The sequence below is a fragment of the Venturia canescens genome, chromosome 9 (assembly GCF_019457755.1).
Source record: "Venturia canescens isolate UGA chromosome 9, ASM1945775v1, whole genome shotgun sequence".
Taxonomy (NCBI): domain Eukaryota; kingdom Metazoa; phylum Arthropoda; class Insecta; order Hymenoptera; family Ichneumonidae; genus Venturia; species Venturia canescens.
Genome location: NC_057429.1, coordinates 10,295,719 through 10,571,571, shown reverse-complemented (window position 1 = coordinate 10,571,571; position 275,853 = coordinate 10,295,719). Strand labels below are relative to the sequence as shown.

The 275,853-nt window shown below is 42.6% G+C and overlaps 21 protein-coding genes and 7 long non-coding RNA genes across 49 annotated transcripts; 15 read left to right on the top strand and 13 right to left on the bottom strand.

Annotated features, from left to right (window-relative positions):
• Window positions 1–20,317: 20,317 nt before the first annotated feature.
• On the bottom strand, window positions 20,318–28,021 carry LOC122415919 (nuclear receptor subfamily 1 group D member 1-like). Its single transcript, XM_043428517.1, has 4 exons — window positions 27,339–28,021; window positions 25,393–25,942; window positions 23,464–23,541; window positions 20,318–23,344 (listed from the first exon to the last, which is right to left on the bottom strand). The coding sequence occupies exons 2-4, from the start codon at window positions 25,621–25,623 to the stop codon at window positions 22,331–22,333; spliced, it is 1,323 nt and encodes a 440-aa protein (XP_043284452.1). The 5' UTR covers window positions 25,624–25,942; window positions 27,339–28,021; the 3' UTR covers window positions 20,318–22,330.
• A 3,301-nt stretch (window positions 28,022–31,322) lies between these two features.
• LOC122416177 (uncharacterized) lies at window positions 31,323–31,986 on the top strand. Its single transcript, XR_006262077.1, has 3 exons — window positions 31,323–31,539; window positions 31,763–31,784; window positions 31,950–31,986. It is a non-coding gene; the product is annotated as an uncharacterized lncRNA (long non-coding RNA).
• Window positions 31,987–32,200: 214 nt separating this feature from the next.
• On the top strand, window positions 32,201–33,329 carry LOC122416143 (uncharacterized). The gene is made up of 2 exons (XM_043428850.1): window positions 32,201–32,351; window positions 32,668–33,329. Exons 1-2 carry the CDS (start codon window positions 32,268–32,270, stop codon window positions 33,013–33,015), a joined length of 432 nt encoding a protein of 143 aa, XP_043284785.1. The 5' UTR covers window positions 32,201–32,267; the 3' UTR covers window positions 33,016–33,329.
• A 143-nt stretch (window positions 33,330–33,472) lies between these two features.
• LOC122416142 (alaserpin-like) lies at window positions 33,473–36,671 on the bottom strand. Its single transcript, XM_043428848.1, has 8 exons — window positions 36,514–36,671; window positions 36,249–36,373; window positions 35,992–36,177; window positions 35,619–35,826; window positions 34,873–35,096; window positions 34,380–34,577; window positions 33,962–34,133; window positions 33,473–33,818 (listed from the first exon to the last, which is right to left on the bottom strand). The coding sequence occupies exons 1-8, from the start codon at window positions 36,521–36,523 to the stop codon at window positions 33,706–33,708; spliced, it is 1,236 nt and encodes a 411-aa protein (XP_043284783.1). The 5' UTR covers window positions 36,524–36,671; the 3' UTR covers window positions 33,473–33,705.
• Window positions 36,672–37,905: 1,234 nt separating this feature from the next.
• On the top strand, window positions 37,906–40,253 carry LOC122415771 (uncharacterized). The gene is made up of 3 exons (XM_043428211.1): window positions 37,906–38,183; window positions 38,317–38,370; window positions 38,566–40,253. The coding sequence occupies exons 1-3, from the start codon at window positions 38,103–38,105 to the stop codon at window positions 38,914–38,916; spliced, it is 486 nt and encodes a 161-aa protein (XP_043284146.1). The 5' UTR covers window positions 37,906–38,102; the 3' UTR covers window positions 38,917–40,253.
• A 396-nt stretch (window positions 40,254–40,649) lies between these two features.
• LOC122415982 (uncharacterized) lies at window positions 40,650–42,220 on the top strand. Its single transcript, XR_006262039.1, has 3 exons — window positions 40,650–40,902; window positions 41,025–41,126; window positions 41,464–42,220. It is a non-coding gene; the product is annotated as an uncharacterized lncRNA (long non-coding RNA).
• Window positions 42,221–42,385: 165 nt separating this feature from the next.
• Window positions 42,386–43,750, top strand: LOC122415981 (uncharacterized). Its single transcript, XR_006262038.1, has 2 exons — window positions 42,386–42,722; window positions 43,159–43,750. It is a non-coding gene; the product is annotated as an uncharacterized lncRNA (long non-coding RNA).
• On the bottom strand, window positions 43,498–57,144 carry LOC122415980 (serine-enriched protein). Its single transcript, XM_043428609.1, has 10 exons — window positions 56,412–57,144; window positions 55,405–55,611; window positions 49,052–49,172; window positions 48,768–48,933; window positions 45,257–45,450; window positions 44,996–45,165; window positions 44,705–44,887; window positions 44,554–44,632; window positions 44,273–44,451; window positions 43,498–44,028 (listed from the first exon to the last, which is right to left on the bottom strand). The coding sequence occupies exons 2-10, from the start codon at window positions 55,599–55,601 to the stop codon at window positions 43,827–43,829; spliced, it is 1,491 nt and encodes a 496-aa protein (XP_043284544.1). The 5' UTR covers window positions 55,602–55,611; window positions 56,412–57,144; the 3' UTR covers window positions 43,498–43,826.
• An 8,802-nt stretch (window positions 57,145–65,946) lies between these two features.
• On the top strand, window positions 65,947–138,340 carry fz2 (frizzled 2). 4 transcript variants are annotated; one of them, XM_043428542.1, is made up of 3 exons: window positions 65,947–66,433; window positions 88,973–89,247; window positions 130,784–138,340. In XM_043428542.1, the coding sequence occupies exon 3, from the start codon at window positions 130,838–130,840 to the stop codon at window positions 133,091–133,093; it is 2,256 nt and encodes a 751-aa protein (XP_043284477.1). In that variant the 5' UTR covers window positions 65,947–66,433; window positions 88,973–89,247; window positions 130,784–130,837; the 3' UTR covers window positions 133,094–138,340. The 4 variants fall into 4 exon arrangements, with proteins under 4 accessions (XP_043284477.1, XP_043284479.1, XP_043284476.1 ...); XM_043428544.1 differs by lacking the exon at window positions 88,973–89,247; XM_043428541.1 differs by lacking the exons at window positions 65,947–66,433; window positions 88,973–89,247 and adding an exon at window positions 112,653–113,385.
• On the bottom strand, window positions 110,414–112,452 carry LOC122415935 (uncharacterized). The gene is made up of 2 exons (XR_006262025.1): window positions 112,118–112,452; window positions 110,414–110,933 (listed from the first exon to the last, which is right to left on the bottom strand). It is a non-coding gene; the product is annotated as an uncharacterized lncRNA (long non-coding RNA).
• Window positions 138,341–144,646: 6,306 nt separating the features above from the next.
• On the bottom strand, window positions 144,647–169,189 carry LOC122416448 (guanine nucleotide exchange factor DBS-like). Of its 7 annotated transcripts, XM_043429404.1 has the most exons (19): window positions 168,558–169,187; window positions 168,299–168,426; window positions 155,537–155,632; window positions 154,680–154,794; window positions 154,475–154,565; window positions 154,081–154,311; window positions 153,728–153,987; window positions 153,267–153,501; window positions 152,697–152,732; window positions 151,314–151,508; window positions 151,037–151,213; window positions 150,723–150,908; window positions 150,205–150,543; window positions 149,788–150,105; window positions 149,491–149,688; window positions 149,156–149,364; window positions 149,056–149,067; window positions 148,727–148,925; window positions 144,647–148,648 (listed from the first exon to the last, which is right to left on the bottom strand). In XM_043429404.1, exons 2-19 carry the CDS (start codon window positions 168,387–168,389, stop codon window positions 148,421–148,423), a joined length of 3,216 nt encoding a protein of 1,071 aa, XP_043285339.1. In that variant the 5' UTR covers window positions 168,390–168,426; window positions 168,558–169,187; the 3' UTR covers window positions 144,647–148,420. The 7 variants fall into 7 exon arrangements, with proteins under 7 accessions (XP_043285339.1, XP_043285335.1, XP_043285340.1 ...); XM_043429400.1 differs by having other exon boundaries at window positions 168,299–169,189; XM_043429405.1 differs by lacking the exons at window positions 168,299–168,426; window positions 168,558–169,187 and adding an exon at window positions 165,530–166,085.
• On the bottom strand, window positions 157,301–160,340 carry LOC122416451 (uncharacterized). Of its 2 annotated transcripts, XM_043429411.1 has the most exons (3): window positions 160,164–160,340; window positions 159,578–159,743; window positions 157,301–159,326 (listed from the first exon to the last, which is right to left on the bottom strand). In XM_043429411.1, the coding sequence occupies exons 2-3, from the start codon at window positions 159,677–159,679 to the stop codon at window positions 158,280–158,282; spliced, it is 1,149 nt and encodes a 382-aa protein (XP_043285346.1). In that variant the 5' UTR covers window positions 159,680–159,743; window positions 160,164–160,340; the 3' UTR covers window positions 157,301–158,279. The 2 variants fall into 2 exon arrangements, with proteins under 2 accessions (XP_043285346.1, XP_043285347.1); XM_043429412.1 differs by lacking the exons at window positions 159,578–159,743; window positions 160,164–160,340 and adding an exon at window positions 159,452–159,566.
• LOC122416450 (4-coumarate--CoA ligase 1-like) lies at window positions 160,969–164,240 on the top strand. 2 transcript variants are annotated; one of them, XM_043429407.1, is made up of 8 exons: window positions 160,969–161,108; window positions 161,261–161,389; window positions 161,488–161,698; window positions 161,805–162,289; window positions 162,383–162,560; window positions 163,196–163,417; window positions 163,566–163,795; window positions 163,971–164,240. In XM_043429407.1, the coding sequence occupies exons 1-8, from the start codon at window positions 161,097–161,099 to the stop codon at window positions 164,127–164,129; spliced, it is 1,626 nt and encodes a 541-aa protein (XP_043285342.1). In that variant the 5' UTR covers window positions 160,969–161,096; the 3' UTR covers window positions 164,130–164,240. The 2 variants fall into 2 exon arrangements, with proteins under 2 accessions (XP_043285342.1, XP_043285343.1); XM_043429408.1 differs by lacking the exon at window positions 161,488–161,698 and having other exon boundaries at window positions 162,116–162,289.
• Window positions 169,190–169,963: 774 nt separating the features above from the next.
• Window positions 169,964–185,013, top strand: Gyg (Glycogenin). The gene is made up of 11 exons (XM_043429641.1): window positions 169,964–170,167; window positions 175,292–175,427; window positions 176,157–176,331; window positions 176,559–176,848; window positions 176,977–177,157; window positions 177,361–177,402; window positions 178,860–179,756; window positions 180,502–180,705; window positions 180,792–180,938; window positions 181,261–181,330; window positions 182,229–185,013. Exons 1-11 carry the CDS (start codon window positions 170,161–170,163, stop codon window positions 184,358–184,360), a joined length of 4,281 nt encoding a protein of 1,426 aa, XP_043285576.1. The 5' UTR covers window positions 169,964–170,160; the 3' UTR covers window positions 184,361–185,013.
• A 4,075-nt stretch (window positions 185,014–189,088) lies between these two features.
• On the top strand, window positions 189,089–194,106 carry LOC122415959 (uncharacterized). Of its 3 annotated transcripts, XR_006262035.1 has the most exons (4): window positions 189,264–189,588; window positions 190,191–192,178; window positions 192,489–193,648; window positions 193,907–194,106. It is a non-coding gene; the product is annotated as an uncharacterized lncRNA (long non-coding RNA). The 3 variants fall into 3 exon arrangements; XR_006262034.1 differs by lacking the exons at window positions 192,489–193,648; window positions 193,907–194,106 and adding an exon at window positions 189,089–189,109 and having other exon boundaries at window positions 189,338–189,588; window positions 190,191–192,357; XR_006262033.1 differs by lacking the exons at window positions 192,489–193,648; window positions 193,907–194,106 and having other exon boundaries at window positions 189,254–189,588; window positions 190,191–192,357.
• Window positions 194,107–195,430: 1,324 nt separating this feature from the next.
• LOC122415960 (uncharacterized) lies at window positions 195,431–198,106 on the bottom strand. Its single transcript, XR_006262036.1, has 3 exons — window positions 197,961–198,106; window positions 196,469–196,549; window positions 195,431–195,929 (listed from the first exon to the last, which is right to left on the bottom strand). It is a non-coding gene; the product is annotated as an uncharacterized lncRNA (long non-coding RNA).
• On the top strand, window positions 197,972–205,392 carry LOC122415958 (piwi-like protein Siwi). Its single transcript, XM_043428569.1, has 11 exons — window positions 197,972–198,095; window positions 199,677–199,874; window positions 200,061–200,148; window positions 200,895–201,005; window positions 201,104–201,312; window positions 201,412–201,597; window positions 201,787–201,957; window positions 202,222–202,498; window positions 202,649–203,004; window positions 203,279–203,687; window positions 204,026–205,392. The coding sequence occupies exons 2-11, from the start codon at window positions 199,692–199,694 to the stop codon at window positions 204,667–204,669; spliced, it is 2,634 nt and encodes an 877-aa protein (XP_043284504.1). The 5' UTR covers window positions 197,972–198,095; window positions 199,677–199,691; the 3' UTR covers window positions 204,670–205,392.
• A 504-nt stretch (window positions 205,393–205,896) lies between these two features.
• On the top strand, window positions 205,897–210,859 carry LOC122415722 (uncharacterized). Of its 4 annotated transcripts, none has more exons than XM_043428114.1 (4): window positions 205,897–206,023; window positions 206,476–209,442; window positions 209,626–209,828; window positions 210,054–210,859. In XM_043428114.1, the coding sequence occupies exons 2-4, from the start codon at window positions 206,561–206,563 to the stop codon at window positions 210,419–210,421; spliced, it is 3,453 nt and encodes a 1,150-aa protein (XP_043284049.1). In that variant the 5' UTR covers window positions 205,897–206,023; window positions 206,476–206,560; the 3' UTR covers window positions 210,422–210,859. The 4 variants fall into 4 exon arrangements, with proteins under 4 accessions (XP_043284049.1, XP_043284051.1, XP_043284050.1 ...); XM_043428116.1 differs by lacking the exon at window positions 205,897–206,023 and adding an exon at window positions 206,164–206,220; XM_043428115.1 differs by lacking the exon at window positions 205,897–206,023 and adding an exon at window positions 206,170–206,298.
• A 193-nt stretch (window positions 210,860–211,052) lies between these two features.
• On the top strand, window positions 211,053–213,960 carry LOC122415770 (uncharacterized). Of its 2 annotated transcripts, none has more exons than XM_043428209.1 (2): window positions 211,053–211,101; window positions 211,620–213,960. In XM_043428209.1, exon 2 carries the CDS (start codon window positions 211,730–211,732, stop codon window positions 213,470–213,472), a length of 1,743 nt encoding a protein of 580 aa, XP_043284144.1. In that variant the 5' UTR covers window positions 211,053–211,101; window positions 211,620–211,729; the 3' UTR covers window positions 213,473–213,960. The 2 variants fall into 2 exon arrangements, with proteins under 2 accessions (XP_043284144.1, XP_043284145.1); XM_043428210.1 differs by having other exon boundaries at window positions 211,055–211,073.
• A 387-nt stretch (window positions 213,961–214,347) lies between these two features.
• Window positions 214,348–218,204, top strand: LOC122416171 (uncharacterized). 3 transcript variants are annotated; one of them, XM_043428894.1, is made up of 3 exons: window positions 214,349–214,499; window positions 214,890–215,249; window positions 215,757–218,204. In XM_043428894.1, exons 2-3 carry the CDS (start codon window positions 214,954–214,956, stop codon window positions 217,579–217,581), a joined length of 2,121 nt encoding a protein of 706 aa, XP_043284829.1. In that variant the 5' UTR covers window positions 214,349–214,499; window positions 214,890–214,953; the 3' UTR covers window positions 217,582–218,204. The 3 variants fall into 3 exon arrangements, with proteins under 3 accessions (XP_043284828.1, XP_043284827.1, XP_043284829.1); XM_043428893.1 differs by having other exon boundaries at window positions 214,348–214,499; window positions 214,894–218,204; XM_043428892.1 differs by having other exon boundaries at window positions 214,348–214,499; window positions 214,890–218,204.
• A 488-nt stretch (window positions 218,205–218,692) lies between these two features.
• LOC122415928 (uncharacterized) lies at window positions 218,693–224,972 on the top strand. 2 transcript variants are annotated; one of them, XM_043428530.1, is made up of 6 exons: window positions 218,693–218,870; window positions 218,992–221,779; window positions 222,051–223,370; window positions 223,501–223,711; window positions 223,797–223,993; window positions 224,182–224,972. In XM_043428530.1, exons 2-6 carry the CDS (start codon window positions 219,097–219,099, stop codon window positions 224,538–224,540), a joined length of 4,770 nt encoding a protein of 1,589 aa, XP_043284465.1. In that variant the 5' UTR covers window positions 218,693–218,870; window positions 218,992–219,096; the 3' UTR covers window positions 224,541–224,972. The 2 variants fall into 2 exon arrangements, with proteins under 2 accessions (XP_043284465.1, XP_043284464.1); XM_043428529.1 differs by having other exon boundaries at window positions 218,693–221,779.
• A 1,895-nt stretch (window positions 224,973–226,867) lies between these two features.
• LOC122416042 (protein KRI1 homolog) lies at window positions 226,868–232,024 on the top strand. The gene is made up of 7 exons (XM_043428708.1): window positions 226,868–228,157; window positions 228,297–228,385; window positions 229,016–229,889; window positions 229,973–230,235; window positions 230,310–230,573; window positions 230,875–231,032; window positions 231,124–232,024. Exons 1-7 carry the CDS (start codon window positions 228,046–228,048, stop codon window positions 231,950–231,952), a joined length of 2,589 nt encoding a protein of 862 aa, XP_043284643.1. The 5' UTR covers window positions 226,868–228,045; the 3' UTR covers window positions 231,953–232,024.
• Window positions 232,025–241,048: 9,024 nt separating this feature from the next.
• On the bottom strand, window positions 241,049–244,434 carry LOC122416575 (uncharacterized). The gene is made up of 4 exons (XM_043429640.1): window positions 244,132–244,434; window positions 242,571–242,836; window positions 242,169–242,360; window positions 241,049–241,343 (listed from the first exon to the last, which is right to left on the bottom strand). The coding sequence occupies exons 1-4, from the start codon at window positions 244,432–244,434 to the stop codon at window positions 241,049–241,051; spliced, it is 1,056 nt and encodes a 351-aa protein (XP_043285575.1).
• A 1,504-nt stretch (window positions 244,435–245,938) lies between these two features.
• Window positions 245,939–247,682, bottom strand: LOC122416574 (uncharacterized). Its single transcript, XM_043429639.1, has 5 exons — window positions 247,383–247,682; window positions 246,865–247,130; window positions 246,490–246,681; window positions 246,193–246,413; window positions 245,939–246,000 (listed from the first exon to the last, which is right to left on the bottom strand). The coding sequence occupies exons 1-5, from the start codon at window positions 247,680–247,682 to the stop codon at window positions 245,939–245,941; spliced, it is 1,041 nt and encodes a 346-aa protein (XP_043285574.1).
• Window positions 247,683–249,441: 1,759 nt separating this feature from the next.
• On the bottom strand, window positions 249,442–250,810 carry LOC122416573 (gustatory receptor 68a-like). The gene is made up of 5 exons (XM_043429638.1): window positions 250,767–250,810; window positions 250,393–250,584; window positions 250,034–250,280; window positions 249,738–249,896; window positions 249,442–249,589 (listed from the first exon to the last, which is right to left on the bottom strand). Exons 1-5 carry the CDS (start codon window positions 250,808–250,810, stop codon window positions 249,521–249,523), a joined length of 711 nt encoding a protein of 236 aa, XP_043285573.1. The 3' UTR covers window positions 249,442–249,520.
• Window positions 250,811–253,357: 2,547 nt separating this feature from the next.
• On the bottom strand, window positions 253,358–255,063 carry LOC122415952 (gustatory receptor 68a-like). The gene is made up of 5 exons (XM_043428564.1): window positions 254,804–255,063; window positions 254,471–254,662; window positions 254,164–254,413; window positions 253,752–253,910; window positions 253,358–253,666 (listed from the first exon to the last, which is right to left on the bottom strand). Exons 1-5 carry the CDS (start codon window positions 255,040–255,042, stop codon window positions 253,592–253,594), a joined length of 915 nt encoding a protein of 304 aa, XP_043284499.1. The 5' UTR covers window positions 255,043–255,063; the 3' UTR covers window positions 253,358–253,591.
• A 2,177-nt stretch (window positions 255,064–257,240) lies between these two features.
• On the bottom strand, window positions 257,241–260,308 carry LOC122416072 (uncharacterized). The gene is made up of 3 exons (XR_006262055.1): window positions 260,204–260,308; window positions 257,397–257,555; window positions 257,241–257,324 (listed from the first exon to the last, which is right to left on the bottom strand). It is a non-coding gene; the product is annotated as an uncharacterized lncRNA (long non-coding RNA).
• Window positions 260,309–266,483: 6,175 nt separating this feature from the next.
• Window positions 266,484–269,648, bottom strand: LOC122415699 (helix-loop-helix protein 1-like). 2 transcript variants are annotated; one of them, XM_043428063.1, is made up of 4 exons: window positions 269,342–269,648; window positions 268,245–268,316; window positions 267,248–267,379; window positions 266,484–266,885 (listed from the first exon to the last, which is right to left on the bottom strand). In XM_043428063.1, exons 2-4 carry the CDS (start codon window positions 268,310–268,312, stop codon window positions 266,732–266,734), a joined length of 354 nt encoding a protein of 117 aa, XP_043283998.1. In that variant the 5' UTR covers window positions 268,313–268,316; window positions 269,342–269,648; the 3' UTR covers window positions 266,484–266,731. The 2 variants fall into 2 exon arrangements, with proteins under 2 accessions (XP_043283998.1, XP_043283997.1); XM_043428062.1 differs by having other exon boundaries at window positions 268,245–268,319; window positions 269,342–269,647.
• Window positions 269,649–275,853: the final 6,205 nt, after the last annotated feature.

The following is a 275,853-nucleotide window of genomic DNA, read 5'->3' as shown; positions in this document are numbered from 1 at the left end:
TCCCTTCTACTCCAGCGAAGCAACTTATTCCCTGTCTTTGTGGCAATGGCCCAAGACAAGGGAGAAACTTGAAGAAAAGGAGAGGAAGCGAGTCGCCTTTTGCATTGAGCCGCTGCGCGCGAAGCCATTGCAGATGGTCAACGCGCCTGTACTGGACGGGGTTAAGTGGGTGCGACCTTAGGACGCTAAATAATATCGAGCTGTGTGCTATCCGCCGCGAGCACGTACCCATACATACGGTACCTCGCCTGGATCCCGATCCCGAGCCTCTGCCTATCTTTGAAATATTATTCACGAGGCATTATTCGCGTGTGTGAGATACTGTTTGTTGGCTCGCTACGTACGACAGAGAGCATTATTTAACCGGAGGAGTATTGCTTGTGCGCGAGGCAAATCGTAAGGGAAAGGGCCCTGATGGAACCTGGTGTTCTCATCATCCTGACTCCTTCTCCTGCTTTCTTATTAGGGCAGCGAGCTGCTATTCAGGTGCATGACAAACTTTCGAGTGCGGATAGGTCAGGAACCGAGGGCTCGCGGAGGCATTTCGAAGAAGCAATGAGGTGCCTTTTGGAGCTGAAAGAATCGATTAGCTGGATTCATCAGCGGTCCAAGCTCGAAGCCAATATGAGAGATGCTCGAAGCTCTTGCTCTGTTTTGAATCCTCGCGGGAAGATGGAACTTCGTGCTTGACACGTCTTCGAAATGTTTCGACAGGTCCGGACAGCTAGACGATCGTCGTTGGAAGTGTGCTACAACGAATAACGAATCGTCAGATTTGGGGCCTCGAAAGCGTGGATTACCGATGTTTGGTGCTCATCTCAACGAGCACAAGTTCGAGGGGCCGAATAAAATATTCTGCGCGTTGCATCATCGACCGCTTGTGGACGGAGACGCGTTAGATCCTCTCGGAGTGTGCAGTTGCGCGTTAAATCTTGGAGATGAGTGCGCATGCGGAGTAACTCGCGTGGTACATTAAAGAAGCATCTGCGCGGAAGAGCACGTTGTATTATTATTCTCGCATATGTATTTCTTGACGACCGGGGCAATTAGAAAGAAGGCAATGAAAGTGCCATTCGAATACGTGGTTCTCCGTCGGTACAACGATAAAGCTCAATCTTTACAGTCTTTGGAGAACGCTTCTCTCCCGTAACTTGAGTATCAAATATACGGACATACAAACGTACGTATACATAGCGAAAGATAAAAGAGAATTGAACCCGCGAAAGGGAGTTTTGCGAGGAGAAACGAGGATGCTGGGACGGGAGAGGATTTGCCTCACCTAAATTGCCTGAAACTCGGCGTTAAATTCGTTATCGCACCCCCCGCTACCTGGTCAGTTATTAATTAAGGATAATTGCGGATATTTATGATATCGCCGGGGTCAGCAAGTGGTACAGCCGCCCGGTGGCCTGCGTGTTCCTCATCTCCTCCTCACCCCCTCCCTCGCCCGACTTACTGTCGAAGATTATTCTCGTTTCTCCAGCACTGCAGCTTTATCACCCGCAGACTATTTAACGCTGAATTACCGGCAAGCGCGAAAATACTCAAACTTTTTCATCAATGAAATAAAAACTTTGTGGCTATCGGCATTCAAGTGAGAGAGATAGTCAATTATTTACGATCGAAATCCTTTAGGGTTACATCAGCTCGAGCACGAGACACTGAGTTTGTTGGAAAAAAAAGAAAAAAAAAAAAAGAAGAAGAAGAAGAAAAGAAAAAAAATCATTTATATCTTGTCTTGAGCATCGTAACGTCGCTGAGCCAATGACCTCGACACCTATAAATCCCATTACCTTCGATAAATAATTCATCGCAACGAAATTAGCGTCTCGCTTATCGCGCATCAAAAGTGACATTCCAATTTTTTCCATTTTTTTCTTGCCTCTCTTTCTCCCTCCCTTTCGGCCCCGCCCCCCGCAGTCAATCTCATCCTCGATATACAATCGGATGGAAATATGTTAACGGATCTCTGACAACTATAAAATTTTAAGGCGATAATAACAATAAAATTTTGATTGATAAAGCTATGAAAAGGGGCATTTAAATTCTTGAGGGAAGCTCTCGTGTCAAGGAGTATCAGGTTGCTGCAGTTTTGGCGCGACGTGCGACCTCCCCGAATGGGGACTATCCGAAAGCGCGGTATTCGTCCACCAGGAAGAAGCATTCGATCGGCGTAATAATCGGTCAGACAATTATATTTATTCACGTTTTTTGTCCGGAGCTTGAGCATCGGCGTGGGACTAGGAATATTCCCAAGGAGGCTCTTCTAGATCGCGATAAAACAATAAAAATCTTGAAAAAAATGTCGTTCGACGAAAAAATCGGGGGGAAAAAAGTGGAATGTGTTTCCCCTCAGGATTCCGCTGATCTCGATAATCCCTTTTTCTCCGATAAAGAACAAAACGATTCGCCTTCTGCGCGCGATCTGGTGTCCTCTTACGTGCCCGTAGTGTTCGCACACTCGCACACACGAGTGCCCTCACTACAGAAAAGAGGTCCACACGGATGCCGGGCTCGAGATTCGTGCGACGAAGTTTCGCGAGAGCGTAGCCACGCAGACACACATACACCTCGATAGGAATCGGGTTCTCCACGTGGATGCTGTTCGTCTCCTCGACTTTTTTCTCCTCCCTCTCTCTCTCTCTCTCTCCCTCTCCATGCCTCAGGTACCTTCGACACTCGCACACACAGAGCACATTTGTGTGTACGTATAGAAGAGCAATGATTTGTTTCACCGCTGGAAAGGGTCAAGCGCGTGCGACCGTGCTGACTTGCCATTCGAACGATAATTCTCTGTTACGATAAGATCGACTGTCGAGAGCACCCGGGAACGGGCTCAGTTCCGAAAGCTGTTATCATGAATTGAGGAGCTCGCGTCTTGAAACGGTCAGCACGTATAGAGCTCGGAGTGGATGTCGAAGGGGTAGTCAAGAGAGCAGCCTCTTCGATGTACACACCTGTAACTCTTGCCATCTTGCTTCCCCACGAGCATTCTCCACTTGGCATTGTACGACGTTCTTTTTTTTATTTTTTTCATTTTCTCTCTCCCCTGATCCTCTACCACGTCCAAACTCACGCTCCTCTCATCTCCACTCATCTTTCTCTCTCTCTCTCTCTCTCTCTCTCTCTATACCTCCTCAATGCTCATCCTGGTGGGGATATCAGTTGCTGATCGATTCGACCCGTGGGTGGTCCTAAGTTTCTTGTACGTAACCTCCGCCTGTAACTTTACTCTTGTCACTATGTCCTACCCAGTGTCCTCCTAGTCGAACCAACCACTTCGATGTCTCGCAGGTTTCTCCTATTTTTTCGCTCGAAAATCAGCCTCGCTCGCGATCGACGACAGCGAAGTACTCCATTTCCGAATATCAGTCATTCTCATCGCCAATCACGTGCGTCAATGAATAACTTTCGAAACATGCCAATCGTTAGAACTGCAGATTCGTCTTGTCCGAATAACAACGAAAATATCAGGATCAGACCCCCTTATAAGCGATTGAATGCGAGCCTGCGTTTGTGACGAACTTTCAGGCCCCTCGACACCTAGCGGCAGGTGCCCAAACTACAGTTTTTTTCCACTATCTTTTGATACTTTAATCCTATCAAATGCTTTTGGGATCATGAGAAAATTTACTGGAACATATTTGCTGCTATGTCCAGCATAAACTTCGAGCAGGTTTGAACTCTCGCATGAGATAGAAAAACGTATCCCGCAGCTAAATATCGAAGTCGAATGAAAAAAAAGTGTATTTTGAAGGGTGTCCGTTTCTCTCGAGGTTACCACCCGGTACGTCGACTTGTATCTATAGTTGTAGCTTGTTGCACTGGACTGCAATGCATCGAGTTGTGTTCACCGTAAGCAAAGTGCTCGCTGTGTAAAGATACGGTGTAAAAGACTCGGAGACAAATGACGTACAGGAGTGGTAAGCAACGGCCTTCTGGTGATATCGGATCTGGCCTGGAGCATCTCGGTATATCAAGCCGAGAATCACTCTTGACCCCGTGCACCTCGAATATAGTATAACGTGTTCACCGAGTTCGTACTGCTTCGTACAAACCCCAAGGGATAAGAATGAGGCTCTTTTTTCCTATCCACCAATACGAGTGCCTGATCGCAGGTTATTTTGTTTCTAATATAGAAAAAATGGTGATGAAAATTCCATCAGATTTCGAGACTATCTTTTTGGCTTGGTCTAGTTTTAATTAAAAAAATCCGACGAAAGCCAATTGATTTCGATCCAATATTAGAATGGGATTGGACATTCGTTGATGATTTTGCTTGACGAAATATTTCAAAAAATGTAAACAAGATAATCTGAAAACATTGCAAAACCATAAAATGAGTTTCACCCGAGCTTGGACGCTAAAAATAGGAATCTCGTGAGAATGAAAAAGTGAAAGATTCAGCCACATTTATATTTCGTTCGTTCGAAGACTTTGATATATCGGAGATTGAAATATAACGAGAGACACGTTGCTCGGGGCGAGACGAGAATTATTAAATCTCCGACACACGAATATCCGTGCATTCGTGTGCGTTTGTCCGTGCGAGTCTACTCAATAACGTTGCTTCGTATCGTAAGAGGATTCATCTCGACCCGAGAAGCGAAAAAATTTTTTTTTATAAAAAACGAGGAAGAAAAAAACAAACAAAATTTCTCCCACTTTGCGTGTGTATAGAAAACTCCATTCTCGTGCTGCTTTATCGGGTTTAGATCGCGCGCGCGTAATGTCCCGCTATGACGTATGCACCTCATTAATTCGCGTTTGCGACTATCCTAAGCGAACTAAGGTGGTCGTGGGGTCGAGCCTGCGAGAGGGCTCTCTGCACTCATTTCTCCTTTTACTTTTCGTCTCTTTCTCTCGCTCTCTGTCGCGATCTCACTTCATCAACATCTTCCTCTCTCTTTTCCTACCTTCATCTAATTCTCCCTCGAGCTCTTTTATCCCCCCCCCCCCCTCTCGCTCCCTCCCTCTCCTTCTAATTCATTCAATCCTCTCCCTCTCATTCTCCTTCTCTCTTCCTTCATTTTTCTCTCCTTCTCAACTCGGCGCTTCAAGCGTGCCGTGTCGGTCGATTTGAGATCTCACTCTCAACGACCGCATATTATATACAAATGTGCCTATATATTTACGAGCACGGTATATTCCAAAAGATCACACGCTTCACAACGGTAAGATGAGCAGGATTACTGTCTCCGGAGAAAAAAAAAAAAATACTTTTTTTATCCGACTTTTTAACAGTTTTACTTTCGTTAAACATGGCAGAATGATCGACGATAATGGCTCGATAATCACTTAACCGCATAATTACAATCATACGCTAGTCAGCGGAAATGCTCTTTCTCGGAGAAACTGTACCGGCGATGGAGAGCGAAAGTTTTGGGTAATTGCTCATCAATTTTCCACGATTTTATAGTTTTTCAAACATTTTATAATTAGCCTACTCCAGGAACGTTTGAGTCCGTTATTAGCGCTTCCAGCTCCCCCCCAATCGCCATGTTATTAACTCACGAGTTCAGCTCTTCCGAGTTGGTGCCATTTGTGGGAATCGAATCTCGGGGAAATTATTCGCCGCCGATACTCCGAGGAGCTCCACAATGATTCTCCCACCAGAAAAGTGTCTCAGGGACTGCGAACTCGGTGAAGATTCCTGCTCGCTGCTCAGGCCGAATCGAGCAGCCATCTGGTCCATTTTGCAAGCTCTCGCACAAACGTATTCACGGAAGAGTGAGGCGAAAAGAATAAAAATGAGAATAAATGGGAGAATGAAAAGAGGAAGAATAAGAGATCGGTATGGCTGGAGGCTTTTCACAGTGATACGCGAATGAGATACGACGGGAGTACGACACCTCGCTCGTAAGTTAAACTACGTTATGTATCCACGTTACGCTCTATCCTATAGTGGTAAATACATAGTACAGATACCTGTACTCGATGTATAAACTCAACGGGGGTGGTCCCGGTAGAGGCTTTCTTTCTCACTCCCATTCTTCCTCGCTGACACGGACAACCTCGGGAGAGAAGAAGCCGCGAACCTCTCGTATATACGAGCTAACGGACAAGAGCTACGAAATAACCGAGCAAGAGAGAGAGAGAGAGAGAGCGCTAATCACATTCTCCCTGTGTATACCTTCATATGTCACGTGTAAGAGTCTACATCCCTGGAAGAAGCCTCCGTGACCCTTATATTCACTGCTTTCGTATCGAGAACATCCATCCAAACTCAACAATGGAGCCTCTCTTGATTGATAAATCGAATTTTATTGCTTCTTTCCTCGTCTCGAGGTCGAACGAACGTTTGAAAAGTTCTGCGAAGCCTGGGACGTCAGAAGTGTCGCTGCGAAATAACGGATAAGTGTAAAAAGTTCAAAATCTCTGTCAGAGATCATACCTGGGCTTGGGGGAATGTGTTGAAAGTGACAAACTGTATCGGAGCTCTCGGAACGAGTCCCAGATCCATGAAAAACACCAGGAACGCTGTTTTAATAATTAAATGAAAAATCAAGTACGAGCAACGATAATGAAAAAATTCAATGGAGTGAAAAAACGATAATTGGTATTTGAGGGTGGATTTCACTCGTCCAAGAAGCAGGCAGCGATCTCGCACGTTACAGCCTTTAATTAAGCATATCCGAGGCTCCTTGAGGGCTCCCGAGCTCTCAGCCTGCCCCGCAACCTTTTTTCATAACGCTCTCCAAAAGTCTTTTTTCTTTGCGCTTTTTCACACTGCCTCGAAGTTTTATCTGTAAGCGAGCGTGCATAATTACGAATGCCCTCAAGATATGGCGATGTCAGCTCAGTAATTAGGGACTTACAGACGGTATATGTTTAACCAATCAAAAATCCCCGGAGATCCCCCTTTACAGCAACCTTGTCCGGAGGATTATTTTTCAAATGATTGAAAAACGCGTATTTTATTATTTTTAGGCTCGCATGAGAAGAGGGTGACTCTACAATATTTATAAGGGTTGACCTATATTTTTCGATCCAAAGCCCCCTTGATGACGACGTTGCCAATTTTACTCCGCATATGCTTCCCTTAATCGTAGTCGCAGTTTCGTAAAGATTCTTAGTGAACCCAAATAAAACGAGTGCTCAGCTTCCTATACAAATACAGATATATACGTGCACACCCGTTTTATACCATAGGCAGCGAGCATAATACAGACAAATCGTAATCCCCGCTTGGATAAACGAGTCTCGATTAATTCCCAGATGATCCTTGTCAAAATATAGGCATACATACGTGCCTGACTTATATACAGCTATATTAGATATCAAATGAGTCTCGGTCATGTGTATACACACGCACTTACACGTGGAAAGGAAAGGCTAATCTTGACAAATAACTGTCGCAACGTTCTCGCACTTGTGATTCGTTCGCCGGCTTCTCCGATCTTGTTTTTTCCATGCTCTTAAGTTTCGTACTTTCAGAAAAATCGCTCGACTAATCCAACGTGAATTCGTATAAAATGAAAAAGTTCAAAGTTCGATTTCAAATTTTTGACATTCCTTTTATAGCGTATTAAAAATATTTTGATTCGTCAGAACACTGCAAAATATGAATACAACTGACTCGCGAGCGCTGCTTCCTTTCGTCCAAGTTCAGCGATGATTTCTCCTCCAAGAAAGAGAAAAACGGAGTGAGAGAAGCAGAAAGGTACGAGAGAGAGAGAGAGATGAGATGTGAAACGTTATATGAAATGCTCGGTCGCGTAATTCCCCTGGGAATTGGTACAAAGACCGCCGCGAATAAACTCTCGGCCCCGTTCCCGTGGGCATATTCGGGGTAACGATGATTCGCGGATATTTCTCGAGTGCGATCGTGAAGCTCGTATTAAAGCGGCGTGTGCTACTGTGTAGAAAACTCATTGCCACGGTTACAAATAACGAGAGGCATGACGAGTATAACGATTGAGGATTCCGATAAAGAATATAATGCGACACTGCGAGAATGAGATGAATAATAATCGGCGCGATTCTCAAAAGATAATCTCTCGCAATGCGTTTGCAAGGTGAATTATATTTTCGCGTTCGTTCGCTCCGGCAAGCCAAACAGCGAGCTAAACTCCTACCGATTTTGCACGAGCCGTCGATGCGATTCGGAGCCGCGCGTCCGTCTATATTCACGGATAAGCCTGCTCGTTTCTTCAACGGCTTAATGGTGAGAATATATAAGAGAGAATTGTACGGAGCGAGTGATCTCGTCACAGAACAAAACATCATTGAGGTGAATGGCGTGAGCGATTTGCCACAGTTAAGCCATCGCACGATCACCGTTCTAAATTCGAGATTGGGCACTTAGCATGAGCACCGAGATTTCAGAGGCTGCGAGTGTGTCCGTCCGCCTCACATAGACACACGTAAGTGCAACGTTCGCACGTACGTAGAGAAAAGAGCAGGCGCAAGAGCAAGCCGAGCGAGGTGTCGGCCGCTAAAGCATTTTGCACCGAGACGTGACTCCACTGACTGGTAATAGATGCAGCCAGAGATCTCATCGTCAAATGACATTATAACTGGTGTAGGAAATATCGATATGCGTTGGGATTCGATCTTCCGTACAGTCGAGCCCAAAGAGTCATGGGAACCGAGAAAATGCAGCATGTGCGGCAGCACTCGCATTTACGTGCTCGACAAACTCGAGACACGCCAAACGATGAGAAACATTCGATACCTGAACCAATAAAGTGGAAAATGTTATCTCGAGTGCTTTCTATAGGACTCGGAATTTCGGAAAATCCCACGATAATGTGAAAGTATACTTAAAAACTAGTCGTCCCTGGAAATTACCTCGAATTACCGAGCTCGGTAAAATCGTCTTTTTGACTATCTACTCGCGCAGGCCACTTCGGAAGAGGCGTGCAAAAGAAACAACGCAATTCCGATCCAGTGAAATGAGAACGGAGTTCGATCGTACACGAGTCGATGCGCTGCATCCAACAAACTGTAGGGTCATGGTGCCCGAGCCAGAGCCAGTCCATTTGCAATGGTTATCAAGCTGCACAGTTATAAAGAACGAGAGAGAGAGAGCAAGGTGGATGCGGTGTCCATCATAGGAAAAGTGTTGTTAAGGCAATAAATCGAAAGTACGAGTGATTCGAACAGTATTCACCCTCTAGAGGAATATCCATCATTCTCGTTTCTGGTTACGTGATGTTCGTTTGTTTGCGACGGTCATGTGCGGACGTGGAGGGATTCGAATGGGTTGGTACAACGGGTTCGTGCACGTACGAAGGAGAGTCCGCGCTCTTATTAGGTCTACAGGTTATTCAACATTGGTGGGTAAGTACAGGCCGTAGCTCCGGGAATATCCCATGCGGCGGACAAAGCGACACGGGGCGGGAGAGGCTTGGTGACCGGAGCAGAACGAGGACAACGAAGAGATAAAGAGGACGGTCAATCGTTCGGTCTGGAAGCCAAGCTCGAAAGAGCGGCGTGTAATCTTGAAAAGTGCCAAGCTCGTAAAGCCCGAGAAGGATCGTGATCCTGATCTCTCACGCTCGTTTCAAGGTGCGCGAAGGAAAAAACGAGCGAAGGTATAAACTATTTTCGTTCAGTGCTGCCTCCTTTCTCTTGCTCTCGCTCCCTTGTACCGCGTGTATCATAGCTAATGCCGAGCAGAAAGACGAGGGCGGCGCTTGACTCCGCGGCGCGCGGATATGCGAGGCACCCGCCGCGGAGGGATTAAACCGAGAGAATAAATGCCGCGTCCTCGCGGCGAGAGCAGGAAAAAAGGGTCTCGAAGGAGCCCCAACACCGGTCACCATTCCCATGTTAATACCCGGTTATGCGTAAAGTATGGTGGCGTATGGCCCGTTTGCATGGAAACTAAGGCATTATGGACTCGGACCACCAGAGTCGAGTCACTCGTTAAGAGGAGCCCGCTCTCCTCCGCGACCGAGGACGCACCGAACGACACCTAACCAGCATCCCCCGAAACCTCCGCTCTCCGCGCGAGAGCAATCGTGCCAATCTCCTCTGCACATACCACTTTCGCGTTCTTTCCTTTTTACCCGAGCTCACTCCGGCTCGAATACTCCCGCGGATTGCCTCTCGAGTAGCTGCTGTTTGCACGAAAACAATTGTGCGATATTCGACCCCTGGAAATAAATCGCTCCAATCGTCATTTAAACATTTTCGCTATGCTCGTCCTCGCACACGGGATGAAGGAATCTAAAACTCGTGGATGCGCGAGAGAATGCGTTTTAAAGAACCGTGGGACGTGCCAACCGCAAGACAGGAAACTATGCATAGATAAGCGGAATATTCCGTCGAGTATCAAGAAATGGACCCATCATTCGTAATTTCGAAAAGAAGTATTATAATATCGGCAAACCGCAACGACCTTCCTACCGGCCGACACCGACGACTGCAGGTGGAAAATGAATTACCTCGTATATGCTGATGGAACACATTAACATTAATCTCACGATGCTGCTGCCAATTCAGAACATTCGCTATTTTGCAATCACTTCGGCGTACTAAAAGTCATCCGAGCACCAGGCATTTACGATATTTTTATAGCATATTTCGATGTGTTTCCATCCTCGAAAAATTAATCTCGACTGTAAGTGAATGAATGCTCTAATTTTTCTTCGCATCAAAGTCGAAAAACTCTTTTTCAAGAGCTCACCATATTTCTTTTGCATTACCGAGATAAATCTTAAGATCACATCGAGCGAGTGGTCACGATCATAGGAGCAGAGTTTGACGAAAGATAAAGGTGTGTAACTCCGCGAAAGGCTTTTTCGCACCTCTTTCTCAGCGTGCAAATCGTTAAAGGCCTAAGAAACGAAAATAAAGAAGCGTCAGTCTGAAAATTGACGCACGCCAGGTCTGGGCGACTGTTAGTCTCCGTTATTTATTTCAATCGAGGGACGGGGATGAGAGGGCTTTATGGGGGAAAATTAGCGAGGGAAGGCCCCTCCACGACGCTGTCAAGGTCCTCTTGAATGGCGTTGCCACTTAGAACGACTGATGCATTCGCAGCACCGCGGCTCGCTTCCTCGTCTTTCCTCATTTTTTCCTCTCCTTGGCCATCCTCGGCCGGCGTTCTTTTCAACTGGTCCATAATGGTCCATCACGGGTGCGACACGCCCTCTCCTTAGCGCCCCTTAACACTTCACGATCCTCTTAAAGAGCGCTCATCGCGCGACTAGCACCAGCAACGAGCTTCGCTCTCCTCCAGTCCTGCTGCTGCATGGCCACGAGACTGATTGTCCCCGCTTTTAGAGGTCTCGTGAAAATCGCGGAGCGCACCAAACCGCGTCCGAGCTTGAGACAAGAACGGAATAAATACCGAGCTGAGTTTGTTTACTTGGCGTGCGACAACGCTCGTCCGCGCACCGCGGGGACGAAGATGACCGCTATCCTCGCGTCCTTTGCTCACTTTTTCTTCCTTTTTCTCCCTCCGCCGCCGCGGGCGCATCTCTCACTTTCACAATAAGACACTCTGTCTGACCTCTCTACCATTGAAAAGTCACTCATCCCAATGTGTACCATCCAACGAGCAACGGAAGTCGCGAATTACCAACGTTTCGTCACACGCAAAACCGCGCATTTGCATCTCCACGCTGCCGCACATATTTCTTCGACAAATAATCCGAGGCGCGAGAATACCGGGAAAACAGTGAAGATCATTCAGTCACACCGCACCTCAAATACTGGAATTTTTATCTCGATGAAAGGGGAACAAAGTGATCTTCGTTGACAGAACCATTATATCGATTTTACAGCCGAGCTTTCTATCGAATTCGAGGCTCACCTGGACCTCGTGAAACTTGACTTCCTTGCCGGAAGCGATGAAGAATTACGATCCGAAATCGAAAAAATCTTTGGAAAACTCAACTTTGAGGAGTCGAAGTGATCCAAAATTCGCGAGCCTCCGTCACGATAAATCATTTCAGTGATCCTATATGAATGAGACGCGAGCGAAGAAATTCCCGTGATGGCTCAGCCAGTCATAAAGTAGCTGAAAGCGAGCCATTACCTTTCTCAGATTGGTCCGAGAGCATCGTGAAAAATGAATGACGAGACATTTCCTTCCAAATGAGGATATCGCCACTCTCTACGAGTAGACGAATCATGAAGTGATTCACGGCATACCGAGGCAGGTTGGAGCGAGTGAAAAAAAGGAGAAGAAACACACTTTTTTCAATTTCCAATTCGCGCTCCTCGGCTCACAAAACACTCTCGGCTTTCACTGGTGCACTGTTAGGCTACTATATAGGATATATTAAATAAAAAATCTTTTCCAAGAGAGCACAGCCGGGGAGGAGGGGGTCGTGTACATCGCACCGTTAAGTTACAGCGACTGGAGTTTGATCTTTGCCCCTTCGGGACAATGGTCCAGCGGTACTCCATAATTGTTATTTTAATAAGCTAATTTTCGCTGCGGCGTGCACACATGTGCTTTTTCTTCCATCGTAACCTCATCTACGGTGTGAAAGCTATTGGGAAGTAGCGAGCGAGAGCCCGCGTATTCGCCGAGGCAAGTTTCATCGATGTCCTGCGTCGCGACCTCGCCCGTTTGCCGGAGATTAACGGCCATTATTCCGCGCTGCGATGCTTCCCGCATGTTCGCAATTTTTCAAATCTTCAAAGTACCTCGAAATTTCAGCTCTTCCAGATCGTTTTCTCTCCACTGGATTTCAAGAGGTGCGTTCTTATATATTTAAAAATCAAGGGGATTTAACGAAAAGGATCGAGTTGCACGATCAATCGCATTATTCGTAGAATCAACATTTGCGAGGTCGATGATTCTCCCGCGTCCCCTGCACTCGCTTCCTCCTCCCTCGTTTCGTACGACGCGCCCAGGGATTATCGTTTTTCCCACAAGAGAAGATAGGGAAGACGAAGAAACGAGAAATGCGAGTCCGTGCGTTATTCACCCGCGTGAATGTATCTACGGGTTACGCGGGGGTCGAAGGTCACTTTGGCGTTGGCTCCGGAGCTATGACGTCGGGGGTGGTGGGCTCGGTGAAGGGGGAAAGTAGCTGAGGCGATGGGCGTAGCTCGTATTTGATATAGACTCGAGCCTCCACCTCTCTTTTCTGCTCTTCTCCTCTTCCCCATCTTCTTAATCTTAAACTTCGTTCCCCGTGTCTTCTTCGTCTTCCTCGGCTTATCGCCCCGTCCGGGGCTTCTCTCTTCTTCCACTTCTTCGCCTCGGTCTTCCTCCTCTCGTGCGAGCTTCTTCTTCCCATTCCACGCGTTGCCTCGATGCGCGCACATGTGCTGCACAAAAGCAGCCTGTGCGAAGGTGGACTTTGAGAGCTGATATAGCAGCCCCGGAGTCGCTTGCTTCTCGAAGAGAGAATCTTCGAACACGAAAAATCGGGGAATCCAACCTTTCAACGTATAAGAACTCTTCCACCATTCTGGTTTCCCCTGTGCGCGCGAGGATATAAGACGAAGGAAGGATTCCCAGCGGGAGATATACACACGCAGCTGAAGCCGGGGATAGAACCTCGCCGAGATTCTGCTGCCGCGAATGCAAGCCCGAGAGAGAAGGAGCGAGAGACCGCATAACAGATCGAATCGACTCTCTAACTTCTCCGGACGTGAGTTACACGTGTGGGCCAAACTCGCGCGCGCGCGCGCGCGGAAAGCACCAGAAGAGCAACAACAATAAGAATGAGACAACTGCCGCATGCGCGTGTAGCATATAAACGTGTTTATAAATTCGTCTTGTGTGTGAGGTTTTACCATTGCGCGATGAGAACGAGAATGAGAGAATAATGCCCACACTGGAACGGCAACCCTGGAGGAGAAGCAGCGAATCGGCCGTTCACAGAATCAGTGCACTCTCCATTTTTCAGGATATTTTTCAATTCAAGGACGAACCAAAGTTCACCTGTGGACCCTCGGCGAGGAGCCGCGATCTCGACACTTTAATCCAAGGCGAGCACGAGGCGCGCAGGAGTAAAAAACTCGCTCGTACGTCGTTATCCCGCGACAGGGGGCGCCGAATAACTTGTCCAACTTGACGTTCCTTCCATATCTCATCTTACATTAAGGTCGTCCTCGCACACGCCGCCTCCCGTTGTTTCGACGTAAAATATAGTGCAACGACTTTGGGGCACGAAAATCTCACTCTCGGATCTTCCGAGCGCGCGTCCGCGGAACGAGCGATCGCGACGCAGGGGCGAAGGACTTGAGAACCGACGCTCCTTCCCGAGTCTACTTTTCAAAATTCAAATTCGAGACCCAAAGACATTTTCTTCACAATTCGCTTCAACGAGCGAATCGAGATATAATGGAAAGTTGGAAAACGGGGAGATCGCGCTCGTGCGCTTCTCGCAGATTGCCGCGCGTGTGGTCTTCGCGCAGTTAGGAACAGATTAGCACGATCAATCCGTGCGATCCTCGGATTCTCTCGGTTGGGTTAATGCGTTCACTCGGGGGCCGGGGGGAGCAGAGGAACAACGAAAAATGCCAGAGAGGAAGGGTCGTCAAGCGCGGCGTCAAAGAGTGAAATTCGAAAGGCTCTCGATCGTTTAGAGCCCGCGCGAGAATAAAGATCGTCCCACTCGAAGAAGCGAGGGAGAGGAAGAGCGCGGGCTCGCTTCTCTTACGATCTTACGATGTCGTAATGCACGATCCGCAAGAGAGTGCGGGCAGCGAGTAATATCTCTATTAATAATGTAATTGCCGGGGCGTCCAGGAGGATCGTGCATGCTTGCACGACCATTAGGGCCAACGCGCGCCAGATCGCTCTGAGGCTTCTTCCTCCTCTTCTTGCTCTAACACCACTTTCCCCGTCTCTTTTCCTCTGGATTACATTTTTATTTCTTCTCGAGCGTTCGTATACATACCGCGGAGCAGCCACGTACGCACACGATCGTCGTTCAATGTTCCTCGAGCGCGCTGGACGTGTAACCGGTCATCGAGGAGATCAGGTCAGTCAACACGAGACCTGACCTCTCCTCGGAGGTCGCAGACGCTTTAAACGCGGAGGAAGTGTGCTCGGATCGCTTTGAAGTTCGACCGAGGGAGCAGGCTACTTGACATACTTACCGGAACATTTTTCCAGCCGGAGGCCCGCGCAACGTTGGGAAAGGAAAAAATGATGACGAGCGAGACGACGAGACACGCGCAATACCGAAGATCGAGCCTCGCGCCAGGAGCGTTGAAATTTTTCTTCGATTTTCGAACTCGAAATCATCTCCGATGAGATTAAGAGGATGGATCAGTCGGTATATCGCAACCGTGAGTGCGAGAGAGATAGCTGCAAATTTCGAAATAAAAATTCTTTGACACAGTTTGACCGATTAAAAAAAGGCTCTGTCAGTCGATTTTTGCCATCGTTCTGCGTAGGCTGACAGAGCCTTTTTTTAATCGGTCAACCCGTGTCAGAGAATTTCAATTTCAAAAATTCCAAGTGAGGTTAGTCGACTGATCCATACTCTTAAGGTGATGGATCACACGATAACATACGTTGCCGCACCCTCCCCTCCCTGTCGGTACTGCAGAACTTGAAACGAGCTACTGCGCAGACTACCGACAGGTGTCACGGCGTGATGCTTCCATCAGGTTTCAACGAAGAACCCGATGGATCGCTTCAAAAAGCGGTAAAATAGAATAAACAATTTATATTGTTTATCCGGGAGAACGTTAGTTCTTTCCGAATATCTCCAACGATTTTCATCGATGGGTTGTTCAATGAGTACTGAACTCTCCAGCAGTAAAGACTGCCGGGTTCTCGCTCCAAAAAGCGGTAGCATTCGATAAACAATTTATTTTGTTTATCCGGGAGAACGTTAGTTCTTTCCGAATATCTCCAGCGATTTTGATCGATGGGTTGTTCAATGAGTACTGAACTCTCCTGCAGTGAAGACTGCCGGGTTCTCGCTCGAAAAAGCGGTAAAACTCGATAAACAATTTATATTGTTTATATTATTATAACAATTTATATTGTTTATCCGGGAGAACGCTAGTTCTTTCCGAATATCTCCAACGATTTTCATCGATGGGGTGTTCGATGAGTACTAAACTCTCCAGCAGTAAAGACTGCCGGGTTCTCGCTCCAAAAAGCGGTAGAATTCGATAAACAATTTATATTGTTTATCCGGGAGAACGTTAGTTCTTTCCGAATATCTCCAACGATTTTCATCGATGGGTTGTTCAATGAGAATTGAACTCTCCAGCAGTGAAGACCGCTGGGTTCTCGCTTGAAAAAGCGGTGGACATAGATAAAAAGTTGAATTGAAAAAAAAAAGAAAATTTACCAGAATTATTGAAAATTTTGTATCTTCGGTCGCTGTTTTTTTCTCCAGTTATTTTTGCTCCCTTTCGCTCCATCTTCTCCAAAATTTCAATATCCGCACGCTCGCAGCGAGTCCAGGGCTTCGACGTGTCCACCGATGTACCTTTCGACATCGAGCACGTTCCTCTGTATATTTTGTCCTTTATTCTTCAGCACTACACTTTTTCCACAGTACTACACTGCACAAGAAGACTTTCTATCAAATCCATGACATATACTAAACGTCACTTTCTCCTATGCTTCTTCGTTTGTCTTTTCAAAAACTGATGGTCGCGCACATTTCGATAAACCAATGAGGATAATTTTTTTCAATAAATTTTTAAAAGCTTCTTTCTCCTTCATTTAATCATCGATTTTGATGCAACAAGGCTCAAAATGTGTGTTTTTTTTATTGCTGTTGGGATGACATTCGCCAAATTACGATTCGATGGATATTTACTGAGTTATTCTACAATTACTCAGATGGTAATACGAAATGTAAATAAAAAAATCAAAATTTCAAAAAACCCCCATGTCATCCCAATTGTGGCACAATACTGTATTCACAGTTCTAATTTCAACATAATCGGTTGAACGGTGTGGCAAAAATCAACTTTTGAAATTTCGATCTGCAAATCACCTTAAAATAAGGGCGGGAGGAAAAACAGCCAATGGGAGAATCGGAGGAAAAAGATTGAAGATCGTCTTCCGCCGCTTGTGTTTTTGTCGCCTCGCGGCTAATTGAGAAGATATTTTTATCCAAGGCGATAGGCGGGTAATGCGAATGACGTGGGAAATCTGGTACCTTCTTTTTCTTCGGCGAGGAGCGAGGCTGCGCTCTCGGTGCGAGGGATCTGCTCCACACGGAGTAGTATAATAATTGCATTAGCAAGCTAATGGAGTAGACTGGAAACGTTCAGTCGCCGCTGCGACGCCACAAGCTTTTTTCCTTTTTTCGCTTTCTTCTATGATGCCCGAGACAGGTTTGTACCTGCGGTGTACGTTTTGCCGATAAAACGACAGAGCGAAAGACAGACTTGACCCGAGCTGTACCGGTCACTCCGAACGCTTTTTTACTCCTCGCCCGCGAGCAGAGACAAGTTATACGTGCCTAAGCTCTCGCCCATTATTATTGCCAACTGAGAAAAAATCTTCGAGCCTCGCGAAGCATGGACGCACGCACTTGACGATCCAACACTCGCGCAATGCGATTCAAATTCGCTCCGGGGCTCCCGACCAACTCCAAAGGCATTTTCGTCTCTATTTACAACAACAAAAATGGCATCCGAATCCCTCAGTTTCGGATCATCGAGCAAGAGATTCTACCCGAAATCCAAAATGCGAGGAAACGTTGAACAAAAACAAAGATTTTTCTCGCGAAACGTTGCAAAGTCCTGAGAAAATGTCGAGACTCGCTTGCAGAAATATTATTTTTGTGCGTAGAAACAAATGAATGATGAAACTCGTGTTTCCTATCGCGGGATCAAGAGTCACGAAAGGTTCTGAACCGAAGATAAAAATAGTAGCTTGACATGCGCAAAGTCGAATGTGTACGACTGCGTCGAATATCAACTATCGCAAATTTTCTTTGAAAACGGCGCCTATTGGACACGTTAAGGAGGAGGATTGGTCAGTCACCGTGGCAGATGTCAAATCATTCTCGCGTTCTTTCATGCATTCTTGCGGACCGCGATCAAACTACAGGAAACATGATCAACGACGACGGTTCCCTTTACCATGAGGGCGCGAAGACGCATCGAGCTTGCCCATTAGGAGGGTATTTCACGGCGCGTCACGTTTATGCCGTTCACGTGACTTCTCCTGACTCTGCGCGCCACGGGCTCGCGCGACTCAACGCGAGAGGCAGTCACGTACTTTAAATTTTTTAGCTTCACACACCTCCGAGGTCGTATGGAAAAATCTTCGCACCCTCGGCCATCAATCATCATCGATTCTGCATGATTCTACTCCGGAGAAAATATCGCAGGTATTCAAACATTTTTCAAAGATTCTAAGAAAAAACGAGATTAAATCGTTCCCCGCGAGCAATCGAACTTCTGGGACTGCCTTAAAAAAGGTGCAAATTCCAAGGGCCTCAATTCCCTCCAAAATCTGACATGACAAATATCATTTCAGCGACCAGATTCCTGTTCAGCGTGATAAATCCAAGTTTCTTCGAACTCTCAGATTCGATGTTGTCTAATGTAATTAGCAATGCATTTGAAAGATGTCAATAGCCAAGGAAGAATTTTCAGAAGGCTTTAATTCGCGATGTTGCAAATTTTAATCGCCTCGCATATCGAACAAAAATTCTCCAGATGGAGGCTGCGACGATTTTATAACCGTCGCCACGATAGTACAACTTTATAGTACTCACCTTTACAATACATTGCAGATTTTACGACCCGAGTACAATCCACTCCTGCTTTCTCGCTATTTCACAACACACTTGAACCTTCAATTAACAAATTAATTAACCTAAGAATAGTTTCTATTCGCCTGGGCCTCAAAGAAGCACTCGAACGAACGGTTCAATTGAATTAAAAATTGAAAAACCTCGTCGAAAGGTATCACCGCGCAATCAAAAACTGTTTTTCATCCACAAGTGAGCGGAATTACTTTTAGTTTTTCCTTTCATTACGAAAAAAAAACCTGAACTCTCGACTGGCTGTCTTTTGAACAGCCAAAACTTGACATTTTTCGTATCCCGCTTGAGGACATGACAAAACAGCCCGTGAAAAAGTGCACGTAACTTCGATATTATCGATATGAAAGATCTCACGATGATCGTGGGAGAGAAGGCGATCCGAGAAGGTGAAACGTTTCACCCCGTGAGTGCATATGCATATGTAAAATCGTTCTTTTCTTCCCGCCAGTAATTAACGTCTTAATTAGGTATTCACGGTGAGCGAGTGCGGATCGCTCGATCACTGCGGGCGCGAGCCACTCAAACGATATCGTCCTCGGTACGTAGCGACCTTATGGTATTAAGCGTACTCATTTATTTGCGTCCCTCCTCGTTGACACGGGTGACGCGCGAAAAATTTTTCCACCTCCTGTCGAGTTCGCGGTGTCACGAGCTCACAAAGTCATGACGATTTTGCCACGTGGAGGATCCAGACCCTCGTATGCTGTGACACAGAATTATCATTCAAGATTCGTCGTAATGGGGAAGAACGGTGAGAAGCGGACCACCCAAAAGGTATGAAAAAGTAATGACTTCTCAATTGCATTAAACGAGCATCATCGCCGACTGAAATCTGATTCTGAAATATCGTCTTACTCCTCATCTTACTTTTATTCTTATTGTGATAAGCAAAATGTATGCTTCGAAAGATCCAAATTCTAAGAAATAATCTTACATTATAGGGAGAGAGAGAAGAACTACGAAAAGAGCATAAAGTAAGGGGTCTGGACAGTTGTGGATGAGACATAAACAATCGAGTGGAATGCGAACAGTCGTGAGATCATATCTGAAGACTTTTATGTTACCTTGGGTGGACCACACGGGTGAGGCGGTGTCCAGAGGCCTCGAAGAAATGAGATTAGAGGAGAGTCCCTTGAAACTATTTGAGCGATTCGATTTCATTTGAAATTTCTTCAACATTCGTGAGTCATTCTAACTAAGTTGGCTGTCACTGTTATGATAATTTATATATTTTGGTGTATTTTCAAACAAACTCGATATTTCGGAAAGAAAACATTGCAACGTTTCAGGATGAAAAATTAATGGATTTTGGTAGATTGTTCGTTAAATAAATACCTAAAAATCGTCACTGATTGCATGCGGCGAGACGTGAAATGCCCCATATATTCGTACATACCTGCATGTGTCCATCGAAATTTAACGACCTCAGGAGAAGGATGGGGAAAGGAGGGATGAGACGAGAAATGTTTACTCATCTCACTGGAAGACGCGGAAGCAAGCATTTTTATTACGTGGGCGAAAACGACATTCTTCTTTGGCTGGATCTCGAAAAAAAAAATGATCACGAGAGGTTTCGCGTTTCATGAAAAAAAGAAGAAAACAAAATGAAGACGAAAAAGCAACGATTTTTTATCTTCGAATATCGTATTTATTTATTCGTTGTTTTTATTCGCGATCGAATCGAACGCTGAGATTTATCTTATAACATATATTTACACGCACGCGCGCGCACACACACACACACATGCACGCACTCATATCGTATGTTTCATCACTACAATTGCATCTACTGGCCTGTGGATTGATTCAGCTTCCATAAGCTTTTCTTGTTATTAAATAATAATATTTGAGCACCGAAGTATTATTGAAAATATACAATTGGCGAGAGCCCATCTCGCGTTATTTTATATTACTTTTTATCCTTAAAAGGTATATGGGAAGGGCGGAATTTTATTCGTTCGTCCAAAGACTTTCCTCGATCGTCCTCAAGCTCCATAACACTCTTGGAGCGTTACAAAATACGTCGAATTAATCTCAACCTGTGAAAATCAGCTGCAGGATGATCACGTGACCTTAAAATACCGACGAACTATCGAGTCGAACAGTTGTATCAAGCATAAGGGTCTTTTATTTCGAATAATATTATATATCCGTGGCGTTTAATTCGCAGGTGAAAGAGTCAACTGTCTGCGTGTTTAATGGCTAATCGAGGCTCGTACTTCTTCCCCGGCTAAACTCCTTATCGTCGCGAGGCCAACAGAGCAGGGATATTCTTCGTGGCATTATACAGCTTGGCATTAAGACTCTTTATTTATTTATTACCCTTTTTTTCCCCCTTTTATACGAATTTTTATTTTTTCCTCCCATCACCACGAAAAATATAGTTGCCTCTCATTTAAAACCATTGAGAATCCAGTGTGCATAATAGACAATTTCTCCTTGACACGTTCGTCGACGCTAACGTCTTCGTAACGTTACAGCGAAATGAACACGCACTCGATCATATTTCCTCGGAGACCACCCGTGTTTCGACAAACGAATTATAATAATTGGTTGCTTTTTTATTTGTTACCGCGTCTCATACGTGTAGTTCACTAAATTCGAATCTCATTTGTACCAAGTGACGTTCTCTTAGGCGTGTTTTAAAGTACTCCGGGTTTCTTTTTACAATTCATTCGTCACCGATCGTGGATACGTTGGTGCTGAAGAGTTTCACGCGCACGGTTTGTCCATTCGCAAAACGCGATAATATATTCACGTCGAGGAACCATCTTCTCGGCTCGATCTTACGGACTCTTCGATCGGGCCCGGTGACGAGCGAGTGTCGTCGCAGGCGAATGGCGAGTCTCGAATGTCGATAATAAACTATCCGGGCTGGGCCCCCGACACTCGCTCCGACTCCTACTTAACTTCAGACTCTTGAGAGACTTCACACATCGCATAGAATATTCCAAGTGTACGATTATAGATAGGTGAAGAAGCAGCGCTTGCGTTGGGTGTTGCGTGGCTGCATATTCGCCGTGCGAGGACAGACGAGCCAGCCAGAATGTTCGGAGATAGCGCGGCACAGTCGTTCGTCTTTGAAACGCGTCGTACGTCTTTCGAAGCTGGTGAGGATATCGCGATGATCTTCAGTCCGGGTAAGCACTTGTGGAACTATCGACGAACAGGCACTTCTTTCATTTTCTCTCCTTTTCCCCTTCTTCTCCTCTTCCTCTGGCTTTTCCGATAGATCATTCGTGCGGCAAGACACTCCGCTAGACGTCGTTAGATCTAACTGCTTTCCATTTAACCCAAATGAACCCGAGGAGACGTACACAGGTGCTGCTGGCTCTTATCCAACCGTGGCAGAAGTATCAAGTCTGTTACAGAAGCTCGTAACACCTCCGAGGCTTACAAAACACTTTGAGGGCTCCCTTGGTGAAGTCTTTCCGAACTCGTGCGCTTCACCGAGAACCGAAAAAACTCGAGTAATCTTCTCTGCTTCTAATCCAAATGGAATAAATGCTGATGGACTCGCGCGCAGATACGAGAGAGAGAGAGAGACAGCCTGCCCGCCCCGCTAATGTCCTTAATGTTTAGCCCGGACGATTGATTCCTCAGGTCAGTTGGCTCATCCTTCGATCCTTAATGCCCTAGAGCCAAGCTCCTCGTCATGTCTTCGTGGTGAGATCGAGCGGCGGTCCTGTTTCAGTCTTCTGCTCATCTTCGCCATCGGTGCAGTCCTTTTCAATTCTGTCCGCGGGCATTTCATCGCTGGAACTCATAACGACTTCCGAATCGACGTCGCGACTAGCAGCAGCTTTTGAGAGGCTCTTGGTGCTCAGATCCATCGGTAGGTCCTGCTCAGGTCCGAGAGACCTGAGGAAGGCTAAACTCTTGTCCTGACTTCCTTCCGGGGCTTGTTGATCCGCAGGGTTAGATCTCCGGACGCAGTCATCGGCGGGATCCGAGTGGAGTCTTCTTAGGGAATTCCCGTCGTGGTGAGAGTCGCGTTTCGGTGACGGGGTCGATCTGGGGCTGACGCTTTCGCTGGACGACGACGAGGAGAGACTGGTCACGGGTATCTGAGCTGCGCCCACTTGATTCGGATAGGGCAGGAGGAATCTTTGCTGGAAGGGAAAAAACGGGGAATTGAGGAGGTGCATCGGATGGAAAAAGGGCGGACCTCGCCACATGGGGAACCGGGAAGCTTCGGACCTGAGAAGATCGTGGGAGCCGGTCAAGAGATCGGGAGGCCTCGCGATCAACTGAGGACGCGAGGGAACCTCCTGCGGCCTCAGTCTGGACTCGTCCACTTTTGGCAATCTTCCTTGATAACTATTGTTCCCGCCGAGCGAAGTTGGCGCTCCGGAAGTTTGGTTGCTGTTGTTGTTGTTGTTGTTGTTCGCCGCGTCCAACGAATTGAGCACTTTCTCGAACGATGACTTCGGCTCCTTGAAGCGGGCCTGGGCCTGATGCGACTGCTCCTGGAGGAGACAGTGGATCTTGAACCAGTTGGAACGACGCCCGTATCTGGAGCCGGATTTCGACATGCCGACCATCAAGCACTTGCGCAATCGGCAGGCCTTGCAAGCCGTACGGTTCTTCTTATTGATGACGCACGCTCCGCCGTTCTTGCATTCGGATATGCTTCCGAGGTTGTTGTAAGTGCGTCCGAAGAAGGACTGGAAGCCAACATGGAATGAGAAAAATCATATCTATCTGGAGGACTGAAGAGGGAGCTGGCATCAGCTCTACCACATTATTCTTTACCCTCCGGTTAATCTTTTCATTGAGAATCTACCTTACAACCCTCGCAGGTAAAAGCCCCGAAATGAAATCCGGCCGCCGGTTCCCCGCATACCCTGCACAGTTGGTTCATCTGTAATCCATCAAATGCAAACAGTGTGTCAAACTTTGCTGCCTCTCGAAGATCGCATCTTCCGCCAACAGTTGTCCTCATATGTCCCAAATCAAATGAACATTTTCAAAATAGGATTCCTCGCTAATTCCCTACGAGTCTTGTGCCCCTCCGCTAGAACCTGCAATCACCGCGCGTACTGCCGTGAGACTCAGAAAAGAGGTTATTTCGATCGCCGGAATACCTCAGTATTTTCTTATTAAAACCTACTTAACCGCTAACAGGCCCAACTGCTTATTAGTACCGCGCTCGTTGCACGACGACAATGCTTTTTCATCTGCCTATGCTAAAAGAATGATGGACCAAGTGGCGAGGAGTGCACGCTACCGAGAGTATATATGAAAAAAGCCAGAAAGAATTGAGAAGGCGCCCGAAAGCATGCACTCCGTAAGAGGTAAAAGCCAACGTGAGAGGAGCGTAACGGTTAGTCCACCAGAATCTCGTAGATTCGAGTCGCGGTTTCAGCACTGGATAATAAGACGTGTTTGCAAGAATGAGAAGTGGTCGGAACCGCGTAGCGCACCATTCCCACGCAACAAGATCACTCAACTTATTTGCCACGATGGAACGAGCAATCAAGTACCAAAGAGTTGATGATTCTCGTCAATTCTTCCTTCGGTCGCATGCTCGAATTTTTCATAAATAGCCTACAATTGGACGTTCATTAAATAGCATCGCTCATCCGGTAACTCGGTATCAGCTCCAATATTCCCGAACGTATATTTGACTTGGGGAGTGTGCAAAAAAGCATGAAGCGCTAAACCTGGATACAATGGGAATCGAGTTTACAGCTGAATGCTAGTACACAAAGGGCCCGAAAAAAGTTATCCAGGCGTCCAACAGATGACGCCTGCGCTCCATGAGAGAGGCTTTAAGCTCGTTTTCATTCTCAGGATGAGATATGTACGTGAGGAACGATGGTCTTTGTAGAAGATATTATAGTAATACGCTGCTGCGCACACCTCATCGAGTGAGCAACGGAACTAAATGATATCCCATCACAGCAGCGCATCCTCCTCGAGAAGTCTTCGCTCGCTCAAGCATACAAAGTGTATAAAACCTCGGTGGATCTAAAACTCATCGTTCGACTCGCGTCGGAAATTCGAGCTGCAGAAGCCTTTCGTCAAATTCAATAAAACAAAACTGACTCGCTATTTTTTCGTGGCTGTTAAATCTCTCGAGATGAACTCGGTAAGGTGCTGATGAGGAAAAACCAAATTTTATTTTCCCTCCATCTCCGTTAGCGCGAGTTTCTTTCATTTTATTTTTCAAACGCTCCGCTCAAGAAACTGTGTTTGAGCGAGGACGCGTATTTTGCAAACACGGAATTTCTACGACGCCGTCTCGCACGGGTGAGACGCCGCTACAAAACCCAAGACGACAAGATTGCGAAGCCTTATTAATCGCAACGAATGAAAGAGGGGAGCGAGTGCATTATAATCACGCCGGGTCTCCGCAATGAGGGGGCGAGTTATAAAAAAGAAGAAAAAACTCCTAATCATCCGTCGTAGTTATTACTCATTATCAGTGTGAATGATTATCCCGTAGAGTGACGAGACAGAGGCGTTTCCTCGCTCGTATCGAACGTATAATTTATTACCTCAACGCGACCGAACAACTTTCACGGAGCGCGATCGGGAATAATGAAAATCATAATAAATAATTATCGCTGATTTTCTGCTGATATTTCATAGCACGCAGATAAGATTTTCTCCTTCAGGGCCTCGCACGAATACGCTCGTTTCCATGAAAAAAAAAAAAAAAAAAAAAAAAAAAAAACAAAACGTTCGAAAATGTCTTCAAAAGACTCACCACGTCGGTGTTAGCCGGTGCGGTAATGATGGTTGACGTTGGCGTCCACCAGCCAGCGCTCGTGGCAATGTTCGGGTTAACGTTGCTGGCAATACCAGCCCCACCGATCCCGCCGCCACCAGCGAGTCCACCAGCGGGATGATGACCCACCGTTGGACCGAGGATGGCGGCTGCTGGGCTGCCGTTTCCCGCCAAGCCTCCTGCAGGGTTCGATAGATCGCCCACGTCCATCCGAACAGCTAGCTACCGTGATACACCTTTATTCCCGTCTCGGAGTTTTCGTCTCGCTTTTCGGCGTCGCTCTACTCCCTGATGCCACTCGCTCCACCGTTCTCGGGCTCCCCATCGTATGGGGATCGTCTCTTCCGATTCTTGTCTTTATTATTTCAACGCTTCGAGTCGTCTCGTCTCCGACGAATATTACCATCAGTTCAACCAGGACGATTGGAGCGATTTTGTTCAGTCGAACACGCTGTTAGGGCTTCTGTGACGAGTTTAAAAAACGAATAAATCCTCACCCGTCCGGAGGACCGATTCGCTGAACCAGACCCTGGTGTGGAGGAAAAACGAATTGTTAACTCGGTTGACTCGATTCATAGATCGATTGACATTGTATTTTATAATTATCCAAAAAAAAAAAAAAAAATACTTTAAGAACGACTCTATTCATCCGAACAACGAAATGTCCAGCGGGCCTCGCTTGTAGTTTTACAAAATCCTGCTAGATAATAATACCTTCCTGCAATGAGTAATCTTTCAACTGAAAATTTTCCAACGATCGAAAAATTCAAATTTCAACATTTTCGCTCTAAAACGATAAAATCGCTAGTTCTATACCTCGATCGCGTAGGTTCTATTAAAACATAAACACTGGATACGCCTCTTTCGTTCTGACGCAGAAATTACACGCAAAACAGCTTATAATCGATCTTTCTCGCTTACCACGTACTCGTGCGGTTACCCGATCATCCTCGCCCTCTTTCTCCCCTCGTAAATATATTTCTATGTACATATGTATGTTTAATATCGTTCACGTACATCTATCCAACTAGATCCGGAGATACACTGAGAATTATAGCGCACGGCTCGAGTGTTGCTCGAGCACACGCCGACGTGCACTCCATTACCCTTACGAGACGGCGAGCCTAATTAACTAATGACAAATTAATTAAGAGACGTTATCCCCGGTTAAAAGCAACCGGTTCGTCACCATCGTGTATAATGCCGGAGGAAGCCGAACTTGCCACGCAAACTCAATGAAATTAACAACCTAAACATTTTTACATCATCAAAACTATTAATTCCGTAGAAATATGATTCGCGACTATTTCATTTTCATGGCTGTGTGCTCAACATGTTTTCAGTGCGTGATATTGTCATGGGGAGATCGTAAAAACGTTTCGCGCTAATCACATAACGTGCGCGAGTCGAATCTATGAGTTTTACTTTATAGTCCCGAGCGCGCTGCGACGATAACGCGAGAACACTCGGTTCCGAGACATCTAGCGGCATTTTATCGTAACTTCTAGCATCTGCGCATTTTCAGACGTTTCGCGGATCCTTGTTGCGCGTTGATTCCTCAACATTGTGATTCACCAATACGACGGACGGAGTCTCGAGTTTGATTAATTACGTATTTTCTTTAAAAATATACCGAAGCTCGATAATTACTTCGGAGAAGCACGACGTTTATTGAATCTGAAATCTGACGAGATAAAAGTTCGTGCACAATTTTCAACATTTTTCGCGTCATTTAACGGTTCGGATGAAAATACATGATTCCGGAAATTCTTCATCGACAACGTAGCCATTTCTGATTCAATATTTCACGGAATAAACAGCACACAATTGTAAATCGTATTATCGTGCTCGATATCCAAGTTTTCTTCACAATTTTTCATCTCGTTGAATAAATCAATTGAGACAGAAAAGTCATTTATACTCACTTAAGTGTATTTCTCAAGGGAGAGCAGCACAAGAGAAACGATATTAAATCCTGTGAGCTTTATCATCACATCGCGTGTGCGTATCACTTATGCGGGCAAAAAAATCGTCGTTATCACTTAAGCCCGAGGGATAACGGGTACGGATAAGCACAAAAACATGAGTCGATAACATCACGTCACTAAATAAGTCACAGAATGGCTGCAACGAGTGCAAGAGGTCGAGTTCACATTGAGAGCATCAGGAGCCATTGTCCTCGGCGTTTTTTTTCCATAAATCGTGTTTCAAGAAGGCTTCAACTTTTCTAGATCGCCGCGAGGTGTCGCGAGGACATTTGAGCTCCTTTAAAAAATGAGATTCAACGGAAAAGGCGCCATGTTAGAAGGAGAACGAGGAAACGAGATCGCGAACAGAGGCGATGCGCAGGATCCTCGTGAGCATTCGAAACAAATGAAGAACAAGCGAATACGTGGGAAATGATAACGAGTCGAAATGGACGTTCGAAAACGGTTCGAAAAGTCTTTCGCGCTCGACCGGCCGGCGGGGCGTGCGCTCGTGTAGCACGTGGCCGAGAGACTGAGTCTTATCCCCTACTTTTCGCTATGAGGCCCCCGCAGCATCGAGAAGAGCCCATCAACTCCGTATGAAGAACGGAGGTTCCGTCTTCGTCTCGCGCATCCGAGCGTGCTCAACCTTACGCGAGAGGAAAGGCTCCTCGGACCGAGCCTCAAGAAGACGGAGAAAGAGCGATCGAGAGCGAGAAAGAAAAGAATCGCCGCGGGAGAGGGAAGCGCGGGGTCTTTTCTCACTTCCCCTGGTCGGTGTGCCGGACCCTGGCGTATACGCGCCCGCGCATCACTCGTTCCCCGCGGTTGCAGCAGCGCCGTAGCGCGTCACTGGAGGCAGAGACCGGCCGCGGGGTCTCGTACCATAACGCACAGCAGCAGCCGGAGCACCGTCCACATGCACGATCCATTGGGTTACATTGCGATATCCGAGAGGCCTTTTATTACCACCACCATCCTCCTGTGCGAGCATCGTCTCTTCTCGCAGAATCTCAAATCCAGGAAAATACGCGAGCGAGATATAGAGGCGCACACCTTTCCTCTCTTGCCATCGACTGGAGAGACACGCCATCGGACATTCCTAAATGTCTAGTACAGGCACATACGTCTACCATGCGGAAGAATCGCGAATACACGCGTTCGAACCGTCATTTTCCACGGCGGAGCTCTTATACCTTACGCTCGAATAGTTTAGATGTACTTGAGCATTGACGGCTATCGAGACCACCTGCTGCTGTACTTCGGATTTCCGAAATTCAGAGCTTCCGCGCGACGAACCATTCGATGCGTTTTTATTTTTACTCTTTACGATCCTCTGTCCGTACTGCTCAGTCGTTATTTCACCGACCTTCGACACCGATTCGATCGATTATTTCGACGATCAGCTCCGGGGGAATCGAAACCAATTAGACTCCCTCCGACTCTGCCCAACGGTGAATTTATCCGGCGGTATCGCGACGAATAAATGTCACGAGTTTGCTGTTGCAGCGTCAAAAGATCGCTTTGCCAAGGTGAAATTTGAGGATGCGCTCCGAAATCGGTAGCAGGGTCCTCGAGGCGTACAATATTATTTTTGCCTTCGAATCGCGTCGTTTGCTCGCGTATGACGCGCTTCTGAGAAGAGTTCTCTGCCAGCACGACGAGTATTTTGCGGATATATATAGACGGCGCTATAACCGTCATGACTATCGAGAATAAACAGCGGACAAACAGCATCGAGAGGCTCATTTCATTTATGTGCGCAAAACGTACTCTCGTCGCTGTGATTTACGGCTCGGATCGCCAGCGCGCAGTAATCGCAACATTCGTGCACGCATACATGCAGAAATACGATGCGAAGGAGAATAAATATATTGGAGGGAGAAAACGCCTGAGCCTGGACCAGCGCACCGAGCGAGAACACGCTCCAGAGGTTGCTTTAGAAACGAGAAGTGGGAGGTGCCCGATGAGCGGCCAATAGAAACAGCCACGCCACCCACGCGGCGATAAAAATTAATTTATCACGGGGATCACCGCCTACGCCATTGCGCTCTAGCCCGAGACACTCTCGCGATTCCCCGCTATCACACGAGGTAGCGTTATCTGTCGGGTCAAACCGAACCCTGCGACACCTCTTCCTCGCGCGTATCGATCATCGCTCTTTTTCGACCAATCTTACTGCCAATAGTTTTCTTTCTTTTATTTCCGAGACATTTCGACTCTCCCACGAACAAGAAATCGTGAGACGACTTGACACGACGTAAAATTCTTCATTTTCTCGCGATAATCTTGAAATTTTTTTTTTTATTACGGTGCCATGTTCTTGAAACCTTTTTTCCCAGGGATGTTGGCATTTTCGTTTTCGAATGGCACCAACGCGAATCATTATAGTCAGCCGTTTCTTTGAAGCTTTATTGATGCCTCTCGCCCTCGATGTCGAACGCAATCGACACTCTTTGTCGAGGTTTAATTTTGAATTTTATATTCCTCGAGATCGATTTTACTTCCCGTACTCAAAAGCGAATTCTCCTGTTTTTTTTTGTACTGCCCGGAAATGCTCATTTTTATCGTGGCATGGTAATAATCTGCTGTTTTACCGTCTCGCGGTATTAACCAGGCAGGGAGACGAGATCATTCAGATTTCTCTTGCGATGAATCAACACTCGGAATCTCGAATTCCATTCTTAGTAACCGTTGTTAAGCCACGATCGCCAACAGAAATTTTAATCACATTCAATCGACGAATATGTAATAATTACATAGCGATAAACATTATTTCACTTACAACGCATTTTTTGTGCCGGAATATCGTCGCGTGTTTATTTGACGTTTTCTCGTGGAAGGTCAAAGCGAGTCGAGTGGCCAAAAGATTCAATAATATTCAGTGCCGAACCGAGCGGTGAGAACACTCATAGAATACTTGCCTGTTGTGTGGTGACGATATAATATCGCGTATTCCAAAAGCGATCTAAAAGTACAGAAAGAAATATCGATTTCCATGAAATATCAATGGAGAAAAGAATTTTTCACTGATGGAATAAAAATGTTGAAACAATTGGGGAATCCTGGTGTTATAAACATTGAAAATTTGTACCTATTTCGTGTTTATAGATGTTTTTTGCACAACTCTATAGATATAGCGAGATTAGAAGTAAATGATTTTTGAGATTGAAGATTAGGCGGTGAAAATATTCCTGAAAAATCGGTTCTCTTATTTGTATCGAACGTGTGCTCGAATCACTGCATCTAAAAAAGACAAAAGACATTGCAACTTTCTGTTATGGGCGATCGTGAATGTTTGACATTTGAAGTTAGCACTTTAGAATGTGAATATTAAAAACACTGAATTTTCCAATTTCCACGACCTCATTCGCTGCAAAGGCAACTCTTCACTTTTTATTATTTCGAAACTTAAGTAGGGAAGATTAAAACACTTACTTTTTCAGGTAGTATCCGATGTCGAGATGCGGCTCATAAAGCTTTTCATGCTAATTTTATCAAAGTTGTCTTCAATTTTGGCTAACTTTTGGTTTCTTTTGAAATTATGATGAGCGTGCTCACATTTTGATAAATATTATCGGACTGCAAAGAGAAAATAATTTATTTTAAACTTCGTTTTAATTAACAGATCGACGCCAACTTATTGTCCGTTTTTCAAATATTCTATTCATAAAATACCATAAATTGGTGAGATCGTATCCGCGTTTCTTATCTTCCGAGTACCATCGTGATGTGATCAAATGTTTTTCGAATGATATCAAACTTCTGGCATCGTTAAAACTAAGCGGTTAGTTTTTATAGTTCGTTATCAATTTAATTATTTGAGAAACACTTGACATCTGCGCACTCATATTTTTTCACGAACGGAAGCCTTATAAGCCTTGAAAAGAACCTCCAATGGGCCGAAAATTTTTTTAGTAAAAAATTCATTTACCTTGCACTGAATTTCGACGAATTCTCTGCGGGTATTCTCGCTTCGACTGGATTCCGAAAATTGACACTCTGGGCCGGCGAACGTCCAAATTTTGTAGTGTCTTCTATGAGCGATCGAGATGCGGCCCGATATCCGAAGAAACGAAAATTCCGCTGGCTACGAAAATACGCAGCTGCGATGCATCGTAACTCTGCAATGCATTTCCAATCATTTTATTGACAACACGTAAGAGTTTGTACCTTTATTCGTGTAATTTCAATGGAAAAATATTGAAAATAGTTAAGAGTCCTTAAAATCCACGTAACAAAATCGTTTTTGGACCATTCTGTGCTTACATCGAAGACCAAATTGGCTATACAGACCCCAGTAGTTTTCATATTCAGTGGTCCCTTGGTGAGCCCGAGAGCTTAATCCATAAAATTTTTCTTGTATTTTTTTCGTGCTCCAGAGGATCACAGCGCGAGTGCCAGGTAAACACCGGCTGAAGAAACGACCAAATGTTCTAGATATTCTTTCGCGACTCTGTCATGACCACTTATTTTTCGCAGGTTTTTTAACCGCGAGTTTCTGATATTTTTCTCTCTTAAAATTTCTGTCTTCGCGTTCGACTTATCGAATTTTTTCGTTTTTTCCAGTTCTACAAATATATTTTATCGATTTGAAGCGTACCAGTAGCAACTCGATATCGAGTATCGGATAAGACAATGCCGCTCACATTTGTTGCACGTGTTTTACGTTCCTCTCAATATTAACATCGAGTCAATACGATATCATTTTAAAAATAGAAAAGGAAACGTTTTCCAAAATGGGTAATACGGAGCCCCTTGGAACCATATAAAAGCAGGGTTTCATCGCGGAATTTTCCACAGTTCCTTCGCATCTCGCATCGTCTAAGAAAGAATCGTGACTCAAGCGTCTGAATAATAATCGTTCGAATTCGGTTCCACACGAAAATGATGGAGAAACCCAATCGTATCGTGCTCTCGCTCCTCGTTTTAGCGATCGTTGGAGTTCACTCTGCTTCCCAAAGTCTCGATGTAAGTTGCAAATATATAATAGCGAGTATACATTCGAAGTGAACGTTTCGACGATAAATTATGATAAAATTAGTAAGACAAAGATCACGAGAATACAAAAATTTTGCCAGAATAATTTGGTTCTTCTTGACTGGAGAAAAATTGAAAAATAACTAAATAAGTTGAGAGCAGTTGGCCGTACGCGTCCGAAGCGTTGAAACTTCACCAAGGGCGCTGATGCCCGAGTGCGCCGGACTCACTCTAAATACGCAATTCGAATTTTCAAATTGATCAAATTTTCCAATTCCCAACAATTGATGATTTTTTTATTTTCCAGTCGAGCGATGCCTCTTCCACAGTTGCAGAGCAGAGTGATTCGTTTTTGGGAGCAGCGCCTGTCGCCCAAGAGGGTGTCAGAAGAAGGAGAACTCCTGGGGGATCCAACGACTCCGACGAAAAGTTGACACGCATAAAAGCAATACTCAGAAGCTACGCAGTCGAACCTCAAGTACCGCCAGTCGAAACTCCAGATCAAAGGGAACGGAGGCTGGCAGTCGGACGACTTAACCGAAGAATTAACCAACTGATGCAGGATCAACGCTTGAATTGGAATGTTGCGGTCGCACAAGCATATGCAGAAAATCGTGCGGAGTTCAACCAATTGGATGCACAACGTAGAAACTAAAGTCTTGGCAGTATTCGATCCATTGTACTGTCATTTTAACAATTATCAAGCTGAGAATCTGTCGAATAATGATCTTCATTTAAAAAATTATATTCCAAAATCCTCTTATGAAATAATCTCTGCAGCAGATGAGTCTATCATTGTTTTACTATGATAGAGTCGAATCTACATTTTTCGTAACCGCGCTGTTAAGCAACGATTACGATTGTTACAGAAAAACTGCGTACAGGGCGAATGCTTCGTTCTTTTTATTAATAATATCAATATACAGATGCACTGAGAAAAAAAAATTGTTGATTCAACAGCAATTGATGTTATTGGAAGAGTTTTCTTCGTTTAACTGCAACGTTTTTGCCGAGAATGAATCTGCAGTTTGATCTAAAAGTATTTTTCTTTTAGTGTTACTATTTTTACTACTTCAAGGGTTTCGATCGCCAATACTTTATAAAAGTTTTGATGACACTTTCAACCGTTGGTGGTTTATTTATCAAAGATTTTTTCCCGCTCCGGAAAGCGCATTAATATATCTAGCATTTATTCGTTTTGTTTACATGTAACGACTGATGTAAAAATTACGTGGCGAATAAACTGTATTATTTCACTTAAAACGTATTTTTGCCGGAATATCGTAGTGTGGATTTGAAGTTTTCTCGTGGAACGTCAAATCGAGATGAGTCGTCAGAAGTCTTATTATTCTTGGCCGGTGAACCGAGCAGTGAGAACATTCATAGGATACTCGCCTGCTGTGGCGATGATAACGTAGAATGGAGATAACACGTCGAAATGAGAAAAATACTCATCATCTAAGTACATAGAAGAAGATCGTATTAAATGAGTTGGAAGATTTCCAGGAAATATAAATTGGAGAAATAATTATTCTAGGGAGCGAATAAAAATGTTAAAACTGCTGCGAAATGCTGGTAAAGATTATTGTTTATTTGTGTACCAAGGGGAGGATTGTACTTGATGCCGTTGCCGTCTATATTTATAGATGTTTTCTGCACAACACGAGTTAGAGCGATCTCAGGATTAAACACATTGCTAGTACAGAAATTATTCGGTGAAAAGATTCCTGAAAAATCTGCTTTCTTCCTATCGAATATGTGCCCGAATCCCATCTAAAAAGACAGAATGCATTGTAATTTTTTCTTCTCTTCGTTTTAATGGAAAAATCACTTGTGAGAAATTATTATTATTACGACAATGGTAACGCGGGAGGATCATAAATGTTTGACATATTTGAACTTTGCAGGATGGACTCTGAATATTGAAAACCATCAAGCTCCAAATTTCCACGATCTCATTGCTGAAACAGCAGTTCTTAACTTTTTATTATTTAGAATTATTTAGAAGAAAACACTTACTTTTTTCAGGATGGTTCCGATGTCGAGATGGCTTTTAATTTCGAATTGTGGTAGTGTAATCGTCAAGGGCCTTTCAGTACTATGCTTATAAAGCTTCTTCACACTAATTCGATGGAAGTTCTCTTCAAGATAGGCGAAAGTTGAGGTGAAGTTTGGCATTATGACGAACATGCTCTTATTACGATAATAAACGTCGGACTGCGCAGATAAAATGATGTTTTTAAGCTCGTTTTAACAGATCGATACCAACTTATCCAACTACCATTTTTCAAGCGTTTCATTTATGAAACATCAGAAATTCGTGACATCGTGTAAGCAGCATTTCTCATATTCGAAGGATCATGAAGCGAAGCGATTAGTTTTTATTTCATTGTTAGAGGAACACACTTTACATCTGTGCAATCATATTTTCGACGCACGATACAATTTCATACGCTTTGCAAAGAACCTTCGATGAGCCGGAGGCTTTTTTTATGGTACATTATATATTTACCTTGTACGGAATTTCAATGAATTCAGCTCCCGCTTCCGGGATTTTTCCATACTGGACGTAGTGAAGAGCCGAATTAAAAGGTAATGTCGCAGTTGTATCATCTTCATAAGTGAACTCAACTTTGTATGGATGCATCGTGGTTACAGGGACTAAGCGATACATCGGTGTCCCTTTGAAATTTACGGCGCTGAAGAGAGCTGTCTGAGTACTGCTGTCCAAATTATCTAAGGAAAAAATTTCCCAGCCTTTTTGATCTGCTGTTTTACGAATCAATTAAAGTCTATACTTGCAACAGGCGAAAAAACGTGATTTTCTTGATTTTTTTTCGATAAGAAAATCAATGTTTATTGAAAAACTGTAAACGACATTCATCAATACGTATGTTCATGTAAATTTATACCACTCATTTATTATAATAATAATTTGGGCCTGGGCGACAGTTTTAACAAAAAATACATTTATCGAGGTGCGAAATTTTCGGTTTTTTGTTACAACTTTTTTTCCAACGAAATACGAAATCCTTCGTCCAGGCCCCAGCTATTATTATAACAAATGAGTGGTACAAATTTCTTATGGATCGGATTAATAATTTTTTAGCAATCCTGTCCACCGCAAAGGTATTTTTCAATAAACATCTGATAAATATCTGATAAAAAAATTTTCGATTTTTCCGTCCATCACAAGTGTATACAAGGCCTTAAATAGCATACGAACAGCAAAAAAACATCAGAGAAAATTGCTCTTACTATACAGAATGTTTCCAACATCTCCATTTGTACATTCGTTGCACCAACTGTTTATGGAGTTGGTCGCTTCAACTGGTTTCCGAAAATTGACGTTCTGGGCAAGCCAACATCGATTTTTTGCAGGGTTTTTTATGAAATCAGAATGCAGCCCGATATCTGAAGAAACGAATATTCCGCTGGCCATACTCAGCTCTGATTTATCGAAACTCTGCAATGCATTTCCAATTATATATTATTAACTATATCCTTAAAGAAGTATTCGCGCCATTGGAACATCCGAAAGGGAATTTCATTGGAAAAACGGATATTAAAAATTCAAAAATCATTCGAAATATAAACAGTAACACCGTTTTTACACCTATTTGTGTCTTACATTTAAAATCAAATTGGTTACTTCCACGCCCATTTTTTTCATATCCGGTGGTACACCGGTAAGATGGAGAAGGTCGTCGAATACATCTTCCGTATATCTTTGTGCTCCGGAAGATGCCATTGTCAGTGCCAGATAAGCACCAATTGGAGAAACAACAAAATTTTTTCTGTTTGTTTTCGCCACTGCCTGTGAGAAAAAAAAGTTCTTACTGTGAGAGCCAGATGCCATAGCAGTCTTTAGCATTTTATTGATTATACCTGAACGAATTTGCCTGAGAACTGATTTGCTCCTTCGTTTACTCTTTTGAAAGCCGTTAGTTTGGCTGATGGTCCTTGAGCCGCGGAAGCGGCGATGTATAGGATTAGAATCCCCGGCAATGCGTCTATTGGAAGAATAAAAAGTTCATGAACAGGAAAAATGAATGACAAGCAGATGAAAATTGTACATTGAAAAAAAAAAAAATCATTTTTCAAAACTTGTTTGAAAGACTTTATTAATTAAACAGATTTCGATATTCCTTACGTAAACGCATTTTTGACTGTTTTGGACGAGCGGTATATACTGTAGCGACTAAATATTGCGCACTGTAATACTCGTAGAAGATGCCCGAGTATAATACTGCAAACGAATGTGACACGGAAGCGAAAAAAATCCTACTTTATAGCCACCTTATGATGACGTGAAAAAGAACGACAAAAAGCGGAATAGATTCACAATTCGTTCATTCCTATCATAATGTTTGAGGTTCTTCGATAACATTGTTACCGAATATGCGTTTAAAAATTGTTTATTCCGTGTCGAAGCGAAATTTTGTAATTGTGAGCAAACGTTCATAATCGTCGCTAGAAAAAGCATCGTATTCCAATGATGTCATATACGTTCGGTTGCTGCTATTTTCTTCTTATAGTCTAAGAAAATGATAAATGCCTTCAACGCCCCCTGTCTCGATGGAATATGCAAGCTGAGGCCTTATCACTAAATATGCTCGTCGGATACGTCAAGGTTTTACGAACTTTGCGATTCTGCATTTCGCACAAAAGAAGCGGCCAGCCGTCCAGCTTCTCGTCATACGGATCTTGAGAATCATTTTTATATGAAAATTGGATTTTATAACGCTGCGAGTACCTCGCGACATATTTTTTTCGCTCTCTGTCTCCCTGTCTCTGTCCCTCTTTCTTTATCTTTCTAATTCCAGATAGAAATACACCCGCGCTGGTTCATGATGTGGAATAAATTCCTAGCAAACAAGCCGAAATTCTCAGAATAATAGAATACAGATAACTAATAATGATATTCGAAAAATAAGAAATAAAAATAATTTTTTCCACGTGCAGGAATATTCTGAGTAAAACATTTCTCAAGAATCCATCAAAATTTTTTTTTTTACTATAAAAAACTTTGCTGAATATGTCAGACAAAATTATTTCGTGCATGGAACGCGAAACTTCCAATGTTGCAACGATATTTTATCACTTCCAAACGAAATTTACACTCCTCACAAAACCACGATTCTTCAACCAATATTTCAGCTCCTTCAGGATTCATTTAATAGCCAAAATATATAACGAAGTTAGGATATTATGTTGAAACGGAATACTTCGATAGAGAGGTCGATAAAGTCTCATTAAATTTATTCACGTGTTGGCCATCGATCGCTCTTTTCATATCGAAGAAATTTCAGCCAAGAATTTTATAATTTTCGTGTCATTCGCCGACGTTCCTACTTCGCTGGTTAAATTTATCTAGTTTCAATTCGTGTCTCCGCATCTATGATATTTAAAAATTGTTTTTTTGCATTGAATATCACAAGTGGTTTTAATGAAGAAAAGCTGGGCAGAATGCGTGACAGAGCATCTCATCAAGAAATAAAAGAAGAACTTTAAAAACTTTCCACTGCTTTACCGCTGCGGCAAACTCGCCAATCGCAAGTGTTCCTAGTTTGCTTCCACTTCAACTATATAAATGTCAATAAAACAAAAATGCCAATTCAATAGAAAAGATGGGTGCAAAGTGCGTAATGACTCCGCTCTCGCCGACGTATATATAAGCAGAAAAAATTTCGAAAACTTTCAACAGTCTTCGTCGCTAGAATTTCGTTGTACTTGGCTATTATGGAGAAACATAATTACACGGTGATGTTGCTTCTTGTTTGTGCGATCGTTCAGGTTCATTCCTCCTTCGAAGGTGTCAACGTAAGTTAGAAATAACATTGAGCACATTTCGAATCGAACTTTTTTCATTTCCATAATCAACCATTTACTATTATTGGCTAGAAGAACGTTCTTGTAGTCGACTTTTGGTTTAATGTTCGTAAATTTTCTTTAGGCCGAAGATGATTTGGCGGCGATCGGATCCAATCGAATCGCAGCCGAAAACGAGGTGAGTTTCAAATGGTTACAAATAATTCAACGGACCAATCATGGACGAATCGAAAATTGAAAAAAATAATCGAGTCCGGAAAAGTTAACCTTACAAAAAGCCAAAATTTCATCGAGCCTCGCGCTCATTGCTTACGCCCAATTCATCATTCTTGTTCTACGGCACGGTTTAATTATTCAAGTCTTATTTTCCTAGTCGGCCGTTGATGTTCTACCCGGCGATGAAGAACCAAATGATCCATCTTCGCCAGTGATATTTGCCGGTCACGCTGATCGAAGGATAAGGAGAACACCTGGGGCACCGAATAACAGCTCCGAGAAGTTGGAGAAATTGAAAAAAGCCCTGGCATCATCCGGAGTCACGCCTGCAGTGCCGCAATCCGGAGATCTAATTCGAGTCCAACGCGACAACTTGATAAGAGATTTTAACCGAATTGTCGCAGATCTAATGCGAGTGCACCGAATAAGAAGGAACGAAGCGTACCTCCGCGCTCTTTTAGAACATGAAAACCTGGTTGACCAAATAATTCTGATGAATGGACCCTAAGTTCGTGAGTCCAACTTCAGAGCTGACCGAAGCGCGGAGTTTTCGAAGAGTTCGAAGAAAATCGTCGACCAACTTGTCAGTGGATGAAGAAATTTGGATTTGCACTCTTGTGCATTTTAGATGTAAACTTATTCATGTTTTAATAAAACGATACACCAAAAAACGTCCTTCATAAGCGTTAAGGGGGGTCCTGCTTTAAAAAGTCAAAAAACATCGGTCGCTTCTTCGAGAATGTTTTTGCATAGACGGAAATAACTCACCGTGTTGCGAACTTTTCGGTGTAGTTTCAAGTATATTTCAAGAATACAAAAACATTTTTTTAATGGGAGCATTACTAATTTGGCACATATAAACCATGTAGAAATTAGTATTTCTCACATTGAAAAAATGTTTTTATACTTTTGAAATATCCTTGAAATTATACCGAAAAGTTTGATGTGGTGAGTTATTTCCAACCATCCTAAAAACATTCCCGAAAACAATCGATTTTTTTAACTTTCTAAAGCACGCGGCCACCCCTTGATTTCAAAACTCCCGCTGTCATTTTATCTGCAAATGTAATTTCGGGTGTTTTTAAATAAGTAACCTGGCCATGATCGCGGGATGAATCACCCCTTCCCTCTTACAACGAATGACAAATTCTGAGTTGATTTTTGAGTTTACATTGGTTGATTTTAATACTACATGGTTGAGAAAATTTTGTACTCGATTGCAAAACAATAATAATCAGCAATGAAAGCGCTCCTCGAAGCACGTAAATTGGATAACAATTATATTAATTCGCTCTCTTTTAGCGTTGTTTCTACTTCACAAAGATTTTTCTAATGAGTCGAATATCGCAAGTGTTTTTAATGACGATTCGATAGGAGCTGAGCGAAGAGCGTGCGAGAGAAACCCGTCGACATACGAAAAAAATAAACCTATGTTTGCATACTTTCCGCAGTTTTTAGTGTTATAAAAGCCATAAATCGTGAGCGCTTCTCAATTTTCTGTCATCTCGGGCCGATATCGATAAAGTACAATATGAATTAATTCAAATAAAAGAATCAAAAATGCGTCATAAAACCTCCGGCAAACATATAAAAACAGCATGAATTTCGAAAATTTTAAACAGTCTTCGTCGCTCGAAAGATCGTCTGTACACGGAGAGAATTAAATTTGTAAAATTATCGTGAGTACCGATAGTGCGGTTACGAGCTGCGATTCGTGAAATTATAAGACAAAAATTGAATTTTCCTATAAATTAAACAATATTTATTGTTCAAAGTAGGGACTTTTATCGAAGTATTTAGTAAATTTTGACCTCCTGTCTGCAATATTTACTGTCAAAAGCATGAAATTTCCGCAAAATATTAAAAATATTGCAGTGCGTTACAGGAATGAATACTTTTCGTTAAGGAGGGTGGCTACGTTCGTCGAATTGATAAGAAATTGATCAAATTTGGTGATAATGTTCTTCAACATCAAATGCGAAGACACAATTTTTTTCAAAATTTTCTTCTGCTTAGTTATCGAGTAATTACGCATTAAAGCAGATTTCTTATGCCCGGAATGTATACCTATCCTATATATATGGAAACGCTATGCTTATACACGTGAACTTTAGTGATCAATTACTCGATAACTGTACAGAAGAAAAATCTGAAAAAAATTGTATTTTCAAATTTAACTCTAAAGAATATGTTCACCAAATTTTATTAAATTCTTATCATTTTGAAATTTTTAATGTATTTTACATGGTTTAGCATGGCAACATTGTATCGTCCCTAGCCACCCTCCTTAATTTGTCCCCGCAGTAAAACATATCACGCTAAATTTTACAGTGAATTTCACCCTAAATATAACCATTTCATTCAGGCACCAACCTCTTCAATATCCCATTGAATTACGTTGTACTTAGCAATTATGGAGAGACGTAATTACACGGCGATGTTGCTTCTCGTTTTTGCGACCGTCCAGATTTATTCCTCCCTCGAAGGTGTCAACGTAAGTCAGAAATAACATCGAGCACATTCCGAATAAAACTCTGTTCATTTCCATAATCAACAATTTACTGTATTGGCCAGAAAAACGTTGAAGTGGAACATTAAAAAATAGATAATTTGTAGATCGACGAGGACGACTTCTGGGGTTTAATATTCGTGAATTTTCTTTAGGCCCAAGATGGTTTGGCAGCGATCGGATCGAATGGAATCGCAGCCGAAAACGAGGTGAGTTTTATAGTCAAATGGTTACAAATAATTCGACGGACTAATCATTGACGAAGCGAAAATTGAAAAATAAACGAGTCCGGAAAAGTTAACCTTACATAAGGTCAAAATTTCATCGAGGCTCGCGCTCATTTCTTACGCTCAATTCATCATTCCTGTTCTATGGCACGGTCTAACCATTAAAGTCTTATTTTCTTAAACGATTCAACGGACTGATCACATATTGACGGATCGAGAATTGAAAAATAATTAATTCGTACGAAAGATCCCTCAATAGGACATTTTTTCACAATCCGTATAATTCTCATTTTTTTCCAAGCCATATTTTTTCTTCTAGTCGAGCGTTGATCTTCCGTCCGGAGATGAAGAAGAGAAACATTCATTTTTACCGGTGAAATCTGTCGGTCAGGCCGACAAAAGGATAAGAAGGACACCGGGAGCATCGAAGAACGCTAATAAGAAGTTGGAGAAACTAAAAAAAGCGTTGGAAAACAACCATGTAACACCGATCGTGTCGCGACCCGAAGATATAGCGCGTACCCAACGCAACGATCTGTTAAGAGAATTTGAAAGAATAGTAGCAAGGTTAATGGAACAAAGGAGGATAAGCAGGGAGCTGGCGACCGTGCAGGCAATGCTCGAAAATGAGGGATTGGTTAACCAAATAGTTGAAGCACATGACTGAATTATTCTTGTACCTAGTTCTCAAAGAGTTCTCACAATTCTTGCAGTAAGATGATTAAATTTGGGTTTCAAAAGCACAGGCATTTTCTAATTTTGTTTTATTTCGTTTTTATTATGAAATTTATTAATGTTTTGTGAAGCGACGCACGAAAAACGGCTTTTAGGAGTGTTGCTATCGGGTAGAAAAAATTGCGTCATTTAGAAGGAGAATATTAAATTAAAAAAGTCTCACTTCCATAATATTATCAAAAATCGACCAATATTCTCAATTGTAAAGTTGAAATAAAAAAGCACAAAATTATCGCAGGGCTATAAAGCACTCCTTGCCTTTTCGTTCACTTACAAGGAAAAACCGTCGCTCATCCTCGAATCGCGTTTAAAAACTTCGTGATCGATCACGAAAATAAGTAACGTCGTAGCTGAGCAAATAATTTGTCATAGAAAAATTATCAAAGCTGTAGAACGTGCCGAATAGACGAAAATACAAGCTAAAAATAAAAATAATCATCATTGCACGTATGTTGGCTCGAAGTAACCTCGAAGTAACAACACTTTCCTTATTTTTCTATCGTTGATTGGTCCACTTCTCTGTTTGCTCTCTAGCGTACGTTATCGCGAGTGTTTCGCATACTCTCTAATTTCAATGGAATGTCAACATGGAATATATTCGATAAAACTATAATAGCTGTGAAAATTGCGTCGTGTAGCCTCCCAAAATCGTATAAAAGCAGTATGATATATTAAAGAATTTCAACAGTCTTCATCGCTGTAAAAAGTCAGGCTCTAACCTCTTCGGTATCCTTTTGAATTTCGTTGTTTCTATCGATTATGGAGAGACGCAACTGCACCGTGATGTTGCTTCTTCTCGCTTGTGCGATCGTCCAAGTTCATTCCTCCTTCGAAAGTGTCAACGTAAGTTGGAAATAATATTGAGTACCTTTGAATCGAACTTTTTTAACTTCCATAAAGAGCCATTTCGATACGATATTGGCCATGAAAACGTTATTGTAGTCGACTTCTGGTTTAAGATTTGGCATCCGTCGTATCGAATAGAATTAACGGGAAAAAAATTGAAAAATCATTGAGTCCGGAATATAGTAAAGCGTACGTACAACGAACATTGTGCATAAAAAATTTGTAAAAATCAGCTGATCGTGGTCAAACGCTCCCAGCTTTGCTTTGCCCGCCGTGCGGGCACGCAGTCGGGAGTTAAAAAGTCGAAATTTTATCGAGGCTCGCTCAATTCGTACCAAGAATTTTCTAATCAAGATACTGCACAATCCGGGTTATTCTCATTCCTTTGATATGTGGCACGAGTATACTATTCACGAGCTTTCTTTCCTGATAGATCGTTGATATTCCATCCGGAGATAAAGAAAAAGATGATGTACCTTCACCAGTAACATTCGACGAACATAACCACAAAATAATAAGAAGAACACCTGGGGCACCGAAAAATGATTCGGAGAGGCTGAATGCTTTGAAAAGAGCGATAGCACAATTACGTCCTAAAGTGTCGCGACCTGAAGATATAGCGCAAACCCACAGAGAGAACCTGATGAGACAATTCGATGGAATCGTTGAAAATATTCAGCGAGTGTACAGACTAAATAGGGAGGCAGCAATCGCCCGCGCTATGAGTGAGAATAGAGGACTGGTTGACGAAATAATTACAGCACATGAGATCTAAGTTTTTCCGTGCCCAATTCTCACAGTTGGTTCGAGCACAGAATTTCCGAATATATCACAGTGTTTTGATACAAAATTTATTCGTGTTTTATGAATCGATGCACAAAAAATGGCCTCCGCAAGAGCGTTAGTATTAAGTCGAAAAAATCACACCATTTGGAAGGAGGATTTTTAATTCCAAAACTCTCGCTGTTATTATTTCTGTAAATGTAAATTTGACAGTTGAAATGATAATAACCCCACAATAATGATCGCGGGACTATGAATTAGCCCTCCTCGTTTCGTTTATGTACAAAAAATAACGAATTCTCCATCCGTTCCGGAATTTCAATGGCTCGATTTTGAGATCGGATGACTCGGTGTAAAAACTTCGTAATCAATTACGGAAAAATGATAATCTCCCATGAGAACGCTACTCGAAGCATGTTCGCCGTCGTAGCTGTGCGGTAGATTGCTGTAACTCTCCATATTGACGTTGCAGTTATTGGCGATCAGTAGGTCGGCCCCTGCTCCAAAAATCGGCCCGATGCTGTGGACAACGAAAAGAAAAACTTATGGATCAATTGAAAAAACCTCATCCGGGGATTCGTGGAATAATCGGATATCGAAAAGTTAGTCCAAATTTTACATCATTTCCCAATGAAACAAAGCGTCTCAATCTTTTTTTGATATTTTTACGCGCTATTTATTATAACCTCTTTTACTCGAAAACCATCTTTAGTTCCGAAGCACCTTTTAAATGCAAATCGTAGAAGTAACAAATTGAATCTTACTCAGGATGATAGCAAATAGCGAACGGTTTTTTCACAATGTCGTACTTGGTCGGGGGTACGTCTTGATTGTTCGTAAGTGTGAACAAAAATGCTTTTTCTGACGAGATGTAGTGCCCTTTCGCGCTCGTTTTGCCCCATGGAGCGTCACTAAAACCACCGCATATTTCACCTCGAGCACCCTGAAATATTGGTATATAATTTATAAATAAAATATCTATCAACCGCTCTCAACAAAACATGGTAAAAGGACTCCTCATAGATCTAACATTAATCTTACGCACCAATGCTATTACATAAGTTGGAGAAACTCCGTCGCAGTGTCTGTGAAACGCGACCGCCGAATACCCATGGCTCGAGGCTCTGCAATTTTGTATGAACTTTGAATAAATATTCTGTAATTATTTCATAAATGCCAAAAAAATGAATTCTCACCTGTAAACTAACCGCCAGCTTTGCTTGGCCGAACCGTACCACTGGTTCAACAAACGCTGAAAGCCCGTTTTGTCACGTGACAATATTTGGGAGCCTGGAAACAAGAAAGGGCTGACTCTTGGTTGGAGACGTTTGTCAGCACAAATCTCAGAATATTTATTCGGCAATGCTGCGTATCGATATCTAAAGCAATAAATTCAAAAGTTATGACACACAACGATGAAAAATATGGAAAATCCCTAAAAATAATGAATAATGAAATATTTTCATCTGTGATTGTGGATCACGTACCTTTCCAAAGAAAGTTCGATTGGCACAGCTCCTGTTGGTTCCACTTCTTCGGCAAATACTTGACTGTCGATTAGTAAGAGCCTCACATGATTTATAACACCTGCCAAATGTTGACAGACTCTTACTCTCTCTTCTTCGGTCCAGTGCTGAGTCGGCTGCGTCACACCTGCCTATTCGTTCATTTTTATCACTTACAGTCCCTTCCTTTCGTTATCAAACTGCGGATTAACAGGTAATTAGCAAAAAAGAGAAGAAAATAACCTGATACTTTGCCCAGTTGAGCACGGCTCTCCAAACATCCTCTTCCTCGAGGCCAAGATAGTCAGACGAAATCAATGTAACAAGGGCATCTTTGGGAAGATTGCAAAATGCTGTTGTTTTCACTGTGTCTACTGCATTTTCTCCAATGAAAGCATAACAGCGTTCAATGAACGAAGAACAGGCTCCTTTCCCTCCTGGAAAATGACATTGATTCTATTTTCAATTCCTCCGTTACAGATTTCTACTGTGACACTATCGAGAGAAATAATGTACCGGTAACATGTTGATATTTTTGAGGCGTGCACAGCTATTTTTATTACAGCACCTGTTCAAAAACTAGTTTTCGAATACGGTTTGTTATCCTCCAGTAAAAAAGATCGTTTGTTCTTTCGGATTACTCAAAATATCAGATTCATTTCAATGAAAAAAGCATTGAAATTCTTTGCAAAAAAAAATAGTTGAACGTTCTTTCAAGGGACAGGTAAATGAATGACAAAAGCCAAGAATTTATTTAAAAAATTTAATTACTCCTCCAAAACTCAGCGTGGATGAAAATCCATGAAATCATTATGACAAAAATACTTATCAGCGAGTACATAACGCAGTATTTCCAAAAAGTACAATATCGACACGTAGAACATGAAAAATACCACGTTTTCGGTTGTAATTAGATTTTTTCTTACTCCTATTTAGTCATCTTTTGATACGATATTTTGTCATCAATACCACGGAGAAAGTATAAACACACTGGCCGCCCTAGTTTTGTTTTTCAAAGATTTTCAAAGTTCCTTGAAAAATGATTGTTTCGAAGCGAGTATTCGAAATTCGGCGAACGATGTATTTTACATTTATTGATCTAGAATTCACAGTTGGAAGTTATTTTGAGGTTGGGTCCGTAAATTTGGCGTTGGAACGGAATGTCTGCAGTTCCAAAGCCTGGAGTCCAAAATTCCCAAAATTCGAGGTTAGAATTTAAAGCTGAGATCAATTTGCAGTGGGATTGGTATTTTGAATGAGTGTTATGTTGTCGCCTTTGAGCATGATGCGTCCGAGTTGTTTACGATTTTTCGTCTTGGTGTGATACTCTTCAGCGTCGTCGAGTACGAGATTCATGTATTCATCGAAGCCGACGATGTGTCCCTCGATTCGTAGGTTAATATTTTCGAAAAGCCACACTTGAACCCTCGAGCGGTTTTGCAAATATCGAAAAATCAGATTTATGGGTTGTACCATAACCTTTTGCACTTTTTGCGGTCCTTTGTACGACATTGTTGATGATTTTACTGTCTTGACGTTTTCTCACGAAACTCGACAGCACAACGCGGCTCTTTCGTCGTGGAAGTCGCGTTTGCACGAAAAATGCCGGGAACACGTTCCTTCCCTCTTCCCTGTTTCTTTGGCCGTTGCTTCTGCGCAAACAAATCGACCGCGGCGGCGTCTCGTGCCCATTTTCTGAACTTCGAACCGAGACTCCGCGTTGTGACGTTACCGATAGAAACGTCAAGAACGTACCTGACAACCTGACTCGACGGATGCGAGCTGGCGCTATGTATACCGTTTGCGAGGTTGCGAATACATGCTCATTTTAAGGTATTTTTTTTCGCATGACCGTATTTTTTATTGGTGGTGTAAATTGGGGCACTCGAAATTGGACTGCCATTTTTCCAACTTCTATCGTTAATTATCTCTTTTAAGCATTATTTCGCTAACCCTATTTTTTTCCATCTGTGTGACAGTTTGTATCAGGAATTTAGAATTATTTTATTATATGAATTATTTAATAGAAATGTGGCGATGATGGAATCTCCGTAAGCTCCCGTATAAATTTTACGATTTTTCAACTTTTCATTATTTATTAAATGTTCGATAACCTAACCTGAAATTTCGCCAATCTATTCGCATGCACTTTTACTTTACTGTTATTTAAAATCAGTTATTTCTAGAATATTTCGGTTCGTGAAAGGAATACCTTAAAGTAGTTCAGCTGTTCGTCGATAAAGTACGATGAAGGTTAACTTTATTTCCGGTAAATGATAGTTTAGGGTCCCCTGATAGCGTGAAGCACAGTTCCGGGGTATCTTACGGGGAAAAATTTTGAATTATTTCATTTACAATTTTGAGTTTTTAACACGGTACCCTATGGGAGAGCTGACAATAATTTTAATTCTGAAAAAATTGTACGGTGTTAAAGCTCCGAAATAGTTTATATCGTGAAGAAAATTTATCACAGATTCCATTTATTTAAAAAAAAAAAAAAAAAAAAAAAAAAAACATCACCTTACTATGGAGCTTTTAAGAAGGAAAATATGAAAAAACTTTAGTTTTTGACGCGTCGAGAACGGATGCCAGTCATTACGTTGAACTGTTGGTAACGGCTCATTGAGCTTCGGGAAAATTCGGGAATCACGGAAATTTCATCAAATGTATTTTCCAGACTGACTCACCATACATGCTTTCATTCGCCTATAATATTATCTTTTAAAGATATTCTTGGAACATCTTATAACATTGTTCTTGTGATAAAAATATTTTCAACGTGTGTGTTGATTAATTTTATTAATAATTTATACTTCAAATAAATCAAGATAAAATAGTTGCAAACCTGACTAGTCATGGAACGGCCGAATTACTTTAACCCTCTCAGACCGAGACCTATTTCGCGTTGACGGAAAATGATTCCCTTCATAATTTTATCTCAAAATACTTTCTAGTTTCCGAATCCATTGTGACGGTTCAGTTTTTTTGTTGGGAAATATGAATTTTTGAATGTTCGCTGCGCGCAGCACCAGGTCCTTGGGGAGCAAAATCAGGAAAATTTACGAATGAATCTAGCACCGAATACCTTAAATACATCATATTAGCTTCCCTTTGAAAGGAAATAACGTTTGGAGTACGAAAAAAAAATGTGTACTCACTTTTCTTTTGCGATAACTAAAGCACCTTTTCACGCAACGCCAACTCAACATGAAACGCCGACTTCATATTGATATTTCGATGGGTTAAAGCAGTTTATCTCTTGGTTTAGGAGTTTCTATGGTGCAATCTAACCTTGCTTGATGGAAATAGTCAGTTAAAACCCCGACCTTACTGACCGATGCAGTTTTATTGGGCCTGGAAGCGCGTATCGCGTAGAAGCAACATACGGTCCGAGAGGGTTAAGAGTTAAAAACAGTTTTTTTATTTCGAAATAAACATTATTTGCCGTGAGAAACGAGGGTTTTTCTAAAAAATCGTTCGAGCACAAAATTCGGGTGATACCAAATGTTGAAAAGCTAATAAAATATAGGTTTTGTCTCCCCGGGAATTTCGATGACCGACTTATGTAAAAAGAGCTCAGAAAAGTGGAGTTTTATAAATTGATGAGACACGCGACAGCTCGATGAGAGAAACGATGGGTCGAATTATTGATAAATGCTGGATTCGCGGAGCCGGAAAACGGAGTGTTGAATTTCCGGTGTGAAAATAGGAGTTCGGGGGGAGTGCTGTGAGGCTAATTTGAAACGTAGCTTACCGAGCACTCTTTCCTGTGCATCGAGGGCTGCTGTCAGAAGGGCGCAGGCGTTGCCAGGGCTGAGGGTTGACGAAACGTGGTCCTCGCAGCTCCGCCAAAGTTCTTCGACTCCGAGTTCTTGGGCCAATCCCAACATTTCGAATATTCCACTGTCCTGTAGCATGATCTGTCATCGGTACGCAAAATTTCGAAATATTGTAATAACAAATTCTATAATATCGTGTATAAAAAACAGGAAAAATGAGGTTGAATGAAACTCCCTGAAAGGACGAGTCGTCCGGTACCTTTCCAGTGTAGACGTAGTGAATGAACTGTCTGAAAGTTTCTGGATGTGCGTGAGGCATTCTCACGGGTGTAGGATTCCCGGGTGTCCCGAGTCTCTTCGCGGCCGTGAAATTTTTGCATCTGAAATCGAACGAGCTCGTTTTTTTCAATCGTAAGATAAAAGAGAAATCATTCTTTCGACTCCCCGATCGACGCGCTGAAACAAATTATTCAAATTCAACAAAAAATTATTCCACAAAAAAAGATTGAGACAGCGGGCTCGACGGAGCGGTAATGATTTTCCCACGAAAGCGGATGAAGCATTAAAAACGGAAAGACTCGAAGCGAGGAGCGCGATTTCGAGAAAGAATATGAGCGTGGAAGGTTGTTAGAAGAGCGACGCGCCCCGTGAGACCCTTTTTTCTCGCGGGCACGTTCACACCCCCGAGTACCGTGGTGAGAGATATGGGTACAGTATGACGCAGCGCGTACGTCCTTCCGGTAACGAACACTCGAAAAGGTTCGTGCGAGCGAGCCGAGGATCGGGGGTGCAGTGTTACAGGGACTGAGAGGAGCGGCTCGCCGGCTGTCCTCGTTTCGCGTAGGAAGACACAGCGACGTGGCGCTCTCGCCGCGAGAAGGGCTCAAACTTGCGGGAGCCCGGACTCGAGAGGGCTTCGAGTGCGCCCTTTTGAAAGCTCGGGCTCTCGATACGTGTGAATTGTGGTCCCACAAGGAGGAGAACCGCCCCCGGTCACCTCTTCGAGATCGCCACGCTCGATCTCACTCACTCGAATCAACAGCTCCGGCGACACAAACAAAAGCGCTTAATTGACTTCGTCAGTCAAGCTCTTGCGTTAGGCAAGGGTGCGCGATACGTAACTACCGCCCACGGGACACCGCGTCACGGCTCCGACTTGCCGCGCAGCTCTGCCGAACGACTGCCCCTGCAAATTGATCCTACGAACTACGCGAAAATTCCTCGAGCCGGGCCCTTAATCACTCCCGTCCGGGGCGTGCAGTTGTTCCAATGAGCGGGATTCGGATCGCCTTTTGCCGGGAGGATTACTCATCGGCACCGGAGCCTGCGGATTCTGGGCGAAGGCCCTCGAGTGGAAGAGACGTCGTTCCTATGTGGTACTCGGTTTCTCGAGGCCCTCGCATCAACGGAGACTGAATTATAATCATCCTGGAACGAGACTATCCCTCGGGAGCCGATTCTGAGCTCCGGGTCGACCTGGTTCGCGTTGTTCAGGTTTCGTGGTGGCTTCCAGAGCTCGGAGGGGGCTCGGAGGATTTTCTGGAAAAGTTAAATCCCGAAGCTGGAGTCGATGCCTCGTTCGTAACGCTTCTGTGAGGAGGCCTCGAAGCAGAACTCGACAGCGACATCCGCCGACGTCGGCACGGTCCTAACCCACATAACCTGCCGCAACGTTGGTTCGTCGCTGCTCAAAAGTGAAGGCAACATTTTGAAGGAGGGCCGCTCAAAGGGCGCGCGCTGATTCGGTTCTCGAGGACGTACACGGAGGGATCTACCATTCGTCGAAAAAGTAATGAAAGCGAGCAGTGTGTACGAGTGTCGGGCCAAGTCCGAGAATTGCGTCGAATGGGAGAGCATTAAGGGGCCGCAAAAACTTGTAAAAGCTGGGAAAGAGAGTGAGACGGAGGGAATGAAAGCTATTGAAAGTGGCGCGGTGGAGCAAAAGCGTGTGCAAAGAGCGCCTGCTCGTATCGAATCAAAAGAAATGTGTCAAAGGGCGCGAGCACGATGCCGAAGCGGACGCAAATGGAAGGCGAGAAAGAGGGAGCTTTGACACCGACTGCGCTCCGCGTTCGCGAGACCGCCGAAGGGAAGAGCCGCGCTCAGGGCGCGCAGCTTCGGAGCTGCTGTTCCCTCCAGGCGAATGTCCGGGTATATGAACTTAGTCCCCGTTTCCTTTTTCTCCCCCTGGACCCTCCCGCTCCCCGAAAAATCTAAAGGGAATGCTAAAAAGTCCACGTTTTCTACTCGTTTGAAAAAGCGCTTTAACGTCGTCACGAAACCTCCGCGCGGGACACAACTGAACTGGGTCGCGAATCCATTCGATAAAAGCCGCGCACGAACAGACAATTCCCTCGTTCGTAACGCCTCACGATCTCTGCTGCTTCTTTAATTATCTCGCAACAATTATTGCGGCACACTAGAAAATCAGCACTCGCATGAGCGTCACAATCATCACTCGCTTCGTTCTCTGCAGCGCAATGACAACGAGAGCCGAGCTAGCGCCGTTACGGCGTTTCCAGATTTAGTTTCCGTTTCGGCGAGTGAAAATAATCATGATAATGGAATTGTGAAAACGATGAATTGCAGCGGGAATGCATGGACCGAAAAAAGGGTAAATAAGGGTCTGTTTTGCGGTGTTCGGTGCGCCACAGAAAATGAGAGGAAACGAATGAGGCGGAGGGGGGGTCGTTTCGAAAGGTTAAATTTTCACAGACGCTTGTGTACAACAGCGAACGGTGTCGGTGATCTCTTTCACCTTCGTACCTCTCGCGACGGGAAGGGTTGAAGGTTGCCTCGGGGTAGCCGCGAGCAACGCTAACGACCAAGCCCACGATTATACAGCTCTGACTCTTAGTCCCTTGAGACTCTACGGGGCTTCCGCGGAAATAAAGAAAAAGGGAAAAAGAACCGCTCGACTTGCGCGGCGTGTGTTTGATAAAGCAGCGATAAACTTGACTGACGCGCTTTGCGGTCTTTCGTCGCGTGCAAAAATCCATCACGCAATTTATCTCCGAGCGAAGCTGCGAGAACGAAATGAGAGGGACGAAATTCCGCGCGCCGCTTTTCTCTGCTCCCGACACTTATTCGGTGAAGAATAAAAATCAAGCCAAGATTGTCAGCTACCGATGACACCATAACGACTCGCCGATCTCCGATCGCTTTGCTCTCAGTCTATTAGCCGGAGCCGCTGTCGGAGAAAAAAGTCGCTGAGGGGACCTCGAATCTGCGAATAACGGGCGATTCAATACCGCCGAAACTCGTATTTGTCGCCTCCTCGAAGCACTCGCAATTTCCCTTGCCGCCCACTCCATCATTCAGCGCCCATTTTTTCCTCGCTTCGTGGCGCAACGCATCGACGGAAAAGAGACAAAAGTCATCTTGACACGCGGACAAAAAGAGGGAGAGGGGAAACGGACTTGCTGGATTTGTCAGAAGCCACTCGCGTCCTATTCCGCCTCTCATAGACATTCACAATCCTCTCCGCACTCGCCCTAAAGATTTTCAACGTTCGACCAAATTCCATTCACCATCGGAACCGGTGCAACCAGACTTTCCCAACTGTCAAAGGCATCCCCGACTCCATTCTACGTCAATTGTTCATCCCCTCACTTTCCTCGCTCGAATTATTACTCGAGCCAAAGAATTTGCTTCCCTTTTGTCACTGCCGATTTTTCGCTAACGACCAACCACCGTTTCCCCTGTGGCGAGGCCATTTTTCCCGATCAAAATTTCACTCCCAATTTTCGAGCAATTCGGTAACGAATTCTTCACTGACTCTGTCAGAATCATTTTCATTCGATCGAACCATGAGACATTCTTAAGAATATGTCTTAAAATTTTCACAGAGTTTAAATGGGTTGTCGACCGAGACGCATATCAAATTTTAAAGGGTTCGTCTTGTTGAGATTATTGGAATAAACGTGTTTAACGATGTATTTGGTACAAAAGTCTAAATAATTAGAAATTGATCAAATTTGGTGATAATGTTCTTCAACATCGAGTGCGAAAACACAATTTTTTTCAAAATTTTCTTCCTCCTTAGTTATCGAGTAATTACGTATTAAGGAGTTTCGGTACAGAAGTCAAAATATTAAGAAATTGATCAAATTTGGTGATAATGTTCTTCAACATCAAGTGCGAAAACTCAAATTTTTTCAAAATTTTCTTCTACTTAGTTATCGAGTAATTACGCATTAAAGCAGATTTCTTATGCCCGGAATGTATACCTATATATATGGAAACGCTATGCTTATACACGTAAACTTTAGTGATCAATTACTCGATAACTGTGTAGAAGAAAAATCTTAAAAAATTTGTGTCGTCAAATTTGGCACTAAAGAATATGTTCACCAAATTTTATAAAATTCTGAACTTTTTGAATTTAAAATTTTTTTTAGCATGGATTAGCATGGCAACATTGTATCGCCTGTACCGAAACTCCTTAAAGCAGATTTCTTATGCCCGGAATGTATACCATGGAAACGCTATGCTTATACACGTGAACTTTAGTGATCAATTACTCGGTAAGCGTACAGAAGAAAAATCTTAAAAAATTTGTATTGTCAAATTAGTCACTAAAGAGTATGTTCACCAAATTTTATAAAATTCTGTTCATTTTGAATTTTTTTATGTTTTTAGCATGGTTTAGCATTGCAACATTGTAAGCCTGTACCAAATATCCTTAAGGGTGAATGATACAAAAGTCGAAATAATTAGAAATTGATCAAATTTGGTGATAATGTTCTTCAAAATCAAGTGCGAAAACACAAATTTTTTCAAAATTTTCTTCTGTTTAGTTATCAAGTAATTACGCATTAAAGCAGATTTCTTATGCCCGGAATGTATACCTATATATATGGAAACGCTATGCTTATACACGTGAACTTTAGTGATCAATTACTCGATAACTGTACAGAAGAAAAATCTTAAAAAATTTGTATTGTCAAATTTGGCACTAAAGAATATGTTCACCAAATTTTATAAAATTCTGATCATTTTGATTTTTTTTATGTTTTTAGCATGGTTTAGCATGGCAACATTGTATCGCCTGTGCAATATATCCTTAAATATGAAGAAAAATACACAGGGTTATGGCGACTATGCATGAAAAATCATTCATCCTTCCGTATGAGGAATGTACGCTTGTTACGAAGTTTATAAAAAAGTACACAACAACAATGAAGTACGTGACGACGAAAGCGATAATATCTTTGATTAGAAATTAAAAATCGATCCAATTTAGACAGCCATAAAATACGATTCTTCGGGCATGAACATTCTGACATTCGATACGAAAAAATTTGACATTCGCCATGAGATTGTTGACGCAGAAAGGATCAAATGATTTCGAAGAAGAAAAGCAACTGAGTCGTTCGTCTCGGTGCTTGTTTTGATCATTGATTCTTCAAAAATTTGCGTTATTCTCGCTTGCGATTGGAACGACGTGTGATTACTTTGGAATGAAAATTGATGCGGCGGGAGGAAAGAGAGAGAGCGAAAGAGACGGAGAAGCGTGATGAAGAAAAAGTCGTGTTATCAGAGAGTCTCGGGTAAGTGCGCATTCCCGGAGGACTTGATTAACGGTTAATCGTAATTTTTATTAAAATAAAGCACGGTTCTCTTGCCAAAACCGAGTGAGCCAGCGGTGCGCGGCTTGGAGGCAAATTTCCCAAGGGACCAAACTCCATGTGACCTCTTCACGGAACTGCGGGAAAATACGCAAGATCGAAGAGAGCACAGAAAAGTGGAAAACAGTCAACGGGAAGTAAATAAAAATGGAAATATCTGCAATGGGAAGAAAAAACTTGCAATTTTTTCTGCCCCCGATGTAATCCACCCGGAGAAGCTCATTTGGTCTGTTTTTCTCCTTCGATCATTAATGCTCTAATGGAGGACGAAATTAATGAATTTTTTCATGGTTTTATCGAAGGAAGAATGATTTTTAGTAGTTTGAGAAAGAAATACGAGGTACGATCGTTACGAATCGATTGATTTTTGTCAATTTTTTGCATTTTTAACAGTCTTTTGTCAAGCCTCGTCGCTCAAATTTCCGCCAGATTTCTCCAAGTTTCACCTTTTTTTGCTGCCAATTTCCATCCCTTTTCCACTTCGCTTTCCAACGCGAGAGTTAAAATCCACTTGTGAAAATTCCGAGGCTTGATTCCCCACGAAAATCTTGAATCAGGACAATGGCAACAATTAGGAAAAACGTCACGAAAAGTCAGGACTGCTCGCGATGAATATTAATTAAAGTAACGCTCATCAGCGCTCTATATACGCGACAATTTCCCGACTTCATTTTCCCCCGCGTTCTGCTCGAGCCGGACCGCAACGGAGTTCCGCCCCGGCCCCTGGGCTCGCCGTCTTTTTCCCAATTATACTTCAACGTTGGAAGGCAAAATTGGTGGTCTAAAATGCGCGCCATTCTTCTCCCACCGAAAGGAGACTTTTGCTTCCTACAGAACTCTCCCAAGTTTTTCCGTGGCGATCGTGACGAGCATCCCATTCGTTAAAGGACTCGATGAAGCGCGATTGTCTCACGAAGATTTTCATCTCTTTGAAGAAAACTTGGTTCGAAAAAATGATCCTCTGATCGCCTCCGCCTCGTACCTGGCTTGCAAGATGATCCGGTGACCGTAGACCGGAGTCTCGTCGCGTCCCAGCAGGAACATAATGTCCGCGGAGTCCTTGTCACCGGCCAACCTCGCCAGGTCCTCGAGGAGCCTGGGCACGCCGGCCAAGCCAGCTTCGCCGGAGACTCCGGTGGCTCCGGTGCTCGATCCAACCGCAACTACTCTCGTGCCCATTATTTCGACGCTGGAAAGAAAGAAAATTGAATTCGCAGAGTTTCAAAAGTCTATTTGAATCTCGAGTTTTTTCAAAAAACATCTCGAACCTGCCAACGAGTTTTTCAGATCGCGTCACCTTTCGAAAAACAATAAACAAAAATATCTCAATTGCATTGCAAAAACAAACAGCAAAAAGACATTCTCTACGATCGCCGCTAATTCGCTTTGTCCGCCGCGAGAGCTTTGACAAACGAGATAAAAACGGAAATGATCGAGGGCACAATCGGCGCTAATTACACGATCAATATTTGATTTGCATTCCCCCCGAGCCATGACACTGCGAACGTTGAGAGCTCTCCGATTCCGAGGGCTCATCATATTCGCCCCCCCCCCCCCCTTTTTCCTTCCCACCCTCTGCCGCTCCCAGTTTTCTGTCCTTTACTACGACAACGATGAGTCCTGCACTCGATTACGTATTAATTGCTCGAGGTTTTGCAGTTTTACGACGCCTCGACCGCGCGCACCGTCTGTTTACGCTAATTATCACAACAATTTATCGACAAAATCACTACGAAATATTAAAATTCATTTCGTTTAGTGCCAATTCCTGCTGAATTATTTAAATAAAAAAACGAATTTTTAAAAACACCATAAAAATAATGATTTCCGTACTATTTTTTACGACTGCTCCGAACAACTGGAATATTTGACACTATTTTTCTACTCCGATGATGCGATTGTGGAAATGAATTTGTTAGGATTCGTCCAGTTTGATTAATCGCTGGCTCATTGGTTCCGACGGACATTAAAACGTAAACACCGACCAACCTTCGCTGCCTTGGAATAATATTGGGATTGTTGTGCTCGGCGAACGACGTCAGCCTCAAGTCATATCGCTGTTGGATTTGTTCCGGATAAGCCGGTGTTTTTTTCCTCTCCTCGAATCAGTACATCAAAAAGCGAGGAAAAAACTTTGAATTCGCGCTCTCGTGAGAATTTCGGGGCACTAAAATTTGGTAGCTTTCCAATTTTCGGTTGAAACTTTCGACGGAAAATTTTGGTTGACAATTATTTATGACTTTAGACACTTAGTCGTTGGGACGCGAACGAAATTCACTCAGGAAAATCACAAGAAATCGAGAACTGCGAACGTCCACGCAGGTCGCTTCCCCTCAATGGCTGTTTATTACCGCCTTTTTTCACAAACTACTGGCAAATATTCGGCTTATTTTACACTGACTCCGCGTGGCTGGTTTCACGTCACGATCTTCCTCTCAGGTGTGTTTAGAGTCCTTGTGAGCAGTGCTCCCTCTCGAGATGACTTCTCTGCCGACCATGTTGCCAGATCGCGCCACAGCTCCCAGGAGGACACTCTGGGAATGTTATTATCGTATATTAGGTTTTTCGCTGGCGCTCTCGCGACATCGAAGAACGATTTAACGGAATTTTAGTATTGAGAAACCCCCGGAATTTCGTGAAGCCACGAAAAACGGAATTGAAACTTGCGAAGCGAAATAACCGGAGAGAAAAATCCGACCGTCTGCCATTGAGGCGGAGGAAGATTCGTTAGCTTCGCTACGAAAAGGCGCGATCGAATGTTTTGTTATTTCTTTCATTTTTATTTCCGCATGGCGAAATACCGGAACGCAATTACGTAGGAATCCCGTTCGACCCTGAACGAGATTTGCAGTGGTGCCCCTCGATTCGGTGGATCCCCAAAACTCGGTGGCTAAGTTACCAATGGCGATGAAAATGGCCGTTTTTTCTTCGAATGATCCACGGAAGTGTGAGCGGTCGGTAAAACGGATTATCGATCGATGATGCGAGCTCCCTCCGCAGGAGGGTACCACCGAGTCGTTAAAGATTCGAATGGAAAGATGCGATTCGAGAGCGAAATCTCATGGGTTCTCGTCGACTCTTCTATTGTTTACCGACTCCAGATGGACGGTTTTCTGGAGCACTCGAAGCTCGTGCGAACGCTCGCAGCGGTGGACAGTGTAGAAAAGTGGATTTTTGTATGAGAGCGAGGAGAAAGCGATTGGAGGGTCCTTCGAGATTGGCGATCTTGATGAGGACCCCTCAACGTCAAAAGCTTTTTACGAACGGAGGTTTAGTGGCAGCGACGAGCCTCGTATCGGTCGGGGGTCATGCACTCGAGGGGCCTGCGCAAGGGGCCCTACTCCGAGGAGAATCGAAACAGGGAGAGTTCCAAATCCGGAGGGGGCGTTGTGAGTTGGTCAAATTTGCGAAAATTATTTGAAAGGATGCGTGCCTGACTAGAGCAGGAAGCTCGAGATGCAGTACGAAGCGAGTTCATATATGGCGGAGAGGCTCTCAAAACGATTGGACTCGAGTGGCCAACTCCTTGAAGTAGCAAGATTTTAAGGGGTCGCCTGGGATGCGTTCGATTTGGAGTGCAGCGTAGAGGAGCGCTCAGGTTTAAACAACCGCGTAATAGCGCGATTAAGGTTGTGAACGCGGATGGCATTAACCACGCCGGAAATTGGAGCAGTCGTTAAATTCGGGAGGGACGAGTCCCGAGAGTGCAGAGAATCCGGACTCAAGTGCAATACGCAACACGCTCTTTCAGCGACGGCTCCATTTTTTTCAACAGTCGCGTGACGATTCGACGGGGTTATTATTATTGCACAATAGTACAATGCGGAAAATGGGCGCGGAGTAATTTGCGAAGAGTGAGACAAGAGAGAATCCACGTCGACGAGGCTTTCTCGGGCAATTCCTCGTTTCGACGGGGCCCTCCCCCGCTTTCCCACTTCAGTTGAAACCACTAATGTCTCTTCCATTATAACGTCACTTCCGATTTGGAATTTTCATCCCTCCTCCCAGTGGTTATCTCGTTGGGAAGCGGCGCGAGAGCCAGTACAATGGAAAAGAGATTCGAGAATCGAGAAACTCGATGCCGCAGCTCCATTGTGCACCGCTGTCGCTAATCCGCGTGCTGACTAAATGCCTGCGGGGGCTCCCGCTCGCCTACAAAGCCAGAATTAGTTGGCTCGATACATTTGCTTCGACCTGAAAGCACTCGGCGTTTCCCACTGTCTCTCCCGCCGGAACGTTTATTGCACGAGAGTCGATCCCGCAGAAACATCGGGCGGGCCAGCGATCGGGTTCCGGGGCGAGTTTCTTCCCTTGAAAATATGGACTCGCACCGCGGGTTCGCAGTCCGAAAGTTCTCGATATAACGACAAGACCATTGGGCATTCCGGGCAGGAAGCAAACGAGCCACTCGATGATTGAGACTGCCGGGGTGTCTTCGGCCATTTCCGCGGGGCTGTGCGGGGTGTCGCTCGTGTGGTATGCCCCGAGGCCCTCCGACTATTCGATTTCGCACCCAACGGCTCCAATCCCACGGGGCTCGGAGCGTTCGATCTCTCCTTTTAGCCGGAGGCTGGACGCGCGCGAGATCGCCGGGAATATTCGCATTAGCTTGAAGGACCGATGTGTGCTCAAGCATCCCTGCGGACCGGCATCCAACAATGTTGCGAGAAGCACCCACGGAGGACGCTCTCACAGGCTTCCGCTTATTTGCCCGACGATTATAATCGCGCAACCGTACTTTCGCAAGGCTCAACGACAGGAGGCACTTTTTCACGGGGATGGGATAATCCCAGCGAAGTTTCGACTCCTGTTCGAGTCGCGCGAGGAGCATCGACGTACCTCGCCGTCAGGGGAACCCTGCGATTGATTTTCCGTCAGGACTCTCTCGATCGAGGGGGGCATTTCGTTTAATATTATTTTCGTTACCGACTCCTTCAATGTCTTCGATATGAGAACATGTGGGAAGAACGTACGAAAAGATTCAGTGAAAAGAGACATCGAGGCTTCCCCAGACGAGAACGCTCTTCCACTTCCATCGACGAGATCCGATAGCCGGAGGCGCAAGTCATCCGGACATGAAAATACATTTGGCGCAAGAAACGCCCGCGGAGCCTCGAGCAGCCGAGCTCGCGGAGCCCCGAATCGTGACGCACAGCACAAACAATGAAGGAACCAAGTGAGAAAATAAGAAAGGAGAATGGCTAGGAGGCAGCTCGGCCACTTGTACTGCAGGATAAGCAAGCACAATTTCACCAAAGTATTGCGTTACCGTATACACTCAAGTCCCGGGGAAAAACGTCGATATGAATCGCGTGGAGGGTGCGAACGAAGCTGCAAGAGACGCGAGGGAATCGTAATCAAACACGACACAGGAAATGCGTCCCCTCTACGATTTCCCGGACTACGCCCGCCTCCCTTTATTTCTCGCACGGGCTCTTAGTGCTCTTGGAATATCTCTGCTACTGCAATCTCAGAAAATATTCTTCTCTCGATTGTTTTATCGTTGGAGAGAGCATGCACGTGATAACAATAACGTTCATCGGGGGAGTCGGCTGCTTCTTGTGAACCTAAGATCGTGCCCGAAAGCTCCTAAATCGGTCCAGTTTTTACTTCCTAATTAAAAATTCGAAACTGTAAAAACATTTTTTCAACTCATCTTTTGGCGAATGAAATTACAAGCCATTAATTAATCGGGGATCCATCACGTTTTTCATAAAGCTCGTGCGAAGCGTTCATTCGTTCAGCTCTTCAATATTCGATATGCGCGTCAGTCGATGCTCGCATTTAAATTCTGTGTAAATATATAAAGAATTTCTTGAGAAAATAGTTTCGTGCATGAACCACCTCAATTAGCGTTCCATGCGCATTTTCGAGAAATGCGAAAAAGTGCCTGGTGATTGACGAGGAGAATTCAGAGATGAAATAATCGACGCGTTTATTGTTTTCGCGGTAATTGGTCCGGTGTGTGGTTCACCGGCCGATGAGCCGAGGCAGCCTCGAGCACGTTCCACTCGTACTCGTCAAGCTCGAATGGCACTCCGTATAACGTAGCGAGCTTCCATATCATTCGATATAATTATAGCGCGCGGAGTCGGGTCTAAAATTTCATGATTGTCCGGGGTGAAGTGACAGCGAGAGGCTTCTCCGCGTCGGACGGCTCGCGCGTCCAGCGGTTCTGCGTTTTGTACCTCGGCCGGATCTGGCCCGGGTTGAGCAGGCTACCGGAACGAGCTTTCGTTCGCCCGTCATGGAACGATGATTACGCGGCATCGTGGCCAATTATTCGTCAATCAGAGCTGTCCGCAGCGAAGGGGTCTTCTGCTTTGTTTGTCGGTGACACACGGTCGAACAAGTGCCGAGAATACGCGAGCCGCTGTGTCATATGCGCCCACTCAAAATCTAATCCGCCGGCCCGAGCTCGCAACGCCAGTTACCCGGATGACGACCAAGAGAACCTTTCGATCCTCCGAAACATCCATGTACCGTGCCATTAAGAACTATATATAACGACAGCAAACCTACCGTCAAACAACCACTGCGATCACTCAACTGGAAGACCTAACCGCGTTGATATAATTAGTTATTGTGACACTATTACCGCAGCAGTGAACACGTCAGCCAGCAACGAGGGGACATTCTCCGGGTCGAATAATCAACATGCTCGTTTCGTTCTCGCCTCGGTGCTCCGCACGATGCGTTTGTTTGTGCACTTTTTCACGAGGAATATTACCGAAAGAGGAACATTTCGACGGAAATCTATTTCTCCGCGATCTAAATCAACGTGTCGATATAGTGAAAATTAGATCGAGGAATAACTGCAAGGAAGGGGATTCGTCGAGTAAAATTCGCTCGATTTCAACACCCGATTATTCAGCAGCTCGAATGAAAGCCTGCGAACTTTTTAACCGAGAATCCCGTCGACTGGCTATCGCGGAAAGAAGCTTGGGAATGAACTATAATAGAGTGACAGAAGATCCATCGCCGGGCGGTCAAAGAAGCGAGAATATTATGGATATACGGAGACCGGGAGAATCGAGGAGACATCGAGGCGCGATAACATCTCCGATGGGAAGGATCAAGAGCCCTGAAGATCCGGGACACATGCTCGGGGTTCGTCGGCTTCGTCGAGCTTTCTTCGGAGCGGTATATAGCACGAAGCCGCTACCCGGGCGTCGATCAAGCCCCGTCGTTTTCCGTTCGCCTTGACGCCTCCACTGCTCCTCTCGCCCCCCTCGTGTCTTTCGCTATTTTCATAATCGATTTCGCCAATGCTCGAGGGAAGATTCCCTCATCTCGTGCCAGGGAAGAAATATCCTGTGGAAAAGAGAGGAGTCGAGGTGAAATCGAGGCTCGAGAGATCGTACAAATCGAGGCAGAAAAAGATCGATTTGGGAATAATTGATTGTTGCAGTTGGAGAAATCGCTGAGGCAACTTCAATCAACGAGGCAGACATGAATTCGCTCCGGCATTTTTTTCCCTCCGAAGATGATGAGGGCTCCTGCGGTGACGGTGTCACTTACCAAGGCTCTCGGTGTGGTAAGCGGAGGGGAAGATAAAAATGGGAGAACGACATGTGCGCTCCTCTCATTCCTGTCGAATCCCACATTCGGAAACGGGAGTCTGAACAAATTGAAAACTCCATCTTGCTATCAAATTTCCATTCGGACATTCGGTAAATGGCGCGCAGCCTCTCTCTCTCTCTCGTTAAGAGGACGAAAAACAATGCGTATAAAGGGAGCCGAAAGGCTCTCGTTCCATGCAAGACTCGTACGCGAGCGCATGTGCTTTTTCGCCGATAAGCCATTGTGATAACTTTCACTCAGCTCCCATGTTATCCTCGTTTCGCTGAGTCCTCCCACCTGCTGGACCCCCTTTTCCAGCCTCCCCAACGATACGCGAGACTCCGCACGGACGAATATTTTTCGACGCTATTATTTGCCAGACTGCCGACCTTTTACGCTCACAAAGAAGTGTCCGTTGATGCGTAATGCACTCGATGCCTCTCTGTTAGCCTCGAACACGCGGGATTCACAGGATCGTAATAACCCACGAGATTGCAACCGTAACTGTAGTAACGGCTCCAATGTGGAAGGGCTTTTCTAGCGTATCCGCCGTCACCAGCCCCGTCATATACCTGTGTTTCAGTCGTTTCGTCTGTCGTTCAACCGTCGCTTTCCATTCGGTATAATTAGTATTCGAAAGCACCCCTACGCAGGAACGATTCGGCAGGGCTTTCCCTGCTCGCGCGTGTAACGCGTGGGCGGGTGGGGCTGCAAAGTAACGAGCTTTCGAGACGAAAGCTCCGCTAAAAAGTCGTGCCGATACGCGATCAATTCGATGGAAACAAAACGCTGCTTTTAATTCCTCGTCAAAGGGAGGCCGGAAGTGCGACTCCGCGTCGGGGTTTTCTCCGAAGATGAAGATTCTCGCCGTGCAATATATTCCGGATGCGAATTTCCATGAGGATTTTTTCCGTCTTCGAAGTCTGATTGGAATAAAAGTAAAAGCTTTTCCGTGCATGGGAACGACTATGCGGGGGATGAATTTACCGAATGTTTCTTGCATTTGAAAAAACTGTGTTAATGTTGTTTGAATATATATCAAAGAAATAAGGCGCCCTGCGGGGCTCCGCAAAGCTTTGCTCGCCCGACCGCATGTAACATCAAAAAGTATCGAAATAGTGTGGACCTCTTTGATACGCCGCGAGATCGGAGCAAGAAAAGAGCACATTTCTTTCATCTGCTCGCGGTATGTTTTCGACGAGCCAGGCGAGCAGGGAGCGCTTCGGAAAAAGGCAAAAGCGTTTTACAATTGGATGTTGGAGGCGCGGGGTGAGGCTTGAAAATTTCAGCAAACGACCTCGTCGTGTCAGCAGAGTCCCGGGAAATTTTGCGCCCGCAGAAAACTCCCTGGGGGAGATTAGAGAGGTGGGAGTCCAGGGATATCGTGCAGCAGGTAGACTTTTGGAAGGAGCAGCCTGTGTACTAGGAAAATGCGTTGGTAGCACCGCGCGGAGGGGATTCTGACGCTTATTTGCCAAAGAAACGGGAGACGGAGTTGCTGGAAAACGGGAAGACGGGAAACGAGGATCGATCGCGGAGTACGAGCGACCCCCGGTGTTTCGTTGTCCCTGATTCGATCCATGTTCTTTATCTTCTTTATACCGCCATCTCAAATTCGCTTCTCCTAAACGTTGAACCCGCAGATTCTGACGAAGCTCGCAAATCCAGCTTGACTCATGGACGTTCGTGACTCCTCGTTAGGTCCAATGGCTCCGCAAACTCTCGGTCGAAACCCGGACGACGAGTGCCCGAAGTAAAACAACTGCCTTAAAAAAGGAGCTTCAGAATCACTGATAAGAACTCAACCCTCGAACGACCAACGAAATGTCTCATTTTGATGTCTCGCTCGCTGGCACCGACGACCCCGCGAACGCGATCAGTCGTTCGACCGTCTTTTGTATCTCGTTCAATTGTCCAGGGTGCAGGTTATGAAGATAATAATAACGAAATTCGATACATCGCACAGAAGCACGCTGCTGCTGCTGCTGCTGCGTATCGAAAGTGAAAACGTTCGAGTAAACGGAACAAAGAAGCGGCAACAACAGGCGTTCATCTCGAATCGCGTACACAGGCTGTTTCCAATCCGCACAAAGTGAGCGGAGCTAGAAACAGAGACTGTAATGGGGCAGAGATGAAGAAAGATGGAAGGAGGATGAAAAAAAGACGCGGATGGATGTAAGTTGAGTTAGGCGAGAGAGAAAGAGCGAGGAGGGCGAGGGGGGGGGGGCGATCGGAGGGGGTAAAACCGTGCTATGTACACTGCAACGGGTGTTGCCATGACACCATGGAAGCACCCTACAAGCCGTTCAACAATCTCTGCCTCTCTCGGACTTTCTTTCGAGTTTACTCACTCGGTTTCTCCTGCTCGTCCAATATGAAACTCTCTCGACTCTCGCAAGCGCTTCTGCGAGATCGAAATCGAAGCACGCTCTACTGCGAGGACAGATTTACCGTGTTTGTCAACCCGCTAGCTCTCTCTCTCTCCTTCTTCATCCCCAGTCTCGTTGAACGGGACAAGCTGCGAGCCACTCGTCACGATTGCGTCATCGCAGATCGAAGCAAAAACTAATGTGTCACGGGGCAACCCTTGCTGCTGCTCCCTTTGCATCTGCTTCGTGACGCGACAACATCGAGCAACTATTTCCGCTTGGAGCTGATTGTATTTCTTCGACGAGCCAAAGACGAATTGACGAATCGCCGGCGATTCGCGATGCTACTTGAAATTACTTTTTGGCGCAGGGGCTCCGCCGTTTTCGGCGTGGGGCAGCCTCTATCTACTTCGAGGGGCCGTCGGACCCTTTTATCGCCGATTATTGAGTATTTACCAACAGAAGAGTCGCAGCAGTCGGACGAGTTGGGAAAGCTACTAAATTAAGTGTCTTCGAATCGTCATAACCCTCTCGACGGGGACGGCTGAGGCTCCGGCGGGCTAATAATGATCGGAGAAAGTCTTCAATGGGCTCGTAGCTGAGGACTGAAAAGAGGGACACGACGTGGAGCAGGGATGAAAGGGTTAAAAAAACGAGCCGCGAGGAGAAAGGTTCGAGGAAATGGAAGGAAAATCGTACAACGCGGTGTGCCACTTGTGCATAAAATATCGAAGATGCAAAGCCGAGCAAGTGAAAGCTCTCGGGCCATTAAGCTTTCCAGCTTGAGGAATAAACCAATACGAATCGTGATATGAGCGTGGCATTCGTCCAAGTTTCTCTTCCTTTTATCCTCTGCCCGTTGGCTTCGCGCGTTGAGCTTTGCTCCACATATTGCGCCGATGCCTCAGCTTCGAGCAAACCGTCGTTCCATCACCGCGCAATGTCCTCAGCGGCAATGCCGTCTGTGAATTATTCCCGATGACGCGAAGCCTCATCAATAAGAGTCCAAAGGTTTTCTTTTCGTTGCACACCGAAGAAGGCACAGCAGAAGGTTAATTACTGCCGAGGCGATAACTCTCCTGCGAGCGAAAAACAAGCGAAGGATTCAGTCGAAGAGAACAAGTTGGAACGCTGATGCATCAATGATGATTAAACTTGCGTACATTCTTGATATTATTCGAAGGGAGAAATGACCCTCTCGGAATCGCAGCAGGTGAATACAAAAAGAATTGTCATTACCGGATTGAAAGAGGGAAAAAAACGTCCGGTTGGAACATGTGCCAGGAGGATGGGCTGGTGTCGAGTCTTCCTGGACTAACAACACACAAGGGTTGTAAGAATAGGGGAGGCAAAGCAAGAGGGGCGCAGGGATAAACGCCGGCCGGCTTGTTCTACAGTATTTTGCCAACTCGTGTCTCTCGTACGCATGTGCAAAGAAGCTCAGTGACTGCGGCGAGGACGACGAGACGACGGCGACGAAGCAAAATGGTGGCGGAGTGGGGAGTTGGGAGGAGAGGGATGAAAGCAAAGCAGCAGGCAGGAGGCCATATCGATTTCTACATTTCGCCCGCTCGTCGCGAGGCGTCGTGCTCGTTCCGCGATACAACCTTTTCCCTAACGCCAGTTCTCAATGCTCACCAACACAAACCCCCGGCGCCGTCGCAAAAGTTCCTCAACAACGTCTCGTTCTCGTCGTTTTCCACGCTTACCGCGAGAACAACCCCCAAAACACTTTCGCGTATCTTTCCGCTCCCACTCGCCTATACCTTTTCAAGGTTAACCCACATTTCGTTTGTTTTGGTGCCTCTTTTTAAAGCATCCTCAAGCATTTCCGGGCTCTTGTGAAACGTTCTTAACCTGTGCGCTCGCCTGCCGATAACAACTCCAAGTTTCCCTGCGAAACGATACTGTGAAATACCGTTTTTATACATATTCCTACCGTTGTGAGGGGTTTACGGAGCCCGGAGGACCCAAACGTATCCGCTGACACGAAGTTACCTTTTATAATTATCCTCCGGAGACTCAGCCAACCGGGGAAACTTCACCTTCGCTCGTCGTCCTCGATTTAACACTGTTTCGGTGAGTCTTCAATAATCTTTTTCAGCTAACGCATTTACAGGGTTACAACGATCATCGTTTTTCAAGGATTTTTCATAAAGTCCTGAGTTTTTTTTCACTCTGAGCTCGCTTCGTCAATAGTCGTTTCAGCCAATGAATAAATAAGACTCGTTTTTCTAAACACGAAGCATTTCATCAGAGTCCGTATTTCAATGAAAATCATCCACCAAAAGCGTTTGTTTCCCTTTGATCGCTCATTCGAGCTAAGTCCGCAGTTTAATGGGAGCCTCCAAATAGAGAATTCGTTTTCAAAGAGTCGTATAAAGTTTGAATTCGAAGCAGAGTCCATTGGGACGACGGTATCAGGACCAATGGAAACGTTCGAAGACACAAGTACAGCCAGACAGAGGCACACACGAACGAATCAACAACGTGGACCCGAGCAAAGAGTTCCTCGTGTCTATGACCTCGATGGAGAGGCTTTTTAATAAGCGGGGATAGTGCGATGTGCTGCGAGAGAGAGAGAAAAGGGATGGAAGAGTGTTCAACGTTGTGGTGATGCCGCTCAAAGAGGACTGGGGGAGGCACACGACGAGAGTGTGTTACCCTCCTTCTTTGCTGATTCACCTGAAGCCAATTAGCGCGATTGGTTTTCGCGCGATTGCACCGGCAAACTTGCACACCTTCGTGAGCCGAACGATCCGAGCGAAATTTCAAGCCCGTTCTATTCGAAGATCGATTCGATCGGGGAGCAATGGAAACCGCTCGCTCTCCTTTCCCATGGCCAAACTTTTGTATGGTCTTTGTTTGCGGAAGATGGCAATAGCGTCGCCGCTGAAGAAGTCGTGCGCTTTCGGCGCCGTTTCGGTAAACCCAAATCGACTGAAACTTCTCGATTACGAAGCGGATCTTAAGGCTCCTGAAATGTGTTTCGTTAAGCCCGAGCAGGACCGTCGGATCACGACGGAAAGTCGACGGAAGCAAGCTTCAATGAAATTCTTCTCAAGCTTTTATAATGGACAGTTTTATAACGACAATTGATCGAAGAATGTCGCATTCCGTGAGCTATTCATCAATTGTAATTTTTCGGAATGATGAATTAATTCGGTCGTGCACGCGGCGCGCGACGGAGGGTCGGATACGCAAGGCATTTGCAGGGGCGAGTTTCATTCGTCGCGTCTGCGGCTCAAGGTTTGTGGCGGCTGCCTTGAATAAATATTCGTTAGGTACAGACTCACAGAATTCTCGAGGTTACGTTGGAAAGCACGCAACGCGGCGGCAGGAGATGCGAATGAAAAAAAAGAGAGAAAGCGCCGGAGGAATAAGCAAAAAAGGAAAGCTGCGCGGGGTTAGCGTGGCTGAAAGAGCCCGGTGCCTTTCCGCGAAAGACTCGCAACGAGCGCCCCGGCGTCAGGTAATTCGAAAGCAATTTGAATTAACGTTTCGCCGCGCAAGAGGAAAGTAATTACGGGGGTGGTGGGCGCTCGAGCGAAAGCTAGCTACCTCGAATCATGACTTTCCACCAAGTTTTCATACAGATACGCGCCTTTCCCACTTCGCTCGAACCTCTCTCGCCTCTCCACGCACTTACAACCGCTTATTTCATCCATACATGCATCACCGTACAAGCCCTTCTGTAGCAGGGCGTTCCATCAGCTTCCTCGCATATCCCTTAGCACCGTTCGAGAATCAGGCTCCCGCTTTGATCATAGCCGCGGAGATGGAGTTCGGTTGATGAGGATTTTCGGACGACCGTCATCTTTCCCAACTGCCGTCGTTCTTTGCTTCGCTCCCACGGGAAATAAAATCAAAGAGTTAGTCACACTCGTTCGCGGTGCGAGTGTCTGGCGAGGACCGTTTTTATTGTTCATCAACATCGCCATTTCGGTTAACGCGCCTTACATATACGCTCAGCAGTGCTCGAAAAAAGAAAAACTGTTTTTAGAAGAGACAGCGATAGAAATTAATAAAAAACATTTCTATACGTTGTTTGTTAGAATTTGAAGTTTATGAAACAAAGTTATTGCATTGTTTTTCCAAATATTATACAGCATAAAAGTAAATCACGTTTCCCTAAGCACTGTGAAAAAAAGTTGCTCCACGGCCTGCATCGTTTCTTCTTGAAATTTTGATAGATCTGCAGAACATAAAAAAATTCTTGTTAAATAAAGTTGTGTAGTCTGTCGAGCCGGATTTTTGAATATCGCAAAAATTTATAAATTTACGGCAGTTTTAATTAAGTACGCATTTTACACAATATCAAAAATCCGACTGGACAGACTACAGAGAAAACAATATCGAATATTTTGAAAAAAGCGTCAAAAAATATTGAAAACCGTGTGGGTTATCGTGAAGAAAAACGCATTTAAAGTTTAAAGCGCTCGTCGGGCCCTCTCGTTGGGCCTGATCACGTTTTCTGTAATGCGAATTTAAATCCATAGGAAACTTGTACAATCGACTTTCACAGAAATACGCCTAAAATAATACAGAGAATAACAACCTGTAGAAAAAATCGAAATTTCTTTCAATCCTAGACGTATTTAAGGCCTTAAGAAAGCATAAACTTGTGCGTGATTAACGCAAGATCCGGGCGTCGAACGAAGGATTGATATCGCAAGCATCGCAGTCTCAGTGTGGCGTAACACGCAGCAGGTTCCATCCTCCAGTTCCGTTGGACAATCGTCGCTCTGACGAGCAAACAAGATCGCGTTCTGGCTGCGATCGCCGTCAGTCCGGAAGATCGAGGAGGTGCGTTTGCTCGCACACCGAGGCGAGACGATGGGACATCGAGTGCTTCGGAGGGGCAACCCTTTCCGGGGACGACGAACGATCAAACATTTTAGTAATCCAAGCCAGCTCGAGTCGGATTCTCCTCGTCTTTCGAGCTCTGCATCAAAATGTCGCAAAAAAGTGAATCCTCCCGCAGCGAAACTCGACGCGGAAGAAGCGTTCTCTCAAAAGACGCTTCGTCCCAGGTTCCGCGTCGGTCTTGTACACCCAGAACGAATACGTCCGTTGTAGCTAGTGCGCTCACCGTCAGGCTCAAACACCGCGCCCGGTGGAGGCGCCGCGCACCCGGTGAATTGATCGCGTTGGGGGTAGAATCATCCATCACGGTGTGACAGTCCCGAGCGCACCCCTAGTCGGATGGGACCCCTGGCGTATCGGGGCCACGGTTCCGGAGGCGAAGAGGGTGAAAGGGAGCAAAAGCACGAGACGCTTGGAACGCGGAGAATGACGAGGCGAGAGCGAGAGAGGGTGGGAGATTGCGGTGGGGTATAGCAACTCTGCTGGAGCCGGCGAGATACAGCTTCTGCAACGAGCGCAGCGGCCGATGAACCAGCCGGGCAACTCATCCCCTCGGCTACACCATCCCTGGACACAATACCCGCGGTAGATTCTATCCAGGCTCGCTCTCGCTGCGAAGGAATGTTTGCCTCGTTCCGCCAAGTCTTAGCATCGGCTTCTCGCGCACTCTTTATATCTTCCCTTATGAGCAGAGGAACGATTACGGAAGTACGCGAGCACGCAATACGCCCAACAACGCATGGAGATTGTCTTTGTTGGGGACTCGGAGTAACGAAGCTTCGGTATGAACGTTGAGAAATGAAAAAAAAAAAGTAACTATTGGGGAAGAAAGCTTGAGGAAAAGAAAACGACGGTTGACGGTAGGCTTCTGCGTACGCGTTGACTATTTTCTACGATTGCTCCGTGAGAAATTTCCTCAACGACAGCTTCGCGAATCCTCTTATCAGAGGTTCTATTTCTGTGTTATTCCGGTGTATTAACTCTCGTAAAATATGAATAATGGACCCGACACGAGCCCGAGAGGATAATTTACACCGCGGAAATACCGAGCCGCGACTAAGCCCGGGTTCAGTGTGCCTTCGATCGATCGAAAGTAGGGTCATTAGAGAGAGAGAGAGAGAGAGAGAGAGAGAAACGAGGAGTGAGCAGATGACTAGTCCTTACTCCGGGGAAACGTTATTCGAATGGGTTTCTTTTGTTCGCGGGAGCTTCCTACGGAATGCTAATGACCTTTGCGACCCCATTGTCCTGTCGGTAGCCGGAGTAATTTTTTCGAAGCATGAAGAGGAGTCTCCTGCGTGTGATTCGAAAAAATGATACTCGAGCACGTGTCTCGTTGCATGCGTGGTTGTTCGTGTTTTCTGTGTCTTTGACCTTCGGTCGGGCGCATTCGGTGAGCGCGGCCCGAGATCGATATTCGGTTTTGCCTCGAAGGGAAGAAACTTCCTGGATACTTAACTCTTTGATGACGGAGAGAGCGCGGATTTAAAAAGCGAGTGAAGCAACAGTGGCCGCCGGAGGCGACGACGGCAACGGTGATCAAACTTGCCAGGATAAAAGTTTTACCTCGAACCGGGTACGGCAGGGGGGAGCAGCGACGAAAATGTCGCATCTGAAAAACAATTGTGATGGAGCCTCGGGCAGCGGAGAATGAAACAAACGCTACGTTTGTTTCTCGCTTAAGCAGAGACGATGAAAATGGGCTATTGTCCTACTTGTCCGATTCTTTGCTTCCGCGCGCGCGGCACGAGTCATTAAGAAAAGTCTCAATCCCTGGCGCGCTGCCACGGACAAATGGGAATGAGGCTGGTTTGAGGCTAAACTCTGTTGAGTTTTCCAGCTTCAAACACGTGGCTTATTCAGCCGAAAATTCGGTGCGTCGAGAGGGCAACGAGCGTGCTCGGTGCACAGTCTCGCTGCGCGGTGAAGCGACCTTGCCGGGGTGCGAGAGCGAGCTATTGTGATCCTTAATGGCCCAATATTTGCTGTGTATACGCAAGGGCTGAGTTTGTGACCCCATCAAAGCGGCGTGCGAGTTCCCCTCGCCTTCTCCTCCGTCGTATTATGTGGCCCACATAACTTCCGCATAAGCCTTGCAAACCGTTTCGAGACGTAACAGCGTGCACGCGTTGATGGATCTCGATGGGTCCGATCGGCTTCGTCAATTCCTGGAATTTCACTTCGAGCACTAGTTTCCCTCTCCTGCGGAGGATTCCAGATAACCCTAAACGTCGATTTTCTTCTCGATTAAGTCGGTTTAGGAACGTTCCCACTGTCTCGCTCTGCCGAAGCGATTGATTCGCGTTTCTATAAATTTCGCCGCTCTCGCGTTCGATGTCGTTGTGATCCGTTTTTCCCGAGCCCCCATAGCCGAGAAGCCTCCGGCTAAGAGTTTAATTAAGGAGCATAACCGCTAGCCCCGGGTGTCCGTGTCGCCATAACCGCGGCACCGAGCGCTCCGCACGCAAGCGTAAAAACGGATAGACAGACGGGAAATTACAAGCAGGAGCTGTGTCCGTCAACCCTTTCTCCCGCCCTGAGCCTCGAGGACGGCCGAGCGAGAGCGCGCAGGAACAGCGCGAGCACCAGGAGCCGATGTGTTTCAACCCTCTTCGCACCTTATACCGTCTGCTCTCCCCAATTCCCCCGCGCCCTTCATCCTCGTCTCTCCGCTCTTCGTCCCTCAGAATCCCACCGCGTTTCGCGGTCCACAGCTCTTCCCTCTCGTTTGGTACTCGCTATGAATACTCGCTATGAACTCCACCTTTTTCAACAAAATTATTCTCTCAGAGCCCTCGAATATCCTCGCAAACAAAAAAAACATCCGCACAGCCCTGAAAACCCCTGTTTTTTGTCACCCCGCGCTGCTTTCAACTCGGGGAATCATCTTCCGTTCATAAAATCTCAACGAGTCGTTAATTTACCACTAACTGTGTCAATGAATAACCGAGATTTTTTCACGAGCCTCGCACAACGAGAGAGAGAACGCGCGGCGGCGACCCCTCTCACATATACCCTCGGGGAGACAGACTCGGAGCTCATTGAGGTGCGACCTCGTTCGAACTCCGTATGACATACGCATACATATATATATACGCACGACACAATAACAGACTCGCGACCGGCCTCGTTTTACGACCAGTTAACGACCGGTTTATTACCGTTTGTAGAAAACACCGAAAGAAAGGGAGGAATAGATAGGGACGCGGGCTGTACAAGAGTTTCATGGGCTCTTGAGTTCGCCTATTATGAAGGGCCATGATTATTAGGGACTCGCGCGGCGCTATCGGCCTTCCGCCACGCGACTCTTTTCCCTCGTTTTCGACAGGTGGATCGAGCAAACAAATGTATTTTTCTCGACTCTCTTCGTTTTACGAGCACTTCTCGAGCGATTCACTTGACCCATTTTTCCGCTCAATTGATTATTATTCATGGCGAAACTATGATTTTCGAAAAAATATCGTCGACTGGCGGATGGAGCTCGCTGATGGATCGATCGCATTGGAAACAATCCCCGAGGACTCGATCTCGCGTCCTCGTGCACAAAAAGATCAAAGGGGACGAGCGAAACAATCGTTACTCACAAACTGACATTGATGTTTGCGTATCTGCGAGCTGAGCAAATCGAAAAACTTGTTTAACTTCCCTCGTGGCGGTTGTACACACACGGTGCTGGTCCACTCGAACCTCGTAACGTTCCTCCGAACGTATACGCGAGCAATTTATCTCCAAATAACTACGTAAAAATACGTTTTTTTACGGTCGAGGATAAGCTTCGGAGGGAAAAGCCTTCCAAGACCGTTTCAACGCCTCTTTCCTTGAAAACGGATGCCAGCAGAGATACCTTCGAACGGAGCCATCCTGTAGAGAAGTAACACAGAGTGCGCGCATTGTAAAGCCACGATTGCGTCGTACATTATTCTCACATAAACAGGTACAAGGTATACACAGAAGCGTGTGATTTGGTGTGCAAAAGCACTTAGAGCTATCCCAGAGAAGGCTCCGCACATACATCAACGATGTATAGACCCATACGAGGAGGCTACTATCCTTCGAATCTATCTACGAAACTCTTGGCTGCTCGAGTGGGTTATAACTATATTGGATGGATAGGACGAATCGAGGCGAGCATTTGCTCAGGCATGGCAGGGCCCCCTGAAACAGTAATTATCAGAGTGCCGGATCCGTGACGGGGAATAAATTTCGGTTAACCGGCGTCGGTGCCCCCTCGCTCCGTCGACATTGTCGTCTACGCACAAAACCGTCTGCCTCACCGGGCGATTATCGCACCGGGCGTCTCGTTGGAATTCATCACGCTTATATAAGGAAGAGTCGGAGTGGACGATGATAGAAGAGGAATTCAGTGAATTTGCTCGCACCGAGAGCGGCGTCGAAAGAGCTTGGAAGGCGAGGGGGGTGGTCGTTTAGTCGGATGAAGATGAAAAAATTGATGAGAATGTCGCCCCGAGAAGATCGGGTTTTTCGAAGCTTCCGCGGGTCGAAGCGATTCGATGCGACTTCGAATCGCTCGAGACATTTCGAACAACGACGGTCCGTCTGCCCTGCTCGGACTCGTCGCGGAAGCTTCATTTCCGGCATTCAGGCGGAGTCAGACGTCTTGCGCGGAAGGCATGAGAGCTGCTTGGATGTTGTTGCACACGTTGACGATGCGTGAAGCTGCTACGTGCTGGCCGCATTAGGTTTCATTGGGCTTGTCCCGTCACAAGGCCTTTCAGAACAGTAGGTTGCGCATGTCAAAGTTATTGATACGATGAGACGGGTGGCCTAATCTCTTTATGCTCGTGGGACGACACAGTGGCTCATGACAAACCTCCAATTCCGATTGCTCGATAGCTGCTTCAGCGCTCCACAGACCGAGTGAGAAAGAGCGAAAGATTGACGAGAGACGCTGTGAAAGAGAACAAATGAGGAGCTGCCGGCCGGAGGCGTTGCGAAGAAGTAATTGGTCTGGAGCGGGTTCTCTCGACTGACAGTTTGCCGGCTCCGGAGGACCCGTCTCGCGCTCATTTGACGTGTGACATGATTCAGAAGCGTCCAGCCGTTGTCACATCTTCAATTAGCCTCGAGTTGCGCGCCCCTGCTCGGCGAGCCTCGTCAAGCCCGAACATGAGCGCAGAACCACCCGTTTCATCGGACCAATCATCACCGACGAGCCACGGAAGAGAGGAGCCTCGTGATCCGCGCTCACGACGCTCGTGTATCGGTCACTCGTTGTTTTTCACCTTCTCCAATTCTAACGAATGTTTTCGTACATTTGGCAAACACGGGACTCTGAATCGCGCACGATATTTCGCTGCTTGCACGAAATCTTGCGGAGCGAAAACTTTCCTGACAGCGCCGCTTAACCCATCGAGACCAAAACTCTCATAATCCCTTCTCCCAACAAGTTTAGAGCATCCGAAGGTGAGCCGCGTGAGTTGTTAGGCTCTTGTTGACCGAGGCTTGTTTGTCGTCGGTTTTAGACAAGCTGGACTCATCATCTATGCCTGTGGACGAAAGCATCGATCGTAATTATAACGTAGACGCTAATAACGCGTCATCGGATGCCAAGCAACGCCTTGAGTGTCAGGCAAACGGCAAACACTGGTGCTCCGAGCGTTTTTGCCATCCCCCGGATATACCGGATGTCCCGAGAGTCAGAATCCGAGCTCCGGTGCTCCAGACCCAAGCGCCTGTTGGTATATACCGTTCCCTCATCTCCGGAGCGATCCATAAACCAGAAAAACTTGTTCAATTCAGGCAAACTCAGAAGCCTGCAATGCTCGAACTTTGACAACCTGCCGATTCTACCGCGGCAAGACTTTTGCAGCCCCCTGTACATCTTCGCGTAGTCTCGCGGAGGTTTGTACCGGGAAGCCGAGACTACTGGAGAGTCGTGCCAAGCGTCGGGGACATACACCAGATACCGTGCCGTAGCGTCTTCCTTCTCTCTTTTTTGTTTTTTGTTTTTTTTTTCCTTCATTTTTAGTGACTTTGGTAAGGCTCTTGAGCAAAGCCACGTATAACTTGTTCCTACCAGCGCGTGTCTTATTTTTTCTCGATATGACGGATTTATGGTCGCGGTGCTAGCGCACGTTAAATGTATTGCATCCGGTCGTGTGACACTTATTTGTGTGGGTGAGCGAGAGCTCTGCGTGAATGGAATTTCGTCGATGAAGATCGTCCGTGCGCCATGACTCGATTCGAGCTGATTTGTCCTCGAAAAATTTGGTGTCTTTGCATTTCTTCTCACGCGCGCACCAGAGTTCGTCGAGGAGAAGAGAAGACGTGAAGCTCGCCTCTCGACAGTCCTCGAAACAACGGAGAACGATTTGCTTCTTCGCGTGGAGCGTGGAGGAGAAGAAACTGCTGGAATTATTGTGCGACTGAAGACTCGAGAGAGCGCGGATTAACGAATCGATACTCGAGAGCGAGCTGCGAAATAAATCAATTTCTCGTCTCGCTCATTGAGAAAAAAACGGGGACGAAAATCATTGGTATGATTACGACGTGCTCGAGTCTATCTCTCGCTTTATATTGGCCCTCCGAGTCCCGAGGAAAGGAGGCAAGCTGCACTCGTCTTTTTCCTCCTTTTCTCGACTCGAACAGCAGTCCCTCGTTGCAAGTTAATTCCCCGATGCACGTTTTTCCGCCCCCCCCCCCCCCCTCTTCCCGCCGCCAGACAGTCTGGATTACTTATTTTTCGCGTTTCTTCTCTCTCTCCCTCCTCGTTCTTCTATCACGTTTTACCGATCTTCCAATAATTCGCCAAGGGGATAACGAGCGGAGAAGTACTCGACAACGTCCGCGAAAATTTGACTATTTCGATATGGAGAAAGCGAAGCGAGCTAACGGCCCGTTTTTATTCCTTCAAATTTCACTAGTCTCGTTTCATTGTTTTTGGACTCAATGCTAATTCTCAATCTTCATGGCTTTGTGCACTTCTTTCCGTTGCTGGTAATCCTCGAGAAAATGTTGCGAGAAAGAACTTTAGACTCGCTCAATGTTGAGATTCGCTAATCTCGGTGATAAAATTAAGCGAAATCGAGCAAGATTCTTGTGAAATAAATATTTTTTTGAATTTGATGAAATTAAAGTTCGATCGTCCTCCGTTTACCGGCTCGTGCGAGCAAAGTTTGCTTTCCAACGAGAGATTTCCATCGACGCTGATCTAATAAATCTGACGTTGAACACTGAGAAGAGTCGGGAGGAATAATCCAATTGTAATGATCGTGAAATAATGAAAAATGGTCTGGCGATGAAAACTGGTTATCAAATCAATACGAATGTTGCGGAATGGCTGCTGCGGGGTCGAAGTTGACGATTATTTTCTCGACGAGCCTGCTCGGGGTCGAGTGATGCGCGATATCGCTCGGAAGATTTATTTTTAGCGACCTAAACGAAAGTCGCGATATACGTGTGTGTACTTCGTACAAAGCTAACACAATATTGCTCTGGGATGGCGAGAGCTATTGGCTCGAATGAATTAATATTCGGTTCGTTAAACGCGATAGCCTGCGTGGAGCGAGGCTAGTGATCTCGGGCGACACTGCGCCACCGAAATAATCACGATAATTCCGAGTTTCGTGTACGCCGCGTCGTCCGCGAGTCGAAAGAGCAATGTGTTGAAAACATAATGCGAAATATTGAATGATAACGAGCGAGCGTTGTTTCTCCTCGTTCGTTCGTTCGTTCGTTCGTTCCAATGAGAAGTTAAATGGTCTGAAATTCGTGAAACTTGAAGCTTCTAAGGAGCACTTTCGAGGTCGTTTTTCATGAGATTTTCGTACAGATTCATCGACGATCGACATCCTCGCAGGCTCGTGCGAACCCTTTAATTTCCAATGCTTTTGAGAACCTCTGAGAGCTTGACAACGAATCAGCATGACAAAGGGGCGAGCACACGAAAAAGGGTGAGGCGAGCCGGGGCGACCGAACAGAATCTCAATAAAATAGACGAGGCTGCTGGACAATGGAATGGAGAAATTGCCTTTTCACCGGACCTCGGTTTAACGCACACACAAAAATGTTTCGGGAGCGTGAATACCCGCGCAGCTAAGATCGATTGTCAATTAATATTTCCTGCTAATAACTTCACTGCTGTAATCCCGGGACCGGTGGGCTCCTTTCCGGAAGTAAAAGGGGCTCGAGCGAGCCATTTTGTCTCTATTTCTTCGGAGAAAAAAGTGGAGAATCAACAATGGAAATGAAATATTCGAGCGGATCGCAAATTGCATTCATGTTTGGTGAAAGCAGCGCGATCAAATATGCCATTGAGACGAACAATGCTGAACGGCAGAACGAAATCGTTGGAAAAACGAACGTGGAAACAGAGCCAAAAACAGGTTTATCCGTCGCCAGAATCTCGAGTGATTTATTCGAGGCAAGTTTTCGGGATTCGTGGCGTAGCAAGAAGGAATTATCCCCCGGCGTACGGACTCGCAACCCCAAAACTATGCGAGAGGGTAACCTGGCCGTGCATGTATCTCGGTGCAAACGTCAATCATCCGTGCTGTACACGGCCGAGTTGATGGATCTACCTCGCTCTCCCCTCCTCCCCCGGTGGGGCTGGGCGTATTCACGGTAATTGCGACACAGATGTTTCGAGGGTGTTTCATGAAGAGGCTTGCGCGGGGCTTGCGAGTTGACCGGTCGCACCCTCTGCATCGCGTGCAATAGCCTCGCCAGCCCCGAAAGGAAAGTGCGTTCCCAGTCATCAAGCATATCTAAATCGAATATGATCCGCTGGTCTGCTTCTTGATTAGATCCAAACGGATTAACTCGCGGACACGCCATCAGTAAGGAAGCTTGAAATTTGCGGATCCTGGCAGATAATCACGACCTGGGATCTAGTGAGAAAAGCGGTTCCGTCGATGATGAATCACCGAAATTTCGAGTCCCGAATCCTCGGAACTTCTTCGCGTTCCCCCCGCCTCCATCTCGCGTTTTGTTTCGTCAATTTTCAAGATTTTATGATGAAAAATACTGCTGCGATGTCCCACCAGGGGGCCGAATTCGACTCCATTCCTCACTATATTTCTTGCCAAATAAAGTTACCAACTGTAACTAAATTTCGTTGCTGAATTCGTCTCCGTCCAACGGAATTCATCGCGTCACTGCCTTGACGCGAAATATCGATCCCGCAGCACCGCTCTCTCTCTCTCAAAAGCCCTTTTCGTCTGTACCCTCATCGAATATACACAGATATAAGAGATCCGAACTTTCTATACACGCTACATCGTACACAGAACTCGATGAAGAACGTCACGCTGTCATTCTCAATCGGATGTCGATCTGGAATTGCCTTGGCGCACCCAAGTGCCATTTCATATTGTAGAATTTCATCATTCGCCGCAATTCACTTGTAAATAACTGTAGCACGAGATTGCGAGGGCCAGAATATCTCGAAGAGGTCCGCGACCAAGGTTCGTCAGCAAAGGTAGAATTTTTTAAGAAGAATCTCGAATAATTCAAGATTTTCGTATTTTTCTTGAGCTACTTTTTTACGGAGTGCGCAAGCTCATTGTGAAATAACGACCGAAAGGTCCGAGCGACGCAGGAATTACTTTCGGCAAATAAAATAACGGCGAGGAGGGGAAGCCGGAAGAAGAATGAAGATATTTAATGCTTACATATTTATAAACGCGAATACAATTTTAACGTTGAATCCAACCCGAGATAGCCCCATTGGCCATTAACATGAATTTATGTATCGAGTTATAAATCTCCGAGGATATTAAGCCGAGTGGTTTATTATACGCGAAAGCCCCTAATTTTGCATCCACCCAGCAGGCGGGTGTCTCGTGAAAAAGCCTCGAGAGGCTGGTTGAGTGTCGAGGTGTGGCGATTCTACATGCCCAAGTTTGCAAACAGAATCCCACGAGCAGAGCTTGCCAGATAGGTTTTATTCAAGACTTGCCCCCGCTTTTAAATCCCCCGACTTCGGACGCGTACAGAAAGGGTAGTTCGAGCGTGCGCTATTTTCGACGAATATGCACCTTTATTTGCATCCCATTTGAGGGGATTAAGACGCTTTTCTCCGAGACTTTGCCGTAGAAATCTGTTGAGTCCTTTTTTTTATTATTTAGCAAAAGCGCCGCTCGCAGTGCTCGCGATTCATAAGCGAAAATGAGGAAGCAAAAGCAGAGATTGAGCACGGTTTTTGTCGAAATATTTCTTCATTCGATTCAATTTGAATTTCGAGGCTCTGGAAAGAGAGGAAAGATTTTCAGCGGTTTTTCACGACTTATTGTCGGAAAGTACTTTGCGAGCGCAACTCGCGCGGGCGTGGCGTAATCGTTCAAATCTTTCTCTCTATTTTTCCTTTCCTAAGATGTGATTCTCTCGCGGCGGGCGTCGTGGATACGCACCTGCGGGAACTGCAGGGGGCCACTTGAACTACGGCGAGGGCTCGCACTCCTCGATCTGTGCAAGCTGCAGACGTCGTCTCGTGCCTCGGTGTGCACACCCCGATTTCCAGGTTACGTTAGCCCTGAACTTGCCTCAATGCGAGATTCTTTTTACGCGACGAAATGAATCTTGCCGACGATTTTTTCACCCCAACACACCGGCGGGTTACGAAATTGATGAACGGAATTTCGCTCCGTTATGAAATTATTCCGGTATTCTTGCGTTGCGAAAGGAATTGATTTTATTTGAAAACTTCCGTAAGATTTGAATCGTTGGACGGTTGAGTTTACATGGGAGTAGAAATCGAAGGATTCCATCGAACGTTGCGCTCGCGTCGAGTGAGCGGAAGAAGGGTGGGTGCTTTTGATGTCTGAAATTTCGTACAAGCGGATCAGGCGGATGAAAGCGCGTCGTACGGCGAGAAGCGTTTTTCTCGCTTTTGTCAAAGGCACGAGGGCACGCAGGAAAGCGTGAGCAGGCGAGGAATGGGATTGGAGAAATAGCTCTCAGTCTCGTCTCCTCGAGCGTCTTCCACTGCATTCCATTTCCGGCTTGGCTTCGTACGAGGACGGGAATGCTTAAAATGTCAGAGATTCGTACCTTAAGAACACGAAGCGTTTCTATAAATGCGCGAATTCTCGGCGTAGCTTGCAACCTTTTCTCAATAAATGGTTCGTCAAATTCTCAAAGTCTTGGGCGAGAATAACGAGTCTCTTTGTCTCGGAGGTGTCCGAAGGCGACGCGGCGGCAGCGTCTGCTCAAGGCGAGCAGGATTCGAAGGGAAATTCTGGCGTGGAAAACCCGTCCAAGAATCGATCCTGGCGATCGTTTCGTCGCCCGGAATCGCCCGCTGGCCCCGAGTCCGACTTCGGGACATCCTGTACGTAGCCGGACATTCGTAAGACGGAGAAGGTGGATGCGGTATCCGCGCGTACGAGCCACTCCGGATCTCCTTTCGAGGAGAGGGGAAGAGCTTTGAGGGCTCGGAGTGGTGTACTCGACGCGTCACGCGGCGCGCTTCTCCTCGGGCTCTTGCCCCGTATATCCCTGTTCAATGCACTTCCCGAGGCTTGTGTTAAGCTACTACAGGAATACCGCAGCCGACTCGAATGCTTCCTTGTGTGTTATAGTCCTACGAACATTTCTCAAACGCTCTCATCTTCTCGGTACATTCTCGATCATCCTTGTGGCCATTTCGTAGCGTGGAGGAGCTCGCGTCTTATTGGCCGGAGCGATCGATTGGAGTTTAGCATTAAAAACGCAGCCATTCGAGGTTCCCATCGCTCCCATAGTTTCGAGCTTATTCAGTCAAAAGCTCTCCGCGACTTCGGGGCCAATGCTGTTCCGTGGCTCTCCGATTCCACGCGAATGCTTCCGACTCCCGGTGCGAGCTCGACGGAGTAGCGTATTCGAATCGTCGGAGAAAGGACGCTTGCGATTCCCGAACCTCCCGCCGATCACGTTGGAATGGACGGGGGTAAGGATGAGACGGGGGCGAAAAAACTCGAAATATTATGTGAATAACGTTTGATGGCCGGAATGCAGAGAAAGACGCCGGGAAATGTGAATATCAACTGCGGCGGTGCGGCGCGTCGCGAGAAAGCTCCGGGGACAAGAATCCGGGAGGAAAGATTGATGGAGGAACCGCCATTGTTCTTAGGGTACAATGGACTCATGAGTTTTTTTCTTCTGCTTAAGACGATGACATAGGAAAGTTGGCTGGGCCTCTTTTGGCAAGGCCACACGGCGATGAGTGCGGAGCGGAGAAAAAGTATGGAGCTTTGGCCCTGTGGGGTCTGTAACCCGTTGGTGCAAGGTACATTCGCCTGGAGTAGACTTTGATCGCCACTCAAACATTTTCACGAACGGCACCCTTCCGTCCTTAGTAGCGCAGTTGTTTCGCCATGCGAATGTGCCAGCAGCCTTTGGGGAAGAGGCTGCTCCGGGTCTCTCTTCTTCTACCAACTAATTACAGTGCGGATCAAAGAATTCATCAACGTGCCGACGGCAGGCTGCGTGTGGGTGCGTGAGAAAGAGCCCGCGAGGCTCTCTCTCTCTCTCTCTCTCTCTCTCTCTCGGTGCTCGGTTCCCTCAGCGCCCCAGCCCACCGAGCCTCAGCCCTGGTTGTGCTGCGAGATGCAAAAGCGGAGCGATGTATGCTGCGCCAGGCCTGCTGCTACAGAAGAAGAAGCTGCGTAAAAGCGACGGGATGGAAAAGCGACAGAACGAGGGAGAAGGAGGATGGAAGGAAAGGGGTTAAAGGACGCGAGAAGGCGAAAAAAGAAGGGCATAAAAGTCTGGCAGGCTGTAGCGCGGGTGTATGGAAGCGATCATGGCGCCGCGTTGGCTTTTGCACCCTAGCGCGCTTCGCGTCGGTGAAACTCGGGGGCGGTGGTGAACTTTCCTCGAGTTATATAATCCGCGGGGGCTCTGCTAATGTAGGGAAAGCCATTGTCTTTATTTTTTCGGGTAAAAACTAATCTGACACTGGTATCCGAAGTTGGCACGATGTCGCGGGTCCTCAGCGCCGCGAAGCTTGCCCTCAATGCGTAAACTCGCTCCGGGACGGTGCTAGAGGAGCAGGACATTCGTTGTCATCGGTAAAAGTGGGTACACAAAGTTCTCGTGTAAGGCTCAAGCCTGTGCGGTGTGTGCCCAAAGCTTCAGAGAGCGAACAACATATGCGAGGCGCTCGCGCTCTCTCCGCCGCGTTCGTGTCTACTTTTCTATCTCATTCGAGGAGGGGAGGCTTGCTTGGCGCACGAAAAGCCGAGGTAGCCTGGAATAAAGAAAGAAGTTGAAAAAGCGAGGGTATGAGCGATTCAAAGTTTTCTGAAGCCCGGAAAAAGTCAGAGGCAAAACGCGACTCCGCGACGCCGTGTATAGTCACCAGAGACTGCGCCAGAGGAAAACATCAAGGGATGTTTATTCTCTCTTCGCATAAACTATAGCCGACAGCAAAGGCCGAAAGGGCCTCGGTCTTCAACTTCTCGTGATGACGGAGCCTTCGTGTATACTCGCATATTCATCTTATGATGCATATACGACGAACATTAATCGACGCGAAAATGCGGAAAGGTCGACTGATATCCAGTGAGACTGCCCCAAATAAGGAAGCTAGAGGATGAGAGGGGTCGCGTTGGGCGTTATGAAAAATGTAGCCGCCGCCCCCCCCCCTCCCGCTCCTCCCTCCCTGTTGGGCCACTGATCGAGCCACCTCAGTCTTTAGCATACGAGGGAAACTCACTCGAGCAAAACCCAAATGGGCTCTCTCATAGACCACCCTCGAGCCCAAGTACGAGCCAACGTACCCCGAAGAGAGAGCGTACTACAGAGAACAGCTCGTCGATGTCACAAAGCATAATACGAACTAATTACCCGGTTCGTATATACGCTACTCGGCGTCGTCAAAGCTACACTCGACCGTTCTTCGGGCCTCGCCGCATATACGTACCAGCTCCCCTCTGTCTCTTAGCCCGCGCTGTTGCTGGATAGAGTACAACGAGTGGCCCCCGGAGTACTTTGGCTCGGGATGCTTTCTGCGTACGCGGCGAATCGCTCGCCGAGCCAAAGGCGTGGCAATAGCACGCGGCCGTGGGGCTAAAGAATGGAAGCGCAGCGCTCCGGGTGCGAGGCGAGGAAGGAAGACGACGTTCGGCGAGTGCAACGACCAAAGTCGAGTACAAGCCAACCTGCAGCGAGTCAACCGGGCTAAAAAGCTCCCGGGATATGCTCATATGTGTGATCCACTTGCTCCGAGAGAGCTAAAGCGAGAAGCTCGCATTTCTTTTCGGTTTATTAGCTCTGCAAGATCATAGCCTGCCTCGAGATGCTGGAGATAAAAACAAAAAAGCAAAGCAAGTGCTTGCGCGAGGGCGCATTGCGCGCCGCCACTTTATACGAGCCTCTCGCTCCTCGAGCTGCGTCTCCGATTCACGAGTACAAGTACGCAGAGGTCGTCCGAGCTCGACGACGATTATCGCCGTCGAGCTGTCCGAAATTCGAGTCTCGCACCACCGAGCAGACTCCATCGTTATTTGCGTTACGCCGCACATCAACCCCCGCGCACTGCTCCCGCAGCGGGAGTCGTCGTAATCGTTCACTGTGTCCCAACACGCCGGTTTGTAGGTTCCGATGCGATCGTCGCTCCCGAGATCATTTTTATAAAAATCCTTGCCAAAAAGCTTCTCTTATTTCGAGCATCCGAGAGACTCGTTCCGCCTGCTAGATCCGACACCGTCATCGTGTTCCCTCTGTCGCCTCGCCGCGATTCAAGCACCGCGCCGCGAGAAGCTCTTCTTGCCCCTTCCCCGAATATTTCGAGAATCGCTCTTCCCGGTTTTGTTGATACCGCCAGCCCTCCCTCCCGTTACAGGTTGGGGTGCACGCTACGCTCGCCGCGCGGCTCCGCACCACGGCAAACTTCAAAGTCTCGAAACAATTGTTCGGCAAGGCGCCTGGGTACGCGTGTTTCCTCGAGTGCCCGTGGCGCTCGTGCTCGCCTTCGGCTCTGCATTGCTCCCCTCCTCGCGCACCCACACCAACCCAGCTCGGGGCTCTTATCGCGAGCACCCACCAATGCGCATGTATCCTTTGATTACCCACCTCGGAGCACCGAAACTCAAACATTCTCGTCTCAACCGTACGCTTTCCATTTCCTCTAGAAACAACCTCGCACCACTGCATGCTTTCGTACACACACTCCGCTTCCCGTCTCTCTCTCTCTCTCTCTCTCACCAAGACTGCACATTCGAATCGCACTTCTGATAACGTTACAATGCTACCGACTCGGCGACATGCGAGCCGAACGTACTTGCCACGGTCTGTCGAGCTTCAGCTCCGGTCAACATTATTCCAGTTTATTTGAAATTGTCGAAGGAGCCGGCAGCAGCTAATGATTCAGCGAAGCAAGCGGACGGTGTGCTGTTTCGAACAAACTTACGGACAGCAATCTAAACTGGTTGACTCTGCTTCGCGTTTACTAACGCGTTGATATTGCACGGGGCGTCGATCGACCAGTTACCGAGAGCAGGATTATCAACGGGGGGCTAAACCAATAAAACGGCGCGGGGCACCGAGCGATTTGGCGACTGACTTTGATCTCTCGTCGTCTAGGAATAGTGGATTTCGAAGTGCCATCGACGACGATGCTCGAAATCGTTGAATCGAAGTTGCGGCTAAAGTGGAAGCAGAGCCAAGTGCAGAAACGACACCGGGCCTATAAGGGAAATCGAGCCGCTCCAATAAACTTCGATGCGCAAGAACCATTGACGATGCGCTCATTTCATTTTTTTAGTCCACACTCCGCACACTGGAGATGGCGTACTTTGAGAAAGCCACGCTTGAAGAATCACTCCGGAGACGAAACTCGAGTGCTTCATTCAAAAATTTCGCTTTGACATTTTCAAGGGTTTCGTACAAGAGAGCTTATTAGATTGTCAGATGAGTTTCGTTCTTCTCTTAGAATTTGTGATTTCGCGGTCGAGCTTGCTGAGGTATCATACAAAATTTTACGGATCGGCGATTAACGAGTGAAGGATGACCCGAAGGACAAGAGTGTGTGAAGCACCCTCGTCCGCATGTGAGCAAAAAAGAAAAACAATCGCGATGATCAAAGCTGTATTTCACGATGCTGTCATACTCGACAAGTATGTACTCAAGCCCACAAAGGTTGCCTTGTTTTTTCGAGATGCAGGTAATAATAATTGAGTGGATTACAAGAGAGTACCTCGAGGTTCCACCGCGCTGTGTTGTAAAAACTACTTTATCTTTGTGATTTTGACATGATAATACTCGAATTGCGAGGAAGGCAATTACAACCTCGAAGAGAGTGCTTCAGGGCTCGTGCGCAGGGCTAGAACGTTTTACTTGCGTAATTAGGGTCAGCCAGGGTCCCTTCGATTGTCGTCCGATACTCGAGTCGTTAAAAAGCTTTCCGGATGAAAGTTTGAACATCTGTTAAGGTACGTCGACCACCGAGCTCTGCGTCCAGCCAGAAAGGAGTCCAAGAATTCAAGGCCCCCGCTCCATCCGGGTCGATACATATTTTTTCCGGCAGTTTGTCCTCGACGCTCATCCGGCAGGTGGAGAATCATCACCGCTCCGAGGACTAATCCACCGCACCGAATAAAGCCGTCATCTCAACCGCCGGTGCTAATTAGATCAGGGAACCCCCCGATCCCTGGCACACAATAGAGCAACGTTGCGACTAGCCTCGAAACGACAGTCGCGAGTTTCCCGCTCGAGGAAACTCCGACTGGATTCCGATGCATCTGCTCTCAACAGCCCGTGGGCGCCTTGGAACGCTTCAAACCGCGCACCAACGCACTTATACAACTCGAAATTTACACGTTCAGAGGGAGCAGGAGGCATTGTCATCGGCGAACGCAGTCGCTATCTAACTCCATTGTAAACTCGTGTATTGGGCTTTTTGCAGCTTTGCCTCCTCCTCGTCTCGCTTCTTCGCCGCATAAACGTTTTTCTCTCGCTCTCGAGACTCACCGCCGCGCACGCAGTTGTTACACCAATAGGAATCTCTTTATTCTACTCCGCGCGCGGCGGCAAAGTTCTCCAGCCTTTTATGTCCCGGCAATTCTGAGGGTACACACATCCGCGCATTCGTGGGTCGGGGGACAGCGACCCAGGGCCGCGAGCTGATCCAGCTAACGCGCTGCCAACATGCTGGTCGGTAAAACTCCTCGGGATGAAAAGCGTGATTCGCCGAGTATACGCGCTGATAACAACGGAAGTTGAGCTCCTTCTGGGGATGAGCCACCGTTTCATCTTTTTTCACACAATCAAACATTTTTTCTTCTCACCTTTTCCAAGACGACTCGATTTCGATCATTTTTTTTCTACTTACTAATTTTTCCTTGGAATAACATCTTTTGGGGTCACTGCGACTTTCGGTTCTCCGATCGGTTTATTCGGCCTGGAAACGAAGAATTTGAAAAAGTATTCGACACCGGAAAGAGGAGACTTTCCGGAGGGGTTTTCACCCCGAGGAAACTTGCTCAACGAGAATCGAGGATCCGCGAATCCATGCAAGCCGAGGTTCGTTCGACTTTTCTCTGAAATTGTAGTTGAGGCTGCTGCTCGCGGTGTACACTTTTGTCGGGAAGAGGCGGCGGGCCGTAATTCACCCGGTATCTCTCGAATACCGACCTCGGAAAAGCCTCCGCTTTCTCAAGTTTGGCCCGCGCAAGTTTTTCTCGCCGAGAAACCGGAGAGCAAAACTATGTACGTGCCCCGCCGGTGTGTGCTTCCTGTACCAAGCCATGCTTGACTCACGATCGCTGCAGCTCCTATCGTCAAGAGTTACGATCGTCATTACCATTAGTCCCGGTAATATAGTAGACAATTCTGACTCGCCGCCGGATAGATAGCCCAGCACCGGGCCACGTGACTCTGCTTCTCTCTCTGTCCCTCTCCCTTTCCCTTTTCCTGAGCAGCCGAAACGTCGATCGCCAGACTTTCGTCTCATTAAAACTGCGATCACACTTTGCAGAACATGATCGTGAGGCCCGTTTTTCATGAGTTCCTGTACCGATGGACATGCGATTACAAAAAGGTGTTTACATTCGTCGCTATAATCGATCCCCCTCGCCAGGAGTCGTCGAACAATTTTCGTTATCGAAATCGCCACGCTCGACGACGACCAGCAGACCCCTGTAACTTGCGAATTGATGTACATCAATTGGAATTTTCAGGAAATCATGTAATCAAGCGAGAAGAGATTCAATCATGCGAGATATTCGAGAGCTGAGCACCGGCGATAAAATCCTCTGTATAATTGTCGAGGACGCGCATTAAAAGTATAATTCATAGAGAATTATTATTCGTGTGGAATTGGATAATGCGAAAACTTGGAGAGCTGTGAATCCAAGATAAAATCATCACTCGACATTTCAAACTGGGAATAATTTTGAAAACAACAGCAGAATATCGTGTTTTCATGAATATTTTGATAATTGATATACTGCGAAGGATGGAAAATTGAAACTGATTCGTTTCTATGGAGAAAAAAAAATCAAGAGAGTTTTATTCAAAGTTTGAGGATTTAAAATAATATTTAGAATCATTGATATAATTTATAAGGATGTATTAACAAGATACAAGTTTCATATCGGCTCGGAAATCTTGTACAGGCAATCTCTCGGTCGTTTGTTCCACCACGAGGCGCGCGCGGTACGGGAATAATTAATGAAGGAGCAAATTAGCCGTGGAAGAGGCGGCAAGAGACGCACGAGCGGCATCGTTAATCGAGAACGATAATATAAGCGGTGAGAGAGAGCGGCACTTTGTCCATACTAATTCAAGAAGCAAATCTTGAGGAAAAAAAAACAACCAGAGAGAAAGAGAGAAAAACACACATTCACTCCCACATCTAATCGCCATCGCAAACATTTGCCCCAGTATTTTTGTGTATACACGTTATTAAGGCACGAGGCGTGTTCCCGACACTGTCGGCATTATCAAACTCCCCACTATCTGGAAACGAGCTCGAAAAGACCGCATTCGGCGGATGAAAAGTCGGCGAATGTGTTTTATCCCGTCAAATAAATTTCAAACTATCAAAACAATGAAGCTTTTTTATGAAACATAAATCCACCTTGCTAGACTGGTTTTCCTACACATTTATCTCGAGATAATCAAAAAAACACTAGGAGGAAAACATTTTTCGTATGTTGAAAGAGAAAGAATTATTGAAACGATTGGAAATTAACAAAGATTCGAATAATTCAACGTGAATTTCGTGAATTTTTGGAAAATTTCGTTGCTCGCGCACGAAACACGTTGACAAGATCGGTGAAAATCTCGAATCGAAAGAAGCTCGAAAATTGAGTTCCGTTGCTCGGCGATTCTTGGTTTCCAGAGGGTTCCATTATTCTTGCTGGTGAGGCGAACAAAGTTCAATCCTCGGGGCACAGCCGTGGGGATCAGTTGAGGAGGCTCAAATCCAATCACGAATTAATTGGAGCCCATACGCGAGGAATCTTACGTTCGGATGCGCGAATCAGAAGATTAGGAAGCGCGCACACGCATGTTGACGAGCGCGGGGGTTTCGGGCGCGCGCAATGTACACGATGCTTCTCGATAAAAGCGAGAAGCTGTGTAGATACGCGTGCATTTATCACGGATCCAACGACCGCGAAAGACCGACGCGATAACGAGCGAATTTGGAAGTTTCTCATACCAAAAGCAATCCACCGATTAAATTCGACGAAACAAATGCGATCAAATTCACAAACAACCATTTTTTTCGCTAAACATTTCCTGGAGACTTTTCACTTCGAATCTGCTGCATTTAATTTTTCTTTTATTTTCTTTTCAAATCGGTAGACCGCCTTCACCTGTTGGGACCATCGGCTTTGAGTGCGTGCCGGGCTTCCATCCAGGAAAGTGCTTCCGAATCCGAGTTTCGTTATGCGAGACTCAGAGTGCAATTGTGTCCGCGTCTAGTGAGAATTGTTGGCAAGCAAATCGCTTATTTTCGACTCTGAGCTTCAATTTTGTTCCTCGATTCGATGACATTGACTGTTGAGTATCAAAACACGAGGAGCGACGAGTGTTGACGAGAGATCGGTAGGGATCGACGAGTCGATTGCGACTTCAAGGTAAGAAAACCAAACGCAAATTTGTCCGAATTTGTCAACCCTACGAATATCTTATTTTTTCTCTGCTTCCTTCTGCCTCCGAGATTACTGAGAATCGTTTATACCTTTTCCATAATGACGGAGGGTCTCGGGATGGTTCGAAAGCCATTCCCAAACCACATTTTCAAGCCCGAGAGTAGAATTTTCTTCAAAATTTTCCTACGAGCTCGAAAATTTGAGAAATTTATCGAGAGGCCAAATCGCCCAAGTTTTAAACCTTTTGCTCACACCGCCGAACCAATTTGGGAACTAACCGAATGAAAATGGGAATATAAAATGGCGAAGGGGTGAATGGGAATACGAGAGAAAAGGGGAGAGGGAGCCCGAAAGTGCGTTTTCGACACGTCGATCAGGAAACACGATTTCGAATGGCAATTTCACGCTTCACTTGCAGAAGCTCGTACGCGAGCGAGGATGTAACACGGAATAAAAAATGTTGCGGTGTGAGCAGCAGCAGCAGCAGGGGGGGGGGGGGGGGGCTGAGATTTCGTTGCGAAATTCCGGGAGCAAAGAGCCACCAAACCGGTGAACTCGAAGATTTCAAAACGTTCAAAATGGCCGTCAAGAACGTTTTAGTTGCGCAGCCGTGCATACGGAATGATGCTTTTTCCACCGTTGCCCTTTGGCTTCGCATGCAGTCGCATCTCCCCCCTCCCCTCGTCCTTCGCCCCAGCACGGTTCCTTGTGGTTTTCGATTAACCTTCTTGAGGATGCGGCGAATCCTGAAGCTAGAAAAAACCTCAAAGTTCGTGCTAAAGGTTTGAGTGAGTTTCCTCTCGACGAGCCGCGGAGGAGCCGTCGGGTGGGGGGGGGGCAGCCAAGGGGTTAAATTCACAAACGTTTGAAATTGTGCTTCGCTCTTTGGTAAATCTACCAACGGAATTTTCTTCGTTGCACAAGGTAAAAGGAGGTTTAAACGAAGTTTCTTTGCGATGCGGCACCTTTCAACGGATGCGGAAAAGCCTGTGCATGTTCGCGAGGAAAGATAAAACGCGGGATCGCAAAATAGAAAGCACAAAAAGTGTTGAAAAGTGTCTCGTTTCGTGAAAAATAAAATAAATTCCGAGGAAATCGATGAATAATAATAATAATAATAATAAATAAAGTTTATAAAAGCCCGCATCCTCCTTCTGTTGGGATGAAGAAAAAAAAAGTGAGAAAACCAATCCAACTCACGTATCCGTGAGAAAACATAGGAGATTGGAAAAGCTCGAGCGAATCGGACCACGTCCGAAAATTACTTTCGCATTTCATTTGAGGGACTCGGAGACAGGGGCGAGGGGGCGACACACAGCGAGCGAGACGCCATTTCCTACGTGCTATTGAAAAAACTGTCGATCCATGGATGCCCCTCGGGCGTCAATAAAACCAACTGCGCCATTGCACGAGAGATTCGGAATAACCTTTTTTCCTCCCTTTGAAACTCAGCAGCCCATTCGCGAGGAAAGAATTTTTCTGTGGCTCCCGTCGAAAAGCTAGAAATATAGAAATATCGAATAATTTGCCGATTCGGAAAGACGGTTAACTTACAACCTGACAGTGGGTTTCCACTCGTTAGGATTTTTGTTCTTCCGCGAAAGGAGAAAAGTGTGATAAATCGAATCGTCGTGGAAAAAAAACGTCGCCCCGAACACTCATCGCGGTGCGGTCCGAGTTTATTCAAATCCGTGCATTCGCAAGGGCACTTTCGAGCCACCGCGTATAAATTGAATACTTTTAGAATATTAATCATCAATCGCGTACGTGGTGAAACGGAAGCAAGTGCGTTCGCGTCGTGAGGCCATTTATTGCACGAACGAGGAAATGCAGCCAGAGAATATTGCACCCGATAGAGCAGTCTCGCATTCACGGTCGTGCGTGGGGTGAAGAGCGATGGGTCAGGGGCGAGGTAACGACCCCTATGCGCGTTTGAGTTACAACCTCCGAGCATGCGACGTCGCGGAGAGCATGACTCGGGCTAAAGTTCAAAGTTCCTTACTTAATAGCTGGCTCGAGTCGCTGGAATCCGAAATAAGAAATAACTAATTTTCTATTACGCGAAGTAGGAAGTTGGAGAATATTCATCGAGGGAGGTTCTCGCTTGCTCGAAATGCGAAAAGTCAAGCCCCCGCGGGCTCGCATTCAGCTCAATATCATTTCGCGGCCGTTTGCCTTCCCAGTGCGATCGAACGAATCATCAAAGAAATAACCTGGGGATGCATAAAAATGCAATGAATATCTGCCATAACCGAGTGGGTTATTTCTGCGATCGAAAGCTCGTGCATTCCGTTTCCCCCTGGAACCGGCTCGTTGATGACGCCTCCGCCAGAGGGCGTGGCAGGCATCTGCATAACTGGCGGTCGGTAACGTGTGTGCGATCGGTTCGCATGTAACGCAATCGTAATTCAGGCGCCCCACGAGAACAGTCTGACAGCAACGGACTCGGCTGCCTCGCAGCCACGCGCGATCCTTTGATCTATTCACCTGCATTTAATCACTCGATACAGCAGCCACGTCTGCTCTTGCTCGGATCGTGCGTGGCCCGAGAGGACGACAAATTTTCCACGATCTGATGCGATGAAATCGGCAGGGGTTCGAAGAACCCCAAGTTTTTGAGTGCTCGCGAGACCTCCGGAGTGTCGAAATTTTCGAAACTTTTTTAACTCCCTTTAATTTCATCAAATAATTTTATATTCATCCGCCGAAAGTTTCGGCTCCGATATTCCGCGTGTGGGCGGTTTATCGGAAGGCAACTTTGCGCCGAGAGCATTTTCAATTTCCCTTTGGCTTCGGCCGTATCCACCGCGCCCCTATATTTGAATATTTTTCAATATTTTTCCCCCTCCCCTTCCGCGTGCGCGCACACACACACACACACGCGATGGCGTGTGCGTACGCGTTTCGCAGCTCTACCCAAACCCTGACACGTACAATAAAACAAATTTGTGCTCTACGGAGCGTAGGTTTTTATATGCCCACATGCACCGTGCCCGCGGTACACTCGTCCACAAAAATCGATATTCAGCGACGGATCTTCCGGCTTAAATTCCACGGAAAAGTTATTTCGAACAAAAGTAAACGGAGAACATATTGGACTTTGTATTAATTATTATCGACGCGAAACTCGGCGATATTATACAAGTACGAAAAATCGAAGCTTCGAGCGATGTCGTTGTTCCAATTTTCACGTTTCGTTATCCAACAATGTTTGCACAAATGCGAATGCGAACGAACTTTGTTCAAGCTTAAAATCTGAAAATTTCAATTCTAATGGCTTTTCCTTTGGCAGACAATTGTTTTCGATCATTTTTTGAAATGCCATTGAAATTCCATCCGCGTCTTTGTACTTTTTAATGCATAAAGAGAAATCCTTTTGAGAGTGTGTCTCTGTGTTTTTTTTTTCTTTTTTTCGCGTCACACGTCTGAACTACTGGGCATTCGTCTACGCACTTTAGTGGAGACAGGAGAGACGACGCTCAGCAGCGAGTCGTTGAACGTGAAGAGCGTGTACGCGAGGCGCGAGCGCTTTACATTGGAAACGACGAGCGTGCGTCGTTTGAGACTTTCAATGAAAATAATGATCCTTCTATGATTCATCCCAGTGTGTCTGGGCCTTTGTACAGTTTTATGCAAATTCGGATGCCACCCAATTTCAAAATGGTGGCAGAAGGTCGATCTTTTGACTAGAAACTCGAATATTTCCTGGATCGAAGTTCCGCAGCTATCTCGAAGCCAGCACACAACTCGATTATTCTCCGTGCAGTTTCACAATAAAAAAAATAAAAAAAAATAATAAATAAGTCATTTTACAAACACGAATAAACGCTCCGTCGAGTCGAATAAATTCTCTCGTTTTAGTGCTAAAAAATGAGTTTACAGTGTGAAAGGAAACAACGATCACTACTTTGTGTATTTTTATGCAAATGCCGTCGTATCGTCGCGAGAGTCGACATCGACTTTTTACCTTTTTTCTCACGGCGATCTCGGAAAGGAGGACGAACACTCGAGGCCCATATCCCACTACTTTAGTATTCGCTCGCGGTCTCCGCGAAGCTTTTCGTGCGCAACATCCACAATTCTCAAAAAACAAAATAACCGTTCGGCCAATAGCGACGATAAAATGGTCGTAGGGAGAGTAAAAATGATTGAAAAATCTCGGAAATTGGATCATCCAAAGTTCAGAGTTCCAATGGCTGGCAAACAAAGCCAGAAAACTCAATCAGAAATGAAAAAGTCGAGGAACAAAGTAACGGGAAAACTGAAAATTCTGTAATCTCGAACGTAGAGCGCGTTTTATGGGCCAGCAATAAAATAGCAGCAGAGCCAGAGCGAAGGAGAGAGAATCGAAAGAGTCGATTTCGGAGTCGCGTTTTGTATACGATTCGTACGGGAAAAGCTTGCGTCAAAAACAGCGGCGGGAGGCACGTAGCAGCGATGAGTATCGTCGTAACCGAGGATAAATTGACGCGACATATTTTATATGCTTGTCGCGCGGGCTGCCTCACGCGGGAGGGACTCTCCTGTTCCTTCAGCCCGTCATATTGTTTAGCACAGCTCACGCAACGCGATAAATAACAGACGTGAAAAACGTCAGTGAAATAAGAATAAACGTTGGTGCACGCGTAGCCGGTGTCTGGTCACGCCTCGCGCGGAGATGTTTTCTCCATATTTTTATTCCTTTCTTTCGTCACTCTTTTTAGTCTCGCTTCTCGTTACGAGGGGGGCGAGAAGCGTTGTTTTGTATTACTGGGCTAAGAGGCTCGGGGCTTCCGGTTGAAGTAGGTCCGGAGCTCGGACGTGTTCGTTATTTCTTCGCGTCGAAAGCCTCGTCGCGGCTCTCCCTGCTGTTGGGACATTCCGCGAGGATTCAGAGTTTGAGGAAAAGTTGGAAGATCGTTGAAAGATGTGGAAAAAGGCGAGGAGACGTGCGGAGGAATCGGGCGCATGAATACCTGGGGAACGGGGCGAAGGTCGTTGTACCGAAGATAGGACGAAAAAGACGAAACGAAAGGGCCGTGACTAACGCGGCGTGAAATCTTCTGGGCACGCGCCATTTCACTTTGCCCATCGTCCCGATCTTCTTTTTTCTCTCGCAAGTATAGAAAAGACGAGCGGCCTCGCGTACACGAGAAAATATCCCGAAACTGGCGTTCCCGCTCCTCGGAGACTGCACAACGCTCGGCATCGACAGCACTTACCGTCGGACTACTCTGCTTTATGGCCCGTGCGCATCGTGAACGTCGCGATTCGAGACATAACCGATATTTATATGCGTTTGACCATGATTACGATATTTATGACGATGTTCTAGCCTCGCCAAGCATTTCCGAGCGCGATATCGGCAGAACATTTGCTTATAAATTGGCTCGTATTCTTTGAACGCGGAGCCCACAAATGACTCGCATACATTTCGATGTAAGGCTCCTACCTCCGAAGCTCTTTTGTCTCCGCAATCCCAAATTCAGTCAGCTCTGAGATCACTTTACCTACTTTCGTTCGCCTCGCAAACTCTCAATTCCATTTTCATTTGACTTTTCTACCGAACGAGTCAAAGCCCCCCGATGATCCAAAATTCGTCCCTTCTTCCACGTTCATCGGACGGTTCGCTCTCGCTTGGAAAACCTCCGGAGCGCCGTACAGAAATTTAAGAGTGTATACGCGGAAGGGGTCGAACCTCCGCGAGGGCTGCCGACAGAGCTCGGCGGGAAGAGAGGCGCGGAGGAAAGAAGAGGTGTGAACGCGAAGAACCGCAAGTGCGTTCGCGAGCCTCCGAGGGATCGAGCCCGGTAACCCAATCTGCCTTTTGTATGCGAGCGAAGGCGCATGAGAATAGCCGAGGACATTGCGAGAGCGCTCTCGTATCGACGTAGCGAGAGTTTAGTTGGCGAGGTGTCGTGGTGCGTTAACCTGCGATCCGAGCGGATTGAATAAAAGCACTAGCTCACACGATTCGCGACTGTTTTAGCGCCGCCGCTGCGGTGAGCTCGCGCGTACGGCTCAATCAGCGGGGCGGGCTGAGCACGGTCGATCGACGCTGCGACGCGAGGAAAACTGCCGAGTTTGATCGATCGCCGCTTCTTCACGTGGTGGAGCCCGCGACGAACCTCCGCGGGATTGATGTTCGCCTCGCGAATTTGAAGTTCGCGGAGTCGCTCCTTAACCGGCTCTCGATGAAAACTCTCCCTTTTATTGCGACTCGCTCCAACGATCCTCCGGATACTTTCTCGCGCGGTCGTCAGTCATGTGCGAATTACGCGTCGCGCTTCACCTCCGCCGGGTTTCTCGAATGACGGTTCGTTTTTAAGAGCACCCTCGACGGCGGGAACATGTCCCGCCGTCGGCTGGATATCGGTCCAGGAATCATCCTCTCGTTTCCTCGAGACACTCGCTTTTTCAACAGTTTCAACAGACGTAAGAGCACGCCTTAATATCCTAAAGTGTGTTCGCTCCCGGGGAGAGCTTCCGACGTTTTTGTCGCGAGCCCGGGCTCGCCTGCTCCGCGCGGCACTACGAACATTGTCATCTCCGCGTCCTTCCCGGGCTCGTATATCTCGCTCTTTTCATCCTGCTGCAGCTCGCAAAGGAACCTGAGGGACATGCCATTAGGCGTCGAGGGCTGGTGGGCTTCCGGATCTTTAACGTTGAGTGTGCGCTTTAGAGATTTCTTCATAATGTTGGACGTAACGCGAGGCGCGCCCGGGGAAGGTTTTCCATCAGGGATTCAGTTTACACGAGAAAATAAAAGTCCGAGTATCGGTGAACGTGCGAAGGTGTGACGAAGGTGGAAACGGATAATGCGGGAATTGAAAGTGCGGAGACTCGCTCGAAGCGGTGGCACGATCCGAGGCACTCCGCGCGTCAACTCAAGCCTTCGAATAAATCTTGAAATTTGTAAACTTTCGAAAAATACAACGCTGCGAGTGGCCGCAGCGAGAGCAAAAATCCTGCGGCTGCATCCACGAGAACTGGGCTCCGTAACGAAGGCTTACGCGTCGTAATCTTCCCACGATCTCAGAGCTCCTCGATAACAAGGCTCTGATGGGCCAGGGAGAGTAACACGCGGAGGAGTGCCGGAGACTTAATCCACGAGGTCGTCTTTCAAGCGGCTGCGTCGCGTCGAGGCTTATGATTAACGATTACGCTCGCACGGAAGAATGAATTTCAAATAATATTCGAGCCGAGTTGTATATTCGAATCGTGGAGAGTGTCTCGAGACGAAATTCCTCGAATAACCTTCCCCCGGAGCTATGAAATTTTATCTGAAACATATTTAGCCATAATTATTAAAACACACACACACGAAAATCGCCTCGAAAGAGGCTCGCGCGATTCGTGTCCTGGCAAAAGCAGCAGAGGAAAGGTTTTTGTTGAAAATTTGATAAATCTCGCGGCGAACTCTGCGCCGCCGTATGAAATACGGACGATTGAGCGAACCGAGGCGGTCGTGACAGCAGGTGGTAACCGCGAAATATGTCGTAGGATCCATTTTGAATTTATGCTCAAGTCTGCGTTACCAGTTCAGGAGTCACTGCGACCGAGGACGAAGGAGAAGAGAACAAGAGAATAGACGGAGAGGAAGATCGCGGGCACCAATGCATCCGCATGAGACCGCGAGCGCTTTCTATCTCCGACTCTTTCAATTTGCCTCTCGCTCCTTCTCGCATGCACGACGATTCACCGTAACGATTAACCGGAGCCCGCGACTCGCTCCTTCCACCCGTATCGCCTACCTGACTCTCCCCTGTACCAACAACACGCGTATACTCTACCAACGAGGGAGTTTGATTTCGAGATACGAATCTTAATTTATGTTATGGCGAATGCCAGTTGAGCTCCCAAAAGATGGAACGAGAATGAAGTCCTTGAAGCGAGCGCGAGAGAAAGAAGTAAATATGAGTTTTTAGTGGGCCGATGAGCGAGCCGTTTCCTCGAGTGGCTCGCGTTCCCAGTTTCTTTCGCGTTTTAAAACTCGAGAGTACGAAATTTTCTAAGATATTTTGAATAAAAGAGAGAAAAAGCGACTTGTTCGGGGGACGAGCGGATCCGAAGAAATTTGAAGAAAGCAATGTCGAGTGAAAAGCAAAGGCGTCAAGAAAGGAGGATAATCGAACGCGGAATGTCCGCGAGGGGCAGCTCCGAATCGATTGTGTCAGAACTCGATGCAAGATCCTGGAAACGAAATGGCCAGGAGCAGTCAATCGCCGAGGGACAAACTCAACGCGAGCTCGGCAAAGATTTTGTTGAGTCGAGCGTACGAATGAGTTCTCAAAGGAAGAGAACAAATTTATTATTCGAAGAAGGAGACATTTGCATTCGTCGTTCTTGCCCGAGCAAAGAGGAATACGAGAAGCGAATGTAAAGAAGAAAAAATGAGGGAATCGGACGTAGAAACCGAAACGTCGCGTGGTGGGCGCACAAAACGAAACGAGAGAGAGTGAGAGAGAGAATGGGCCGGGGACGGAGGAGAAAAATAGCGATATTGCTCGAGGGGAGTTGGCAAAGAGGCCGTTAAATTCCACCCCATTAAATTGCACTGTCGTTTGCTGGCCGCGAGTGCGCTACGACTCTCTCGAGTCCTTCGCGCGTGTTCGCCTGTCGTAAGGTTAAGTGCTCAGACGATGAGCCACCTATTGCCGATTCAATTCATTCCGAATCGTCAACGAACCGAAACCCGAAGGTTCGCGATGACGCTAGATCGGCAGGCCGGATGCACTCGCGGGAGCTTGAAATTTTTGCTCGAAATCACGAATAAACGAGAAAGTATCGTGCCTGCAAACGTTCACGGGAAAAATGCCAATAACGCCGCTGCTTTCTCCACTTTTTCTCTTCCCCGACCCCAGAAAATACGAATTTGAACTCGAGCTCGAAAAGAGAGCCAGGAAAGTACAGGAAACCGTTGAAAGTCGATTCCCAGCACGAGATTTCCAGCCGCAGTACTTTTGTCATTCGAAACCCAAAAATAATCTCACTCCAAAAGAGTTCGAAAGGAACTTGAGAACCACTGACGTGATCAGGCGTCATAAGTCACTCAGCGTGTGGCGTTACGAGGAAACATCGGTCCCCTCGCGCAGTAGGACCCACGGGGACTAGCACCGCAGGCTCCTCGCAAACGCACAGCTTCTATTTGCATCGTAAAATATGACAAAAACTTAACAAAATCAAGGACTTGCTGTTCGGGCCCCTTTGCCAAACGGATTTCGCGAGCCTCTTTACTTTCTTAACCTCGCTTGCGAAACTTTCAAGAGTGCGAGCAAACTCGACGCTCTTAGACTCAAAAACCGTTGTACCGATGTCGACGCCGGGCCTCGCACAGCTGAATTTTCGGGCCCGAAACCTCAGACAAGTTAATAGGGAGCTCGGCCCCAAAAACTTAATCAAATGAGGCCGTCCCTTCGACTGCATTTTCACCGCTTACCTTTTGAATCGAACCTTATTTTGGAATCGTCGAATTTGAATAATTCAATTTTCGAACCTTCCCAAATGATTTTAAATCATGAAATACAACGAATCCGATGCCGCTTATTGAGGCAAAATCATGCGAATAAAAATAATAAACTGTGAGCTTTAACTCGGATCGGAATGGAGTTAGAAGTTGAATTGATTGATGAAGAAACCCGATATTGAGACAGCTGCGGAGTTAAAATGCCAGCATTTATCGGCGTGTGCTCGTGCTTATCGCATCGGAGATAATAAAAGGCGTGAAAGGAGGAAAAACATTTGTATTTGGTACGGACGGCATTGAGGCGAAGGCGATGGAGCGTGAATCGAGAAATCTCGAACAGCGCTAAGGCGAGCGCACGGATCTCAAATTTCCGTTTCTTTCGAATTTTTCCTCCGAAAGACGGAGTGGGAGGAGGGTGAAGATGAGAGACGGTGCGCGAAGGGCCCAGGAGGAGCAGGAGGACGAAAATGTGCTGGAGACAAGAATAAATAATAATAAAATGAATGTGAAAGGGAAGGGAAAAAAGGAGGCTCGTTTCTCGGGTATACGAAGGACTCAAGACGCGAGTAGTATCGCGTAACAGTTTATTCGCGTCTCGTGTTTCCCCGCCGGGAATATATTTAATCGATCCTTTCCACCTCACGCCTTCCCAAGTGCTCGGACGCCGGTCATGCACGCTCGAACCGCGGGGAGTCCGTCCCCCCTGCCCTGCGCGGGTCGCGCGCTCCAAAAAAAATATCTGGCGTTCGAAACTGCGAGGGAGAATTTTATAACCGTCGCCATTAGCTGCATAATGCCGGTGCGCGGGGCATGAAAATTCACGAGACGCGAGAGCCAACCGTGCCCAGAGTAACCTTCAACCCTCGTAGATAATTGCTAATATTTTATCGAGCTTGGAATTGCTCTTGGATCTAAAGAGGCCTTTTCAAGATTTAGATAAACCTGCGGAGAGTTGACGAAGATAAAAAGATCGAGATGTGGTATCCTGAGTAGAAACGAGCAGCGGATTCCGACGCACTCGAGCCATTTCAGTGGAGCCCTGCACCGCGTTTAACGTTTTTATCGTCCGAATGAAAATGCTCAGTTCATTCCTTTGTGTTCGTTTCCTCTGCGTGAGAAGTCCTTTGCCTCATTTCGTTTATCCAGTATTCTCGAATGTCGATGAATTCTACGGAGTTTCAAGAGTGAATGGAATCCTGGGTGACGCTCCGGCGAGGCCGGGCCAACTTTTCACGCCCCTTCGCAGGCCCTCGTCGCGACAATTGTGTACGAGATATTTCATCAGGTTACCAATAAATCCCTTTCTCGTTGTCCGCGCCCATGCCCGCCCGACGAGTCCTTTTGCCTCGCGGGGACCAAAAAGGTCCCTTCGCCTTTTCTCCTCGGGCTCCTCGCTCCGCGCTCGAGTCCGGTATATCGCGTGGGTGCGCATCGTTGCGGGGAGCCGCGGCCAGACAAGATGTGAAACTGCGATGGGACATTTTCGCGCGCGCGATGCAGCCTCGCTCCGAGACTCGTATGCGAGACATCTGGCGAATCGATCGGGGGCTCCGCCGTGTGACCGATACGAAAAAATAAAAGCCTCGTGCTCGCGGAGGCAGGTCAGGAGGGGGCGGCCGACGGCGAATTCGAGAAAAAAAAACGAAACAACAGCAACGTACGAATGCGTGGGTTGAACGAAGTAACTGAAAGAGCTGATGCTCAACGGAGACGATGAAATTCTCGATATTCTTACCAAGAGAACGACGGATATAGGGTTTCACGAGTGTGAAACAAAATATATATTTTATACATTATTATTTTTCTCTCCGTTTCCCCCTCCGATCTCGTTATTTCGTGATTATTTATTTTCTCCTTTATCTCTCCGCCTCGTGCGTTCCCCCGCCTCGTTATTTCGTCGCTCTCTTACTTTCTAATCCGATTTCTCTGTCTCTCGTTTTCGCATTTGGCTTTTCGATCACTTTTGCTCCCCGCGAGCGCGCGAGCGATGCTGCGCTCGCAAAGAGGCGAAAAAGTCTAGCGATATTACTGTCATGTTACGCGGATGCTGAGACGCGAGGGGGAGAGAGCGAGGAGGAGAAAGAGATAAAAATAAGAGCAGGAGAACGGACGAAAGAAAGAGAAGAAAGTGAGGAAGAGAAATAAAAGTCTGGCGATATATCGCACAGTGCGAAGTCTCGAGCACACGCAGAGACACTCTTGTACAAACAGGGACCCCGATGGACGATCGAAAAACGTCTTGACGCCTTGTTCGTGGTTTCTTCTCCGGCTCAAAGTCCTCCTTCCCTCCCGGCGCCCCGGCCCAACGCTCCTGTCCAAACAAGCCGAGAGATATTAGCGAAATACTGAGCCATCCGAAATTCGGTGATATGAAACAGGCCTTAAATAAATAATAAAATTCTTCGAGGAAACTCCCCAACGACGAATTATTCATTCGATCTCACCACTCGTGAGGATCATTATTTTTTTTTCACATTTTTCCTCGATGGCATCGTGCGCGAATGTACAATATTTACGGTATCATTGAAATACTGCACGATGGCTCAAATTATCAATTTACCAGCGACGATTATCACCGGCTCATTTGTTCATCGGAATAATTGATAGGGAAGCACCGTTTTTTCTTAATATTCAATATTTCAGTGTGTGGATTAACGAGAAAGATAATTCGGTATATGAAAGTGTGGAATGTGGAATCCTCGCTGATAATAAAACGTCGAGAAACGAACTCGATGATCGTACAAACACGATGAGAATAATGAAAATATTAATAGAATTTCGAAAGGGACGCGGCCGATCGTGATCGTGACTCGGGATCGTATTTTTTTAAAAAAATTCGAGTTTAACAATGCGAGTGCACGAGGAATATTTACTCGGAGGGGCGGATTGATCGAGAGGCGAGGTCAGAGCCGAGGCATCGCCGAACTAAACGCGTATAAATAATACACGTTCGAGTACAAGCGTTTTTTCTACGAACGTTTGAATATGAAAATGTGAGTCATGGCGCGATGGAGAATTAAAATAACAGCAGCAGTGTGTGGCTCTCGTCTCGTGCGTGCAACTTTATGAATAATTCAATATGAAAAGCTGCCTTTTGTCGACGTCTTGTGAACGGACTTTCTTCCTCGAGCCTGCAACGCCTCGAGGGCTTTTATTCAGCCCGCGTGCTGGACTGGCGTGTGATTTTTGGGGGGGGTTCGAATCGAGCCGGAGATGCGATTTTCGTTATTCGCGAGCCTTCAAACGAGTCTCCGCGCACCGATTTTCTTTCCCGACGATCGTCTATTTTCACTGGATAGAAAAAAGGCCCCGCCCCGCGAAGCCGAGCCCTCGGAATCCCAACCGCGCGACAATTAGCGACTCTTTATATTTTCCGCATCGACGGAGCTCTCGTGTTACTCGTTTTAAACGGAGCTGCAACTGGAAAAAGGCCAACCGAGAGCCACCGCGCGCTCCAACGGATTTGAGTGACGCGGCGGATTGCTTCGATCAAGTTGACAGGACGCAGCTGAAACGTCGCCGTCGTCGTTTGACACCCAAGACGATGCCGGGCGCCGCGTACGCCGCGCGGCATTTAATCCTGGAACGTCGACGCCGAGGCCCTCGACCATCTGTGTCACCAATTAGGGCCCCTCCGCCTCAGAATAGATCAACACAATTATGCTCACCTATGCGGAGAACGAACCGCGGAGAAGGATTAAACGCTCGCTCAAAAAACGTTACTTTTGCTACGCGGTTATTCGATCGGGGACGCTCCGCTTCCGCGAGGCTTTTAGACCTTCGATTCGATGATCCCGCTTGTTTATTCGTCCCTCGAACCAGTTTCATTGGCAATTGTTTTTAATGCCCCCCCCCCCCCCCCACGATTCAGAAGCGACTGCATTAATCGACCATTTTTTCTCCTCTGAACTCTCAAATGAATTAATATAACTCGCTTCGGAGAATCCACGCGATAATCACGGGCTTCGCGTACGGGACTTAAAATTAACCAAGTTTTATTGATTCGTTAAATAATAGTGCGAGCGTCTCGCGAGAGGGGAGTCTCGTAAAGCGAAAGATTTAACGATCGTCACGGACGATTTGAGGCGATATTTATAGAACCGTTGGCAATGTAAATTTCAGAGCAATATCGACGAACACGATTTTTCTTATGATTATTTCCGCGCGAATTGCGCGCTCTCGGGTTCCAACCAAGTTGGGCAAATGCGTCGGTAGAATATTGTGAAATGGAAGCAAAGAGGAACTCGCGGTTTGCCAATCGAGCTAAGTACCGGCAATGATATTACGGCCCAACGGCGCTCCGCGAGCTCCTCATAACCCCGGGAAAATAAATAAATAAAGAAACGAGACGCTCGGAAACTCCAAGACTTTCCTTATGACACACATATCTAGTCGCTTATTATATGCGCTTGGATTCGACTCTCCGCGATCCCCCCGGCCAGCCGCCGCCGCCGCCGCAATTCCATTCTCGCACGCGAGAACGTCGATAAATTTTCACGCTCGTTATACGAGCGCGCTCGCCAAGTTGCGCGAATTTTTATAAATCCTTCTACCGGCAGGCTCAAAAGTGCTTGCCACCGATTTTTCGGGCTTTCAATTCTCGAGAAAAGTCGAAGCAAACTCTCCGAAGAGGAAGCATTTTTTCTCCGAGTCTCAACGGCACTGGAACTTTCAGCGGATGACAAAAATGAGTGATGAACGATCGAAATACTCGTTCGACTCTTGATTCAAACTGTAAAAAGTACGAGGCGTGAACTCCTGGACACTGGAAAGGAGCGATACGCACTGCGAGAGTCGGCGGACATGATATTTTGTCGTTTTTACGAGGCAAGAAAAAGGCAGTCTACGACTTTATCATTCCCCGCGGTTCTTTCGCGACTCGCTTGGGAGATTGTTTTTCGTAAGAATTGACACTCGAACGAGTTCTCAAAGTATTTTTTCCAGGCTTTCGATTCGATGATCTTATTTCGATAGGTAGTAAGCGGATGGGAGAAAGAACGTGGTGAAGTATAAAAGCGGGTTGTTGCTCCGAGCGTTTTTATCGCAATCGTACTTTTGCCCTCGTATTTTTATCGCGCCCTCTCGGAGCTCGACTTCGAGCAAGGGGCTCGGAGACGATCCTTCGTGCCAGTTTTTCTCGAGATGTTAACTCTCGAGTTGGTTTTTTTTCGAAAGACCATTCGAGATGACGCTTCGAATATTTGTACTCGGAACGCGTCTGTGTACGAAAGCAGGAAAGGGCCGCGGTGAGTCAGAAGGTCTTCGCGCGGCGATACGCATCTAACGAGAGATCAAGAGGCGAGGGGGTTGAGAGATATTTATCGAAAAATGTCCTGCAGCGGATAAAGAGGGGCTGTTTCGGATGGAAAAATATACAGACGTAAATATAGCAGCCATTTGTTTTCCTAACTTCCTCTCTCTCTCTCCTCTCTCCAGCATGCAGACGTCGTCTGGTTAAACTGTGCAGTCAAACTATAACGGTTGTGTACGAGCAATTTGGAGGATCGTCTGGACGAGCCCGGCAAAATGGCCGCGAGCCAAACTCGACTTGTGCGAATTTGATTCTCGTTAAATTTGAAATATTCGGAGAGAAGAATGAAGAAAGTTTTGGAGGCTGTGAAAAATCTTGGGAAGAATCGTTCGACGACCTGATTTCGACGTCGTCGAAGGGTCTCGAGTGTACCTTTAATCCTTTCGGAAGACTTCCTGGGAATAATCCAGAACCTCGATGGCAATCGAAAGTTTTGAAAAACTGAAACGTTGCGAGTCGGAGCGCTGCGAGCGAGCGGGCTCGTAAGCGTAAAAAAATGCGGGTTTCTCGGTTGAATTTTCGACACAGTCGCATGGGAAGCACGACCGATGTTTGCAAACTCGAGTAAAACGTCGTGGAAGCGGGGGATGAGAAACGCGGCTTTCACGGCCCAGTATAGCGGACAATGGGAAAAAAAGAGGTTTTTTTAGGAGCTCCGGACCACGTGGTTCGCGTTACGGGGAAAAATGGGCGACAGAAAGATCGAGAAGCGAGGAGAGGAGCCGGAGAGTCTCGGAGGGATGTTCAGGGGCTGTAAAAGCACCCGCGAAGCGTTCAAACGTTGCCGAAGCATCCGAATCTTTGGTCATTTGACAATGGACCTTTTTGCCTTTGTGACTCGCCGGGATAACCTGCCGCCACTTTCGAGCGAGCAAAACAGTTTTTCCTCGTTGCAGGCCCCCTAATCTCCGTCGCCAATGCTCCCTCCCTTTCAACCTTCCGAAGCAGACCCAAAATTTTACGAGGAAAATAAAGAAAAGAAACACGTCAGTTTCACGAGTATTAAGAAATTTCGGGCCGAAAGAACCTCGGAAATTGCTCTTTCAGGACGAATTACTCCGGGTCTCGAGCACACTGCCATCTGTTTTGACATTCCAACAGACGGAAATAGATTTATACGCGGCGAAAGCGACCGGCTGATTAAATAAATAAACGGAGCTTTGCGCAATTTGTTTACTCGGATGTTTCCAACGCCGCTCAACGTCAACAGAGTGCCCCATCTGCTCCGCGATAAATAATTTGTCATTGTAAAACTTCGACTCGTAAAAAAAGTTTTTCGTAAACTCGAATCTCTCATTTCTCGCGCATGTTTCTCTCCACGTTCGAGCAAAAGCGCGCTGCGCGCCGAATGACAAAGCCAAAAAACCGATAATCGCGAGCTTAGCTCGTACGAGTTTGGTGAAATCGCACCTCAGACAACCCGGAAGCGTTTGATCCGGCCGGGGCGATGGGCCCGCGCAAAAAAAGATTCTTCGCGTCTCTCCGAACACATCGTCGTGCAGCTTTGTTTTCATTCCCGCGACGTCGTTAAAGAGAAGACGCACGGGACGCCGGATGAGATTCCTCGAGTTTCGGGAGTCTTGATTCCTCCGCCGAGGGCCCTCGTCCTCCCTCACTCAATTCTGGCCCTTCCATTTTTTTTTCATCTCGCTCCAAACTCGCCCGTAGTTGCTGCGCGACGAGGCCGAAGAACACGCGACTACCGCATAAACGCATGCTCCGCTCGTGTAAACGGCCAATTTCTCACTTTTTTTCGTGCCACAAATTAGTAGATCGACTGGAATTAAAAGTCCAGAGTAAAACATGCTTCGAATGATGTGTATTTTTCGAAGATATATCGACCGCGATGCGATTCCTAAACGAGAGTCGCAGAAAAAGGTAGCGAGAATTTGAACCTTTCGTTCTTCGCTTTCTCAGATCCATTGAAATTGAGCATCGATCCGTTAACCAGCGAGAATGAGGCTCGATTGAGCCTGAACGCGCGATGTCGATGAATCAACAGAAACATTAAGCAGGTAAAGGATAAAAAGGTGGAATCGCAGGTGCCGCGGTAGAGCGCGACGATCAATATAATGGGCCGCGTCGGGAAAAGCTTTACAGGGAACTGCGGAGTCCCCTCCTCGGAGGCCAGATCCTCATCCTCGAGGTCCTTATTGGATCGAAGCCGTCCATGCGGCGGGGCGCGTCAAAGTTAATTTAGCGTCGAATAAAGCTCGAGCTCCGTCGTCTTAATGCCTCACGCCTCGCACACACGGTTGCCACGGCCTTCCCCTCCTCGCTCGGCCGGTTTCTTATCCCATCAAGGGCTGAGGCGAACGGGAGCAAGAAAATAGCAAATCCGGTTACTCGCGCGCATGGAGAAACGCCGGGGCGTTCCTCGATCTCATTTACTTTCCTTGTACTCTCCTCTTTAAAGACGAATTGCTTCTCAGCGAGATTTGTAAAGCAGGTCCCGGAGGGGCTCCCCGTTCCCGGAGCCGAAGGGACAGGAAGCGGGAGCATTAAGGGCGCGACTCGTGTGCCGCGCTCCCAAGAGCGCGGCACACGCGAGGGGCTTTCTCTTTTGTCCAATGTCCTGGAAGCCTCGCAAGCAGGCCCGCACCGACTTACCGCCACGAAACGATCCCTCCGCGGAGGGATGCGAGCCGACAATAATGCTTCCGAAGACGTTACTCGTACTCGCTCTTTTTCTCGACGGAGAGAAACCCCGTGACGAGAGCTCGGCAGCGCACATTTGGCCTGCCGGAGGGTCTTTTCGACACGACCCAGGCCCGAAGAAATGCCTTTTTTCTTTTCACGTCTTTCGGGGGTTTAAGCGACCGAACGATTCTCATAACGTTACGTTGAAACTGCACGGAAATTCCGTTTCGGCAACGACGCGGTGAGATCTCGATCGAAGCTCTCGTCGCACATGCGGATCGGAATAATATTGAATTTCAGACTCTCGCGGATGAGCAGACCGCGAGAGGTGGGAAAGCTTTTCTTATATAGAATCGTACGCGCGTAGCGAAACTGCACGCTCGAACTCGCTTTTCCCCAGCAATTATAACGAGCCGGAAGCAGCCCTGCGCTCAGCAGCTCCACGATTTGTGTCCAACATCTTAATTATAACAAAAGTCTCGCTCTCCGCGAGGAAAGTTACGAGAACTGTACGAAAGTTTCAATATGCCAACGAAATAAAGGGGCGAAGCAGCTGCAACCAACGAGTCGTTTCGGCTCTATGAAAACTCCCGAGACGAGAAACAAATTCCAATTGAGTTCTCGCTGCGCTCGCTCGGGGATCCTTTCCGCAGCAGCGCGAGCCTCGAATATCCTACAATAGCAACCTTCCTCCACATCGGCTGCACAACTGGAGCTTAAAAAATCTTCGCCCCGCCCTCCGATTGCGAATTCCATCCTGATAGAGCCCCCTGCGCTTTGAGCTTCTAGTGCTTTTACAAAGTTCAACCGGTTCTTAGATCGCGAAACTCGTGAGAAAGCTTTCCCCTGCTGTTTCCAAAGCTTTTCCTACGAGGATCCCAAGTCTCGAAACTTTTCAATCGATAAGCAAATTATTACTCGTTTCGTATGTACCTCCGGTTATGCGCCTGGCTCTCCTGCAGCGTCTTAGCTTCTTCATTATGTTCAACCGAAACATTTAAACTACCCGGCGACGCCGCGGTTGACTCTCGCTCAGCAAACTTGCCACTCGCACTTGCAAAAGTGTCTCGCACCGCGCCACTCGAATCTCTTCTGGCATCTGTAATTGAGATGTTCTAGGAGGGAATACCGAAACAAAAATAATGTCGCGTCGATGCGTTTTGAACTCTTATTTGATTATTCATGGAGAAGAAAGGCTCGCCAAACTTCCCCCGCGTCAGGCTCTTTCACTTTGGACTTTCGTTGGCATATTTCAATAATTAACAGACACACAACGAGATAAACTTTGGTCGAATCGACGAACTGTGGCGAACAAAAACGTCGGCTCAACGATACTTCGGTTTACTCGATCCCTCGCGGTTGCTGGTTCAAACGAATTTTCTATGTCGACCTCGTTCAATCGACTAATGCTTCGATCTCCACAGCCCGCTCCTGCTCCAATGACGATTATATTTTGAATTTAGAAATTCCTTTCCACGGTGGAGCAACGATCTGGCCACTCCGACGAGATATTCTTACCGAGCGTTTTCCTTCACGGATTTGTCACTGAAAAAAATGCGTAGCAACACTAAAGTAGCTTGATTCTCCGAGGTGGCTCGCACCGCAAATGCGTGTCTTTTGACGTTAATAAGAGTGTGAACGCCCGCGGAGGCATCCACGGGGATTTAGAGAGACTGAAACACGCGCTTTGACACTGTCAATCAGAAGCGCCCGAGCCTCGTCTCCGGGTGAGTGAATATTGAGAAAAGTAAAGTGACGAACCGGCCTCGTCTCGCGGGAGCGAAAGCGAGAGACGAGCGAGAGACTAAGCAGAGTGCATTTGCAGTCGAAATCGAAGGATAAAAATACTAAGAGAGACACTGCGGAGCTTCGAAACGGTGGAAAAGTGGATGCGAGCTTGTGAGATAAAATAAACGGATGAAGCATCGATCATAGCAATTATTATTGATTGGTGGTGAGCGAGGAAAGAGGCTCCGGAGATCGTAGACAAGAGAAAAAAGGGGGAAATGACCGTGTGCGCGATGCTGAGAACGTCGCCCTCCGTCAGACTCAATCTTCTTTACTTTTTTTTTCTCCGCATCAGCGAGTTGGAGGGATGAGCAAACTTGAGATAAAAATCGGAATCTTGCCTCGCTCGTTCGTCATCCGAGCTACCGAACGACTCGCCATCTCTCTCTCTCTCCTCTCGTTCGCTTTCGTCATTCAATTAGCTTTTCTCTGCCGCAGCTTGTTCCGTTTCATTATTATTTGATCGTCTCATGCGTCCGCGTACTCGAAATTTTTATTTTTCCTTGTCTTTCCATTGATTTTATTGCCTCCTAATCGCGGCCGGTTTCCGCGAGCGAATAAACCGAGTCGAAATCCGATATTTTTTGTCTATTTGCGGAAACAAATTTTGTGCGAGGCCGTTGGGGACGCCAGCGCGTTGACGAATGCGAGCACGCTGGCTTACCCGGAGTGCGGCAGCAGGGTGCAATTACAAGGAATCCCATTCCGGACTCGCGACATCGCTCACAGTCTCCGAACATGTGACTGGCATGTTTTGAAAGGTTTCTTTTTGTCACGGTTTTCACTCGAGACTCGTAACTCCCAACAGATTTACCTCTTTTACCTCACGCATCGCTTTCCCTGTCGCGACAACCCAACCGAATATTCTCGAGCGCTGACGAATAAACTTTCGAGAAGACTGAGCGTCGATTAACATACGAAAATCATTTTTCGTAGCACGTCGTTGAAGGAAACATTTGATTTTGAAAAATAAAAAAATACTTCAAAATTTGGTTTTGTAATATTTCGATGAGAACCCTAATCAACTCGTTTCGTTTCCTACATTCCTGGCGAATGTTTTCATTCGTCATTCTTCCGCCGTTTGATGTCGAAGCAATTCGAACAAAATTTCGCTCGTGCGCGGTCCGACAACGTCCCGTTAGAATAATGACCGGAAAAAAAGCATTGTTGACCGAACAAAATTCATTTCCATGGCCAAAAATACGGTGGAGCCAACGATATTTATCTTGAAATGGCAAATGTTTTTCTATCTCGTAAATAAGTTTTGATAGATGCTGAACAGCCGAGTACGTTCGGCGCTCGAAGAGTCGAATTTCGTTTGATCTCTCAAAAGTCCGAAGGTAGAAATGAGTTTACTATTCTTATTGCGAGTCTCTTAACGAGTATAATATTCTATGCTTGTACAAAAGTAGTATAGACAAGAGCGATGTCTATCGGGGATGAGATTAATGAGTCGTATACAGTTTAACGAGGGTCTCGAGGACGCGGTGTCGGCTAGCCGGGGCCGGCTGTACATTTTTTCTTCCCGCATGAATCCCAATTCCGAAAAGTGAGCCTTGGGGCATGCTTCGACGACGGCGACGTTGTCTCCCATTCCGATATAGCGAGGAGCTCAAGCTGTTAGGGGACAATCTCGATGGGCCGATCGTCGTCGACCTGGGGGCCTGAACACGGAGTTGCGACTTCGTGTACTCGGTATATACACAAGAGAGAACGCGGGGAGCGAGGAGCGTTCCTTGGGACTTTAGCAGGACCGATCTCGGTCCTGCGATCTTGCGAGGAGGAGCAGGAGGGGGAGTCGAAGGGAACCGGTCACGCTCGCATGTTGGGAGTTCCTCGCTGCATTATGCGGATGCCACATAGTCACGAGTCCCGCGGAGTTTGATCGTGAGGATGGGAAGGTGATTTTTAGTGAAATTTCAATGTTTTTAGAAGGCGAATCTCCGAGAGAATTCAAAAGAGTCGCGTTGAGATTTTTCAATATTTTATTCTCGTCGAGTCAAGCTGCGCTCATCACAATTCGAATGATTTTACGATGTTTTTGGTAGCCCGGTCCCTCCGCGCGTAGGTGGATTCGTGTGTCCGTGCACCGAAGGTCGAAGGGCTCCTGGTCGATCCTCGTTGAGATTGGACCCGAGGGCAGCAGGGATTCGAGTCCGGCTCGCTCGCTCGCTCTTCATCCAAGCCCTTAACCCTTTGCCCATCATCTTCTCTTTGTACTCGGGAGGGCATGTACGCGAGTCTGAATAAAAGAATGAGGCAGAAAACAAACACAAAGGGAGATGAAACGAGGAATCGATGCGAAGGGCTCCGGTGCCTTTTTTCACCAGCTTATCTGCCTCCTTCTTTACTTTCGCTTCTTCCTCTCTTCTCCTTTGCTTCTTCTTCTTCTTCTTCTTCTTCTTCTTCTTCTTCTTTGATGAGTCGAGTAGTACACCGCACGAAAGGGCAACGAACAACCGATAGAGCCAAATTAAAGGCGGAGCACTGAAAAATAACAAAAAGCAGAAAATAAGGGAAAACCATTATACGGACCGAGAGTCACGAGCGCGGGCTCGATAATTAGCGGTCAGGCCGAGTAATAAGGGGTCGCAAATGGCCACCGTGCGACTTCGTACATCGCTCTCGTTCCTCTCATCATTATTTCACTCTTCAATCAGCACTTCAGGGCTTAACATTTCGTGATTCCCCAACCGGAAGCTTTCGGCCTTTGTGTGGCTCAGTGCTAAGAAAAACTGATCGAAAGTAGTCGTCTCCAGGGGAGCTCTAATTCGAAACCACGAAACTGACAACCCACTTGCAAATTAAAATCCTCGAATCCTTCCTTCCTTCTGACGCGCCCTACTTTTTTAACATCGACGAAGCCTGCGAAGCTGCTTGTTTCTCTTAAAAAACCTTCGCGCCGGTTCTGATTGTAAGTAATGTTAGGGACACGTGCCCGAGTTCGTACACCCACGCACAGCGCTGATTCAGGCTCGCGTGACGCCGGGGAGGAGAGGCCCTGCCACGTGTACGTGCCGAGGATCCAGGATACATACGCGCTCCGTGCAAATACTCGATCCGAAAACGAAGAGAGATAAAACGCGAGAGGGATGCACCACAGCCTCGGAGCGTTCCCGGGGCATCGGTTTCGAGAGAACAACGAGGAGAGAGAACGGTCGACGATCGAAGCATGTACTTACGTGTGTACGCGTAGCCGAGCCCTCGCGATAGATATACGCGCTTCAAGCGAGGGCGAGAGAAAGAACGATGAAAGCAGGAGGGGGGATCGTCCCTTCGAGCCGAGGCACGATCGCTTCGGCCGAACGTTGACGCGGTACACAAAATACACAGAGAGGAACGCATACGTTCATCAGATTGGGGGAAACGGAGAGAGAAAGGCGAGGAAGAAATACCGTGAAGGGGGGATGCGCGCGCAGAAGTCTCCGACAAGTAGGAGCGAGTGGGAGGGAATAAGAGCGAAAAATGAAGAGAGAGAAAGAGTGTAAGAAGAAGCAGTGGGAGCTGGTAGAACGCAACAAAAAATATGGGAACAGGGATGGAATGGAATAGTAGTGGAAAAATAAAATGAAGTCGAGAATAAAAGGAAGATTGTAAGAAAATATATGTGCGTTTTCAGAAAATGATTTGTCTTCGAGCTCCTTTGCTCAAGGAAAGAGAAGTAAACTTACTTAAAAGAAATGCGAGTTGAGGAGTAGAGCAGGAGTCGCGAGTTGCGAGTGCGGAGGAAAAAAGTCGAGGGAATAGCGACGCGTTGATCGGAGGTGCGAATAGACACGAGTAGAAATGCGTAGGAGCTCGCTGATGCCAGTAGGGGCAAATAGAAACGAGGGAAAGAGCATTTCTCCGACTTTTTCTTTCTCTCTCCAGTCGAGAAACACTCACACGCCTTGCGAAGAACTCGAGGTAAACAGGAGAAGGATACACGAGCACTGGGGCACACGAAACGAATCGTAACACACACACACGCACGCTCAGCTTGTGTATTTCCCCTCCAGATAGCGCGCCTCTGTGCGAACGACGCCGTACGACAAACTGCAGCGCGCGCAGCCTGCCGGCAGACTCTCGCGTCTCACTCCACTCCGAGCCGCCGTTGCGCCGCCGCCACAACCGCTGGCCGCTCCTGCTATGCTGCCTGCTGCTGCTGCTGCTGCTGGATACATCTTCGAACTGCTTTGAGGCTTCTCCTTCTCCGAGAGACAAACGCGAGCGTCACGCAAGCCGTTTAGTCCGCGTTCGGCGATCGTCGGGCCAGGAGCGTTGAATGTTGCTCTTTTATGTTCGCACGTGCTCCCCGCGCCACCCGTACGAACTTTAACGTTCTTGTGAAATCGTATTTATAAATCTCATCAACGCTTTTCCGAGGCTCCTTCGCGGCTCGTTCATTGACACTGCATCGCCACTATTTCAACTCGCCAATCCCCTCAAGGCTGATACTACTTTTTTTATACTACCCTTCGAACGAAAGTCGCGTAAATATACACACTCGTTTATGTACTATTCGAGTGCGGTGTGATTCGTTTGTAATGCAACTGAGGCACGCTCTTTTGTGTACTTGTGACGAGGTTCCATGAATCCCGACTGTCGAGGTAGCACCCTTTTCTCCGAAAATACAGTGCCGTTTTTGTTTTTTGTAAAAGGGAATCCAATAGTGCTGTACGTACGAGACGAAAAGCTATAATATCGAGGGAAAGAGTGAGTTGGATATAAAAAAGTGTCGAGGTTTTTAGAAAAGTAAGCGTAGCGCAAACTCCTCGCCAGGTGACCACGAGGCTCTTTATTATCTCGAGAGTCGTTCGAGAGTGTGTGAGATAATAATACAGCAGTAAAATATCGTACGTATATCGGAGTGATAATGGATTAATTTCGTGGTCGTGCATCTGGAATAAAAGGAAGGAAAAAAACACGCAAATACTCTTTCCCACGCACTTCGAGCGAGGTGAGCTTCAGTTTTTTCCTCATATTTCAACATTTAAAAGCTTGTGTGCCCACTTTTAACCAGGAGCATGATCGAAAGCCTGCGAAAGGAATTATACCGTTTTCTCAACACAAACAACCTAATCGAGTGTACCGGACCCCGAGAAAGTTGCAACCTTATACGGAGAAACTCCATCTTATTTTTTTTCTCGTCTACGACGTATGAATCAAGAGATATCGAGAGCACATCGCTCTCAAATATGTATTTGGCAACGTTGACCTCGATCTCTCGGGAATTGTGGTCTATCCGTCTCCAATTGAGGGCTTATGGTAATAATTTAATGCCTGAAAGAAAAAATACGGCTGGATTAAACATTCGGGACCGGTTTTTTGAAGCGATCGGCTCAACGGGAGAGGAAAATCAAGTAAACCAAACATTTCACACTACCGAAATGATTGCGGCTCCAAAGAGCTTGATTAATAAGTTGGAGCCTCGGGAGTTATCTTTTTTTAAAAACAGCCTCCGTCTCTCTGTGTTTTTTTTTCAATATCAAAGGGAACCGCTTCTTCTTACGCGTTTTTCTTATCGCGCTAGAGAAAACTCACACGAGAGCACACTCCCTTTCGGAAGTCTTTCCCTTCGGAGAGTGAAGTAAACGGGTATTCTGTGTTGCACGTCAAATGTGTGCGGGTGCCGCGTGTGTGTATACAGCGGGGTCCTTTTTCGAGATATATGGCATTGATGCGCGTATATCTCTATCTACCGGGTGACTCGAAAATTGTGCCGAGCTCGCACGATTGTCGATTCGTCTACGTCGCAGAGCGATTACACGCGAGTTGGAGATAACAATGCGAACGTAAATTATTATTTCAGAGCCTATCGCAACGCACATTCGTGATTAGAAAATGAAGCCGATGCGTCAGGGGCTCGGTGACAAGTGTATCGGTGCGCGGGCGCTCACATCGAACTCGCCGAGCGAATAAAAATGCGCATGAAAAGAAATTGAATTTTCTTACGAATTTCTAACGAGCCTCGACGGGCATTTATCTTCGTTTGGCGTTTACAAAAAAAACGTAAATTCGTTGATCCAACAAAGCGTCGACGGTTGAACCAGTAAACCGAGCCGCGGAACGATCGAAACTCGAGTTTTCCTCGTAATTTCGTAGAACCACGAAATTTATTGAGCGAGACCCGGATCGATATTTCGTTGTTCTGAACGGAGCTGTATCTATACGAACACGCGTGCACATATATCGCGCTGACGATGGAAAGGAGCCGGCCGGCTTTCGTGAGGCTCGTTGGTTAGGCCTGGGCTCCTCGAAAGTAGAGAGCCCCTCGCCGCTCCGGAGGGACTCTCCGCGAGGAGATATACAAGCCCGGGCTTGTCAGGGGAAAGGGCGCGGGGGGGGAGAACGGGGCGGAAGAATAAGAGGCAGAGAGAAAGCAAGAATGTAATAAAGGAGTTGGAAAGAAAGGGAAGATTTTTTGAACGCTTGCGCAAGAAAGGGAGATAGCAGAAGGGAACATATAACGCATGCACGAACGCGCGCTCACCCTGCTCTTTATACCCCAACATTCGTAAGCCGAATACCAAACGAGAACAGCACAAATGCGGCCTCTCTCTCGCTCTCTCTGTCTCTTGCTTCGGATGCCTGCTGCGCCTCTGTTTTCTTTGCGTTTCATCTTTTTTTCATCTCCTTTTTCTCCCCCTTTCTCTCATACAGTTCCTTCCTCTTGTTCCTCCTCGCTTCTCTCTCTCCTCGCGACTCGGCGCATTCGTTGGCTAAAATTCAATCCCGTCTTACGACAGATATCATGAAATGCTCGGCGCGAAGCGGGCCGCCGCGGAGGCGATCGAGCTTCCACGAAATCTCGTCGCCGCTGCTTATTTTCCGGGAAACGAACGTTCGCCTTCCCGGAAAGGGAACGGGCTTCCAGCGGAATATGCGAGCTGCTTCCCGGATCGATACTCGAAATGTAACGAAGCTCGGCCTGCCTCGTTTTTCGCCTGCGCTGACTCTCGGCCCGACTCTTCATTTATTTTGAATGAAAAAACACCTCGATGACAGGTGAACGAGTGAAACTAGCTTGAAATAAGCTTTTCTACCCCCGAGGAAAAATGACCGAATGAGAGGATCGCCGATAATCCCCGACGACGAAGTTGACGCCGCAGTGGCGAAACTCGGAACAATCGACCGCCCTCGGGATATCGAGCTCGGGAATGTAAATAACTCGAGTTGAGATAAGAGTCTAATATCGTGCGCCCGCCGCGAGTCTCGGGAATGAGCGCAAGTGGCTGTTATTTTTCAACGGTGATCAAAGAGCTCGGTTATCACGTTTATAGGTCAAAACGTTAGTCCCTGGTTACAAATGTCTCGTAAGCATCTCGACCGGAAGTTGGCTCTGGCGGATGTCATACGAACGCGCGATCCCTGGCGATACGACGAGGCGAATAAATGCACAATGGAATACGAATCGAGAGAAGGAAGACGGCGAAATTGGACGAAGAAGAAGAAGAGCAGCGAGAAAGAAGATCGCGCGTAATTATGGCGCGAAATGGCGGCAGCCTCGATGCCACCAAAAGTGAATATCACCGTGAAAGAAGAATGGAAGTGAGGCTGAAAACTAGATTCTTTTCGTACGTAACGAATAAGGAAAAAGAGAAGCGCGGAGGCTCGAAAGGCTCGAAAAACTGCGACCAACTTGGCATTGTGGTTAAATGAATGAAATTTTTTTTAACGAGACCGCGCCGCTATTATTCCCCGCGCGTTGAGAGGCAAGGGCCGATGCGGGAGTGGTGGAAAGTGGAAAGTTGGCGGATCGGAAAGTAGCGTGCGAACGCAAACGCGAATGGTTACACACAACGCCGCCCTCTCGGAGCCTTTTCCAGGGACTTCCTCGCGCTGCGATTGTAGCCCGAGCGATCGGGAGTGTGTTGTGCGCGCGTGTAAGCCGGCATGCAGCCGGAAAGATCCACCTGCAGGGTGGCCCCGCTCGTCGCCACAATGGGAGAGGAGCCTCCGGAAAGAAAAGCTTTTTGCAAATTTACACAGAGCGAGCGGGAGCGCGAGGAGGGGGCGGCAGCGAAGCCAGCTCTTCGCGACGATCCAACTCTCCGTAACAAAAATCTGCTTCCATCGTCGCCCCGCGCGCTCCGCCCCGACGCGCTTTTGTCTTCGTAAAACTTTTGTGACGACGTCGCGATGCTCGACGCGCGGATTAAACGCGGCGTTGATGGAAATCCCAGCCCCCCGCCGCCTTAACGCCGCCTCACTTTCAACGCAGCATCGTCATCGAGGCCGTGCGACAGCGTCCTAATGATTTTAACTCGAAAAGTTTGAAGGAATCGTCGCCGCATGCGCTTGCCGCGATCTCGTCCGCCCGTCAACGAAGTCATTGGTCCTTGATTTTCTCAGGGCGCCTCGTCGTCGGAGTAATAACCTCTTTCGTAACACGTATTCCGGGGCCTAACGAGGTTTCCCCTTCGCCCGCCGCGGCTCGCCGAATTTCCCGCTCACTGCCTCCGACGGGAGGCTCCTTCGAGGAGAGTCTCGAAGCTCCACCGCTCCCTCAGCTTTTTGCCTCCCGGTTTTCCGAATACTTGGCCTCTTTTTCCCGGGGCGCGACTCCGCGAAACATGTGAAACGCGCCCGAAGCCCCAATCGTCTTATGGAACCTCGCGCCTGCTCTCGTCCGAGATCCCTTTGCCCCCACTCGATCCACCTCCGAAGAATTAACTTCCGCCAATTATCCCCCCTCGAGCCTCTTCTCTTTACCTCGCTCGTTTCGCCACCGCAGGCTCCTCGCTAATCGGTCAACCAGCTCGTCTTGCCTCTTCCTGCCTCACACTATTCAATTACGGGGCCATAAACTACTCGTTAACCTAGCATGTGTCTCGAGACTTTATGAAGATGTCAGCGATCCGGATCACCGGGATGGGCACCTCGGAGAGCAACGTTGAATCGCAGCCGTCCGTTCGAGGCTGCGATCCAACGATGCTTTGGGGGCTCGTATACTTTTTCGGTCTTCCGGTTCGGTCTCCGCGAGGACGCTCGGCTCGACCTTTTGGCCGACGCAGTTACGAGAGCGTTCGAGAAGTTGGCTGTACTTCCGAATAGCGGAAACCGAATTTTGAGCTGAAATTTTGCATACTGCTTCTTTATAACTATATAAGACTTCCCCTAAAAGGATTTTTGGCGACTAGCAATATTTATTGAGAAATTGAATTTTTAAGTTGCTATTTTAGCCCGAGCAAGTATATCGGTCCGCGCCGGGGAGACCCACCCATTTACTTTTCAAGAATTTTCTTTTTTCTTTGTTCAAATTAAAAAAATTGAAAAAAAAAAAAAGCGCCGGGGAGACGGAATTTTAAGGAAAAATCCCCGGAGTAGCCCAGCCAAGGAGCGCAACGTTTGCCATTCATGTAGCCTAGGCACTATAGCGAAATAAGGATACCGGCCGAGCGAGATAAGCGATATAGATATACTTGCTCGGGCTAAAATAGCAACTTAAAAATTCAATTTCTCAATAAACATTGCTAGTCGCCAAAAATCCTTTTAGGGGAAGTCTTATATTGTTATAAAGAAGCAGTATGCAAAATTTCAGCTCAAAATTCGGTTTCCGCTTTTCGGAAGTTTATCCGAGAAGTTTGCTTTTGTTGATGACGCCGAAGCTCGCTGATAAAAGCCTCCGATAGTTCCCTGCCAAATTCGCAATTATTCAGAGTCGTGTTCCAAATGGTCAAATGGGAGTCGCTGGGACCCAGAAGCCTTGACTCGGGCGTCGTCGACTCTGGACACGAAAACTTTTGCTTGGACGCAAATCGCCATTTCTGGGAGGTTGGATCTAGCAGCCGCGCAGAGCGGTAAAGGAATAAGCCAAAAGTGGAGGCAGCGACGGTGCTCGGTAGCGCGCATAAATACGTGCGAACGTGGATGTAGATCGAGCGCGAAGGAGGCTCTCGGCGCGGCTTGTGCTGCGCTGCAAGCGCTCGCTCGACCCGCTACTTTATTTGCTCCTCTCTTCGGTGCGTATTCCCATTCCGTCATCCGAGGTTCTCTCTCTCTCCTCCCGGAGGAACCAGTTCTCGTTGACGTGCCGGAGTCGCGATCGCGCACCGTTCGCCCTCGTGGCTCGTTATGCCTTCGGGTTATGCTTAACAGGGTGGGTGGACCAGTTTCGGTGAGGCTTCTCTGCCTCATTAACATCGTATTCTTCCCTGAATTAACAATTGCGGTTACGCGTCCTTTATCCATCTTCATCTTCGTTTCCTCCCCTTCTCTGGCGGCCTTCGAGCCTTTTTACCGCGTCAGCGCGCGCCTTTCGCGTGCTTTCGGGAAGCCCCGAAACGACGTAGAGTGATTCCTGCTCTCGACGCCCGCCTCTGCGGAGGTCAACACTCGAAAAAACCACCCGACGCGTTTCCATGACCGCGCGAGTCTCCCAAGAGTATGACGAACTTTTAGGGATCGAGCGGCTCTCCGCACGCAGTTGCCGCAGAATGAGCGCACGTGAGTGCGCCTCGGCGGATATAAATCGAGGATAAACGCATCGCACGACCTACTACAACGATCGTTATGCAACCTCGTGCGTGATCACCCGAGGCGGTCCCTTTAATCATCATCGCTCCGTCCGCTCCGCAACGGGCTCCAAGATCAACGTCTTTCCACTCTTTTTTTCTCTCCGAGCTCGTACTCTCCTCATCGGGAATAAAGTGACAGCGATTGAGGAGCTCGAATATGATAAAAAATCAGCGTGTTTTTCTGGTGTCTTCGACGAATTGCAAGTTCCGAGTCCATTTCAGTGGCGCTCCGGATCAAAGTTGCCCTCATTGTTCTTCTCACGGCGACTAAGAATCGAGCCTCCCGCAATGCTCTGCGTTCTAACTGCCACGAAAGAATGTCCATTTCACGGCCAACCAGCGAAAGAAGCGCCCCGCGATGCGCGCAGTAGCAGCAATTTAAATGGCAGCGAAGCGGGACCGTATAAGCTGCAACTTCCAAGTACTGAAATCCGCTTCTCGCGAAGCATATATATGTAACGGGAAAAAACGCTTGAGACAAATACAGAGAGCTCGGTGGTTAACCTTACTCGCGTCAAGTTGGGGCAGCGGAGCCGACTCGCGGCCTCGCATGCGAGCACTCTCCGCCGCTTTTTCTCCCTCCAATCGTCTCGTCTCGGCTATAACGCCTTAAAAAGCCCGTTTGAGGAACTCCCGATAAACGACGCGAGTTAATTACCCTCGAGAGTTTAGCGCAACGGCTAGTTTTACGGCTCGGAGATAGAGCGGCGCATTCCGAGCTCCGAAAACCAAAGTTTCGGAGGGCTCGCCCCACCATTTCGGGGATCGAACACGCCCGCGTTGACGAGATTCGGCCCGCAGGACTCCCGGTTCCTCGAAGGTGGCGAAAAGCGCTATGGAATCTTGGCTAAACCCCCGGAGCTCGAGATTACAAAGAGAATTTCAATCTCCAGGTAAAAAAATACGTTAAAAGTGTTAAAGAAAACAACGACTGGCGATGTAAAAGCGCACTCAAAATCGTACGCAGTTTAATCTCCAGTCAATATTTGACGAGCATGCCCGGTAGTTGATGTGTCTCCGGTATCGTTCGTTGCTTCAAACGCTTATCGATACACGATCCCGTGTTTGCAGATGAGTCGTGTTCGAAAGGTTTGAGCACACACACACGCGCACACTCCCGCATGCGCGGAGCCAGGGCGAACTTCCCTTGGGCACATCTCCGAGGGCGAATATCTTTCGAGGAAGAATCCGCGCGCGAGCGTCGTTTTTTCGAAAACGTATTGAAAATATGTCGCGAGTAATTTGCGTGCTGGGAATCGGGACCGTTGCCATTTCCAACCCTCCTTTCGTTCGGATCGACCTTCGATGACCCCGCGGCCGCGCGTTATTTCGAAGCGGAGTAACCGGAGCAGCAAGAGCGAGAGGCGCGAAGAGACAAACGAATCGTGTCCAATTAACCGAGCCCCGGAACGAGCCTCAAGGCGGCGCGTCGGCGGATCTTATTCACTCTCTCGGATGCTCGCGCACGAGCGCGCAAATCCATAATTCATTCGTAATTAATTAGCGGATGAGCTGCGTGCTCTACTCCGCGAGAGAGAGAGAGAGTAATCGAGATAATACGCGCGCGTCAGACGCGCGGGCATGCAAATAAATAAAGAAAATCGTAATTCATCGAGGACTCTTTATGCACAGCTAAACTTGAGACTCGCGCGATCGTTACACCCGAGTCTTATTACAACCGAGACGGATCCAAATATAATGAAATCAATAAGTCAATGAGTCAATCGCGAAAGTCTCGAAATATACGACGCTGAAGTTTGCAACGTTGGAGTTCAACGAAATGAACGAAAAAAATATTTATAATTCATTATTTTTTTATTTCACGAATTATTGATGGGGCTTGAAAAATGATGAATTGGAAATTCGGCAGGGAACAAAATTGGAGATTTACTGGAATTATTTGAGAGTTTTTTTAGATCATTTCGTTGGACTCCAACGTACGATGCTGAAGTTTCCAACGTTGGAGTCCAACGAAATGATTTAAAAAAATTGCTCAATAATTCCAGTAATTTTCCAATTTATTTTCAGTCGAATTTGTACTTTGTATTTTTTTAATCTACACAATTATCATTCGTGAAATAAAAAACTGATGGATAAATCATTTTATTTTCATTCATTTCGTTGGACTCCAACGTTGGAAACTTCAGCGTCATTCGAAATATTTAAATCGCGCCCGTCGAGCCCGCGTTTCTTTGCGTTTTTTGTTTCCACAACAAAGTGATCGTTAGAGCTGGCTCGCTCGGTGCGAGCGATTGATCGGTAAATCATAAGCGTGTAGGTTACGGCCGTGGGTTTTGAGCTCGCGGTGTAAAAGCAACAACGAGTGCGTAGTCATCGCGAGCGCGAGCAACGGAACGGAGTCGTCGGTCCTCGAGGCCAGTCGCGCCCCGCGCACATTATTTCATTCCCGCATTTAATTCGCGAGATTTTTCCATCCCCGGGAACAAAAGTGCGACACGCGGCTCGTTTTCACGTGTGCAAAAGCGAACGAATTTCTTTGAATCGCCGCTCGCGCGATCGATATCCCGATAGCGCCTCGACAAAGAACGCACGCGGCTCTCGTTAAATTAATGTCTCTCCGTCGTCGTTTATTCATTTAACGCTTGAACGAGGCTTCAAAAATCTTTGAATCACACACTCACCACCCGGGCAGAAAGCGCGCACCGAAAAAACCCCACGTGCCCTACCGTTCGCGCCTCATTGCCTCATAATTTTCGGTTCAATTCGCTCGAACAATGCGCGTCCCCCCCCCCCCGAAGGATCCAGACTACTGAAAATCCATCCGAAGCGACTTTTTCCCCGTGTATTCGCACCCAGCGCGGAATGCCTCTCCGCTTTCTACGCCGCGCGTACACTCAGCGCCCGTAATCTTTCGTCCGCGCGGCCACGTGAAATCCGCATAGATACCGACCGGGCGAATACACGTCCAAGGAACGCGGGGCACGCGGAGGAGAAACGAAGCGAGGGAAAGGAACGAGATAAAGTGAGAAAACAAGAGAGCGATAAAGTTACGAACACGGATTTCTATTCATCCAGGTGGTGTGTTTGTACAGCTATCGACCGCGGCTCCCCCCCTCGCTGCGATTTAATGCTGAGAAGTGAACGCGCGACGGTGATCCGGTTCCCCGACGATTCGCTCCGGATCGGACGGAGGTCGGAGCTTCGAGTTTTTTTACTTCCAAAATGCCCAACACTTCTCGTTGGTTTTGCGGAAAAGCGGTGCTGGCCGAGGCTCGCGGGGGCCTCGAAACTCGACTTTCCGGAGCCGGAGCAAACCGTCCCCTCGATCCTCGAGCTCCAGAAACGGAAAAGCCCGCCATTTTTCACTCCGCTCCGTTTTCCTCACCACCGGGGCAACCTCTCGCAGGCAAGTTTGTCGGGATGAGCTCCCTCGTCGCTGCGAACGCTTCTGACTCTCCCCCGCTGTACAATCGCGGCGTCAAAATCCCGCTCAATGACGGGAAGAGATGCGAGCGTGTACAAGCGCGAAAGTAGACACCCGAGGGCTCTAATAAATAGTTCCGGTTATCGGGTCCGTTCGCGGAGCAAGCTACATGCGAGCGTGCACCGCAGCCGCGCACATACCCGGCGACCCAGCCATGCGTAAGCTGCGTGAACAACGTGACGTAATCCGATACGCAGGGTCGCCGAAATCGTGCTAATTTCAATCGAAGCCTCGATAAATCTCGAGCTCCCTGTCCGGAGGCTCGATACTTCTGGAGCACAAATTTTCCATTTCGGCTCGCACTCGGGGCCAGCTTTCGTAGGTGAAAGCTTCGGAGCTCGCCAACGAACGAGGATTTTTACGCGGCAGCCAAAACAGATGATCGTTCCCGACAGCCGCACCGGGACGTTTGACCTTTCGGCTGCGCGGAGAAATTTGACGCGCGGAACGGACAGCAACGAATCGGTGAAGCAAACTCGAGGAATATCGAAACCGCGAGCCAACTTGTCGGGCCACACTGAGCTAGTTAAACGTTCTGGAATTCGAAGCATAAACAAAGATTCAGCTCAAAAAGTAGCCAAGTGATGAATTAATCAAGATTTTCCCTGAGCAGAAGTTTCTCAATATTCTATTCCATTTCCCCGGCGCGGTGCAAGCACACATTTGTCGATCCTCGTTTTTTAGGTCACTTCATAATTCACAACGTATTAAAGAGCCCTCCGTGTAAATACTCGGAGGATAAACGCGCGCGCGGCTCGATAAAACCGTGCGTCGGGATTATCACGAATAGGCAGAGAGTCTCCGCAGACCGCGCGGCTGCGAGATCGGCGCACACGGGTGTCTTAACGAGCTCGTTCCTTCTCTCCCATATATATATTTTTCATTCCTTGCGATCGAGCGAGAGTCGGAGTCTGCTGCGGCACACGACGACGTCACTCGTTTCCGAGGACTCCTCTTTATCATAATTTATCATGAGAGTAACAAGAAAAATAATAATATTTATAATAATAATAATAATAATGGGGAAAGCGAAAGGAGTAATTATAACGGGGAAGGAAGTCGAGTCTCTCGCTCGTTCCACGAGCCATTAACTATAATATACTGCCGTAATATTGTTTTATATAGTCTGAGAAGCCGACCGCGAGAGGGCGCTCCGGAACTTCATTTTTTCTCCCCTCCCCTCTCCGGTATGCATAAAACGCTTCGGAGGATATTTGATCGTCGGCGATTCTGATTAAAAGAGTAACCCAATCGAGTTTGATCAACGATCGACCTTACGCGAGTCCCTCTCTCCATTTCTCTCATCCGGAAACTTTATCGTACGAGGATTCGCACGAAACAGCCTCATAAATAAAAGAACAGATGTATTTTTATGGGTGTCTATCGCGGTGAAAACTTCATCGCGTCATCCTCCGTGCGGGCCAAGCTATTTTTTATCCTCGCCATCCTCCGACTCTGCCTCTTTCTGTCTGGCTTTTCGTATTGAAAGACGACTTTGATCGGCTATCTCGCGAGAGCGTTTTCGGCGGTGCTGCGACGACCGAAGGTCTTCGTTGTTCTCGCTCACAAAGTTCGTGCTTGTGTATGATTGACGAGGCTAGATTAATATCGAGTTTTCGGTATTCTAAAGGCCCGCTGGGAGAAACGATAAAAATACTAGTGCGTGCGACGTCAAATCGGGAGGCTCGGAGGCAGCTTATCGAATTAGAAAAGAGTTGGAACGCCTCCGGAATAATGATGCTGCGCCGCGTGGGAATACAGAAATTTGTAAAACGCGAAAAGTTTATGGAAAAACGTGGATTTTAATGACAAATATATTTTCCAAAGCTGTTGAACAAACATTGAAATGTTTACGAAGATAAATGTTGACTGCGAAGAAGGCTTTTTCTATGAAATGAAAAAATAGCGAGGGAATAGTGTCTGGAGAGAGAATATTTTATCTGCGCCCACAGAGACGAGGAGCTCGTTTCTCTGGCTCCTCTCGAGTCCCTTTTCCTCTCTCTCTCTCTCTCTCTCTTGCATGTTGGAAGGTACTCGAGCCTCTTTGACGATCCAGTGACTCTCAAACTTGGCCCCGGCCGACTCTCAATCGATAGCAGCTTCGAGTGGGTTTTTTTTTTTCAAAAAACGTAGTACGAGTGCTCGGGGTTATGATTTTTCAAAAAAACCCCGAGACTAGCCTCAGAAGTTTTTCGATTAAAAGTTGTCCAGAAAAATCTATTTCGCGTGGGCTTATGATTGACGGAGGTTTCGGTCGAGCGAAAATATCGAACAGGCTGTGTATCTTTCGATGCTTACATAAATCAGAATTGAGAGTATATCCAAGCCACGAAGCGAACGAACGAATGAAAAGGAGAGAATCCTCGCGAAGCGTCGTCGCATCTAACGAGAAAGCGTAAACTCTCGTCTCGTATTTTTTCTTCGAGCATCTTTCATCTCGCCCATAAATTACGAGCGAATAACAAGCAACTCGTATTTTTATATATTTCAATAATAACAGTTTCTTACGATAATAATAATCTCTCAATGCCGAGGATCCGAAAGAAATTAATATCGCTTTACAAAAGCGCAAAGAAACTTTTAAGAAGAGAGACTGCTGTCAGAGTTTTTTATTCCTCGTTCTCTCCAACCTCCGCGCAACCCCGCAGCGCCAGCAGCCCGTCCAGGGTTTGGAGAATCGAATAAATAATGCAAAAATGACGTTGCCAGTCGCGCGAACGTCAGATTCTTATCCGTAATTGCTCAGGTAACAAAGTTTCAGTCTCAACCTAAGAGAAAGAGAACCTCAACGAGCTGTCTCCTACTTGAATCATCTTTGCGGACTTTTCTTACCCCCCTTAAGGCTCCGTCTCCCTATACAGGCTGTCCCAAAACGGAGCCTCCCGCGTTGAGGCCCGCGCGGAGCGTGAAAAGGCACTGAAAAGTATCTCACGATCTTCGGTCGTCGACGTCGAACCTGCCGAGCGAATTTTCGAAGAGAGTGTACAAAAGCAGCGTATTATTCACCGGCATTGGCTGAGTAAATCTTGCAGCTTGTCGTACCAAAGGAATTGGCGGAAGAAGGCTGAGGAGCGGGGCGCGGAGAAGAGGATGCGAGGGGGACGCGGATCTGCGCATTGTTAAAGGATGTGCGAGGAGGAAAAGGGCACGAGTTGGAAGGATGGCCGCTGGCGCGGAGACGAGGAGACGAGGAAAAGAGGAAAAGAGGAGGAGCGGAGGCGCGAGGGAGAGAGAGAAGGAGATAAAGAGGGAGAAAGAAGAGGGTCGTGACTCGATGCGCCACGGGGATATCGCGCCTACCTGTAGTTTATTTAACAGACTCCGCGGGATGCCTCGTGATTCTTAGCGCTGTTTGAAAAGCAGCCAACGAGATAAGCGCGGAGCTCCCCGCTCTCGCGGGTACACATGTGCGCGCCGGATAAATACTCTCGCGGGATATGCGCCGGAGATACAGGCGCGCGCGGGGGGTTATTCGTAACTGCGTAGACGTCGTCGGGTGATCCCTGTCCGGCTCGTCTTCTGGAAGACCAGCGGGAGCGAGTCGACCCGCGACCCTAATAGCTTGAGTTTTAAATTGGATTTCGAGTTTATTCGCGATGGGGATTTCAATTTTTCCGAGCCCGATTCGCCCGAGTTTTGCCTCGATCGGGCCCGAAGTCGCTCGAGCGGATTCGAGACGCTCTCGGCTAACCGCCGAGGTTAATAACGAAGTACGACTGACACACGAGCTACTCCGGACGAGGCTCGATGGATTCAATTGTCGTGGACGAGAGGGGAGAAACCTGGAAAAAGGTGGCTCCGTCGGGATGCTAATTTATGCAAAAAACGTTGAGACACGATGTAACGGGAGCGGACTGCGACGAATTAATATTCTTTGCTTCGCGAGAGAGCCTCGTCTCGTCGAGCCAAAGAGAAACGCGGATCCCACTCTCTTCCTCTTTCTGGCCTCGCGATGCTGTTGCTGCTACTGCCGCCGTTGCTGATACTGATACTGCGCGCCCAATTAGCAAAGTTCATCCTTCACCGTTGCCGGCACAAGGAGACCGGGGGGCGGGGCTCCACCGGAGACTCCAACATCCGCGCATCCTCCGGCTCTGCAGAATACTCGATTTTATACAAAAAGCCTTCGAGTTAACAGTCTAGCAACAACATCTTCAATTTGCACCTCTTATGCAACGGTAAAATGACCCCGGGAACACGAGCGAGAGACGCGGTGAAAATACGAAACGAATACGCGAACGTAGCGCACCCCCCTGCTCCCGGAGGAAAAGAGAAACGGGACGCGGGGGGAGGCTGAAAACGATAAGCGTCCGGGCCAACGAAGACGAGCTACTATTTATTTAACCGAGCAGCCAATTTTACGAGTGCAGCATTCCGTTCGCGTACTTCGTTTCTCTCCGGCTGAATAAAAAAACGCGGAGATCAAACTTTTCCAAGTATTCCGAACAAGCATTATTTGTATGGAGAATTTCATTCGTTTCCCGAGTGCCCTTCGACCTCGGAACGTCTCACTTCGAGTTTCGCGATCTCAGACGTTCCGAGGAACGTTTCAACGAAGCTGAAGTTTCCAACGTTGGAGTCCAACGAAATGAACGAAAAAAACGTTTGAAATTCACCAATTTTTTATTTCACGAATCGTTGGGTGCAACTTGAAAAACAACGAATCGCAAATTTGGCAGGGAACAAAATAGGAGAATTACTGGAATTATTGGAGAGTTTTTTTCGATCATTTCGTTGGACTCCAACGTTGGAAACTTCAGCCTCATAACGTTTCAACCGTGTGGACGCGCGAGGCCGGATGGAGGAGAATCGAAAATAATCGACCGGGCAGGCCCCACTCAGCTGCTGAAACCTCCTGGAACGAAGGGACGAAAAATATTCGCTGAAAAGCAAACGAAACATGCACGGGAGACAAGATAAAGAGCGGCACGAGGGAAAAGGGAAAAGGGAGGACGAAGAAACGAGAAATTTAAAACATCTTTTAGAAGCGGAACTCCCGAGGAACGAGTATATCGCAAGAGCAACAGGCCTACGAGAAAACGTCGTTTCCCCTTTCGTTTCCTACCGAGGCACTCGCACGTACACCGCAACTCCTAATACTGGTTCTTGTCCTCCGGTATTCTAGCCTTGGCGCATCTCGAGCAACTCGTTCGACGTGTTGTTTACAATGAGATTTATGGAGCCAGGCGTTCGACTTTACCATCATTTTTCCTGATAACTTACGTGCGAAGAAAGAATCGAAGAAAAACAATTGCTGCTGGAGCACTCGCGGGCTCCCAGTCGAAGTAAATAAAAGCGCCGAAGGTGCAGCTCGCAAAAATCTAACGGCAGAATAACAACCACCATCCTCTTTACGTCTTTTCTCGAAAACAACTCTGCTTCTAAAATGTTTACTCCGAACACAGATTATTCGTGACAAAAGAGGAGGCATGCCGCGCACTGTATTGATTTTACAAATATAAAATGAAAAAAAGAGGAGAGTTTATTAATGTGCCAGGACTCATTCTTCGGCGTACAGCCAATTTTATTATATTTGTTGTACAATTTTGTTTGTTATCGAGTCCCGTTGTTTGTTGTACAACGAATCGATTAATAATCTCATCTACGAAAAGAATCTACGAAATGAAGGGTGGGGATCAAATATTGGAATGACTAAAATTTCGAACAACTAAAATCTCGAATTTATAAACTGAGAATGATAATATGGAGACGGATAGATTCGACTAGAGCTTTGAATGCCGAAAATAAATAAAGCAGAAACTGCAGGGTTCGAAGAACGTTTACATCGAAAATAGAATGTAACAATCGCCCATAGGACGGTGATTAAAATATCGATTTTTCGAAAATTCAACTATCACTCTTTCGATTCATAAATTACTACAGTCAGCGATACTGTGAAAATTCACAATTTTGAAAATATAATAACGAAAGACCAAATATTACTCAGGTTGAAATACTGAAACACCAAAAAGTCGAACGGTCAAAATAGCGAAACGTTAGAAAGTCGATCGATCAAAATAAAGAAATGCAGCGGAGCTCTAATACACGCGCCTCACTCACTCACTTACTCAGACCGGTGATCTCCAATTTTAAACATCGCCATTTTGACTTTCACCTTTTCAAGCTATCGCTATTCTGCATATATCTAAGTTTTATAGGCCCGAAAAATTCACTTTCGATTTTTTGCTACTCTATATTCTGGTCTGTCTGTAAAACAATTACTCTCCATTTTGAATTCGAAAATATGAACTTTTGACATTCGGATGGTCTGTTAAAATTGCATTCGAAATGAAAACTATTGAAATATATATTTTCTGGTAAATACGAATTCAAAGAAGGAATTTTTGATTAAACACGCAATCTGCTGAATAGTCGATCGGGAATAAGAATTTCGAATTACTTATTTTTCTCCAAACTGATATCACAACTTTTAAAATTTCGAAATATCGACCGTTCTACAATTCAGTTATTCGACATATTGAACCCCACCCGAAAAGAAGCCTTTTGAGGCGTTTTCTGTTTGGAGGAGCGTTGTTTTTGAGCAGAGCCGTAAAGAGGACGGTTGCGCGGTTATTCTGCGAAATGTGATAGATTTTTGAAAATACGAAGGTACGTGGCATCTCTCCGGGATTTTCGTTCGCACCAAAGTCGGTTATAATCGGGTTGAAAATAATCTTTTTTGACGTTCCACAAATACGAGCCGCATCCTTCCACTATTTGTTCATCTCTCCATCCCAGCAGCGCGTCTCAGGATGACTGTACGAATTTTCGAAATATCTCAGCTCCGCGTTTGTTTCTTGATTCATCGAAGCAGCAGGCGCGATCTCGAGTTCGAAGACTCGCGTGTATACGCGAAGGTACTCAAAGGCGAGTGGACACTGGAGTGGATGCTTCGAGTAAGCGTTTGGTCATTCCGAGTCGTCGCGGAGTCTGTGCGAGAGAGAAAAGTTGGAGAGTCAATTGAGAGTCTGGCCAGAGGAGAGGACGCCTTGAGACGTCTCCAGGGTGCTTCTTCTTGAAAGAGGAGAGAAAAAAACGACTGTTCTTACACCGAGTCGAGATGGGACTCAAGACGTTGGACCAGAATAATGAATAACTCGGAAATATTTTATGTCTCTCATTAGAAGAAGACTGAGCTACTGTAAGAACGATAAATACAACTATCCCGCGTGTCTTACAGCCGCGACGAGTCGCGAACCTCCTGTGCGGGTTCTTGTGAGAGCGAGAGATTAACAAAACTTTCAATTATATTAGTCAGACGAGTGGAATTCTGAAGAGATCAATTCTTTGGACATTTTTTTCCTCGAAACCAAGCTGCTGACGAGGTGTCGAACGATTTTTGGAAAGCGGGCCAATCCGGTGGAGGCTCCTCGAAGCAGGGATACTCGATAGGCCCGAGCGACGGAGCGTTCTCTCCTCCCCGAGCAATTTAAAACGTCAGGGAGACTAAATTGGCAATCTTCGATTTTCCGGACGTGACAAAGGATTCGTTAGAGGGATAATTAACTCGGCCTTTTTCCTTCAGGATTTTGCGTAATTAACTTAGCGAGGAAACTTTGCGATCATCCGCTTTTGCAGCATCCTGTAACCCGCCGCGAGTGCTTTCGAGCGAGCTGGCTCTCGCTCGCATGTGGCCTAAAAATAGTTTCGGTTGAACGTCGGAGCGATAGAAAGGAAGAGAGAGAGAGGCGCGGTTAACAAACGTTAAAACTAACACAGGACCTCGGTACAATAACATTTCGCCTCGCTCACGTGTTCTTCACTCCGAATCTTGAAAGCCTATTATAAGATCCGTGCGCTCGGCTTCCTCCGGTTTTCACCGACGGGGGGGAGGGGCGCCAGGGTTTATCGAAGAGTTTCACAGAGGAGTCTCCAGGAGAAACATACGCGAAGGCGCACAGACAGCGGCGTCTCGTCCGGATACGCGATCCGAGGAGCTCGTTCGCCTTCGTGTTCACTCGAGTCTGGCAAGAGAGCTTCATTACCCGAAGCCAGATGTATGGATCGGACTCGCGGGCGCTGCGCGACTGAAATAGTTCTATATACAAGGAGCTCACTAAATGTTGCCATCCTCCGAAATACCCCCCCCGTTTTCTCATGGACACGCGTCGCCGGAACGGTGTGTCAGTGCGATCCCGCCGGGGGAGGTGCGTCCCTCGAGCCGGATGAGTTACAAATACTCGGTCGCGAATATCTGGGAATGAGCGAGGTACAGTTTCTTTTCGGCGAGTGCCGCGGTAGCCTCCGCGTTGCGAACGCGGCATTTCCGTTGCGACGCTGTTATCCGATGCGCGCGGTATGCTCGTGACGATAATTGATAAATCGCGTTTTCCAGAATTAATCCTGTGCCTGAAAGAGTCTCTGACGAAAGCCGTTTTTTGTCTTGATTACAGATTGGAGTGATGCAATCAAGGCGAGCATAAAGCGATTGAACGAGGTCGTCGAGCATGGGGCTGGCGAGGAGGCCGCCGCGCATCTGCGGTACGATGGCAGCGATTCTGCCGATAATGATTCTCCTGGCGGTGAACGAGTGTCTGGTGAGGGGGGCTTTCGCGAACGTGCGATCAGATTCGGCGATCGGAGCAGCGAACAGCGTGGGGCCGCTGTCCGGCAGCGGTGGCGGCGGTTCATCGGCGGGGTCCTCGTCCTCGTCGGCGTCCTCATCCTCGGCGGGTTCGTCGTCGCCGTCTTCCTCATCGGCGATCGGGGTTCTTCCAGGAAGTTCCGGGAGCTCCGGGAGTCTCGGGAGCGGCGGGAGTGGAAGCGGCCTGAGCAGCAGCGGAAGCGGGCACTCGGTGATGGGGGGCTCGATGATGGGGAGCAACAGCAGGTGCGAGGACATAAAGATCCCGATGTGTCACGGGATCGGTTACAACCTGACGGCGATGCCGAACGAGCTCAATCACGACACCCAGGACGAAGCGGGCCTGGAGGTCCATCAGTTTTGGCCGCTCGTTGAAATAAAGTGTTCGCCGGATCTCAAGTTCTTCCTTTGCTCCATGTACACGCCGATCTGCTTGCCCGAGTACAGCAAACCGCTGCCCGCCTGCAGAAGCGTTTGCGAACGCGCTCGCGCCGGCTGCGCTCCTCTTATGAGACAATACGGTTTCTCGTGGCCGGAGAGAATGGCCTGCGAGAGGTTGCCGGTTCAGGGTGACCCGGAGAACCTCTGTATGGAACAGGACAATCACGCGTCTACGAACGGCGGGGCCGGCGGAAGCGGCGGCAGCGGCGGACCGGCGAGCAGCGCCCCGCTACCAGCACCCGGTCCACCACGAGCGACCCGACCGCCAAAAACTTCGCTGCCGGCGCGCTGCAAGCCCGGCAAGAATCAAAAAAACTGCCAGCACCCCCCAGGGGACAGGACGAGGGACTGCACGTGCAGGTGCAGAGCACCCCTCGTGACCCTGGGGGCGGTAGGAAACGGCCACGGGAGCACTCTAGGGGGCATGCACATGGTCGGAAGTCATGGGCTAGCGGTGCACCCGGGACTCGTAGGAATCGCACCGAGCCAGGACACTGTCGTGCTGTCAGATTGCGCCCTGCCCTGTCACGGGGCCTTCCTAACCGGGGAAGAACGCGACTTCGTGGCGGTATGGCTGGCCATGTGGAGCGGCCTGTGCGCCGCAAGCACCCTCACCACCGTCACCACCTTCCTCATCGACACCCAGCGTTTCAAATATCCTGAGAGGCCGATAGTCTTCCTCTCGGCTTGTTACTTCGTCGTATCCCTCGGGTATCTGGCGAGGAGCGTGCTGGGTCACGAGGAAATCGCCTGCGAAGGTTCGGTCCTGAGGTCCGGGGCTCAAGGGCCGGGGATGTGCGTCACGGTCTTTCTCATGATCTACTTCTTCGGCATGGCATCCTCCGTCTGGTGGGTTATCCTCGCGTTCACGTGGTTCCTGGCGGCCGGGCTCAAGTGGGGCAACGAGGCGATAGCCTCGTACTCCCAGTATTTTCACCTCGCCGCGTGGCTCGCGCCGACCGCCCAAACGGTCTGGGCCCTTCTCGCCGGGGGCGTAGCCGGCGATCCCGTCGCCGGTGTCTGCACCGTCGCTCCCGAAGGAGTCCGGACCTTCATACTCGTGCCGCTGCTAGTTTATCTGCTACTGGGAACGAGCTTCTTGCTCGCCGGATTCGTCAGTCTATTCAGGATACGCTCAGTGATAAAACGCCAGCCGGGAGCGAAAGCGGACAAATTGGAGAAGCTAATGATACGAATAGGAGTCTTCTCCGTGCTGTACACGGTCCCGGCGAGCGCGGTACTTGGCTGTCATCTCTACGAATCGACCCTGAGGGAGGCGTGGCTTGGATCCCTCGCTTGCCCGTGCCTTCCCCGCTCCCGGCCCCTCTACTCCGTACTAATGCTAAAGTACTTCATGGCCCTCGCGGTCGGTATAACTTCCGGGGTATGGATATGGAGCGGAAAGACCCTCGACTCGTGGCGAAGACTCTGGAGACGTCTCTTCGGCGGAGGCGTAGGCGCCGCAGGTGGAAATGGCGCAGGTATGGCTGGAGTGACCGGCGTCAGCGGAATCGGAAGCGCAAGCATCAAGGGAGTCGTAGGACGTGCCGTCATGCCCCAGTACCAGACACCCTCCGGACCGGGTAGCGCTCTATTGCCACCCGGTAGCGTCGCGAGCGCCTCCCAGCATCATCTTCATCATCACGTACTCAAACAACCACCTCTCTCGCATGTATGACGTCACCAGTCGGCGGGTGGCGACATGAGCACCGCTGGTTGCGACGGGCAGCAACAGCAATCTCAGCTGCAACAAGAGAGGCCCTCGGCCCTCAGCAACTACGGGCCCATTTAGCCCTTCGCCTCGGCCTCACGCAGGCACACGCCACACACAGCGCCTCACACACCCCATTCAGCGGCTACCATTTACTCGAGGCGCTCATTGGCTTCGACCACTGGGCCGCTGACACCGGCTCATGGCCTGGCACCGTCCTACACTCAGGCCACTGACGTATGAGATCGTCAATGGTTCACCAGCCAATAAGAGGCCATTCGTCAAACGAACGTCGTCAGCCTTTTCGCATATCTCCAAATTCCTCTTCGCAGCGCGGATTCACATTTCGTTCACTCTCCGAACAAAAATAACCTGGATCGATCGAGTAACCGTTGCGCACTGGCTTCGTCCGACCAAATCGTTCTTATAGAAAACCGACGTTCCCGCGGCTGCTCTCCCTAGCTTCGTCGCGATCCAACGAGGACTCGCCCATTTATCGTTTCGATCTTCACGAGACTGTCTTCGATCCCGTGAACCCAGCACTAGTCTCAACTCCGGAGCTACGAAAAGCGCTCATTCCGAATACCTCACGGATGTCGATTGACGATGATTTTATTATTGGTTAACGTGGACACGCTCCTCATACCAACGGTGCATATTGTGGGCAAACAAAAGCAAACTTTTAAACGCGACTGCCGCACGACCGAATATACGTATTTCGATAAACATACAAAAATAAGTTTAAAATAATATAAAACGAAAACAAAACAAAAAAAACACAAAAAAAAAGAAAAGGATAAAGTAAAACATTGGACGAAAGAAACGAGAGACCGTAAGAGCTTCCGCGTGGAATTATCTCTGCACCATCGTTGCCATTCTTCTTCGGCGATCTTGCTTTTGCCCTTTTTCGGTGGATCTCATCGTGGATTCGTGGAAAACAATAGCCGGAGGCTTGTTTTTCAAACTTTCACCGTCCGTGAATGACTAGGACCTCTGTGTGCGTGTGCGTGTATGTGCAAATGCACGAGTGTGAATTCCGAATTGTCGAATCGTCTTTCGAGACTCCTCTATGGCTATAGCGAGTTTCTAAAACTCTTGAGCGTATGTTTGTGTGTTTGTGTGTACGGGTCGAACGTGCAATTGTACCGGTGTGCGTGCCATTGACAAAGGACGAACTGAAAACCGCTGAAAAACATTTGAATCGAATTTGACTTCGAATCCGTGCACTTTCCTCGCCAACCAAATACTATGGAATTTCGATTCGCGACGCATCTTTATACAGGGAATTTTCGAAGGGTCGTTGCGAACTTTTATCGTCGGTTAATTAATCCCCATTCTTTTCCACTTTCACCTCTTTTCGTCTCAGCCCCCCCCCCCCCCCCGCCCGCCCTCCTCTCCCGCGGATTTGACGTTACCATGGAATTTGCTCGTTTTTTCTCATCCCTCACCTTTCCGTTTTACTGCATGCCAATCGTGCTTGCGAAATCGTCATTTTCGAAGGGTCTCAAGATTATTTCCATATTTTAATTGCGTTCGTTTCCACTCGATCAAAAAACCAAACGACCCCGACGCCATTCGTGATAAAATGAGAGCAAAAATCACTTTTTACCACCGGCAAACTGAAATTTGAACTTCTTTCCGAGAAAGCCACGAGACTCTTCGAATTCGTGCAACGTTCCAAGCTGCGTAAAACGGGGGCGAGGATGTGGAAGGAAGAAAAAAAAAAACAAAACAAAAAACGTAATCGTAAGCCGACGACTAATCGCTCTGTAAATATAAACGAAAAAGTATAATACGATTTAGAAGGTACATAGTTTATCGTTGTAAATAAGAACGTCGTACGGGAGTTTTGGCAAAGCGTCGACAGATCCGAGAGCACAACTCGAAATGATGATAAAGCGAATGGGGCTTGGCTGGTCGAATGTATATTTTAACTGGGGAAAGAAAGTGTACAGATTTTCCCTCAATTGTGTTTCAATCGTCATTACTTGTAATTATTTTTTTCTTCGTTTTATGGTTTTTTACACATATCTGTACGGCGAAGCGGATTGGAAGGAGAGGGAGGGCTTAAAAAAACCCCGTGATCTTGCCACGAGAAGAAAATGCAAAAAAAAATGAGACCCTCGCGCGCGAATGTGTAGGAGGAAAGTGTATCGAGCGAATGACGAACGAATAACGTACGCTTGGACGAAAATAATGCATTTACCGTGTCTCTCGATTTTTTGTTTGTACATTTTTTTTCAACTTTTCAACATTATTTTTTATTTTCGGATAAACCAATGTTTTTTATACCGCAAAGCGAGTAGAGAGTAACGCACGCACGTTTCGTCTATTCCGTAGGAATATCGTGCCGTGCGTAGTATCCAGTGTAATTCGTCGTAAGGGGTAAAAAAAAAACAACTTAATGATTATTCATTGTCGAAGTACGAATGGGATCGAATCGCATATACATATATATTAGGGTGTGTCGAAAAAAATCGATATTTTTTTTCGGGCTCCACAAGCATTTTTCTTCTTATTATGCCAAACGATGAAGCTAGCCCGAAACAGCCCGAAATAAAATTATTTCGGCCGGCCCACCGCATACTTCAATTCTCCATAAGAATAACACGTGAAAAAAAAACTTCGGTGAACATTGTTCCATATCATCTTTAAAAAAAAATGCACAGATATTCTACTTACGTATTTTTGTAGAGAATTGAATTCCCTACAAAAAAAAGTCCTCAGAGTCATTGGCCTAGAACCAACCGTTCAATGGCTACAGCAGTTTGAAGTTTCTGACGTCACCTAGCCAGATTTCGCATGTATCATTTCCTATTTTCGAGGTCGCTCCCTTTAACGGTGCTGTTTAAATTGGGCTAAAGCCTATGTTTTTTTATATTTAAAAAAAATTAAGACTGAAGCAGTTCGGCATTACGCCAACGTGTGCGCTTACAGCGCTCAAACGGTTCGGTATTACGCCAACATGTAATTATAATAAGTTAATCAATTCAATAGTAAGCACGGGAAATAAATTGAACTGTTTTCTCTCTCTCTCCCTCTCTCTCTCTCTCTTTTCCTATGTATATTTGTATCTGTGCATTTGGTTTGGTTAATTGAATTTCATAATTTATTCAAACAAATAGTGGAAAGACAAACAATTTATGTCGTTCGTTCAAACAAATGAGAACAGTATGTACCCGATATTTTTGCCTAGATAACGATCCTAGAAGCTATTTTTGAAAAACTATACTTAAAAATAGTTTTCAGTCCAATTTAAACAGTACCATTAAAAGTAGCGACCTCGAAAATAGGCAACGATACATGCGAAATCTGGCCAAGTGACGTTAGAAACTTCAAACTGCTGTAATCGTTGAACAATTGGTTCTAGGCCAATGACTCTAACGACTTTTTTTGTAGGGAATTCAATTTTCTACAAAAATACGTCAGTAGAATATATGTCCAATTTTTTTTACAGATGATATGGAACAATGTTCACCGAAGTTTTTTTTTCCCATGTTATTCTTATGGAAAATTGAAGTATGCGGTGGGCCGGCCGAAATAATTTTATTTTGAGCTGTCCTTTTGGCTAGCTTCATCGTTTGGCATAACAAGAAGAAAAATGCTTGTGGAGCCGGAAAAAAAAATATCGATTTTTTTCGACATACCCTAATATATATATATATATATATATGTACGTGCGTGGAAACCCGTGTATAAACATGTGGAATCGTGGCACGGGTGTGTCTCCGGAGTAACAATGGAGTTTAGAATCCCGAGTGAAATGTTGTGAAAATACTGGAAAACATACATTTTTCAAAATAATAGTCATAAAAATAGTGGTAATAATAATAATAATAATGATAATGATAATAATAAATAACGATGAAAAGTCACGATATCCCGTGTTCCGAAACCGCCCAGTCGAAAGTAGCTCTGTAGAATCACCCGTGAGTATCTAAAGAAACAGTAAAAGAAGGGAAAAAAAAAGCAAAAAACATCCGTATAAATAGGTAACTTTAAGCACGCGTAACGCGTTTTTCACCCCAATTGAAAGAGGAAAGGTATTGCGTGTTTGTTTGCGTCGTTTCGATTGCGAATGAGATGACGAAGAGAGAGCGGGGGACGAGCGTGTTTCGTGAACTTTCGAAATACTAATAGTGACGATGAAAAATGTTTATTCGTGCGATGTTTCGATCGGCCCATGTGCAATTTCGATTCATTATATCCCTCGTTTCGAGCGCTCTGAGATTCTTTCGAAAATGTTTCTACTCAAAATGTTTGTCAAAAGATTTGCACGAATGCAAAAAAAAACAAGGGAAACGGTCGTAAATGAAAATACTCGAAATCTACGAGAATGAAAAAAGAAAACTTGCACTGCCTCGATAAAAAAAAAGTGTACTCGACCATTCCCACCTTCGGTATTTTCATTCGCATAAAAAGTTTTCACACGAAGCCCCGATAGAAGAGGACCGTCACCCGTGCGCGTTTGCGCGGCAAACGAAAATAATCGCGTTACCGTCAAAGCGAAGTGCGAAATTGTAACATAGTAGATTTACCGAAAAGCGTTTTTTTAGCCTTTCTTTCTCTCTCACATATCACGTAATGTCGTAACAAGGAAGAAACTTAACGAAGCCATATTGACGAAACGAACAAATTAAGAGTAGTGAACAAAAGTAATATTAAAAGAAGAAGAAGAAGAAGAAGAAACTTCGTTTTTACCGAATGAATGAATGAAGAGTGAAAAGAAAAAGGAACAAAAATTTAGTAGCGCCGTTAAAGTAAATAAATTGATTGAAAAGATTGAAAAAGAAAGAAAAAAAAAAAAGCAGTTGAAGGAGAGAAGAGGAATTTATATACGAATTAGTTTTAAGCCACTTTTTGTCACGATGATTGTCAATAAAAAGTAAAAGTATCCGTAAAATTATAAGTAGCGTGATGTATACCCGATGGAAAATATTTCGTTTTCATTGTCGTCGTCGTCGTCGTCGTTTTCTTCGTTTGAACTGTACATTACATGATACATATATATAGTCTACACTAACGGAAGGTTAAAAGCAGAGGTAAACACAATTTCACCCACTTCGCCCCTTTCCTACGTCTCAAAGTATCGCCTTAAAGCATTTTCGTTCGACTGACAAGAGCAATGAAAAAAAAAAGAATTTTTTAAGATACGGAAATCAAAATTGTATACGATTTTTAATACACTTTATTATAATAATTATTATTATTTAATCGAAAAGGATTTTATTTATTTATCCGCACCGACACCCAAAGTCCACACACTTCCGCCGCCATTCCCCGACACTTTTCGTTCTCGTGTTTTTATGGTTTGATGATAAAATATTTAAACTTTGAGCTAAAACTCAATAGAAGTTGTTCGATGACTGAATTTTGGCAAATGTTCGATCTCCAATGCTTTCGTTCGTTTGATTACTATGAAGAAACCGCGGATTGGTCGATGCGTTTCCGCTTTCAAGGCCCGCCGTACACACCCGAAATATTCCTCGTCCTTTTGCCCCATTCCAAGCGCTTCCGGGGTGTCCCTGCCCTCGGTAAGAACGAATTTGACTCCACAGAAAAGAAAAAGCGAATGAATCGCTGGCGCAGAGGCCAACGACTGTAACTCTTTGTCCCAACCGGAGCCCATTACCCATAATCCTACGCTCCCGTATAAATCCATCCGCAGACTACGCGAGGGAGAAATTCTCCGTGAAATAGCCAGGCCCGGGGACTCCCGAAAATTTATGGGTCTCCCGAATGCAAGAGGGGGATGGGTGCCTAGCTCTTTCTCTCGGTGTGTTTCGTTCGTATCGCCGCCATAAACAACTGGTACGTCGGGCCAACGAGGAACATTCACCGTGTACCTATACTGCGGGGGCCTCTTTCGCCAGATAAGTATCTCTTAGTCATTCTTATTCCGTTCGTTAAACCAACCCGTTTCGTACTGAGGAACGTCGAAAAATTTTCTGCAAAGCTTAATTCGCGACTCGAAACCTTCTTTTTATTACCGAACAACTCAATTATTGGTGCGTCGTTGTCGAATTAATTATCATTCGACCGAAAGCCGTTTTTCCCGACAATCACAAAAAAGCTTCACCAACATATATGACTTTGTAAACAATCGGTAAAGTAGACACCGCGCTAGAAATAGGGATCTCCGCGTTGCACACAATTGCCACGACGTCGCAAGCGCCACCAGCGGTTCTCACACACTTCCTCGCGTCATCATATAACAGCCAGGAAGGGCATGACGGCTCAAGCCAGTCGTGGCGTCTGCCGAGACGGATACACGTACAAATGACATCGCACAACCTCACGCAACCCGGTATTTCCCGCTCGCTGCTAATTAGTATTCACACACGATGAAAGATCACTCCTCGCAGAGTAAATATGCTTCGGGGGTACTCGTACTTGGCGGAAAACAAAAAAAACATCAGCGAAAACGGAATTTTTTACACACCGCGCACACCAGATGACGGAAGGCATTCATGCTGCGTCCATCATGGCTGCCATGTATGCGTAACCTGCAATCTTTACATGATTCTTCACTCGCATCACTAAATTGTGAGATCAAAGCACTCGCAAAGTATCCATTCATCGTGGTCACACGTCGTCGTGGATTGTTTTTGTGTACGCGACTTCAAGAAATCTTCATAATTTCTTGTAAAATCATTCAAAATTCCTTGGAGAGGAAGAAAGATGTAAAAATACGAAACATCAAAATATTCTAGAATTTTCTCAATTGTTTCAAAATCTAAGGATTTTTATTATTCGAAGATTTATGCAACACTTTTTTTGAATATAACGGAAGCTCGTAAACATCGTGAAATTTCGAAATCTACATAATAAATAGTGGGGCATCTAATTGAAAGCTTCTTAAAACATCAAATACGCAGTGGAAGGAGATGACGAAACTTTGGTTACGTTCAAGATAGAATATTATTAGGTGCAAGGGAAAAAGTTTTCGATCGTATTGTGGAAAGAGAAATGCCGGAAGGCAGGTCAAATAACTGGTGTATTCATAAACTGCCATAAAACTTTCATGTACTATTTTCGTTGCACATACGACCTGGGAAAAATAAATGCTCGTTTAACTCGGTAGAAAAAACAATGCGGCGACGCTCGAGGCCACATAATCACAAAAGCCTCGAGATCGGCTTGAAATAATATCGTGCTGATTCGTAAATTATATACGAAGACGATGCTGTTGGCTTAAAAAAATATTTTCACGAGCGATCCCAGATGCCTCTAAAAAAACTATGTACCAAACGCCAATGGCCTTTTTCTATATATATATACGTATATGTTTGACATTCCAAGTCGAATCGACAGCGCCACGAACCCCTCGCCATCTGGGATTCGATTGGATTTTTTTTACACACTGCTACTGCTATCAAAATGTTGCGAAGCTTCCAAAACCGAGAAAAATGCCTTTTCAACGAGCGTTAATCTTACGAAGTTTTCACAATTTCCTTTCTCGACTCACTTCGTTTTCATTGATTCATTCGTTAATGTTCGATTTGTACAAATATTTTATTATGAAACTTTTATGGAATATGTTTGCAAATGGCGATCAACTTTTATCCGTGATACACTGCATCGAGTTACGATCGTAACGATCGAAACTCATTTTCATATTGTAATGGCGATGTCGAAACTCGTGAATGTACGTGAATGATTTCCTCTGACATCACACTCGTCTCTTGACGACTAACAGAAGCAGAGAAGAAAGGGTAGGGTCGTTTTCCCATTAGTGTCACGCCCCCGTCGAAGTAGTCTCCAGTCATGTGTCCCGACGCGTTTCTCACTCTCGAGAATTCTCGTTTTACATACGCGCGGTATATGTGAATACATTTGCGGAGTGGTTACGTGTGCGCGATAGCGAATTCAGTCATTTTCATCTGGAACCACGTCAGTCACGAGAAAGCGAGAACAGGCCTGAATTTTTCTCCTTTCTCGACAAATGTCCAATTCGTTGGATCATATATATACAGCAACGAATCATCGAGTCAGTCGACGCGGAGAAGCGTCGTTGCGTAGCAGGGATTGTGTTTCACGCGGTGCTGTTTTTTGGGGTTATGAGCACCTGAACAACGTTACGCGACGATAATCTTTATTTTATTAGATTTTTTGTGCCTACAGATAACATTCGATATTCGTCAAATTCTTTTGTCCCCTTTGTTTTTCCGTTCATTGGATTCTCCCGTTTTTATGCTATTTGTGCGCTTGAAACAAGGCGGAACTTGACCGAACAATTTATCGAAAACCGTAACTGTCTAAATTCCATTTTTTTGTACTGGAGTTGTACTCCGTCCGAACGTCCGATTTCGACTTTTCGGGAACGCCTGCTCAGTTTATTCATCAGAGAATCACGATTAATACGATATTGCGAGAAATTACATATTTTTTCATTATTCTGTTTTGGTGATGGACTTTTTGTCGAAGGGAAGCACAAAATCATCCATATTCATTGCAACGTCGACCCATCTGCTCTCTCGTCAATCATTATACGCCATTCCTCCCCCGCAATATTGGGATCTTCTGGGCTCTCCTGTCAAAACCAGTGGCTAGATGGATTGCCCGGCTTATATAGAGTTTCACGAGGGGCGGTCGATCGATGAGAGAGCTGCGGGGACGGTTTAAATAGCTTTTCGATGAGGAATATTACCAATTTTGTTTTAATGGCAATTTCATCGAGAGAACAAGGCAAAATGAGGGAAAGATTCAGAGATCGTTTCGGTATAAAAATGGTGGAACGTTTTCTATCAATTGAATCAAACGATAACGAATTAAATTGATTACAGTTGTATCAAGTTGTATTAATAAAAGTTCCCTCAGTTTTTTGCGTTTGAAAAAAAAAAGATCGGGAATATCTCATATAACTGTCCATCGTCGATGATATTCAGTGAACTCGTACGTCTCCATTTTTCGCCTGACATATAATAAAGAGCCTCGACTCTTTTATCGATCTTTTTGTTTCTCCTCACAACCCCTCGATAACGACGAACGACCCAATTTCTTTGTCTTTCTATTCATCGCAAGTGACTGCAGTACAGTAGCTCCCCCCCCCCCCCCCCCCCCCACCTGCCCCACTCCATTTGTGGGGATATACAGATATAGGATGATGATGATATTGCGAGGAAGATGAGAATCTGCGGTTTTGAACTGCGGTCAATTAACTCTGCGATCTTTTCGCACCCTCTCCGAGCAGGGACGAGAGTGAGCGAGGGGGTGGGGAGGGGGAATCGTTCCATATGAATCGCAGACCCCTTTTCCTGATCTGTGTACTCGAGTGTCGTGGGGAACGTCATCCCCGGGCATATTACCCGAGAGCTGAGCCTTCGTCACCTCCGCGGGCATATATCGGCCGGTAATTTTACTATTCTCTTAATAACTAGCGCGCATTTCACACGCGCACTGTCAACGAACAATGCCTCGACGAGGGTACCGGGACAGAATGAAAAAAACAAAGTGATAAAAAACGAACGGAGAATAATCCGAGCTTCGCGTATGTGCGGTTTATACGCACGGATGCGCACGCACACTTAAAACACATACACCACCGCGCGTTTCCACTTCGCACTTTTTATCCCATCGTGTACGCGCCTCTCCTACGGTAAAATTCACCTCAATCTTCTCACCCAACGTCAAGTTGTTTGGCGCTCGATTAGCAAAATACAGGAAACCATTACTCGACGTTTTTCCTTTTTTCGCTGTTTAACGTACATCTTTTTATCGATTCTACATTCATTGCACAATTTCGTGTTGGATCGCTATAGTGCTGCCACGGGAATTTTCGACGACGAACCGTTGTACCACACTAAACGATCACATTTCGATTGTCGCAAAAACGTGAAATTTTTTCGCGCTTATTATTTCTACCCGTTGTTTCGGGATTTCTAATAATTATAATCAGTGATTTCGACACAACAGTTCTGTGTGACGGAAAATTGTCATTAACGATAACGAAAAAAGATCAAAACTTACATTATTTTTCGTATTAAATAATAATACCATCATACATCACACTCGCAAGGAGGTTATAAATATATCATTTTCGCGTTCCCCAAGCAGTAATTCGATTTCTGAATCAGTGCAGCAAACCAACGATAAATAAATATTTTAATTACGGTACAATGATTCGTACATATTTGAGTTTCGTTCTAAGAATCAAGTGAACAAGAACTGCATTCTAAAGTAATAAAAGCCATTGTAACGAGTATGAAATCAACTCTCCCGTAATGGACGTTGCATGTACGAAGAATAACGAAGCAATCACGTCAGCTCGGATATTGCTGGCAAATTGTCGATGTTTTACGTTCGTCAATGAAATGTTATTTGATACGAACAAATAATTAATGTTGCCACCCACGTTTCCTATCCTCGCTTCTCGTTGGTCTTTTTCGCGTAATGGTGACAAGAACGTTTTTGTAAAGATTTTTTTTGTGAAATTGTATTTTTTTAAGTGAGAAGAAGACGAATATGGGTTTTCAACGAAGCTAATTGAAAAACTGAACGAAAATGAGCTTTCACCGCGGCTGCACTGCAAAAAAACGTGAAAAAATACCCTCGAATTCTATAATTGACGGAAATCCTAACCCTCGTAACAACCGTAACAACGAATCGGACCTCCGCTCCATTTGAAATATATAACATTTTCGCTCGTTCCATTACCTCAAATAGAGAAATAATTTGTGGTTGCAAGTTTCGTTTCCAGTCAGGTTTCGCTCTCCGTGTTTTGTCTCCGAGCTCCCCTTCCTCCCACGCGCGCCTTCGTGTTTTCATTTACTCTGCGTTTTACGATCCACGCGTGGTCACGGTCTTCGAAACTCGTATATGCATACACTCGTGCATGATCGATGCACTTACGTGCAGTATTCGTATATGAGCATTTCTACGTACAAGCCTCGAGCACTCGTCAAACCGCGGGAGTCTTGCGAAGAAATATGAGATCTGCGCCAAAAGGAGACCGTGTATTACCGGCGCACACCGGCGAGTCTCTACGTGCAAATACGTTGGAACTCTATTTTTCCATCGAAACTTTCGATCCGGAGGTTTACACTACTTTCAAAACTTATTTTTCATTCAACCCTAGTATTTTCAGTATTCATTTCTTTTTCTATCAATTCTGGACTCTAACAACGGAGTCGAAAACGATCCCCATTATTTCTGGCGAAAAACTTGTTTTTCGTGTTATTCTTCGAAGAGCGTTCTCGTAACGAAATCCTCAATAAAGACAACTTTATCGTACACCATTTTCTTCGTTTTTCGACATCGAAGAGAACCGTGTATAAATAAATATCGTCACACCATTCGAGGAGCATTTTATAGTGAAGACAAAATTGGATAAATTTCAAACTCCGCTGTAGGGTTGAAGATCGCGATAATATATTTTTTAGGTTAGGGCTCTCTCCGCGGAGTACCTTTTGGAAGGGAAGATAAATGAACGCGATAGCATTTTTTATTCGTATGAAATATTCATTATCCTTCATACGCCGTGTGTGGTTTTTTATTTACACGAGTAAACTGGTTCTCAAATATTCGACGATGCATTTTGTTGTATTTACAAGATTGTGACATATTTTATACGTAACTTTTACAACGAACTCTAAGCGACAAGCTATTCAACTCCAATTCTAATGTAATAATCCTCAATGTTTTCGTCCAAAAGTCCACTTCGACAATTGAGTTTTCGGGAATTTTTTATCGCCGTGTCGATCATCAATTTTTCAACTCGAAATATTGAAACTATTCGTTTTAATACAGTTTTTGTAAATTGGTTGATTTTTCAATTTGGTTGGTTCTTCGTTATGTCGAATCCGAGCAAATTGGTTGCAAATATAAATAACAAATGAATAGCCTTTCGTACAAATAATACAAATCTATCAAAAACCAATTTTTTTTGTACTAAGTTTTCTATCTATTTTATCATCATTATTGATAGCCATTTCTATGCCTCGTCTCTTAAAATTTTACAGCATACGATATTCTTCATTCCGAAACAAAAAATTTCGAACTTTTCCTGCATTTTTCGTTTCGCACAACCAAAATTTCGAGTTCACTATTCGAGTGGCGAGCATGAAAAATCACGTTTTCGGTTGAAAATCCACTTCCGAAATATTTGCTCTTGAGAATTGAAGATTTTCTGAAATTTTCGAGGGGCAGGCGAGTGGAGAAAGCATTCTCCGTAAAAAAGGTGCAAATCTCAGGGTCAACGAGATTGTGATTTTTTGTTCAGAGAAAGATTTAATGATACAGCATCGTGGAGCAGCGTGCAATTTAAGCGAAGCACGTGACGTCGATCGAATTCACGAATTTAATCGAGTGCTTGAACTTCTCCTTTTCGATTTTCGTTCAATGCTTCGGTCAAGAGGTGCATCTGAATAATGACTATTATAAATTATTTATCATTATTTATATATTTTTATGCTTCCTATCACAGATAGGCAAATAAATTACTACTACTATTATTATTATTATTATTAATATCATTGTTATTATTGTTGTTGCTATTATTTTTCATTTTTTTACAACAAATGTACTCAATTATATCTCGAGCTACGAAAATTTTGTTGTTTGGTGAATGAAATGCCTTCTTTCTTCTCTTTCAAAGACAAACTGGACGAGAAAGAAATATTTTGGATAAAATTCATTTCTGAGTCTTAGAAGCGGAATGTATTTTATCTCTTTTTTTCTCAATTCATTTTTCACGAATATCAAGGTCAGAGCTTCCCGTATTAATATCACGAAATTGTAAATCGTTTTTAGTATTCCCCTTAAAGGCTGAGCATTCGGTCTTTGTTAAAAGAGTTCCTGAAAAAGTGAAAGTGATTTTCTTACGTTCGAAAACCTCTTCAATTTTTCCAAAAATTAAATCGAAGATTCTGAAATCTCGATTACTCGCTGAAAAATCGTATTGCTTTTTAACTCAACGGCTCAATCCGTCGTACCTTCGTTTATTTATTATAAATAAGTGTTTATTCATTGGTTTTTGGGCGGAAAATTTGCTACATGTTCCGTGAACGTTTTGGAAGTTTGAGATTTTTCGAAGCGATTTTGTTGGTAGAGTTTTGTTCCATCGTTGCATCAAATAAAATTTTATATCTGACTGGCGGAATAATTTCTCACTTTCGTTATCCCGTCAAATGAATTTCTTTTCTATATATATTTCATTTATGAACTATTATTTATTCGCTCTAGAATAATCAATCGTGCTATTCAAGCCGGGATGGAACATTGATAGTTTCTTGCTAGTTTCGACGAGTCAAGTTCATTACTTTAGTGTTATTATTCATTGTTTTATCTTCTTTCTTTTTAGGATAAATTTCTAACTATTTCTCTTTTATGAACTGTGGTATTCTAGTAGAATAACTATAGACCATGATTTTAACTTGGAATAAATTTGCATTAGATGTTCACTTGGAATAAGATCTCCGCAGAGAAAACATGTGTTAATTTTTCCTCCATTTAAGAAAATGATGGAAACTCTAAATAAATAAATACCGTGGAATAGGATCCACAACAAATTTTCCGTTTTTTCTTTTTTCATTCTGAATCGTGATTTGGATAAATGTGCACGAAAAGATAATTAAAACTGATTCGGGAATGTGAGTAATTGCGAAAGCTATAGAAGAGATAAATTTCGAAAATCTAACGTCGATCAAGTCGCAGTATGATCGACAACTCTTTAAATTAGCTAATGTTCCCCATAAAAAATGCGTCCACTTATTCGTACGTACAAGACCAAGTCTCGTAAATGTTATTTATTTTTTTATTATGCTTTGTTTTTACCTGCAAATAGAAGCGATTCCAGCGATTTGTTTCATTTGCCGTGTAAAAATAGAATCTACAGCTTTTTCGTTTTTCTTTTGGTTTTTTGTTTTTTGTTTTTGTTTTTTTTTTTTTTATCATCCTCCAGAGGAACGAAGTGAAAGGAACCGTCGTCGTCGTCATCGTCAAGCTGTATTCGACTAAACTATTTTTCACAAGCTCACAAAAATTCATTTACATTTGAATTTCGTTGATTTTGCAATCATCTTCGAACCCAAAAAAATGTCAACAATTTTTTTCGGTTGCGGAAATTCCTTCTATTTGACAGTTACTCGTGAAGGATTCGTGGCGATGTTTATTCAACTGTATTTCATGCAAGTTTTTTTTAAACGAGTTGGACAAACATTATTGTCTATTTATGTTTATTCATTTCTGCTTTTTTGAAAATGCATTGTTATCGTTATTATCCTTCTTGGGGAAGTATTTTTCAACTGTAATAATCGCGTAATAAATATTTGTGTCACAGTATGTGCAAGATAAAAGTTAATTCATCAAATGAAAATCGAGTTGGAACTCTTTATGGCGCCCATTTTTCGCTGAAATTTTTTTTCTATTATTTTTGGTCAGTTCTTTATTCGCGATGTTTCAACTTTGCGAAATGTTCCGTGTATATAAGCAGGTTTAATTGTCACTACAGCTGCGGTATTCCTATTGCCGCTAAAAATATGGAAAGTATGAAAAAATTAATGAAATGAAATTTCGCGAACGATGAAATGAAAATAAAAATCCTACGATATTAATTGGTCTATTCTCGCGCAAAGAAAAATGGTCTGTTCCGAGAATGAATAACGAAAAAGAAAACACAATTCGCGAAATTCATAAAAATTCAGTTTCCAATTGATTGTAATATAAATTTCCCTAATCCCCCAGAAGTTCGAAGTCATGTTCGAACCTAATTTCGTATCATAGCCTAAAAAGTAAAAAAAAAACGTCCTACAAAATCGCATTTATCAAAATCTGGGCTCAAATGTAATTTGAGTTTTTTATGTTTCTCCCTTCAGCTCTTCTTTGATTTTTGACATTGCCGTTGTTCCCCATCGGCGAAGCATCATCTCAGTTTCATTCGGTAAATCTCGAAACTCGTCGGAAAAATAATCTTACTAAATCGAGATCCAACGTCGTCTAATATATCCCGTCGTAAAACGACGATCTGGCAAAGGAGTTTATTTTTTCTTCGCGAACCAGCAAACGACCATGAGTTTTTGTTTATCAAAAATCCCATTAACCGCGGTCCGAACTGTTTTTTCAACACGACTTCGATTTTTTTTTTCAACGACCTCGCATTCTTTGTTTCAAATACCCGTAAACGTCGACGGGTACGTTTTGTTTTTGCAAAAGCGCACGAACGATCTCGCCGGCGCGAGTAGCGCGCATAAGAGTTTGACATTTTTTTCCTTCTTCTTCGTCACAAGTGGTTAAAGGAGCTTGAGTTTTTGAGCTAACACACTGGAAAGTTATTCCTTAGTGTGTTAGACGCCTGTTTCACATGGGATCTTGGCTGTTGACCGACTGCGAGCTCCGCGATGTTTTTCTGCTGACGGGCTCGAGATAGGCCGCAGGCGCCCAGCCCTCGATCCCGTTTCCAATGAGCTTAACGAACCACCAGCCGGCGCAACCGACTTTCAATAACTCCAGATTGTCTCCCTCGCGCATCGTCACCTCGGACTGACCGACGGCACAATAATCCGCTAGTGCCAAGTATCTCCCACCCTGTAGCAAAAAGGCGCCGTATTTTTTAAAACGTTGCTCCTTCGTTTGAGAAATGAGTCTCAAAACTGAAAGACTCACGGGTGCTGGTCCAGGATTCTCTCCAAAAGCGTCTTCATCGTCGGTATTGCTGTTCTCCGAGCTCCAGGCGACGTCGTCCTCGGTCGACACGGAAACATCGGTGATGTGAGAGATTACGCTGTTACCGTCGACGGATAAGGTGCGCAACGAGCCAGAAACGCTGCTCTGAGCTTCCCATGAAATCGTTTGTCGGAGCGGTCTGCCGAAAGAATAAAACAAAAACAAAACGTTTTTATATGCAAAAGAATGTCGCCTAAGTTTGTACCGCGAATCGAATTTGTCATTGTGCTATCTATCAAACATAAATAGCAATGAAAAACAATGTTTACCTTGGCTTCGAACTTCAGCATGGTTATTTGTTAATAAGTCATATTTATATCATCGTTATTTGTACGATTATAGCTATTGTGTGATGAATTGTGTACGCACTTGTGATTGGATTTTCCGAGAGCTGTATTTTGTTTGCCCTTAAGCTCAGCCAATTGGGACATAAGAACTCCCTTTATTTGTCTCACCCAGGCTAGCTTGACGTCATTGCTCGGTGCCTGTATCGTATGTACTTCCGCTCTACCTTGCAGCCAAATTTCAAATCTTCTCGTATCGCCCTTGACCGATTCTGTCAGTCCGATTTGCGACATCTGGCAAAGATCAATTATTTTTCAGCAAAACTTCAGCTCAGGCGGTCAAAATGGGTTTCATAGCGAAATATTTAGGTTATTCGAGGTGATCGAGTATCAATTTTCTCAACGAATAAACCGACTCACTTTGAGGTAACGTTTGAAGTGATAAGTCGCTTTGTTGTGAGCCTGGGGCTTGCTATGTTTGCAGAAAATCATCGACTTTTCGTATAGAAAAATGTGGCGTTGCGACGGCTTCAATCTTAAAAGACGTTCTCGTTTGCTGCTCGACCAAACGCTGAACGAGCCTTGCAGCAGTAGTTCCCCTTGCACTCCTAAATCGCCCTGGATGAGAAAAATAGGAGATAAGTACAAACCGAAAAGACACATCAAGCAGCTTTGACAACCGAAACACAATGAATATTTGACAATATTCAAACGTACTCCGAAACCAGTGATAGCGGTCTGATGCATGCTATCGTTGACGCATTTGAGGACAACTAGCATGCAGTCGAGGGCTTCTTGCAACTCCGTGCAGCAAGTCGGCTCGTCGCTGTATTTCAACAAATCCTTGAGCAACAATTGATACTTGGTGATGCGTTGAACGGGTTTAAGTAAATACGCAGCGAGTGGCAGTTTGTGGCCGAGCTTTTGTTGGCAAGCAGCGAGAAATTGTGGCTCGCTTTGGATCTGCTCGCGCAATCGCTCCGAGCGCGGTATATTTTGGCAATAATAACTGTACAATCGGAAAAAAACTTCTCTCTGAAAGAAACCAGAAAAAAATGTTTTCCTCCCGAGTTATTACTTTTCAATCGATTTGGATCCCGTCTTAAAAGGACAAAAAATTCGATCTCATCTTACCCTTTGAACGAAGCAAAGAGCAACGAGTTCGGTGTTCGAGATACAGTTCTCGAGATCCCGTAAAAAGGTCTCGCCGTGGAACAGATAAATTTCGTCGAGATTACCGAAGAGCACTTCGGATTTTCCAACAAGGGCGGCAGGGAGGAGGTGCGAGAGCGAATCGTTGCTCATTTCCATTTTGTAGCCTTTTATTATCGAGCCGAGCTCGGCAACGTAAACGCGTTCGGTCTCGACGAGCTCGGCTAATACGTGACCTCGCTTCAAGCGCGATGCTTCAACGTCACGAGGTTCGCTCTCAGGTGAGGAAGTGTCACCGCCCTCGATCGGGCTCATTTCCATCTACGAGAAAAAAGTTTCAACCATATTAAGTAACTTCACCAACAACTTCGTGCGAATATAATTTTACATTTTCACTGACTTATTTTACTTATTAGACCAGTAACTTTTATCAGCCAATTTCATTTTCATTAAACGCAGTAATTTTCTTCTATTTGATTAATCAATCATTTCTGTATTACCTTTGGCATGGTATTGGCTTTCCTAAGAATTCTTCCAGGCTTGACGGTTTGTGGCGGATGAGGCATGGGTTTGGCTGGTTCGGGGGTGACCGTCTGAATCGGCCGGGCCGGTTTCAATAATTGTTGCTTCAGTGCAATTATCCTTTTGTCGCACATCAATGAAACGTCCTCGATTCTTTGCAGAACCTGTTTTCGACGGGCCATAATGATAAAAAAAATTGAAACACACGTCGGACAAAATGACATCTAAAAAAGCCTGAATTTACATTCCATCGGCTGTTTCCTAATCGTTGATTCTTCGAGTATTAGCTCACCTGCGTGACGAGGGCCTTCGTTTCGGGCATTATCGAGTCCTGAAAGATGCATCTCGGATTATGGAATTCCTCGGCCGCTTCTATCAACTGCTGAAGCTCCTGCAGCGATTGATCCGGCGGAGTAGAATTGCTCTGAGCAGCCAGTAATTCGATCCCTCGTGTGCACCACGTATTGGCCTGAGCAACGTTTGTTCAAAATTTATTAAATTTCGTGAAAATCTAACAATAACGAAAAATACGATAATTTTTAAATCATTGTGTCGCGGGAAAAAATCACCTTGTCAATTCGTTCCATGAGTTCTCGGCATTTGGTGAGTGTGTGCAATCGTCGTTCCAAACGTTGGCTCAGAATGGTACAGACGCGTTGCAATTCGGCACATTTTGGCTCAACGACCTCGGTCGGGCATTGATGACGACCGGATAACAATTGTTGTCCAGCGGTTATGACTTCTTCGGCCCGATCGATGTCCCCCTTAAAAATCCGGCCGAAAGAGAAAGAGAGAGAGAGAGGGAAAGGAGAAAAAGAAACGAGAGCAATTATCAATATTCGCTGTAACACTTCGTAGGACAGAAATATAAATTGTACGTAACGAATAAAAATGTATCCACCGAACATTCTATAAATTTACAGCGTTTTTCAAAACAACTTTTCTACCCGCCAATTATCCCCAAGATCACAATAGCTTAATAAATTATTTGTTATTCATTTTTCACATATTCGTATTTCGATGCTTATCGAGTTCATGTTTTTCGACTAATTTTTTACCACATTCTGAGTGACATTTTTTAGATCTAAACGAATTTTCTTTCTTCTGTTATTTACATTGAAAATATGCAAAATAGCGTTGACAATAATGCCGCAAAGAAAAAACTAAAATTTACATCCGAATATTCTTTCAAGATGAAAATGAAAAAAAAAAAAAACATTCGTCGCACAAAATAGATGATGCAAAACTACGATATTTTGAGCACGAGAGTTAACGAAATTTTCTCAAATTCATCCAACGCCATTCTGTCTGGCCAAAAAACATTGAATTCGTCGTTCACGTTGATCGTTCCTTCATTTAGCTCGGAAGAGCTTCAACTCGCGTGCTAGCCACATCGTAATCTCGCCACTTCAAAGCTAAACGAACTATTTATATAAATCGTGCAGTGCTAAGTGCATATAATCAAAATTTTATACATATATCAATATAGTAAATATTTATATATGCATATAATTGGCTGCCCTGAAAAATTGTATACCATGCTTTCAGTGCGAATTAAATCCCTATTCACGTGTTCAATTTTGAAAAATGAAATCCTCAACTGGGATGTGACGAGAAACACTTGTTTTCTTCGCTTTTTCAATGAGAGACGAAGAGAATGAAAATTCTGAGAATAGAGATTCAAATCAGTAGCAAACACAATCCAAAACTTTGTTTCATTAAGAAGACTTTCTTTAAGTTCGATCAAATGTTGAATATTAATTGATGAATTGGAAAATAAATAAATGGTAACTTGTCGATTGGTTTGTTTAAGTTCAATTTACATTAGCAAATACGACATATTTATATTTATATTCGAAACAAAAATCATTTTTTTCATTCTAGAACGCAATAATAATGAATAGTAATGTATTTTTTAAGGAAAAATTTCGATTATTGATTTCGCTGCTTACCAAGACCCAAATCCACATGGTATGCAACAAATAGGACTATCGACAAAAAACGTGGAAAAGCGGTGCAGAGGTGACGGTTTTATCGTGTTATTTCAAACAAACATTTTCTTCCATTTTTTAAATATTATTTCTACTTTCTTGATCCCCATTGTACCTCGTGTGTGCGTGTATGAAATAAGACTTGTGGTTAACTAAACAAATAGAAACCGAATGCAAAAATCTAAAACTCATACGAAGTTGCGAAAGTTTTGAATATTCCTGAAAATATTTCACCAGTTTGTCGCAAACGTTATTAATTTGTAATTTTTTTTTCTCGAGTACAAAGATTTGCTGTTAAAACTCGAGCTTTGTTATTCAGACAAATTTTTATGAATGATGATTCTTCGAAATGGCAATAAAATGAAAAAATTGAATGAAATAAACGTAAATGAGAGAATGAACGAAGAATCTGAATCCCAAGATAAAAGTCCCTTGGAATCTTTAAAAAAATAAAAAAAATGAAAATCAAAGAGTGAACATTTCGTGTGCCCAAGTTCAAAGTCACGAAATTGATATATTTTGTTAACGTACTCTGCAAATTCTTTGGAAGGCCGAAGTATCGCGTAACAACTGTTCAACCCGTGAATGCGTCTCTCCGACCTCGGTCATTTCCTCGACCCTTTTTAAGTGATGATCCAAGCTCGTTTGCAACTCACGAAAATCCTGCTCGAATTGTCTGAGCGCGAGGCAGTGTCGGAGCCGCGAGCTGTGATGGGACCAAAACAGATCGAAAGTCCGCTCCGTTTCTTCCAATTGAACCAGCAGTCTGAAAATCGATTTGAAAGTTTAGAAAATTTGTTGAAAATCAAAGTGGAATGTTGAGAAATGCCAAATTAAGATATTCTTGGGAAATTAAGGTAAAACCCCGTGTCAAAGTGAATGAACTATTGCAAAACTCTCAAATTTCAATTGAAGTACGAGTAATCAAAAATTTATCGACGCCTTTGCATTTCTATATCGAGACTCGGATATTCAAGCGTTAAAAAAGTTACCTTTCGACGGCTGCAACGTTTCCTAATCGATCAGCAGTGCCTTTACCGGTCAACTGTCTTACACTGTCGAGCAAAGCTTCACCGTGTCTCGCGGCACTCAAAATTTCCTCCTTCAATTCATTGTACTCGGCCTGCTGTTGATTCAGCAAAGTCGTCGTCGCGATTGCGCTGTTCGGAAATTCAACCTCGGCCAAACGTCGCGTAAACGAATCCAGCGCCAACGACACGTCTTGTGTCATCGACGAGAATTTTTCTAAGCTCTGTCGAAACAACAAAGTACGAAAGTCAGCCGAACTTGCTTCTCTTTATTTGAAATCGACTCTCACTTTTCGTGATTGAAGTGCAACGCTCACAATTCGATTTTGAATCCAAGTTGGATGACAGTACGGCAAGTCACCGCCGAGTTGCTCAGTCAGCTGATCCTTGTCGATAAAATCATAAAGTTCGGCGACATTGGCCAGTACGATGACGCGGAATTTGAAGTCTTCGCGAAACAGCTTATTCGAGACCTCCGAAATGGCTTTTTGCAGAAAACCAACCGGACGTAAAACGTAAGCGACGTGCACGAGTCCGGGGAAGAAGGCCTGGAAGAAACAAGTCATTATTCAACTAAAAATGAGAAATCAGTTCGAACAGGGTTCGAGGGAAAAACGCAGTTTTTTCTATCCCAAGTTTGGCTATGTCAGGATTTTCACTGAGTTTCTCGTGTCCTTTGAAGAAAAGTCACGAATAGAGAAATATTCTTACGGATATTTTGAGTAGCACAGTTTTGACGGAATTCCACTTGTCGGTGCGCCGATCAATTACCAAATGGAATCCCAGATCTGCTTCTTGCAAACTGGAAGAGCGGTGAAAAAATAAAACAACCGGTGTTATTATTCGCGGTTATTGTATCGGTGTGTCGTGTTCCCGAAGCAAGAAGAGTCAAAGGGACAAGTGACGCTGTACTCACGTTGGCACGGACGTGAGATACAACATGAGACGTTGATAATCCAAATCCGTAACATTGTGAAAATTTCCATTGTCTGGAAATGTTATTATTGGACAGCCTTCCCGGGTTTTTCCACCTGAAATCAGAGTCACGTTCATTTCAATAGTCATCACGTCAGATTTTTCGAGTTTAACTAAAATTATCACAGTTTCAATAGGACGAAGAAAAATATTGCAAGCCGGCGGTGCTGAATTCCAAGAAAATAAATAGTTCGATGAAAAAAACCGCATTTCTTTGACAGTTCAAAACAGCGCAAAGGGTCCAAAGGGATTTTGACCGAATGTAGGGCGGGCGAGCTCGTGATCGAAAAACTGGGCCTCGGTCAGTATAACGAATTAGCATAAGTTTTTAGCAATACTTCTTCGTCGAATATCGACGGGAGATCGTAAATCAAAAATTCGCGTGAGAGACCGCATGAAAATTGGATGGCGGGGCTCAACCGAGAAAGTACGAGTGCCGAAATAATCGGGGCACGGTTAAAGAGGAGCAGAAAAACCATTATCGAGAATCTTCTACGGGCATCGTGTCCGAAACCGGTTTTAACGGAATTTCATTTTTGTTTTTTGTTTCTCTCCCGTTTTTCCATTTTTTCGCCCCGTTCTCAAATTCTGATAATTCGGCTCCGCTGCGAGTGTGTCGTCACGAGGTTATAAGAATTATTTCGCAGAACCGACGGAAAATTGTGAATCGTTAAAAAAGTCTTTTTCAAGTTTCATTTTCGTTCGACCGACGATTATTGCTTCTGGGGCAGTTTTTAAAGCAGATAGAAATCGTGATGCGCGTTATTCGAAATTAAATCCACTAAATAATACTCGTACCAGTGATAATTGCATACTGCGGCTGGAGAAGGTCAGCAACGTCTCGAACTGCTAAATCTCCATTCTCGATCTCACCGGTCATACTCTCAACATCCTCTGCAATCCATAAAACAAACATCATCCAATTAATGATGGCTTTTGAGGCGCGATTAAACGCCGGCGTCAAATTCGAAGCACTCGTACGAGCTCGCGCGAGCACTTCCGGGATTAAAAATTCACACTTTTCTGTGCTTATGCACGAAAGGACGAAACTTCGGGCACGTGAATCTTTGGAAAGGGAAGAAAAAGATGTTTTCCGATAAATTTTGGGTTTCGTTTTAATGCGGTTCAAAAATTGTTGGAATGAAATCCGCGAATCGCTGCTTTCGCGTCTACGACACTGCGTTGAAGCACGAAACGTCCAAAATGAACATTTCTCGAGTTCGAAAACGTGGTTTTTCACATTTTTGAATATTCGATTTTTTTCTCGTTTCTGATGTTTCGATCAGTCGCAGCGACGGGCTCGCTCTATGGGCACAAAGAGTAAATCTGTCGATCAATCGACCGCATAATTACCCCGAAAAAGTGGAAAAATTCCGGTGGAAAAAACGATTCTTATTTAATTGTAAATTCTCCTCGGTCCGTCGATAGTGAAAACGGCACGAACCGCCTTAATTTTGCTCGCTCAACGCAAACGAATTTCATAGAACGAAAAAACGTGACAAGTAAATTGAAAAAAGATGTCGCAAGGACAGACACACGCGAACGCGCGCGCGAACGTAGCGTGTTTTGGCAAACACGCCGCTTGAACTCTCAACGAGGACTGGATGTAAAGGGTTCTGGTCTGAGGTTGCACTCAAGTGACCTTGCTGATTTTTCTTCCTTCCCAAATAGTTTTCTACTTTACCCACAATATCGCTGATGTAACTGTAAAGCGTAGAGGCTCTCAATCCTCAATTATTATCTCGTTTCGTTTTACAACGAGGAGTTAAGCCCTCGCTTTATTTTTATTTAAGTTTCTCTTCATAATTTACCCTCCAGCTGTTTTCTTTTCATTTTTTATTGTCGCAGTGAATTTTTCGGTGCATTTTTTTCCCGCGATGGAATCACCAACTGGATTCCGACTCTTCAATAATTTCTCAGCAGCTTCAAAATTTTATTGACTCAACGATTTTTCAATAACCATTCAAATTTCTTTGTAGTTGAGTAAGAAAAATGGCGAAATATTCATCTCGAAAATCAAAATGATTCTCAACAAAGTGAAAGAGGTTTGACGAAATGAGAATAATTTTGGCGACAAATATTGAAAAAAAAAAATGGAAAATCGTTGACGAATAATCGAAAAAAGAGGGGTCCAAGTCCATTTTGAAATACTGTTTTGGGAGGCGTTTAATACTGTTTTGATGAGGAGTTTAATGTGTAAAATATGAGAATCACTGAATGCTAATTTAACCCTGTCGTCGTCCCCCCCCCCCTTTCGGAGTTGCATGTCTGGCATCCCGGCAAATATGAGAATTGCCTGAACTCCTCCGCACGAGTGAGCGAGGCTCCTGACCTTTTCTCCACTCGAGAGAAAAATATTTTATATTCCACAACATTTAATTGTGTTTGTGTGCGAACAAAAATGCTCGCATTGTACAAACGTTAGAAAAAACGGAGCCCCGTATATTTAGCTTCGAGCTCGAGACCACTTTTTATTTCGCTCATTAATTTTATTTACCCACCTTGTTAATTCGAGACGTGGGAATGGCTGAGACAGGTGCGATGAATTATGTGTTTTTTCAATTTTCTTCGTGAGCTCTTTTATTATTATGCTTATCATGAAATTCTACAATTTTGTACTCGCCTCGTCTCATTGGATAATATTTATATTTACGCTCCTTCGACTTCTCAATTACAATGACAATCCTTTCTAAAAAATTGAGGAAACATTTTATTTCGTCAAAAAAGAAAAACAACGTTGGACTTTGACTCTCTTATTTTCTCAAGGACCTCAAGGCAGAGTCAATTTTCAAAACTTATTTAACGAACTGTAAGCCATGGACGTTCGGGTCAACGTTCAAAAATGTGAAAAACATAAAAAATAAGAATTCCATATGAAGTCCTGTTAATTCATTGAATCTCAAAATGAGTCAACGTTGATAAATGGCTCGAGTAGATCATCAGGATATATTAATTTGAAACAATAATTTTTTTCGTCTTACTTTAAATCAACTCGAGTTTGATCTTTTGAACGAAACAAAATGTTTTCGTTACAAAAGACTTCCGCCGTTTGATCGGAAAACTAAACGTTTTTTCTATGATCGAGGCATAATGCCTCTCAAGAATTCTTGTCTACAAATTTTTCTGTAACACGAAAATCGTTTGTGACAAAAAATATTGTTCCGCACATTCGGTGAGAATAATTATTGCAAATGCGTGCAGAAAGTTTTGATCACTAGGGGCTAAGATAATTCTTCTTATTATTTTAACATTTTTTCAAACTAGCCAATGCTCGAAACAGCCTCCGATTAATCCTAAGGCTAATATCAAAGTCTCTTAAACTAATGGCCTATTTCCAAATATGGAAAATACTCTTTTTTTCACATAGTAAAACATTTGAAAAGGCATTTTTGAAATGACTAATACTCAGCTCAATGTCACAGCTGTTTCGACTCAATAAAAAATTCATTTACGATTGGAAAAATGAGAAATCCAATTTCTATATTAGCCTCGAATGACATCAAATCGAGAAACAGAAATAACGAAAATAGAAATTGGTCATTCAAACAGAGCGGAGAGTGCTCAACGTGACCGGTTGCCCGGTGCCGTTGACCAAAAGTCCATCTTCGGTGAGGGTCAGTCCGAGGTCTTCGGATATTTTTTTCACAGGGGTCAGAAGGAAGGTGTCGTGTCGTGCAGCAACAACGATAGGAAAGTCGTTGAGATTTTGTGTGACAAAAGTTGAGTTTCTGTTCTGAGTATTGGAGTACTGTGGTTTTTCAGAGTCGACTTTTCCGGAATGTTGTCCCCGCAGTACGAATTCGAGTTTGGCAAATTTGACCTGGGGAAATTGAACTTTCATGAAGCGTCTGAAGGTCGAATATCCCATGACTTTGGAGGAAGTTTTTTCGCAGAATTCGGCGTACATTTCGTGGACGTTTTTCCTCGTGATTTCCGGAGGCAAGTGGAGAGGCGAATTTTTTGCAGTTTTCGTGCGCTGCTTGAGTTCTTGGGCGGCGATAAATTTCTTCAGGAAATCCGTTGCGATCTGATAAATGTCCAGGGAGAATGTATTGTGCGGAACTTTTCCCTGATTTCCATGAACTCGAGGACAAACTCCGTGGATCTGCAAGTGCTTCCGGATTCGCTTTATTTGATAACGCGTACAATTCTCGAGATAAAGAAAAGCGTCCAAGCAAACCCTGCGCCCCTGAGAAACGTAGCGGGCTCTCGACCTTCTCCGCTCTGTTCGACGAGCTGTTTTCCCTGGATCCGTCAAGCATGCCATTGTCACACCCATCAAGTACATGTCGTGCTCAGCTTTTGTTAACTCCGCAATGTTTAACCTGTGACGATAAACAGCATCCGGACTCAGTCCTCTGAAACAGCTTTCGTCTTGACACTCGCAACCTCGACCAAAACGCTCGGACACCTGTGCAGGACTCTCCTCCAATTCGGTACCCTCGTTACTCTTCCTTCCTCGCTCATCTTCCTCATCTTCCTCCACCCGACCAGTATCTTTCGATTTTGCTGTTTGCCTCCCTTTCGGTTTCTTCGGCACTGATTTTTGTGGTAGTCCAGCCACTTTTCGGACCTCGCGTGAACCTGTCTACAAATTGAAGATAGTTTTTTTTCCTCTCATTGATATTTTTGATTTTTTTCTGGATTGTGACTATTGCGAGACATGAACTTTCATAGAAAGACAATTTCTTAAAGAATAAAGCTAGAATCTACCATTCGGCTTTTGCTAAATTTTGTCACTACAAAATTGCAGGACTCGATTCAATTCCAATTCATCCCATTGACTGCTTCGTATGCATTTTTTATTATCGTGATCATGGTTTATTAACGATAAATTACCACGAGGTCAGAGCTGACAAGTTCTTCGTCATTGATCGCCGTTTCGTCAAGTTGTACATCACCTTCAATTGGCAAATTTGGTACAGCTGAAGTTTCACTCATCTTGCTTATAATTTGAGTTTGGTGACACTATATGACTCAGCTAAGATTATTGTTGTCAAGAAACCTAGGAAAGAAGTACACTTGAGCTTTGAACGCCAAAATAATGATGAAAACACAATGAACAGCACTTCTCAAATACAAAATGATCACGAAAATACGAATTGCCGTGCATTTGAAAGATCTTTAAAATTTTAAAAACGTTCAATTGTTGAAAGAAATCACGTGACTTATATTTGAAATAATGTTCAATAAAAAAAGACACGCAATGATTGCAGTGACAACACGTGAAATGATATGGAGCAAATCTATTGAAATATTCAAAATTGAGATTCACGTGTGTCATATAAAATAAAAGAGAAAAAAAACAAAGGGATGAATGAGAAATTATAATTGGGGATACAAAAGGTCGAAAATCGCTGGAACGCTTGACCGTCTAACAATTTTCGACCGTAAAGCACGAGAAAATGAATCGTTATAAACCTACCTGTATTTTGCACTACAATAGCATTTTTACATAGATTTTTCGTTAGTTCTCCCCGGAATTGTCACGAGTTCATTATTTATTGAGGGAAAAATATATTTGCGTCGAGCGTTTTGGCCTTATGGCGCATCGTACGAGAGACCCGTGCACAACGACGCCGCGACGGAGCAGAACCGCACTTGTTGTTCCAGGGCCGTCATATCTGGGGGCGCCTTAAAAACCAGCACTAATTATCTAAAAATTTATTACAAAGGAGGTCGTAAAATTCGTCCCGAGTTTAACCCGGAATGTTTTTTTCATTCAAGGGACTCTCGATTCTACTATCGCTCAAACCTTTATAAACAAATTAATGTGAATTTTAAGGAATTGCAAATAAATTTCGTTCCTCTTTCTCTCGATTTATTGCGGACCATTTTCGCATTTTTTCGAATCTCCTCCTTTCTAATCGCTTTTCAAGCATTGTCAGAGTGAGTTGTTCGACAAAACGTATGCTTTCATACTTTTTCGTCCGTTATTTCAACGATTGATCGAATAGCGAAAAAAAATAATGGAAAATTTCTCAACTCTGTTTGACGCGTACAAAAGTGCAGAGAGATCGTGACGAGATAAAAAGTGGTGGCGATTGGAAAAATTTGGAACGTTAATCGTACGATCTTTCGCGTCGTCAACAAATGTATATAGTCATTAGAGGTTTGTTTCCAGGTCCACCACGTTTATCCAAATAGATAATGAAAAGGCGCATCATCGAAATACTTCAACGGTCAATATTCATATATAAACGAATGAATTAATGAACGTGGCACATTAACTGGAACCGTCGTTACTCGCTAACCGTTTTTATTGATAAATTTTATTCGTTTTCGATCCCAACGCACCACAAAACGATTTCTTTATTTCAACACAAAACTCACTCGTTTCAGAAAAATTCATTACGAAATGACGACTCAGGTGAGAAAAAGAAAAAAGTTTTATCCCCAGTTCCCGACGCGGTACGAATTTTTCCTTGAAACGTGCTGAAATCCGAGAAATTAATCGATGCTAAAAATACAAGACTCAATTCGTTTGCGCATCATTCTAATACTTTTGAATCTTTTTGGCAGGGTGCAAACGACTTCGAACTGAAAAATGGAATTCTGCACGGTTTCTCGGAGCCTTTTCTGCCGAAATACCAAAATTACGGAGAAGTGATACTCGATTCCATGAAATCGAATCCCGACTTCGTAGGGCAGGTATGAACTCGACGCGTTTTCTTGGTCATTTTTTTTCCATTGGCTTCGCGCTTCGCGTGCGATGTTTTGTATACGTAAAAAAATAAACAACCGCGCAGATCGACGGTACTACCGGGAAGACGGAAAGGTTTCGGGAAATGTTGAACAAGAGTGTCAAGTGTGCGATTTGGTTGAGAAAACAAAACATTCGTGCCGGTGACGTAATCGGGATTTGTACTCACAATCAAACGGACATGTACGTGCCGATTTTGGCTTCGCTTTTCGTTGGGGCGGTTTTCAATCCGTGGTGGGAATGCGGTCAGACGAGAGGCAAGAATTTTAATTTCAAATTATTCATTGTTTACCGAGGGAAAATACGGGGAATAGAGAATTTGAAAAAACCGACTAAACTTGAGTGAATTTTTTCGAAACACAGAAATGGTGCGTCACTTTGTGAACCTGACGAAGCCAAAGATATTATTTATCCACGATTCTTCGTTGTCGACTGTTCTGGAAGTGGTCAAAGAATCGAGGGTGAATATGAAATTCGTGACCTTCGGTAAAATCAGCGATTTTGAAAGTTTGCAAGAAATATTGCGTTCGGTGGAGGAAAAAAGTGTCGATTCTTTCGAAATCGCTAAATTGACGAGGCTCCAAGATGCGGCTTTCATTGTTTACACTTCAGGGACAACGGGACTGCCCAAGGGCATCGTCACGAGCCATAAATCTATTTTTGGAAATTCTCAGAATTTTTTGGAACTCGGGAGGTTGGACGAAAGCGTGAGGTCGATTAATTTCTCATCAATCTCATGGGGCGTTGGGATCGCTTGTTTTTTTAGATCACTCGTCGCCCCGGAAACTCGCATCGTTTATCCCCATTTCGATCCCGAAGAGACTCTTCGTCTTATTGACAAATTCGAGGTACGATTCCGCGCAATTAATATTGAGTCAGTAACACGTTAATTCAATTATTTCATCGACCAATTAATTTACCGATATTCTCTTCACATCCAGATCAATTTGATGCACTTATCGCCCAGAAAGGCGTTCAAACTTCAAAAAACCTGTGCAGCTTCGAATTACGACGTTTCCTCGGTAAAACTTTTTTGGATAAGCGGAGGAGTACTGAAGAGTGAAATGCAGACGGCAATTGCAGCGAGCTTTCCTCGGGCTAAAGTTTTTCAAGCTTACGGTACAAGAACGCGAAAAAAATGGGAAACGGCTGGAGATGAGGCGGATATGCATGGGAGCAATTTTGTAGAGGAGAAAATTTCCCACAGAAAAGTCCCCGGCGTGATGGAGCGATTTTCTATCGTTCAGTTTTGACAGCGAGTAGAAAAAATGTCTGTTCGCAAGGGTTCTGTTCGATGGGCTCTCGGAGCGAAATTTCCGGAAACAGAGAGTAGCCCCCGGGGACTTTTTTCTCGGAAATTTTGTCCTCTACAAAATCGGTGCTATGGACTTTTGCTCTATCTCCGACCGTTTAGGCGGTAAAGAGAGAAACTCGAGCGAACACTGGAACCGCTTACGAATCGAGCTCGAGCTCTTGTCAGTTATTTCAAAAAAATATTATTATCATCGACGATCGATGAAATCCGTGGAGATTCGGTTTGAGGCGGTAACGAGCAGGGATTTTGTCTTTTTCGCGATAACGCAAACGTGAATCGGCCGAATTTAACATTGCACCGATAGATTTATTTATTTTGTTTCAGGCTGATTTTTATCAGCCCACAGATTATTTATTATCAGGCAATAATTCCCATGGAAGTCTAAAAATTGATTTTTTATCGAATTCGCGATACAAAAGAGTGTATTCTTGTTGGAAAGGCTCTTCGGAACTGGGCGGCGTTGCGTTCCGACAATCACCAGGGTTTGAGCCAAACTCGTGCGGAACGATTGTCCGGAATGTCGAGATGAAAGTCGTCGATATAAAAAGTGGAAGAATTTTGGGCGCTCGCGAAACGGGCGAAGCTCTATTCAAATCGCCCTTCATGATGACCAGTTATCTCGGTAATCCTGAAGCCACGAAAAAAGCCATCGACTCCGAGGGTAAGAAAGTTTAACGCACGATAAAAAAAAAATAAAAAATAAAAAAAAAACGTCATAAAAACGAAAAAATGTCGAGCTCACAGGGAAGCAAAATAATATTCTTGGAATATTAACTGATTTGTTTACAAAACTACGGAATCGGAATCAGGGTGGCTTCACAGCGGTGACCTTGTACACTACGAGGAAAAAGGTCACGTATTCGTGACCGATCGAGTCTCGGAAATGATAAATTATCGAGGGCATTTTATTTCTCCGGAGAGTATTGAACAAGCGATGTATATTCATCCGGCAATTTCCGATGTAGCCGTCGTTTCAATACCGCACGACGAAGATGGCGAACGTCCAATTGCTTTTGTATCAGAAACGCCGGGCACGGAGGTGAGTTAATATATAAATTTAAGGCATTTACCGAGCGCGGATCAATAACGCTTAACGAGGGTAGTTTTTATTTTTTTCCATCTCAGTGACGAGCGATTCATCGGATGAAAGTATTGAGAACAATTTTCCCTTTAGTTTTCATAACTCTCGTGCTGATGGATGTGAAAATTTGCAGGTTACGGAAATCGAGGTTGAAAATATGATGGCCGAGTCGTTGCCCGATGGCGAAAAGATTCGAGGCTGCGTTCGATTTCTCGATAAAATTCCTCGGTTACTTTCGGGCAAAATCGCTCGAGCGGAGCTCAGAAAATTAGCGATGTCCTACGAGCGTTAAAAACTTTCGGTGCACAATGAAAACTAACGAAACGAAAATGTAAGAGGCGATATAAAATATGGCGCGTCAACGAAACGTGATTTTTTAAATTCAATAAAAATCCCAAGTTCACCTCTCGACTTATCTGATTACGCGTATGGATTTCCACGGTCATGCACAGTCACGCTATTCTCAAAACGTATGAATATCAATACACGAAGTGTACACTGAATTAATAATGAAAACGAAAGAACCATCGGAAGTAAGCAACGAGAAGAAAAAAAGTAAATAAAAACGTCAAATTTCGTCGTATGCGAAAAAGTATTTCATTTTATGCAATCGAGATTCGTCCATTTTCACGTCCTCGAACGTGTGTACGAATGAAAAATTTCATTGGTTGGTACAGTACGACGAAAAAGCAGACAAAAATTTTTTCGCGTGTTTATTGATTTATAGGAAAGTCGGTGATACAGCCCTGAAGCTTACGTAGATGGCACTGGTGTAGCGGCGAAAAAAGTAAGAAAGCAAGGTAGCGCACGTGAGCACGTAAACAAACGTTGAATATTGCAACTCGTTTTAACGAATAATCCATTTTTTCATGGTGAGAGAAGAATTTTTTCGACTCTTCGTTTTGGAACTCGAAGCTCGGTGATTTGAGAAAAGAGGACGTCTGGGCAGCTATTAACCAATTACGTACAAAGTCTCGGGTTATTTACCCCGAATATACACATATATATATGAGGATGTAATTCGAGAAATTAATTGCTGAGTATTCGGACAATATACATGTATATTTACGTGCGTACGAGCGTAATTCAGAGGTCAGACGCTCATGACGAATACGCGTCGCGTATAAATCCATCGAGAACTCAAAAATTGGTTATATTCAAAAAAAATCATCCGTCAATTTCGTCCTAACTCTGTTTTGACGTAACCGTAAAATTTCTCCACTTTTAAAGACCAGCTAATCGAAATTTCGTAAAATCACTTCGAAAGCGATTCTCGATTTTGGGATTCGATTAGCGAATTTTCTATTGCATTTGCAAGTGCATTTTCAATACGAGAAGTGCGTAAATCGGGGCTCTGAACAAGGTGACGCGCATTGTTGATTCGGAGAGTTAAATGAACCGTGACGAGAGTATTCAATGGAAAACATGTCAGGTGCAGATATGGCGAATCAATAAGCGTTGCTTATCGGTGAAACGTAGATTTATACTCGTGTTCGTGAATATAGGAAATCGTATATTCGTCGTCGAGTAGTGGCGTGTGGCCGACGATTATTCTGTTATCGGGATCGTAAAGGCGAGCCGGCATTTATTTCCGCGTCACATTTAATATAGTTATATTTATGGTAATAATGACATTCATGTGTAGACACAGATGGAGAGAAATGAACGTAAATCATAAATATAGTAACGTACTAGAGCCCGTGCATCTCGTTGAGCAATGTTGATGACAAGGACAGTTGCAGTTATGCAGAGATTTCCGTCGTAGTATCATTTTGACCTCCTTTTTTTCACACCCACTATTTTAAAATGTTTATATAAACAAGTATGCTCGTAAGAAAGCTATTTTCAATTTTTTAAATATTTTTGTACGTTTTAAGCACTAAACAACAGTCCCGTCACATTATTCGTAAAACCGGTTCGAATTAGGCGTCATTGGGTCGAGTGATGAGTTTTGTAATAACTTGAACGGGGTCATTTAGGCGCGAAGAAAGAATTGCATATGGCGTAAGTTATTAGAACAACGGGGCAGCGAGACGTTTGGCAAGTGTCCATTTGATCGATAAAAAACGTTGGCGCTAGCCGGCTCCGGCAAACGCGACTGCGAGCAGCTGCATTATCGCGTCACCTGCTACGGCTGCTATTTCGGCGACGACCCGAGGTTTTGTGAAAGCACGATAGAACGCGAGTGCTCGAATGCAGTGCATATGCCGCGGACCTCTAGCGGCACGCTCGAGAAACTATGCTTCGAGTTTTGGTAAGGAGTGGAAGCACGCAGAAAGGAGACAACGAAAGAGGCACGATTTCGAGTGCTGCGAAATGCGGGAGAGACGAGGGAGGGGCGTAGCGCAGCGCGAGAGAGAGCGCGCAGGTGAAGCGGGGGCGGAGCAGCACACTGAGAGAAAATTGCAAGCGACGAAGCAGCCGGCGCGCAAAAACGTGAAACTGCACGACTCGCTGCGGAACGAGACGTATTGGGCCGGGTGCGAAGAGAGAGCGAGAACGCTGCAAACGTCAACAAGAGGGCGGAGTACAGTGGCTGTGTGAGAACAAACGAACGACGCGAAGGAAAAGGAGGGGGAATTGTGACCTATCAGCGGGGATCTGAGGAACTCTGTGGTGGGGCTGCCGCACGTGACTTCACTGGAACCGCATGTACTTTTTCTCCCTCTTTTTGTTTTATTTGACGATTGCTGAGCTTTACAACTACAGATTAAAGCCTCTGGTGGAACAACACTCACGCGTCGTGTGTTAATCGGACAGAAGAAAAAAACAGAGATGAAAACGCTTTGGAAATTCATCTCAAGCCCTGCAGACTCGTGACAATCTTTCTCTTTTTCTTTCTCATCAGTGGAACAGTTGAACTTTTTTAATCAGGATTTTTCAATCCATAAAAACCTCTTATCCGTAGAAAAAAAATGATCTCGTGCTCAAGCGATTCGCCAAAAGTCTGACAGGTCGTAAAATATGTTGCCAACCCTCGAGCCACTCCGCTGTAACACCCCTTATTCGTGGCCTACATATGGTTTTGCTCTTAAGGGTTCAAAGGGCAATGTACCGCACGACCTAACCTCACTTTGACAAAGCTAAACCTTCTCGATCTAGAACGTTTTGAATTTGTGCAATGAGATGAAAAATCTTCGATCCCGCATAAATACAACCGCAGTAATTATCGTCGCTCGTAATAAAAATAAAACATCGTATCCGCATCGATTTTACCAGTGTTGAAAGTTGGGTGTTGACCCGATAAACTCGCTCAAAACAAACCCACCCACAAATCTCTTGACTAGCGACATCTTCAGTAATCCCAAGCGATAACTGTTTTTTTTTCACTTCGTCAACGATTTTTCTCCGCGACAAAAGCCCATTGTACTTGACGACAAAGGAACGACCTTGGACCTTATTTTTCGAGCCCATTGTCAACCTCACTTACCACGTTGTAAGCTTATACCTTCGGGAATATCAGTAACTCGAATACTTGCTACCGACTTCGAAAATGGTCTGAAAATAAATTTATACTGAAAATCGTCTGTATCGAGTGCTATTCCTTCATCGACAAAAAAAACCATCGAATTCTACAAGAATTTTGTTTCAGGGTATTCACTTGAGTTAGGTACTTTGAGTTCAAATGTAAATTTACGTTTTTAAGGTTATGCGGCGTTTGTGTCAGTCGCCATTTTCGAAAATACTGTTTTACAAATACCTCGTTGACAATGGGTCAACGCGGAAAATGTTTACATCTCAAATATAAAATTCATTTCTCGGAATAAGCTCGTGAGAGTGACTTTATTCCTAGAAAATTCGAGTTTTCGAGTGGGGGCAGAACCGAACACTGTATTCGAGGTTTTAGTTGAATATCTCGCCAACAGTTGGAAGAACGATAACAACGATGAAAATGAAAATTGTAGAGAACAAGTTTCTCTACAAATTCTATGGAAACCTTTTTCTTTTAAAATCGATATTTTTCGAGTTACGAAGATATAAAGATTGCGAGTCTACTTGTATGGCTCGTGCTGCTGACAGGAAGAAATGATGGCGCCAAAGTCAAGTCATCCAATTTATACCCTGCTCTTGTGATCGTGGTTAAGATGATGGAACAGTCGGTAATCACACCTCGAATTTTTGAAATTGAAACTCTTTGACATCGTTCGTCCGATTAAAATAATAAAAATGTCATCGTACGCAGCACGATCGCAAAAATCCGATGACATTTTTATTTTTTCGATCAGCGACGAACGATGTGGAAAAATGTTCTTTTCAAAATTTGCAGCTATCTCTCTCGCACTCACGGTTGTGATTACCAACTGATCCATCATCTTAATGAGAAATCAACGCTTCGTGAATATTTCGAACTACCGCAGCGAATAGTTTTCCAGCAAAATTGCTCAACAGATGGCGTCGGAAGGATTCCTATTGTTTTTCGTATGAAAAATGAGGTTAAACGAAAGAATAGTTGAAACTTACCGGCCTCCAAGACCTCGAGGTCGAGGTTGCCGCTGCGACTCCTGCTGATGGAGCTGCTCGCATTGTAACTCGATCTGTGAGTGTCCTCCATGGCTCGCGAGGCACTTCTTTTGAATTGTTCCAAAAAGCTGTCAATTTGATTTTCAATGCTCGTAGGTGAGGTGGCCATTGCAATGCTAGTTCAAAATTTTTTATTCACCGTTTTTGGGCTTCGATATTTTACATTATTTAACGCGCATAACCATTTAAATATACATACAATTAGTGTATATAACGCATACATGTACGTGTGTGAAACTCGACACGGAATCGTTAGACCTCGTGCTGCAGCAGCACCCACAACGCCTAGTTCTAATTTTCTCCGTACGTTTTCAAGCCCCACCCCCTCGCTCTTCTTCCCTTCTGTTTATTTTTCCGCTTGTCCGTTGAGATATTAAAAAGTCCACGGATAACGTTATTATGCACGGCGACCACGACGGGCCACACTGCGTAAATTGTGTTCAACTACATTTTACGATTTAATTCGTCTCGCAATAATATATTTGTAATCGGTACTGTTATTATTAATGCTGTTGTTATTATTGGTGTTACTGGCGACGAAAGCCTCTCGGGCATCGTACGACAGAGTCCCGGTACGAGGCATGTTTATTGTGACGGAACCGTGCCCGGAACTGACGGGGCAAGTTACAGAGAGGAGGGATCCATCTCGCGAGGAAGGACGCAGCGACGCGCGCGCGCGCCCTACGATCGAGCCAACTTCAATGACGCCGCGACCTTGCGACAGGTGGCGCGATAACACCGACGCCGCACCGCTGTGCCCTGTGCCACAACGACGCGCCGACGCGCCGGGTCTATCCTCATCTCATACGTTTTTTGCTTTATTTGTTCAAACTGCTTTAAAGTCCGGATCTGCAATGAGAAATATTCGGTTCACTTTTCTTCGTGAGCTCTCCAAAGTCCTACAAAGTTGGAGAACAAAACGTTAATTAACCGAGTTTTTCAATTGCCTTTTGTTATCAGCAGAGACGGATGACGACGCTCGATTCAATTAGAATATTTACTGCTCATAATTATTTTACAATTCAAAGAAATCGAAAAATTGGCGAAACGCTTCGAATATCAGTTTCACTAATAGCGCATAGAAAAATTAGTTTTTAACAACCCGTGCAAGTTATTCGTTATTAAAACTCAACGAAACCCCCAATTCGTCACGATATCGAGTGCGGAAGTAACACTCCTGGCGTCGTTTATCACCGGATCCAGCATCTGATCACCGTCTGAGCGTCATTCACGGAATCTCACGGTTACGATAATATCGTGATAAAGCTATTCACTTTCGTCCAAAAAATAGATTCGCAAGGGATAACGATTTTGAGGTGTTTGTAAAATATATGTGAAAGCCTCGAAATCGGGCGCCATAACCAAAACCACTAAGTAGTAGACCACGTCGGTAAGAAAAAGTAGCAAAGTACGAAACTACGGTGACAGATAGCGTCACTGTAAGCTCGGTCGATACTTGAACGAGTGATCGCATTCACAAAACTCCGTGAACTTGATCGACTGATAGATTATCTTAAGAGATGGAGCCACTGGTAACTAAACGCGGCGGGTTACAGCGACGCGCGCCTCTGCTCGTCCGCCGGCTCATCGCTCGTCCGCTCGTCACTCGTGTCGCGCGACACTGACCGAGGTAGCGAGTCGTGCGGGTTGTGCCTCAGTCTCGCGCCGTATCTCGCATTGTAAATCTCGTTCACTCGTTACCTTCAATTATCGTGTTTGTGTTGTTCCGAAGCTCTATTCAAATATCAACAATAGATTGAAACAACTGACATCCCCCTAACGTCAAAAGAGACTTTTCAGTCATGGGTGGTAAGTTTTCGTTTCTTATATTTTTTCCTGCTACCAGTATCCGACAATTTTTTTCGTGCTTTATGTAACGTAATGTTTGTACCGAAAATTATTGAGGTTCGATTTGATCTTCTTTTCCATTGATCGACCATCAATACGATTCGTGCTTCGTTTGTGATCAAAGGGCCGCACGTGTCGCTTCATCGGTGTCCAAACCTTTTGCGTTGTCCCGGCAACCAGGCGCCCTTCCTATTAAATGACCTTCAAACGTAAACTGGTACAATTCTTTTTCTTATCACGCGTATCCGTTATTCGACATAATCGGACCATAAAAAATCATTTTCTTGATGAATTTTTCGCCAAATACCGAGATCAGACAACGCTATCTGTAGTACAACTGTAGGTCGATTCAAATCTCCGCAACACATTCTGACAAGAAATACGTTCGCGTAGCATTGGGGATTATCCGAGAAGCTTTTTCGTCTCGATTCGTCACCTCGGCGCGTCTCGCTCACTGACGCTCGTGGTCCTCCCGTACTTTTCGTCCCGCTTTTACGATTTTCGCGCATCGCGACCTTGAGCTTAGGGCGCCTGCGTTTCTCGCTCCGTTCGGTCTATATATATTCGTACATTCATACTCTCGATCCCTCTCATCATCCGCACTCTTGATCCTTCAATTTCATTAAAGTGAATCAACAAACAAGAGCCAATATCCGCAAATGAATTATCCAATAAAAATTTCTCCGACACTGACACTGAAAATAAACGCTCGCAAAGAAAATTCTTTCGACGATTCAAAGTCGAGGTATTCGAGCGTTGAGATTTTGAATAAGAGAAGAATGAAATAGCCTCTCTTTGGGAAAGACTGTAGCGAATTCTCGGAGGATATTTTCGTATGTGATCTAGGCAAAGAGCTGCTCCCCCAGAAACGGTGAGCATGCACGAGCAACAAAATCCAGTCGTGGAGAGCGAGAAAGTCTCTCCCCTTTCCCTCGTCCGCTATTCCGAGGGTTTATTCCTGGCGCATGTGAGGGACAGACGGAAAAGTTCCTGTCTGCGAAACATTTTTTGCAACTTTTTTCATTGCGCATTCCTTCGTCTACGAGTCTCGAAAATATTGGCCATTCGATGTCAGGAGTCTCGGAGCTTTTCATCTGCCACATTCGCGATTAAAAAGAGCTTCAAATATAATCTCAACCTGAGATTGAAACGACGAATTTTTCTATTTTCTCACCCAACCGAACACCACACGACGAAGAAACATTGTCAACAAAAATATCTTAGTTGTACCATTTCCTTCGAGTTTTTCGCGCACCTCTTGTCACAAATCTTCGTTTTTGTGGGAATTTACGAGAAAAAAAAATGAGGTTAGTCGTGAGAGGATTGATTGCCTTCGAAAATTTCGACAACTTTCAGCATCGAGCTATCGGATGAGTGACTCCACGCGAAACCCGTACAATTTTAGATATTAATGTTAATTTTAGACAGCTATTCGGTGCAGCCATTTGGAGCTAGGCTGTGAGAGTAGAGGGCGTCAAATGTTGTGCTCGTACGGCTGTAACGCGAATTAACTTCAGCTCTCGCTCTCCCCCGTTTCAACTCTCAAGATAAATTCGACTATTTTTTTATGTTTCATTTTTCTTTACGAGCCTCGAGGGAACTAACGCATTGCCAAAAGCATAAACTCCGTTGGTCAAGTCCGGCAGCGTGAAAAAAAATCGTTTGTGTGAGATCCTAGGAAAAATGGCCTCCGCGATGAACAATTGTTCGATTTTTAATCAGCATTTTTTCCCTCGATTTTTAGCGAGTTTTAACATTTTCCTGTCAACAACGATTTTTTTAGGAAACGAACATGAATTATTTGTTCCAACGAATTCAGTGAAAAACAGATTTTCAAACTGCATGGGAATTCAGCCCGGAGGTTGTTCGTTCGAACTCCGTTCGATCTGAGATTTGAAAACTTTTTGACAGATCGTGGAAAAACGGTGCTTGACCTGCGGCAAGGTCCGCGGAGCGTTTCTCCCACATTTTCAGTGTGCTTTCATCGAGAGGTCTTTCCGGAGGTTCAGCTATTCATAACGTCGTTCCGTCTCAATCCCATTATGAGAGGAGAGCGCGCGGACGTATAAATATAAATCCGTCGGACTATGCGTTGGTCAAAAGAGCATAGGGGGCGCGAGAGAGGAAACGGTTGCGCGGCGCTGTGGGCGGGAGACGTGAACGGGGCTGGAGGGGGGAGCGTTCTTAGCCGGCACACAGCCCTCTCAAGTTTCGGTGTCTCCGTATCACAATATGCGGATCTCCGCGACTCTCAAACAACTCTTACTTCGTCCTCGTTTAAAACACTTTCATCTCGCGAATAAAATATTCCAAAGTGATTTTTCACTCGGGCGAATGATAATATTGAAAAAATATTCGATTGAAGAAAGAAACGAAGATTTCTCAAAGCGTGATCTTCGCTCGAACTTCCGACTCGGTCTTCAGCGGGAATGAAAAAATGTTGTATTTTATTTTCGTATTTTCTCCCTCAAAAAGTGGCGTTTTTCGTTTTTATTGCTCGGAGCTTGTCATTCGTCGCTGCGACAAATCTCCGCAATCGTTTTCGACTGGCGAGCTCCCCGCGGAAGACTTGGAAATCGTTGGGAGCATCGATGGCTCCGAGTATTCGTCGAATATCGAAGAAAAAATTCCAAACCCCTCGAAAACGATGAAGCAAGATTTTTTAAGGTAATTTTCTTCCTCAAAGAAATGGAACTGGAAGGTTCGCATGACAGAGACGTTGAGAGTCTCTGGAAGGTGGTAGGGCCCGAGAAATCTGATCTTACGTAGGTGCAACGAGCCTCTCCGCAGTATTGCCAACAGAAGGACACGCGGAACTCAATGCTCGACTCTCCACTGTCTTGACGTTTAGCTATTATTCGGTTGCTTCGGCCCAGACAACTTCATTGTTCTCAAGGCTCGCGCGCGCGCGCGCGGGGCTACCGGACTGCTCGCTTCCCCCTCATTCGCATGCTTCCGTGAAGGGACCTCCGGGAATCGTGAAACGAGTATATTACGCTGACAATTAGCAAGCGAGTAGCAAACGAGAATATTTCAATGGCACATAATCGCGGCTAAATTGAAGCTAAACGCTCGGGGAAGGTAAACGACTTTTGTGCGGGTCTGAGAAGGGCCTGACAACAGAAATTTAAGATCTCATTGGCATGACGCCGAAGTTTGCAACGTTGGAGTCGAACGAAATGAACGAAAAAGAGATTTATACTTAATCATTTTTTTATTTCACGAATCGCATTGATGTGGGTTGAAAAATAACGAATTGCAAATTCGGCAGAAAACAAAATTGGAGATTTACTGGAATTATTCGCGAGTTTTTTTAGATCATTTCGTTGGACTCCGACGTTGCAAACTTCAGCGTCATTCATTGGCCAGTGAAACCAAGTACGATTCCAGGTGTGGAATTCGAGTCGAATAAATCGACGGAAACGTCAAAAGTTGACAACTCGTAACCCAAATTTCATAATAAAAAAAAATCATTGAAAAATATGCTCAAAACTCATACGTCTCGAGACGAAATAGAATTTGCGTGACACGCAGGGGCCGCGTGACACGCAAATAAAGCTCCAGAAAAGGTTATCGACTTATCAGCGATAAGAGAAAGTTATTCGGGATTAGAAACTTTTTTGCCTTTATTTCGTCGAGCGAGGCCCGAAGTAACTATTATTTTTGTACCAATACTCTTTAGAACATTGGAAAGGTCAGGTTTTCTTATAAAAAAATAAATAAATCGAAGCGTATATTCGCGCTGAGAAACGAGATGACAGCTCCACTTTCGTTGCCGTTCACTCACTCGTAACATTTGGTGAAAAATGATGCAAATATCACTCAATTTTGGCATTTAAAAATTGACGTTTTTCTCGTTTTATAAAAATTGTATTTTCACTCATTATAATTCGAATGAACAATAACGATTTTTTTATTTAAAAATCATCATTTTTCTGGCAATTTGAAGGGTCAAATGAATCTCGAGCTGATTATGGAACTCGACGAAATTCGATTTAAAATATACTTTTTATTGTGAATGAAAACGTCGCGAGAGAACTGGCTTTTGGTTTTTATTCGAAGCTCGCTAAGAATTATCGCACTTGGCGAGAATACGATTATATAAAATCACAATCTGATGCATACGGAGACGCGGGATATTATTTACGAAATGGGAGGCCACGTGTCTCTGCGAGAAACGCACGAAGAAAGTCGTTGCGGATGTGATTGCGATGAAATAAGCTCGTGCCAAGAGACCTTCGTGATTTCGTGGAGCTATTTTTATTGATTTCTTTTTATTTTTATAATCGTCGTTCAATTCGAACGTTTCGACATCGAGTTTGTGCTCACTTCGAACGAAATTCGTTTTTCCATCATCGTCGCCCAAATTCTCGGGATCTAAAATCGTTTTTCCAAGTGGCATTTTATTGGAAACCCGTTTCTTTTTCGTCAAAATCGGAGACGAATTTTCGGCACCCTCCTTACGATTTTTTTCCTACTCGATTCCAATGAATTTATTGACGTCAGTGAGAATCTGAAAAAGTTTTTGCTCCGAGTGCCGGATGGGCGCCCGAACAATTTTATCTCCGCAACAGTGTCGAAGAGAAAAGACGCAAATTCAACATCGCGAAACTAAATTAGGAACTGTGGCGAGTTGCCAAATACCCGAGAGCCGTCTCTTTCACATTTTTATTTTTCATCATTTTTTTTCGCAATTTTCCCCCCCAATTTCTTTTCTATTTTCTCCAATTTCTCGCGCTCCTTGTACCTTCAACGTTTATTTATTTATGCTCCTCTCGCTCTACGAAGCAACGCTCTCCGTTTTTTTCGTATCTCGATAAAATGTCCTAGAAAAACCGAAACAGGCTGGATTTTATTCCACCGTTTACTCTCTCTCTCACACGCCCATCAATTTTGGAAGCTCTTGCCTTCTGACCAACCGGCAGCTCCTTCCGGGAAGCAAAAATCCCAAAATTTATCCTCGCAGAGTCGAATTTTTTCCAGTCGAAGTTTACCTTCGACCAGTATCTCACAAATTTGACAGCGAGCTGACCACGTGATTTACATTTTGTTTTCATTTTCATGTTTTGTTGTTTTTATCGCTAGGTTTCGCTTGGGTTACGTTGGCGACAAACGACTCGTACTCTCTGGGCGCTCTCGTTTTGGCACATTCATTACGACGTGTCGGAACGAAACATGATCTCGCCGTTTTGGTCACTCCCGGCGTGACCGGTGCCATGAGGTAAATTAAATTATCAAATTTATCATCGCTTCAATCTCCGGCTACGCTGGTGATGAAACTTTCGTCTCTGCTTCCCAGATTCGAGATTTGCTTCCCTCTATTACTTGTTTTTTTTTTTTTTTCTCCATTTTTGTCCCCAACTCTATGAAATTCCATGAAAATACTCGTAGACTAAATTTCTTCGAGATTTTTCTGCTTCCCAGTAGAAAATTACGAATTAATGTGAAAATTTTCCAAAGAATCTTGTCCCAATGCCCGGAAGCTCGCACGAAAATAACAATTATGATTAAACGTATTTTTTGAACAAACGAGAATAAAAGCAAACAATCTTATCGAGTGATTTTTTCGAAAAAATCATTTTATCCAAAAATGTTATCTCGATTCTTCCGCTAACGTCGTTTCTCCAATTGATCTCGAGTGCATCCGCGGCGCCTGTCACGTTCATACGTATATAGCTGTGACAAAAAGCTGAACGACAGCCAAGGAGTACAGCGCGAACTTGAACTTTATCTCGATGCGATTGGGTGTCATTGCCTGCCAACGAACTCGCACGTATAAATAATTTGCTCACCTGCTTTAAAAAAGCGTGATGTGACAATTGTTCTCTTTTCGATTGATGGTTTTATGCGAATTTTTTATCCCACAAATCCACGAACGAAAGAAATTTACGATTTTCAAATCGAGTGTCAATTGAATTTTCATCATTTTTAAAAATTTTTCTTCCAACAGAGAGAAACTGTCCTCCGTGTTCTCGCTGGTCCAAGAGGTCAACGTTCTCGACTCGAAGGACGAAACTAATCTCGCCCTTTTGGCAAGACCCGAACTCGGAATCACATTCACCAAGCTACACTGTTGGAGACTCACTCAATATGAAAAATGCGTTTTCGTCGACGCCGATACTCTGGTATTATTTTTTTCAAAGATTTTTACGCTCACGAAAATTCACTTCTCTGTACTAAAAAATAATATAATTTTATTCAAATAATGATTCAGAGTTTTGCAATAGTGACTTGAAAAAATGAGCCAAATTTGTCAATGAAAAATTTCCTTTCATTCTAAAAATCATTATTCGATTGGCTCTGTATGTATTAGTGTATTTGAAAAATAATGCAAGTGAATTTGTCCCGAAAGGTGATAAGAAACTGCGACGAGTTGTTCGAGCGTGAGGAACTTTCGGCAGCACCCGATGTCGGTTGGCCCGACTGCTTCAATTCCGGTGTATTCGTTTTCAAACCGTCTCAAGAAACATTTGCCTCGTTAACATCGTTTGCCGCTGCAAAAGGCTCCTTCGACGGTGGCGATCAAGGCCTCCTCAATCAATACTTCAGCGACTGGGCTCACAAAGACATATCGAAGCATCTCCCCTTCATCTACAACATGTGCTCCACTGCCACTTATTCCTACTTACCTGCTTTCAAACAGTGAGTTAATAAAAAAAAAAAATAAAAAAAAATTGTTTAATAATCCACTGAACTCAACTTGGTCTCTGACTCTAAAATTCACAACTCCTGTTTGAAAATTTCAAAAACCTGTGATCGGAATATTACAGGTTCGGGGACGACGTGAGGATTATTCATTTTATTGGAATAACGAAACCGTGGCTCCAGTACTTCGACACTGTCACGAGCCAGGTCCAGCCTGCTCCGGGCTCGCATCATTTGCTGCCGTTGCTCCAATTGTGGTGGAACATCTTTTGCGATAGCGTTCATCCCCAATTGTCTCCAGTTATGGTAAATAATGACGTCTCGAACAATTCGCTAAAATTGCAGTCCGAGTTAAACTTTTCCTTCCCGTTTTAAAGTGTGAATTTTGCCAATTTTTTTGTCATTTTCATCTTACGAGCTAAATTTGTGTCTTGAATACAATAATTATTTATTATTATTATTATGCCTGATGACTTTAATGCTTATCACCCGTTTACTGATTTCGCAAGCTAAGCAATGAACAAAGGGATTCTAATTCGTCTTATCGTGAGGTAAGAATTTTGAAATTGTGCCACTGTTCAAGCTTTATTAGTCATTTGTTCAATTTCTTGCGAATTGTAACTGTTTGTCGTCTATTCTCGTTACGTTTTCTCAAAGTTCCTTCTATAGAAGCCACGATTTATAAATTCTTTTCAAACAAGCACTAGAATGATTGCATACCAAATTTAAGAACTGAACATCATTTTTCGCTCGTTTTTTGCCGAAAAATGTATTATTTCTGGACTCTCGTCTTCTTATTGCTTTCATCAATTTATAACGTTATCGTGTATTTTGTTGAATTTTGAAAATCGTTGCACCGCGAGACGTATCACAATTACGAGCTTTTCCACGTAGCAGCTTTCATGTGGCATGATATTATATTCGACGCATATATTTAGCGTGAAATTATTTTTGCACAAGGTGGTGACGAACGTTTTCACATATTCGCAAGACTTTTTGGCACGCACTTACGATTATCTTAGAGCGTAGAAATTTTGTCACCGCGAGATACTGCGCATTCTGCCATCCCTATTTTTATTTTTCTCGATTAATCAATTTTTCGTTTCAATATTTTTTTCTTTTATGCGTGCAAATAAACGGGAACGACTATTTTTTATCTCTTCGATTATTTCCATTGAGCTCGCTATTTCAAAAAACCATTTCGTTATTTATCTCGGAACGTATTTCGTTCACTTTTCAGTGTTGCAATTTTTTTAAATCTCTCTAATCGTAAGTTTGAACGTTCTTTTTGGCACGTACTTTGAACCCCCTTTGTATTCCCGAACATCCCAGTTTTTGCTCTTTGTTCGCCTTCATTGTTCCATCGACAGCTGCATTCTTCGTAATAAAATCGTTTGACGCCTTAACTTTTATTAATATTTGGGATTTTTTGGGGGTTCAAGGAATATGTTGAAAACAGCGTTATTTTCAATTAATAAATTGTAATAAAAGTTGCATCGTTGATGACTCTTGATTTTTTTTTTTCTCGAAAAAACGAATTGTGAAAACAACAGTGTGACTTTTAATACTCGTATTTTATCGACGGTGTCCATTTTTGGAGATTTTCGTTTGAAGAGCAGTTGAAATTACCCATGGAAACTATTTTGATATCCAATCTTACGACATCGAAAACTCCTGGATACAAAGTTTCATGAAAATCGGATGATTTTATGAGTCATCTTTCTCCCTCGGTCCGAAATCCGTTTTACTTTTGTTCCTCGTTCCAAGATCCCGAATTTCGAGTTTGAGCAGTGGCAGAAAATGAATAACGATCGTTGAAGCGGGAGAAAAAAAGTGCCAGGAAAGCAGAAAATTGTTGAATAAATAACTGAGGGATTTGGGAACAAAGTAAAGTTGGAAGGAAAACTTAAATCTTGAAAAAATGGATACTCGAATTGCCTATTGTGTAACTAACCAAATAATTAGCGTGCAATATTTTTCTGTTTCGGCATGGTTAATGCTTGCATAGGCCAGCAGCACTTTGGCACAACATTGGCACGAACACAAATCTCCTTCCGTCCGATCACACTATCCCATGACAACGTCTGACTGCGATACGGCGATAATTGCAGACGAGAAAATCCAAAACGCCGTGCCCGATTTTTCCGAATTTCGTGATCCTTGGAACAATTACCATTCCGCTGATGAATCGGCCGCCAAGTTTACAAATAACAATGATCGTGTTGACTACGAGAATGATCAAGAAAATGTAGAAAATTTTTCACAACCCTCAGACTCTGGTCAATTCATAGTAGAAACTTCAAACATTTTGCCGAGTCATGATTTCAGATCGAATTTTCGTCAGGAAAATCATCAAAATTCAGCAGTATTAGAACGTTTCGAGAATCGAGTGATTCAAGATAATGTAACTCGTCATACCCCGCAAAATCATTATTTTCACAACTGTGAGAAGAACGACGAATTGCGAGTAGAAGAATGTCACACTTTCGATGATAAATTCTGTCGAGAACGCGATATCGAGAAAGAAAACGATGCCGAAAGTTGTAAAAACCTAAACGACAGCTCAACGAGCAGAGAGAGTTGCGACGTGGCTAATTTGTCGGAAAGTCGTGAAACGTTGAATCTAGGCGAAGCACATCCCCCCAATGTTCATCGTTTCCACTTTTATATTGACGAGAATCAGCCAGAATCAGAAAAAAAAAATCATTTTTGCCGTGATAGACCGAGCGAAAACGAATGCACAGAAGTTACGAGACAAGAACGACGTGTTAGTGACACTGACACTGAGCAAGCCGACTCTGACCCCAGTCCTTCCTGTCCCACCTACGCCCTGCCCTGTACAAAGCCCAATAACGTAACAACGCAATCAGAATCGAACAATTCGAGCCAACTCGAAAGTAACGATGTAAGTAAATGTTTGTTGGTTACATTTATTCAATCGCGTCATGTCTGTTCCTGATGTGGGTTGTATTGTCGGGCAATTTTATTTCTCGCCATCATTATTTATCTATAAAATTGTTTTTCCCTCTCTCTCTCTCTCTCTCTCTCAGCTGGTCTCTAATTTTCTATCCACCAGTTATCAGACGGTATTGATTTTTTAGAATTTTTCTAAATTCATCACTTTACACCTTTCCCGTTTATTGACTCCACAAAATGACCGTCACCGATGCTTTACTCTTCTAGTAATAGTGTATATATTTATGCATTTCAGCTGTAAATTTGATTATGTTTCACAAACGCTTCCTTTTTTCACGTTGCACAATTCCTTTTTTTTTCAGAAATACGTTTATTCATTTTGAATGAAAAGCAACATTTGAATCTTGTCTAACGTCATTTGGATAATCGGGAAGCTATTTTCGATTGAGCTGTTACTCGATCTCACGTGTATACAAAAAACCGTAACCATCAATCCGAATTTTGTAATATTATTTGTAAAAATAAAATGTAAATTCGTATGCAAATGACGTTAAATTTTGATAAAAAATACACAAAACTCTTGAATAAGGCTTTTTTATTGTTGATTGAGGGAGCAGATGGGCCCGAAAGCACGATCTCTAGTTACCTCATAAAAAATTATAATGTCAGTCAACATTTTTCGTGCCTGGTTACTCGTGCCGTTCTGAATTCTAATAAATTCATGTTCGTGTCAGGCTGGAATCGCAGGAGCACTGGCGAAAATAACGCTCGGAGAAGCGAGGAGTCCCGAACAAGTAGCGTTCGAAGAGCACATGAGAAAACAAAGCTGGGAGCAGGGACAAATCGATTACATGGGACGTGACAGCTTCGCTAATATATGGAAAAAGATCAGCGAGACTCTGAGCGCCCAACCGGAAAGGGAACCTTCGCCGCCCAAAGTGAGGACAAGCTAGCAAATTTGGCGAGCGATACTCGACAAAAAATCATTTGAAATTATCGTTTCAACGATCGTGCAATTTTTCAGGCTGTCCCGAAGTCTGAAAAGGCCGAAATCGAAGGAGAGACCTCTGCGGTTTCTCGCGGAGAAGAAACTGCGCCAACAAAAAATGAAGCCGGTACGTGCCCACAATTTCCATTTGTACGAGCACAGCCGTTTTCTTGTCTACGGTTTTGATGAAATTACAGTCCAACACAAAGCTAGTAACGCCGAAATATCACGAGAAATATTGAATCTGTACAATTTTTACTTGAAAGTCCCTTAAGAAATTGAGTTCAGTTTTTCGTTTCCTTTTTTTTTGTGTCAAATATCCTTGAAGCAACAAAATAAAAATTGACAGTGCTCAAAAATGGCAAGCAATTAACGTGCTTAGTGTTTTTGTTTTCGTTTTTTTTTTCACATTTTGTTTTTCAAAATGTCCGAAAAGAAACCAAGGCGTTTTTTTTTGTGACTCGATTTTTAAATGGTGATTTAAAGATTGAGTGTTTGAAAACAGGAGCAGAGGAGAGCAACTAACAGACGCCATAGCATTGCCGCGTCTTGTAATGTCGTTTTGCTTGACTGGGGTAAATATTTTTAAGTGCTTAAAATGAAATAACAGAATAATAGAAAAATCAGCTGCTTTTTTATATACTTTCTCTACGAATTCCAAAAAACACGGTTCTCCCGACAACGTTATCGTGATTTTTGTTTGTGGTTCGAAGAGAATTTTTCATTGTTAGCATTGAATGTGCATGTTTTTCGTGTTTCATAATTTTCAAAAGAATCCTGGTTTGAAATGCATATGTCGAATGTGAAGATGTTTTTTTTTTTCGTATTTTTAACTTTCACGTTTTTCGCTCACAGCATCCAAAGTGCATTCAAATATTGTTATTTTCCAATTTTAAGGAAAAAAAAAAGAAAAAAACGAGTTTAATCACACTATGAAGAATGATGCAGTCATAAAAATAATGAATTTTTCACTGTGTGTTGTCATCCTTTTAATGGCTTTCGAAAAATTACAAGGAAACAGTTTCGCTCACTGTCGGTCGCTACTGTTCGTTTTTGATTTTGTCTTGCTTATGCTACAGCGACACGATCGAGCAACGCTTTTGATTAACAGCATTGAGCCGTCATAAAAAATAACAATTATATATCATTTCTTCGCTCAACGATATCGACAAAATTTCTACGCAGGACAAATATACAATTGTAATTTCTAATCTTCATCGTCATATTATTTATTTATTATTGCACGCTTTTTTTTGTTAAATCGCACTTAATCGACTCTCGTATTGGTCAAATTTGTTTAAACGAACAGCAACTCGGAGTGGGCAACTTTGTATTTGTAAAAATGTTCATACAAGTCCATCCGTCAATATAAATTTGTAGGAAAAATTGCTGAAATAAGTGAAAACGAATCTGACCAATCTTGTGAGCGGTGCTCGATCGAGGAAAATAATTAAATGTTTATTGTTAATTTAGCTGTGCTAGCGGAACTCGAACGAACATACGAAAAAGATGATCTGCTCGGTGAGATTGCTCGTGAGTTGAAAGAATTAGTATCGCCATTGACGGATTCGATGAGAGAAGGAACGAGCGAGTCAACGATTTTGACGGAAGCGCCACCGAGTGAGGCGGCCGCAGCAGCGGCATCCTCGCCATTAGCACCATTACCCGAAATATTATCGACAGCCGAGGCGATCGAATCGATTGCGGCGCCATCTTGCACGCTCGAAATTCCCGAAGGTTCTTCATTTGACTGTAAATTCGTCGGAGAAGGAAATTTGTCCCAGGCGCCGTCCGGTGGTCTTGAAAACCCGGAGAAAGTCGACGAGAGCAGAGAAAAGACTGCCAATATCGAGATTCTATCGGAAAGCCAAGTTCCGATCCAAGTAGCTGAATCTGTGCTTGAGGCCGATGTCGAGGAGTCGGTCAGCGAGGATCTCAAACCTGTCACCGAAGAAGCCTTCTCGTCGATCTCTCAAACTGCCCAAGAGTCCGTTCCCGCCGTACTAGAGACCGCAATGGAAGCCGTCGATTCGATCGCCCCAAGGTCAAATGGATCTGTGAACTTGGCTTCGGAAATTGGCAACGGAATTGACGCCCTTTGTACTCCGGCGAACCGCTTAGCTTCCGCTACGATGGCCGTCGTTGAAAGAGCTTCTGACCTTTACCAACCCGTACAATCTCAGGATTCAACGAGTCCAATTATTTTACCGGCTGAGCCTACCAACGCCGGAGAAAATGTGCCTTCTCAAATTGCTCAACCGACCTCAAGTTTACCCCAATCGACTCAACTCCTCGAGAAACCCAATGATGATCCTGCGGAATCGATTGAACGGGCTGAAACTCTCCGAGATCTGAGCGTCCTCGCACAAGCAACGGAAGTATCTGCCAAACGTCTAACGGGAGATCAAGTATCTACCGAGGCACCTGTGGACTCTACAATGTCCTCGGCAACTCCACAAACTGCATCAATTCCTACGGAAAAATACGAAGAATCTCCCGAGTCCTTATCATCCGCTGGATCGTCGATCGAAGCAGCAAAAGTAGCCAAACCATCATCGAAAACGGAGGAATCCGAAGTTTTTACGAGCTCAAAAGTCGACGAACCCAAATCACCCGAATTGGCACCGACAAAAATCGACTCCACTACCTGCCCAATGAAATCGGCGAAAAAGATGCAAGAGTTTTCAGAGAAAGCCGAGAAATCGGAGATTCCTAAGGACTCACGAGCTCCGAGCTCGCCGTCGGTCCCTGAACAAAGTCTCTCGGATTCGACTGACAAAGAAGTTTCTCAGAAACCGCCCGAAAAAGAGGAAGGAAAATTGAAAAAATCAATAAGAAAAGAAGATCGAAAAGTACCCGATGACAAAAAGGATTCTGTCTCGGCGGCAGAGGAGCTTACCGAAAAATCAACCAGCAAGAAGTCCACTAAAGAACCAACTGCCAAAAAAGTAGTCAAATCATTAGTGGATAAAGATGTACTGAAGGTGACAATCGTCAAAAAAGAAATACCCGAAGACACGGCCGAAAAAGAAGTGCGCGAAGAAGAGACGGTTGAAAAGTCCGATGAGAAAAAATCGATCGAGTCCTCGACGGACGAGTCTTCGCCCGTCCGACCGGCGAGAACGAAGGAGTTGCAGATCCCAGACACACCGACGATAATCGAGGCAACGCCGCCCACTTCCCCGCCGATTGGTGGCGCCGAGAGTCTTGAAGAGCAGCAACAGCAACAGCAAGCGAGCAAGGTCACGAAGAAGACGGTGAAAAAAGTTGTGAAAAAAACAAGCGAAGCTAAACCGGCGGATGGTAACGAGGCCGAGACGGAGGGCAAAAAGGTCACGAAGAAGATAGTCAAAAAAGTCGTCAAGAAAAAGGACGAAGACGGTAATTCACCTGCCGATGCTACGGGGGTCACTGAAAAACCCAAAAAAATAGTCAAAGTCGTGAAAAAAACAACAACGACGAAAACTGCCTCCCAAATGCTGGACGCCGAAGCCCCCGTGCCGGAAACGCCGCCGCCCGGTACACCGGACGTTCCGGTACCACCCAAACGGAAAATTAAAACTACCACCAAAACGAGCGTTTTCAAGTCCGATTCCGAGCAATAAGTCCCTCGAAACCAATCACGTTTCGATCGTTTCCTTGATTATTTTTTCAATTTTATCTAAAATTATTTGATTTTCATTGTTTTCGCGAGGAATTTTCGCACAATTTGAACCTCGGGAATGGCGATCCCCAAATATCGTTGATTGATTATTTCTTACTTTTGCCGAATTGTTACGTGTTTTTCGGCAAGTTTTTGCAACAAAAAAAAACTATACAATTAAGAAAATTATCTGTTTGTTTATCCAATTTATTTATACACTAATATATATACAGATGTACGTTTATACCGCGTTTTTATTGTTGAAATGAGAGAATTTTCTCAATTAACTTTTAAGCTCGTGTTATAGCAGCTTGATTCGTTTATTTTTGGCTCTTCGTCGTCACCTACTCGAACCTTACCTAATTATCATGTAATGAATATATTTTGTATAGATAAGCTACTTTGTACGGATAATTTTTACAGTTATCATTGTTTTTATTATGCCAACGTTTTTCCCTAGTCTACAGTTTCGTTCGTGTCCTCTTCCCTTTTTTCATCGATTTACGTTGTATTGCATTATGGATTTATTTTTTATTAATTATTCATCATTATTATTGATAGTGTTGTCATTTATGGTCAGAGATAAATAAATTTTCCGCAACATCCATCAACTGATATATTGAAATGTTGAACTTTTCGCAAATTTGGAACTTTATTTAAATAGTCTCGTTTTCCATCCTTTATTGGCAATGGTTCTAATCTTTTTTTTTAGCCATTTATTATCGAAAAAATATTAATCATTCGAAAAATAGCGCGTTTCGGTAACGCCATCTCTTGGATTTCAAAGAGGTTGACTAAGCGGTAACCATGAATGTACGCATCGAAAATTCGTCGCTTGGGTTGCGTGAACAACACACAAATTTCACCGGGTACCGCCGACACGCCGTTCATTGAACGTTTATTTACTGTTCCTATTATTTCTTGCAAACGAAGGTACGGTTTTCGTATTGAATATTTTGAATCTGTAGTTATTAAATTGATATCTATTTTATTGATATTATGGTTTATACCTCGTTTATCTGTCGGAGTAAAATCCTAACCTCAAAACTTGATATTTTTGTTTATATCGTTGAATTCATAAAATAAAATTAAAACATTTAGAACATAATTCAACACCAGTAATAGAACCAAATATCATTTCATTCAAATTGATATTTAAAAATTGAAATCATCAAAATTCTAGAAATGAGAGTTTTGATACATGGATCAAAACAGATATAACTAAACACTAGTTTTTGGCATCAAAAAATGATACTATAAAAGAACTTTATTACTTATAAAATCAATAAATGCATAATAAAACAATTAATAGGACTAACATTTAAAATTGATTGTAAAATGAACTCTTACTATTTGTTTATGAAAATTCTGTTGTACATGAAACGACAAAATAACCAGAAATCTTATTATCCAACAGAAAACTTTAGATTCACAATGGCTGCGACAATGCCCATAAACCCCAAGCCCTTCCTAAACGGTTTGACAGGCAAACCGGTGATGGTGAAACTGAAATGGGGTCACGAATACAAAGGTATTCTGGTTTCCGTGGATGGGTACATGAATCTTCAGCTTGCAAATACGGAAGAACATGTTGAGAGCGTTTGTACAGGCAATCTTGGCGAAGTATTGATCAGATGTAACAATGTTATGTACATAAGAGGAGTCGAGGAAGAGGATGAAGAGGGTGAAATGAAAGATTAAATATTTCACCACTCATTCCAATTTTTCACATTCTCAAATTACACGTGTAATTATAAAAAATAATTGTAATTATAACTGAAAAAATAATTTATTCGTAATAAACTATTTTTTATTACGTCAAAAACAGTGGATATTTTATTTTCATAGTATCTTCATAACCATTTTCTTTTATGATAAATGAAAATTTTAGAGCTTTCTATTAATTTTCATTAATGGGACCCTGTGTCGATTTTCGCGTGTAAATTAGTTTGATCGTTCCTGTTCAAATTTCGCGCGTATTTTAGTGATATTAGTGATTAAGTCATACCAATAACTGGGGAAACTTATTTGATAAATTTGTCAAGTTTACGAACTTGTTGCATGTTAACTCCCGATATTTCAAGTAGATGGCACTGCCAACTGGTTCGGTTTTGAACTTGCATTGATAGTATTTCGTAAATTTTTTTTTCCCACGTTCCGTGAGCCGGCTTTGTGTATCGCATCCGATTTATTTTTCGTTGTTTCGGATGAATAAAAACTTTGAGATCTTCGTTTCCTTCCAATTTGTGAATCTTGACTTCAAAATAACGCAAACATTTGTATGCCATTATAAAAACAGTTGCATGTAGGAGTTTAGGAGTCATTGAGAATTATTGTTATTACTCATCACTGTGCGATAATCAAATCTATTTCTACAGAAATTGTGGCCGGTAGGTATGTCATAACCTGAAATGGCTATTTCATATATTTTTGTGGACATAATTCGCAAAATCTGAACTGTTGGTGCACTCATTTTTCAAAATCTTGGGTCCCTATGCATGTCCTCCGATCTTTGAATTCTCATTTGGTGAATAAAAAAATTATAATCTCTTGAAACATCAGAACCGCACGTTTATTTTTAAAATTGAGTTATACGTGAATTACGATCACGTGCGACAAATATTTCTAAGTATCAACATGTACAGTGCTAAAATTAAAAATAAACGAATCAAATGATTATAAAAGAAAAAACATCATCTCTAGTGACCTCTGAAAAAAATTGATCTGAATCTGACGATTTTTTATAACCCACAAACACCATTTTAGTTTTTTGACTCTATTTGCAACTTCCCTATTTTTGTTGCTTTATGACAAATTTCTCTAAATCAATTATCAAGAATGCATGAATCATGATTCACTACTTCCTCTTTCTTTCTCCCTCTGTGCCCACTTGCTGTAGCATTCATCCCTTGGATCCTTGAAACAATGAAACAAAACCCAGGTGGACTGACCAACTTGCATAGTCACAGGAATATTGAAGTCTCAAATTGTGACAAGCAAAAACACAAAGAATTTTATTCTTCTTTAGCTACAGGCTCTTCAGCTAGGATCACCACAAATTTGAAGAATAACATCCTCGCAGTTGGAATAAAAAAGAAGTTGAAAAAACATGGCAACGTGGGATTACATATTGGTGGACGAAGAAAGTGGATATTATTGTTGCGCGATTTGTGATTGTTACATGGACAATTCGTTATGTGCGGACGAGCATGTAAAAGGTCGCCGGCATAGGAGAGGCGTTTATCGATACGGCGCATCGATAACTCCGCATGGACCACAAGAATATTACTGTGATTTATGCAACTGCTGGATTTATTCGACAGCAAATATTCTTCAGCACATGAAAGGTCAACGTCATCAAGAGTCCCTTGATGAGGCTCCAGCTGATGAGAATAAAGGGGTTGATCCTTATCACTTCATTGTTATCGAAGGAGAAGCAAAACACTATTGTTATCTATGCAATTGTCAACTTACTGATGATTCAAAAGTGTATATGCACGTAGATAGCGAGGAACACAAAAACGCTGTTGAAAAATATGGCTTTGACATAATTTCGTCAGATTTCAAGTGGCTGGAATGCATTTTATGCCAATGCACAATTAGTACTTATGAAGATGTTTATGAACACATTACAGGAGACGAACACACAGAAGCCCTTGAACGGGAGTCCGAATTCGAGTGAAAAGAGAACAAAGCTACAGAGCGCCGTAATGCATTTTATGCATTTTGCCAACTGGTTGGCATTTGATTATTCTTTAAATTTTCATTTTATTTCATCTTTAAACAGAATAATTTAATTACATTAAATTTTCGTAATATTTTCATTTCCCACGATATTTTTTCCTTTGATTTCGAAAAATGTATTCTTTTTTATTTCCGATTTTTTCAAGCTCACGATTTCGTTGCCAACAATGCTAACTTAAGTTGGATAAAATCTAACAGGCAATTTCGATTTCATAATTTTTTGAGTTTTTGTCATTTTCTATGGTTATCATTGATCAACGCACATAATTTTTTTTTTCTGAATTTTTTAATTCGTTTATTCGATCTAAGTCCCTAGATTTAAAAAAATCATTATTCAAAGATTTGAATTTTAATCGATTAGCACTATGCAATCGAAAATCGTTATGTAATGATTACGAAATCAACTGACACATTTACGGCAAATTTTAAACATTAAGCCAAATCGTAGAATGCATAGGAAAGAGTTTCCAAAAGTACCAAATATTAGTTGCCTTGAAAAACGTTGAGAAAACTGCCTATTCAAAAGAGCTTACTTAACGAGGTCGAAATAAACGCAAAACTAAATATAACAGTTGCTATCTTCAAGTTTTGAAGAAGAAACTAATTTGCTACGAGCTTAAACTAGCTAAGAATCGTCTGTGAACAAACGACGTATTTTTTCTTCAGTTTTGATTAAATGATTCCTAGCACTTTCGTTCGTATAGCTCTATAGAATCGTAAGTATTGTCAACGCCAGTATTTTAATTCCTACGTTATAAAAACTTGGATATTTTTGTAATAAAAGTTATGTGAATTAAAAATATTTTTCCAAATTCGAAAGAAACCCCTTTTTATTCCTTGGTTTTTTCTATCGTTGAGACTCGTACGAATGTTAAATCTTTGACCGAAGTTTGAAGAGCGACAGAGCACGCTCCCAAACCTCTTAGCTCGTTGGTTTTATGATTTGCTCAAACAATATTAGTATTGGGTATAAAAATTCCGGAATCATTTCTACTTGAAAAAACATTCCATTCCCTAGCGGATTGTACGACCAGGCATCGGTCAAAAAAAAGTACAAAAACGACCGAAGTTTGTCGTTTTTCGGTTGTTTTCGACCAATTTCGGTCGTTTTTGTACTTTTTTAGACCAATGCCTGGTCGTATAATCCGCTAGGGTTATGGCGAGTGTGTATATGGTGATTTTATAATTACGCAAGATGGCGTTGATAACCGGTTTGTCAGTGGCGATAATGGGTAAGACTGTACACCGAACTTCCCTCTTTCATATATCGACGAACCAAGGCTCGATCGAAGACGAAAAACCTTTCGTGAACAATTTACCAGTTTTTGGTCGAAGGTACGGACCAACTACCGTGCCTAAAAATTTAGAACTTCTGTGGAATCCCTGTGTAGTATGGGTTTGGGTTAATCGAACACGAACCGTTATAACTGCAACGATCATCTACCGGTGAGTAAAACATGAATCGCCTACGCCTTATATACGAACAATATTCGTTGTCCATGATTTATTCAAGTCCAAGGAATGCGAAATCTCTGACAATGGATAGTAAAATAATCGTTAAGCTGGGATATGTCGATTTGAGCCACGGCTCTGTGGGATCGGGAATTAACTTGATAATGTAATCGGACTCGAAATCTCTAACAGCTATTATCGCATGCGTTATCTATTTATTCTTATTTATTTTCATTATCGGGCACAGCTTCGGCCGGCGTTTCAGAACGAAGTGGCCGGTGGCCGTAGCCCGTATAACCGACACCGTGCAAACGTTATCGTTTTATTTTCTCACGCGCTACACTGGACTGAACACGTTCATTCTCGGAATTCTCTCGTTCTGATTTATTGTCTCTGTCGCGTGCATTTGTTTAATGGCCTAAAAATAGAATTGCCAATATGGTTATTTTTTAGTGATAAATTTGCACGATTCATTTTTTTTTTTTACCACGAACGTCTTTTTCTACCTACAAATTCTCGATTTGCTCTCGAATGTAGGCGATGTAGGCTGAAGAATACTTCGAAAAAGACTATCGAGAATAATAATTTCCTTTTAGCTTGGGTGCCCCTACTCCGCTGAAAAACATACGACCCCGAACCGTTGATGTGAAGAAAAAACGAAATGGCGTCTTGGAATTATATATATTTTGACCACGATACCGAATCGCATTGGTGCGCTATATGCGACTGCTATATGAGCAGCGAAATATCCTCTAATGAACATGTCGACGGAGCTCGACACGGCCGAGCTGTCAAACGTTACGGCACGTCAATCATTTCCCATGGGAGCAGTAAATATTACTGCGAATCATGCGACTGTTGGATACAGTCAACAACGAATATTCTTCAACACGTCAAAGGTCAACGTCATCAAGATGCCTTGGAAGCCACTGACTCCGAGGACGAAGAAGATCTCGATCCTTACGAATTCATCATCGATGAGGGCAACGAAAATAAATATTGTTATCTTTGCAACGTGAACATCTCCGGCGAAGCAATGTTTCATTTTCATGCTCGAAATCAACAACACAAAGAAGCCATTGAAAGATATGGCTATGACATAATCGAATCGAAGTACAGCTGGTACGAATGCGAGTTGTGTGAATGTAAAATCAGCGGATATCAAAATATATATCAACACATTACGGGTCGTACGCACACCGAAAATCTCGAGGACTACTCTGACTCTGACTGATTTGTTTCTACGAAATCAATGACATTTTCACTTCTTTTAAACATACATTTATGATAAAATTATTTTATCTTTCGCGTGTAGAACTTGGTTTGTTCCATGGCGAAAACAAAACAAAAACAATTGCACAGTTTTATCATTATTCGATATAGGTTTTAGATTTTTAATTTTCATCCTGAGGATTTATTTGATCGCACGTCTTTTTAGTGTACGTTATTTGTGAGGTTAAGATTCCCTCGATAATAAGAATTTAAAACAAGGATGCAAAAAAGGCAATTGTACGGATTCTCATAAGCTGTGTGCAACCTGTGGCGTTATTTTCATTACTGACCTTTACAAATACAAACTTTGTTCTCCTTTTTACGAGGAATCGAAACTTATTAAAATATTATGGAATGTTTTCATTCAGAGACGTTGCTGGAGTAGCTTGATAAGTGCCATATGTTTGAATAGTTTAATTCTATACCTACTTTTTGTTTCAAGATAAAGTAAATAGTGTCTCTATTGATTTCTATGAATATTCACAAAATTCATTTCCATGCGAGATGTATTATTTGTTCCCCCGCATAACGTTTATTTGGTGAACGAGCTTGTGAAATCCGATTGGAAATAATTCTGTGAATGATGAACATTCAACTCAAATAAACTGAATTTTGTGGTTTTGAGTTTTCTGTAAATTCCAAAAAAATTAACAAGCGCAGTCACACTGTTCAAAAATCCTTGTAACTAGAGAACCCAAGTATTAAATACCAAAAGAAGAGTAAATAAAACTCGAAACTGATATACATATTTTTAATAAGAGTTAAGAAAATAACTATTAAAAATGAAATAATAGTTTTTCTACGTACAGTGTTGTAACAAATATTACAAATATCAAGAGAAAAGAGTGATATATTTTTATTTCCAATCTTATAATAGTTTGGCTGCTTATGGATGCTATGACATGAATGAAGATAAAATAAATTATTGGTATTATTACGTTCTTCGCCGATTTTTTATCTGATAGCACACACCACGAGATGGCGATCCCTGCCGATTGTACAGTGGTACAGTCAATAAAATCTAGATTACGGGTATCTCTAATCATTTCCGGAACCCCGGAACCTTCTTTGATGGAGACGTCATTGAAACTCCGATCTCTCCGATTGGTTAACATCAGGGGGGGGGGGGGGCGTAACCACCAATCAGTTTATCATAAGACTGTACCGAATTTCGCTCTTTTGTTTTCCGGGACAAGAATCGGAAGGTTTATTCAGAGCCTATTTATTTTTTATCTGGTTAAACTTGGAGGGTGCGTGAGAAATAAAAATTTAGAGATCAAGCACAGACCCACCGATATAAAAATTATTATCGGTAAGCACGTTGAGAATCATTTTAAAAACAATTTGCTTCTTTGACAATCGTTTGTTTTACTTCCTGAGAAATGCTAGCTGGTACATTCAACAATGTAGTGTTAGGGGTCATCGATTTTTTTATTCGTATAAGAATTCATGTACACGTCAACTTGAATATATAATAAATTTTTGAATTTTCTTAAATTTTATATTACTGCTAACTTTCCAAAATGAGCAGATACGTGAATTTGCAACGTCGAGCCAAGTTGATTCAAGTTACAAAAATAGTTAATTCGGTATGAATATGGAAAATGATCGTTATATTCCAGGCACAGACAACGAGAGAACAAAATGGCAACTTGGGATTACATCATTTTGGGAAACGGGAGAAGACCTTACCAATGTACAATATGCGACTGTTTCATGACAAGCACAATTTGTTCAAACAATCATTTAGTAGGTCGCAGACATTCAACAGCCCTCCGTCGCTATGGCTCATTTATAATTGACCTGGAGACTGGAAAGTATTGGTGTAAATTGTGCAAATGCTGGATTTATTCAACAAAAAATATTCTCCAACATCTTGATGGTCAACGTCATCAAGATGCCCTCATTGATGTTGAATCTGACGATGAAGAGCTGGACCCCTATAGTTATATCATCGACCAGGGAGATTATAGAAATTATTGTTATATCTGCGACCATTATCTGAATGATGCGCAAGTTGATTATCATGCTAACAGCAAAGAACACGAAACTCAAGTGTTCATATATGGCTATGATATAATGCATACCAGTTATAATTCTTTGGTTTGTACTTTGTGTAAGTGCGTAATCAGCGGTTACAAAAATATTCATCAACACATCAACGGACAGAGACATGATAGTGCTCTCGAAAGATTCTTTGCATCTTACAATATTTAGCATGCATGATAAATTTAAAGAACAAAGTCGTATGTGATACCTTAAAATCAATAATCTTTTTGAGATGTTCCAGCCATGAGGAAATTATATTTCGTAAATCTTCAAGTTTAATTGTAGTTTCTTATTTTATGAGTGTCAATTTCGATCGAGAATTAAGATTTTGTATCAAGTGCTAGGAAAAGTAAAAATTTTATTCAAAATATAATAATGAAAAAGTACTATTTTCGCGTTCCTAATAAAAGCTTTTCCATCTACGATCAATTTCTTATATTGGCTAGCATGTTCAGTTGTAATGTCCCGATTTTGTGAAGGTGGCGCTGATTACCACCGTTTTGTTGGCTGTGGTGTTATTCCGATTTTGTGTGCGCAGCGTTCACGTGAGAAAGCTGCACAATTCGAATTTTCCGATTCAACCGGTGCAAGTATATATTGAACCCGAAAAGCATCGAATATTACACTCGAGGTTTTTTTTATTGAGGAAAAGAAATTTCGTTGATTGTTAATACACTCACTATTCTACGATTTTGAGCTCAAATTTACTGCACTTCAGTACGAAATTTGAACGGTGGGTTGAATCGATAACCTTGAAAGAACGTAACGACTTTGTTTTTTTTCACAATAATATATTTTTCTGTAAACACACTCGAATTCACCAGTTTCGAATATTCTCAACGACCTTTCGATTGTGTTTCATTGTTTTCAATTATTTCTTTATATATAGAACTTGTTTATTCGACTATGTAATCATTTGCATTTTTATAACAGATTTGAAAAAAATACGAATTTTTAATTGAACCAATTTTTTTTTGTTTTTTTTAAGTAGCTTCATTGAACGTAGCTGAGTTCATAGATAAGAAAGGACTTTAATCAACTATTCTGTATCACGTGGATCATCGATCGTTCTCTGGGTGGAATAAGCCTCGCTTGACCTTCTGTAGTTAAACTAAGCACAAAAATGTCTGGTTATTGGGACTATGGGTACCGTGACCATATTACTTTGTATTATAGTTGTGCACTTTGCGACTGGTACAGAAGCTCTACATTCTCTTCTCAACATTTAAAAGATGATTTACATCAGAGTGCCTTGAACCGTTATGGCTCTTCACTTTATTCCAAAGGATGTGGTAGATACTACTGCGATTTGTGCCGGTGTTCAATTTTTTCGGAAAACAATATTCTTCCCCATGTCAGAGGCCTACTACATCAATACTTAATGGGGCGCTATCGTTCGAACTACTCCACCATCAATTTCTATAATGATTTGGATAGTGACGAGTCTGAATATCCACCATATAAGAAATTCAAGAGGCAAAGCCGCGCGAACTCATATTCTTCACTACCGGTATCTGTCGCTTCATCAAGCTACTACCAAAATTGTGGAAATCTCTATTATTCGTCGTCTCAATCATGGACATTGTCAAGGAATCATTGCAGGTACCACAATTTTTCACTTTCGTATTCCGAAAGCTCATATTCAACTCAACAGAACTAGTAAAATTATGATCCACATTTCCAAACTCTTCAACTTTCCTTATGATAATAACAACACTGAATAACCAAAGCACTCATTAAAATTTTTGTCAGCCCGTTAATGCAACAACGATTTTCAGTACCCCATCCAGTTACTGTTCATCCCGATCAAAGGAAACCAACCGATCACGCAAACGCGAATGGGCACTCTTGGAACGTTACTAAAGCGAAACCGTCCTTATTTGAGCATCATCACAGCTGAAATCTTGAATGCCAACTTACAGAAATTATTTCAAGAAATAAACTTCAACAGAGAGTATCAGAAAATTTCCATCAATCAAAAATAACAAAGGAAACTTTACATCTGAATTTTTACGCGATTTTTACATTTCAGTTATTTTCGACATTTTTCCTCAATCGCTATTCATTCATTTAAAAGCATAGAATCTTATTTTATGAAGGATTTTATAATTTTTATTAAAGAAAAAGCGAAAGCATGGTTTGAGGTGCTTTCCAATTTTTTGAATATTCTTTACTTAAACCTTTTTACAATATTTTAATTGACATTTAGATATTTCTTATATTTCAAGTAGATTAAGAGACTTGTCAGTTGTTTTATCAAACCAAGGTGAAGGTAAAGCCGAAGGTTAAAAATCTGCTTGAAATGCATCAGTATAAAAATAATTTAACATTATATTCCTTGAGGAAGTAATCAGTTATTTTGTACTTAGTAGATTTAGGTATACGGCTCATCCTTCCGTATTTTTCTTCAAAAGAATTGAATTTCTGTTTCAAACGCATTTATTTTTTTTATTTCCATCTACTATTTAAAATACATTTATGACTCTGAGTTTTGTAACTTGCGCCAGATCTGTGCATCAGTGTTATTTTTTTTTTGTTAAAAAGGAAAATATATAAATCGTAAAAGTCAATCTTTTGAGTACACTTTTTTTTTTGTTTACTCGTATGTACCAGGTCGATAAGACTCGCAAACTTGCCAACTCCATTTTGGAACATGAAATTCAAAATTTCAACTTTTTCGAGTTCTTCAAGAGGGCAATTAGACTCAATTCAATAACTATCTGCCTTTCGAAATAAGTTGTCTTGTCAAAGAACCACTGACGTTATTGTATTTTAGAATTTTCATCGAAGTAAAGTTGCAATATAAAGAGAATGATGAATTATATTCATGATTGATTAGTTGAATTTCTGGCATCATCGACAAATGATAGTCAACAGATTGTGGATGGATTTTTTCATATCTCCATTTGTAAGTGACAGGTATTTATTTTCCATTCTCCGGTACGTCCAGTATCCCGTAAACGCGAAGATTGCGCACGAAGTCCATAAAAGTTCCAAATTCCCTTAATCGCCATCTTGCGGTTATAACAACAACCGTTCGATGAGAGAAATTCAAGAAAAAAAGCACCATTTTCACATTATTCCAGCAGTTCAAAAATATATTTCATTGAAAGTAAGTAAAAGTTGAAAATCCATCAAATTTTCAAACATTATCATATATTGAATATCGCGTCATTGCGTAATGGTTCGCTCGAAATGTTAATGATAGGTTATATCTTCAAATTCTTTTCGTCTTTCAACTTTTTCAACTTGTACGTTTTTTTCACTGTTGAGTATATACGCCATTCCGTAAACATTCATTTTTCGATTATCTTTCATATTTTCGATCACAATGTCAAAGGAGTTAAACAATTCATATTTTTGGTAAATATTTCGACCTCCAACCCTTTATTTCATTATAAAATGATAAATCTGACTTTGCTGTGGATATAGTTGTCAAATTTTTAACTCGTGTAACCTTTCCTTCAACCCACTTAACTTTCTAATGATATATTTTTTAAAACAAATAGATACTTAAACAAACAACAACAAAATGGCAAACATGGAAACATACCTGGTCGCAGAGACGGAGAATATCTTCTACTGTATGGTGTGCAACTGTCGTATGACTAGTTGGGATAAAGCCGAACTCCATCTGCAAGAAGAGTACCATTTGATTACTGCTAATAACTGGGGAAATGATATTTTGATGCTCAATGAATATCATAATTATTATTGCGTCTGTTGTGAATGTCACATTCTTGGCTATTTGAACGTTCATCGTCATATCATGGGAAGAAAACATATCAATCGGGTCGAGGAATTGGAAATGGCAGAATATATGGACGATCCTGACATGGTTTAAACATCAACCATTTTCTTCTTCGCAATCATGTTCTTTTGTAAAAGAAAAATGTGAACAGAGTTTAGAATTTTACCTAAAATAAATTGAATATTCTTATATAAAATCTCTTGATAATATTGGAATTTTGGCAGGAACGTGTACTCATGAAGCTTGCTAGAATACAGGTGACTATATTTAATTTCGAATTTTTGTATTTAAAAATATTTTTAAAATGGACTTTTGTGCTCGATTTTTTCTCCAAAGCCTGTACATTCTCATTTATGGCTCGTAAATGGGCTAGAAATGAGATTCCTATATATTTTGAATCCTTAAATGAATTATTCCAACTTTTTTGTGGTTATTTGAAATTATTGTTCATAACACATGAAACTGTAGACTTGGATCCGAGCTGGTCTTCAAGTTTGGACTTAACCATAATTAATATTTTTTTTTTTCTTTAATTGCGTTATTGTGTCGATATCGTGTTTTTATCACGGATATACAAGTACAAGCCTTGTCTGCTGGTCCAATTGTAATGATTTTAAATGAATTTGATGATACTCTCTCAAGATAACTCATTTGATGACAAAATATTATTTTTTTGAATATTTTTCTTCATTTCTGAAGCCAATAAATTTTCCAAATTTTCAACAATCAAAAATAATCAGCCTCGTTGATTATTTTTTCAATAGAAATGGTGTATGGCCAATAACTGAGTGTTTTATTTGACATAATCAGGACATGAAACCCTGCCAAGCGATATAAGTAAGCATTTTTTCTATCTTCAACTCCTTCAAGTTGGCGAATCTCTTGTCGGGCGGCATGTGTGATTGCTCAAAGAATTGTCTGTCTAAGAGTAGTCGTACATCTGCATTGAAAAAAAAAAAACAAACACTATGGACTCGTATTTTTTTAGTTCGTAAAAAAAGGCAGAAAATTTGAAGTTATTCGGATCGAGTTGCGAAACAGATCGGTTTAGCGGAAGTCAAGAAAAGTTTTCACTAGATTCGTAAAATAATGAAAAATCCTGTTCTGATTTATCATTAACAATATTTTGAACAATTTATCAAAAAGAAAATAGAAAAAAAACATCTTTATTGACCATTTTTATCGGGATTTTTTCCATTTATGCGACGTTTTTTGATACTTCCGGCTAGAGCCACGCGCACATCGTTTGCGCTGTTTGGAGAAGGGGGAAGGATGAGATGGTTTTTTTTCATACTTATACTATACAGTTGCCGTTCGTTGTCGCCGGTGTGCCGCTTGCCATTGCAATCATTGTTCGCTTGTTTTGTCAACCCCGTAGCAGTACTGGCAGTGGCTTTTGCGAGTGGTGCTCGTTCGGCATCGTGAAAAGGTACGTAAAATTTGCACATTAAACATTAAAATTTACGGGTTTCAATACCAACTCTGTATATGGAAAGTTTTTTTGTTCGAAAGCTAAATTTTTCGTCCTGAAGCTAGTAAAGCACATTGATTCGGCATATTAAAATCGTTGTATCAAAGAATTAAATTTTTATCGGATTTTGTTGCACCAAATATTGAAATATTCAATAAATATTCATGTCGACATTTTGATAACAACGCGGTGAAATCAATGACCGCTTTAACCTTTTCGCTTGTGTACAATTGTTTTTTTTATTTTTTTTTATTTACTCTTCTGCAACATTGTATATTTAACACGCACGATTTCTCAGAAATGAACGAACAGATAATTTAATTCTGAGAAACCTGTATTGATACTTTTTCTTCATTGAATTTTTCTCACGAAATCGTATTATCCAATAATCTTTTAACGGATGAAAAAAAAATTGAGTTATCGAACACACAAGTCAGTTGAATTACTACTTGAAATCAATTCAGAAATATATTAAAGTCCAATAGTGAAAACCGTTTTTTGAAAACCTTGAATATCCTTGAAAATGTCCAATTTTCAACATTTCGTCATATAGCAGTTTTCATTCAACACTTGAAAAAAATACATAGTCTGTGTATACCTCAGTATTTTGTGATGAAAGTATTATCTTCTTTGCTGGGTTTCAACTACACAGCAAAAATTAACAGCTTTATGCCCGGTTGAACCGTGCGGTAGGGGGAAGGGGGGATGGAAAGAGGAGTGCAAAACAATACCAAACTCGCTTCATCGTGTTTGAGTCTGTAGCTTTTTTCACACCGAGCAATCGCCAGAAAAATGTATGTGTGTATTCTTCCGAGAACACACGTGTTTGTGACGATAATTAAGAAAAAAAAACCATTCAGTCATGAATATATTTCTAGTCTAATACATTTCGCCAATTATAAATTAATGTCGAGCTATTTTTCAATAATGTTGAATTTCTTAATTTCGTTCAATTTTTGACTATTTCTTTGTGTGAAAACTTCGGCACTTGGGCTGTTGTAAATACAGCGCGCTTAGTGGTATTATTCTCAAAGTGCCCTTCCCCCACACGCTTGCTCGTCGAGTTACCAAGTGATGTGCGACACATTGAGCATGGGTCGTAGTGGTTTTATGATACCCCTATGGCGTGCATGCGTATTTACGAAGCTTGGACATTTCTTTGTTCTCTGTTCGAGACCGAAGCGTACCTCGGAAACGCACCAGAGTTCCAACCGACAGAGCTGAATTTTTCGATGTTCTATTTTTTTTTTTTTTTTTTGTAAATGATTTTGAAATCTAGCATATATAAAATTAACTAAATAAACTGTTTTTCCTACTCAATCCATAACTTTTTTAAATTTGAGATTGAAATTCAGTAAAACTTAAATTGTCGTTTATAACATTACAAAATTTTGGAAGCGTTTTTTTTTTTTTTTATTATTGATCAGTAATTGAATTTTTTTCTATCGATTTCTTCCTATAACTCGTGTATCCGTTTTTAAAACTACTCATAGTCTATATTAAAGTGAAATTGAAAGAATGTACTGATCCAAAAATTAGAATATTGGATAAAAAATGGGTGACCAACCGAGAAGAGGGGCATGGGGAAGGGGTCGGGCTAAAGCTCCACCGCCAGCTCAACAGCAGCAAAAGCAGCAGGAACCGCCAAAACCCATCGGCGCTCCTCTGCAAGGAGCATGGGCCAGGAGACCCGGGGCTCCGACAGCCCCGGCTCAACCCTCTACATCGGCGCAACAGGTTTGTCCATGTTTTTCTGATTTTTTCAAAGATTTATCAAAATTTTTGTCACGATTCTACATATTAACAGAAAAACCATTTTTTACTCGCCTATTTAATTGCCAAAAAAGAATTTCGAAAATCCTACTAATTAGAAATCGTAGTTGGATCGTAACGTTTTTTCGTTTAATTTTCGTGATCCAATAGAGTATTGGACGTGGACCGGAGCCAGTTGCAGCATCCAGAAGCACTCCACCAGCACAAGCGCAGGCTCCTAGGCCAGAACAGCCCCCAGGTGAGCATTGGACGAGTTCATAATAAATCTTTTCTCTACCGGTATTTTGCAATGCACGTGAATAAAAAAATGATCCTGTCTCATTCTTTTTCTACGTTCTCCACATGCAATTATGAGGCTCAATAAACTTTCATTTTCATTGCGTAAGTGTGAAGTGAAAAAAATTAAAAACAGAAAGAGTGATGGTCCACATTGAATGAAAATCAAAGTCCTAAAAAAAATTTTGAAAAACGGAAGTGGAAGGAGAGGGGAGGGGGACAGCGTTTGAATGCTCTTTGTTGAGACGAATTTTGAAGGAGCTCGTACGTATTTCCCGGCCCACCGGCTTTGACGTTGGGTTTTTATTGCTTTATGATTTCTCTCCATTCACATTTTGAAGCATATTTTTTGCCATCTTTTTAAAGCTAGGGCTAATAATAGCGGTTTCCCAGGTCAGTACTTTTTCTTCAAAAGCCTGTGCCTACTTTTTTGAGTTGAGCCATATTTTTCGCTTTTTATTACCATCATCACCACTGCAACTTTGCTACTTTTCTTTTCATTTGCACAGTCCCGAAATATTACAAAAATTCTTTTTCACCGAAAATGGAACTGAAAAAATTTGTTATTCGAGCCTTCGAACTTTTTGTCATTGAATCTACGACATAAACGGTTATATCTTGATATTGATTCGATCATTAAAAAGATTTGAAAGTAAAAAAATTGTAAGAAAAGTAACCAATCAATTGTTTCATTTCGGATATTTGCAGGTGGCGGAGGAGGTGATGCTAGTTCGATGGGACGCGGAGCCTTGCGAGGACGACGTCAGCTTCCGCCGGAGCTTCTTATAACGCGACCATCTACCGTCTTATCTAAGCAAGGTTTGCTCCCTTCAAATAACTTTTTTCACCTTTTAGAGAACGTTATTCTACGTGAAAAACCTAACGAATAAAGAAATTAATGACTGGGCATTGCATAGGTACCGAGGGTAAATCTGTTCAGGTGCAAGCTAATTACTTCAAAGTATTGAACGCAACTGATTGGTGCCTCTACAAGTACCGGGTAGACTTTGCACCCGAGGAAGATCGTATTCAAGCGCGAAAAGGTATGCTCGGAGTACATCGGGATAAACTAGGCGCATACATATTCGACGGGACTGTTTTATACACCAGCAATCGATTGCCCCAGGTTGGTTAATTCAGTATAATTTCATTGGCTGATCATCTATTATTTTCATCCTGCTTTGATAGAGTGTTTGAAAGTAATTCGGGATTTTTATGTCCATAGCCACTCGAAGTTTTTTCAAAGAGACGCTCGGACGATGCCAATATCCAAATAGTGATTCGTCTCGTAGGAGATATTTCGAAAGGCGACGAGCATTATTTGCAGTTTTATAACATCATCATGCGCAAATGTCTGGAATATTTACAACTTCAGCTCGTCGGCCGCAATTACTTCGACGCGAGAAACAAGGTCATTATTTTTTAATTCACATGCACACTTTTATCGTATATAAAAATATGTTTTTCTACCTTGAATGGAACTGAAGTTTTTCTGTCACTGTTTACGTACGAAAATCTCGTCGTTTTCCTAAGTTCTTCTAATATAAAATTTATTTTATTTAAAATAATGAATTGGAATTTTTACCTTTTTCTTCACCAGGTCGAAGTTCCTCAATATAAACTAGAATTATGGCCAGGTTATGAAACATCGATTCGCCAACACGAGACTAATATTTTAATGTGCGCCGAAATAACGCACAAAGTAATGAGACAGCAAACCCTTCTCGACATCTTGAACGAATGCTACAATAAGTTCGGAAATCAGTATCAGGTGATGAAAAATGTTTATGCAGTCTATATCAATCCTTTACATAAATAGAATTTAAACATTCAATTCGATGGAAAATGGCATTGTAAAATCATGGCAACACTACTAGGTTACAAAGATGTAAAAGGCAAAGGGACTTTTCCAATGATTTCGTTGCTCGTTTAGTGTTTCAATTCAAATTGTATGTCACTGTTCTTTTAACATGTACTCGAATTGATCGCAAAAAATATTCGAACATTCACGAATGAATGCATCAATCATTTGTAGGAAAGATTCAAGGCCATGGTGATTGGAGTAACAGTTTTAACGGACTACAATAATCACACGTACAGAGTGGATGATGTTGACTATTCCCAATCGCCGAATTCAACATTCACTAAGAAAGGCGAAGAAATCAGTTATAAGGAGTATTACAGGATCAAATACCAAATAAATATTCGTCACTCTACTCAACCGCTGTTGCTCTCGAAGAGCAAGGATCGAGATCGTCGCGCCGGTGCTTCAGAAATGGTTTGCTTGATTCCAGAACTGTGTCGATCAACTGGTTAGTCAGAATTATTTTTAATTTACGAATTTCGCCGTTTGGGTAACAACTCAAAAAGGAATCGACGATAATTTAATTTTTTTTCACTACTTCGTTCACTTTTTCTGTCTTTGAACGAGGTGTTGATAATCTCGAATTAAAATGAATCAGGATTAACGGACGCGATGAGGGAAGACCGTACGATGATGCGAGAATTGGCAACGTACACGAGGCTCGATCCGCGTGGACGCATTAATCGACTGATGAGTTTTAACAAGCGTTTACATGACGAACCGCAAGTAGTCACCGAATTTAGAAACTGGAATCTTCAACTCGACAACAAACTTGTTACGTTGCCCGCGCGAATATTGCCCACTGAGGAAATAACATTCGGGCAGGGCCGAAGTACAACTGCTGGTGATAAAGCGGATTGGACTTTCTCTCTTAGATCTAACCCGATGCTCGAAACAACCCGATTAAACAACTGGGTCATGGTGATTCCTAATCGGGTCGCAAGGGATGCCGAAGTAAGTTTTTTTTATTATTTCCATCGTATTATCCGCTCGATTCTCCGTTTCTCTAGAAAATAGAAGTGACTTTCAATAAACATCAAACAGTCGCACAGAGTATGCTTTGATTCAGAACATTGAATATGCTTGTTGGATAGTGAAACTCATGAATGAACTGGCACCGATGAGATGGTTACAATAAATACAAATTTTGAGTGATGAATAACACGAAAAGTGGATTTTTGTCATTCTAATTACGTCAACATGTTTTTAAACGAATTTAATATTTCAGGCATTCGTCGGCACTTTGAAAGGGGCAGTGAAAAATATGAACTTCCAAATCGCTTCACCCCGGAATTACATACTCTCCGACGATCGGGCAGCCGGGTACACTTCTGCCATCGAGGAAATAATGAGCCAGGCAAATCCTCAACTCATATTTTGCCTCGTTATGAACAATCGGGCGGATCGTTACGCTGCGATTAAAAAAAAATGTTGCATCGATCGCCCAGTACCAACACAGTGTATGTTGGCTAAAAACATGTCAGCGAAAGGCGTTCAATCGATAGCAACAAAAATAGCCATACAAATGAACTGTAAAATCGGTGGAGCACCATGGGCTGTGAATATACCCGCGAGTGGTCTTATGGTCGCTGGATTTGATGTCTGCCATGACACTAATTCTAAAGGGCGAGATTTCGGTAAGCGCCTCACTCATTTTACGATTTTTTATTTTTTCCATTTCTGGAAACAACAATTTTTTCTCCATTTGTTTAATTTTTAAATGTTTGCTGTGCTCTCTTGATAATTTTTTAACATTCATTCTTCTGAATTGAAAAATATGAATAACTTGAGTCAATTTTGTTTGGCATTGCTTATCATAACAATTTTTTTTACCATCGTGTTTCCTCATTTACGTTCGTTTCTTCAAGGACTGGTTCTTTATAATTATTTGTAAATTCTCTTTATTACTCTCCTAATACTCCACGTACAGTTTTTTCATTTCTCTAATTGTTCTGTTTTATTCTTTACATTGCAGGCGCTCTTGTCGCGTCGTTGGATCGTAATTTCAGCCGATATTTCTCGGCGGTAAGCGCTCATACCAACGGCGAAGAACTGTCCAACGATTTGGGCGTAAACATGTGCAAAGCGCTCCAAAAATACAAAGAAATAAACAAAGCTTTGCCATCGCGAATCGTAATTTATCGAGACGGAGTCGGGGAAGGTCAAATCCCATTCGTTCTTGAGCACGAAGTTGAAAGGCTACAAGCGAAATTGGCGAGTCTTTACGGCAACGCAAATTTGGTTAAGATGACGTATATTATCGTGACGAAACGGATAAATACCCGATTGTTTTATAACGGAGGAAATCCTGCTCCTGGTACCGTCGTCGATGATGTCATCACGAGTCCTCTGAAGTACGATTTCTTCGTCGTTTCACAATTCACGACTCAAGGCTCTGTGTCACCGACAAGCTACAGCGTCATCGCTGACACAAGCGGTCTATCAGCTAATCAGTTACAAAAGTTGTCGTACAAATTAACGCACATGTACTTCAATTGGAGCGGAACTGTGCGCGTTCCCGCTCCATGTCAGTTCGCCCACAAACTCGCATTCCTCGTATCACAATCGATTCACGCAAGTCCTAGTAACCATCTCGAAACTCTCCTTTACTTTTTGTAAAATATATTTTCATCGATTTCAAATGAGTTTTCGCGGGCTCTGTTCACTACGTACAACTTCAAAAGGATAAAAGCTCCGAACTTTTTATTTCACGGATCAAATCATCTGGCGTCTCGATTTTTTTCTCTACTTTTTTGTTCACCAGAATTATTTGACGCAATGTGCGAAATATCTCTTTTTATTATATAATGATGCAGAAAGGACAAACCAGTTTTGATCTTCACAACCATATCCAAAAGAGTGTGATTTGTTCAATATGAAAATCATTTTTTTTGTTCGCTGGAATTATTTCTGAAGAAAGCCAATTTCTATCAAACTTCTAAATTTGGGAAGACAAATTTCTGAAATATTCTGAACATAGTTTATTCTTTCAACTTAATCGAGAGATAGCTTCCAATGAAATTTAACAAACCGATGTCAATACTTTGATGTTACTAATTCCAATTAGTAAAACTTATCGGTACGAATTTTGATTTTTTTGTTCTCAGAGGTACCAAATATCTTGAGTCGCGGCAGCGTCTCGAGACTTATGTTTTCACGTTTTTCTTCCACTTCGTTTTTAAACTAAAACTCTTGAGGCTATTGGGATTTGGGATTTCTCATTGCTGGACACTGACAAATTTTTTTTATAAACTGATTCAAGTTGACAGTTCAATTCACCGTTTAATATCTTTCAGTTCAATTATTGTATTGAAATACGTAATAAATACAATGTACTTTGAATTTTGATTTTATTTTTCGTTTAGAAATATATAAATTTGCCTTTATATATTTTCTAGGCCACATAATGAAAAAAGGTAAGTCGAATTCCTTTCATATTTATTCTTATGAATCCAAAGGAATTGTTGCATCCATCATTTTCGAACGGATGCTCCATTAGATATTTTAATTTGTTTTATTATATTTTTATCTGCAACCAGATTTATTCTGACTGGCCAAAATCAGTGAATTCGTTGTATCGAAAAAATTTAAGATTTGCGGATCTTAAGCGATTTGTAGTCATTTTTTTCAAACAAGCAAAGTATACGGTCATCGATCGTCGCGAAATCCCGTTGACCCATGAAGCTACTTGAATCGAAAAATGGCATGAATTTTTGTTTAATAGTTCAACGGTAACATGTTAATAAATATTTTAGCGTATCGATTGCGTGCTAAAATAATTACACTTCGCATTCGCGTAAGCTTTGTTTACAGACTTCGGTGTACCCGGAAGTTAGTCTCGTTAAACGAGAAGCGAATAATCAGTCATCCGGTGTAAATGACAAAAAACAAAGACGCGATTCAAGAAATTGATTTTTCCTTCGGTCTTTCCGAAGTACCGTTTTACTTGAAAATGATCAAAGCTATGTAACAGGTATTTATTTAAAAAATTTAGCCTACGGAATCTGCAATTTGCTCATTTTTTTTGTCAGTGTAATACCAAGCGCTCTTTTGTCGAACCACTTTGACTATATAGCAATTTATAAATGCGTTTATTCTAACCTAACCTGGAAGAAGACAAGCAAGAACCAACAAAGACAACAATTGCCGAATCGAATCTCAGTAAAGATTGTTCGTTTCTTCTGTAATGAAACCTAGAATAATTTTTAACATAGTTTCAATGAATCAGTACGGTATTTGGAGTAAACAGTATGCGTTCACAAATGATATTCGCGAAAGATAATTTCATTATTTTGTTCATGCAATTTTTTTTTTTTAAAAAAGACCATACACTTTCGTGTCTGATCTGAGAAATACGTAATTAGTAAAAATACAAATTAACCTGTCAATGATATGATTTGATGCTTTCTTTTTTCTTCTCTGCAGAAACTCGATATTCGCTAACTTTGAAATCTTGTTGGAATAAGGAAGAAAAATTGAAAATTCAGTGTACAAGAAGAACTATGCAAAAATGTCACAGAACACCTCTTCTATGGTAAAGACTGTACGATACTGTGCACAGTGTCAATCATATTTTCAAGGTACATTAGGATCCCATGTGAATACAGAAAATCACAAAAACAATCTGAGACTGATGGACTGGAGACTTCTCAAGGAATTCATTGAGCCCTTTGTTGTTAAGACCCGTGATTCAAGAAAAGAATACTATTTGTGTTTAGCTTGTCGCTGTACGATGCCGTGTAATCCAAAGTATTTTGAGTCACACACAAGTGGTAAAAACCACTTAAACAATATGGAGAAATGTTTGAATATTTTGCCAGTTCAAGATAACCAGTTTTATTGCGCCGATTGCGACTTTGTCATCACAAATTATAAGGGTGTGAAATTTCACATTAACACCAGAAGTCACATGACTTCACGTACCATAAATATGGATTATAGACTGTTCAAGCGTACAACATGGGAATCCTTTGTTTACCCTTTCATCATAGAGAAAAACGATCAAGAGTTTTATTGCATGGTCTGTGATTCGTCAAGTTCCAACAAACATTCTTTGAGGGTCCACGTTGAGAGCAGCATTCATACAAGGACAGTTCAGTGTTACAAGCCACATCTGATTCCTCTTGAGAACAATTTTTTCTGTTGCCAACTATGCAATGTTGTATTTCCATTCGATGCCAACATGCAAACTCACCTGAAGAAACATTGTCACCTGAATAACTACAAGAATAGTACCAGCACAGACTGGTCCATTAGAAAGGATTTCATAACACCGTTTATTTATCAAGCAGGTGAGAATGACTTTTACTGCATAATATGCGATTTACCAATGAAGAGCTACCTAGCTCTGGAATCTCACAAACAAGGGGATGTTCACAATGAGGTACTGGAGTGCGAGATCAAAAATATTCTGCCTTCGAAAAACGGATGCTTCACTTGCAGCTTATGTCAATGCGTCATTCCGAATCAACATAAAGTCGGTCTACATCTCACAGGAATTCAACACATTAAAAAGTCAGGAGTAATTACAGTTAGTCGCAGAAAAAGACTGAAGATTGTGAGTTGGGGGTCAATCAAAAATTGCATCGAACCCTTCTTGCTAAGCGAAAACAATGATAACTTTTACTGCGTTCTCTGCGGTTCCATCCTTGTTGGAATAAAAGCGCTCGAGTCTCATATTTTGAAAGCTGTTCACAAAACTTCTCTTATTCAACAGAGTTCCTTTCTTCACCCACTGGATAATGGCTCGTTCTATTGTGCTCTCTGTGGCAATTATATTCTGGATTTCCGCAGAGTTAATTCTCACATCAGAGAACCGAAACACTCTTCTTTGTGGCCCACAGTCGCTGAACAGGAAAACAAAGACCATGAAGGAAAAGGAAAAGATGAGAACGAGAGAAAAGCTGAAAAAAGAAACGGAGTCGTGGTTGATTCTCTTAACCATACGGATATCAAATCGAAAGCCAGTTCTGGCGTATCAGCTCCAACCAAAGCTGGTTTTCCAAAGAGCTTGAAAGATTTTGACGAGAGTTTGCTCAATTTTCAGAAAAAACCTGAATATTCGGCCGATTGTGCAATAAAATCAAAGCTTGAAATCCAGCCGGAAATGAAATCCGATCCGAACGATTGCTTCAGAAAGTTCTTCGAATCGTTCGAACGATCAGAGTTGAAGGAGATGTCGGGATTCGAATGCAGTTCTAAAGTCGTAGAAACTCAGCCACAACAGCATACACGTCCTTCGGATGATTCGGTTCCACAGTGGGTAGAAAGTCTGATGGATTTGACTCGAATTTTGTCGCAGATGAGAGCGTCACCGAAAGTCGATTCGAACGGTGGCAAGAGTTCAGAAAACAAGGAAATAGTCATTGAAAAGGAGTCCAATGAAAAAAACTCGAGTTCCGTGGACCTCGAAAAGACGGCAAAGAAGAAATATTCGTCGGAACTACCCGTAAGAAGCGTAGCAAAAAAAAGTTATCTGGAACGAGTCGCGAGTTTGTTGGATTTCGAAGAAAACATCTACGATACGAGCGAGCATACGAAGAGTGTGGAATTGGGGCTTGAATTGCGTTTCGTAATTGACGAGAGCCGTAATTATTGTCTCGTTTGTCGTGAAATCGTTACACGCAATCGCGATTCGGACAACTATTTCGTGCATCTGTGCACTTTGGAGCACACGCAACAGCTCAACAAAATGGTGAAAAGCGCTGGAAAAACTTCGAGGTATCCTCGGTGTTTGAGCGAGCTTTCGATGGCTCTTGAGTTTGTAGAAATGTTATCGAACAAGCTCGCCAGATGTCTTGTCTGCCAGATCGACATTCCTAACAATGATTGTTTCGTATTGAAACATATCGATGATGAAAAGCACCGGAAAGCTAAGGAGCAAATGCGCATCGAAGCTAGTAAAGAGAACGCCGTAATCATGTCCCAAATTCATTGCGACTGGTACAAAGTACAAAAATACGAGTGTATCGCGTGCTCAAGAAAATTCGACCTCGAGATTGACTTCATCGAACACCTGCTCGACGACGAGAAACACGCGAATCATACGAAAACCGCTGTCAACGACGGAGCTAAGATGATCTACGAATTCTGCTCGATTTGCGCGCTCATTTATTGCGCGTGTTCCAACGTACCGACGAACCACATCGACTGCTCGTCGCACAGATGGTTCGTCCGAAACGGGCCTTTCGTGGTCGACGAACTGCCTCGATCTACGACGAAATTATTAATCTCTCTCAACGCCAACGAAACTTTTCGGACGATCGACATCTCGCATGAGATCGAGGAAGGCTGCAAAGGTTCCATCGTCAAAGCTTATGGCAAAGGAACGGGTCACGACTACAATTCGACTTTTGGGACTGAACCACCGCTCCAAGATCTACAGTTTCTCAAGTACGTTGAGTTGGCTCTCTGTTCAAAAAGCGACGAAAAAAATCTTTACTTTTTTCTCCCAAGTTCGGGATGTGCGCTAAGTTTGATTTGTGCTGTTTCAAAATAATCAAGAGTCTCGGACACCTCCGATTTTTTATTCAAATTTTAGTCTCGAATAATTGATTGAAAGATAATATTTTACAGGTTCTTCAAGAAAATATGTCCAGCGAGCGTCAACATGATATCATTTCTCAAGCAGTGGTTAGTGGAGTGTGATTTATTCGGGACTCGACAAATCTCAATCGTTGCTCTCTATTGGTACGTGATCCTGTACCTTGAAACGATATCGATACTGCCGAGCATCGCTACATTGAACTCGATGAAACTGTTCTGTCGTGAACTCGTAGGCGAGTAACTATTACACAAACCTCATAGAACTGTAGAACATTTTGTTGATGAAAAAGGACAACAGTATTTTTGAAGCATTTTCATTGGTGATTTTTTTATTTTTCATGTGTTTTGTAATTGTCAAAATTCGGTAAAATCTGATTCGGTGAATCCTGATTATAAAATGTCTTGTTTTTAATACACGTGATGAAAGAATCACGCTCGTTTTTTATTTCCATTCATAGATTGGGAAAAAAATTCAGAGATGAAGAAACACGAAGGATTCGTTCTGAAGGACCATCTCATTGGCTTTTTTTCACTTTATACGAATTTTGACTATCGGTATGACGTCGCGTGTCCGTTGCTTGGCAAGGTCATCGAGAAACGAGCTTTCGCTGACAATGTTAATTATTTACCGGAAGATATGAAGTCCTACGTATCTTACATGCGAAACAGAGAATTTGCGGAACCGTTTAGAATCGATTCGGTAATGTGTCTCCAAGACCCGTTCGATTTGCAGCACAACCTGACCAAGTCAGTGTCCAAATTTGATTTGAGCAGGTTCCGAATTTTTTGCTCAAAAAGTTTGAGTTTTTTGTGCGCTGAAACCTAAGCGCATTTTTTTTTAATCATATTACTACAATTTGACTTAATTTTTTATTTAATGTATACAATTGACAGCTCCATTGTTAAATCGTGCAAAAGTAGAGCCTCGACAGATAAATCAAGCCATAGATCCTCACTGGATGAGATCAATTATTCAACAATCAATTTTCTATTTTATTTTCGAATCATGGATCAAAGTGTATCAACCCAATCAATCACGATAATATTTGGGTTCCTTACGCGTTTAGTGGTAAAAAAAATTATAATCACTGAACTATATTCTTCTATACTTTTTTGTTACGTGTCATTTTCTGTCATATCAGTGTGGAACAAAGATCTATCAATTATCGATAGAATCGTCAGTGAGTGTACACGCTTGAATATTTTTGAAGTTCTGTTATGAGGAATTAATGTTTTTTGTTGTCATTATCTGAATAAAAAAATGTTTTCTTCATGTCGCGAACGCGTTCTTTAATGTTTATTTTTCTTCCGAAAAAAATTATAATGTTCCGCAAGAATTCTAAGTGCAATCTGATCGTAATGTAAAATAGCAGAATATTAAATTTGCCGCCTCGTAGCAAGTGCTGCTCTGGCGAGGTCCAATTGAATCAATCACAATTTAAAAAAAAAAAAAAAAACCCAAACGGTTGTAAGGCCGAGTACGTGTTGATTAAATTTTTATTTATCGTACGTGAATATAAATATTAATTGATTTTTACTAAGTTCACAATTATCGAGAAGAGTGTGAAATAATATTTATTATCAACTCAGTCTTAAATTGGTATTTTTCCTTTTTTTTTGTTTGAAATCGTTCATGAACGAGCAATCTCTTAACAATAACCTTAAAACGAGTGTATTTCAGAGACACTTTCGACCTAGTTTCAACGTTTTTTCTAAACTATTTTACTCACTATTTAATCTACAATTTCATTCGTTTTTTTTTACTTTTAATCGAGTCTTAATTCCTAGCATATACTGGCAAGTTAAACTATCATTTTCATTCTATCTAAATTTTGAGATTCCATATTTTATTTTTGTCAGCTAAAATTTTCTTTTGTTTATGTCAAATCTTTTGTTCATTTAAAAAAATATTTTTTTACATTCTCCACGATAAGTTTATCGATATCTTTACTGTTTTAATTTGAACATCCATTTTTATACACCTTTGATTGAAACATCTTTTTTCTAATTTCTTTTTATTTCAGATAATCCACGTGAATCTTCTTTCAGAAGAATTGTTTTCACTGCATGCTTGATGAAGAAAAGAAGCCTCTAATCACTCCTAGTTTTGACACTCTGTTTTTGTTGCAAGGAAATGTTCAAAAGCAAGGATCAATTCCAAGAATTTTTGAATATTTTAATCAGCACGAATGGTACTCAAAATACAAGTCGTCAAAACATTGAAGAAATGAAACGGGAGGTCAGATCGGACTCGGAAAGTCCCAAATGTCACAGTAAAGATAGTACGAACCCACCACAGCGTATTATGAAGCAAATGTTTAAACAGTTTTTTGAAAATCATATTATTGTTTGTGAAAAGAAATTCTATTGTTGCTGTTGCAAAAAATTTTTGATTGGGCACTGCGCAGCATTTGAACACACAAGTGAAGCCAATCATTGTGATCTTGTAGAACGCATTACGGCAATGAAAACATCATGGATCTTACTAAACGAAAGCACAGATTTCAGATTATTAGTCTCCCAGGCAATCACCAGTTTTGACGCTAACAACTTCAAGTGTAGAATCTGCAACGACGAAATGTTTGCCATTTCAAAGCTCGCCGAACACCTCCAAAATTTTTGGCACATTTACCAGTCTCTGAATTTTAATCAGAAATTGATTGAGAAACGAGACAGAACTACATCTATTTTTAGTGACTTGGAACAAGGCTGTGATCTCATAAAGTATGAAAAAAATCGTTGTCCTGAATGTATCATTTGTACCAATAAGTTTTCAACTGTTCGAGCGTGCATTAACCTAGAAGAGAGAGGAGATGAAAGAGGGACAGAGCGATACGCTCGTCAAAGTATTATTCCACCTGAAAATGAAGCTCCTAATAATTGTAACACCATTCCGGAAGTTCCGAATCTTCAGCTGCAAGAAACGCAGCATTTGGGTTTCACTGTGATAAATGAAAAAAAGGTGACGAGTCCAGAAATCTCTAAAACGATGGCGAACACCGCGCCGAGACCTCCTTCCCCGATCGTCCAGACAAAAATATGGAATTCCTCGAGTGAGGTTATAGCGCCACCAACGAAGTTACAAAGAGCGCGATATCCAAGGTCGAAATCAAAAACTTCATCCAATTTTTTGAATGCAAAATCACCGGAAGAGTTGAGTCGAGATTATTTATTCTGGAAACAAGATTTGGACGCGTGGTTGTGCAAAATTTGCAATAAAACTGTGACAGGAAGTCACGAAATTACAGAACATGCAGCAGAGATCAAGCACCTGGAATTATTTAAAAAATATGGTTGTGAAAAAATCACAATGATTGAAGCTTCCGTGTATAATTGTACGTGTTGCAGCTGCACTATTCCCGGAATGAAAAACGTTTTTGCCCATTTAAAAGGAAGAAGACATTCGACATGTTTGGCAGCAATGTTGCGAGACCAAAAATCAGAAAACGAAAAAGGCTCATCCACGACGGACCAATCGGGGGTTACGAACGACAAAAAATCAGAGCTTGTCATATACGTACAACATTTTCAGGGATTGAGCATTAAGAAAATGATAATGCGACGCCTACGCGCGCAAAAACGATCGGCGCCGTTGGAAGATTTCAAATGTGATTATTGTCAGTTACACATCGTCAAAGGCACTGATTTCCATAGCCATTTGGCCAGTCACATTAGTCTCGAGTTCGAATTTGCTAATTTGATGGATGAAAATGCTAATGATCCCTCCAATTTCGGCCTTGAAAAACAAGGCATAATGTCAGGCAATCAGATTAAGCCAAAAGAGTTATCAACCTCTCAATTGATAGTTAACAGCTCAAGTAATCAAAAAGAAAATGAAAAGATATCGAATTATTCTCGAAGTATTTGTACGTTTTGACGTAACCGTTATATTTTCAGCCACTACTTATTTTAAGAGGTATGAATCTGTCAATTCGGCCTCTATTGGTTTAATCAAAAAATGGATCATGAAATTCCTATATTTAAATGATTAATGAATCTGCAGTCCGATCGACCAATTGGACTGAGCCAATCAATTGATAATATATATTGATGATAGTTTTACATATAATGAACCAAAAGAAAAAAGAAACTGATTTGAAATGAACAATTTTTACTTCGTTACAAGAGATTCCTCGAAAAGACCTTTTCAAAGTATGTGAATGTACGTCGATTTTTTATTATGTTTATTTGTTTCGTACTTGTTGATCGATGTGCGGTATTAGTTTGTTGTGCCATGTTATTTTTGTAAGTTTAACAAAAAGAATTAACGATAAGAAATTAAAGTACGCGAGTAGAAAATAAGTCATCGTTTCACTGAGCATGCAAAAAATAAGAATGTGAGGAATAAATTAAATTTTTACTCGATTAATTTTTTTTTTTATTCGACGGAGGAGCAGCTGATTTTCTCCAAATCAACCTGTTTTGCAATTGAACTGAACGACGCCAATCCCCCAATCCTTTGTGCTACTGACGAATCTCGGGTCTTGGCTTATAGTTCCATCCCATTGGCTAGAAATGAGAACTTCGAAAAAACAAGCTTCGGGAATGACTAGGTTTCATAAATTTGATAACTGAATACGATTCATTTTTTACTATTTATGTCCAGTTTTGGATGTACCATTCTATATTATTCTTTGTAGGAGTGAAAAGAGTGAGAAGAGAAGAATGTTTGAAAGTCTTCGCACCCATGCAAGGCCGACTATTGGTTGGTTTGCCGTCGCCATGAGTATTTTTTTTTTAACGTACATATGCGCCACCAAATAGGTCCTTTAACCTTCAAGCGTTGATTGGCCGCCGGAATGTGGCCGGAATAGATTACACAATTTTTTTTACCGGTGGAAAACTGTACATACGTTTCAAGATTGTTCTGTTACTGCGGCGTTGGACTTGAACACATATTTTTGGTTGGTATTTTTCGATCGTATTTATTCTCTTTCGAAACTATATCGTGGTATCGAGAGTACTATTGATAATTTCGTTTGCCGATAACTTCGATGGAACGGTAACGGAGATATCAAATTATTTCGGTAGCACTTATCACGATGGACGAAATTTTGCTCGCTACACGTAGCGATTGAAATTTTCAATCACAGTTCTATGACCGAAGGGTTGAGGAGATGCTAGAATAATATAATTTTCAAAATTTTCAATTAAGTTGAAAATCATCAAAAAAATGTCCTTTATTATCGTTCCCCTTTCAGAATATTCTCAACCTCTTTCATAACAATAATTTTTTTGTGATTTCAATAAATATGTGAATTCAATGTACTACTGGTATTTTGAATTTGTTTCAGGCAGAATAATTATCATCGAGCAGTTTCATTGTTCCTCGAATGAATTTTGAAGAATTATCAAAAGATGTCTATGCTCAAAGCAATTGATTACATGAATCGTGAACATACATTATTGAAGAAAAACCAAAATCTGTATTGCGTCGTTTGTGCAACGGTGCAGGTGGAAGGAACATGGGAAAGCCATGTGACTAGCCATTTTCATCAAGAAGCGCTAAAAAGATTTGATTTTCTGTTTGATATAAGGGAAGAAGAATGGCACTGTAAGCTGTGTAGATGCAAAGTGTCCTGGGATGATTTGAAGCAACATGAGAAAATGCATTATTTGGTACCGTGGGACAAAGAAGAAGGAAATTATAACAAGTACGAAATATTTTTTGAAAACAAAATATTACAGTGTAACAATCTATTCAGCTGCTGCTTGTGTCAATCAACTTTCACGGAATGGGCTTTGGCATTAGTACACATTACTGATGCAAAACACCAGAGTCTGATGCAAAAGAGTGCAACAAATTTTGATCACACACTTATTAGATCAGGAAATGGCCCCAGTTTTGAAATGTTGGTAAAAGAAGGAATATTTGCTTGTGATGAATCAAGATTCGGATGCGAAATCTGTAAATCCCAAAGCATTTCTTTTCTCGGTACTCTTCGACACGTCAAGGGCCTCATTCATGTTTGCAAAAAATCAAAATTTGTTTTGAAAGAGCCTGATAACGATACCGGTCAAGATATTACACGTCTCTATGTACCAATTCGAGAAGAAAAAGATCAAATTCAAATTGCAGCTTCGAATAATCTTCACCGAGTCAATAATACTGATATTGTTCACAATGTGTGTCCCATAAATTGCGTTGATCAATATTCTAGGAATATTCCCCAACGATCTTGTGAGGGCAACGTAGAAGATAGTAAAATAGAGGATCGCTCTCAGAGTAACCAGTCGATGTATGAAAATGGCAACGAACATCATAACCGAGCCAGTGACAGCTTCAATTCGTCCCAGCGAAAAAATAAGGAGATTCGTGAGAGTTCGGTGGATTTTAATAATGATTGCTTAAAAAACGAGCAATTTGTATCGCAAAGTTCAGATTGTGCTCCGGTCAAGGTACAAAAAAATCCCGAGGTTCCCCGGAATATACGCTACTGCGAAAACATCGTGATACTAGGAAAGAATAGCTATTACTGCGAACTTTGCTGTCTCGAAATGACGAAGCTCGAGGATGTGGATCTTCACTTGAGAACGCAAAGTCATTTAAATTCGTTGACCAACTCGAAGAAACCAGTGACAGTGAAGCAAGAGGATCAAACGTTGAACGCCGATTCGAATGATTCCGAGAATGATTATATCACTGAAATCGACGAGACGAAAGTGCTCTGCGTCGTTTGCGACGTCTTTCTTCCGTCCACATCGTTGAACGTGCGCGAACATAACCAAGGAAAAATGCATTCTCGTTCGTTGAAAAAATATGGATGTGAAAATATATCACGAAGCGATGACGATATTTTTTATTGCCGGTCGTGCTTTTGCACCCTTTCCGGGCGTAAAAATATGCATCTGCACATTAAAGGAGAGATACATCGGAGCGCATTCCCGGTTGCCCCGAAGGAGAGGTTCTCGCCAGAAATGGATCCAAAATTGGAAGAGCAGAGCTATTTGAGCAGACCAAATTTAGTCTGTTTGAAGCCGGAAACCTCATCAAATGTCTCAAGCCCTTTGCGCAGACCAAATTCTATAAAACCCCGAGAAGTAACATCGTCAGTAGAAAAACTCCAGAGACCTTTGTGCGAGCTCAGCTTTGTTAAACCGAGCGAATCAACTCCAGCAAAGAAGCTTTCAATACCTACGCGCAAACCAAATACGATTCATTCGCACGAAGCGATCGTAGAAAATGAAAAGGCATATAGCAGCAGCTCTCTACGTAAACCGAATCTTCCTGACTTGAAAGCCAAAGTCGTTGGAAAACAGATTTTCTACGATAGTGAATCGGAAACTGTTGATTTAAAAAAAGAAACAGCAGAGTGCCCGGAGCACCATTCGGAACTGGCCGAAACGTACACGGCTAGCCTTCTCTCTGTAAACAATTCCGTAAACAATAATACGATCGTGGAAGATCCCGCCGATACATTTCAAAAGTCCCTCGACTTCATCACCGTTCTCAACGAGGCAGCAGTTTTTTGCGAAATTTGTCATTGCAGCGTGAGTCGCTCTCCGCGAAATATTAGCGCTCACGTAATAGGAAAACAGCACAACGTTTCCATGCGCGCCTACGGATGCAACGACATCGAAAAAATGCAGAATTCAACTTATTTTTGCAAGCACTGCAACTCCACGATCCTTCATCTCGATGAGATTTATCAACACGTAAACAGTCCGTTGCATTTGCACCTCGTTAATACCGGGAGAAAAATGAAAAATGAATCTCCGAAGCTGGATGTGAAGAAGCAGAATGTCCAACATAATGGAAACTCAATTTCGGTGGCTGCCATTGCTCAACGAATGACCAAGCTGGCTGATCAGGCCAATGGCAATTGCGGGGACAGTATTGAGGAAAATGATTCGATTGCTCTTCTCGCAAACGATATTATTCATGGTGGAGGCCACAATTATTTCTGCAACCGCTGCTACTGCAACGTATCCGGTATATTCAATATTCGTAAACACATCGCAGGGAAGAAGCATCAGAAAAAGTAGTCTCACGAAAAGAGCTCTATTGAGAGGCTAGTCTAAAAAAATGTGCCCAGTGTCTCGTAGCCGAGGTCAGTTGAAAACGATTCGATCGACGAAAAACATGGACAAACGACGATTGTTCGAAAGCGGTAAATTTACGGATTTAATTTAAAAAATGTATGATATTCTTGTCGCGAGCAAAAGTACATGTAACTAATTTGTTTCGCGGTGCAGTGAACTTTACAACACGTTTATTTTTTATTTTTATTAATCACGGTCTTTAAAATTTTTTTTTTGTTTTCCGTTAACCGTTTCGGGAGCGAATATGAAAGAAAACGTTCTTCATAAAGGAATAATCTTATCAATTTCTCGTTGTTGAAATACTTAAATTTTATTTCGATTTTTAAATGGGGGACGTTGTTTTTTTCAAAAATAATACTCTTGTTACTGGTATTAAAATATTCGAATTGTTTTTCCATCATTTTCGAACATTTTCGATTCGCATCGAGGGTCACACAACGGAAAAATGGACCAAACACAGAAGGATCGATATATTCTTCAAATTCTTTAGGTTTTAATAATAAGTATTTTTTTAATGTTCGATTCGTGCGATGAGACTCGAAAGAATAAAAATTTTCCATTTGTTATATTACTGCGTTCTTATTCTTCCAATCTCATGCAGTGCCGCTCTCGTATTTCAACCTTCAACAGTCGATAAAAGTGGGATCAACTTCATCCGCCCAATTTGCACCATTGCACATCACGACGCTGTGTGCTATGACTGCTATGTGATCATCGTTTGGTGTAGGTCATTTACAAAAAAAAATAGACATGTAAATACACATATGGATTATCAAATATCTGTATGCCGGTCCGTAATCAAATGTTGATCACTCTAACAAATAATGTTGGGTTTTTCAGGCAGTGAAAAAATGCATCTTTACAGGAATTGTTTTGATGACAATTATTCACCAGATGCAACAATTTCCTATATATTGTGTGTAGCTGCTTGTAACAATTTAGGGGATTCCCACAATCTTAAGCGGGGAATAATAAAAAAAACATTCGTCGGTCGTCTACCTCCCCTACTCTCCTTATCTTTTCGCCCTTTGCGCCGCTCCGGCCGCTCCTTTGTTCTGCGGGTTCTGCGTCGTGTCGTGAATGTGTATGCATGGTGATAAATACATTCGTGTACTTTGCTTTGCTTTGGTAATGTGACCGCTTTTTAACGAGCTCTAATTCCACGCAGTCAGACCCAAGAAACACCAATGCCAGAATAGTTGGCTGATTGTTCGTCGAAGGTTTCATAAATAGTGAGACAAAAAAATATCCAAAACCGATTGCGTGGAAGCCGAAAATCGATAAGTCCTGGAGGCAGTCAGGAACTCGACATAACCTAAAATCTAACAACATCGTTCTTGTGTTTCATTGCAGTTTCCATTGTCAATCGTCGTTTGTAAAGCCGTAAAATGCAGCTTAACAACAAAGTGTGAATAAAAACGTGAAAATATTGAAAAAAACACTCAAGCTGAGAAGAAAATGGCAGGAATTTCCGATTTTCCGAACGGAATAGTTCGTGTACCCGGGAACAATGAATTTCACTGTTTCTTGTGTGTGAATGAGAAAATTTCTCAGAATTGGCAAAGTCACATTAAGGATCCTCAACACGTAAGTGCGTTTCGACAATTTTGTCTGATTTTTGCTGTGAATGAGGAAAAAATCGACTGCAAAGCATGCAATGTGAGCGTCGATTGGGAAGGCTTGAAAAATCATGCCAAATGGCACAGAATTGTACCCTGGTATGAAATCGAGAACAAAGATAAGATTTTTTTCGAAAATCGTGTTTTGAACGTGAACTCTTGCTTCATTTGCATTCCATGCGAGACACGTTTTGACGAATGGTCTGGAGCTTTTGTACACATAGGAGAAGAACAGCACCAGAAATTAATCGCTCTAGAACCACCTATACACGAAACATTTGCTCCAATCGATTCATCATATAATTTTTTAATTGTCGAAGGCTTCGAACCTTGGGGCTCAAACACGGTTAAATGTCGACCTTGTCAATGTCCCAACGTTCGCTTGAATAACCTCCAAGGACACATTTCCCAGCCTGAACACGTTGCAGCCAAAAGGCGTTTTGTTGCTGATTCAAAGTATCAAAAAAATTCACTAACTGTGATTGATACCAATCAACGAGCAACAACAAGCGTTAACAAAGATTCTGGTGCATCAATTTCAAGCAATAATGTCCATACCGGCAGTGCGAGTGAGAAACTCATTGCTGAACTTCGTTCTGGGTCTTTTTCAAATATTGATAAAATGCAGAGTAGCCGTATAATGCACAGGACAAATTCAGCTTCACGCATGCCAAATTCGAATTCTCACATGCCACGCTCAAACTCTACATCTCGGCAAGAACGCACCTCTCAGCCTCAGAATTCGAACTTTCGTCGTAATAACGCTACTCCTCGCAATGACAATTCTTTCTCTCGTAACGGGAATTCTACACCTCGTGGTGTAAAATACAAATTTCCTGTTGAATCTCGTCACAATGGTCTTTACTGCACCATTTGCGAGGTAACAGTACAAACCACTAGTGATCTTCACATTGCTGAGGAAAGACATGTCCAAACTCTAAATCGTTTAGGATATGAGTACATCTCTCCCATCGACAATCACAAATTCCACTGCAAATGTTGTAACTGCACCGTTCCCAATCTTAAAAACGTCTTTCGTCATATCAAGGGTTCGAAGCATAGACTGATTCTGAAAGAGACACAAGCCAAGGCACTGGTGGAGAAAGTTAAAGAAACAAAAGTTGAGGTAAAGGATCAATTGAAAGCACCGACCCAAGAAGAACCAAGAGCAGAGACCAGAGATGAGAAAGAGAAGGGCAAAACCCATTCATTCAAAATGAATTTTCCTGGTGGATCCAATTCTCCTGTGTTGAATCCACCTCTACAGTTACCACCCGTGCCATTCCATCAAGCTCCATTGAATTATGCTCCTGCAATGAATTTTCCATCAAAGCCATTCTCAAACGGTGTTGGCTTGAATTTCCTACCACAGCCACAGTATCCCCCCCGCCCTCTTTACCCACTGCAACCATTGATGAGTCTTCCCATTGCGCAGCCACGGCTACAGTCTTATTTGCCACTTGCAAACAACTCCATGCTTCGCCCAGCCATGGACCACGCTTCCGAGAAAATAACTGACCAACCGAGATTCACTTCAGAAAATTTACCTCGTGACTTCATTATCGTTCTGAGTCCCAAGGAATTACTTTGTCGTATTTGCAACTACGTCATTCACGGTCATTCCGATGTCGACGTCCATCTCAGTAATCAAAGTCACTCTCTCATGGTAGAAGATTTTTGTGCAGCTATTGTACCGAGAGGTGAGAACGATTATTACTGCAAACGATGTAACACTGCTGTCACCAATCGTGACGATCTTTATAGTCATTTGTGGCAACAAGTACACAGAGCGGGTAAAGACAACAATACTCATCAATTAAATCCTCAAAAAAATATGAACGTTTTGTCTCCCAACAAAAATACGAACGACTCGAGCGCTGAGAATGCATTAAGCATCTCAAATGTTCAAGATAAATCATCGACAGCGCAGAACAGTTTTTCTGGTAATTCTGCTGCGAATGATTTTATCGTGATTCTTGGCAGGCATGATTTTTGTTGCAAACTTTGTCATATCGTATTGAACGATCAAATTAAAATTGAAACTCATTTACAAGAAACGGAACATCGCATGGCCCTTCGCAAATATGGGCAAACGAAATTTATCAGAGACGCTAAGTATGATTGCATATGTTGCAAATGTACTATTCCGAATTTTGCAAACGTCCCTCCACACGTTTTTGGTGAGCAGCACAAGTTAAAAAGTCCAGCTTCCAGTTTCATTCGCAAATCAAGTTCCAAAGAGCTGGGACCTGACTACATCATTAGGATTGGCGAAGATGATTTTTATTGCAATATTTGCAACATTACGATCATCACGAGAAGCCAGCTTGATCGACATCTCAAGGACGAAATGCACGCCATTTCTCGCAAAAAATACGGCTGCGAAGAGATCATATCACCAAAAGGAAGTTGTAAAAATATTCTTTGCGCCTGCTGTGAATGCACCATCTCGGATTATGATTGTATTTATGTTCATCTGTCGGGACGCAGACACTTGGACACTCTTGAACTAAAACGAGAAGGTATATTAGCCATTGAATATTTTTTTTATTCCAAGGAAAATGAGTGAATATTTTACTGTACTTGAGTCGAATTCAATTCGTTATTGTTCAGAATAACAAAAAACTTGTTCACATTTTACGCAATTATTTTTATTTCGATTTTCTGATACGTTTTTGAGTATTTTTCTGATAACGGTATGGACATTTTTCAATAAAACTTTTGATTGTATCGAACTACATGTAGCTGCATTATCAATAATTAGAATAATAAGAGATGTTTTTTTTTTTACAGAGAAACTGCAAAAGAAATATGAAGAAAGAGTTGTTGAAAAGGTTGACGAATCAAAGCAGTTGGAGAAACGATCCGAAGCAAAGATAGGAGAAAGTCATGAAATTCAGGCTGAAAATGGGTGTGGATCAGTTTCGAAAAGCTCTCAAATAGAAGAGAAGGCTAAGGAGAGTGCGGCAAAAAAATCGTTCCACGAAGATTTCGAGAGGCACTTCCAGCATCTGTTTAGCAAAGGAAAAGAACAATCGCCTTCCGATTCGAAGATTGAGAGTGGTATGAATAAATCGGCTGTTGGCGGCGACGAGGAGTTGTCAATTTCCGGATCGTTGGCATCGTCAACTACAAGCTTGAACACAATCGGAAGAAAACTTCGAGTTCCTCGGGCCAAACAACCTGAAAAGGTAGTTGTGAATCCCGATGAGATTTTTCAGATGCTAGACAAGCATCAAGAACTCAAAAATGATATTGAACTTTGCGTGATGACGTACGACGTCGACGGTGATGATATCGAATTTCATTGCATGATTTGCATGGAGAAAGTTAAAAAATCGGGTCTGTACGAGCATTTCCGAAACTCCGAGCATTGCGAGTTTCTCGAGTCGAAGAGAAGAGCGCACAAGGATTTTGAGCTCGTTTCTGAACAGTACAGCGATTACCATTTGGCCAAAGAATTTTTGGAAGAGGAATCGGAAGATTTGATATATTGTTGGGTTTGCAAGAGCAAAATCAGCAATTCGGACGAGGTTGTCAAAACTCACATCGCGATGAGCAGCCACGCCAAGAGTCGAGATTCAGTTCGAGAAAAAAATTGTCAACTCTTCGTCAATGAAATCGAACCGAAAATCAGCTGCGATTGGTACGACATTGAGCAATATTATTGCGCCGTTTGTAAAATTCCCTACGACACGGACTTCGAATTTGCCAAACACACTAAAAGCTCGGAGCACATTTCTGCCGTGCAAAATATCAATTCCTCTTATCGACCGTTGATTCATGACTTTTGCCCGACGTGTTCGATCTTATGGTTTGGTGGACGCTCCGAATTCGCACGTCATGTTAAAAGTCCCCAACACGAATCGCGTTTGCACAACAAAAGTAATTCGAATGCATTCAGACAACGAGCCAACATCGCGGATTGTTTATTCGATGTTTGTCGCAACGGAATCGAAGAAATGTCCGTAGACTCTTATCTTTTGCGACGAAAATTCGCTTCTGATCTCGAAGCAACTGTACAACAAAATTTCCCAGCGACCAAAGTTCAGATTCTGAGTGCCAACCCCGTTTCCATGGAATCGGGAAAATTCGAAGTCGCTCTTAACTTCGGTAAGTTCCTTGTTGTTTTTATTAATATTGAAAATTTTCAAAGTTCACTCTACGCGGTCTAAGAATCGATAGGAAATGCTACCGTTCAAATTGAAATATTCGAGCCAATTGTAATACGTCATATTCTCAGGAGTCAAGTTTGATCGAAAATCGGAAGATTCGATGCGTTTCCTGGCACAGAGAGTCGCGTCTGCTTTGAATGATCATCCGGCAAGGTGGCATATGGCGTTGATCTGCGATGGACCTCCCATAAAAATAATGACGCATCATACTCCGAGCAAATCCAGGATCGAAGTATTTCTCGATGATAACGTCAGCTTCGAGCCATCGAAGTTATTCAAGTAAAAATTAGTCGGATTAATCACTTGATTCCATTTTTTTCTTTCATTTCACGTCATTGAGCTGTTGCCCTATTGTTTGTTTCAGTTCTTTACGTGCGGCGAGTACGTTTTTGGAAATGTCGACAAGAGCTGTCAAATTTTGCATACAATTGTACGAAAACGAGTTTCAAGAGGAGCTGCGTCCTTACATCGATGATACGATCGTTTTCTTCGCGCAAAGTAAATCGTTGCTGCCGAAAATTTCGGATCTCGTTCGATCTGACGGTCGATGTTTCAATCCCGGCAAGTTCCTTCTCATTATTAAACCAACTAATGAAACATCAGTTACTTCACAACCACGCAATTTCGGTTGCAATTTAAACAAAAAATGTTTAAATTCAAAATATCAAACAAAATATTTCAAATACAAAACTGAATGGATTATGAAATTCAAAGAATATTGCGATAATTTATTTATTGAATTTTCACAGATTGGGATCTCGAAGTGAATGAAGCGAATTTGGAAAACCCGTGGGAATTTCTCATCGAGTATCACAGATTCTACGCTAATTTTGATTATCGCCATGAGGTCGTGTCTCCGTGGATCGGAGAATCGGTGAAAAAACAAGACTTTGCAGAGTCTCAGAATATAATAAAAGAAAAGAATTTTAGATCGGGGACGATGATTACGACTGCTGAATTTTTCACGCCCCTGTCCATTCAGGATCCATTAGGCCTACTGGAAAACCGAACAAAACGTATAAGTAAAGCCCAGCTGAACGGTTTTCGTGAACACTGTTCATGGGTCGTCGAAACACTCGAACGTCAACGTGCTTTGAATAATTTGTAATCATCCATATAGCAGTACGAAACTGAGAATCAATATTTTCGTATACTCAAAATGGCCCGAGGCCAAACAAATATTTTCCTTATTTTTCATTCACTGATTTTTCTCGTCCCGTTGAAGTTATTTTTTCGGTGTTATTGTTAATAATGAATTCAACTTTTTGTTTCAATCAATTTTAAGATTATATAAAATGAGTCATCTTATTCCACGTTACAATATATTACACAAATAAGAGGACCACGTTTCTTTTAACTCAAATACAAAATATCCTAAAAAAAAAAATACTCTGAAAAATGTCCCTGACCATTCGATTCCTCTTACAATTGTATAATTTCGAATATTAAGCATCATTTTGGATTGTTTCTCTTTGCATATTTTTTTTACAAGTGTTTTGTATTTTTACTAATTGGATTGAATAAAAATAAGTTGCGAAAAGCCGCGGTTGATTTTCTATTTTCCTTTTCTGTATGATACGAGTCAATAAATTTAGTCGGTGTGAGACCATAGAGGCAGTTTCCGAGACTCGAAACCTTATAAAAAAAATTTCAGAATATTCATAATTTGCGATTGATTATGATTGAAAAATCGAAAGTCAAAGAAAAATCTAATGCTACATTGAAACAAAAAATCCTTGATATTAAGAGTATGGATCGGTCGACTAACCTCACTTGGAATTTTCGAAATTGAAATTCTCTGACACAGTTTGACCGATTAAAAAAAAGGCTCTGTCAGCCTACGCAGAACTATGGCAAAAATCGACTGACAGAACCTTTTTTAAATCGGTTAAACTGTGTCAAAGAATTTCGATTTCAAAATCGATCAAAAATTGATTTGTTCGAAAATTCGAGAAATTGTGGAATCTTGGACATGGCACATTCAGCGTTAAATACTAATTCTAAGTTATACATATCCATAAGACTGTCGATGTGTTCATCACTTTTGGGTCTTTTTTCAACTCCTCGGTATCGTAACGATGCGAGTCGTTCGCGCACTCGCGTGTTCCACTAGAACTTCATTCGCCTCGCAAATCAAATTTCTAAATTTTGTATATCTGCGTATTCCCGAATAGCCGAATCGTTGAGCACGTGGCCGAATATGTACTTATTCAGAACTTCTTGAGACTCGGACACGTAATCCTTCGATACGTTTTCCGCCTCCTTCATTAACTGAAAAGAAATACACCAATGAATACAGACCACAGTTCTAATAAAATGGAAATCAAAACGTTGAGGGTGAAATATTAAGATTTTATCATTGGAGCGTTGAACTCGGTGAAAAAATGAAATTTCCCTAACACGGTAACACCATAACGGTAACTTGAAATTCTTTTTCTCAGAGGATTCTAAGGTCATTCGCTGAAATTGAACAGTCTTTGAGAAAGAGCATAACTTGCTCTTTTAGGTACTCGTCTTCGCCTCGTACTGACAACATCGCGTTCAGAGTTGAAAAATTCGATTTTAGCTCCTTGGTACAAAATATATATGCTATATTATCTCAAAAAATAATCAACCGACGAAAAAGAATATTAATCAATCATGAATTTTGGTAACTAAATATAGTACTTACTGAGACCGGTGTAATAGATTTTCTTTTATCTTTTACCCCGACACCTGCCGCGGCCGTCGATTAATGGAACGTGCCAGAAATTTGCAGGATGGCGTCTTTCGCGACTACAGAAATTTAAAAAGTGATACACAAAATAAGCATAATAAAATGAAAAAAAACTTCACATATTTTGCCTTTTTTTTAATGTTAAATGAAATATAAAATGAAGAAAAAAAATAAAAATCTCGAAGATTCGCTGTTAAAACGTGAGTTAACTAAAATTGTTTTTTTTTTTTTTTCAACTTGACGTGTCTCTATCGATGCCTGACCCCCTTATTAGTCGTAAAGTTTGAAGAGCAATAACGCGGCCATGTTCTTTCGAATATTTTTCGAATATCTTCTCCAGCACTCTCAAAGGATCGGGCGATAATCTGTCTCTTTAAATTTAAGCTCGAGAATTTCACTTGATTCTGTTTTCCGAAGAGTCCTTTGAACGAGTGTTTAATTGTTGCATGAAACTACGCGATCGATGGAATCAGTTATTGACAGGAGTATATCTTCGCCATGGACCTCTTTCATTATTCGCATAACTCCCGATCAAACGGCTCGTCGTCATCCAATAATCGTTCCACAGAATCGTACCCCTCATTATGCTACACTATTTCTAACGCCCGATAAAATCGTATCGGGTTCGAAGAAGCTCGGAATTTGCGTTTCAACCGGAATCCAACTGCGATTCCATTCGTCCGAAAAGAACAAAACCGCTCGATGCGATTCGAGCGCTTGTAAAATAGTACGCATAGAAACGAAACTTGTGTGCAGAGCACTCACCTGTCAAAGTCAAAACAGAAAGCAGCGCAGTCCGCTTCGCTCGCTCCGCTCATATCCCAGCTTCTCAAAGTGCTTCATACAAATTCACTTTCCGGGTTTCTGAACCCCTTCGAAAATGGAATCACTCGATAGAATCGCATCTCAAATCAACATACATCAACTCACTCGCCAGCGCGTCGAAACTTCAATTATACTGAGGTTAACCTCCATCGCAATACTGTTATTCACCGGAATCCTTATCATTATAACCATTGTCTCATTCTTCCTGTACGAATGTATGGTTTTAGACATACTGCGTTTGGCTAGCGTCGCAGTCCTAGGATTAATATTAATCGTAGGAATTTATCAGTATACAAAATCGTCAAACATTGACCAGATTATTCGAACAATGGAAAAAGCAGTTGCAACACTACAAATACCGGCCGAATGCGGAGAAGGGCTGGACGTATTTGACACACTCCGCCAAAAGGTAGAAGTCAATTTCATGGAGTGGAATAATGAAGAGTGAAAAAAGCTAATGATGAATATTATTTAACAACACCACAAATAAATCTCCAGATCAATAGATGGATTCACTAAAAAAACGTTCACGTGCTTTTGAATAAATGACTGATCAGATTCGCAAGAATTTTCAACGAATTAGAAAATCATGATTCGAACTATTTGTGGTTTTACAAAATTTTGATATAATTTTTGTTGCAGGAATGTAAAAAAGATTAGTGATTTTGTTCGAATTGGAATAAAAAGTCCAATATTGAAAAACAAGTCATCGTTGTGGTAATGACTGTTGCATGAAAAGTTTAACCAAAAAGATTTATTTTAAAAATTGTGAGAAAGAAAAAATTGCAAGTTGTCCCAAGTGCATAAGGCAAGAGCAACAAGGTCGTCATAATATACCACATGGGAGGAAGCGAGAACGAAAATGATACGCGGCCATCAACGCCGCTATTCGAGAACTAACTAAACTCGGCATTCGACATACAAGATTTTTATGAACACAGAACAGTGAACAGAAACTGCTCTTATTGCCTCTTATACGTACTGGCGGGCCAAAGTGAGGTTATGTTCAATCACAACGTGTTTTCGTGCTGATGAATAATTGATTCACTGCATTGTATTAGTTTGAGACAACATGTCAACGTTATTCAACGACGAAAATTCAGATTCTGAAAAGGAACTGAAAATAAACAATGGATACGCCAGCAATTACAACACTTGGCGCCAGAAAGAAGAATTGAATAAATGTCAGTGTCCTGAAATTATTCCAGATATCACTATAACCTTTTTATCATTATTTTAATTGAACACCAAATGGATATGAATTATTGTAAGCACTATTTTTGTATTATCGTACAAACTGATGAAGCAACTTTCAATTTTCAGTCAAAACAAAGTATGGAGAACATGTCACGAATTTCCCAAGTTCAGGCGAAGACTCTGAGACTTCATCGGACGAGGACGAAGATGGAGCAGTAAGTTGTACTGCTTTGTTAAAGTCCAATTCTCTTGCCATTTTTTGAGACTTACCTTAGAAAGAGACTAAACAATTTCATGCCTTACTGGGACTAATACCGAGTTGAAGTTTCATCGTATTAATAAAGTCTGAATAAAAATTGATAGCTCAATGTGGTACAACTTTGGTCCTGGATAATTATCATTGCGGGGAAACCAGATTTTCATCCAAATTATGATCACATACCATATTAAACTCGATATAAATATGAAAAGAATTTTTTTTGAACAATATTTCGATAAATCATCCCAGAATTGCTCAAACAATGCGGATTTGAAAAACAAACAAAAAAATAACTAAAAATATTGGTATGATAAATATTTTTGGAGAATCAAATATGTCTCAATGGTTTTGAGAATTTTTTTTTTATTAAATTGAAACTCGGATCCACAATTTCGAGTACCAAATATTGATAATGCTCTTCTTAACGTAAATGAATATGGAGAATAACTTATTCGAGAAAACACGAAATGGTCAAATGAATAGTATTAAAAGGTACTCAAACCAACAATTAAAAACTTTTGATGTTATTTGATTTCAGTAGCAAAATGGATTTACCGAATGCTTTTTTGTCATGGAAATGTTACAGGAATTGACGGAAGAGCTGGAGAAAAAGTTTTACAAAACTCTTGCATGCTTAAAAAACAAGGATCCAAAAATCTACGATGAGAAGGTGACGTTTTTCGATGAAATATCGAAAAATCCGGAAGAGAGTTCAAACAAAAAATCATCGAAAGAGAAGAAGCTTTTCCTTAGAGATTACGAGCGTGAAATAGTGGTTCAACGTGGAGGTAAATTCAGCGATAGCGAGGATGAAGAGACGATTCGTAACAAGAAAAGAAAGACTCGAGCGCCGACGTACGTCGAGGAACAGTTGGCTCTGAAGGAGAGTATCAGCAAGGCTTTGGACGACGAGGACGAGGACGAAGAAAATAATCTTTTGGTTCCGAAAACAAAAACAGAGTCGGAAAAATTGAAAGAGGACGAAGCATACAAAGAATGGCTGAAAGGTCAAAAAGCTGAAATCGAAAGCAGCGAAAAGGAAGAGCTGAAACCTCTGCGGGATTTTTGGGTCGATCCGAATCTTGATCCGAAAGAAAAATTTCTTCGTGATTATATTTTGAACAAGAAATTCTTGGGCAACGACGATGCTGAAGAAGATAATCTCGATGACGAACGAATCGATTTGTCCGAGGATGAGAAAATCATAGAGGAACAAGAAGAGTTCGAACACAAATACAATTTTCGGTTCGAGGAACCCGATCAGGAATTCATCAAAAGATATCCTAGAACTTTGGAGAACTCCTTGAGAAAAAAGGACAATAGAAGAGCCCTCAAACGAGCAGAGGTCAAACAGCGAAAAGAGGAGGAAAAAATTCGTAAACAAGAAGAGTTGAAACAACTCAAAGCTCTCAAGAGGAAAGAGATCGCTGACAAAATTGCTCAACTCAAAGAAATCACTGGTTAGTTTGAATTTAACAATTTTTACACAAATTTTAGTACTCTCAGAATGATTAGAAAATGCTATTTCTTTCCAAATTCGCAGGTAATGACGACAATCACTTCGAGAATATCGATCTCGACGCTGACTTCGATCCAGAGGAACACGATAGAAAAATGCAAGAAATTTTCAACGACGATTATTATGCATTACCGGAGGATGATGTAAAACCTGAATTTCCAGAAATTGACGAAGAATTAGGTATCGAAAGAAATTGGGACGATTACGATCCAGAAAACGAAGAACTTGTCCCGGATGATGATTCACCACGTCCGGGGACTTCTCACTGCGAAGATCCCGAATTCAACGTAACTTAGAACTTTCCCAATTTCATCAATACTAAAATAACCGAGTCGAATTTTTTATTGAAATTGGTTTTCAGATGGATGCCGATTACGATCCAACCCAAGCTTTGCAGAACGAGCTCATAGCTTCCACAAAGAAGAAGAAGCGACGTCGAAAGAGCAAATTCGCCGAGGTCATTGCAAAAGAAAAGCCCAAATTCGATCCCAAATTGCACGCTTCTTATCGGGATTACATCGAGCAATATTATGCTCTTGATTACGAAGACATGATCGATGACTTACCTTGCCGATTCAAATACCGTAAAGTCGTGCCAAATGATTATGGATTAAGCGTCGAAGAAGTAAGCTCCTTGTGCATTTACATGCAAATCTTTTAGGATATAAATTCTGGTCGGAAAACACGAAATCGTTGAGACTTTTATTGTGAAATGTGAGGAATAATTTAAGAATTTTTCATTCTTGCTTCCGATCACATCGAATGAATTGTCACGAACAGATCGTATTTCTTGTGAAAACTTGAATGATTCCTCTAACAATTATGCAAAGTGGTGAAAAATTCGCTGAGCCAACATTTTTAATTGTTTTTGTAACACGAAGCGATTCAAATTGTTTTCAAACATTTTTGACATCTTCTCAATTTAGATTCTCGTCGCTGACGATCGCGAGTTGAACAAATGGTGCTCGCTGAAAAAAGCCCTCGAGCACAAGCCCGAAAACGTTGAGTTGAACGAAGTGCGTGTTTACCAGCAAAAAGCTAAGAACGAAGAGTACAAAAAGAAAATCCTGAAAAGTCTGTACACGTAAGTTTTCAAGAATTTTCAAGGAAAATCTGAAAAAAAACGATGATATAACAGTTTTGAAATCACGTATTTTTCTGTGTTTCATTTATAGTCCGGAGGAAGAGCCTCAAGATCCGGAAACCGTGATAACACCTACGCCGCAGGAGGCCGAAGAAGCGATGAAGAAGAAACGAAAGAGGAAAAAGAAATCAGTAAAGAAAAAAGGTATCACGTCCCCACGAAAGGGCGACGGAAAAGCTGAGCAAGAATCAGCACAAAACGAAAATGAAATTTCGGAAATAGAAATTCCACGAGAAATTAAAGCGGAAACATCGATGAAAGAAACTTCGGAGGAGAAGCCTGCGAAAAAACTTTCGAAAGGTTCGCCAACAAAGTTGCAGATAAATGAAAAAGAAACAGTACCCATGAAACCAGCTGTGACAAGTAAAAAGAGGAAAGCTGCTAAAAATCCTGATTCGGTAGCCTCGAGCAACCCGGAAGTAAGAGAACCGCTGGCAAAAAAATTAAAGTCCGAAATTATTTCGACAGAGACTATCGTTGAGAGCACGGTGAATGGAATCACAAACGGTGAGACGAAAATGAAGAAGAAAAAGAAGAATCTAAACACTCAGGACAATTCGAGTTCAGCCAACTCCTCGAAAAATATGAAAAACGTCGAAAGAATGAAGAAAAATAAAAATAAAAATGCCACTGACGACCATACGAATTCTACGAATTCCACAAAAAATACTAAAGATCCCAAAAGTATGAAGAAACAAAATAAAAACAAGTCGACGAATTCGACAGGTGAAAAGAAGTTCAAAGGAAAAAAACAGGAGGCCGATTCAGTCGCTTTGCTCAGCTCCGAAAGACTCAAAGCCTACGGCCTCAATCCTAAAAAGTTTAAAAACAAATTGAAGTATGGTAAAAAAATGAATTAAAAATTATTATTTTCCCCTTTGTAAATATATGAATTCTTATAATTACAAACAACAAATACTTTATTGATAAAACGCAATCCACTTTTTTAAATGAAAATACTTTGTGAGTACTAAATTGATTGATTTTGTAAAGGAATTGCGAAAAAAATTTATCACATTTTGTAGCTGAGATATGTCAAATAACGAAATTGTAGGATGGTTCGAAATTCTTATTTCCGATCGACTATTTAGCAGATTACGCGTTTAACCGAATATTCTTTCTTTGAATTCGTATTTACTCGAAAATATATATTTCGATAGTTTTCATTTCGAATGAAATTTTAACTGACCATACGAATGTCAAAAATTCATATTTTCGAATTCAAAATGGAGAATAGTTGTTTTATAGACAGACCAGAATATAGAGTAGCAAAAAATCGAAAGTGAATTTTGGAGCCTATAAAACTTGGATATGCGGAATAGCGATGGCTTGAAAAGGCGAAAGTCAAAATGACGATGTTTGAAATTGGAGACCACCGGTCTGAGTAAGTGAGTGAGTGAGACACGTGTATTTTGAGGTCCGCTGCATTTCTTTATTTTGATCGATCGACTTTTTAACGTTTCGCCATTGACCATTCGATCTTTTGGTCTTTCAGTATTTCAACCTCGGTTATATTTGCTCTTTTGTCATTATATTTTCGAAATTGTGAATATTCACAGTATTGCTGATCGTAGTAATTTATGAATCGAAAGAGCGATAGTCGAATTTTCGGTAAAACGATATTTCTGTCGTCGTCGATGTAAACGTGCTTCGAGCCTTGAAGTTTCTGCTTTATTTTCGACATTCAAAGCTCTAGTCGAATCGATCTGTCTCCATATTATCATTCGAAGTTTATAATAACTCGAGATTTTAGCTGTTTGAAATTTTAGTCATTCTAACATCTGATCCCCACCCGTCGAAGAATTTTTCGAAACAATTGTTGCCTTGAATCCAAAATCAGGAATCCCTTTGCCAAATAACAAAAACTAAGTTTTTAGGAAAACATACCGAGTCGTTCGTCCAATCGTTTTAATGCCTCGACGATAATATCGAAACAATGTCATTGACCACATTCCATTATTTAGCGATAACACAGTTTTGGACTAAATATGAATTCGGACAAATTAGCACACTGACGTGATTTCACTCATTAATTATTTTCTACATTTTTTTTTAAAGAAACATCTGTGCAAATAAAAAAAAATAGCAAATCTCTAAATTTCATTACCATAAGCAGACGCATTAAAAAAGCAAAGTACTCAAAACGCACAGTCACATCAAAAATGATAAACGATGTTTGCGGATTATTTGGAATGGTGCTCGGGAACAGTTCGGGTTTGCTTTTCTACAATCCGATCCCGTTTCATAAGCCGTCCCGTATGTTTGATGGTGCAGTATTTTCTTATAGGGACACGAAAAAAAAATCTCCCTCACTGTATCCCCACGCCTCACAGCCGAAGGACAACCAATTGATTTCGGTCGCTGGTGCTTCCAACTCGGCTAGGACAATCGTCCGAGCTTGTGAAATTTCACTCTCTCGTTCCAAATTTTCTTTTCTCCTGAAAATGAGTAATTTTATGAAACTTCGACATCCATAGTCCAAATAATGAAAATCATTGAGAATTGAGACTCAAAGTTATTCCGAGTTGACGATGAAACTGTTTTCCTGATAAATCAAACTTTCAATCAATTATTTTCGTTCCAACTCGACTTTCGTCTCGTTCCAATATTTGTGTTCTGGCTTTTTTATATTTTCACACGGAACGGCTCATAACAAAATGAACTTTTGATTGTAAAATTTTCATAATCATTCAAAAAATGCTGCAAATTAAAATTTGCAAATTCCTTCCTCAAGATGGTCAAGATGCACGATGCTCAAAGCTTACTCTATGAGGTGCTATATTTTTCATTTTGGCTTCCTCATAGAATAAGCTTTGAGCATCGTGCATCTTGACCATCTTGAGGAAGCAATTTGCAGCATTTTTTTTGTATACAAGGAAATAATGTATTTTCTCTACCTTCTTTTACGAACTTTAATTTATCTCTTTGTTTAAATCCATAAAAAACAACTGAATGACGAGCCATCGGAAAAAAACAGTTTGCAACTTTCAATTTTCATCGTTCTTCTTTTTACATTGAAATTAATTAAATAATTCCGACAACTTTGCTGGAAAGTATAGAGGAAGTACAGACTTATACACAATATCTTACAAAATTTCCAAAAATTGAAGCGGCTAGACGATTTTTTGAAAAACTCATATTTCCGTAAAATTCAAAATGTCATAAAATTTAAACCGCTCAACCGATATTCCCCAAATTCAATACCAACCTTCCTATTATGATAGTCTATTTATAAAAAAAAAAAATTATCAATAAATCTCTAAATTTTCGAAAGTTAGAGGGTCGACACCATTTTTATGAAAATTTCAAAACGTCGTCATATTCGTATTTTTTTTCAAAATCTGAATCAGAGAATGAAAAGCTTGTATAGATTAAGGAGTTTCGGTACAAAAGTCTAAATATTAAGAAATTGATGAAATTTGGTGATAATGTTCTTCAACATCAAGTGCGAAAACACAAATTTTTTCAAAATTTTCTTCTACTTAGTTATGGAGTAATTACGCATTAAAGCAGATTTCTTATGCCCGGAATGTATACCTATATATATGAAAACGCTATGCTTATACACGTGAACTTTAGTGATCAATTACTCGATAACTGTGTAGAAGAAAAATCTTAAAAAATTTGTATTGTCAAATTTGGCACTAAAGAATATGTTCACCAAATTTTATAAAATTCTGAACTTTTTGAATTTTTTTATGCTTTTAGCATGGTTTAGCATGGCAACATTGTATCGCCTGTACCGAAACTCCTTAACATCTGTGCAAAACAGTAGCCCTGTATCTCAAACCGTTTCCGAGTTATAAACGTTTGAATTTTGCAGTGCCACATAACACACACACACACACATCCGGACATTTTTTCTAGATATGATTTTTCGATGTTTTGTAACATTTTGAGCACATTGACATTGAAAACTGGAAAAAAAAAATGTTTCATCGTCACAAAGCTTCCTCTATGAGGAAGCAAAAATAATTCAAATAATTGCTTCTTCAGTTTTATCGTTTTCTAGGATTTTCAAGTTTTTTGAAAACTCCGATTTCGAAGTCACGAAAAATCACCTCGAGGATTACTTACCCCGATACTCTTTTTTTGACAACCATAAAAAAAAAGTCTTTTGGCTAGTGGAACGGGGAGGTTTGGTAGAAGAGAAAATTTCGACAATGTTTTAGTAGCATGTACAGTCATAGTAATCCAACGGAACGACAATGCGCCCTGTCCTTACACCATATACCGAGGGAATACAAAGGGAGCAAGCAACCCAACAGCGAAGAAGATCCCCCTCGGGTGCGATAAATCAATCCCCTCGGATCCCGAGGACCGTGTATACAGTAGCAGGTGGCTTGAACGCCTTCCAAAACGTTCTCGCGCCTCTCTAATTCTCAATTAATGCCACATCCCCTTCCTCCCCGCGAATACGATGCTCGTCTTCCCGAATAATCTTCTCTTCTCTTTTTTATCCTCGGCGTTCGGTTGCACTTGAGGAAAAAGTCATCAGAAATAAATTCTCTAATTGTTTCCTGCACGGTTTGAGAGTCGGTGAGAAATTTCACGCTCAATCTGAGAAAATAGCTAGAGAAAGCCCACAAAATTTGCGGCAAGATCTTCCACGTCGTTTTTGTGAGTTTTATTTTTCAAGATTTTCACGAATTCAGTATTTCACCAAACACGATATTGTCGATTTATTAGTGGCAAACAAATTCGGAAATTGGATTTGTTAACATTTATGGTTTTGGATGAAAATTATTTCAATCTTCAATCGTCATTCGTAATGAGCAGTTATCATGCCATTCGACAAACAAGTGACAATTGATTTACAGCTTTTTTTCGCAAATAATGAGGAGCGAAAAGTAGAAAAGAATATGATCGATGCAGGCAGGATTACAGCAGGATCAGTGACACAATTGCCGAATTTTACGGACTGACGCCTCCCATCTGCACTCGCAGGACTCTCCCCTTAACTAGCCGGAGCTCCATGGGGTCGTTGTAATTGACGAAGAGAGATAACCCCGACGAGTAATTGCCGGAAAATCGCTCCTCGCCCCAAGGGACGAGACGAAACTTTTTCCTACTCTCGACCATTCGCACCTGTAACGATGAAGCTGATTCGACTATTTATAATGACTCAACATTTGGCTTGGGCCATTCAAATATTAGTAGGAACCTTTTGCAACAAATCGACGAATCCTTTTGACGCAAGATTTTCGGCGTCGTGAGAAAACTTTTTCCGGAATGGAAGGTTTTCATTGGCCAATTAAAAAAAAAAAAAAAAAAAAACATTTTTCAATCGTATCAAACGTCACCGTATCGGGGTGTAAGTTTTGGGGCAGAATTTTTCCGGAAGTTCGGCGATGGGATTTTAAGGAGTTCGAGTGTCGACGGTTTTTCTATTTTTTGCTTTATTTCTTCATTGATGGAATTTTCATCTTACGAAACTCAAATGAAATTGAATTCATTCGATTATTCTATAACGTAAACTATCGACGTACACAAAAAGCATCGAAAATCACGACGACACGGTCAACGCAATTATTCAAATAAGTATTCAATATTCGAAGCGACGATCCAAAAGTTCAAACTGACGATTGAAAACCCGAGGAATTCACAGGCTCTCCCCTTTGTCCATTTGAATGATAATTATCAGATAAGTCAAGATAGTTCCCAAAAACTGAAAAATCAATTCGAGTTATAGCCAATTTTTCTAATTTATAGAAAAACATTCGAAAAAGAATCGAATATTCGTTGCTCACCCCTCTCAAGAATTGGTATCCGAGCGTGAAGAATCCAACGGGCGAGAACTGGACGGGAACGTTGTACAATTGGAGGCCAAATTGTCTGATGTCGTCAGAAAATTCGGAGCTCTCTTCCGAGTGCGTGAAATGATAAATTCGGTTACCTGTTCGTTTGGCCTCGACGTGATACGAAAAAAAAAACAATAAAAACACGAATGTTAAAGTGCATTTTTTCGTTGAATCGTTAAGGTAGATCATGCCCGAAGGATCGTCTTTTATGGGTGTCTTTGAATCGATTTTTACTCCCTAATTAAGGATATAATCACTTTAAATTGATGTCAAAGTTATTAATTTGAAATTGTAAATACATTTTTTCAAATAATCTTTTGGCGAATGAAATTACAAGCCATTAATTAAACGGGGATCCATCGCCGACCGAATCACAAATTTCATTCGTCCCTCGCCAAAATATTGTTTTTTTATGTCAAGAATCGCACTAGAGAGCGCAAAGGGAAATGGATCAAGAAAAAAGTGTTAATGAAAAGACAGAATGCTGTGACAGGAATGACCCAAGCCAAAAAGAAACAAAATGTCGGAACAAGCAAATGTGAGGTTACGAGGGCTCGTTGCCAATTTCGTTTAATCTTTAACGCAATATATTTTTATTGCCAGCAGTAAGACAATCGTCTCGAATTGTTTCTCAGACCTTCGTTATGTACTTCATTGTTATGAAATGAGTGTACGTCGACTAGCCATTTAAACTCTGTAAGTTTCAAGACATTCTGAGGAAAATCGTTTCGTGCATGAAGTACCTTAACGCGTTTCACGAATTCGTCCAAATTTTATGAACAGTCGAAGAGAAAAACAGCAAAACGACTACACAGCGATTGAAAAACGTAAACGCAGAAACACTTCTGATTCGATCGTTAGATTTTGAGATATTAGAAAACTATTTTTTCACGTCCAAAGTGAATTTCGAAGTATTGAAAGGCATTTGAAGAGGGTACTGAAATTCAATTACTTCATTTGTCACACTTTCGGAAACTTCATTGATGAGAAACAGTTTCAAAAAACATGGTACCATCCACGACAACATAACGATCGCGAAGATTAATTTTCTGTCACGAGCTCGCACCACGACGCCGAAGAGCAGATAAGAACGGGTCGTGAACAGGATGAAATCCGTTGCGATTCCCAGTAGTATCAGCAGGCCGTGGGTCTCGTTGAGATCCTTTGCAATCAGTGTGACTTCGAGATGCACGTGTCTTGAAACATCAAAATAAATTGATTTACGAGAATCATTGAAAATAATCATTCGAAGGAAAGTCTTTGATGGATTAAGCGTCGATTTCAGAACTATGCGCAAACTCACTTTATTATTTGAATAAAACTCTTCCGATAATAGTCATTTAAGAAATGTCGACACAACGACATGTTGAAGGACGTTATTCGAAATTTGTGCCGCAGCAAATGAGCCCAATCGTCATTTTCAAACGTTCGGTAAACGTGCTTGTACGGTTCTTCGAGTAATTTGTTTATTGCGTAAAATCTGTGGCCTGTGAACCTAAAAAGAAGCGAAAGATTGTAATAATTAAAGCTCGTTTCGTTGCTCGTGATTGTTTCCCCAAAAAAGTGGTTTCGCTTCGAAAAATTTGTCCACTGCAGCAAGTTTTTCCATCGTTCGTCTCGAGCACTGGGCTCGAGGGAACCAATGAAAAAATGCACTTCCGTGCACCCAAAAGTTGGAATGTTTCATATCCCACCATGCGGCGAACCAAAAGTCTATCCCGACAATCATGTTGATGATTACTGGATATTTCGTGAGCATCGTCACGAGTATCGCCTTTTGTAGTGGCATCGGATCAACAAGCCACAAAACTCTCGTAACGATTTGACCGAAAAACAATAAAAACCCGCAGCCGAAGCATATCACTCCAACGAAGAAACATCGCGGGTAATCGAAAGATGCTCCGAGTTTGTAAAGAGTCTTATCGACCTTCATCAGTCTGTCGATGATGCTTGATTGTTTCTAGAATCGAAACCAAACGTAATGAGACGTTCGGGCGAGCCGTTCATTCATCACGAAAAAGCACGATGAAATTTCAAAATTCGTATCATTCAAAATAAAAAAGACAATTTCTCGATGCAGAATTCTCAATGATCTTCGAAAAAATGGAAACGAAAGCTTTTAGGAAGCTTTTCTAAAATTTTCTTTGTACGACGCATAAGAAAATAGTGAAAAGAAACTAGAACGAGTCTAACTACGCGCGAACTGTAACTCTTGTTGCGCCGATCGATAAAATGAAGAAAAAATAAAAATGAGGAATAATCGAGGGTTGTTCAGCGTTTAACTGTCACAGCAGGGGGAATTTTTCTTCAATCGGCTTCAATTTATCGTGCACCACTTTCTTGAACAGATTTTAATGGTTTTTCTATTATCAAGTCCTTAGAACGCGGTGGGCAAAACGAATTACTCGCTTTCTCGATCAGAATTGACAAAAATGAAGTTTGTATCTGTGGGACCCAGTTTGTATACGAGAAAAGTGTCTTTAACGATGATGAACTCCATGTTCGTTGATTGATACCTACTTTTATATAGCAAAGACTTAGAATTTGGACAAAAGCAGCTGACAGCTGATTGGCGTAGCTCACAAAATGATTAAAATCGTTATTAGCCTTGGAGGATCCAGTGACATTCGTTTTCATAACAACGTCTAGAAATACGCTCCACGAAGTTAGTGAAAAGATGATCGCGTATATGGCACTGATCAACATTCGTGGTCGTCCGGCTGGCCATTCGAAAGCACCGAAGCCCATGACTGCGTTCATCGTCCTGAAAGGAAATATTGCATCGTCCAAATTTTTTGGTTTCCATACTCGCCAGGCCATTTTATTATGATTTTTTAATCGAACACTTTTTTCGAAAGAATTTTTCACTTCGGTTGAAAACTAGTTTTGCTTTTTTATTCTTGCTCTCACGATCCGCAGGTATTGGGCTGAGTGTTCGTTGACTAAGTACGATTGACTGACCGACTCCTCAAGCGTTCGTCAAGACACGCGTGTGTGTCATTTGAATAATTGCTGCAAGTGAACGATTTCATTTTCAGCGAGTTCTTCTGCGTGCTGCACGCAACACTGATCGAAATCTCCAAGGAAAACGTAGCCAAGACCATGCACATAAGCGCTGACCTTGCAGTCCTGAGGGAACAAACGATAAAAAGAACATTTTTCCAATCGACCAGTGAAGAACCAAAATCGAACACTTTCGTTGAATGACGTGACAGGTTTTTTTTTTTTTTTTTTTTTAACTTTTTCCAATGGGGCTGATCAAAATGAAAAATAAAATTGAATCATTTCGTTGTACTGTAGACATTTTTTTCAAGGTTTCTACCTTGTGGATCTAGAACGAATGGAAATGAAACCAAACCTCCATGTTTGATGGTGAAACGTCACTGTTTTGTGGACACTTCTCAATTGGACCTTTAGCCCTGTCATCAGTTCACTACAAACTCGTTCAATAATCAAATTTTTATATTTTCAGTGCACCATACAGAATTCACTTCGTGTTATCAATCGAGTAATTGTTTCGATACAAGGAACTTTTTCCCGAGAAGATATTTTGCAGTCGAAGTAAGGAAGCTCAAGGTGAAGCACTTTATGAAGTCGATCATCAGACAGATCGCCACGATTACCAAAAACTGCGAGAAAAATACGTGCCAAAGTATTACTCGTTTTACTTTTAAAGGGTTGAATAGGAACTTTTAGAATTCTTGTCCATAACATTGGATGGAATTCCTAACTGACAGTTGAGAATCTCGACGCAACTAAAGACTCTCTCCTTGGTCCATTTGTATCACGATTATCAGATAGGTCAAGACAGTCCCAAAAAACTGCAAAAAAGCATCGTTTCGCCATATTTTTTGTTACTTGAAAAAGGACGATAATACGAAAAAATAAACGATGCGTACCGATCTCATGAAATCGTAGCCAAGCGTGAAAAATCCAACTGGAGAAAAACAAACGGGAACGTTGTACAGTTGGAGGCCAAATTGTTTGATCTCATCAGAGAATTCGGGATCTTGATCCGAGCGTATGTAATGAAATATTCGATTGGCTGTGCTTTTTGCCTGGTCCAAAAAAATGAAATATATTACACCGGGGGAGAAAAAAAAAGTGTACAAAAAATGAAGCAGTTCCGGTAGCATTTCATGGGAAACTATATTTTTAATTGCAATGATAGGCACGTTGCATGCAACTCTGAAATTCAATTACTTGATTTATTACGCCGTCACAAATATCGTTGGTGAGAAATATTTTTAAAAAAAATGCTGCCATCCAGAACAATGAGGATATCGTCAGGAGCGATCTTTCCCCGATCTGTAGTCGCGCCCACAGACCGTAGAGCACGTATGAATACGCCGTAAACAAACCAAAATCCATCGCGAATAACATTAACCATATTTTACCATAAATCTCATTGAGATCTCTCGTTACGAGGGTCATCTCGAGATGCACGAACCTTGAAACAAGAAAACGCATTATAGTTTAAGGAGGGTGGCTAGCGACGATTCAATGTTGCCATGCTAAACCATGTTAAATACACAAAAAATTTCAAAATAATATAAGAATTCAATAAAATTTGGTGAACATATTCTTTAGTGCCAAATTTGACAATAAAAACTTTTCAAGATTTTTCTTCTGTACAGTTATCGAGTAATTGATCACTAAAGTTCACGGGCATAAGAAATCTGCTTTAATGCGTAATTACTCGATAACTAAGGAGAAGAAAATTTTGAAAAAAATTGTCTCTTCACACTTGATGTTGAAGAACATTATCACCAAATTTGATCAATTTCTTATCATTTTGACGAATGTAGCCACCCTCCTTACGGAGGGTGGATCGCGACGATACAGTATCGCCATGTTAAAAATATTAAGAATTTCAAAATCATAAGAATTTAATATAATTTGGTAAATGTATTCTTTAAAAATGTATAAAACAATATACATTTTTTTAGATTTTTCTACCACAGAGCTCTCGAGTAATTGAACATTAAAGTTCACGTGTATAAGCATAGAATTTACGTACACGCAGTTATACATCTCGTGCATAAGAACTTCGCAATTTAATGCTCAATTATTCGATAATCACGTGATAAAAAAATTTGAAAAAAATTGCATTTGTATACTTGATGCCAAAGAATGTTATCGCCGAATTTCATCAAATTCTGATTATATTGATTTAGTGATCCACCCTTCTTAAGATGTAGCCGGTAAAATTTGAGCAAAAAATATCGTTTTCAATGAACCAAAGTACCGATCACGATTCTCAGTACCCACTTACTTGAGTATCTGAATAAAATTCTTGCGCTCACTGCCGTTGATGTAATGTCGCCACAGTGGCATGTTGAACGACGCAATATGAAATTTCTTTTGCAAAACCGTGCCAAAATCATCGCTCTCAAATTGCTGGTAGATGTGCTTGTACGGCTCTCCGAGCAATTGGTTGACAGCGTAAAATTTGTGCCCGATGCACCTGAAGGAAAACCGATTGATTGGTTCTCTTCTGGAGAACTCGAAGGACATTCAACGTTGCGTTATTATTTGGAAAAAAAAAGTTGTTTGAAAAAATAGCGATTTCTTTCCAGTAGTCTGACCGAGAATCTCATTGACTCATTGAATCTCAAATTCCGTAGGCAACCGAATAGCACTAGTGGTGTCAACGCAGGAGAATTTTATTCCTTACCAGGCTAAAATCCAGAAAGTTAATCCCACAAGCATGTTGATGAGGGCTGGGTATTTGTTAACTGCTGTCACGAGTATGACCCTCCATAGTGGCAAGGGGTCAACGAGATACACAATTCTAAAAATTACGTGCCCGAGAAGCAACAAAAACCAAATGCTGAAGCAGATTATTTGGACGATGAAGCATTGCCGATAGTCGAAAGAGACTCCTAGCTTGAACAAGGTGTTGTCGACCTTCCTCAGTCTCTCGACGATACGTAACTGCCTCTGGATAGTCACAAAATACAAGAATACAAATATTTTCGCCAATAGCAAACCCGATTTTTAACGGAAATTTTGAAAAAAATATATGTCGCGCAGTAAAATCTAACGAATCGATTAAGGAGGGTGCATCACGAAATCAAAATAATCAGAATTTTATAAATTTTCGTGATAACATTCTTTGGCATCAAATACAATTTTTTTCAAATTTTTTTACCACATGGTTATCGATAAATTGAGCGTTAAGGAGTTTCGGTACAGACGATACAATGGTGCCATGCTAAACCATGCTAAAAACATGAAAAATTTCAAAAAGTTCAGAATTTTATAATATTTGGTGAACATATTCTTTAGTGCCAAATTTGACAATACCAACTTTTTAAGATTTTTCTCCTACACAGTTATCGAGTAATTGATCACTAAAGTTCACGTGTATATAAGCATAGCGTTTCCAGGTATTCATTCCGGGCATAAGAAATCTGCTTTAATGCGTAATTACTCGATAACTAAGTAGAAGAAAATTTTGAAAAAATTTGTGTTTTCGCACTTGATGTTGATGAACATTATCACCAAATTTCATCAATTTCTTAATATTTAGACTGCTGTACAGAAACTCCTTAAATCGAACTCCTTATGCACGAGATGTATAACTGTATATATGTAAACTCTATGCTTATACACGTGAACTTTAGTGTTCAATTACTCGACAGCTATGCGGTAGAAAAATCTAAAAAAAAATGTATATTGTCTTATATATTTTTAAAAAATACATTTACCAAATTTTGTTAAATTCTTATCATTTCGAAATTCTTAATATTTTTAACATGGTTTAGCATGGCAACATTGCTAATTCCACCGTATAATTTTTCAGATATTGCAAGTTAAAGTTCTACGGTTTTTCCATCTGAACACATGGTAATCGTCAAAAATGAAAAATGTGTGTCGAAATAACTCGAGAACGGTTCTTACGATTTTTATTTCAAAAACCACACTGTTCGAGTGCCTTCTGAAGAAAAAATTTTAAAAAACATGATTTACCGTCTAGTTTTTGAGAAAAAAATGATTCTAATAAAAATCGTATGAGAATTTGAGTGGGAGAATTTCAAGGTTCGCGACGTGTCAACGCTGTCACATGGGACAGGCCATGACTACCTTAACTAGGATAACGTACACAGCAAATTTTCATGACAGAGTGAGTTAAATAAGCTGAATCTTCTGGCGTTCAACGAAAAATTGGTAAATATTTCTATTTCTCATTCGTCGAATACGATCAATCGACGAGGCTCGTGATCAATACCTACTTTGATGTACCAAAAACTTGCAGCTTGTGCAAATAAAGTTGTCATCTGGTTGAAGTAAGTTACCAAACGTTGTGCATTTCTAGTGGCTGTAGACGAGGAGCGAGTATTACTCGATTTCGTAGTCGTTATGACAAATGCGCTCCAATAAATCGCCGAGAAAACAGTCAAGTAAGCAACGCTGATTAACATCCGTGGCCGACCGATCGGATATTGGAAAACACCGAAACCGAGGACAGCGCTTAACGTCGTTAGAGGAAATATTGTTTCGGACAGATTTTTTGGTTTCCAAAATCGCCATGCCATCGCAATGGTGGCAACTGTTCTCAAAACTTGCTGAGCGATTCGTTGGGTTTCAATATTTAACAAAGTGATGCTTATTCGTAAGCTTTTTTGAGCTGGTCAAGTTTTTTTCGAGCTTTTCACCAACTCGCTGAGAGGCACGACGATTGACTGATGGATACCTCGACGAATCGCGGACACCTTTTCATTCGGGGGAAAAATTGTCGAGATAAATGGTCGCTCCCACCTCGGCGGCTAATTTTTGCGTGTTTCACGCGACATTCGATAGGATCTCGGAGAAAAAGTGAGGAAAATAGTGAATCAGACCTCTGCTTTTTACTAACGAAAGAGAGAGAGCCAATCTTGGGAAATCATTTTCTTACAATTTCGGTCAATAGAAAAATCACAATAAACCGAAAATTTTCGATTGATCAACGACTGATTTTTTCTCAATATTTACTTTTTTGGGGTTCAACGAAAAATGAAATTGACTGATTTTCGTTAATTAGTAGCCAATTCTCTGCGGCTACTCTTCTTTCGAGATTGGCCCAATTGTTTTGTCAACCTTCCTGGGGCCGAAGCGCATTTCTGATTAAAATTGACTCAACTAAATAATTTTATTTGCGCCATCAAAAGAGCACTCGAGACCGAAACGTTGCAAAACATGCGATCATTAGAATAATAGAATATCAATATTAAAGTTCGCCACACACAATTATGATAATAGTGATGAATAATAAATTTGATGTTTTGTTTCGTGTTTCCAGTATGGCAACTATTTTTACCATTGATACTGTTAAGACTTGAAATATGGAGGATTAAAATGTTTCTGGGATCTTAACTATCTTTGGATAAGTCAAGAGAGCCCCAGAAAACTAGGAAAAGTGTTATCTGACGTTATTCGTTGTGTCCCTCAGGAAGAGGAAAAAAATCATTAGAATTTTTATTCATGATATTTGGTGGTTACTGAAACTCGCTTGAATTTCTGTACAGTTGAAAGTGGCCTAAAAATCGAATTCACATCGAAAAATTGAGGACTATTAATCCACTTTTTGAAGTTCTAGTGATTTAATTGATTGTAGGATTACAAATAGCTCTTATCTTCGTCCACTTGGATCAGAATTATCAGGTAGGTCAGCACAGTCCCAAAAAACTGCAAAAAAGTATTGTCTTTAGCAGATTTTTTCTAAAGAATCCTCTTTTTTTGTGTAGTACGGAAACCAGCAGCCATTTGCCTCAGACCACGGCCGATGAAAAATCGCACTATTTGAGCAGCCATTTGAAAAATCAACGTCACTTACCGCTTTCACAAATTGATCGCCAAGTTTGAAAAAACCAAGAGGAGAAAACTCAACGGGAACGTTGTACACTTGGAAGCTGAATTGCTTCATCTCATCGAAAAGTTCAGAATCTTCTTCCGAGTATATGAAATGATGGATTCGATTACCGGTGCGTTTGGCCTCGACGTGATACGAAAAAAAAACAATAAAAAAACACGAATGTTAAAATGCATTTTTTCGTTGAATCATTAAGGTAGATCATGCCCGAAAGATCGTCTTTTATGGGTGTCTTTGAATCGATTTTTACTCCCTAATTAAGGATATAATCACTTTATATATAGTTTATATTGACGAGTTGCTATGAAAAATATGATAATAACTGGACGAATCGTGACAGAGAAAAAAATATACAAAAAGCAACCGGCCAAGTGTTCGTAGGAAAGTATTTTCGGAAGAAAATATTGAAATTGAATGACCTCGTTTGTTACGCTCGCACAGATACCGTTGACGAGGAATATTTTCAACAGAAATGCTGACATCCAGAAGAATGCGACGTTGAACCGTATCCATTTGAACTCAACCTGTGGCCGTACCCAAATGCCGTAGAGCACGTAAGAAAATACGGTAAACTGGACGAAATCCATTCCGAATTGCACCAGCATCAATCCGCCATAAATGTCATTGAGGTCTTTCGTTAGCAGGGTCGTTTCGAGATGCACGTGCCTTAAAATGACAAAATGTCATAGATTCGTTGCAATGGACAATATCGATAGAAAAAAACGTTTACACGCACACTTACTTTATTATCTGAATGAATTCCGATCGATCACGATCGTTCTTCAAATCTCCACACAACGAGTTGTTGAATGACGTAATACGAAATTGTTGTTGCAAAAAATTACCGAAATCGTCACTTTCAAATTGTCCGTAAATGTGCTTGTATGGCTCTTCGAGTAATTTATTTATCGCGTGAAATTTGAGGCCCGTGTACCTGAACGAGAACCGACTGAATTAAGGGGTTCGCGATCTATTCTATTGGGAAAAATCGGTCTTCACTAAATAAAGACTAAGACGAGTAAGAGCTCGGGATTCTCAACTTTCCGAGGTGATACTTTTGCGGTGGAGAACGCGCCGCGTTCCCGATAATATTTCAACAAAATATTAAACCCCTTACCAGGCTAAAATCCAGAAAGTCAGTCCCACAAACATGTGAATCATCGCTGGGTATTTGGTAATAACCACCAAAAGAATCGCCTGTCCTAGTGGCATCGGGTCAGTGAGCCACGAAATTCTAGAAATAGCATTCCCGAGGAACAATGAAAACCAACTGCCGAAGCTCAACATCCCGACAAATAAACATCGCTGATAATCGAAAGACGCTCCGAGCTTCCAAAGGGTTTTGTCAATCTCCATCAATCGATCGACGATACGTAACTGTTTCTACAAAGAGTTTGGAAAAATCCAATGGAACGCATAAATAGCTCGTCACTCATTGTGTCACTTTGGTTCAAGCGAAGATAATATTGGAGCAGCTAATTAGTTTGCGGTAGGAAAATTAACGGAATTTATTCGAATAAAATCATTAGACTCCGGCATTTAACTCGATCGCATCACTCTATCGTCAAACGAAAAGGTTTCAGATTGATTAACAAATTACTCTTCTCACTCGGATATTCATGAATCAATACTCACTTTTGTGTGCCAAAAACTGGAAATTTGTGCGAATAGAGTCGTCGCCTGGTTGAGATAACTCAGAAAAAGAAGCGCATTTCTGTTCTCTTCGGTTCCGTTGCGATTGTACGTTTCTAGAAAAATCATAATGAAGAAGCTCCACAAAATCACGGATAAAACACTCGTGTACAAACCACTCAACAACATCCGGGAGCGTCCGATTGGACATTGAAAAACACCGAAACCCATCAGAGCACTTAGCGTCGTGATGGGAAATATTGTATCGGACAGATTTTTTGGTTTCCATAGTTGCCTTGCCATTTTATCACTAAATCCTCTTTTTCAATGCTCCGGTAAGCAATTTTTTTTTAAATCGATAGCGAACAGAGAATATCGCTGTATTTTGTCCTTCGTAAACTCCGCAAGCGGTTTTTTCAAATTTTCGTTACCTCGCTGGGATGGACAACGATCGACTGAAGAACGCCTCGATTACTTGGGAATCCTCGCATCGGGAGAAAAATACGTCGAGGAAAATGAAGGCTTGCGTTTCAGCGATCGATTCAATTTCTGCGTGTTTCACGCAACAAGCGATAAGTATAGAAACGATAGCATATCGGAGCGCTGGCTGCTAGTCTCAAGAGGATGAATAATGCGCAAGAACATTTCTGCACCACGGAATCGAGAATTTTTAATAAAAATGGGGCAAAATTTTCAACGTATTCTACCGACCAGAGAAACTCATCCCCTGGACAACGATGTCGACTTTGCCATTGGAAAAACAACGTTGATGTGTGAGCATAATCGCCTGTGCGCAATGATGTCCTTCTTTCGCTCTACCACCGAGAATTAGTATGAAACAAAATTTTGTCCCAACTCCGAATATCAATCTTCAACGTCCATCTTCAACGATGTGTGACTTGACTGAGCGACGGCTACAGATTGAATCACTGTTAAGTGATCAATTGTTCGATAACCGTGTGGTAAAAAATTAAAAAAAAAATTGTTTTCGTACACTTGATGCCAAAGAACGTCACCACCAAATTTTATCACATTCTGATTATTTTGATTTCGTGATCCAACCTCCTTAATTATTGTTACGTCTCAGTAGAAGATATTGAATTAGTAGAGAACGCAACACGGTATTGACGCTTCTTTCGGATCAAGCACTCAAGTACTTTACCCAGGGACGAGAGCCACGTCTGTTGAATAAGGGAGCGCAAGAACAATTTTTGGGAGTTTAATTAACGTAGATCCCGATGGCGTGAAGATGAACCTTTTGCGGTGTGATGATATATATGTGTATGAGAGAATCACAAGATTTTCATTGGTTAATAGTTGCTGATTATTTATTAAAGGGTTCTCTTTGTTTGATTTACGATTGTCCGAGTCGAAGTGTCGTTGTAGGTGGAGAGTTCTCGAGCGGTTACAATAGCTCGTTTCAAAATAGCGTTTCAATAGCGATAATAATATTAATGATTATTATTTACTTTTATTATAATAGTTTTTGAAAGTTGGCTTTGGTTACGTTAGATTTGAGTTCGTGATTACTTCTTGAAATTTTCTCAGTCCGCATTGAGACGGCAGTTCGATGAAAATTCTGACAAAGTCTTTTTCTTTAATTATTCGCGAAAGAATCGAACGTATTGACGGTGACGGCGAAAAATTGCGATGTACGACGTTGACAATGGTACTCCTGCCCATCTTCTTTTACCAAGTATATTAAAGTTAGCCACACACAATTATGATAATAGTGATGAATAGTAAATTTGATGTTTTGTTTCGTGTTTACAATAGGGCAACTATTTTTGTCATTGACCCTGTTAAAGCAATTAAATTCAAGATCAGAGTCTAATCACGTTCGAAGCATATTAAATCGACTTCAAATATGGAGAATTAAAATGTTTCTGGAATCTTAACGATCTTTGGATAAGTCAAGAGAGCCCCAGAAAACTAGGAAAAGTGTTATCTGACGTTAGTCGTTGTGTCCCTCAGGAAGAGGAAAAAAATCATTAGAATTTTTATTCATGATATTTGGTGGTTACTGAAACTCGCTTACATTTCTGTACAGTTGAAAGTAGCCTAAAAATCGAATTGGCATAGAAAAATTGAGGACTATTAATCCACTTTTTGAAGTTTTAGTGATTTAATTAATTGCAGGATTACAAAAAGCTCGAATCTTCGTCCACTTGGATCAGAATTATCAGGTAGGTCAGCACAGTCCCAAAAAACTGCAAAAAAGTATTATCTTTAGCAGATTTTTTCTAAAGAATCCTCTTTTTTTGTGTAGTACGGAAACCAGCAGCCATTTGCCTCAGACCACGGCCGATGAAAAATCGCACTATTTGAGCAACCATTTGAAAAATCAACGTCACTTACCCCTTTCACAAATTGATCGCCAAGTTTGAAAAAACCAAGAGGAGAAAACTCAACGGGAACGTTGTACACTTGGAAGCTGAATTGCTTCATCTCATCGAAAAGTTCGGAATCTTCTTCCGAGTATATGAAATGATGGATTCGATTACCGGTGCGTTTGGCCTCAATGCAAAAGGGAACAAATAAAAGTTTATATTGATGAGTTGCTATAATAACAACTGGACGAATCCTGACAGAGAAAAAAATTTACATAAAGCAGCCGGCCAAGTGTTTATAGGAAAATATTGAAATTGAATCACCTCTTTTGATACGCTCGCACAGATACCGTTGACGAGAAATATTTTCAACAAAAATGCTGACATCCAGAACGATGCAATGCTAAATCGTATCCATTTAAACTCAACCTGTGGCCACAACCAAATGCCATAGAGCGCATAAGAAAATCCGGTGAACTGGATGAAATCCATTCCGAATTGCACCAGCATCAATCCGCCATAAATGTCATTGATATCTTTCGTTAGCAGGGTTGTCTCGAGATGCACATGCCTTAAAATGAGAAAATGGCATACATTCGTTGCAATGGACGGTGTCGATAGGAAAAAACGTTTTCGTCATCGAGTGTTGTTTTCATTAGTGTTCAATGTACACGCGCACTTACTTTGTTATCTGAATGAATTCCCTTCGATCACGATCGTTCTTCAAATCTCCACACAACGAGTTGTTGAATGACGTAATACGAAATTGTTGTTGCAAAAAATTACCGAAATCGTCACTTTCAAATTGTCTGTAAATGTGCTTGTATGGCTCTTCGAGTAATTTATTTATCGCGTGAAATTTGAGGCCCGTGTACCTGAACGAGAACCGACTGAATTAAGGGGTTCGCGATCTATTATATCGGGAAAAATCGCTCTTCTCTAAATAAAGATGCGACGAGTAAAAGCTCGGGATTCTCAACTTTTCGTGCTGATACTTTTGCGGTGGAGAACGCGCCGCGTTCCCGATAATATTTCAACAAAATATTAAACCCCTTACCAGGCTAAAATCCAGAAAGTCAGTCCCACAAACATGTGAATCATCGCTGGGTATTTGGTAATAACCACCAAAAGAATCGCCTGTCTTAGTGGCATCGGGTCAGTGAGCCATGAAACTCTCGAAATAGCATTCCCGAGGAACAATGAAAACCAGCTGCCGAAGCTCAACATCCCGACAAATAAACATCGCTGATAATCGAAAGACGCTCCGAGCTTCCAAAGGGTTTTGTCAATCTCCATCAATCGATCGACGATACGTAACTGTTTCTACAAAGAGTTTGGAAAAATCCAATGGAACGCATAAATAGCTCGTCGCTCATTGTGTCACTTTGCTTCAAGCGAAGATAATATTGAAGCAGCTAATCAGTTTGCGTCGGAAAATTAACAGATTTTATTTGTATCAAATTATTCGACTCCGGCATGTAACTGGAATGACGTTTACAACATTGAAGTCCAACGAAATGATTTAAAAAAAACTCGAATAATTCGAGTAGATCTCCAACTTTGTTTTCTGCTGATTTTAAAATTCGCAGTTTTTCAATTTACACTCAACAATTCGTGAAATAAAAAATTGGCGAATTACGGGTCTTTTTTCGTTTACTTCCTTGGACTCCGACGTTGCAAACTTCAGCTTCGTAAAAACTCGATCGCTTCAGTTTATCGTCAAACTAAGAGATTCAACTTTGATTAACAAATTTCTGTTTTCACTCGGTAATTAATGAATCAATACCCACTTTTGTGTACCGAAAACTGGAAATTTGTGCGTATAGAGTGGTCGTCTGGCTGAGATAACCCAAATAATATAACACATTCCTGTTCATTTCGGTTCCGTTGCGATTGTACGTTTCTAGAAAAGCCATAATGAAGAAGCTCCACAAAATTATGGATAAAGCACTCGTGTATAAACCACTCAACAAAATTCGGGGGCGTCCGGCTGGACATTGAAAAACACCGAAACCCATCAAAGCACTTAGCGTCGTAATGGGAAATATGGTATCGGATAATTTTTTTGGTTTCCATAATTGCCATGTCATTTTATTACTAAATCCTCTTTTTCAACGGTCCGGTAAGCAATTTTTTTGGAATCGATAGCGAACTGAGAATATCGTTGTGTTTTGTCCTTCGCAAGCTCCGCAAGCGGTTTTTTCAAATTTTCGTTACCTCGCTGGGATGGACAACGATCGACTGAAGGATGCCTCGATTACTTGGGAATCCTCGCGTCGGGAGAAAAATACGTCGAGGAAAATGAAGGTTTGCGTTTCAGCGATCGATTCAATTTCTGCGTGTTTCACGCAACAAGTGATAAGTAGAAACGATAGCATCGGAGCACTGGCTTCTAGTCTCAAAAGGATGAATAATGCGCAAGAGCATTTCTGCACCACGGAATCGAGAATTTTTAATAAAAATGGAGCAAAATTTTCAACTTATTCTACCGACCAGAAAAACTCTTTCCCTGGACGACGATGTCGACTTTGCCATTGAAAACAGAACATTCATGGGTGAGCATGATCGTCCGTGCTCAGTTATTTCTCTTTTTCACTCTACTACCGAGAATTAGTATTTTTTTTCTTTTTTTTTCGATGAATTCTCAACTTTTTTATGTTGATTACAAAACTATCAACACGATACAACTTTATTGTGTTGGCAGTGAAAATCCGGAAAGAGTTTTTGTAAACTTCGAAAATAGTGCAATAAAGCGCAGCGTTCAGCGTCGCGAAGGGAAATACGGCGTTGGACAAAGTTTTCGGTTTCGATAATTTCCATGCCATTTTATTATTGAGAGCTTATTTTAAACATTCCGATAGACACGTCATTTGACATCAATAGGAAACACAATTTTCATTATTTTCCGTCTCTTTCAGACTTAGCAAGTGCTTTTCTTATTAATCCTTCGGCGACTCGCTGAAAGAGACGATTAACTGCGGGATGCCTCACCGATTCGCAGATCGACCGTCTTGTCAGGAGAAAAAATCGAGAGAACAAGCACTTCCGTTCGTGTGACGATGTTTTACATTTTTCGTGCAACGGTCGATAAAACCCAATAAAAAATAAAAATAAAGAAAATCGAGTATCCAACCAACGGCTTTTCGGTCCCAAGAGGAGCATTCGCCACCGTTTTATAAAAAATATAAATTACGATTACATTCAATTTTCAACCGTTCAATAGAAAACTCTTTCTTCAACATTAATTTTTCTAAACCTCGAACAGCAGTCAGTATTGCACTTCGTCATCTTAGCCCTCGTAACGAAGCTCGTCTGATCATTGATTGACTCGACTACTGCGCGACGCACACTCGCTCACAAACCCCAGGAGAGCTCGAGTCCGAGGCTGTACAAAACACTCGACAATTGGAATAATGAAATTTACATTTTTTCAAGGCATAGTAAAACTCATTCCCTAAGCGATGATACAATGTCGAGCTTGCAATAGAAAGAATGAAGTTCAGCATGAGAATATAATCGCATTCGAAGCACTTAATCGACTCCAATTAATTACTTCCTTTTTATTGACACGGTGCATAAATGCTCGTGAGCATTTATGAAAATGAAATCGTTTTTCATGAAGCAATAATCGAGGGCTGAATGGTGAGAGTTTCAGGGTGGTTGAAGTCTCATTACCTCGTCGATTTTTATTGCAATTACTCTTCGAAGACACTGCAGAAAATGTGTTATTTAAAAATATTTTAACATTAAAAAAAAAAACAAAAAAATACTTTGGGTTCGTTTATTTTACAATTTTTTTGTTTTGCTTATAATTCAACTCGATTGATTGAAATCCTTTTTCGTAATAATATTCGCTGCAAACAAGTGCTGACGGTTGAGAGTTTAGCGCAATTGAAGCCTGCTACCCTTGTCCATTTGTATTAGGATTATCAGATAGGTCAAGACAGTTCCAAGAAACTGGAAAAAAAAGTTTTATTCCAACATACTTTTCGTACTCTAATAGGATCGATGAAATAAATAATAAAAAATAAACATTGCGTACCGATCCCATAAATTCATAGCCGAGTGTGAAAAAGCCAACTGGAGAAAAGTGAACCGGACAATTGTACAGTTGGAGACCAAATTCTTTGATCTCATCGGAGAATTCGGAGTCTTCTTCCGAGTGTGTAAAATGGTAGATTCGTTGACCCGTGCGTTTTGCCTTGACACAATGGGAAAATAAATGGAATCATGTAATCGGCTGTTGTCATGAAAATAAAAATGTTGAAAACATTTGCTTCAATGGTATGCTCGTACTGCTGTCTGCCGAAATCAGATAAATCGTATTTTAGGATCGAAATGTCAAGAAAATTTGAAACGATTGAAAAATAGTTAATCATCAAAAAAATTGTAATTATTCGATTGTAGCTTCGATATAATCATGCATTTCAAATAAACCATTGTAATTTTATTACCTCGTTCGTAACGCTTTCGCAAACATCGATGATAAGCAATACTCGCAATAAAAATGGTACTATCCAGGATAATGCCATCATGGCGATAATAAACAGTCTTGTCTCAGTATGCGCTTGCGTTGAAAGACCGTAGAGCATATAAAAACATGAGGTGAACAGAACGAAATCTATTCCGAGGTGCATTAACATCGATTGACCATAAATGTCATTGAGATCTTTTGTCACGAGGGTTATTTCGAGATGCACGTGCCTGAAAATGAAAATGCTTTCGGTGATACGATTTACTGCTGGGTGTTTGAACACTCACTTTATTATCTGGATAAAACTCTTTCGATCACTCCCGTTCAAGAAGTGTCGACACAATGCCATGTTGAACGACGTGACGTGAAATTTTTTTTGCAAAAAAGTACCAAAATCGTCGCTTTCGAATCGTCGGTAGATGTGCTTGTATGGCTCTTCGAGTAATTTGTTTACTGCGTAAAATTTGTGGCCTGCATACCTAAACGAGACGAGAAGCCATTGATTCAGAGAACTCCAATTATTTTTTATACTTCGTGACCACATTATTGGAACTCCTGAAATCAATTTATGGAATATCTTAGTGTTTCAAGCAGAGCTTGAAAACCGAAATGTGCTTTACCAAACTAGAGCCCAAAAAGTTGTTCCCACAAAAGTGCTGACGGTGTCCGGGTATCTGAGGAGCATCGTTCCGAATACCGCTTGCTCTAGTGGCATCACATAAAGAAGGAGTAAAACTCTGAATACGATGTGACCGAGTAACAGCAAAAAGATAAAGCTGAAATTCGTTATTCCAACGAGAAAACATTGTCGGAAATCGAACGAGGCTCCGAGTTTGTAAAGAGTGTCATCAACCTTCATCAATCTATCGACGATACGTAACTGTTTCTAAAGTTTGTTCAAATGCAATCGGACACACGATTAATTAATTGATCGTTGTTAATTATTAACTGAATTAACTAAATTATTTGTCATTAAATTAAAAAGTATTAGTTTCCCCATTGAATCTTGCTTAAAAATAGAATGCGTTTCATTACTAAATATTAGTCTACAGAGATATCTATGAACTTGTACCTACTTTCATGTTCCAAATGCTTGAAAATTGTGCAAACAAAGCGATCGTTTGATTGACGTAATTCAAAAGATTAGCCGCACTTTTGTGAGCTTTAGTCTCACCGTGATAATGCGTTTTCTCAAGATTCATCACGAACACGCTGCGGAAAGTGAGCGAGAAAATGACCGCGTATACAGCACTGATCAACATTCGTGGTCGTCCGATAGGGTACTGAAAGACACCAATGCCGAGCACGGCGTTGAACGTCGCGAAGGGAAATAACGCGTCGGACAAAGTTTTCGGTTTCCATGATCTCCACCTCATTTTCAAATTGAAAACTCAGAATATTGAAATATTCTGGTAGGGGATTCGTTTGAGATTAAACAATAGCAAAATATGACTTGTCTTCAGTCCTTTCTACGATTCGCAATATTTTTATCAATTTTTCGTAAACGCACCAATGACAACTTTTAACTGATGGATGCGTCAAGGGCTCGCAAACACCTCTGAACCGAGGGAAAAATTGTGAAGGGAAACAAACGCTCGTCTTTCATTTTCGCATGTTTCACGCAACAATGGATAAAATCTTGATAAAAATGTAGAAAGAACAGCATCCACCGGCTGGCTTTTTAGTCCCAGGAGAATCAATCGTAGAAACGTTCGCTACAATTAGAAAAAAAAACGAACATGCGAATTTAACAATGTAAAAATTTTTGAGTGATTGATATGGGAGCTTATTTCAACATTTTTCCTCTGGAACCCGAAAAATTGAAATCAGAATTTCGAGTTACCAAGTTTTTTTCGTTAACACACCAGTCGATTTTGCACTTTGTCATATTAGCCCTCGAAATGGAGCTCGTCTGATCATCGATTGACTCGACTACTGCAGGACGCGAGCTCGCATTCACGATCCCCTGGAGAGCTCGAGTCCGAGCTGCACAAAACATTCGATAATTAGAATAATGAAATTTCCATTTTATCAATTCATAGTAGAACATTCATTTCCTGTTGATACTCCAGCGATCATTCGGATATGGAAAGCTTATTCCCCAAGCAATAATATAACGTCGAGCTTGGAATTGAAAGAATGAAGTTCACGGTTAAAATATAATCGCGTTTTAAACACTTAATCAACTCCAAACAATGACGTTCTTTGTAACGTCACAGGCACATAAACGGTGCGAATGTCTCACCATATTTCGCGATCGTTTGTATTACAATTTCTTCGTCTTATGAAAAAACTAAGGTGCTCGAAAGGTCAGAGTCTCAGCATGATTAAAGTCTCTTTGACTTGTCCGTTTGTATGTTAAGTACCATGCAGATCGGGACAGCCCCAAAAAAATGCAAAAAAAGTGTTACTTCAACATATTTAAATGATAAAAAAACAAGCAGACATTGTCTACCGATCTCAAAAATTCATAGACGAATGTGAAAAAGCCAAGTGGAGAAAATCAAACGGGATCGTTGTGCAGTTGAAAGCCAAACTGTTTCATCTCATCGTAGAATTCGAAGTCTTCTTGCAAGTCGTCCAAATCCAAAAAAATAATTAATCCATATCGCCGCACAGGGAGTGTGCCTGCCCTAAGAGCTTATTTTAAGACTTCCAAAATGCGATTTTCGTGAATTGTTTTTTCGACGACTAAACGGTAGATCCCATAATAATTCCGGGAATAGATGCACGGTGTGTATTTCCAGGTTATTTCCAAATTTCAACTCTTCAAACCTAATCACTCACTTGGGGGTCTAAACGACCCCATTTGTTTTGTGTAGTTCTGACGTTTTTCAGCAAGCGATACTGTATTGTGCAACACAGTGTCGTATGGTGCCCGTGCTATTTCCCTGTTGTTGGAACGCATTGTGTAAGACAGTGTTGCTCTGTGATGCTTGCTGAAAAATGTTCCTAAAGTAGTATGAGTGATTAGGATTTATGTTGAAATTTTCGATTTCCGTTAAAAATTTCCAAAAATATTCGAAACACGATCCAATGTCAAGCTCTTGACAGTCAAAAATCTCAGCATGGTTACAACAGTCTCTTGTGTTCATCCATTTGTATCACGATTATCAGATAGGCCAGAATGGTTCCAAAAAACTGCGGAGAAATAAGAATTTCCACGTTATTTTTGTTCCTGGTGCGGAAAAGGATCAAACGGACTTTGTGTACCTTTATTATGAATTTATAACCAAGCGTGAAAAAGCCAAGTGGAGAAAATCGAACGGGAACGTTTTGCAGTTGGAAGCCGAATTGTTCGACCTCATCAGTAAATTCGGTCTCTACCTCCGCGTGTGTAAAACAATAGATCCGGTTACCTGTGCATTTTGCCTTGATAGCATCGGGAAAAGTGGAATATTAATCGTTGGCTCATGTCGTGAAATAATTGAATTTGAAAACTCATTTACTCATCGCAATAGAGATAAAAATGTGAATAAAATTTGAAGCAGTTCAAGATCGAGAATAGCTTTTATGTGAGCAAAAAGTAGAGTTTTTGCTTCGTAAATCTCAATTCACGGATTTGTAGCTACGCGACAAAATACTCACGACAAAATATCCTCGTGACAAAATATCTTAAATCTCGTCCACGCGCAAAACGTCTTTATGTGGCATAATACAAATTTCTTCATAGCACTTATTTCTTTATCAATGAAACCTAAACAAACCCAAAGAAACATTAATAATTTTCCTCCTTTTTGTGACGGAATAAATTTCAACGGCATGACAAAACCAGCTGCGTTACGAATTTTTGAAAGAACCCTATTTTTTTCGGGTTTTCTCCCTTAATAATCAACCAATCGGGTTTTTTTCAGATCTCATTCTCTTCGCACTTTAGTTCTCTATATTTCATCCATTGGAACCATTCACATTGCTCCATTAGTTTCTCTTTGTCAAGCAAAAACCCCAAAAAATTCGATTTTTGCACTAAATTGTTTATAAAAAAAAACTGACAATGGGAATCTCTAGTACGTTTATTTTTGTCAAAATCTGGTGATTTTAGAACTCCACTGCTTGGCCTATTTAAACTGTAGGACTGCATCATACACAACAGAGAAAAAAACATTGACTGTTTCATGAAGCCGAGTTGTCATGACGCTGAAGTTTGCAACGTTGGAGTCCAACGAAATGATAAAAAAAACTCTCCAATAATTCTAGTAATTCTCCAATTTCGTTACCTGTCGAATTTGCAATTTGCAGTTTTTCAACTGCACCGATACTTCGTGAAATAAACAAATTGGTGAATTACAAATATTTTTTTCCTTCTCTTCGTTGGACACCAACGTTGCAAACTTCAGCGTCGTGGAGTCCAACGAAATGATATAAAAAAAACTCCTATAATGATTCCACTAATTCTCCAATCTTGTTACCTGAATTTCAAACAAATTTGAAATTCGTAGTATTTCAAGCTGCACCGATATTTCGTGAAATAAAAAATAATTGGTGATTTACAAATGTTTTTTCCTTCATTTCGTTGGACTCCAACGTTGCATACTTCAGCGTCGTGAGTTGTTCTAGGTATTAATCACAGATCAATGGATCGATAGTAAATACACCTCAACATTTAACTACGAACAGAGGATATAATGTCAGCAGCGGTCAGCAGATATTTTGTCATGAGGACATTTCGTCCTGCAAGTATTGTGTGGTCGGGTCAAAACGCGTGTTACCGGATTTGTACATTATACAATGATGTATCGAAATTTAACCACCTCCTTTGTGACGTTTTCGCAAATATCATTGACAAGTAATATTTGCAAAAAAAGTTCTGCACTCCTGAACAATGCGGTGATCAAAATGATTGAATGTTTCGGTTCGTGTGGTCGCACAGCAATACCGAAAATCACGTAAATAGAACTAAATCCATAGCGAATTGCAGTACCATCAATTTCTCATAAATTTCACTAAGATCTTTTGTTATGAGAGTCAATTCGAGATGCACGTGTCTGAAAAATGACGCTAAAGTTTCCAACGTTGGAGTCCAACGAAATGATCGAAAAAAACTCTCTAATAATTCCAGTAATTCTCCTATTTTGTTCCCTGTCAAATTTGCGATTCGTAGTTTTTCAAGCTGCACCAACGATTCATGAAATAAAAAATTGGTGAATTACAAACGTTTTTTTCGTTCATTTCGTTGGACTCCAACGTTGGAAACTTCAGCGTCGTGTCTGAAAAAAAGGAAGAAAAAACAAAAAATGGTAAATATTCGGAAGTGGGGCTCCTCCTGTAATCAGGCTTTTTTTACGTTTTTTATGCATAAAGAACATGAGAGAAAGCAATATTCAGGTGGCACAAAATGTTATTCGCCAAAAAAAAAAACATTTTCCATTATATACATTGAAAATGTACGTTTCCTACCGCCGATCGAAATTTAGCAAAGGTAAACACGCCCGCGCGCGCGCATTGTCTTCAAGAAGCAGGGGCGTTTAATACCACATTCAATACCACAAAGAACGCGCGTTTCTCATGTTTCAAACAATATTTCAATTTATAAGGTTCCAACATCTGACAGTGAATCGTTCAACGCATTTTGTCGATCCGGATTCAGGAGCATGCACGCAAAATATCGAAAGAATATGGCGCGATGCACGTGGTGGTATACCGAAATACGGACGACATGACTGTCACGTGGCTGGATAGATTGCTGATTTTCTTTTTCGTCACATGCACTTTTCGATGCAATCAAGCTTTTTCATGATGAAATATCACGATGAATTTTGTATGTGAACGAATTTTGAATAAATTTTTAAAAATATTGATAATGCTTTTTGTTTTGGATTTTTTATAGATTAAATTTTTTTTTGGTAATGCGCCTCTATAATAATACGAGGTATAATGTTTTTTTTCTATGGGAATTCATAAAAAAAAAATTCAGCCCGATTACAGCAGGAGCCCCACTTCCAAAAAATTAGCCAAAAAATTTTTATTCCAAAGATTGAACTGATGATGAAAAAATCAAAAGTTTTTGGTTCAATACTCACTTTATTAAGGGGATAAAACTCTTTCGATAACTCTCGTTCTCGAAGCGTTGACACAGAGTCTCATCAAATGACGCAATGTGAAACTGTTTTTGTAGAAGAGTACAAAAATCATCGCCTTCGAATCGCCAGTAGACGTGCTTATATGGCTGTTCGAGTAACTTGTTCACCGCGTAAAATTTATGCCCGGTGTACCTGAAGGAAAAATCGTTGATCGGTAAACTTTTACTCACTGCTTTATCGGAAAATTTGGGGTCGAAAGAAAGCTCGGTGCAGTTGACCGCACCACTGAGGGCGGTGGTTCGAGCACGATGAAAACTAAAGCTAATCGATTCTGCATATCCAAGGCAACGATTTTCGTCAAAGCATTTTAAAACTCACCAAGCTAACGAGCAAAAAGTTGTTTTCGCACCAAGACGTTGATAATCATTGGATATTTGAGAAGCACCGCCAAAAAAATGGCCTGCTGCAGTGACATTAAATCAAACAAAAACGTGACTCTGGAAATGACGTCACCAAAGAACAATGATAACCAGAAACAGAAGCTTATTGTTCCGACGAACAAACATCGTTGGTAATTGAATGAAGCTCCGAGCCTGTAAAGAGTATTGTCGACCTCCATCAATTTATCGATTATAAGTAATTGTTTCTGAAATTTGGAAAAACATCGTTAGACTCATGATTAAGGAAGTTGGAACATCATACGAAAAATACATTAGATTTTATTATTCCAAAATAATTAATTGAAAATTTACGTGAATCTTCTTGAATAGCACTTAATTATGTGTGGAAAATTTGGAGAGGTTTCACCGCCTAGTAATCGAGATATTCATTGTCGAAAATGACAAGGTTAAACATGGGCTCTTGTGGAAGCTTTCAAAAAAATGAAAACTTCAACAATAATTATCTCAATTTCACGACGGTGAATCATCGGCATATCCGAGGTTTAATACTATGACGCTGAAGTTTCCAACGTTGGAGTCCAACGAAATGATCTAAAAAAACTCAAATAATTCCAGTAAATCTCCAATCTTGTTCCCTGCCGAATTTCCAATTCGTAAGTTTTCAAGCCACATCAATAATTCGTGAAATAAAAAAATTATAAATCTTTTTTTCGTTCATTTCGTTGAACTCCAACGTTGCAAACTTCAGCGTCGTTTAATACTGTCTTAAGCTTTCTGTTTAAAAAATCTTAATGTGCAAAGTTGGAAAATAGTTTTAACATAAGATACGCTTCAACTTCCTTAACTCGTCGATTATCGTATTTCGAGGAGGATTCGATTTGACGAATGAATATTCGGTCTCACCCCGAGGTAATTGGAACCTACTTTCATGTACCAAAAACTTGAAATTTGTGCTAACAGAGTTATGCTCTGGTTGCCAAAGGCCAAAAGATAAACAGCATTTCTGCTCGTTGTCTTGTTTTGAGATCCGTCGCCGACGTACGATTTTTCGAGCTTCGTCGCGAATAGGCTCTCCAGAGAGTCACCGAGAAAACAGTCGCGTATACAACACTGAGCACCATTCGCGGCCGTCCGATAGGATATTGAAAGACGCCAATGCCGAGGGCAGCGTTGAGCGCCGCGAAGGGAAATAACGCGTCGTACAAAGTTTTCGGTTTCCATAATTTCCATGCCATTTTATTGTTTTCCGTCGCTTTCAGACTTCGGAAAATACTTTTCTTCGTAATTCCTGAACGACTCGCTGAAAGGGACAACGATTAACTGAGGGATGCCTCAACGACTCGCAGATACCGTTTTATCGGTAGAAAAAATCAAGAGAAACGAGCACATCCGTTTGTGTGTAACGAAGTTTTGCGTGTTTCACGCAACGGTAGATAAGACCCAATAAAAAAAAAAAAAAGAAAAAAAAACGTCAGCATCCAATCAACGGTTTTTCGGTCCCAAGAGAATCATTTGCCACTGTTTTATAAAAAATAGAAAATACGATTACGTGAACGAAGATGTCAAAGCTTTTTTCGTGTACACGGCAGTCGATGTTAGCCCCATTCACGTATGTCAGCCCCCGCGACGCCCCCAAAACAATAGAATTTAAGTAGTTCAACAGAATCCAATTTCTTGAATATAATTTTCCTGTAAATTCCACACGAAAAACAGTTTACGAGAAAATCTTCTCTAAAAATTCCCACTTTTTAATCAAATACAATCAATGGATGTTGTGGATTCGTCAATTTCTTGGAGTTAAGAAATCCAACGAATTTTTATAACTTCATCCATCACTACACTTTCACAAACACCGTTGAAGAGCAGTAGTTTTGAGATGCAGGTTGCGCTCCACGTCAACACGACGAATGCTGGGAGGAGCAGCATGCTCGCACACTGGCACTCGATTTGTAGTCGTGCCGAAGTACCACAGCGCGAATAAACACGACTCGTTATCATGTCGAAATCCTTTTTCAATTTCAGTATTACACTAAAAAACCATCGTCGAGATTCTCCATAATGTTAAAAATACTGGCCCTGTCAGTGGTCACGTTTTCTCGCACTTCAGAGATCGACCGCGCGATAAAAACTTTTTTCACATTTGTACTTTCGAGTACTTCGTTTGGTTATTAGAAACCTCGGAATAATAATTTGGACACATAAACATTTTTAGTCGTTGAATACCCACACAACAATGAAAAATGTCACGTTAAAATGAACGGACAATGAAAAGGAATTTTCACTATTCGTTTACGGTTCGAAAGGATAAATGAAGATTCCAATATACTCGTCAACTCGAGCAGAGGGACAACGATCAACCGATGGATCAACGCGCGCGAATACATGAAAAAATGGCGGTTCTCAGAGGAATTGAGCGCGTTCCCTCTTTTTTCCTTCATTTAACACGCAACACGAGAGGTCTCCAATTATTTATTTTCTACCGGAATATTGTCACGCTCGGTACGAAACCTCGACCGCCTCCGACAATAAAAATCGGACCGAGTGGAGAGTTTCACTTTTCCGTGGAATAAAAACACAAAACATCGTTCTATATGGTAGGAACGAAGGAACTTATTATTGTTGCGGTGTTTCACACTGTGGGGCGCTGCGAGCTGTGCGACGGGTAACCTTCAAATTGTCATTGTGCTTCGAGTGTGTATCACGTATCCTGAACGCCTTTAGCCATGAAAATAATGCGCGCAGTACAAAAATGTTCGATATATTTTCATAAACTTTTGACCACATTGTTAAATTATTGAATCTCACATAGAAAAGTGATTGTGTTCGCACTCATGTTTTCGCTCGACCAAAAAAAAGTGCTCCTGTTAGAAAAGTGTCAAGTGCGATTGTTTCAGAAACTTTTTTCCGCGATCGCCTTCTCGAGACCTATCAGTCTAACCACGTGTATAAAATTTGCATGGGTCGAGCTCTAACGATACGAGGGTGTGCTTGAATCGTGGTGTCGTAAATACCAGCTAGAAACACATGTAACTATAAAGCTTTGGGTAGTCCCTGTTGGGTGCCGAAACATCGTTGTAGATTCGAGGGGTTGCATGCGCTTCTCGAATATATCTATATATTCGCTGCTGGTGCGTTGCGTTATAAGCCGACCAACCTAGCCTACGCCTATATTCGACCATACATAAAGATTATGTTGTCTCGAGTCGCCTGGATTACCGAGCCCGTGCTTCGTACCAATACCATTTTTTTCGTTTCGATCAAAGTTCTTTTTTTCTCGGCCCTTCCGTACCAGTTGTTGCTACACTCGTTGAACCGTCTCAACGATGTTCACGTTTCAACTCCACCTGCGATATTCATTCCACCAATTTTTAGCTCGAGTTTGAAAGGTTGGCTCGAGAGTGAAAAAAATCGAATGGTCCCATGGTTGGTAGTAATTTTCAAATTTTCATTTATTTTTTAGAGTATTTCGCTTAGAAAAACAAATTCTTTAATCTAAAATCAGCTCTTGTAAGTTTTTTTTTGCTAGGAATGAATGGATTATGGGCTGCTTGTTCGAAAAAAGTTAAACACGTATCTCGATGGTGAAGTTCTAAAGTAGTTCGGCCGTTCTATGACTAGTGAAGTAAGCAACTGCTTTGTGTTGATTAAATCGAAGTCTAAATTATTAACAAAATTAATAAACACTTACATTGAGAATATTTTTATCACAAGAATGTTATAAAATGCTATAAAAATACCATAAAAGATCAATTTGTACTTCAACTTACATTTTTATCGAGCGAAAGAAAATGGCACGAGAAAAAGGAACGGTCAATTCATTAAGGAAGTTGAGGCTGTACTGTCATTTTTTTTACCCAAAAGTGATGACCTGTACCTTTCAAAAGTTAGGCCAGTTTACAGTTTGGCAATGTTGCATACACTTTAAAGAAAAGTTGGGGAAAAAAAGACGAAAAACTGGTGAAAGCTCAGTCGAAAACACGAACGGTGACGATCCTAGCCTCAAAAAACTGCACGGAAAACAGATTATTATTAATATAATCTCAGCAAATCTGCTAATGAATCTGAAAAAAATTGACATTATTCGGCAAGCCTTGCTCATGTTGCCCAAAAAATTTCATATTTTTAGCATCATTTTTAACGGAGATATCACTGAATGTGTCTTGACTTCCATAAGATTACATGTTATTTGGCCCAAATTGTTATTGATTTTTCTCAGCAACGACGCTCCTAAACTGTCTGAAAAATTAACTGATTTTTTTTTACACTTCACTATACAAGATGGAATCGGTTTAAAAGCGGTGACATCATTTTCATTCTAATGCCTCAACTTCCTTAAAAAAAGCGAAGCTACTGGACGCATGAAAGCACGTGAGTCAGTTTGAAAAATCAAAAACTAAGTAAAATACAGTCAAAAACTAAAATTTTTTAATATTCTCTTTCTTAAAAGTCCCGTAAGGTAATGTTTTTTTTAAAGAAACGGAATTTGTGATGAATTTTCTTCACGATAGAAACGTTTTCCGAAGCTCGAACACCGTACAACTTTTTCACAATTAACCTTATCGCGAGTTTTCCCGTAAGGTACCGTGTTAAAAACTCAAAATTTTAAATGAAATAATTGAAAATTTTGGCCCGTAAGAGGCCCCGAACTGTGCTTACCATTATCAGGGGACCTTAAGGTATTACTGGCCCAGCCGATAAATTGTACCTGATTGGAATTTCCGTACTTCGTGATGCAATAAAAATCTGAAAAAATTCAGCAACATTTGGAAAATTATGCACTACAATTATCAATAATAATAAATTGTTTGAATAAATAATTTTTTAACAATTTTACAGTAAACCCTTGTTTTTTTTTTTACGAATCGAATGTACGCATTTTTCTAAATGCTCATGACTTTTCAAAATTTTCGTGGATTTTTGAAATTCCCTTTTTTAAATTTTTTAAGTGGCTCTATTTATACATTTTTGATCTAATAACCTTGAGACTTTTTAAAACTGATGGTAAATATGTCTTCTAAAACATATCCAAAATTCAAAATTTTTTCAAGAAATTTCAAAAATCCACGAAAATTCGGAAAAAATTCATGAGCATTCGGAAAAATACACACATTTGATTCGTAAAAAAAACAATATTGAATAATTAATTGTTTAAACAATTTGTTTAACTTTTGGGCAATATTATTATTGATAATTGTTGTTCATAGCTTTCCAAATGTTGTTGAATTTTTTCAGATTTTTATTGCATCACGAAGTACGGAAATTCCAATCAGATATAATTTTTGATCGAGCTATCCATCCAGTTATGCCTTAAACTCTCATTTACCGCAAAAAAAGTGGAGCTTCGCCGCACTTTATCGACGGCCGAACTACTTAAAAAAATTAATAAAAGTACGGAAAATTCTGAATCTAATCTTCGAATAAACTTCCGAGTAAAAATCCGGAGAGCCGAAGAGAGTTGGCCGCTTTCGACGGGGAGAGTGGAGTGGTAAAAAAGTGCATTGGATCGCCCACATTTTTTATGTTAACGTATATAAATCGATGGTAAAGTTCGAAATAAGAGAAAAAAAGGGCGTCGATCCGTGAAGTTGGCTTCCCGTAATCCTATTCTTTTTCACTTAGTTTGTGGGGCAGGGGGCAAGCGAGTGATCCCTCGGGACGTGTGCATCTACAGAGTCCGTCGAAACACGTGACCAGATGGGCTCGAGAGTCTCCTCGAGAGCATATGCGATGAACGAATGAGAAAAGCCTCGACACCAAGAGGGTCTCATTGAGCGCTCGTTCAAATTACTTGCCGACGCGTAATTCGGGGCGGTGGAAAAGTGCGGAGAAACAGACGTAAATATTGACGATACGAGACAATTTTTTTCAAAGTCTTTTTATTATTTCTAATCGACTGATAATTACAATCGTATTTTTTTATCTATTCACAATTTTTGTTATCATACGTACCGTTCTATTTTCTTAAATAGTATTCAAATATTTGACAAAATAATTACAATTAATCGCAACGACGTGCTGTCGAGAGGTAGTAATGAACAGTTTAGTGACTTTTAAGCAGCTTCATTAGGCCCTCGTTCCATTTTTCTTCGTTATTATTATTTGCTCCTCGAGCTTTGTTATTGTTCCCTCACGCCTCGAGTACGTGACTCAAATAAGCGATGTAACATATCGCTAAGCGCAGTATCTCGATCTTTGACAGCTTCTTGTCCGGTGGCAAGGTTGGCAACAGTTTACGGAGCTCCGCGAACGCGAGATTGAAAGCTTCCACTCGTACTCGTTCACTGTGTCAACAAATTTTTATTCTCTCTTTATTTTTCAATGTTTTTTATAATATTAACGAAACGAAAACAAAGTTCATTGGAGAGAGGAAAGGTGACGTTGAATTTGCGCGTGAGCATCGAGTTTTTCGAGGAACCGCACGCGACGAACGGTCGCGTGACTTTCGCGTGACCTTTCGACTCAGTTTCTTTCTAATTCATGCTGTTTTTCAACGCTTTTGTCCCGGGGCTGATTCCACGAATCTTTTGTTTCTTGACGTTTTACGGGGAACTTCAAAACCAGTAATTTTTAGCTTTATCGTGCACGAAAAATCATCCCGGAACCCAAATCGCGTTTCGATCTTCAACTATTCTGTCAAACTCACCGCGTTGCGTGAGCCGTTCGATACTTTTGAGTCGCTCTTCTCCGCCGACGTCTTTCCTCCCGCGACAAGGATCCTGAGCTCGGGCCGTTCGCCATATTGTGATTCCCGCTTACCATCGAGTTCTCGCGATCCCTGAAAAGAAAATTCATTTCAATAAAAATTCACGAAAAATTTCAGTTCGCGAAGTTCATTTGCAATCGAACTTTTGTAGTATAATTGATGAAACGAAGTGAACGACTATTCTTTTTGAAAGAAACTCCCAATTGCATTTTCCTCGATTTAAGGAGGGTGGATCGCGACGATACAACGTTGCCATGCTAAACCATGTTAAAAATATGAAGAATTTCATAAAATTTGGCAAATCTATTCTTTAAAAATATGTAAGACGATATAAATTTTTTTAGATTTTTCTACCACATAGCTCTCGAGTAATTGAACACTAAAATTCACCTGCATAAGCATAGAGTTTACATAAATACAGTTATACATCTCGTGCATAAGAAGATCGATTTAACGCTCATAATTATTCGATAACCACGTGGTAAAAAAATTTGAAAAAAATTGCATTTGTACACAAGACGTCAGAGTATGTTATCACCAAATTTTATAAAATTCTCATTATTTCGATTTCGTGATGCATTCTCTTAAAAAAAAAGTATTTTTTCGCCTAAAAGCACTTGCGACAAATTCTACTTCTCGACGACGCTGAAGTTTCCAACGTTGGAGTCCAACGAAATGAACGAAAAAAACGTTTGTAATTCACCAATTTTTTATTTCACGAATCGTTGGTGCAGCTTGAAAAACTACGAATCGGAAATTTGGCAGGGAACAAAATAGGAGAGTTACTGGAATTATTGGAGAGTTTTTTTCGATTATTTCGTTGGACTCCAACGTTGGAAACTTCAGCGTCATACTTCTCGAACGAAACCCCCAATGGGATTTCAGTCGAGTTCGAAACATTCGAAACGAATTATTTGAGCTGGAGATCATTACAAACCTGCGTCTGGGTTGGAGGTTCAGATTGCAACAAGCGGATATCGAAAGCAGAGCTTCTCTGTCCATCATCTAACTGCTGGAAAGGAGAAATAAAAATGGTACAGAAATGATCGATAAAGCGACGAGGTTTGTTTTCCGTAAGAGGAGAAAAACAGAAGGGTTTGCTTCTGGCTAATCTCATAATTGATGCAGTCAATATTTGGTCGAGCGGTAAGGCGGGACGTGCTTGTTCGATCGGAGAGATATTTCGAGTCGCGTATTACGGAGAAAAGGGCACGCCGAGCGAAGGGGCAGAATTCCGAGAAATGTATCTCCAGGGAGTTTCGCGTTCGATTCGTTCGAACGAGAATTCGCGAGTGGAAAGTTGTCGAACGAGATGAAAATCTGGGGAGCATGGAAAAGCGAGCGTAAAATCAACGTCGAATCGCTTCGACGCCCAACGGGACACTCGATCAATTATTAAATCGAAGAAAAAACCTCGCGGTCCCGTTCTTATCAAGCATTGAAGCGATGCGGTGGAAAAGACATAAAATCACGCCCCATCTCGGCCTTCGAAACTCGAGTTTTGCTTCCCGACCAAATCTTTATGCTAAACCGGCCGTTTGTATGGATGCGAAAACATTCTTGAGCCCTATTTCTCTCAATAATTCACTCGTTGCACATTCGGAATTTCGAAGCCGCAAAAAACTGCGGCGAGTTCATTTTTATGGGCGGTTTCATTATTTAGACCGAAAATATTTCGTCGGAGCACGAAAAAAGACGAAAGTCGTTTTTTTCTTCAAGCTCGATGGGATTTCGAGGGGCTTTTTGACAGTTGGAATTCACGGGCGTCGATACGCGGCGGAACTTTCTCCGTTCCGTTACGATTTCATTTTTGTATCATTTTTTCCGCGGATTTATGCAAAAGAGGAAGCTCACAGAATTTTTTAAATTCGAATAGTTTTTTGAAACTTCGTTAATGTTAACTGCACAAACAAAATTCGGTTTCGCTCGAGCGAAACTTCGAAAAGATTTTCCAAGCGCACCTGTTCAAACGGTAATAAAATAAATGCATAAAAGCGTGAGTGAATTAGTGAAGAAAATGAAAAAAAATCTTACCTCTGACAACAAAAGCGACGAGCCAGTTCCAAGGTCAAATTCACCGAAAAAAAGAAGCCTCGCAGAGTCGACGGGTCATCGTCAAAATATTTTGAAAACACAGATCCGCATGATTATTGTTGTAGATTTAAACAAAAACAATAAAATAAAACCCAATCGTTTTCACTGAATTTTCACGGCTTCGAAACACGGTTAATGTTCTATCGTATTAACGGAACTTCCGAACAACTTTTTATTCCATTCCGCTAAACTGTATCGTCCGGTAGCGACTTACCGTGCTCGAGATTGTGTCTGATAAGAATTCAATGTCCGCCCGGTGGTTCTGCCCAGAAGCCGAATTCGCATCGACTCGAGCTGTTTCCACCCCTTCGAGTAAACCACGCCTTCGCTCTCGCAGCTCCCCTTCGACTATCCAATGAAAATTTTCATCTCGGGGGGGGATGGAGACACGCCCCGTCGAGAAGGCGCCATTAGTCCTCGATTATTCGTCAGTTTCGGAGAAAACGTCGCTAACGACATTTTCATATTCTCTCTATTTATTTACTTACTATTTATTTTTGACATTCTCGAGTGAGTAGAATTCGTTCGAAGTGTTTGTGCGCCGCGAGTAGGTCAAAAAAAGAATTGAAAGTTTCACCGAGTTCCTTCCTCAGTCATGAGATTCCTAATTTACAGGAAATCCCAACCGAAATGCCGCAACCATCGAAATTTCTGATCGGAATCGTCCTCGATTATGAAATCATCCGCTCTGGCGAGACAACACAAAAAAAAGAAGAATCCACGATGTCACTGTCCGGCCGGTGTTCCTCGAATCATTGACACTTCATTTTCGTCAGGTCGGATAAATTTCCATTCGTGACTACGAAGATCGTTGCAGTCGAGTGTTCCAATTACTTTTTTTTCGAAACGGTGATCTTTTACAAGAACGAAGAAGAAACTGAATTTCGTGTTTATGGAAGGTCGAAAAAGCTCGCGCAGCAGGATTTCCGTCTAATCTTTCAAGTTTAATTGAAAAAAGAAAAAAACTATTTACTGAGTCAAAAGACCCGAAAGTTTCGACGAAATAAAATGCAAAAATTCGTCATTTTAGTTGTTGCACAAAGAAAATTTATGCGGACGAATAACTTAGAGAAATTCGTTTTTTCCACGGAGCATCGAGGCGAAGCGTAAATAAGCAAAAAGCTTTGGATATTTTCAAAAAAAAACGTCGATTTTATTTCTTCATAAAATGTATTGTCGATTTTATTTACAAAAAATTGTACAAGAAAATTCGAAGAAAATGGTTCCGCATAGAAGCGAAGAACAGAGGCGTAAACGAGGAAAAAGCTCCGGACGTAGATTGGCGAAAAAATTTCCTTCGCGTTTATCGAGGCGTCGCAGATGCGTCTTTGGGAGAGGGCCACACCTGATCCTCACCAGGAAATCCATACTATCGCTCGCCTTGACGAACTTATCCTCGTATTCCACTTTCCCCCATTTTTCCACAATAAAATGAAGCCAGACACTGACTCAATGATACGAACGAAAACTCGATTTTAATACTACCCATGATTCTGTTCAATTTTTTCGAAATGCGCTCAAATCGAGCACCGTGGTGTACGAATAGCGATAAAACGTGATTTTATATCGAATCGAACAAAACTATCATTTTATACGTTTTCAAAATCACCAGTATTTTTTCTCTCCCTTTCACGAAAACTGACAACTACTATTTTACTTCGAGCCATTCGCTGAGCTTTTCAGGTGGACGGATTCACGACAAAGGATTCTTTCGGAATAAACCGATTCGTAAAAACGTAAGTCATAAATAGGAACAATCTTGAACGTTGCTGTGAGCTGGCATATTTCTGTAACGATATTTTCAAAGATGGCAGTGAAAAAAAACGAAGTTTATTCAATCCGCCATAAGCGAGTGCACAAGTTTTCTTTCATTTATTCTATTTCGATTTTCTCCCTTTTCCAACATTTTTCATTTGACAATGTTTCAAAAATATCTGCAAAGTAAAATATAACCGTGGTTTGACGTTCGAAACTCATTTCTGTAATTCATCGGTGACAAATTGTAGGGTACGAAGCGCCCTCTACGTTCCGACCCAACGCTCGTTTGTTTCAATAACTTTTCAGCATAACTTATCCATCAAAAATTGTGTTCTTGTGGGAGCAAAACGTGTCGGCACGTGGCGAGAGAGAATGAACGATTGCCGTGCATCTGTGGGACAAAGACGATGATTATACATCCTTGAAATGTTGGTGCAAGCACACAAGACTGAGGAGAGATGATGGAGGAAAGGATGAATGTGTTTGTGGTCGGAAGTGTCATGGGATAGTTCACACCTCGTTGCTTCGAAAGACAGCCCCTCGCGTTGACAGTGCGCAATTTCACTCATTCACTCAAGATAACCCCGAGGGCCCCGAGGGTAACACGCGTTATTGTCACCAGCCCATTTCAACCCCTTGCCTGCGATTGTACTCGAGGGATTTTGAATCTTGAATTTAGTTTCCCGTGCGAACAACGTGTGATGATCACTTTGATGATTAAAAAAATATCGAAAATAAACGCACGGTACGATGATTAAAAAAATATCGAAAATAAACGCACAGTACTAGACAACGAGAGTGAGAGAAAAATCTTCGGTGTAAACTTATCTACGATAACTGTAAAATGACAGTTTAGATTAGTCGAACTCTCGAATGAGTGTCCTCATTTTTTTTCGCTTCCGCTACTTACCACCAGACGGCAGCATGGAATACGGCATCGATAAAATCGCGTCGTACTTGGTTCATAATAGTTTAAGAATTTTGAGATCCATCTGTCGTTTCTGTCGGTCGCTGTTTTATCGACTGTTGAATTTATAGTTTTCTATCCACCGAGTGAGAGAGCTTGTCGAAGCCTCCTAATCGAGCCGTTCTATTCCCGGCAGTGTTTGCTCCAACAGCCGTGCTATGTTGGAATCGGAATTCAAATCAAAGTCCGTTCGATTCAGAGGAAGTTGAATATAAAATTGAACAAACTAACATTTTCGAGTGAATGAAAGGAGTTTTCAATTTTTCAACAACACATGCCTGCGATGATAATTGGTCATAAAATTGTCAGCCGATACAGGAAGCTTCGTCGAGCTTGAAAATCGTGTGAAAGCCTTAATTGAGACAAATTGAAGTAAAATTGGCATGGGTACAATTGCACTGTTGCTGAATCGTCCGGAACGTAATTTATGAACTCTGAGCACTTTAATGGTGCTGTAAAACCTTTTAATTCTTTTACTTTCTTCCCAGTCCTTACCAGCATTTGAAATGAAGGAAAAAACTTTTAATTTTACATCACTTATTTTCAAAATAACGAACATTGTAGTGACAAAAGAGGGAATTAAACACATAAATCAGCCATTTTTAAAGAGTTGGAAGAATCTCGTATGAATTTCACAAAAATAACATGTTCTCGTTGTAAAAATTCACCTAATTTACAAGTTTCTATATTTTACTTAAAAAATGGACGATATAAAACAAAATATTCACTGTCATATTACATCGAAGAGCCTTCTCCAGTAGAGTGTAGAACACCGCATAAGTTTCTCCCTCCAAAATAAAGAGCTTCGTCGATATCCGAAAAGAAGAATGCAAACATAACCTATAACTTTGACATTATTATTACACCCTTCCCAAATCACGTGATTTGATGTGCAATAAATAAGTTAATGAGAAATATATTCGGTAGATATATAGAAATACTTGACAATTTCACTGCATTGAAATAGGTGCACAAGTGTACTTGCAGTAAATTTGATTGCAGATATTTGCATTAATGGCTCTAGACTTTAATGTACGAATGTATATATTAATAGTACATCTAAGAGAACGCACCGCGCCTGACAACAGCGTTCCCCTCGCGTTCTAAAATAGCTGCATAGCTCTGTGTGTCCGTAGCAAAAATATTTGTCGTTTAGCCCTCCGACTCGTTCCCTCGGAGATCTCGCACAGGAGATGCGCCTTTTTTGTGAGGAAAAAAAGGAACGACAGAGACGAAGAGAAACGAGAAGAAACAAAAGTGTGTGCTACGAATTGACGCGCGAGGCACAACCGAAGGAGGAAAGTGAGGAAACGAGTACCACGAAAGAGAGGGAAGTGCGTTTAATTATTTTTGGCAAGACGTCGTGGCAGACTCAAGGGATCTCTTCTGTTTTACTTATGCACCAGCCCAGCAAAACCCATTCGCCGTAAAGCTCTCGCGAGTGCGTGACGGACAAAACGAACACAATTTCGACGCGACGCTTTTTCACGGCCAGGAAGAAGCTCCCTCTCGCCGCTCTCGCCCAACAACGCTCTACGACCTCGTCGCTTTCTGCCCCTCAAATTCGTATTTATACTACTCATCGTTACCAACGCACTTCATTTCATTTTCTAACGAACACTCGCCTACCGGACTTTGACCCGCTCCTCATTAAACTCGTGCACGATTTTTTCCAGATTATAGGTTAGGTTCCATTGAATAATCGTCAAAACGACGTTTTTTACGACGTCAATTATTACGCAGTTTTCACGTTCCGAAATGTTTTTCGTTCGTTCCACAAGAAAAAATATCACACACCTCGATTTTATATGCAACCTCAAAAAAATGCCAACTGTCATAAATCAAAATTTTCATGATTTTCCAACTTCGTATTCATAATTTGCAGTCCCAGGCTCCGAGCATCCGCACTGTACACGGTGCTAGACAGAAAAACTTCCTCGAGACCTTGGACTCGAATCGTCAAAAAAAATGATTGCAACCGCGAGTCATTTATTACATTGGGAAATTGCAGAAGAAGGGGAAGCGTAGAGCACGATATTTAGAGGATTCTGAGAACACGGTAATTGCTGTAGATACAAACTTCGTGTTGTACCGTGACACGGGAGACTCCAGGACGAATCGACATCTGGGAATCATTAATCGAAGCTTTTTTTCGTTCATTTTGTAATGGAATTATTTCAAGATGCATTCTCAATTTTTTTCTTGCCTTTCAAACTTTAGATTTGGGAGCTCTTTTTTTCTTTTGTTTCGAGCGAACGAAAAATCTGAAATTCGGAATGTTGAAAATGAGAATAAAACAACGAGAGGAATTATTTTCAGATAATGATTAGAAAGTCATAGATGTCGTTGCGGTCGTAACACTCATTACTGCGGTCGTCAGAATTGGGTTTGTATAAGCCGAGATAAGTAGAAACTCGGTAAAAAGTGATAAAGTGAATTTCTTAATGACAAAAGTTGATTTGACTTTTTTAAAGAATTTTTTGGGCTTCAGAAAGGAAAATTACTTAATGGAAAAATGAATATACAAAATTAGAAGATCACGGTTGGTTTCAAAAGAAAAAAATACACAAAGTTCCGCTGTTGCGAGGGTCGCGTCCTTTCGACTTTGAACGTCTCATACATTCGACACGCTGACAAAGTTAGAAGCTGAAGAAATCGAGAAACAAGGAATTCTGTAGATCTCAAAATAGGGAGAATTCGTGGTATATTTTCGTCCTGAGGGCTGAGGACAAACGTGACATTTAAGTGTGATTTTCGAGCCTTTTTCAAGCTCAGCCCTTTTTAACGACTATATTGACTTTCAAACGACTATCCGCAAACTTCATTCCGAGGCATTCCTTATATTCGTAGAACGAAAATTTTTCTAACCTTAAAAAAAAACGAAACTCCTGTGACTATAATTTGCTGCAAGAAACGTCATTTGTTTCTGCCCCATCTGCTTTGCACTCGCAAAGTATTACAGCTCAGCTTTTATATTAGCCAAACGAATATACAGTGTTACGACTAACAGCTGTTTATTCCGAGTCTCTCGTTAATCCCTACTAGACAAATTCCGCATGCGATTTTACGTATGCACGACTCGACGCAAGAGGGAGTCTTTCGGCGTTGTCAGAACGATGAAAAGAATCCATTTAATCTGATTTTTCTTTGACACTGCGTCATTGTATTTGTCACTGTCGAATTTGGTGACTCGATAAAAATATGCAAATCCATCGAAAGGCTATGAATCGTCTGTTTCTTTTGTATAGGTTAGTAAAGCGAGTGTAAATAGCAGGATGATAAACTTTTGGAGGTTAGAAAACACATTTTTTTGCACTCATCCCTGACTTTTTCGATATATTTTATTCTCCTCGAGTGTTGGCGACAAATTTTTGAGTCCCAGCCAGTAAACACGCTGCTGGCTTTGTCTCATACACACAAATAATCATACATCTTTATTTATTTTATCTCGAAGTATAGAAACTGGGATTTGAGAGTGTTTTGCTCGGAGAACAGTATTAAAACGTTTGGATATAGCAAGAGCCCGGGTCTAACGAACCTTGAACGCCGAGGATTCTGTTTTTCATTTTCATACTGTCTCGTGAGTCTATTTAAGTGTAACGTTAAATATCCACGATATAAAAAAAAAACGTGCCAATATCAGATATTCAGCTGATTTGACACGAGGCCTAGGTAGCTCGAGTGAAACTACCAAATAAATTATGAAATGAATTGCAGAGAAAATAAC

What these genes read in the sequence shown, in the direction of transcription:
- LOC122416575 (XM_043429640.1), bottom strand. Translation starts at nt 244,434, where the DNA reads ATGGCATGGCGATTTTGGAAACCAAAAAATCTGTCCGAAACAATATTT. An exon ending in CAAGTTTTTGGTACATCAAA is followed by an intron (nt 242,837 to 244,131) that starts GTAGGTATTGAT and finishes GTGACTATCCAG; the next exon opens with AGGCAGTTACGTATCGTCGA. An exon ending in AATTTTATTCAGATACTCAA is followed by an intron (nt 241,344 to 242,168) that starts GTAAGTGGGTAC and finishes TCTTGTTTCAAG; the next exon opens with GTTCGTGCATCTCGAGATGA.
- LOC122416171 (XM_043428893.1), top strand. Translation starts at nt 214,954, where the DNA reads ATGTCTATGCTCAAAGCAATTGATTACATGAATCGTGAACATACATTA.
- fz2 (XM_043428544.1), top strand. Translation starts at nt 130,838, where the DNA reads ATGGGGCTGGCGAGGAGGCCGCCGCGCATCTGCGGTACGATGGCAGCG.
- LOC122416042 (XM_043428708.1), top strand. Translation starts at nt 228,046, where the DNA reads ATGTCAACGTTATTCAACGACGAAAATTCAGATTCTGAAAAGGAACTG. An exon ending in ACGAGGACGAAGATGGAGCA is followed by an intron (nt 228,386 to 229,015) that starts GTAAGTTGTACT and finishes GAAATGTTACAG; the next exon opens with GAATTGACGGAAGAGCTGGA. An exon ending in TCAACTCAAAGAAATCACTG is followed by an intron (nt 229,890 to 229,972) that starts GTTAGTTTGAAT and finishes CCAAATTCGCAG; the next exon opens with GTAATGACGACAATCACTTC.
- LOC122415771 (XM_043428211.1), top strand. Translation starts at nt 38,103, where the DNA reads ATGGAGAAACATAATTACACGGTGATGTTGCTTCTTGTTTGTGCGATC. An exon ending in CCTCCTTCGAAGGTGTCAAC is followed by an intron (nt 38,184 to 38,316) that starts GTAAGTTAGAAA and finishes AATTTTCTTTAG; the next exon opens with GCCGAAGATGATTTGGCGGC. An exon ending in GAATCGCAGCCGAAAACGAG is followed by an intron (nt 38,371 to 38,565) that starts GTGAGTTTCAAA and finishes TTATTTTCCTAG; the next exon opens with TCGGCCGTTGATGTTCTACC.
- LOC122415919 (XM_043428517.1), bottom strand. Translation starts at nt 25,623, where the DNA reads ATGGACGTGGGCGATCTATCGAACCCTGCAGGAGGCTTGGCGGGAAAC. An exon ending in CACCGGCTAACACCGACGTG is followed by an intron (nt 23,542 to 25,392) that starts GTGAGTCTTTTG and finishes GATGGATTACAG; the next exon opens with ATGAACCAACTGTGCAGGGT. An exon ending in TTACCTGCGAGGGTTGTAAG is followed by an intron (nt 23,345 to 23,463) that starts GTAGATTCTCAA and finishes GTTGGCTTCCAG; the next exon opens with TCCTTCTTCGGACGCACTTA.
- LOC122415952 (XM_043428564.1), bottom strand. Translation starts at nt 255,042, where the DNA reads ATGAAGGTTGATGACACTCTTTACAAACTCGGAGCCTCGTTCGATTTC. An exon ending in ACTTTTTGGGCTCTAGTTTG is followed by an intron (nt 254,663 to 254,803) that starts GTAAAGCACATT and finishes CGTCTCGTTTAG; the next exon opens with GTATGCAGGCCACAAATTTT. An exon ending in AGTTTTATCCAGATAATAAA is followed by an intron (nt 254,414 to 254,470) that starts GTGAGTGTTCAA and finishes TTTCATTTTCAG; the next exon opens with GCACGTGCATCTCGAAATAA.
- LOC122416143 (XM_043428850.1), top strand. Translation starts at nt 32,268, where the DNA reads ATGATGGAGAAACCCAATCGTATCGTGCTCTCGCTCCTCGTTTTAGCG. An exon ending in CTGCTTCCCAAAGTCTCGAT is followed by an intron (nt 32,352 to 32,667) that starts GTAAGTTGCAAA and finishes TTTATTTTCCAG; the next exon opens with TCGAGCGATGCCTCTTCCAC.
- LOC122416451 (XM_043429411.1), bottom strand. Translation starts at nt 159,679, where the DNA reads ATGAGTGAAACTTCAGCTGTACCAAATTTGCCAATTGAAGGTGATGTA. An exon ending in TTGTCAGCTCTGACCTCGTG is followed by an intron (nt 159,327 to 159,577) that starts GTAATTTATCGT and finishes TTCAATTTGTAG; the next exon opens with ACAGGTTCACGCGAGGTCCG.
- LOC122415928 (XM_043428530.1), top strand. Translation starts at nt 219,097, where the DNA reads ATGGCAGGAATTTCCGATTTTCCGAACGGAATAGTTCGTGTACCCGGG. An exon ending in TCTTGAACTAAAACGAGAAG is followed by an intron (nt 221,780 to 222,050) that starts GTATATTAGCCA and finishes TTTTTTTTACAG; the next exon opens with AGAAACTGCAAAAGAAATAT. An exon ending in CGGTCGATGTTTCAATCCCG is followed by an intron (nt 223,994 to 224,181) that starts GCAAGTTCCTTC and finishes GAATTTTCACAG; the next exon opens with ATTGGGATCTCGAAGTGAAT.
- LOC122416450 (XM_043429407.1), top strand. An exon ending in ATCCCGACTTCGTAGGGCAG is followed by an intron (nt 161,390 to 161,487) that starts GTATGAACTCGA and finishes ACAACCGCGCAG; the next exon opens with ATCGACGGTACTACCGGGAA. An exon ending in CAGAAACGCCGGGCACGGAG is followed by an intron (nt 163,796 to 163,970) that starts GTGAGTTAATAT and finishes GAAAATTTGCAG; the next exon opens with GTTACGGAAATCGAGGTTGA.
- Gyg (XM_043429641.1), top strand. An exon ending in CCCAATTGTCTCCAGTTATG is followed by an intron (nt 177,158 to 177,360) that starts GTAAATAATGAC and finishes TGATTTCGCAAG; the next exon opens with CTAAGCAATGAACAAAGGGA. An exon ending in TGTCGTTTTGCTTGACTGGG is followed by an intron (nt 181,331 to 182,228) that starts GTAAATATTTTT and finishes TTGTTAATTTAG; the next exon opens with CTGTGCTAGCGGAACTCGAA.
- LOC122416448 (XM_043429400.1), bottom strand. Translation starts at nt 168,467, where the DNA reads ATGGCCACCTCACCTACGAGCATTGAAAATCAAATTGACAGCTTTTTG. An exon ending in CTTGGATTCAAAATCGAATT is followed by an intron (nt 153,988 to 154,080) that starts GTGAGCGTTGCA and finishes TTGTTTCGACAG; the next exon opens with AGCTTAGAAAAATTCTCGTC. An exon ending in CTCTTTGCTTCGTTCAAAGG is followed by an intron (nt 150,106 to 150,204) that starts GTAAGATGAGAT and finishes GGTTTCTTTCAG; the next exon opens with AGAGAAGTTTTTTTCCGATT.
- LOC122415980 (XM_043428609.1), bottom strand. Translation starts at nt 55,601, where the DNA reads ATGGGCACGAGAGTAGTTGCGGTTGGATCGAGCACCGGAGCCACCGGA. An exon ending in ACTACGTCTACACTGGAAAG is followed by an intron (nt 48,934 to 49,051) that starts GTACCGGACGAC and finishes TACCGATGACAG; the next exon opens with ATCATGCTACAGGACAGTGG. An exon ending in AGCTGGCGGTTAGTTTACAG is followed by an intron (nt 44,633 to 44,704) that starts GTGAGAATTCAT and finishes ACAAAATTGCAG; the next exon opens with AGCCTCGAGCCATGGGTATT.
- LOC122416574 (XM_043429639.1), bottom strand. Translation starts at nt 247,682, where the DNA reads ATGGCAAGGCAACTATGGAAACCAAAAAATCTGTCCGATACAATATTT. An exon ending in CCAGTTTTTGGCACACAAAA is followed by an intron (nt 247,131 to 247,382) that starts GTGAGTATTGAT and finishes AACTCTTTGTAG; the next exon opens with AAACAGTTACGTATCGTCGA. An exon ending in GAATTCATTCAGATAATAAA is followed by an intron (nt 246,414 to 246,489) that starts GTAAGTGTGCGT and finishes TGTCATTTTAAG; the next exon opens with GCACGTGCATCTCGAAACGA.
- LOC122415699 (XM_043428063.1), bottom strand. Translation starts at nt 268,312, where the DNA reads ATGATGGACAGAGAAGCTCTGCTTTCGATATCCGCTTGTTGCAATCTG. An exon ending in AACCTCCAACCCAGACGCAG is followed by an intron (nt 267,380 to 268,244) that starts GTTTGTAATGAT and finishes TTTTCTTTTCAG; the next exon opens with GGATCGCGAGAACTCGATGG. An exon ending in CGAACGGCTCACGCAACGCG is followed by an intron (nt 266,886 to 267,247) that starts GTGAGTTTGACA and finishes TTGTTGACACAG; the next exon opens with TGAACGAGTACGAGTGGAAG.
- LOC122416142 (XM_043428848.1), bottom strand. An exon ending in TCTCAGGCAAATTCGTTCAG is followed by an intron (nt 36,178 to 36,248) that starts GTATAATCAATA and finishes TTTTTCTCACAG; the next exon opens with GCAGTGGCGAAAACAAACAG. An exon ending in TAACCAATTTGATTTTAAAT is followed by an intron (nt 35,827 to 35,991) that starts GTAAGACACAAA and finishes AATGCATTGCAG; the next exon opens with AGTTTCGATAAATCAGAGCT.
- LOC122415722 (XM_043428114.1), top strand. Translation starts at nt 206,561, where the DNA reads ATGTCACAGAACACCTCTTCTATGGTAAAGACTGTACGATACTGTGCA. An exon ending in CAAGATCTACAGTTTCTCAA is followed by an intron (nt 209,443 to 209,625) that starts GTACGTTGAGTT and finishes AATATTTTACAG; the next exon opens with GTTCTTCAAGAAAATATGTC. An exon ending in GTTCTGTCGTGAACTCGTAG is followed by an intron (nt 209,829 to 210,053) that starts GCGAGTAACTAT and finishes TTCCATTCATAG; the next exon opens with ATTGGGAAAAAAATTCAGAG.
- LOC122415770 (XM_043428209.1), top strand. Translation starts at nt 211,730, where the DNA reads ATGTTCAAAAGCAAGGATCAATTCCAAGAATTTTTGAATATTTTAATC.
- LOC122416573 (XM_043429638.1), bottom strand. Translation starts at nt 250,810, where the DNA reads ATGATTCACATGTTTGTGGGACTGACTTTCTGGATTTTAGCCTG. An exon ending in ACTTTCTGGATTTTAGCCTG is followed by an intron (nt 250,585 to 250,766) that starts GTAAGGGGTTTA and finishes GTTCTCGTTCAG; the next exon opens with GTACACGGGCCTCAAATTTC. An exon ending in GTGCGAGCGTATCAAAAGAG is followed by an intron (nt 249,897 to 250,033) that starts GTGATTCAATTT and finishes TTTTGCATTGAG; the next exon opens with GCCAAACGCACCGGTAATCG.
- LOC122415958 (XM_043428569.1), top strand. Translation starts at nt 199,692, where the DNA reads ATGGGTGACCAACCGAGAAGAGGGGCATGGGGAAGGGGTCGGGCTAAA. An exon ending in CCAGCAATCGATTGCCCCAG is followed by an intron (nt 201,313 to 201,411) that starts GTTGGTTAATTC and finishes TTATGTCCATAG; the next exon opens with CCACTCGAAGTTTTTTCAAA. An exon ending in AGTTCGGAAATCAGTATCAG is followed by an intron (nt 201,958 to 202,221) that starts GTGATGAAAAAT and finishes AATCATTTGTAG; the next exon opens with GAAAGATTCAAGGCCATGGT.